The sequence below is a fragment of the Euprymna scolopes genome, chromosome 32, assembly GCF_053919585.1.
Source record: "Euprymna scolopes isolate OS-2025 chromosome 32, ASM5391958v1, whole genome shotgun sequence".
Classification (NCBI taxonomy): Eukaryota; Metazoa; Mollusca; class Cephalopoda; order Sepiida; family Sepiolidae; genus Euprymna; species Euprymna scolopes.
This window is the reverse complement of record NC_136513.1, coordinates 57,366,408-57,621,428: the sequence shown is the minus strand read 5'-3', so window position 1 is coordinate 57,621,428 and position 255,021 is coordinate 57,366,408. Positions and strand designations below refer to the sequence as shown.

General features: G+C 35.4%; 4 protein-coding genes and 1 pseudogene across 6 annotated transcripts in view; 2 read left to right on the top strand and 3 right to left on the bottom strand.

The window, feature by feature from the left end:
• Positions 1-12,253: 12,253 nt before the first annotated feature.
• LOC145256376 (transmembrane protein adipocyte-associated 1-like) lies at positions 12,254-68,656 on the bottom strand. 3 transcript variants are annotated; one of them, XM_080115202.1, is made up of 11 exons: positions 68,467-68,656; positions 43,644-44,031; positions 36,202-36,337; positions 27,401-27,490; positions 26,475-26,547; positions 24,502-24,581; positions 20,117-20,239; positions 19,354-19,414; positions 18,384-18,486; positions 15,272-15,352; positions 12,254-13,075 (listed from the first exon to the last, which is right to left on the bottom strand). In XM_080115202.1, exons 2-11 carry the CDS (start codon positions 43,928-43,930, stop codon positions 12,751-12,753), a joined length of 1,359 nt encoding a protein of 452 aa, XP_079971328.1. In that variant the 5' UTR covers positions 43,931-44,031; positions 68,467-68,656; the 3' UTR covers positions 12,254-12,750. The 3 variants fall into 3 exon arrangements, with proteins under 3 accessions (XP_079971328.1, XP_079971331.1, XP_079971330.1); XM_080115205.1 differs by having other exon boundaries at positions 36,202-36,334; positions 68,467-68,637; XM_080115204.1 differs by lacking the exon at positions 68,467-68,656 and adding an exon at positions 44,794-44,910.
• A 2,446-nt stretch (positions 68,657-71,102) lies between these two features.
• Positions 71,103-71,646, top strand: LOC145256146 (ADP-ribosylation factor 2 pseudogene; annotated as a pseudogene).
• A 13,334-nt stretch (positions 71,647-84,980) lies between these two features.
• On the top strand, positions 84,981-132,130 carry LOC145256374 (uncharacterized). Its single transcript, XM_080115200.1, has 11 exons — positions 84,981-85,220; positions 87,615-87,666; positions 93,926-94,013; positions 104,671-104,733; positions 113,010-113,065; positions 115,365-115,460; positions 116,760-116,976; positions 118,427-118,543; positions 123,159-123,416; positions 126,498-126,612; positions 130,134-132,130. Exons 1-11 carry the CDS (start codon positions 85,112-85,114, stop codon positions 131,978-131,980), a joined length of 3,018 nt encoding a protein of 1,005 aa, XP_079971326.1. The 5' UTR covers positions 84,981-85,111; the 3' UTR covers positions 131,981-132,130.
• Positions 132,131-142,269: 10,139 nt separating this feature from the next.
• On the bottom strand, positions 142,270-142,799 carry LOC145256373 (glutaredoxin-related protein 5, mitochondrial-like). The gene has a single exon (XM_080115199.1). It carries the CDS (start codon positions 142,763-142,765, stop codon positions 142,301-142,303), a length of 465 nt encoding a protein of 154 aa, XP_079971325.1. The 5' UTR covers positions 142,766-142,799; the 3' UTR covers positions 142,270-142,300.
• Positions 142,800-193,663: 50,864 nt separating this feature from the next.
• Positions 193,664-255,021, bottom strand: part of LOC145256375 (cholecystokinin receptor-like) — a 512,917-nt gene continuing 451,559 nt past the window's right edge. The window contains exons 3-4 of the mRNA XM_080115201.1: positions 222,642-222,978; positions 193,664-193,990 (exon numbers count right to left, since the gene is read on the bottom strand). Coding sequence (XP_079971327.1) covers positions 193,804-193,990; positions 222,642-222,978 — 524 coding nt within the window. The 3' untranslated portion in view covers positions 193,664-193,803. The remainder of the gene's footprint in view (positions 193,991-222,641; positions 222,979-255,021) is intronic.

Below are 255,021 nucleotides of genomic sequence, written 5' to 3'. Positions count from 1 at the left end.
GTCTATGGTAAATAAATATAAATTAGCACAGTCTATGTTTGATGCATGGAAAAATAGTATACTTGAATGCGTAAATGAAAAGGTTAAACATATAAAACAATTTAAACACCCTAGAAAAACCAATCCTCTTTTAAAAAATTCAGAAATATGGGAGGCACTTAAAATACTTCAAGAAAAGTTTGTAATAGTTCCGATTGATAAAGTGGCAAACAATATAGCTTTTATATGTAAAAAATATTATATACAACGTTTATTGATAGAAGTAGGACTTATAGGAAACGTTTTGGATACTTATAAAGTAAGTAATAGTAATTTAGATAGCATTATTTTGAATAATAGTATTATTAGTGAAAAAGTAGGATTAAAGTTAGAAGACAAACACAAAAATCTTCCATGTATGTATTGGATACCTAAAATGCATAAAAATCCAGTTGGTGCTAGATTTATTGTAAGTTCAAAGACGTGCATCACTAAAGCTTTAAGTAAAGCTATATCTAAAATATTTAAATTAATCATAAATCAAATAAATAATTTTCACCTGAAAAGTAAATTCTATAGTAATATAAATCTATATTGGGTAGTAAGGTACTTTCATGGATGTAGGAGATTTATAGATGACCTTATATGTATAAACGATAATGATGAATTCGAAAAAAATAAACATCTTATATATCCAAACGAATTAAAATTGAATTGTGAACATAGAGGACAACAGGCTACATTTTTGGATTTAGATATAAAAATTGAGGATGGGATTTTTCTTTATAAAATATTTGATAAAAGAAACGCTTTCCCTTTTAAAATAGTACGTATGCCCCATAAAGATAGCACCTGTCCTGTTTTTATGTTTTATGGAACCATTATGTCAGAGTTTTTGAGAATAGCTCGCGTTACTTTAAAACTAACAGATTTTATATCACCAGTTTCTAGTTTAGTAATAAGGATGATAAAACAAGGTGGGGATAAAAATAAAATATTTAAACAGTTAAATAAAGCATTTGTTCGTTATCCTGATGCTTTTGAATCGTTTAAGATAAACCAGACTATATTAATAAAGGAAATCCAAAACTATATTAGCAATGTATAAAATGTATTTATAATTACATATAATAAATTTATATTATAAAAAAGAAAAAAAAATGTATATATGTAAAAATATTTTTAACCTTTATATATCTAATTTTAAATAAGAATGTAAATATACTAAATACTAATTATAGTAGGGGTGATAAGTAGTTAAATGGATTAATCCTAATCTTATAAATACAAGACTGATAAATTAAAAAATGTATCCATTTCAAATGGATAGTACCAGTCAAGGATCCGTCACTTGACACTCAGCCCAACAGGTGAGGGGCCGGGAACCGGCCCAGCACCTGTTGGACTGAGGTACACCGCCTGGGTAATACCTAGGAGGTCCACCCTCCCAGGCCTTGCCACTGGGCTTTCCGGTGGGGCAAGTTTATTGCTTGCTGCCTGAGGCGCCCCGACCGGGGAATGCCGACGGGGTTACTCAGGCAATTTTTAAAATTGCAGGAGTGCCCCTCCTTTAGGGGAGCCTGCTGGGTTACCACTTTCCGGCCTTGTGCCACATTTTGCTGAGTGGACAGCAAATAAATATAATCCATTTCAAATCTGATTTCAGTTCGTTCGAGTTAAAAATCTGTTGGTTCGTATATTGTTATTCTGCGCGTTACATTGTTATTAATTTGTTATTACCCCGTTAAATTTGTTATTGCTGTTTCTTCTTCTTCCCCCGGCACCACTTTTTCAATTACCGGACTCTTTTTTTTATTTTTTATTTTGGACTGTTATCTTTCTCTCCTCTTGTTATACGCCGGCCATGGCATCTGCCAGCTGTGTGCCGACGGTTGAGGTGAAGGAAGATGAGGCATCAGTTGGATGGACAAAACCACCAAAAGTAAAGATTGACGTGGCAAAATTTGTCGAAGACGCAAAGAAATGCGTAGAATTTACGACGGAAACCGGAATTAAGCTGGAACAACCGCGGATACAGGAGTTTGCCAAAAGAACTATTTCTTTATTTATAATAGACCGCAAAACTAAGAAATTGATACGATCAACGAAAGACGTTGTCACAAAATTAATTGCATCAGCAGGTTTAAGAGCTGAACGAATAACAAAGTGTAAAGGATACAACACATGGGCAGCCCTTTTCAAGACAGAAGACGAATGCATAGCTATGACGAAAAAAGAAATAATCACCAATGAGTACGTTCTGAGGATGGAATATTTAGGAAGGCGTAGAACTACAGTGTCCATTTTCGAAGTTCCAGGTGCTGTCCCCGGGGAATACCTAGCCGCTTTCTTACTCAAGTTTGGGGACATAACCGGAATAGAGGAGGACCATTACAATGGAGTATGGACCTTCGACATTCTTCTTAACGCGGAAGCCTTTCTACGAATACCATACTACCTAGAGGCTGGTGTAGAGAAGCTGCCAATCGTGGTCGCAGGCAGAAGACCAGCATGTTGGATATGTGGGGAAGTCGGCCATCTCACCTACACATGCCCCAAAAGGAAGCCAGCTGCAAAGACTATCCCTACAAATGACCGGAAAATAGGTTATGCAGAACCTAAAGACAATCCCCAGACACCAGCAGAGGAAAAAAAACGAGATCACACCTGAAGAGTTTGAAAAGACATTTAACTCGGAGAAACAATCCCCCAAAAAGAAAGACAACTGGACACTAATCCCTTTTTCAAAAAAATCCCCACCCAAGACTTATGCTAAGTCCCTCTCTAAAGAAGAGAAAATAGAAATAAGAACAAGTAAGGACCCAGGGGGCAATAAATTTAAAACCCTACTTAAACTTAAAGAGACTCTTGATGAGAAAAGGAGAAAATCTGAGGAAAAAGAGTTCCCTGAATCCCTTTTCCCTGAAAAACCTACCTCGACCTCAAAAGAAAAGCAAACCCCTCGCAAAGCCCCCCCCCCTTACTAAAGCTTCTCTGCCCCATAGAGACACAAAAATGACATTTCTAGGTTCTCCCTCCAAAAAGACCCCCAAACCGTCACCATTTTGCTCGCCAAACAACACGCCCAAGAACACACCTCCCCTTCTCCAATGAAAACAGACATGCCCCCTCCTCCCCCCTCAGACAAGAAAAGACAAAGAAGCCCCTCAGTAGAGACCGAATCCAGAAAAAAAAAAAACAACCCTTCTTTAATGGGAAGGATGTATGCAAGATTACGGCGGAGGTAGAAAACATTATGAAATCTCATAGCAGGAAAGAATACAGAAACCTCCTCGCTTTCAAATCATTCCAAAAAAAAAAAAAAAAAAAAGACATTACTAACCCCGAAAATTTTAAAACAAACCGAATACTAACAGTTGTCAGGAAACGCGAGGAGGCCAAAGGACTATGGACTATGCTGGAGGAAGCAAACTCTGCTTTCAATCTTTATCCTCCAGCAGCCTATTTTTACGACAACGACTTAGCCGAGATTAGAAAACGATGTGTTGGACGGGTCCCCATCAAACTCCATCCTTCACTTTATAGGGCAGTTAAACTAACCTTCCCCCTAGACATCGGCGGTTTGTCCCCTGACGGGTCTATCACCACTGAGATGACCACTGGATCATTGGGGACGGCTGTCGGTGTCTTGACACCGTCTATGTTTGATCAGGTTTCCCAACCCTAAGTAACTCAAGATGGCTTCCTTAAGATTAGCTAGTTTAAATGTCCGAGGGTTGAGGGATGCCTCTCGTAAACTTCGAGTTGCACACGACCTTCAACGCCTTGGTGTGGATATTTGTTGTATACAGGAAACTCACTTCATTCCAAGTGATTATCAGGGTGTGCTCCTTAGAGACTTTCAGCTCTATTCAGCACATTATGATACCCATGCAAGGGGGGTTACCTGGCTAGTTAAGCGCACTCTTGATGCGTTGTGTGAACCTATTTATGCAGATCCAGAGGGAAGATTGCTCGTTCTGGATGTTACCGTAAAGGATGTGGCATTTCGTTTTATTGGGGTTTATGCGCCCAATAACCATACTGAGCTAGTTTCCTTTTTTCGGCGAATCGAGCCTTTCATGAATTCGTCTCGTCGGTTAGTTTTAGCGGGAGACTGGAACGCGGTCCTGGATCCCGAGTTAGATCGCGGGGTTAATACCACAAGGGATACTAACCAGAACCGGGATGCTAAAGCGTTTTGAGACTTTGTCGACAAGTTTGATCTTGTCGATAAATTTCGGAACGAAAAACCCGGGGATTTAGCATGGACTTGGACAGGTAGACGCGGCTCCGATCCGGTGCAACTTTCGAGTTACATCGATCGGTTCTTAGTTAGGAGAGTCGACTTAGGGCTTTTAGACTGTCCAAGTTTTCATAGTATAGTTTATTCGGACCACAGGCTTGTCCGGGTTCGAGTAAACTTAGATAGTGTTAAACCTAGGATGGCTAGTTACTGGAAGTTCAACACGTCGTTGTTTGATGTGAAGGACTTCCGGGAACAGCTTCTACTAACAATACAGAGGGAATTGACGGGGGCTATCATCGGGAATAAGTGGTGGGGCAACCTTAAAAAAGTCATTAGGTCCTTCGCTGCTGATTTTAGTCGCCGGCTCAACCGTAGTTCTAGAGCAGCGAAAGCGGCGCTAGAAGATAGATTAGAAAGGGCGGTGGAGGAGGGGGATAGTGCTAGCTATACTGTAGTTAAGGCTGAACTGGACTCCTTGGATAACAGGGAGGACCAGGGAGTATTAGTTAGGGCTAGATTAAAAAGAGCGCCAAACGAGGCAACAAACATGGCCGCGTCACTGCGTGCGGAGGAGTTTCGACGATCTGCAGATCGACACATCGCCAGTGTCACATTGCCGGACGGACGAACCGTAACTTTAAACGACGGAATCTTGGAGGGTTTTCGGACTCATTTTCAGGAACTTTTTACCAAGGAGCCCGGTCTGACTATTGAACAGTTTGACACCTATTTAGCTGACTTTTCTCGCCTGGAGGCGACCGAAGCAGCTAGGTGTGAAGGTAGCATAAAAGAGGAAGAAGTCATTGAGGCCTTGAAACAGGTCGGGCTAGACAGGACCCCTGGGATAGATGGTCTGCCCTACGAGGTGTATTTGAGGCTGTCGCCCATTTTTATCCCTTTGCTGACCGTACTTTTTAACTCCTGGTTTAGGAACGGGTGCATACCTCAGTACTTTACCAGGGGGATCATTAAATTGTTATGCAAAGATAAAAATGGAGGGGATGGGATAGGTAATTTCCGGCCCTTAACGATGTTAAACACAGAGTTAAAGATTTTGGCCAAGATCTTAGCAAATCGTCTGCAGATTGTCTTACACCATCTAATAAGTCCTGAACAGACTTGTTCTGTTAAGGGCCGGACGATTCAAGACAATTTGCACACGATACGCTTGATCGTAGAAAAAGTCGACACAGAAGCCGCGCTGATCAACTTAGATCAGTCCAAAGCATTCGACAGAGTAGACCATCGTTACCTAGAGGCTGTTCTTCGCTCGGCTGGGTTTGGTCCCCAGTTTCGCTCTTGGATTTGCCTCTTGTATGCCAACCCCGGTGCTATGGTAGAAGTGAATGGGGTGAGGTCGAAACCCTTCATGTTAACAAGATCGATCCGTCAAGGTTGTCCGTTATCCCCAATGTTATGTGTTGGCGCTTGAGCCATATTTGCGGTGAATCCGGTCCTTCGCGGGATTACTTTGCCAGGTGGCTCTACCCCGGTAAAGTATACCGCCTATGCTGACGACGTGACTGTGCTTGTAACGAGCAGTGCCGAGATTAGAGTCGTTGACATAGAAACAAGTCGGTATGCCAAGGTCACAGGGGCCATAATTAACTACGTTAAGTCTATTGGCTTACGTATCGGTGCCTGGAGGGGTATGCCCCTTCAGGGACCCTTTGGTTGGACTGATGGGCCATGCAAGCTACTCGGCGTCTGGTTTGGCCCCGGTCTCCAGCTGGAGAAAAATTGGTCGGAGGTATTGGAAGCGGTCAAGGTCGCATCTCATTTGTGGGCCTTGAGAAATCTGTCTGAAGGGTCGGGCGGAGGTATGCAATTCTCATATCTACCCCCTGATCCTTTACCGTCTATCAGTACTTCCACTCCCGGAGACCACACTAGTTGATCTGGTGCGCGCTCTTTTTGCGTTCTTATGGCGCGGAAAGCAAGCCATGGTTACTCGGGAGGTCTGTTACCTGCATCCGTCTGAAGGCGGTCTGGGTATGCCTAGTGTGGAAATACGTAGACACACTCTTAGGCTGATATACCTGGATCGAATGTGTACACCAAGTGAGGGAAACGGTGTCTTCTGGATAGAAGACACTAAGAAAGCCTTTCAGGCTTTGGAGAGTGTGCATTCGGCTGAGGGGGAGGCACACAAGTTGCCCCGAAACGAGTGCCCTTTCTATCGCGAGTGTCGGCAGGCCTTGAGATTTCTTCTACGGGTCAAAGAAAGCCTCTCTGACACCCAGCTGTTGTCTCGCAAGGCGCTATATCGGGCCTTAGTGAGGGGATCCGCTCGAGACGAAAAGATTGAGGAGTTCGGTTTTACGAAGGAGGAGCGCCGCTTAATATGGCCTTGGGCGCCTGGGTCGAGCTGCTTTGATAATTACGAGGCATCACTCACCTGGCTGGTAATACGAAATGCCCTCTGGGTCGGCAAAAGACTTTACGCAGCGGGTTTTACGGAGACACCCAATTGTGTCCGATGCGGAGAATGGGAGGAAGACCTTGATCATGCTTTCTTCCACTGCGCCATCGTTCGACCATTGTGTGAGTTAGTTGAAGGCTTCACGGTTCGCATGCTGAGCGAGCGTTTTTTTGTGCTGGAGTCGGTTTCCCCGTGCTGCAACTGGGCACCGACCATGAAGAAAGAAGAACGCTATGTTTTTCTGTGTTTACTAGCAGTTACGAGAGGCGTGATTTGGACGACGCGACAGAAGGAGGTTTACGGAGATGAGACCTTCACTGCTCCCCAGCTTGTCCTCATTTTCAAATATCGATTGAAAATGCGAATTAGGCTGGAGAAGGTGAAACTCGCTCCTGTGAATTTCAACGACAGGTGGGTGAAAGTTTCGCGACTGTGTAAAGTGAATGGAGCTAGTCTTGAATTTCTTTTTTGAGTGGCTTAGGTTTTTTAAGGATTTTGGGTAACCTGATCAAACATAGACATGCATCGGACCTCCTAGAGTAGGCTAGTTAGGCATTTTTGTTCGATTTTTAACTTAGCTAGAGTATGCATGCTGTCATCGCCCCAATCCCCTTTTTTGGTTTTCCCTGTCCCAGCGTACCTCGTTTTTTTTTGTTTTTTTTTTCTCCCACTTTTGGTTCGATAACCCCCAATCCCGGCCCCTTAGGTGACGGATAAACCGTTTTGCCAGAGATGTAGGCCAATTTTGTTGTGTTTGAATAAAGTTAGTTTTCGTGGGACCTACATCTTTTCGACTGACAAAACTTTTTATCCGCCACAATTAGTAGTGAGGGGGTTCTTTTTTACTAACCACTTTTTATCATTGTATATTTTTCATCCGATTTTGTAAATAAGATTTTTATCCCCAATCCCCACATCATGTATATATATTTGTAACTTTCGGGTTTTAAGCAGGATGTCCACAGAGTGATTCTGGTATTTTGGTAAAAGAGTCTAGTTAAGTTAACGTTATGTTAGTTAGGTCAACATTAACCCCCACCCCCCTTTTTCGGCCTTGTGCCACATTTTTATTTGTATAATTTTATTTTATCAAATAAAATAAATATTATCCATTTAAAATGTGGAAATTGATGAATCGCACAGGTAAGAAATTCATTTTTATAGTATGAAAAGGTTAGTATTGGATCAAATGTTTGTAACATGTCTTCTTCCTAAGATTAAGGGTGGTGGTGTTTGATCAATACTGCTGGGGAGCCATGATGTACTATACTGTTTTGTTTTTAAATTCCCGAAACAGTGTTTCATGGTAAACAACTGATGATCCCTTGAAAAATAAATTGGTATTATAGTAAATTCGAGAGCGAGTTGATGCAGTGATTGCAGGTGATTAAACGACTTACTGACTAGATGGTTTTCTAATGAATGATAAAAAATATTTTTTTGTATAGTTTTAAAGGTTAAAAACTTCAAAGACTATATATAATCCAGTGACGGTAAAATCCAAATATATAACTTCAAGAAAGTTAATTGAATTTCCATTTGCACAAGTAAAATATGTATTTTATATATATATATATATATATATATAACAAGCTACCACGTGTAGGGAACTAAACGACCCATGTAGATTATGCCTTCATGAAAAATTTGCTATCCTGTACTTTAAAGAACCCCAACATCTATTAAACTGTAGAAGAGAAATAGCAAACAACTGTGTTCACAAGATAAAATTTACTCTAGGATAGCGATACAAAATAGTTTTAAAACTAACAAAAACAATAGAAAATAAACAAATTAAACAAACATAAATATACATAAACTATCACACATATATGTATGTATGTATATATATATATATATATATATATATATATAAACTAACATTAATAAAAAAACAAAACAAAAAAAAACACTAACCTAGATTTAAAACAGATCTAGAAACTAAATATCCAGGCTAAATAGAGCACACACAAAGGAACAGGTCAACCAGGCCTTTGTCCGATAAATGCATGCTCATTGGCTGATAGGAAGGGCGTGGTGGATACTAGAAAACTGATTGGCTAACTAAAATCTCAATAGAAGATGCGCATATAAAAACGACAAACCACCACAGAATTCGCGCATAAGCCTGAAGAATCCTAGAGTGGATGAAACGCAGAATATTCAGTGTAGCTTAATCTCCATATACATTTTATAACTTACTAGCTCTACCTACGTATTGAGCACTTTTGAAGTAAATACTTCAAGTTTACGCATAAATATATACTTTCGTATATTAATTTTATGCGAGTAAATTAAGTAGTTATATATATATATATATATATATATACGCCCATTTTCCTGTATATAAGATCCTGTGTCTGGAAAAAATCAACAAATTCCATCCATGTGTATAATACTTTTTTTTTTTTTTATAATCGTGTACCATGTTATGCATCTTGTTATGATACATACTTCACTAAAATATTTTTTTTTTACATCTTAATAAAATTAAGAAACATCTTCACGTACGCGTGTTGTGTCACTGAAAACTTCATAATTAAATATGCCTGCCATTGCCTGGGTGTTTGGAGGTGTGTGTTGAGGAAAAAAAAATAAAAATAAAAAAATAGGAAGGCAGGCTTTAACCTGTACCGCAAAGGAGAAAAGAAAACAAAAGAAAAAGAAAAAAGCGAAAAGAAAAAAGCGAAAAGAAAAAAGCGAAAAGAAAAAAGCGAAAAGAAAAAAGCGAAAAGAAAAAAGCGAAAAGAAAAAAGCGAAAAGAAAAAAGCGAAAAGAAAAAAGCGAAAAGAAAAGAAAAAGAGAAAAGAAAAAAGAAAAAAAGAGAAAAGAAAAAAGAAAAACAGGAGAAAAAATTTAAAGATACAGTGGAAGAAGAGAAATAGGTGAGGGGAAGAAGGGAGACGGGTGAGGGGAAGAAGGAAGAACGGAGATGGGAAGGAGAAAAACGAGACAAAAAAAAAAAGATATTTCTGGAATTTCAAAATACTGAAAAAAAAAAAAAAAAAAAAAAGTAAAATGTTCACGGGTAATGTAGTTTTTAAGTAAAATAAATGAACAAGTGATTTCCTTAAATAATTTCAGTTTCAAAACTAATTTTCAAATCTTTGAAAATGTTCATTTATTATTTTTTTTCCAGTTTGATTTGACAATCACATTTCTGTATTTGAATGGTGAAAAAAAAAATGAAATAAATATTGTGTTTCATTAAAAAATAAGAAATTTTTAATAAAAACAGTTCTAGCAAAACTATTCTAATTCGAAACATTTTCAAAATCAAAATCTACTGTGCTAATTTGGTAATCATGTCATTTCAAAGAGTTTTAATTGAGTTTTTTAAAAAATACTTGTGTATAATACGCCACCTCTCTTTCGCCTTTATTTTTGGTTCCAAATTTTTAATTATATACAAGAAAATAAAGTGTTTACATATGTAAAAAGTATATTTGGGCAGCAAGCTTTTCTTTATGACAATGATAGCTTTATATATTTTTCAAATTAGCAAGGATTTTATTGGATGTACACAATGCAAGAACTGATCAATGGTTTCATCCATCCTAACATTTTTGCAGCTCTCATTGTAGACATTGATTTCTTTGAGCAGTAACAAGTCCTTAAAAATGAATAAAGTGAAAGCCAAAAGTGCTATAAAATAAACTATTGACCAGTTTTTACACATTTAATCCTTGTTTCTTCTTAAGTATAAAGCAACCATGACAACATTTGCATCGTCTTTGTCAATCATTTATAATCAAATGTGCATATTTGATAAAAAAAAAAAAAAAAAAAATTGTACTCTTGTTTCTGAATTTTTTAGATGAGGATTGAATATATGGATTCTTCCGATTACCTTTCTCATCTTGAGTCAGTTTTCACGTTTGGGTTCATGTAATCTTCGACCATTTTTATGTATATCTTGTCAAACACTAAAATCTTTTTTTCAAACTAGAGAATTCACAAGGACCCATGGCACAGTGGATAAAGTACTTGGTGAAATTCAGTTGGAAGTTACACTCGTCTGGAAATTGAAGGCTCAATCCTAAGTGTGAGCAACGCTCAGAATACAATAGTGATTTATTTAGAACTTCTACCCAGTCATGGTCGACACAACGAAAGCATGCTACCCCCATGGATTAAATAAAGGGTGCCATTTGAAATTCTATACAGATTCCAGAGTTTGGCAAGACACCGGAAAAGGTTAGAGATTACGTGAATCGAAAGATTGTGACCCCCCCCCCTCAATATGAGAACTGTAGTCCGAACAATCCAAATAATACAAATTGGTACTTAGCTTGACACTTTACTGCACTTTCATGATTGGTCCGACCATGTGTTACAAAAACATCCTTGAGCATTTGAATAAAAGTTCAAAATAAGCTAAAATGCAAATTATAACTTTTTCAAATAAGTTTAAAATGACATGTCACCATGTGCCCCATTTGAAAATAGTAATAATTTGTTTATTGAGATTGTTGGACTGACTTCCTCATCATGGTTGTTATAGTCACAACATTTCGGCTGAAACGTGACTATAACAACCAAGATGAGGAAGTCAGTCTGACAATGAAAACACCTCATCTCAAAAATACAGACAATTACTAGTAATAATTTGTGTTTTAAATTAGTTTGAAATTTTATTCAAATGTTTAAGGACATTTTTATAACCTTTTTAATGAATAACTCATCCATTAAATTGCAGTAAAGTGTTGAGCAAAGTACACTTGATTATTGATTTAGTTCTATCTGAAAGAATATTGAGCCCATTGTTTAAGATCTGCAGTTTTGATTCTGGTTATGCTGAATTTATTTTTTGTTATATGTGTAAATGTGATATTTTTGGGTGTTGTGTAGTCAAACTCAATGGTAATTTGCATTTCCAGAACAATCAAATCAAAAAGTCTAACAGTCAAATCTTGTATGAAGCAAAATCAGTTATGTCAAAATAAGTTTAAATTTATGATATATATCAGTGATGGGACGATTCCAATATAATTACCAATTCCATACTAAATTACCAATTCCGAATCTTTATAAATCTCTAAATATTTCATTATAAAGTTGTTATTTATCCTCCCAATTATTGTAAAAACTCATGTCAAATGTAAAAATACACTTATAAAAGGTTATCTATGGATTTAACTTTACTAGTAGTTTAAAATTAATAAATATTAATATTTTTAGCAGTGGAAGATTGTTTTAAATAAAAAAAAAATAAAAGAATAAAAAACAATTAAAAGGAACCTTTTATGGCATCAGAAAATAGGCACAAATTTTTCTGATTCCAATACTCCAAAAAGTTCCAATTTTTCTGATTCCGATTAATCGTCCCAACACTAATATATATATATATATAATTATGTACAGATTTTATTTTTATAACAATTTACCAGAATGCTCAATTACCAAATTGAAAGTTCAACATATTTACTTAAAAAGGTACAGTATAAGGGCCATTTCTGACCTTTCTACTGTAGTATTTAAAATATGTACAAATTATTACACTTTACTATTGATACAGCTTGAAGAGAATATGGAGGCCATTGTTAGTATATCATCTGCTATTTTAATAGGTTATTTTTTTGTAATATTTATGTGTATATATATTTTTGCTTAGATTTGTTTGTGTGTAGTAAACTCGATTGTTTAAGCTCAATGGATGTTGGGCAATCATAGGGTTCTAATATGTAATTCCAGTGCAATTATAAATTGAAACAGATTTTGAAAAAAAAAAAAAAAATCTTGTACCAACAAGAACCAATTAAAACTAATGTTTGTGTTTTGTTAATGATGTGATTATAATATATCTCATGTACTGTTTTTGTTTGTTTAAAAATTTTTTTTTTTTTTAAATTGACCAGAATGCTCAATGTCCAAGTAAAAGTTCAACATATTTATTTAAAAACATTCAGTTCAAGGGCAGTTTCTGACCTTTCTACTGTACTTTTTTTTTTTTTTTTTTTAAATAAATATGTGTGTGTGTGTAAAGCCATCTGTTTCTGTTTTATTAAAAAATTTAAATCCATTAAATTCTTTCTCCATCAATAAAATTTGTTGGATATTTTTTTTTTTCCAGTTTGCCATGTTAACATGATCTCTGAACTCATGAGTAGCTTTGATAGTAGTCACTGTTGATTGAGACATGCGGCACGATTTGTGTAATGTTGATGTTGTTGCTGGCCACCGGGAGAGAGGAAGGAGTTGCTCCCACGGTAGTGGCGGCTACATTGCTCGGCATACTGTTAATGGATGGATTAAAGCCAACCTGCTTATCAAAGTGGGTGCTATCGTAGCTGCCAGTACCGCTACCTGCATCATCTGCATACACTTTCACCTGTGGACCATGGCAAGGGATGTTCACAGAATCCTCCTCTCCAGCCTCATCCAACTGGGGACGGTAGGAGAATGGGATACTGGGACTGACAGTTCTAAAAAAAAAAAAAAAAAAAAAAAAAAAAAAAAAAAAAAAAATCATGTTACCACTTCTCATTTGTTGGGGTTTCTCACAGCTATAACGTATGTCATGATTTTTTTATTAATCAATTATTAAAAACTGAAATAGCATAAAATAATATTTAAATATCTTATTAAAAACATTATGAAATTAAATGCATCAAATTTTTTTTTTTTTTTAACCCTAACCCTACCCTCTCTATTTGATAAAATCAAAAGTAAAACCCTTAAACTGTTTGGCCATGTCAATAAACCACTGGTCTGTCAAGTGCTAAGAATTTATCAGAGGATATTCCATTAAAGTACCTGATTCTTCAAGACATTGATTTTACCATGTTAAATACAAGTACAACTGATAATCCGGGAGACCCTTTTTTTCCTACTAAGGAGGTTATCGCTTATCAAAATGTTGCTAGTCTCAGTCTTTTCTAGAAATACTATGACATGTATTCCTCAGAATTGTCCGATTTATTCTTTGCTTCCTTTGTTCCGGCTCATTTGACTCATTGGTCTAGAGGTCTCCATCAATTCGTTGTTTTAATACTTCATTGGAATACAGCTTCCTCTTCAGTAACTTCTTTCCAAAGATTGCAAGGTTATGTAACTCTTCTTGCTCATTGTTTTTTAATAGGCATCTCCTGTCTTGATAATAATCAGCTTTCTTACTTGTTAGCTCCTTACATCAAGTGGCTTCATGCTTTGTTTCTAGCGATTTCCATAAAAAAAAAAAAAAAAAAAAAAAAAAAAAAAAAACACCCAAAGGCCACTTAAGGATAAAAGTTAATGAATGTTAGGTGGTTGGTGAGATCACCGTGATAATTAGTAATAGTGAAACTTGCATAGTGTTTATTTAAGAAGATGGATAAATAGAAACTTAAAAATTTTTTTTCAATATTCAATTCAATTTTCACCCCAAACAAGGCACAGTGCCACTTTCAAGTAGGGGATTACTATCAGAGACATAAGTTGCAGGGGTATTATGAAGGGAGAGAAGTAGTAAGATGTTTGTTCACATCACACTTGAACTTCTGCATGTCAGTACAGTTGAGAAAGCAGAATCCCGGAAGGGAGTTCCAAAGTCCAGCAGTTCCGGGGAAGAAACTGTTGGAGTAGAAGGCTTTCTTACACCTAGGGATCTGTGAAGAGGTGGGATTTAGCTGCTTGTCAGGTTTGTCGGGGGTATTCACGTAGAGGGGGTACAAGTGCTTGTAGTTTGTCAGAGCATTCACCATTAAAGTACTTGTAGAACAGGCAGAAGGATGCAACATTTAGATGGGACAGAGGCTGAAGCTTAGATGACAGTTCAGAACCTATTAGGTTGGCGACAATCTTTTGAACCCTGTCAAAGAGTGAGAGACAAGTAACAGATGCACCAGCCCAAATGTGACAACAGTACTATATACATGGGCGAATGGTGGCCTTATAGAGGTACAGAATCCAATGGTAATGTGTTGCACAGGCAGGTAGTGCTAGGAAAGAAACTTTTCACATGGAATTTACATTTAGTTTTTGGCACAGAGATAAAGGAAATTGTTGGCAGTTGCACCTAGAAGAGTGTCTGCTGCTAATGTTCTACATAGAACTCAGTTGAGCATCTGCCATGAAAAGCATGCATAATTGTTGATAGATGCACTACAAAAATGTACAAGTTTATGCCGGTGTTTGTTCAATAATGCATTGTATGTAGGTCAAAATGAAATTTAATTTGAAAAATGTGTTTGGACAAAAAAAATATGAAAAGGAAATTTTAAAAACAAAGGGAATTTAAATGAAAAAAAAAAAAAAAAAAAAAAAAAAAAAAAAAAAAGGGAATATCTATTCAGAACAGTAATGGAAAAAAAAAAAAAAAAAAAAAAAAAAGACAGATTTAAAACTATGTGATTAAATGATGTAATGAATATGAAGACATCAGAGTTCTTCCTTGCAAGAATATGATTGGCTGGTTAAGCCATAAGGACTGGTAGATCAGCTTGAGAGAGAAATTGAAAGGTATACTAAAAGCCTCATGCTTAAATATATATCAGCTCCAAACACGAACACTGTTCAGTAATGCAACTTACTAGATTATTAATTGAATATTGTAACCAGGACCACTCAGCTACTTCGAACAAATATCTTTTCACTGGAAGCATCATTAAATAAGGAGAAAAAGAAACTATTGTAAAACTTACACAAAATGTTCTTCAAGGAACGTTCCATAGACCAGAGGATCAAAAAATGAGAAATACAGGTAAGTGGTCATATCAACAATACTGAAAAGAAAAATATTGGCAAGAAATTCTTTTTAATTAGCTTTCCACAAAAAATAAAATGAGTTGTATTATTTATTTTGAGAATTACTCTAATCATTATAAATTATCAAAACATCTGCAGTTCAATAATGAGTTGCATTAAATAAACAGATTTTGCTAAGTTGTTGGTCAGTTTTATTAAACGAATAGATTGCAGAATTTGTCTCATTTTGAAATATTAGAGTTTACTTTTAGAAATAGAAAATATTGCATAAATAATAAATTCCTAACAAATAAAACGGATGCTGAAACCGGAACCTTGAGATCTTCAGTCTTAGGTTCTACTAACCAAACTATTTGGACTTTCTTATATAGTGTAAAACATTACCTAGTTCTTATCTAGAATTACCCCTACATTAAAAAAAATAAGGTCCCCCATGAGTGAACAAGGCATAAAAAAGATGGCTAAGTTCAGGGGTAAATTTTACATTACACCAGCCAAGCTTACACCGATGTAATGCAAAATATTTCCCTGTAAAAATCCTTTTTTATCTATAAGAGAAGAAAGACTATTTTTAAGATGGATTTCTGATACTTATCGGATGAATTTATATATAAAACATACCTAAGAACACTGCCAGAAATATAAATTACCTTCGTGTGAAATTTGCAAACGATAGGCTCAGCTGTTTTGGAACTTATGAGGAAGGAATTCCCACACACAAAGTGTATTTTATATAATAGTAAATGTATATATTATCGGAAACAGTCTATAATAAAAGCCAATGTTTTTTTTTTATTTTTTTTATTTGTATATAAATAAATATACTTCCATCTTGTGATGTAAAAGTTAGTGAGTAAAACATGTCCTTTTCTATACTTGTATGAATCTATTTCAATATATATGAATTTTAAAATGGATGCAATCCGATGTTATGATGTGAAAAGGAAGCGGAAGACCAGAGGCTTGACGTTTCGCCCGAATTATGCAGGCTTTTTCAAGAGGTATGGTCACTGACGAGAGGGTCAATGTTTTTAGTTTTATATATACTGGGGGAGTGTATGCTAATAAAACTATTATAAAAAAAAAAAAAAAAAAAAAAAAAAAAAATATTTATTTATTAACCAGTGTCTAGATTATTTTCGTGCAATATTATTATGGAATTATTATTTTCAGTTTTGTAAGTGTAATTGATGGTAGGTTCTATTTTATTAAGTTTGTTAGTGATATTATCAATATTCGATGATTTGGGGAGAAAGAGTAGAATGTCACCTATGTACCTGTATTGATATGATGTATTTCACATTTAGTAGACTATTACAGGCAGAAGTTTGGATTGCCAATGGGTAGCCCACTAAGTGGGGTCCTGGCGTGCCTGTTTCTAGAGTTTACTGAAAGTAATCCCTTAAAATATAAATTACCTAGGGGTGCATCGTATTACAGGTACATGGACATTCTACTCTTTCTCCTCAAATCGTCGAATATTGATAATATCACTAAAACTTAAAATAGAACCTACCATCAATTACACTTACAAAACTGAAAATAATTCCATATCTTTCCTAGACATACAATTAATTATTAATAATAATCAACTAAAATTCAAAATTCATCGTAAAACAACTAATAAGAATGATTATGTACATTTTTACTTGCAACACAATGATAACATAAAAAAAGGTATTATAATTGGGTTTTATCTAAGAGCTATGAGAATATGTAGCAAAGAATATCTAAACGATGAATTTGAATATATAGAAACTACATTCAAGAACTTACAATATCCCAATACTTCCTACTTAACGCTTAAAGAAAAAAAAAAAAAAAAAAAAAAAAAAAAAAAAAAAAAAACACCCTTGAAAATCTATCAAAACCGAGATCAAAACCACCCCCAAGAAAACCTAACACAACAGAAGACTAATTGTTCTCACTAACGATAAAAATGATAACATTTATAAAAACCTTAACAAAATCAGCTTTCAAATAGTACAGGAAACCTCCCTAACGAGAAAAGATTTAACTCGGAAATCTAAAACTAACAATAATAAACCATTAACACAAGCCAGAATTTATACCGTACCGTGCCTTGATTGTGGCAAGATATACGTAGGAGAGACGCAGCGAAACCTTGCTAAAAGATTATATGAACACAAAAGAGACAAAGAATAACAATACACTTAATGCTCTTTTCGGTCACATAATGGAAAATGATCATTTCGATTTCGAAAATGCAACCCTCCTAAAGCATATACCTAATAGGTCAACACGCCATCTGCTGGAATCTGCTCTTATCTCTAACTATCAAACAGAGAAAAGGATGTTTTAACATTTCTTTCCACGAAAATAATCTAGACACTGGTTAATATATATATATATAAATTTTTTATAATAGTTTTATTTGCATACACTCCCCCAATATATATATATATATATATATATATATATATATATAAAACTAAAAACATCGACCCTCTCATCAGTGACCACACCTCTTGAAAAAGCCCGCATAATTCGGGCGAAACGTCGAGCCTCCGATCTTCCGCTTCCTTTTCACATCATTTATATCTCTATCTCAGTGAATTTGATCAGAATCAGCAATTACAATTTAAAAAGACACACAAAGTGACTGTAATCTGGACAGTATAGGGAGATGTGTAGAACAGAAGACGTCAATGGTATAACCATGTTTAAGGATTCTTGGGTTAGATATAGAAAAGCTGATGTAGCAGGATCAGTTTACTGGGAAAGACAAAAAACCTGGGAGGAAGTGATAAACGGTTGAGAGAATGAGGAATAAAAACATAGTCAGAGATAGAGTAATCTTGAAGTCAATTTCTAAAAGCTGTCTAACATACCAGCATGTAAAACTGACATTAAACTGGATATGAAAAACAAAACCTAAATCAGTGTATGAATTGCCCCCCCCCCACATATAAAAATTGTACACAACAAAAGTACAAAGTATTTCATTCAATTTCCAATCACCGACTAATATCACGAGTTCCAATCATAAAAATTCACAATGAATAAAATTAATAGAAAAAAACTTACCAAAGTCCGGAAGTATATTCATAATATAACAATGCACTTCCGAGTGCCTGGAGACAATTGAGGAATGCCAATAAACCACAATAATAATAAAAACTTCGCTTGGCTAGAAAAGACAAAAGTAAAAAGTCATTTCATAATATTAACAGATCGATCATTTCCGAAAGCTGGAGTATTTGTCTGTACATCACATTTCAGTCTGAAATAGCATTCATTGATTAGGTTCTGATTGCTTCTTCGTTTTTAAGTGATTTTTTACAGTATATTTTGTTTATTAAATTGTTAGGTGAAAGTAGAGGGAAAAAACCCCATGTTAAGGGTGTTTCTAAATGTAAAAACATTCAAGATGGGGAGGGGCAACTGGAAGTGAAGTGGAAACAGCAATTAAAGATAACCAAGAATTAAATGGCCGCATATTTTTTGGTTGCACACAAGTATCTTTATAAAAAAACTGAGAGAACGGCACACTTCAGCTTCAAAATATTCTTTATTGTCACTCCTGTACACATCAGTACAAAATGCCATTTCCATCAGTCCGTGACGTTTTAATATGAAATGCTATTTCCATCAATCAGTTACACTTTAATAAGCCATTCCCCAGTCAGTGATGTTTCAATATGAAATGCCATTCCCATCGGTCAATGATGCTCCAGTTTTGAAGAGTATATTCATGAAAGCATGCAGATTGAATGGCTACATCTTTAAAATACTTGTTACTGTTTCATTTATCTTATTTACAAATTTCAGACTGGTCTCCATTTTGAACCCACAGAACTGTCATCTTCAGAACGTAAGTTTTTTTTTTTTTTTTTTCATTTAATTAACTTTTATTAACCTCCCCACCTCAATACATTTACAAGAGGAGATCTAGCTAAAAAGCAGAATAAAATATTCAGCTTTTTTCACCTCTTTATTTAAAAATCCAATTCACAAGGTATACGCAAGTTAATAAAAAATATTAAACATATCTTACCTGGCAAAGGTAATCTGTGGCTGAATTTTGTATATGGTAACACTGTGATGACACTGTACACCTAAAACGTGAACAGAAAATAAATTGGTTTTTATTTGTTTTCATTTAGATTAAAAACCTTATTTATATAATAATTTTAGTTGTCTCTCCCTTTATTATTATTATTATACTAAATCCAAGGCAATGAGTAGAATTTTTAAAACAGACTGACTTGTTTAATGTTTAGATAGAGGAATCAGTTTCAAGTGGATTTCTAAAGCTATTTTACATCAACTTGTGGTCAACAATTATTCCCTAAACTAAAATATATTAGGTTCATTACGCATCCAAACATCAATATTATGATCATTATTTTGTGCTGATTTAATTTGGTAGACACACGTGATTGAAATCGTTAATGTATATAAAAAATACTAAATAAAATTAAAATAAAATTTTTAATAAAAAGACAATGAAAAGAAATAAGATTATTTTTTTTAAATTGAAAATAAAATAAAAATAAATTAGATTATAAAAATTAAATATTTTTTTTATTTAAAATAAAAAAAAAACATCAAATAAAAACTTCTTTATTCTCGAAATCCACTAAGATTCTAAAAGTTTTTAACTATTGAAGTATCTTCACCCAAAATTGGTGAATAAAATTTAAAAAAAAATGCCACTTTTTCACTGTGAAGTTATTGTCAACAAGTACCATGTGTTTCAATTACTGTATTTTCTGGAAGTGTTAAGTGCAATAAAAAGTTGAAGAATGAGAACTTACTAAGAAGAAAAACATGGAACTTGTAAACCAAAACTCCATGCCGCCATGACCAAAGAGATCATAATCTCTTTTGGAATGGTCATTGAAGATTGTATTGGAAGGTGGATGGAATTCCAAAACACCCTGAAATGAAATTTGAATAAGATACAAAGGAGACTTGTGGAGAAGTATTTGTAAAATTGATTTAGTTTTATGATAAAAAGATGGGTAAAGTACAGAATTGTTAAAAATTGAGAACTCATAAAAATAAAATAAAAGCATAATTCATAGCAAATGCAGTAGAATTAAATGATCTTTAAAATAAAATTCTGGAGAAGAAAAAAAAATCTTAATTTCACATGGTAAAAGTATATGGGCAAAATGAGAATTTAATTCTAATGCTAGCTATAAATTATGTTTTCATTTTTTAACAAGTTTCAACTGTTAACTGTTCTAGAATTTTATCTAAAAGACTTTTCAGAGTTAAAATTACTTTTATTGTTACAATAAAATAGACTTATTTTGATATATATACTTAATACTTATCTGGATTCATTTATTATTGCTCCCATTCAGAAAACAAGACTTAGTGGATACAAAAACTTTAAAAAATCCATATTATTTAGAAATCTCTCTCTCATATATAACTCAATATCCGTGTGTATGCTCCCTATAGAAAGAAAGGTTAGGGGAAGACAGTGGAAGTGTTCCTGAATCTCTAAGTGCATCTCTAAAAGGGTCATCAAGGCATCTTTAAAATTTCAAATATATCCTATTTTTATGAAATTTAAATCATGTACAAAAATTTCTGAATGATACAATGGAAATTGTCCTGAATATCTATCTGCCCTAACCTTTAAGTAACCTATTAGAACAAAAACAGTTGAAAACTTTAAATACATCTATTAAATTTTAATGAAATTTAAACCATATAAGATAGTAATTCAGAGAATTTCAAAGATTTCAGCTTCTGACTATTTAAAGAGGTTGATGAAACAGTAAAAGCAAGGAAAGTAATATGGTGTTATGAGCATAGTGAAAAAGTACATAGGAATTATTGTTTTTAATCCTGAGCAACGTGGAGTTTTCTTGCTAGTTAAGAAATAAAAAGATTACAATTGTAAATCCAAGTAGAGAAATATATACAAGAAACGCATCATACTTATCTCCCTCCCACTTGTTCAGATGATCCTTATCTACAGCTGTGAAACCTGGCTGATGAAAGTTGCGGTTCTCTAACGGCTAAAAATGTTAAACCAATACTGCCTCTGTTGAATTCTGCAAGTCCATTGGCACCATTTTGTCTCCAATACTCAAGTCAGGACGTAATGCAGGATTATCTCCCTTAACCAATCTTTTAAAGAGGTGATTTTACTGATTCAGCTATGCTGTATGCTGCAACATGGGAAAGATCATCCACTAAAGCAATACCTCCAAAATCACTCCAAGATTGGTGAAGACATCTGGAAAGCTAGCTGAAGATGTAGTTACACTCTGTCAAAGCTGATATTGAACCTAGCTCTGGTCAACAGGTCTATCATGTTTGCTGCTGATCCCAGGACTGGCTGTTCATCATCTGTGTCGCGGCAGACAATCATGCGTGGTCTATGTTCATCTAGGATGCTTTGTGTTCTACAAGAGGAGCCAGCTCAACTCATTCTGGGTGAATGTTGCCTTAAGTCTCTCATGCCAAAAAAGTTAGACACAATAATAAACAGAAAAGTCGGTGGAAAAGCACTGTCTGAATAAAAAAATTTTTATCCAGGCAACTTCGTTGACATCCCCCAGGCGATTAGACCGAAACTATTTTCTCAAAGGGTACTAACTAAAGAGAAGCGACTGATTTTTTTTTAATTAAGGAATTAGTTTATGCCAACTCATTCCTTGAGTTATGTGTGTGCGTGTTCTGGGCAAAGAAGAAAGTGAGGATAAGTGAAAAGAGGAGAAATCAAAGGGAGAAAGAGAAAGATAGAAATTTTTATTGAAAGATGTTATACTTTTGCTTTGAGCAATGTCGGGTAGCCATGCTAGTTGGTTCTGAGTTTTCTGGAGGTTGAAAGTTCAATCCTCACTACAGGCAATACTAACTACAAATAAAATTTTTATTTAAGACAAGTGGGAGGGCGCTTGGGTCTACAAATATACTTAATATTTTTATGCAGATTTCGTATTTATTATTACAGAGCCAATTCTCTATTGAATATTATATGTTTAAAAACTAAATGATTTGGGTGCCACCAGCAAGAATCGAAACCAACATATTTAACATTCCAGCTATGTTCCCTCATTTAGCGCTCTAGTTGCATTCCATACTGTTTAAGCTAACCCAACAAATAGATAAGAAAGGTTTAAAATTAAAATGATTTTTTTTTTTGTTTTTTTTTTTTTACAAAGTGGTCACCACTTATCAAGGCCCGGAAGCCACTCAGGGATAAGTAAGTACAGTATGTTAGTGTGGATATTTAAAGTGTCTACTTAAGGGGGCAGTTCATCAGAAATTTGTTTACATTGGACTTAAAGACATCCAAGTTGTAGTCAGGAGGGAAGCTTGAATTTGCACATGCGCAAAACTAATAGAATTATGCCGGCAAATTGAAATCAACAGTTTGCATTTCAACTTGCCGAGATATTTCTCTACACATTATTCATCCACCCAAATAAAGATTTCACTTGTTATATTCCATCCTTGGTGTACGATTAGTATTCCCTGTTAATTTTAATGTTATGTGATTAGTAGTTTCAGAGTTTATCGGTTAAATATTTATAAACACACATACATCTATTGTTTTATTTATATAGATTTCTGCCTATAACTGGCAGAATGAGAACAATCTACTTCATGGATTAAATAAAGGTTTAAGTCTGAAATTCTATATAGATTTCATAGTTTAAAAAGTACCTTAAAGAAAAATAAACTGTTCAGTGACATGCATTATGGTTTCTGTTCTGCGAGATCTACAGCTGATGTATTTATTATATCATACAGGATTAGTGAAGCTCTCGAGAGGGGCTTAATTTCTAGAGCAATAGCTGTAGACATATCAAAGGCTTTTGATAGAGTATGGCATAAAGGTCTACTTTACAAGATTGCCAGCTATGGAATAGCTGGAAATGTCCTCTCAATTATTAAATCATTTCTCTTTGATAAGCTTATAAGAGTAGTCCTTGATGGGCAGAAATCAGAAACTCATAGTATTAAAACTGGTATCCCTCAAGATTCTATCTTGGGCTCAACTCTCTTTCTGATCATCAACGATCTCCAAAATCACATTCTTGGATACTCGTAGACATTTATGCAGACAACGCTTCAAAGTCAAGCAATTTAAATTTAATTTAAATGGACGCATACCGTTATTTTTTCTTACTAAAATTTTTTTGTAAAAAAAAAAAAAAAAAAAAAAAAAATTTTTCCAGACTGACAGGCTGAGATTTGTGGGAATTAAATAATTTATTGATATATCATGGTGTTTTTATTTTGTTCTTATTAATATTTCCTCAATCTGAAAAATTGTTTATTTTTTTTTACAATTTTTAGCGAAAAAGGGGGGGGTAATTTGTTGTTGTATTTAAATATTACATAAATAGAGAATAACTATGAACAGTTGTTGTGCTTTGCTATTCATGCGCCATGTCCTCATTTGTCATTCGTAAATAGCAAAACTGATTGCTTAATATCCTTAATAGTTTACATTTAATTTTTATTCAGCTTTGTTAACAGAACTGATATATTGGGTCTTATTAATAGCTGTCCCTATTTGGTGTTGCCCAATAGTAGATTTGCTTGCAATTTGTTTTGCTTTTCTTTATAAACTGTTTTTTTCCAGAATATTTTTGGTTTCAGTTAAAGAGAAGTAGCTCTGAATGGATGAATACAGAGTTACATAACTTTGTTTTCTTTTTAACATGGAAGCCATTTGAAAATAATTCCAACTCAGACAAAGTATTTCATGGAAGAAATGAAATTACATTTTGTTCTTAACATGCTGCAACAATCCTGAAGAAAAACCGACAAACCAGAATGAAATATTGACTGCAGAGTATGGAAAGTAGAAAGTGGATTTGAGGTTTACTTTCAGTAGCCTTGTAAATTTTGCTTCCTTTTTGTCGTAGTCCTCACATTCCATGAATGAGGTTTCTGATAAAGGAGGAAGAATTGCTATTTTCTGTGTTGGAATCTATATCTATATAACATTTATCGGTTACTAATTTTTGTTTTAGTTTCTAACATCAAGTGTCTTCATGCCTTGTCAGGTCATTTCCATAAAAAAATGTTATCGATGACAAAGAAATGATAAAGGGACTAACTTAATTTTCTATAGTAGATAATGCTTACAAAAACCAACAGCATTCTGTAGAATTTAGAATAAAGCAAGGCTTTTTTTGTCTAGTATGTTAATATTAATTACCTGTGTTGTTGAGTAAATGAGTGCAATCGCAGAAGTGACGAGTAAGACTCTTTGGATGCTTGTGCGGCTATCCAAATGACCTGCGGAGAAAATAGAAAAATAATAATAAAAATTATGTGTAATCATGAAAATCATGAAACTATAATGGAGAATTCAGTGAAAATAGAAAATTTATTTGATATTTGTTTATAAAACAAGTTATACACAGTTTCATCTGCAGAGGGGGCTTGACAACTTGATTCTAGCTGGTGGCAAAAGCAAAATGGCAACAGTTAGAAGTTAACATCAGCATGAGACAAAGCGATAAATGAAAATAATATTATAATGAAAGTTTGTTTTTGTATGATGAGATTAGAACCGGAATCTTACATGGAGTATTGTCATATTTGGGCTGGTGTATCTGCTGCTAGTCTCACTCCTGGACAAGGTTTAAAAAGAGTCACCAACCTAATAGGTCCCGAACTGTTAGCTAGACTTCACCCTCTGTCCCATTGACAAAATGTTGAATCCGTCTGCCGGTTTTACAAGTATTTTAATGGTAGGTGCTCCAACGAATTACAAGCTCTTGTACCCTCTCTATGTAAATACTCCTGAAAACCCAACAAGCAGCAAAATCTCACCTCCACACAGTAGAAAGCCTTCTACTCTAATAGTTAATAGAAAGCCTATTACTTCTAACAGTTTCTTCCCTAGTACTGCTAAACTTTGGAATTCCCTTCCAGATTCCTGCTTCCCGGCATGTAAAAGTTCAAGTGTAATGTAAGCAGACATCTTGCTGCTCAACTCCCTACATAGCATCTCTACCAATTATGTCTCGGAGAGTAGCTTCCCACATCAAAGTGGCACTGTGCCTTGTTTAGGATGAAAATGCAATAAAATAAAAAAATATTTAAAAAAATAACCGTGCACAACTGAAATGCCAGAATGTTGGAAGAGTAATGCAATCTATATAAGTATATGCAAATTTAATTCAAGCATTTTAAAGATTAAAGACTGAGTATGACAAAAAAGTATTTTGGATTTGGGTGAATTTGAGCGCGTGTTAGAAAAATTTGCTGCTTGTTGCCATGTTTGTTGCTCGTGATGGAGTCAGTTGTATAAAAGAGTTCCAAGTGGCATGCATGTTGTCACCTTTTTTTTGTTTTGTTTTTTCACATTCATATTTCTTATATAAAAGAGTGTGTGTGAGAGTTCCTTCTTTATAGGGTCCAAAACGGCTTTTCAAATTTAACAAAGGTAATTTATATATCTGGCAGTGTTCTTCGATATGCTTTGTACAGAAATTCATCAGATAAGTATTGAAAATTAAAAACAATCCGATTTTTAAAATCGGATTTCTTTCTTATAGATAAATATTTTTGCAGGGGGCATATTTTATATTATACTGGCAAGGGAAATAATAAAATCTTAGCAAATTATTTCTTAAAAACAAAAAACAAAACAATTATTGAGATTTGGATATAGCTCAGTGGTAGATCATTTAACTACAAATCGAATGATCCCCTATTCAAGCCCAGGTGTACCCACCATTTTATTTTTTCTTAATGAGTTCAATTTATAATAAAAGAGGTACCATTTAAAATTGCCACAATCATTTCGTCTGCATATTTTAAAACTAAACATTAATTAGAAGTGAATTTTCCAGGGCATTCATCGTCAAGCCTAAACATCAGCTGACAAGATATTAAAAACAAACATAGACGGAATTTGATGAACGACATTTTATTTATTTCTTTTTTTTTGCAAATTAGTCCTCCGGGCAAATTATGTCTTGTAATATATAATATTCAATAGGGGATTGATTCTACAATAATACATACACAATCTGCATAAATTAAAATATGTTTAAGCGTATTATACAACCAGACAACACTGGGAATTCAACTAGTTATCAAGATAAGCAAAGGCACCTAATTCTGCAGTGCCTTGCCTAGGCAAAGCAAGCAATGGTAATGAACTCTACAATGACTTACCAAAGGCAAATCCAAAAATGACAAGTGATAGCTCAGTAGTAAGTAGGAAAAATCTAAGAATCAACCACAGGATCTGAGAAAGACAAAAAAAACAGAATTAAAACAAGATTGAGAGAAGGGATGCATTAGGTAGAAACACAAATCATTATTTAGATTTAAATTCATTGTTAACATTAAATTTTACTAGATGACTTGTGACGCCATACATTTTCGATTACTGTATACATTTCGTGTTCAATTGTGTCTTTGTAGTATGAAATTCGCTATAATGTTAGGCAAGTTGATTGGTTTGTTGCATATTCAATCCTTTTGGGCCATTTAATACAGACTCCATATATTTTGATAAAAATAAATTATGCTTGAGGTTCATAATATTTTCAAACATTTAACATATTCAATCTTGTATATAGGTCATTTGCAGATGAATTTATTTTATGTTTATATTTTAGGAGCAAACAGCTTGCAATTAATTCATTTTTTATAAATACATAGAGCAGCTTAACTTAGACTTATAAATATTAGATGGTTCTTGTCCAGCATTCACCCATATTAAAAATTAAAAAAAAGAAAAACTGCATGAAAAAAATGAAAATATATTCCAAAAATCATGTAAATTGGTCAAGGAGTTTTATTTTAAAATAAGAAAATTATGAGTAAGAGAAATGTGACTGTCTTGTCCGCTATTATGAAAACAATCTAAAAAACAAAACAAAAATAGCAACAAATAAAAACAAAAAAGATAACTTTATAATTCAAACTTGTGATATTTATTTTGGAATATGTTTTCACTTCATCACAGGTATGGACATTTTTGGATTTTTCTTTATTTTTTGTTATTTTTTTTAATACAGAGGTAAGAACTGGTATTTCTGCAAGATGTGATAAGAGAAATTAAAAAGATACAAGGTGAAAAGCTGAGGACTTACTTTATCGGCATCATCTCCAACTTCCATTGATGCGTTGACCGTCATGGAAACAATGCAACGAAGAATACTAATGCACACAACAACCACCACCTAAAATAAGCAACAATCTTTCTAGAATATTAGACAGTGCGCATATATACATTTATACTAATAATATTAAAAATCTGTCATCCCAAAGAAGCTACTAATCCAAGTATAAATATGCTTTTTAAATGTACAAATTACATTATATATCTAATATAAATCTTGTATAATTTTAAAAACTAATAGTTTCTGTTTAAATTATCTTCCTTGATAATTATCATAATCTTTTGCATTTTTCCAAACTAACTATCATTTAAATTACCTCTTAAAAATTAACATAATATTTTGTGCTTGTTAAGATAGTCAACAGATTGATTTTTTTTTTTTTTTTTTTTTTTTTTTAAAAGAATATTACGTACTTGATTGGTTTATTATTTTGGGCCTGCCAAAGAAATTACAAAAAAAAAAAAAAAAAAAAAGAAAGTCATTTCCAGTTAAAGTGATTTTTACGGAAAATTGGGTAAAATCACTTTCTTAGACGTTACAAAGTAGGCAGTAGGAATCTACATAAAGTGTAGATAACTCTGAAAGGAACATTTTAGATTACTTGTGTAATTTAAAAGAAAAAAAAGACAACAAATATTGCAGCCATGACACAAGTAATCTAAAATATTCCTTTCGGAGTTATCTACACTGTAGATAACTACTGCCTACTTTATAACGTCTAAGAAAAATGTGATTTTACCCAATTTTCCATAAAAATTACTTTTAACTAGAAATGACTTTTTTCACTTTTTTTTTTTTTTTTCACTAAAATACACAATAGCAGTTCTATTTGATGAATTTATGATTTTTGGATATATTACTATTTTCAACATGACAATTAAGTACGTAATATTTTTACTTAAAAAAAAAAAAAAAAAAAAAAAAAAAAAAAAAAAAAAAATCGATTTGTCGACTATCTTAAACACCTAATATTTTAAGAACAATTTTTAGTAATTTAACTTTTTTTTTTTTTAATTAAATCACTAATTAATGTTAATATCAACAAAAGATTATATAGAAAAAAATAAGACAAAATTTCAAATGAATAACACCAAACATTAATTCATGGAAGTACAGGATGGAGCAGGTGCTAGTGAGATTGCAAAACAATTAAGAGTAAATTTGGTTTGGTTTTACAGCATATCTTTTTTCTTTTTAGTTATTTAATACAGAGTTCCAATTTTTTTTTTTTTTTTTTTTTTTTTTGTGGAATAGATATTTTAATTTAATCAGTGAGTCAAATCAGACTTTTTGCATCATTAGGTGATGTGCTTCCTTTTTTGGGTGTGTGTGTGTGTGTGTGTAAAATTGGATTGAATTAAAGTTATATTCTTTTATATAGATTTACTTTTTTCAGAACTGTTAGTATTTTGTTGGAGTTTTTTTTTTTTTTAATAGTTCTTTCATATTGTTGACATTGTAATAATTTTGCCGGATATGCGCGAGATCACCACAATCCAAAAGAAAGTGTTTTACTGTAAAAGGTTCTTGGCATGCAAAACATTCTGGAGAGTCTTTTTTAGCAGGAAGGAGTGGGTTATGTGCGGGTGTCCTATGCGAATATGGGACAAAATCACTTCCTCTCTATGTGATCTTCTGGCAATCGTTCTTCTATTGTGGGTTTGATCTTGAAAAGTTTATTATTTGGACAGTTATTCCATCTTTCTTGCCATTTCTTCATAATGAGATTGTTGTTTGTAGTCAGAATGTGGAATTTTTATATTGCTTTTAAGGAGTTTTAAAGCGTTTTTGGCAGCTCTGTCAGCTTTTTCATTGCCCTGAATTCCAGAATGACTGGAGATCCAGCAGAATTTAATACTTTTGTTTTGCGAAAGAGCGTGTATTTTTTGTAGCAGTTTGATGAGTAGTGGGTTATTTAAATTTTTATTCTTTAAGGATTCAAATACCGATAGGGAGTCTGAAAAAATGATAAATTTGTTGTGGGTAAGGTCAGTGATGAGGTTTAGTGCCATATCTAAGGCTATGGCTTCGGCACTAAAAATTGAGGCATGGTCTGTTAGTCGCTTCTGTAAGGTAGTGGATATGACTCCGCATCCGGTTTTGTTGCTGTCTTTGGACCCATCTGTGTATATGTGCTGATGGTTTGGGTATTTTTCCTGAATGATAAGGAGTTTTTCTTGATAGTTTAGTGGATGGGTTTGATTTTTTGGGAGGTTATTTAATTCAAGATAATTTAAGGTTGTTTTAGTAGCCAGGGTGGAAGGCTTAGTTGGTTGACATTATGGATATTGGTGATTGTGATACTTGCATCTTCTACTAGTGGTTTTGTACGGAGCCCAAAAGGTTTTATAGCTTTTACTTTTTGGTCATATAGATTTTGGTAATTTGGATTGAAGGTACAGTTAGAGGCTGGATTTGTTGGTTGCGATTTTTCCCTATCATAGAGCGAGTAATCTAGTGAGGTTTGCAATGCAGTCGTAAGCAGAATTGTCTGGGCAAGAGAGAATTTTGGTCAGGTATTGCAAGGCTAGTTTGTCGTGTCGAATTGATAATGGGGGTTCATTGGCTTCTGCATAGAGACTATCAATGGGGTAAGTTCAGAAGGCTCCCAGTGCAAACCTGAGGCCCTGATGTTGAACGGTGTCCAATATCTTTATGTACGACTTTCTAGTGGCACCGTAAATGAAGCTGCCATAGTCTAGTTCCGATCACACTAGTGACCTATATAACTTTAATAGGGTTTGTCTGTCCGCTCCCCAATCTGTGTGGGCAATGATCCGCATTAGCTGGAGAGTTTTATTACATTTATTTTTAAGATGTTTTATATGAGGGATGAACGTAAGTTTTTTGTTTAGTATTAACCTTAAGAATGTATGTTCATTTACAACAGGAATCTGAATATCATCTAGTTTTAAAAGAGAATCTGGGTGCAGTTTTCTTAGTTGACAAAAGTGCATACATTTTGTTTTGTTAATGGAAAATTTGAAGCCATTCTTAGTTGTCCATTTTTTAATTTTGTCAATGCATTGTTGAAGTTGCCGCCAAATTATATGGATATGCCTCGAGCTGTATGCAATTAAAAAATCAACATATAGAGAGCAATCCACGCCTTGGTTTATGCATCCAACAATATTGTTAATTTTTAGGCTGAATAATGTTACCAACAAAATACTTCCCTGTGGAACTCCCATTTCCTGTTCCTTGATGTCCAATAGGCACGTTCCTACACGGACATTGAATAGTCTATTATTAATGAAGTTTTTGATGAAGATGGGTAGTCTTCCTTTCACTCCAGCTTCTTTGAGATCTTTCATGATGCCATACTTCCATGTGGTATCGTACGCCTTTTCAAGATCAAAGAAAATAGCAGTCGTATGCTTTTTTTTTTGTATAAATGAATTTCTGATGAAAGTTTCTAAACAAATTAAATGGTCTGCTGTGCGCCAATGTTTTCGGAAGCCATACTGAAAATTAGTTATTTTATTTGTTTCCAGAAACCAAATTAACCTGGTGTTGACCATTCTCTCCATGATCTTACACACGCAGCTTGTTAGAGCTATGGGGCGATAATTGGAGGGGTCAGACACATCCTTTCCTGGTTTTGGTATAGGAATGACTGGCTTGTTTCCATATGGTTGGAAGATTGCCATTGAGCCAGATGTCATTATAAATAGAAAGTAAATTCTTTAATGGTTCATCTGGTAGTTGTTTTAGAAATTCATGTTATCTTATCAGGTCCCTCAGCCGTGTTGTTGGCTTTTTTTTAATGAATCCTTTAGTTCATGGATGGTAAAAGGTTTGTTGTATTCTTCCTCATTATTACTTTTAAAGTTCAGTTTGCTTTTTTCCGATTTCTGTTTAATGATTTGGAATTTTTTATCGTAATTTTTAGAAGATGAATTATTTGCAATAGTAACTGCAAGCAGGTTTGTCATGTCCTCTTCTTTAGTTATTTTACTATTGTTTATACAGAGGTGGTTGACAGGGGAACGGGTGTTTTTTTCTGATATTTTCTGAATCATATTCCATACAGTTTTGTCTTTGGTGGTGTTATTGATTTTAGACACAAAATTCTTCCATGATTCCCTTTTGGCTTTGTTTATTGTTCAGCGTGCTTTAGCCCTGCATATTTTAAAGTTGTTTAAATTCTGAGTAGTTGGTTGATTGTTGAATTTTCTTAATGCAGCACATCGTAGCCTGATAGCCTTTTTACAGTCATTATAAAACCAGGGATGATTATACTTGGTTGATGATTTTGTTTTAGGAATACATTCTTCTGCTATTGAGATAATTGTATCTGTAAAGTGAGTGATTGGGTCTTTCTCGTGTTTTCCAGGTAGGAGTTCGTGTTTGCATAGTAATTTGAATTTATTCCAGTTAGCTTTTTTTTAAGGTTCCAGCAAGGAATTTTTTAGGTTATTTCAGAACCAAAGTGTTCTAATGTTATTGGGAAGTAATCACTTCCACAGGTATCCATATGCACTGTCCAATCGTAATCTATAAAGATACTAGGATCACTTATAGAGAGGTCAATTGCCGACGAGTTTGTAGCGGAGTGAATAAAGGTTGGCTTTTGTTGTTATATATGCATAGGTTGTTGTTAATATTTTCTATAGTGATTCCTTTTCTGTCTGTGTTTGAGCATCCCCAACTAACATTATGACTATTAAAGTCGCCTAATAAAGGGCGAGAGAGTTGGTTGATGAGTTTTTCTATTTCAGTTTCATCTATGGGGTCGTTTGGTGGCAGATAAATGAAGCAAATTGTGACCGTTCTATGTAGGGTTGCTGTGACAGCAATTGCCTGTAAGTTAGTTTGTAGATTTATTTGGCTTTGTGCTGTGTTTTTGTTAATGAGAATTGATGTTCCTCCAGAAGCTCTATTTGGGTTATTTGTTGTGTAGTTGTATTCAGTAAAACTTTGGATGGTTTTAAAAAGGTTTCTTGTAGGCATATTATTGTGGGACATAAATCGGATATTAGTAGAAGTAATTCATTCTGGTTAGCTTTTATACCTCTGCAATTCCATTGGATTATTTTGTTGGCCATAGTTTAGATTTTATGTATTTGATTTCCTTTTGTCTTGAGAATAGGGGGAGGGGGTTCTTTTTTTATGGGGTTTTAGAAGTTTTGTCTTCTATTTCCATCGTTTCCAAGGAGGTTTTAAATTTATTTTGGTCTGTAGTTCTTATATTTGAATCATTGGACTGTTTCATGTGCATTTGAGTATTTGTGAGCTTTTTATCATTGGTAGATTCGGTTTCTGTTTCCATGGCTTCTGGTTCTTTGTGTTCAATTGGTTTGTTAGCTTTTATGCTTGATTTATCTCTGGTTTTAGATGTTGAGAGAGATCGTAGTTTGTTTTTTGTGGGGGCTGGTTTTCTTCAAGGAATTTTTCCCCATTTATTGTTCTTGTCTGTTCGGATGTTTTGGGAGAATTTTTTTTTTTTTTTTTTTGCTTGTTGTTATCTGTTTTTATATTAGAACTCTTGTGGGGGATTTATTGTTGGTATTCTGCTCCTCGGAGTTCTCGATCTCCAATATATTAAAGTTATTGGAAAGGGGAATTTGTGGGTTTATTTGTAGTTTTGGTTTAGTTAAGTTTGGTTCTGGTTTGTTTGTTTTTTTATTTGTTTCTGGTCTACTGGGTGTGGCGTTTGGATTTTTGGTTCCAGTGAGGTTTTTTTTAATTTCTTCAATTATATTTATCAATATTTTGATTTGGTTGGTGAAGTATTGGATTTTAATATCAAGGTTTGTTGTGCAATAATTGTCATTGTGTTTATTGGTGTTGGGGTATTCTTTTTTGTTATTTCGAAATATTTAGCTGTTACTGCCTTTTTCCTTGCTTCTGGGTAGGTGATGTTTAATGAGTGTTTAATTTTAACAATTTCCTTTTCTTTTTTCCAGATTTCAGTCTTTGGAGTAGGCACTGTGATTTTCTGTACAGTTGGCACATTTATAAGCTTTTTGACAGTTGATACGATTGTCGTTTTCTCCACACCTTCCACACACTGGCTGGCGTGTACATCGGTCCTGATGGTGACCAAACTTTTGACATTTAAAGCAACGCAGTGGGTTGGGGATGTAGGTTTCGACTCTTAATTTCTCATAGGCTATTTTTATTTCTTGTGGAATTTTTTGTTGGTAATAGGTTAGAATATACGTGTGTGTGTTTATCATTTCTTCATTTTTTTTTTTATTTGAATTCTTCTGACATCCGTTACATTTTGTTCTTTTAGATTTGAACAGATTTCGTCGATGGAGCAAAGGGAAAGTTCAGGGCTTTTCACCACTCCTTTGCATATGTTTAGTGTTTTGTGAGGGTATGTTTTTATTTTTATATTGTCAAAATGTTTCCATTTTAAAAGTTCATCTGCCTGTGTTTGGTAAGAATTTCTATCAAAAGAGTACCATTTCTTAATTTTTTGACTAGTTTAGGTTTGACCCTTTCTGATAGTATTTTTTCTATCTTGAAGGGGGAGAGTTTGGTTAAAAGGCACTTCTCCAATTGACTCCATTACTATAAAATTCGGATAGTTATCTGGTTCCTCATTCGTGTCACTGTCTGAACTGTCTAAAAATCTTTTTTTACTTTGATTTTTATAACTCATATTGGGTTCGTTTTTTTTTTTTAAATTCATCATCCCTGCTCCCCACCCACCTCGGAGCCCTACTTGGGATGCGCACAGGGGGGTGGGGGGGAGCCCATTCGCCCTGGCTACAACAGGGTTACAGGTATGATATACTTGTACATAATGTAGGCTTCGAGCACTTGTGTATCTTAATTTCTCCCATCCAAGTAAAATATGGGAAAGATCAGAGAAAAACATCCATGTCTAGTCCTTGTTCACTATATACAATTGACCCTCAGCCACCGCTTTCACCACTTATTTGGGGATCAGTATTGATGGGGGAGTGTCGTGTAGTATTTATATTTGGTGCAGATTATATGTATATAAGTGGTGAGCTAGACGTGACCAGCCAATTGATCGGATCGGGCCTCTCCGACAGCCCGTCTGGCCCAGTACAAGGCCAAAGTGGCGTGTTGCAACTGATACCTTTATTTCCCTAGGTATCAGTTGCTCAGCCATCAGGATCCTTTTCATAGACATTACAGGATGTCACCTACGGCCAACAGGTGGCCCCATTAAGGGACTTTTACTCTCTGCAGAGGAGCAGTCAGTGTATTCTAATGCCCCACTGACATGGTTGGGAATTAGGGAAGGAAAAAGAAAAGAGAAGGGAAGGGGGCTGTTTTTGTAGAACATAATTAAGTTTTACAAAAGAGAATAAAAACAAAAACAGAAAATCGATTAAGAGTAGAAGTAAATTCAAAGAAGCTTTGCCATTACTAACAATTAGAGCATTACCATTGTTGACCAAGAAAAAAGTCCAGACATGTGTTGATATATTCAAGTGAAACCTGAATAGTGAGGGTTTAGGACGTGTGGCATGGAGAGAATCGATATGAGAAGGATACAATCGATGTGTAATGCGAGTCTTAAAAACAAGTTTAGTTCTGATGATTTCAAAGAAACACTAAATGTGGACATGATAGGGAGCTGCGTGGAGGATAGGAAATTTCAATGTGAAAGAATGCGTGACAAAGATCATGGAAACAAGCATCCAATGGTGGCGTGTGCGTATTGTAAAATGTCACAGACACTTGAACTCAAAAGCCAACGGAGAGGAAACGAAAATGTGACATATGCAAATTAAGATGCGGTAGAATTTAAGCATATAAAAGTTGACATTTCTTTCATTGGCGAAAACGTTATTGACCAAGACGTTTGAAAGTACGGTTAATTTACGTGTCAGTGGGAAAAGAAAAATAATTTTCTACGAATGTCGAAACGGGAAAAGACAAAGATTATCCTTTTTACAGGTGCCGTGAACATTGCGAGCTAAAGAAAATTGTTTTTTATGCATGAACATTAATTTTAGCAGAAACGAGCATGGAAATGGGCAGATAAGCGGCCACCTGAAGGACTATAATGGAGTACCAGAATATCATGTGGTTGTGAAACTCCCTACTCTGGCATATGATGTGCAAGACTGGATGCAGTAAAGCGGAATGATCCAGTTTGTGGGGACTGGTGTGTGGGCAGCCAGGAACTGAACGCATATGGGTCGATGCCAGCACACTAGCAACTGGAATGGCATTGGAAAAAGATGGAACTGTGATGGAAGGATGCTTTTTGACTGTGACTTGAAAATGTACAGCATATTAATCTGGTTGAATTGGAGGTCATGTTGAGAGGAATTAACTTGTCGCTTCAGTGGCAGACCACGCTGTTACACAAAGACTGACTCTGCATGTGTACACAACTGGGGTTCAGACATCCAGCGGAAAAGCACAAGTTGACACAAATGCTGCCAGTGAGATGCTCATTAGAAGATAACTAAATACCCTCAAAGAATTGGTGAAGGAATATGGGCTCTCAGTAGACGTGGCATTGGTTGTGTCAAGTTTTTTTATTTTTTTTTATTTAATTTTCTACTGCTGGCAAATGTGAAAACTGTAGATAGAAATCTAACAATGAGTTAATCATAATTTTTGGATACAATTCATATAAAAAGGAAAAACATTAAACAGTTTGTCAAATTAAAAAGAAATTATATCGAGATTTAAAAATAAGTCAACGAGCTTTAACTTTTGTCCTTTTTAATAGGTAAAAAAAAAAATCTAGTTTATATATATATATATATATATATATATATATATATATATTAGTATTGTGAAAATGTAAGAAAACTGTTGATACTTACCAAAGCATAAAACACCAAGTAAATTGGGCTGTTACTATTTCTCAGTTTCACAATGGCTGTTTTAAACCGCCATAGAAGAAAGAGCATGAATAAGACATTTGGTATAAGAATACTCAAATCCCATATCCCGACTCTGCTAAAAAGATAAAAATAAAATACAGTTAAAGATACTCTACATGTAATAATTGTTAAATTCATATAAAAAATAAACAATGATGAGATCCCCCCCCCCACACACACACTCATTCAATCTTTTCATCTTATAATGAAACTACTATTACAAACCAAGCATGCTAGAGTGGTAAATATCTATAATTAATTTTCAGAGCATAGTAGGCATATGCCACACTCCTTTTGGGAGAGTGGTTGAGCTCCTCACATTTCCTTGTCCTCAGGAGGAGAAAAATAAAATCAAAGTGATGCTGTTCTGTTGTCTTGAAACATCAGTGCACATCAGGTTCGGTTGTTTATGCAATTGAGGTTGATGGGTGAAAAGGTCAGATCAACATGGCTGACATGGTTTCGTTACAGGGGTTAACAATAATAACAGTCTGTTGAAACTTAATCATATATGTATTCACATCTTTCTCTCTCTATTGGGAAGATTTGGGATTCAGTTGGAATTTGGAGGTCGTTAGCGGTGGTCGCAAGAAGTTAGAATCTGATCTTAATCTGCAATGGATGGGTCATACCAGCTAAACTCTCAGGTTCTTAAAAATGCTCCTTAAATGTTAAAATAAAATATATTTTTATAGATATATGCGTCAAACTTATTTCATATAGCGGTTAATTCCAGCACCAAAGAGGCCAGCCCAGATAATTCTCATGAGAGAATAATGAAAATCCTGCCACTAATAACACCAAGTACTCTAAGAGAAGACCCATCAAGCAGACATAATAGATCTATCAACCCCTTGATATAAAGAATGCGCCTATCGTTTTATTGTTTACAAACCGGGGAGCTGGTGTGAGGTGTCAGGACGTAAATACCCTTTCAGTGATGTTCCCACAGCATAGATAAACCAAGTTACTCACCCCACTAACTGATCAAGTTACAGACATACCAGTGACACATTGAGTCACAACCAACATTCTATGCAGAGAGTGCTGTACCACACATGATTGGTTAAATCATTGAAAAGCATTTTAGCCTTGGTCACTATGTTGTGGAGCAAGCTGCTCAAAGCTGTGGTCAACTTTCAGACGTCCAAACAGTTTAATAAGAAACCGGATCTAATTACCTCTCACTTGTACTGAGCTGAGATCTTTGGTGCTAAATAAGTTTACAATACATATTTTTAGAAACATGTATTTTATTTTTACATTTAAAGAGCATTTTTAACAACTCGAGAGTTGAGGTAGTATAACCCATCTGTTGCAGAATAACAGAGGATTCAGGGGTACCAGATACTGATGTAAAGGTTGGTATGGTGAAGAAATGATTTCTTGTTAATCTAGTGTGCCGAGTCATGCATTCTTGATAAGGCCACCCAAAGCAGGCAGGACAGCATCCATCCATATTTTCACTATCCATTTTCAAGGCTTTTTAATTTTCCAGACAAAATTCCAAGTTTTTATTTAAACAAAATTTGGGATTTGTTTTTTTTACAATCCATAGGGATTCGAAAAGTGATTAAAAATGAAATACAACAAATAAATATTACCATAGCCAATAAAAGTTACTTTGCAACCTACCTACATCAATTTTTGGTGTTACATAGTTTTAAATGCTTTTATTTCATTTAAAATATTAACTCTTTATAACTTAATTTCCAACCAAGATTGCTGTTGTCTTGTTCATTCTTTTTTTTCAGCCCGGCTGGGCTCATTTTCAATAGTCATTGTTTGGAGAGGGGAGGGGTAGGGGAGATGATAGTCACCCTTGGAGAGTCCTGTTCGGGAAAAGTTTTTTTTTTTTTTTTTTTTTTTAAGGATGGAATCATTTTTATTCATACCAACTGCCCCCTCCCCCCAATTAAATTATAAACAGGAGCAAAAAAAAAAAAAAAAAAAAAAAAATCCTTGAAAATTTTATATCTATATCATTAATTGCTAGATGAAAGAATTTTTTTTTTTTTTTTAAATCGCAACAAAATGTACATTACATAAAATCCAAGGTAATTTTTTTTGATTCAATTTAAATTAAATCTTTATACCTTACTTAAAATTTATAAAAGTGCACTTTGAAGATAAATTTCAAATTGAATCTTGTACCTTCATTTTTAAAGCCTATAGTAAAAACATTTTGTTTAATCATTTTCATGCCTTGGATGAAATGCTTTTCTAACTTGTATCTTATCTTTTTAAGATTATATTTTAAAACTCCTATTTCAGTTTGTATTTCTCACACAACTCATTTTTGCAACCCCCTCTTTGTATTATTACAGGTCTGAATATTCTGTTTCAGTTTGTATTTCTCCTCACACCAAAACTCATTTTTTGCAACCCCCTCTTTGTAATATAGATCTGAATAAGGAGAAAATCTGAATTTTTTTAACAAAAAATTAAAAAAAACTTTTAGATTAAATTTTTTTAAACTTCCTTCAGAATAGAAAATCTTTAAAATTTAATAAGGAACATATTTCATATAGGTTCTATTAACAAATATTCAATACATAATGAGAAAAATAGAGATTAAAATTTCAAAAGGACTGTATAACTAGTTACAGTCAATAGTAATCCTCACTAGCGAAAGTTTTTTTTTATTTTTTTTTATTACATTTTCACCCCAAACAAGGCAAATTGCCACTTTGGTGTAGGGGGCTACTATCAGGGGCAACAACTACTGGGGTACTATGTAGGGATTTGGGCAGCAAGGTGTCGGTTCACGTTACACTTGAACTTCTGCACGTCAGTACTGTTGGGGAAGCAGGGACCTGGGATGGAATTCCAGAGTCTAGCGGTTCTGGGGAAGAAACTATTGGAGTAAAAAGATCTTTTACATCTAGGGATCTCTACAGTGTGGGGGTGGGATTTAGCAGCCTGTCGGGTTTGTCGAGGGTGCACACGTCGTGGGGGCACAAGTGATTGAAGTTCGTCAGAGCATTCACCACTAAAATACTTGTAGAAAAGGCAGAGGGATGCAACATTTCGTCGATGGGACAGAGGCTGAAGCTTAGATGCCAGTTCAGGGCCTATCAGGTTTGCGACTCTTTTGAACCTTGTCAAGGAGCGAGAGACTAGTAGCAGATGCACCAGACCAGATGTGGCAGCAATACTCCATAGATGGGCGAATGGTGGCCTTATAGAGGTACAGGATACTTTCGGGTGTTAGTAGTTTTCTAGCACGGTAGAGAGAGCCCACCTTTCTTGCAGCGGCCCTGGCAATGCCTTCAATGTAATTGTTCCAACTCGTGTTTCCTGTGAACGTTAGGCCAAGGAGTTTGAAAGATGGACTCTCAGATAAAGAGTCGTTGGCCATTGCTATGGGTGGTAGAGAGGGTTTCTTGTAATTATTGAATGAAACTAGTTTAGTCTTGGCAGCATTGAACGCGACCAACCACTTTTGTCCCCATTCCACTACAGATTGGAGGTCTTCCTCTAGTGTTTCTGCCATTTCTTTAGAAATGTGTTCATTCGTCTTCCTGTCGTGCCTGCCATAGAGTGTAGTGTCATCAGCATATATACCCATCTCAGAGGCAATGTTGTCGGGGAGGTCATTTATGAATATCAGGAACAATAGAGGTCCAAGGATAGAACCCTGGGGCACCCCCGCATTTATATCATATTGTTTAGATGTACGACCGTCGAGGACAACCTGGATTTTTCTCTTATCTAAGAAGGATTTAATTATGTTAAGTATTCTACTAGTGATACCGTATGATCTGATTTTACTGAGGAGACCCTCATGCCATACCCTGTTAAAAGCCTTAGATATATCTAGAGCTACCGCTCTGCCCTCTCCCGCGTTGTCCAGTGAATGGTATATACATTCAGAGATCACAGTTAGGATGTCTGCTGTGGAACGGGCTTGTCTAAATCCATATTGTTTGTCAGTCAGTAGTTTAGCATCTGTAAGATGATGGACTAGAGCATGGTTAATTATGGTCTCAAATATTTTGGCAAAAAGTGGGAGGAGGCTAATGGGGCGATAATTTGATGGGTCTGTCCTTTCGCCAGAATTCTTGAATACTGGTACAACAGAAGCAGTTTTCCAACAGACCGGAAAGCAAGCTTCATTAAGGCATTTGTTGTAGAGTTTGGAGAGAACTGAAGCTACTTTGGCTGAGCACTTTTTTAATAGCACAGCTGTGATAAGATCGGGTCCACATGCTTTTGAGGTATCAAGGTTTTTTATGATAGCATGCACCTGAGCAGGGGTGGTTTTCAGATCGTCTAGTGTGGCGTCTGTCCGCATAGGAAAGTCAGGTAGGGGGTGGTTGGAAGGGTCCAGTGTGGAGTTTGAGGCAAACCGACTGGCAAGCATGTTAGCCTTGTCGGTTGCTGAGGAGACAACCTCGTGATTGTCTTTGTTATTTTATTATTATTATTTAAAACATTTTGTGTCCTGCTCTTTTGCAGGAGAACTAATTTATTACACTTTAATGTCACTAGAAAATACCCTCCACTCCTCATTCTACAAAACATTAAATGCTATTTAATCTTTGTTCTATTTTCAGTATTAACAATGTCCTTTTTATCCCAAAAGTGGAGCATACTTTTTCAGCTTAAATAGTTATACGATGAAATAAGATGAAAAATGCATGTAGACTTTAAAACTTATTATATCAGGTTACTTATAATGTAAGTCGATATGTAGAATAACATTTATTAAAGAAAAAAAAAAAAAAATTAACGAACATTTAATTTCTATTATATGGAGTATTACCGGCCTCTTTTTTTTTTTTTTTATTATTATTATTTTATTTTATCATTATGGAAGTCACTCCAGACATTGCATGAAGCCACCTGATGTAAGGAGCTAAAACTACCACTTCAAGGTCAAAAACTAGCCCACTATAAATGTTATATGGATAGATTCTGACCCAGAAAATAGCAAAATTTCCCTTTTGTCAGAAACATCGCTCATGGAATATGTATGCTAAACAACAAAATAAAGAAAGTAAGAATTATGTTGCCGAAAATCCAATCGGTATAATGTAGTGATGGGATGATTCCAATATTTTTCTCCGATTCAATTACCAATTCTGTACTAAATTACAGATTCCTATTCTTTATAAGTCTCTAAATATTTAACGATAAAATGGTTATTTGTTCCCTATAACCATAGAAAAAACATGTTAGGAGTACATATATTTTCTCAAATGTAAAGCACACAATTGTGGAGATGATCTATAGATTTTAGTTTTACTGGTAGTTTAAAATCAATAAATATTGATTATTTTATTATTACTACCAGCAATGGAAGATTTTGTTTTAAACAAAATCAAATAAGATAATTAAAGGAATCGTTTTTGACATCGGGAAATAAGCATAAAATTTCCGATACCGATACTTCCAAAAGTTTGGATATTTCTGATTTTGATTAATCATCTAAACACTAGTATAATGATTCGCTAATGGATAAGGATAGCAAGGTACCTGCTGTCTCCTTGCTAAAAACTTAGCGTTATAAGTGAGGATCAAGGGTAAGTGAAGCAGACCATAGAAAAGAGTGACACTCTCCCTTAGCCAATGAAAAGGGAACCTTTGTGTCACCCTTAACTACAGTTACTCTATTTGTTAAAAAAAATAAAAAAAAATAAAAAATTATATATATAGACTTACTATTCCTATCTTAGTTATTTTCACAATGATCCAACCTTCATGCGTATTGTTTCAAACTTAAGAATCTATATGAATTTCAAAATGAACTATTTAATCCACAGGAAGAGTAGATTGTTCTAATTCAGTCAGTCTTGAACAGATAAAAGTGTAACATTTTCAATGTTACTCTTAGTTATTATAGCCTGTAGTAAAGATTGAACCTTGAACCACCAGAAAACTCACTTAGAGTGTAACTAACACTTTTAACCTTTACGTCATGGGAATATGTAAATTCTAGTATGAATTTTGGGAGCTCTAAATTTATGATTGTACTAATTTTGTATTAGATAGTTCTCTAGACGTGTGGTATTTTATACTAGAAATTGTCCACTTGAATCCATGGCATAATGTCTAAAGGCATTGGTTAACAATCAGTTCCAAGTGACAACATTTTAGACAGAAGGTTCAATCTCCACAACAAGTGATAATAGTATATAAAAAAATTATTTATATCTGTTCATAGCCAATGTAATGGAAATCTTTTTTTAATGAAAATCGTTCCAAACAAGACAGGAAGCCACTTGGTATAAGGAGCTAAAAAACAATGAAAGATTATTAAAAAGACTAAAATGCTAATTGATCTTAGTCTTGAAAAGACCAAGGTTATAGATAAGAGGAAAACAGCAGGAAAGAAGTTCAACAATCCAGCACAAGCTACTGGAATAGGATTATTGTATTACAATAAGGTATCAAAACAGTGACAGACCAAGAAATTCAAAAGGCTAAAACAAAAGCAGAGAATAGATCAGACAATTCTGAAGAATACATGCAATGATAGTATTTGAATACATATTTCCTTGAGGAAAAAAGCATAGAGGCATTATAAGCTACCTCGATGAATTAAATAACGAGTTCAGTTGAAGATTCTATACAGCTTCCAGTTTGAACAATGCACTTGAAGAAAATTGGATGTTACACCAGTGGAAATATTGCGAAAATAATAAGTATTTAAAAACTCTGAAACAATAGCATTTAATGCTTTTATAAAGAGAAGTGGAGGGTATTTTCAAGTGACAACAAAAATTCCAGTACAGTAAGAGGAGATCATAAAAATAATATAATGCTAACTATCACTTAAAATTAGATTTAGTGGCATTGAAGCAGTAACTTTCTAAACTAAAACAGTTTGCAAATTGATTTAAGTGCAAGATTTTATATATATATATATATATATATATATATTTTGTGTACAGAAAGTTGTTAGTTGAGTCAGATCATTGGTACCGTCGGTTTCAAGTTTTTAAGGATACCTTAAACGGGCCTTATTATCGGGCTTGAAACCGACGGTACTAATGATCTGTCTCAACTAACAACTTTCTGTACACAAAATATAAGTACGCTCTTAAAATTTGGATTTTCCTTTTAATTGAGCACTCTGCTGGAATTCTTTTTCCAAAAAAAACTAATCATATATATATATATATATTACACACACACACACACACACAGACATACATAAGCAGAACCTGTGTGCCAGCATTGCCCAGTGGAAATGCATGTCAATAATGCGATTAACATGGTTCTAGCTTGAACCAACTTGCTTGTATTCAAGTAAAGTGCAGAGAAATCGAAAGGTTATAACTGAGACTTCAAACTCATCGATTCCATTGAGGACACGTTGAACCTAGTTAGTTAAAGTGCACTAGTGCCAAGAGAAACTTTGAAATAAAGGTTACCTTCCACTGATATCTTTGTATAAGATCTGTAGACAAAAATGTTCTTCTATGTTGGCTGCTGGGGTTGTTGCATTCTGAGTAGAAGCAAACGTGGTTGTTGCGGTTGTTGTTGTCATGGTGGTCGAGATGGGGACGAAGGCCGAGGTTGTCCTGCTGGAGATGGTAGAGTTAATTGATTCATATTTCAATGCACTGTTTCTGTCAGTTACATATGGTTGAAAACTGGTGGTCTCAAGATGGCGGCCCATCTTCAACACAGGAGATCCACCAGATTTAGCTGGGTCCATTGTTTAATTCCACTTGTATGAAAAGGGAAGAGCGAAGACAGGAAAGAACTCTTTAACTAAATTAATTCTTTTTCTCTCACGATTTTTCAACTCATCTCTTCCTGAAAATAGACAAAAGTCAAGAAAGGGTTAGACAAAATAATTGACAATGGCAATATTATAAAATTAGCAGGACTCTGGAAATATTACAGTGCTTTCTACAGGAATCTCTAACCTATTCTTTTTAAAATAATAAATGACCCAGGGTCAATACCAAGAGAAAAAAACAACAAAAAAAAAAACACTCTCCCATAAAACTAATTATCAGCAAACTAAAACTGACTAGTTTGCTGCAAAGCAGGTAGACTCCCTTTACTGGACTAGAAAACTTTTCACACTTAATCTATATTTCTATAAAGCTATGAACATGAAATGCATATTTCAATTATTTCAACTGCTGGTCTCATCTTGGAGGTCATTCTCACAATGTTTCAATCAATGTAACCTACAACCTTTTAGGCGAGTCTTGCTGAGCTCTGGAATCTGTACCAAAGGATCTCTCGTAAAATGGATATAAGTGCTAAGTAATAATCAGTTCTAACTGACAGTTTTCTGGAGGTTGAAGGTTCAAACCTCAGTATGAATGATACCAAGAATACAATTTCGAATTACTCTAGACTTCTATCTGGTTATAGCTGACTGAATGAAAGTTACCATCGTTGAATAAAGGATTCCATTCAAAATTCTGTACAGATACTCAGAGTTCGACAAGACACATCTGAAGACAGTCGGAGGTTACACAAGAGTTAAAAAAAAAACCCAAAACAAATTTTGTTGGCAGAAAGCTACCAATGAAGACAAAGAGAGAAAGAGACCAACTTAACTTTATATATTAGATAGATTGATACAGTTATGTCAGATGGAATATCAAACTCTTTGTTTGTACAAGATCCGTTTTAATTTTGTTCTGTTCAGAGTTGGAAATGTTGGTTTAATTGACCTCATATGTAGCTAATAGAGAAATATGCTAAAACGTGTCCGTACATGTAAAAATTCCTAAAGTGATATTAAGCATGTGATTACAAGTAAATTAAGATTTGAACTTTCAGGTTAAATATTTAAATGCGTGTGACATAACTTGGAATAAAATTATGGCTTCTATAAAAAAGGAATTTAATAGAGTTTTCCTTACATTTCACAATTTTAATAAAAACACATTGTCTAGATTTTATGCATATATAGCTTATATATATATAAGGCTTCCTTTCTAGGGCAATTGCTCTTGACATATCAAAGGCCTTTGACAAAGTATGGCATAAGGGTCTACTTCACAAGATTTCCAGCTACGGTATAACTGGAAATGTTTTCTCAATCATTAAATCATTTCTCTCCGATAGGCTCATAAGAGTAGTGGTAGATGGACAAAAATCGGAGGCCTGCAATATAAATGCTGGAGTCCCTCAGGGGTCAATCCTCGGCCCAACTCTCTTCCTGATCTACATCAATGACCTCCCTAAACACATACTTAAATCATTCGTTGACATCTATGCTGATGACACGACCATCTACGGCAACACATCAAAGGCTGTAAATGACGAAGTTCTCTCGGATTCTCTCTCCTCTGATCTCGAGCGCATGGTTCAGTGGGGGAAGATGTGGCTAGTTAACTTAATGCAGCTAAAACCAAACTCCTATCCTTACATCATCAACGCTCTGATCCCCAGCTGGCATCAATTGTGATGGATGGCTCTCGTCTGGGTGAGGCCCCGTGTTTTGACAAGCTTCTGGGTTTGACCTTTACTCCTGATCTGAAATGGAACACGTACATCAAGTCTGTTGCCAAGGTCGCAGGAAAGATGGTGGGATCCTTCTACCGCTCCAGAAGATATCTCACTACTGATGCAATTCTCTATCTATATAAAAGCCAAGTACAGCCAAGGATGGAATACTGTTGCCATATCTGGGCAGGAGCTGCCAAAAACAGCCTATCCTGCCTTGACAGAGTACAAAATAGACTTCGTGGTTTAGTGGGGGATGCCCTTTTCTCTACCCTGCAACCCCTCTCCCACAGAAGAGACGTTGCGAGCCTATCCTTGTTTTATCGTTATTTTCATGGCAGGTGCTCGTCTGAACTCCAATCCCTGGTCCCCCCTCGCCAAACTTTCACGAAAAACACCCGTCTAGCTGAATCCACTGTGAAAAATTTCCCCCACTCTATATCTGTGCCTAAATCAAAACGCGGATTTCATGAGCAAAGCTTCTTTCTTAGAACTGCACGCCTGTGGAACTCTGTTCCGTCTGCCTGCTTCCCTCCGGACTACAACTTGGATGTCTTCAAGTCTAATGTTAACAAATTCCTAATGAACCGCCCCCCCTAATTAAACACTTCATAAAATCTTCTCACTAACGTGATGTACTTGCAATAACCCTTATCCCTGAGTGGCTTCCGGGCCTTGATAAGTGGTAATCACTGTGTAAAAAAAAAAAAAAAAAAAAAAAAAAGTTACCCAGGATGTGAAGTCATTTTGAAAGTTTTTTTCTTACTAATAAGTCACTGCAAATCAAGGCCAACAGCCCACTCAAGGATAAGAATTAATTAGTTTGCTAGATATAAAGTAAAACCCCTTGAGGATTGGAAATGGTAAAAGTTAGACAGAATTTAATTATTTAAAAGGGAGTCTCGGTTGCACATTTTAAAACTTTATAATAAAAAAACAAAAATCAAAACTAGTTCTAAGGAAGATAACCGTAGTTATATGCTGCAATTACAAATAAGAGTTATTCCTCTTAAGATTTAGCTTTTTTCTAATGAATTAAAAATTTTGTGTAACAGATTATCTGGGCTGAACTAAGTAATTGTTGAATTGCAGTGAAATGTATTATATTGTCTACAACATGGTACATTAAAATTGAATATTAACCAGTTAGGAATAAAGATTGATTTGTCAGCTTAAATGCTATTTGGGTCTGACTAAAAAACCAACAAGATAATTTTATTGATATAGATTAGATGTAAAATCCTGGCAATAAACAGGATTCTTGTTACTTTAATTTTATTCCCCACATTTTTATACTTATTTTTTTAGAATGAATTTTAATGAATTTAAAAAAGTTACTTTTTTAATATCCTATTTATTTTTTTAAAGTAAATATTGAAGAAATTATGATGAACTAATTTGGTGGCAAATCATAAGCTCATTAAATATTGTTACAAGTATTTCATTATAATTTTAAATGTTTACAATTAAATCAATCAATTAGCACAAAATTCACTAGAAATCGATCTAAATATTATTCATGGGCTAGACACCAAGTTGTAAATGGGGAAAGTGAGGTGACCTTGGTATTTGTTGATGAAATGGTGTACATTTCATAAATTTAGAGATATGCTTCAACTATAAAAAAAACAAACAAAAAAAAACTATTAAATAGATTGTTTAAAAGAAAAAAAAAAATAGAAAGCGAATTAAAGCAAAGTTAGTGGCCATCTTACACAAGACATGCTCATAAATTTGATTATATCCAGATAACACTGGGCAACAATTTTTTACTTTTTGAATGTTGTCTAGATTTATAAAACTGATTAAGGGTACTTTTGCACTGTTTGTTGACCAGTGTAATGCTTTATTCTTGAATGTCTGGAGCTACTTCCCAGCCGACTATAACATGGTTATTTTCAATTTCAACATAAACAAGTTCTTGCTGAGCCATCTTAAATAATTTCTTCACAAATTTTCCACCATCACCGATCATCACGTGGTGTGGTTTCACATGACACTCATTAATCCTTTTGGTAAGCATTGACTGTAGTTTAAAAAAAGCAATAACTAATGACTACCAAGATAAGGACAGTCCTCAACATTAATAAAAAAAAATAAAAAATAAAAAAATAAAGCTCATTCTGAATCGTTATGACGTGGTTTAAAAAAAAAAAAAAAAAGTTCATTTGCTGTCTTTATACTGGTCTAGAAAGCAACCAATGAGAGGCATTACTAGGAAACCATGATAGATTTGTTTCATTCTTTTTATAAAAACAAGTGAGATCAAAGATCAAACAATTTATAGAATATGAGGTTAGGTCTTTGTAATAAAAATTAAAGAAAGTAAAACCTAGCAAGTTCCTTTGATCATTTTTCATGCTTAAAGACTATAGCATGGAACAAACTGCATCAGTTGTAGGCTGCGAGACACATTTAAGACTCATGCTTTCTGAGATTAGCCAAAACTACACCTGATGTCCCCCTCCATACACCCCTGACTCACACTTTTGATAAGTTGCAGTGCACCTGAGCACCAGTGTTTAACTCCAAGAAAAAAAAAAACAATTATGCTAATTTTAAAACATTGGAAAAAAAAAAAACTGCTATTAAGCATTCGTCTCTTCAGACAAACCAGTTTTCCTCAAAACATCCCGAGTTTTCTTGGATTCATAGTCAATGGGAATGTAAATTTACCTTTTCATTAATTGAAATTAGAAATATCAAAACTTTTTGGGATATCAGAACCAGAATTTTTTTTTTTTTTTTTAGAGAGTAACCACTTATCAAGGCTCGAAGGCCACTCGTGGATAAGGGTTAATGAATATAAGGTAATAGTGTAGTAATCATTAATAGTGTGGATTATTTAAGGGAACGACTCAAGAACTTGTTTATATTAGGCTTGAAGGCTATCATATTGTAATCGGCTGGGAAGCATATGAGTGGAACAGTATTCCACAGGCAGGCAGTTCTAGGAAAGAAACTTTGTTCATGGAATAGGCAGAGATAGAGAGTGGGGGAAATTGTCGATAGTGGTTGTAGCTAGTTGAGTTTTTGTGAAAGTTTGGCAAGGTGGAGCCATAGATTGTAGCTCAAATGAGCACATGCCATGAAAATAACGATAGAGGAGAAACAGACTCACAACATCTCTTGTGAGAAAGAGGTTGAAGAAAAGAGAAAAGGGAATCATCTATTAATTTCACCACAACACCTTTCTTCTATCATCAACCCCAGAAGATGTGCCATCATTGCTTTTGTCTCAACAAAAGAATAGTAGCATCTTCTGTCAGTGTTTTGCTCCCTGGAATAGCCTGCTAGAGAGTTGTGATAATATCTACTATATCAAAGTCATCTTGGACAAACATACAGATGATATATAGATGTAATATCTTTTTACATGGCTTGCTGCACTGATATTTTATTGCCAATAAAACTGATTGATTGATTTATAACTTCATGGAAAATTCCATAAAATTTTAATAGACCAATTTTGAAAGAATCAGAAAACAAAAAGGTCATTTCTGGTTAATAGCAGTGACAAAAAAAAAAAAAAAAAAAAAAAAAAATGTTGCTATTGTAATTCAACACAGAAACTACTTTCAAATTGACATTTTAAAAGGTTTCAAAATAACTTTTGAAAGCAATTTTAATCTATTATATAAATCTCAGTTGCATGTGTGTATGTCCACTAAAAACTTGTCATCCACATACAGGCATAAACACAGTGTCGTTAGAAAAAGCAATCTCTTGGACACAATATCTAAAAATTTGAAAAAAATTATCAATTATTTCATGCAGAAATATTGTTTTGTTTGAAGGGGGGGGGTCAGATAAAAAATCTCGCTTTTGAAGCATTTTGCAAAACGTGCATGTGCAAACCTTCGCTACATTCTTTCATTTTATAAAAAGCTTAATCTGTAATGTGATAACATCTGTGTCCTAGTCCCATGTATAAAACGTTTGCCCCTTTTTTTTTCTTTTTTTACCCAGTCGTAAAATATGCTTAAATATATTTTAATTCATGCATATTTTGTATTTATTATTAAAGAGCCAATTCTCCATTGAATATTATATTGTACCCAATATATAGTAATGATTTAAAAAAACTTGGATGCTATCAGCGAGAATCAAAGTCAAAACATTTAGTGCTCCAGTCTCAGTCGCTACTGTTTATGCTATTAGATAAATAAGAAAGCTTAAAGTCACTTAATTTTTAACCTATGAATGTATATTTTTGTACATGCAGAAGTAATAGGTTTTATTGACTTAATCCTGCCTTACCAGCTAAAAACCAAAAAGCTAAATTGTTCCACAGATCCAAATTTCTTATATATTAAGTTTCAAGTTTGTAGAGCAAAAATTCAGAGAGGAGTTTGATAGACATTCTGTGCACACAAGGTCATTTATATATGGTGATGTTAAGGTTGTGGCATTCACCCTGCGTTAGTTCGGCCGGTTCTTTTCAATAAGTTCACCACATCCTGAACACTGGCTGATCAGGCACGGCAATTCAAGTGCAAGACATTTGCAATTTCAACAACGGACACCATAAAGGAGGGGGCCCAGAATCAGTTCAGCATCCTGCTTCATTGTCCTGAGCCAGGTTTTGAGTTGACTACAGTGACTTTTCTTCCAACCTGCTGGTGGAGTTGGATGGATGACTTCATAGATGAAGTCACCTAGGTGTTGATAAAAGGCATAGACGAACCAGCAAAGGCGTCTGGCAAGAAAAGATTTGAGATTTCTTTTAATAAAGACCGAATTATACATGTTAGAACTTTATCATTCTAAATGCTACCCAATTATGCACATAGAAAATATGCATGACTAGAATTAAGTGTAATAGTTAAATAAAACCAATCATCCAATAAAAAAAACCATAAAAATAATCAATGACAGTTTGTTTTTCAAAGAATATGCAAATATCCCGGATATCTTAGCACTAAGTAAGACTAACCTACACTGCTCCATCCCCTCTAACTACTTTAACATGCCTGGATATCTCCCACTCTGCCGTAAGGACTGACAGACACAGGCACGGACTTGGAGTTTACATTCGTAATACCCTTCCCTTGACTAGAGAAACAAACCTAGAATCAGATGATCAAGCCTTTATGTGCTTTAGACTAATCATGCAACACAACATTAGTTCCTTTTACTTTCTCTACCTCGACTGCACCATAATAAACAAAGTCTCTGACAGCATAGACACAGCACTCTCCCTCGACACTAGCGCACAAGTACATGTATTTGGTGACTTTAATGTCCACCACAAAAACTGGCTTGGATTCTCTACTTACAGATGCAGCGGGCAGCACAACTCATAGCTTCTCTATATCTCACTCCCTATCACAAATTGTTACATTTCCAACCCGTTTCCTGACCAGGGAGAACACGCATCACTTTTAGATCTGTTTTTGACCACAGTTCCTGATGACCGTATAACGAATGCCGACAGCCCACTTGGGAACGCTGATCATGCAGTGATAATGGTTGAAATCGCCCTAAACTCTAGAGCCAAAACTGAAGAGCCAGTGCTGAAAACGAGATATTATAAAAAGGCTGACTGGGAAGCCATCAGAGATCTTATCAGAGATGTCCCATGGGGAAATATTTTTTTTTCTTTTCCTGCGGAACAGTGCGCAAACGAGACCACTGAATGGTTCAAAACTGCAATTGAAGTGCATGTTCCCATGCGGAAATTTCATAGCAAGCCCCACTCTCCCCAATGGTTTAATTAGACTTGCACAAGTATCCTGTACCTCTATAAGGCAACCATTCGCCCATGTATGGAGTATTGCTGTCATATTTGGGCGGGTGCATCGGCTACTAGTCTCTCGCTCCTTGACAAGGTTCAAAAGAGAGTCGCAAATCTGATAGGCCCTGAACTGGCATCTAAGTTTCAGCCTCTGTCCCATCGAGGAAATGTTGCATCCCTCTGCCTGTTCTGCAAGTATTTTAATGGTGAATGCTCTAACAAACTGCAAGCACTTGTGCCCCCACGACGCGAACACCCTCGACAGACCCGACAGGCTGCAAAATCCCACCCCCACACTGTAGAGATCCCTAGATGTAAAAGATCTATCTACTCCAGTAGTTTCTTCCCCAGAACTGCTAGTCTTTGGAATTCCATTCCAGGTCCCTGCTTCCAACTCTACTGACGTGCAGAAGTTCAAGTGCAACGTGAACCGACATCTTGCTGCCCAAATCCCTATATAGTACCCCAGTAGTTGTTGCCCCTAATAGTAGCCCCCTACACCAAAGTGGCAATGTGCTTGTTTGGGGTGAAAATGTAATAAAAAAAAAAATAAATAAATAAAAAAAATTAGTTAACCATTACTTAGTCGCTTGCATATCCATGACCGCGTATAGTAAGTTTTAATAATTTTTAAATGAAAAATGTAGGCTTTTAATATTAAAGTGTGACAAAAAACTCAACTTTGTGTAGATATAGATTTCTTTATTGTATCTATCTTAATTGTACCTGTTCTCAAATCTTTTCTCATCATATATGTCCTTATAGAGTAACCGGTGTTGCCTGGGTGCATAGATCATAAAATAGAAGAGTTTAAAAGGGGTGTTTATCATCTTTCTTTTAAACCTTTTCCTTCTGATTGCCAATTTCTCAAATTCATACACAAACTAAAAAGGAAAAGAAAGTTTCAGTGTTCTCTTTTTAACAGGATTGCTAGCCAAATTTGAAATTAAAATTCCAGAATTTCCAGTATTTTTTTCCATATATTCCAGGACTTACATCATAAATTCCAGGATTTTCCAACATTTTAAGGAACAAAGATGCAATATGAATAACTATGGCACATAATATAAGTATACAAACAAACAAAATAAACAAATGCCAAGTTCATCTACAAAACATTAGATGCCCTTGCCAAACTGCAAAGGTCTATATGTGCTGCCTCATTGGAAGGGTAGCACAAAACGTACTAAACTTTATTATAAGAAGACCTATAAGATCATTGGATGTTCATTGAGAAATTATAAATTCAGCTGAAATGGGGAAAATCGGAATACACACAATCAGTAACTGAATTGTAAAAGATTTAGTTTTTTTTTTTTTTTTTTTTTTTTTTTTTTTTGACAATTAAATCATTTAAATTCCAGGATAGTTTAATGTTTTTACTCCCAATTCCAGGGTTTACCAAGGCAAAGCTATTGAGGTTGTCCAGAAGTTTTTTCTTAGTGATAACATTGGAGCACAAGGTGGAGAAGGTGCTAGTGGAAAGAGCAAATTCAGAAACTTACTTCATTACTCCAGCATTGTACTATCTGTTCTATCCTCAGCCAATGAAACAGACCTTTTTAAACTATGACACTTATTTTTGCCCCAAGCCAGTTTGCCTCCTTTTATTTTTGGGAAACTAAATTCTCCACATTAAAAACCGGCCTTTTCGGTAACTGCCCTGGTGGAGGAGGTAAGTAACAGAGACTCCAAGAATTCCAAGGTCTTCTAATATTCATGGCATAGTGGATAAAGTATTTGTGGTAAATTTCAGTTGTAAGTTACAACTTACTCTTCTGGAGACTGAAGATTCAATCCTTAGTATGAACAACACAAAATGCAATTGTAAATTACTTAGAACTTCTATGTGATCATGGCTGACAGAAGTAGAACATGTTATCCCCATGGATTAAATAAAGGGTTCGTGCAGATTCAGAGTTTGACAAAAAGATTCACTTAAAGAAGGTTGGAGGTTACATCAACCAACACATTATGAAAATAACACTCAAGATGAGAACAATAGCCTTAATAATCCAAATAATGAATTATCAATCCTCATCTCAAAAATTGAGAAACATAATATGCTTGTTGATTCTTCGGAGATTAAAAATCTGACTGACTTTCAGTATTCTTATAAGTCTTAGGGTTCATTTGTGCTTCTAAACTAAAGGAAGCTATGACTTTAAAAGATTTGGGGGTGGGGCCATTACCCCAAATGATTATAATCAATGAAGTGGTGGGGACAGGGTTGGATAATGGATGGATGAGTCTTAATCTTCTGGAGTCATGGGAGATGCTGCATTATTTCATACAATGAGTCTTGGGCAGCCTAGTGGCACCCATCCCTCTCCATGTTTGAGTACATACAGTACCTGGTATTACCAAATGGTCACTCATTTTAGTACTGACCAAACTTAATGTTGCTTAATTTCAGTGAAATAATGGGAACAAGTGTGTCAACATGATCATGTTGGGCTACATGTTTTTTTTCTGATACTACACAAAACAGACATCTGTTGTAAATGATGCTCTTGAAGAAGAAATAGGTTCACATCCGACATCACTTATCCATGGCTCCAGTGTTTTGTTACAGACCATTAAAGCAACAACACTTTCACATTGAAGACAAGTTATCATTTATTTGCCTCACCACAAGGAGGACAAAGTTAGATACAAAGTTGGTTCTTAATATAAGCAAAATCCAGTTCTCCAATATATAGGTACTTTGACTAACATTTAAAAAGTTAGTAACTAAAATTATGGGTGCTATGGGACCAAATTCTTGTATAAATTGTTTTTAAGACTAAATGTATTTGAAAGCAAAATAAATTGTTTTGGAATATTAAAACAATTTCCAACACTATTGATAAATGTTTATCCATTCATTTATTTACTTTATATTTTTTGATTATGTTTGAATTCATGTTTTGAAACACAATGTAAATCAAATCTATGACAATACACTAAAGCTATAATTATTTTGTTAAGCTCTATTTATGAGAAAGCATAAATAACTCTGTAGAACATAAGACTGAAGATCTCAAGGTTTTAGTTTCTAGTCATTAGGGACTGCCAAAACAATGTGAAAACAAGAAAGCATGATTCCGTGATGTCAGGCTTATGTTAACTATACGAACTATGGAAAAGCAAAAGCGACTTAATGATTTTTTTAAAACCTTTGTTTATCTTCTTCAAACTGAAATTAATAATTAACCTGTTATAATTTTGTTAGGTTTTAAGATTTACATAATTTAATGATTAATAATATTATAAACATTTGTATATTAAATATCAAGTACAGTTTTACCAGTGTTTATTTGGGTAACCATCGGCTTCCAGACTTTTATTCGGTAAAAAAGACAAACAAAATATGAGGGGGGTATATAAAATGTCTAATATTTGTGCAATAATATTTTTAAATCGGTTTTCATTTGGCGATAAAATATCTGGCAAGAGTCAGGTTTATATGCAAACTTTATATTTAAAAAGAAATTTAAACACAATTAAAAATCTATGTGGTAATGGAACATTTTGAAATAATGGAACTTTAACCGTTTTAAGCTTAAAAAAAAAAAAAAAAAAAAAAAAAATTAATTTTTAGGAAGTTTTTGCAATTCAACTGATTATAGTATATATCAATTAGAAAAAAACGCTATTTAAATAACCATAATTATATTAAGTTTATAGCATTTTTTTTAATTGAAACTTCAAGGCAAGTGCTTGATCAATACGTGTATTTAAATTTATAAAAAATATTTTTTTTACTTAATTTGAACTCTTATGTTTCATAATAAATAGAAATTTCGATAGATTTTAATATATTTTGTTCAGATTTCGAAAAAATGGGGGGGGGGGGGCACGCACTTAAAAAATATATTTCCCCTCATATATTTTACGGAAAATGCATTTTATATGTAATTTCATTCTAAAATGGATAAGTATCGAAAATTTCACAAAAATCTGACCATTAGTTGATTTTTGATAGATTTCTTAAACACTGGTATGTTTTCACGTTCGAAATGCTTACTACATGGGAACGTTATTTTAAAGCGCCAATTATGTAAACATGATTTTTTGTCTCGCAATTTCATTATTTTTGTATGATGAAAAAACTTTAAAAAATCATTAGCTTATTTCGTCCTCTTTTAAATGGTACAAAAGTTATATTGATAATATTAATTTATAATAAAGTTACATAGTTTTACATATAGGAGTTGTTAATTCTGTGGTGAATTTTGGAGGTGCCTACTAGTCATGACATCTGGTTGTTGGAAATTTATTATAAAACATTTGAATAATACTGGGCGCAGTGCTATTATTAATTGTTGAGGAATTTTTTTTTTATAGTTTTACATAACATTAATTAATATTAATCTATAAATATAAAAGCGAAAATGTATGTATGTTTGTATGTGTGCTCGCTTTTTCTGCATGTCTACAGAAGGCTTTTTTCAGAGAAGCGGTCGGTCGGTTCACAACTTTTTATATCACATAAATCGTAATATCTCGCAGTTAACGAAGCTCGCCTGTCTATTTAATTTGCTCGATTTCTTGAAGATAAATATTCAACATTTGTCGCTCGCTGCATATGGGTTAGTCTTTTTCCTATAACATCTTGGGAAAATAAAAATAAAAAAAAGCGATCCGCAGTAAATGAAATACTATCCCGCAGTCAAACTTGACCTCATTAAAATGGGCACCTGCCAAATTCAAGTAATTAAATAAATTCAAACATGTTTCCGTTAGCATCTCGTGGTGGGGCAATCGTTAACGTCGCACTTTTTTTTTTTTACACTTTAATTTACAACTTTGCCTCAAGGGTTCGGGTTCGATCCTCATCCTTTTTTGAGCATGCTCTGTAATATAGAGAAAGTTTCATCCGTGGACCCTCCAGTAAAGATCTGGCACTGCAATAACTGTTCACCAATGACAGACTTATGAGCTTGTAAACGTCTGGATGTTGGCCATTTTTTGTGTCTACGTATCGAAAGATGGAACATATTGGGAAATTCTAACCTCCAAATGCTGAATAGTATGCCCCGCGTAATCAGCCTCACACTGCCTGTTAAAATAATAAACCACCATATTGTATTGAATGGTAGGGATACCATTCTTTTGAAAGTAAGGTAAAGCGTTTCTCATCCCAAACACTGTTCAAACCTTATTTGCAAAATAGCAACATGAAACAGCTGTAGAAATTTTATGTGAAAATGCCTGGCTTTACTTTATTTACTATTAATGCAATATTTTTAATTTCTAAAAGTAGTTAAGGTGTCTGATTTTGTAATATCAGACAAATTCCACGATGTATTAATAATTTAATAAAAATTGTGTCTAATGTAAAAATTGACCGATGTACCCCATGGAAAAAAATTTCTATTCATACAAGATGGTAAATTACATTTATTTGTTTCTATTGTTTATAAAAATATGCATCAGTCGATTATGAATCTAATAATAGAAGCATTTGTCAGATGACTTTGAAAATAAATGACTAAAACATTAACAACATTCATCAGATTGTTTATTTAAAACACACCTACTTATGGAATGAATGGCTTATGTAAACTTTGTTTATTATGCTGTTCTCTTTTACTCTTTTTTATACCCAAACAAGACATGTCCCTGTAGGGAGTTGAGCAGCGAGATGTCTGTTCATAGTACATTTAAACTTCTGCCGGTTAATAGTCAGAGCAGCAGGAAACAGGGAGGGAATTCCAAAGTTTAGCAGTCTAAGGGAAGAAACTATTAGAGTAGAAGACTTAATTATCTGGCGACCTCAACAGTGAATGAGTGGGATTTTTTTTTTTTTTTACTTGGGGAGTCACCACTTATCAAGGTTTGAAGGCCACTTGAGTATAAGGGTTAATGAATATAAAGTGGCAGTGTAGTATTGTTAATGGTGTAAATTGGATATAATTTGATTGATGAGGATGGCTCAACAAGAATTTGTTTATATTGGACTTGAAGGCTACCATGTTGTATTCAATCGGGAAGCAGGACAGTAGAACAGTGTTCTACAGGTGGGCAGTTCTGGGAAAGAAGCTTTGTTCATAGAATCTGCATTATATTTAGGCACAGATAGAGAGTGGAGAAAATCATATACAGTGGTTGTAGCTAGTCAAGTGTCTTGTGAAAGTTTGACAAGGAGAAACTATAGATCAACATTCAGACAAGAACTTGGCATTAAAATAATGATAGAGCAGAGACAGGCTTGCAATGTCCCTTCTACGGGAAAGAAGTTGCAGAGAAGAGAAAAGGGCATCACCTACTAAATTTTGAAGCTGGACTTGAACTCCAAGGCTGGATAGGGCGTGCCGAGCAGCCCTTGCCCAGAGGTGTCAACAGCACTCCACTCCAGGGTGTACCTGGCTTTTATACAGATAGAGGACCGCATCGGCAGCGAAATACTCGCTGGAGCGGCAGAGTGATTCTCCTCCCCCAACAGCGATCTTGGCAACAGATTTGATGCATGTTCCATCTCAGATCAGGAGTGAAGGTCAGTCTCAGAAGCTTGTCAAGACAAGGAGCTTCCCCAAGATGAGAGCCACTCATTACAATTAGGGTGATTATGATGAAAGGAGAGAAGCTTGGTTTTCGATATATTAAAATTAACCAGCCACCATCTTATTGCTTATCAGGTAAGTCAGGCACATGTATGTTAAGGAGGGCACAAGTGCTAGGAGTTCATCAGAGCACATTCCATTAAAGTAATTGTAAAACAAGCACAGGGATGCAACATTGTGACTATGGGACAAAGAGTGGGGCTTAGATAATAGTGCAGGATTTTTAGATTTAGATTTGAGACTCTTTAGGATTCTATCTAAGAATAACTAGTAGTAATACACATGGACGAAAAAAACGCTTTGGATAATCAGATTTCAAGGTAGTTCTACTAAAATAGCCATATTTTTCAAACCAAAGCACTTCAAGTCTTCAAATTACTACTGTTTTGTTCGGAAATAAATATACTTTCAAATGAATTAATAAATATGAATGTACATTATATATTTTAAGAGTTTTAAGCAAATAAAGTGATAAAAATGTGAAGGTTATAAAATGGCGTTTTCGGTAAGGTTTTGTAATGACCCTCCCTGTTTTTTAAAGGCCCGTACCATGATTGTATGAAGAATTTTGTCATAAAATTTGGGAACCAATCAGAAGAGGTGTTAATCTTTATACTGTCCAAAATATCTTTGACCATTTCTTTCTTTATTGTGTTAAAAATAAGACTTTAATATGACGAGTATCGAACATTTTGAAAAAAAAAAATTTCATCGGGCACCCATTAGTAAGTAAATCAATCTTTATCAATTAAAAGTATTATTCTGTGTTGAGTAGGACCGCAGTAATTGATAATTTAAAAGAACCTACCTGAAAAAAAAAAAAAAAGTTTCTATTTTTCGAGTTTGATCAAATTAAGTTAGTATTAGTCATAGCACAGTATAAACAACACGCATTCTTTAATTTTTATTCACAAACAAATTAATGAAAATATGAATATAAATGTTCTGATATGCTTAATTAGAGCTATTTTGTTATCAGAATAACATTAGTTTAGAACTATTCGGTTTTCAGAATATATAATAACAATCCCAACCAATTCGGCATTATGAATCCATTATAATTTCTCACATTTTTTAAAAACATGGTTAAAAAAAAAAACTTTTGTAGATATATAGCTTGCATGCACTTTTATTCATTGCATTAGTTTTGAACAGCGAATTAAAACAATGTTTTACTGCGGACAGCCACAAATGTTTTCAAAATCAAAAGATGTATGAAAATCTCGTTTGTATTACTATACACATAGATTTGAAAAAAGTTGTCAAAAAACAAATACACCAAATAAATGTTATCAAAGGCAAGATAAGTTACTTTTCTACCTAACTGGATGTTTTTAGTGTTTATATTTAATGTAACATGTTTATTCAGCTCGAAAATGTGTTTACCGATGTATTTGAAAATTTAAAATGGCGGCCAACTCTCTCTTTGAGGCGGTAAGTTTAGGAAAAGGAGTTATAAATAAAAACCAGACAAAATACTGTTAGAAACTCGCTCAATATAGGTTACCATGACATGAGCAGATATATGTTCGGTAGGTTTTTAAAAGTATTTTGTTTAGTTTTTATTTTTAACTCATTTTCCCAAACTTACTGGGTGAAAGAGATAGTCGGCCGCCATTTTTAACTTTCCAATACATCGGTAAGCACTGTATGTTTTTCGAGCTGAATAAACATGTTACATTAAATATAAACACTAAAAACATATCCAGTTAGGTAGAAAAGTAACTTATCTTGCCTTTGATAACATTTATTTGTTATGTATTTGGTTTTTGATAACACTTTCTAAATCTATGTGTACAGTAATACCCCGTTGTTATTTTTTTTCTACTTATTAAGCGAAAGGTATTTTTACCACCTGTTCCAGCATAGTATAAACGGCCTATGGAATAAACACCTTCAACCTCGAAAATAGAAATCAACAAATTTATGGAATTTTGTTCGAAATTTCGTAACACAGTTTCTTATATTAAAAAAAAATTCCAAAACCTACGAGTAGAAAAATAATTACAAGTAAAAATAAAATTAATCAAATACATTTTTTTTTTTTTTTACTCATGTTCACCCCTAACAAGGCATATTGCCACTTGAACGTAAGGGGCTATTATTTGGGACTATGCCTAAGAAAGATTTACAAAATGGTTTACATTACATTTAAACTTCTGCATATTAGTACAGTCAGGGAAGCAGAAAGAATTCCAAAGTCTAGCTGTTCGAAGAAAGAACCTATTAGAGTAGAAAGCTTTCTGGCATTTAGAGACCTCAACAGTGAAGGGGTGTAATCTTTTTGCTAAGAAGGTTTGTTGGGGGATATGTACATCGAGGGGGTACAAGTGCAAGGAGTTCAGAGCACATTCCATTAAAATATTTGTAAAAAAAGGCACAGACGCAACATTGTGACGATGGGATAGGGATTGGAGCTTAGTTGACAAAGTGAGACCTATTAGATAGGAGACTCTTTTTTGGCCCCTCTTTGGCCCAAGAGGGAAAGACAAGTGGTAGATGCACCAGCCCAGATGTGGCAACAATACTCCATGCATGGATGAATGGTGGCCTTGTAGAAGTACAGGATACTCTCAGGTGTGAGTAGTCTTCTAGCATGAGAGAGGGAAACCACCTTAATTGTTAATGAAGTGTTCTTAAAATCCAGATGAGGTAACTGCAGTCTATGATTTTGACAAAATATTAACATCTCCCATTTCTGGAATAGAAAATGGCAGACCGCTAATTTTTTTTTTTGTAAAAATTAGTTTTAACGGATTTACTCTATCATTTCCCTAGTGTTTGTTGTTTTTACTAATTTTTACAGGACATGTAAGTACATAAATATTTTTACTTATAATGCACAAGCATAAATTTCTTTTAAAACGCCTATCCCTCGCTAAAAAAATGTAGACAAATTACTACATAACATTAAAAAAAAAAAACTTTAAATACCCACCCCCCTCTTTCTGATTGAATGAATATTAAAAAAGCGCCTATATTTTTCCAAAGCAATGCCAACAAGGAGTATTAGTTTTATGAGTATCGTGTGTAGTTTGACTTTTAGTTGGAAACAAACACCAAATACAGGTTCTGCGACACTAAAGTAGAGTGTGAGCCACCTGACATCCAGCTGTAAGGTTTTGGCTTGGAGACAGCTACTAATCAATGCAACACAATGGAGTGTGTAAATATCTCCACTGGAAGATCTGTAAAAAGTAGAATTTTGAATACAGCGACAAGTCTTAGGAATATATACAAGAAAGAACAGTCAGAAATAAGTCATACATCATCTACTATGCAATCCCTACAGTTACGTACCTAGAAAACAGAACTATTAAAGCCGACAGGGATATGGGACAAGGAAAAAGAAACAGCCTTAGTAAAAGTTAGTGTCCCCAATGATGCTAGCTTAAACAGAACTGAGAGGTAAAAGATAACGAAATACCAAGATCTTATGTAAGACATGAAGAAAAAAAACAAAAACCCTGGAATCTTAAAGACTCCATCATGCCAGTAATTATAGGAGCAATCAGACTCCTGAAAAACAATTTAAAAAAAACTACCTGGCAAATATATCTAGTGGACCAAATGCAAGAGAGATTCAAACAATTGCACTTAGAATCTTAAAAAGATCTCTTGCTTAGAATATATGAAATAGTGAGTGAATGTCTGGAATCCAGTAGGATGCCACATCCCCAGCTTAAAAATAAGAAAATAAAACTCATGTATTCTTTCTTCTAATATATATGGAAAATTAAAAATCAAACTTGACAAATCTTATTACAAAATAACTAAAAAAAAAAAAAAAAAAAAAAAACGAACAAAAACATTGATTTCCAGACCACCTATGACCTGTCAAGCCAGTATTTTGTTATCTTATGGATTTAATTTCATTAGAAGCTCTTTATGCCAGACCTTGTCAAACTTTGGATATCAAGAATTACTATTTTAGCTTCCTCTACCTTATCCCATACATGGTATATGTGATAGATGACAGTTAAAATATCCACAATAGAATAGGCTTGCCTAAATCCATCAGTCAGAGAGAAGAGAGAGAAGATTAGCTTTCATGGACTAGTGGTTGATTGATTAATAACTCAAAGCTTTTAGTGGAGAGAGGGAGGAAATTAATTGGACAATTAAGCAGGTCAGTTTTCACTAGAAAGGTACACACTGGTACCATAGAGGCAATTTTCCAGCTATCAGGGAAGCAAGATTCAGCAAGGCATTTGTTGTAGAGTTTAGAGAGTACAGAGGTGAGCTCAGCAAAATATTTAATTAGTATAGCATAGACAAAATTAGGCTTAGACATCTTGGAGGTGTTTAAGTATTTTATGATATAGCAGATATGAGAAGCGATTTCCAGATTAAGTGCGGTTTCTGTCTGCATGGGGAAATTTGTGAAAAAGTGGCTTGTGAGGTTGAAGGTGGAGGATCATTGGTCAAGCAGTTCAGCCTTAGTTGCCATGCAAGTGACCTAATTATCACAGTGGGAGAATTACTGATTGCTCTCAATTTACTAAACTTAATATTATAAATTTTCCAGAAATTGTGAGTTCCTACCTTCTGCAACTGTGCATTTTCCAATTATTTCGGTATGCCTTCTCTTGGCTGTGGCTATTTATTTCATTATACTGATAATTGCAAAATTACGATACTATCCCATTGATTACTGCACATGCAATAACCCTTATCCCCAAGTGGCTTCCGGGCCTTGATAAATGGTGACCTCCATGTAAAAATGAAGATTTTAGAAGAAATCAGAGTAGGACTCTTTAGATTAATTGGAGTCTATACAGCGTTTTAATCTCTGAAAACTCAAACAGGACATTTTGAAATTCCAGGAATCGGAAGTGGACCTTACACCTGACTCTGCAACCTTGCTTGTACTGGTTATCACTTTGGTTGGGTTAAGTTGGATCCAATCTAGCAAGTACAGTATCTCTAAAAATTTCAGAAAACATTTCTCCCTGATCCCGAGCTAGGTCACATGATATAGCTAACCAATTCAGATTCCATAGTCAAAGATCTGGATTGTGCATCAGATTATGTTGCTATGTCATCTTGGATTGTTGCTGACCAAGTCTTCAAATGAACTCCGATACTTGTGTGTGTGTGTGTGTGTGTGTGTGTGTATATATATATATATATATATATATATTTTTTTTTTTATTACATTTTCACCCCAAACAAGGCAAATTGCCACTTTGGTGTAGGGGGCTACTATCAGGGGCAACAACTACTGGGGTACTATGTAGGGATTTGGGCAGCAAGGTGTCGGTTCACGTTACACTTGAACTTCTGCACGTCAGTACTGTTGGGGAAGCAGGGACCTGGAATGGAATTCCAGAGTCTTGCGGTTCTGGGGAAGAAACTATTGGAGTAAAAAGATCTTTTACATCTAGGGACCTCTACAGTGTGGGGGTGGGATCTAGTAGCCTGTCGGGTTTGTCGAGGGTGCTCGCGTCGTGGGGGCACAAGTGATTGCAGTTCATCAGAGCATTCACCACTAAAATACTTGTAGAAAAGGCAGAGGGATGCAACATTTCGTCGATGGGACAGAGGCTGAAGCTTAGATGCCAGTTCAGGGCCTATCAGGTTTGCGACTCTTTTGAACCTTGTCAAGGAGCGAGAGACTAGTAGCAGATGCACCAGCCCAGATGTGGCAGCAATACTCCATACATGGGCGAATGGTGGCCTTATAGAGGTACAGGATACTTTCGGGTGTTAGTAGTTTTCTAGCACGGTAGAGAGAGCCCACCTTTCTTGCAGCGGCCCTGGCAATGCCTTCAATGTAATTGTTCCAACTCATGTTTCCTGTGAACGTTAGGCCAAGGAGTTTGAAAGATGGACTCTCAGATAAAGAGTCGTTGGCCATTGCTATGGGTGGTAGAGAGGGTTTCTTGTAATTATTGAATGAAACTAGTTTAGTCTTGGCAGCATTGAACGCGACCAACCACTTTTGTCCCCATTCCACTACGGATTGGAGGTCTTCCTCTAGTGTTTCTGCCATTTCTTTAGAAATGTGTTCATTCGTCTTCCTGTCGTGTCTGCCATAGAGTGTAGTGTCATCAGCATATATACCCATCTCAGAGGCAATGTTGTCGGGGAGGTCATTTATGAATATCAGGAACAATAGAGGTCCAAGGATAGAACCCTGGGGCACTCCCGCATTTATATCATATTGTTTAGATGTGCGACCGTCGAGGACTACCTGGATTTTTCTCTTATCTAAGAAGGATTTAATTATGTTAAGTATTCTACCAGTGATACCGTATGATCTGATTTTACTGAGGAGACCCTCATGCCATACCCTGTCAAAAGCCTTAGATATATCTAGAGCTACCGCTCTGCCTTCCCCCGCTTTGTCCAGTGATTGGTATATACGTTCAGAGATCACGGTGAGGATGTCTGCTGTGGAACGGGCTTGTCTAAATCCATATTGTTTGTCAGTCAGTAGTTTAGCATCTGTAAGATGATGGACTAGAGCATGGTTAATTATGGTCTCAAATATTTTGGCAAAAAGTGGGAGGAGGCTAATGGGGCAATAATTTGATGGGTCTGTCCTTTCGCCAGAATTCTTGAATACTGGTACAACAGAAGCAGTTTTCCAACAGCCCGGAAAGCAAGCTTCATTAAGACATTTGTTGTAGAGTTTGGAGAGAACTGGAGCTACTTCGGCTGAGCACTTTTTTAATAGCACAGCTGGGATAAGATCGGGTCCACATGCTTTTGAGGTGTCAAGGTTTTTTATGATAGCATGCACCTGAGCAGGGGTGGTTTTCAGATCGTCTAGTGTGGCGTCTGTCCGCATAGGAAAGTCAGGTAGGGGGTGGTTGGAAGGGTCCAGTGTGGAGTTTGAGGCAAACCGACTGGCAAGCATGTTAGCCTTGTCGGTTGCTGAGGAGACAACCTCGTGATTGTTGGTTAGTGGGGGAATTGTTGATTGCCCATTATTTACTACACTGTTGTAGATTTTCCAGAAGTCTCGAGTTCCTAGTTTTTGTGCTTCGATGCGCTTTTTAGTGGTTTCCGTAAATTCTCTCTTAGCTGTAGCTGTATATATATATATTCGCTTTCGAATTGCTTAATCATATTTTTACAAAAAAAAAAAAAAAAAAAAAAAAAAAGTTAATTTTGCGAATTTGTGTATTTATTCTTTTTGCGAACTGTTGTTCTGGACTCCATAGTTGTTTTCACCAGGTTTCGGAAACTTATCCTGACCTTCTTCAGGTGATTAACCATGACCAAATAGAAATTTTAATTGTATCTCTAGTAATTACTGCCTTCCATAGCTGTCTCACATTTTGGCCAACTAATCCTCTGGCCTGCTCGGGTAGGATTGAAACCACTATCTTCAGACAATGCTCTCCTGGAATCGAAGAGACTCAACACTATCTACTCCACCACGGGTTCCAGTCGTGGTTAGTCACATGAAGAAGGTCAGAGGACGAGTTGGCTGAAACATGCTGACAACAACAACAACAACTCTGAAGATAAGGACAACAGTCTGCAAAAAGAATGAATATACAAATTACGAAGCCTCATCTCAAAAGAAAAGAAAATTTTTAAAAATATTTTGAAGCAAATGATTTTCAATTAAATATATCTTCATAATTTGTCTCCCTCTTTTGTTCTTTTAATCATTTGTCATTCATATTCTCCCACTACTTTTATCATTTGTCGATTATGTTATGCATCTTTTGTAATGTCATTGTGTGTATACAGTGGAAAGCAAAACTGGCCCCTTATGGCTCATCAAATATATATGAACAAATAAATGACAAGTCTATCTTCCAAATTTTAAGATGTTGACCATCTTACAATTTATTCCTTCAAGTATGCGGACATACAATTCTTGTTTGGTGACACAATTACATTGAGCTTCATAAATTAAAGGATCGGTATAAATAAAAGGTGAAATATAATTGAAAAAACATTTCCACAGAAATATATATAAATAATTGAACATTTTAGCATGCTGAAATAAAAATAAATAAATAAATAAATAAAATAAACAGCAAGATGAACATCTTGGAATTTGGAATATAGACTTTTGTTATTTATTTGTATATGCTCTGTATTTACACTAAAGGATTGGTATAAATAAAAGGGGAAATATAATTGAAGCATATTTTTCCCATAAACATTACTATATATACCGAAAAGTTTTCGGTAGCTTCAAGTGCTTCTCCGGTTGTTAACCTAAATTTTCCGGATGTCAGAACGAGGTTCGTCTGCGGGACCTACTTATCTAAGCTGCACCCAAATACAAAATAATTTAATTAAAAAAAAAAATAAAATTTTTTTTTTTTTTTTTTTTTTTACGTAAGTCCAACTCACCGTTCACATTGGAAATGTCGACTTGTATAGGTTTTCGGGTATGCTTAAACACCGCAAGCTCTCCATGTTAAGAACAGCTTCCACAATCAACCTTGTCAGCATACCCGAAAACCTATAAAAGTTGACATGTCGAATGTGAACGACGAGTTGAATGCAATGTAAAAATGTGCAGAATTTAAAATAGAACGGAAATTTAAATTTCGTTCCATTTTTACAACTGTAAAACATAGCATTCTCAGCAAGTTTTACAAATATATATAAAACTTGACCAATTAACGTGATTTTTGGAATATGACATTTTCGTTTCGTGACGGGTACCCCGGTTTAACCATCTAATATTTTTTCTGTATTTTCGATTAAAAAAATTTTTTTTAATTAGGTTGAATTCTAGACTTGCAGTTGCACTCTTTTCAATTAATGAGAGTACGAAGAGATAAGCATAATGCAAAAAAAAAAAAAAAAAAAAAATGCATAGGTGATAATTATTTTTAATACAGAACGGGACCACTACGACTGCAAATTTATATAGGTCCGTGCTGAAATACTAACGTTATTTAAAAAGCCATTCTTAACATGGGGAGGCGAGGGTGCTTTGTACTTATTCTGTATATTAACCTTACAATTGAATAATAAAAATCAATACTTTAATTAAACTTGGAAATACGATTTAAAAAAATAGCGCGGATCAGTAAGTGCATTAGCACTTTATTTAATGCAATACAAGCAATTTGAAGAAATAAAGTTGGAATTGTGTAAATTTGCTACAAGGAGCGTGATTTTCACAAAATGGTGTCTTACGTGATGCCAACTTAGTTTTCTTTTTTTTATCGCTAAGGACGAAAAAGGGTTAAAACGTCTCCCACTCTCTTATTACTACGTAATAATACTAAATTGATTTCAAGTCTAAAACCTTGATGTCATCATTTCCATGTATAAATAATATTTGGGTTTGTATTACTGTACACATAGATTCGAAAAAGTTGTCAAAAAACAAATATATAACAAATAAATGTTATCAAAGGCAAGATAAGTTACTTTTCTACCTAACTGGATATATTTTTTGTGTTTTTATTCAGTGTAACATGTTTATTCAGCTCGAAAAACATGCAATGTTTACCGATGTATTGGAAAATTCAAAATGGCACCCGACTGTCTCTCGGAGAGGGTACGTTTGGGAAAAGGTATTATAAATAATAAACTAGATAAAATACTGTTAGAAAACAACCGAATACATGTCAACTTATGTCACGGTAACATATATTGAGCGAATTTCTAACAGTATTTTGTCTAGTTTATTATTTATAATACCTTTTCCCAAACGTACCCTCTCCGAGAGACAGTCGGGTGCCATTTTGAATTTTCCAATACATCGGTAAACATTGCATGTTTTTCGAGCTGAATAAACATGTTACATTGAATAAAAACACAAAAAATATATCCAGTTAGGTAGAAAAGTAACTTATCTTGCCTTTGATAACATTTATTTGTTCTATATTTGTTTTTTGACAACTTTTTCGAATCTGTGTACAGTAATACAAACCCTAATATTTATATATTGAAATGATGACAATATATTCTTTCGAACTCACGATTTGCGAATTTTTTTTTATATAATAGAAAACAATATACCTAAAACAACGGAAACGATGTGAAACTAATTAAAACAATAATTAGTATCACAGAATTCAGAACGTCTACAGAATTTGAACCGAACTGTTAACCCTGAACAGAAACTAATCCTAACTTTAGTTCGATAAAAGTCGGTGTGGTTCAAATTTCGTAGAAACACCATTCGGACTACTGCTCTCATCTCAAATATATTCCCAACGTTTTGGCCGATGTAACTCTCCGAGATCTTTCAGGTGCATAGAGTCGAACTCAGTAATCTAAAAAGTGCACATGAAGTCAGGGGGAGGGTTATATCGGTCGAAACGTTGCGTCGTGAATCAATACACGAGAATGATTCAATTAAGTTATATATATGTGTGTGTGTGCGCGCGCACGCGCATTAAAATTCAATTATTACGAATTTAAGATGTTTCGGCAATAACAAAACAGAAATCAATGTTTATTATTATTTTAGGGGTGTGACAGTTAATTCGAAACAAATAACAAAATACGTATCGTTAAAACTAAAAGTTAAGATTTTGTATAAAAAAAGTATCTTACCTGGATACAAGAAGAAAATACCAAAGATTCACGTAATAATATAAAACAGGATCAGAGTTGGAAATTCTTTTAGTATTAAATAGAAAAAACTCAAAACAAGACTAGTAAGACAAGATGCGATATTGAAACAACCAGAAACGAAAAGTTTTTATTTTAACTGAATCAATGAAGGAGGAAGGGATAAATAAATTTATCTCAACTTCCGCTTCCGGATAAAGACTTGGTTATAATGAAAACGTGAACTTGAACAAATTTCGTTTCGGTTGATTTGATTTTCTTCATCTTTTATTTGTGTTTTACCGTAGGATATGAAAATGCAAATCAAAAGCTCTAAACCAGAAAAAAAAAAAAAATTAAATTTTCACAGCTTTCAGTATCTCTCTTTATATAAACTTAGGTATATGTATATTTTTTATATCTTTATGCGTATTCACCTACTTAATTAACGATCATTATGAATTTTGAAAATTCAAATATTTCAGATTTGCATTAAATTTATTACGTAGCCATTAAACACCTATTAAGCCAGATTCCCTGAATCACAACTTCTTCTGATGTTTGAAAATTTTATTTCCTTCCCCCACCCCCAGTGTTGAAAGGGGTAAGAAGGTCAACATTTTTAGAAATTTAATTTTTAATCATAGTAGCCATCAAGCGGTAACAGGGACAAAGTGGGTTCGGCCCTTTTTTTTGCCTTTGTTAAGTAGAATGCCTACACTTCTGGATCTGCCATCATCGTCACGTATCCCAACAGTCACCCCCCCCCCTTGCCCTGTCAGGAGTGGGGGTGAGTATCTTATTACCGATGCAATCCTTTATCTGTATAAGAGCCAGGTGCACTCTACAATGCCATCTGGTCAGGAGCTGCTCAGCACACCCTATTCTGCCTTGATAGAAGAAGATGTTGCGAGTTTGTCTCTGCTCTATCGCTATTTTCATGGTAAACGCTCATTTGAACTCCAATTCCCCTTTACCAAACTTTCACAAAAATCATTCAACTAGCTAAAACCACTTTATATGATTTTCTCCACTCTTTATCTGTGCCTAAATATGTGCAGATTCCATGAACAGAGCTGCTTTCTCAGAACTGCTCGCTTGTGGAACACTGTTTTGCTGGCATGCTTCCCGGCTAAATACAACATGGTAACCTTCAAATCTAATGTAAACAAGTTCCTGTTAAAAACATCCTGTTAAGTCGTCTGCATAAATAATCCAATTTCACCCAATTTACACCATTAACAATTACTTCACTACCATCTTACATTCATTAACCCTTATCCTCGAATGGCCTTCGGGCTTTGATAAGTGGTGATTCCCAAGTAAAAAAACAAACAAACAAACAAACAAACAAACAAGTGGATATCCACAAGGTTTTTGTAGAGGAGAAACAAGGATGGGTATTTATCTCTTTCCTACTGTAAGAAATGTTACAGAAGGGTCAAAAAGTGGGATAGAAGAGTCAGCAGCCCCAAAGAGGAGCACTCTGACCTGCAAAAAAACCTTGACAGCCCCGTCAGAATCTCTCAGTAGCAGTGCCTCAGGCGATTAGAAATATACTAACCCTTCTCAAAGAAAGAATACAAAGCTGGGGAGGGTTGACCTTCTAAAATTGCATAGGACTAGCAACATGCCATAATCACCAGGGAAAAAGCTATTTCAGAATTGGCCTAGACTCTGTTGATTTTGGTCCCGAGGGAACAAGTCCCAGGGCGAGGTCAATGATGTTTGTAAATCTGTGTTAAAAGCAGTTAAATGAAATGTCCTTCCAAGGTGAAGACAAAAGTGGAGACAACATTATTACCATGTAATAAAATTACCTTCTTATTTTGACTGCACTGAAAGGAGATTAAAATCAGACAACAGTAAGCGTCACCAAATTTATAGCATCATACTGCATAGCAGATTCCTCTGATAAGCTCAGTAGAATCATTCACATTGTTCTAGCTTGTTTGACTCATTGATTCACCGTCTTGCTCTGTTATACAGCAAGAAAAGGTTGTCATCGTCATCATCGTCGTCGTCATCGTCGTCATCGTTGTCGTCATCGTCATTATCATCATCGTCATCATCATCATCATCATGCAGTCCTTCATAGCTGAAGATGACTAGTCAGGGTTTCGGTGCTTTCTCCTACAGTATTGTAGCATTCCATGCTCAGTGTGAAAAGTTTTCCTACAAGTGCATAGGTAGTTACCAGAGTTGTGCCTTTAATAATGTTTTTGATCAGACCTGGCCTTTACTTTTGCCTCTATTTCTGCCTTTCTTTTGTGAAGGCTTCTGTGTGAGCAACTTCAGTCTGCTTCTAGCTCTTCCCAATTTTTTTGTGTTCATATTCATTGCTTTTAGGTGGCACTTTATCACATCCTGTACCCATTTTCTAATTCTCCATACAATAGGATTTTTGGGATGTGATTGTTTTCCATTCTGGTCATATGTCCAATCCATCGCAGTTGTGTGGGGGTGAGTATGATTTCTATGTTGACCATGTTGGCTCTGTTGAGTATTTCAACATTTGACATAAGATCGTTTCAAGTAAACAAAGGTAGATCTACATTAAACATTCATACATCTACATTCGAGCTGCATGCAAACATTTGATTATACCACAATAATTAAGACACATTTAAAACTCAGTTATGAGGAACATATTCAACAAATTTTTCAAAAACTTATTTGGTAAAAATAAAATGAGGATATTGATGGTTGGACTCAATGCGCAGCTGAAAAGAAAAGAATATTGTACAAACTCAAACTAGATGAAGTTGTGACCACTATACCAACTATTGATTTCAATGTAGAAACGATAGAATAGAAAAATGTCAGTTTCACAGTATGAGATGTTGGAGGACCAGACAAAATCCCACCATTGTGGTACATTTATTTCCAGAATATCGAGGGCTTAATTTTTCTCATGGATAGTAATGACAGAGAATGAATTTGTGAGGTAAGGGCCGAACTGTCACAGATGCTCAATAAAGATGAATAAAGAAATGCAGTGTTACTAGTGCTTGCTAATAAACAGGATTTACCAAATGCAATGAATGCAGCTTAAGTCACTGACAATTTTGCATTGCATAATATATGTAAAGAACTTGATACATCCAAATCACATGTGATATCAGCGGAGTTGAATTGTATGAAGTACTTGACTGGATGTCAACTGCAAAACTAAAAAAATAAATTGGAACAAATACAACTTTGTAAGAATTCCAAAAAGTCTCTACAGCCTCTTTAACTCTTTTCTGGTGCCTGCCAGATTGCTATAACATTTGCCCATTCCTTCAGTTTTACATTTTCTGTACAGTCCATGTCCATTTGTTATTCAGATCTATGTGCTTTCTACCGCTTGGATGGCCCCTTCACTGTATGAGATATAAATTAATAGCTCTTTGTGTTTAAAACACAACAAAAATATATAATTCAGTTCATTATATTGATATCTCATTGTAATATTCATATTATTTGGATTCATCGAACTACTGTTCCCATCACACTCAAGATGAGAACAATAGTCCGATGAACCCAAATAATACGAATTCTCAAAAATCCTCATTTCAACAAAAATTCAGAAACGTCTTGTAATACATCTTATACCAGTAGCTTCTTTCCAAGAACTGCAAGATTATAGAACTCTGTTTCTGCTCACTGTTTTCTTCCTACATACAGCCTTGGTCTTTTAAAGATTAAGGTCAATAGGCATCTCCTGTCTTTGTGATAATCTTCTTTTGTTCCTGTTAGCTCCTTACACCAAATGACTTCACACCTTGTCTGGAGCGATTTCCATAAAAAAAAAGAGTCAGGCAAAGGATTTTAATTCAAGTGGCCGAGAACCCTCAACTATTTTAATAGCTGTGAAAATCTATGTGGGTACATTTTGAAAAACTGTATTTATATGCCAAACCATTCTATTGATTGATGGTCAATTACTCAGCACTTAACTTTGTATGTTTACATAAATACATAAATACAAAATAATGAATCAAAACAAGCAATTGCAACAGAAATATTAAGAAAAAACAGAAATAACATACAAAACTGACATCAACAATAAAACCAAATGACATTCTTACAGATTATATTATGAGGACTGAAAATGATGTGACCATTGTAGCATCACTTAAAACAATTGGTGAGAATATAGAAGTCTCATTCTAAAACAACTTTATTGATCACCTTCATTAAGCAAAAGAGGAATAGAAAAGAAAAGAGTGTTAGCAATAGAGTGAGTTCATGAATATGGACGAAGACAAAAAGGTAAGAAAATCCTGCATAACTCCAGATGTATAAAATCTAAAATTAAAAAAAAAGATTAATCATTTGAGAGTCAAATGGCCAGTTCTATCATTTAAAATGTGTAAATTAAAGCACTCAAGTGTTACCTGTCCTACTCTTGGTTCTAATGTCAATGAATTCAACTTCACCACTCATTACTCTGCTGTCAAAAAGTCAGCACCAATTTTCGACACTCTGCTGTCTAAACTCTAACTTTCAAATGCATCTCACTGGCCACAAGACTTGCTTCTTCAACGTCCAAATCTAAACTTCCTGGTCTCTCAAAACTCAGGCTTTTTTTTTTTTTATTCCTAACCAGAAAATCTCATTTGCATATCATGTGGCACACTTTACATACTGGTAGTCATATAAAGAGAACAGTCGCTATTATTTTTTCTTTATTCTTTCCGGCTGCCCCAGAACTAATTTTCAACATCTTGTCTTTGGTAACATTTCAGATCACATATTCTAATACCAAATAAGATACTCTCAGCATGGTTAATACACTGGCTCATAAGATGAATGGTGTACCTAAATCATTTAATCACACGCCCCCCCACGCCTCCGATCCTTTGGATCACTCACAGTACGTAGTCATCCGACTGTCTTGGTGGATGTTGCTCCGTTAGGGATCTTTGCTATGTTTCTTGTTCGGCTTCCTGTTGCTCTCATTCTCTGAATCTCCCCCAATCACCTAATGTCAAGAAAGTGTCTTGGTAAACCATCCACTTTGATATTGTTTTGGGACTGTGTACCAGTAACCATACTTTTTGTCCATTTTGTTGTGCACCAGGCCCCAGGCGGTTTAGCCCACATCTCCTTTCCAATTCATATAGACTTTGGTTCGTCAGATTGTTCTGTAAATGCATTAATTCTAGGGTATCACCATTGATACTTAAATATCGCCAATACAGTACTGTTTCCTTAAGCTGTCCAGATTTAGGGCTCATGTTGAATCAAAACACTGTTTCTGCATGTGATATTCCCCTCATTTCGGCAATGGCCTTTATACATATACTGTCTATGGTTTTGTTCTATGATACTATTTCTGCTCGGCTATGGTTTTGTTCTATGATACTATTTCTGCTCGGCTGACAAGCTGCTCTATAATAGTGCCTGATATTCCATATACGCAAAATTTTCTGAAATATCTCCAAATAAATTACTGCTCCATTGTCTATCAACACCTTTTCAACTGGTCCATGCTCAAAAAAAATATTTTCTAATTCTCTTGCGATGATGTCTGCTTTTTCTGCTTGAATCTCTCTCCAAATGGTAAATCTCCCTGGACCACAATCTACTATAGATAGGTATGCTCCACCTTTATAGTAAGTGACATCAATAGACAACTGCATTCAATCTGGGGACACTTAAACCTACCCTGGTTCATGGTGGCGGGTCGATTGTCAGACATTGATCACAGTTTCTGGCTCCCTTTTTTCACACTATCTCTTGTCACTTATGGGTAGACCTTCCACACTAGATAAAGCGTTCTTTCTACTCCTACATGGTGTAGCTCTTTCTACTCCTACATGGTGTAGCTCATGCAATTTCTTCACTATATCTTGAGTGACACAGCATGCTGCTGTAGTTGTCACTTCTGGTTTAAGCCAGCTTTTTTTCACCCTAGTCAGTACGTTGCCCTTATTTTTACTAGAGAGCACAAATATTACACTTAACTTTAAGTCAAATTCATCAATCATTTCTCTCAGAATCCCTAAACATCACAGTATAATTAATTCTGCTGGTCCTTTTGTTCGAATCCTTTTCTCATCAGTTATCATAGAATTAACCCAGCTATGAACCTCAATTTCTTTCAGACCCATTTCAATGCCAAGTTCATACCCTCTATCATTGATTCCAACTTAGTAACATTGATGTGATTATAATCACATTTCTTTCTTAGCCCTGCTGCATCCTCAACTATCACACCATCATTTTCAACACATACATCAATGGCCATGCTACTTGCATCACACCATACAATGCCTTTTTCTAATTTGGGAACATGCCACCTCCCTCGAACCGGGTCTCTTTTTAGAAACTCTTCCATGACTTCTCATAACACACCAACTGTCATGCTATCCACCATATTTTCCCAACCAGTTCCATCTGCTCTCCTTTTCAAATAGCTGCAAGTGGTTCTAAGCCACCAGTTTTCCACAGGCAGAAAACAGTTAATGCCTGTTCATTTTATCATGTATCTCTGGAAGATCATTTCCCCTCATAAATATCAAGCTGTCTGTATTGAGCTAAAGACCTAACGCTGTTCCTCCCTTCAATGACTCTTGTGGTTTTGCTGCTAGTCCAAATTTGTCAAGTTGACGACACACAAGTTTCGCTGCTGGCACTACTGCTTCATTAACCAAAATGTTGTCTGTATACAAATTTTTGTTTTTCCTGATGAGGTCCTGATTTTTGCCATGGTTTTTGGGGTAATATTTAACCCAAACTCCAATCTAGTCAAGTCAATAGATCTTTTTTTTCATACCAGACCAATTGGAACTTCCATAAATGTCTTGCAACATAAATTTGTAAATATATGGATTTTAAATCCACGATCTTTGTTGTGTTTGTCATCTGCTTCCACTTCCTTATAGTTTGTCCACAGACATCAACCAGAATGACATGCAATATACTTATTTAGTTTTCGATAATCGAGAACTGGTTTGACTTTGTTCTTTGTGAATTGTATCACTGTCATTATAGAAAGGACCCCTGTCTTTACATCTTGATCCCAAGGTACTAGGATTCCTTCCACAGGCCAATGTTTAACTTCATTATTGAAGTCACCTTTCTCTTCTTCAGTAAGCTTCATATAATAATGGTTAACATTGTTCTTTAATGTTGGAAGTTCTGAAGTCCACTTCCATTCAACAGTCTACCTCATTTCACCAAATTTTGCACTGAAGTCTTTGTCCACCACCTCACAGTTTAGGTGTACGCTTGTTGCACAATCTCCTCCTCTAATCTCCACGTTACCATTTTCATCGACAATAACTCCTCCAAGTTAGTAGATAATATCCAACCCCACTATAATATTGACAACCTTGATAATTTTTTCCAGCACAATTTCCTTGGTCTTCAGCAGTCGTCCACGCATTTCCGATATTACAGTACTAATTCCTCTGCATGCAACCTTCTGTCCATATACTGCTTTTATACTACTTGTGCCCCTACATTTACTTGAAAGACCTGATCAAATTAGTGTGGCAGTACAGCCAGTATCGATAAGGGCTCTCATTCGCATATCATTTACTAATACTCCTAATGTTGGTAGTGATCTATTTTGTACCATTGCTAATGTAAGGGGGTAACTGCCTACTCATCGGTTACCTCATTTTCGTTTCTCTGCACGAAGAATCTTGTGTAGTGCCTTGGTTCACCATATTCATAACTAGTTATCATACATGATGCATTACAATCCCTTGCCATGTGAGGGCCCTTACAATTATAGCATTCGCCACTAAACGGTTTTCTTATTCTGGGTCTTTCATCAACCTATCTAGGTTCTATTTTCAGTTCTTGTTTCGGAACTGCTGGCACTTTCAGAGTCCATGTGGCTGTGAGCATCCTGGCAGTTAAAATCAGTTCACTAATGGGCAACTCTTTCACATTTAGTAACTGCTGTAGTACTGCAGAAATATTTTCCAGGAATCTATTTACAAAAGTAAGCCTCATGACCTGCTCTTGTTCTGCTCCCTCAAATCTGGCTAAATCTGCCAACCTTTGTATATTAGTCACATATACATCTACCCGTCCAATCCATTCTCACCACATTTGCATAGACGGGAAAAATTAATTCAGTGAATGCAGCCTTCAGTTGAGCCTCTATTTTCTCTGCATCTCGATCTTCCTTTGTTAACAGGAGATATAGCACTAAGATATCACTTCCCTTTTTGGAAAGTGATATCTTGGTGCTATATCAATGACATAAAGCTTGCAATGTCATGAATCTTTTGCAGCTTGCCACCAGCTTCACTTTTGCCAACAAGGCCATTAGATCTCTTTCTCCACTGCTTACTTTCAACACCTTTTTCATTACTGTGGTCCGCAAACCAGTAGTTAGCTGAAATAGCTTTTAAATTAAAGCACTCAAGTGTTACTTGTCCTACTCTTGATTCTGATGTCAATAAATTCAACTCCACCACTTGTTACTCTGATGTCAAAAATTCAACACCAATGTTCGATACTCTACTGACTAAACTTTAACTTCCAAATACATCTCATTGCTCACAAGACTTGCTTCTTCAACGTCCAAATCTAAACTTCCTGATCCCTCAACCAGAACATCTCATTTGCATATCACATGACAAACCAGAACATCAACCAGAACATATCATTTGTATATCGCATGACAAATTTTACAAACTCGTAGTCATATAAAGAAAACAGTTGCTATTATTTTTAATTTTTTTCTTCATTCTTTCTGGCTGCCCCAGAACAGGTTTATACTAATTTTTAACATCTTGTCTTTGGTAACATTTCAGACCACATATTTCAAGACCAAATAAGATACTCTCAGCATGGTCAATGCACTGGCTCATAAGATGAATGGTATACCTAAATCATTTAATCACAAAATGTACGCACACATCTTTTAATGTTATTTTTTATTTTTTTTTATTCCATTTTTACCCCAAACAAAGCACAGTGCCACTTTGATGTAAGGGGCTACTATCGGGGACATAAGTTGTAGGGATACTACGTAGGGCAAGATGTCTGTTCACATTACACTTGAACTTCTGCATGTCAGTACAGTTGGGAAAGCAGAATCCTGGAAGGGAGTTCCAAAGTCTAACAGTTCTGGGGAAGAAACTATTGGAGTAGAAGGCTTTCTTACACCTTTGTAGGGGTGGTATTTTGTTGCTTGTCAGGTTTGTTTGGGGTATTTACGTCGAGGAGGTAGAAGTGCTTTTAGTTTGTCAGAGAATTCACCATTAAAATACTTGAGGGATGTAACATTTCGTCGATGTTATCATGAAAATGGAAATAACTATGATTTTCTCAGTTATTTCCAACTTAAGTTATGTATATGTGAATTTCCAGAGAAGAATATGTATGGGCTGGGCAAAGAAGAAAGTTGGGATGGACAGGGGCATGGGTAAAACTGGTGAGGAAGAAAGAGAAAGCAATAGAAGTTATGTTTTACACCCGTCAATATTATTTCATGTATCTACATTAAATTTTATGTATTTATTTTCACTATTAACTTTGACATTGTTCAATATATGAGTAGAGCTAAATAACAAGTTTTGAAAATATATATGACAATTAACCGACACCGAATTTTCTACACTTTTCTCTCATGAGAATAAATTTCATCATAAAACACTTTCCCATAACAAATCCCTTATACGAAATCTTAAATAAAACTGTCCTATAATTGCTGTGAAAACTTAGAGATGATAATTAATACACATAATAATAAAATATTAAGCTGAGCAGTAAAGACATTTTTTTTAATTAGTAAGAAAAGTAGCCAACATAACAACAACAACAACACAAAGGACAAAGATATAATTATTAGAAATCGTAATGACCCAGACTCTAATAAATATAAAAGTGCCAACAATAAACAGAAAAATTGTAACTGCAGAACTCGCACACTCTTGTTTTTTTTTGTTTTATTCAATTTTCACCCCAAACAAGGCACAGTGCCACTTTGAAGCAGGGGGCTACTATCAGGGACTTAATTAGCGGGGTCATTATGAAGGGAGATGAGTAGAAAGATATTTGTTAACATTACACTTGAACTTCTGCATATCAGTGCAGTTGGGAAAGCAGAATCCCGGAAGGGAGTTCCAAAGACCTGCAGTTCTGGGGAAGAAACTATTGGAGTAATAGGCTTTCTTGCCCCTAGGGATCTCTACTGTAAAGGGATGAGACTTAGTAGCTTGGCATTTATTGTAAAGTTTGGAGAGAACTGGAGCAACCTTCGCAGAGAATTTTTGCCTCAAACTCCACACTAAACTCGGTACACCACTCGCTCCCTGATTTTCCTCTGCGAACAGATGCCACACTAGACGATTTGAAAATCACCCCTTCTCAGGTACATGCTATTATAAAAAACCTAGACACCTCAAAAGCATGTGGACCAGATCTCATCCCAGCTGTGCTATTAAAAAAATGCTCTGCCGAGGTTGCTCCAGTTCTGTCCAAACTTTACAATAAATGCCTTAACGAATCTTGTTTTCCCGACTGCTGGAAAACCGCCTCTGTGGTACCAGTCTTCAAGAATTCTGGTGAAAGAACTGACCCACTAAATTATCGCCCCATTAGCCTCCTCCTGCTTTTCGCCAAAATATTTGAGTCCTTAGTTAATCAAGCCCTAGTCCAGCACCTAACAGCTGCTAAACTCCTGACTGACAAACAATATGGATTCAGGCAAGCCCGTTCAACAGCATATATCTTAACTGTAGTTTCTTTCTACTCATCTCCCTTCATAATGACCCCGCTAATTAAGTCCCTGATAGTAGCCCCCTGCTTCAAAGTGGCACTGTGACTTGTTTGGGGTGAAAATTGAATAAAAAAAAACAAAAAAAACATCTGGCATCAATTAAAATGAATGGCTCTTGTCTTCGGGAGGCCTCAAGTTTTGACACGCTTCTGGGCTTGACCATTACTCCTGATCTTAAATGGAACACGTACATCAAATCTGTTGCTAAGGCCGCTGGAAAAATGGTGGGATCTTTCTATCGATCCGATAGATATCTCAATGCTGATGCAATTCTCTATCTATATAAGAGCCAGATATGTCCAAGGATGGAATACTGTTGCCACATCTGGGCAGGAGCTGCTAGAAAGAACTTGTCCTTCCTTGATAGAGTTGAAAATAGACTTCGTAGCCTTGTAGGAGATGTCCTTTTCTCTTTCCTGCAACCTCTATTTCACAGAAGAGATGTTGCGAGTTTGTCTCTGATGTATCGTTATTTTCATGGAAAGTGTTCGACTGAGCTTCAGTCTATGGTCACCCTTGCCAAACTTTCACAAGAAACACTCGTCTAGCTGAAAACACTATCAATAATTCCCCCCACTCTTTATCTGTGCCTAAACCTAAACGTATATTCCATGAACAAAGCTTCTTTCTTAGAACTGCACGCCTGTGGAATTGTCTTCCATTTTCCTGCTTTCCGGCTGACTACAATATGGTTGTGTTCAAGTCTAACGTAAATAAGTTCTTGATGAGCCGTTCCATATAAGTTATCAAATTTACCGAATTTTCATTACTAATGATTACTATATTGTCCAATTTCTACTGTACACTCTTTAACCCTTATCCTTGAGTGGCTTCTTGGCCTTGATAATGATGTGATGCCTGTGTAAAAAAAAAACAAACAAAAAAAACCGGAAACAGCAAAACTAGATAAAAAAATACAAGAAAAGAAAAGGATTGTGTAACAAATGATCATTGGCCACTTGGGAATGCTGATCATGTAATAGTGATAAATATCACCTTAAACTCTTGATCCAAGTTTAAGAGCCATTGCTTAAAACGAGAAGGTACTACAAGAAAGCTGACTGGGAAGCTATCAGGGATCGCATCAGAGATGGTCCATGAGGAAATATCTTTTTTCTAGAACAGTGCACAAATGAGATTACTAAATTTTTCAAAGCAGCAACTGAAACACATGTTCCCACATAGAAAATCTATAGTAAACGCCACTCTCCTAAATGGTTCACTTCTACTTGCACAGCTGACACTGCTCAAAGGCAGCATACATACTGCAGATTTATCAAACATAAGTCCAGTACAAATAGATGAAAGTATATAGAAGCTAGATATAATTGTAAAAATGAAATTGCTGCAGTTAAGAGAAGACATACTATAACAACCAGAAAATGTATTCAGTTGCAGAAATTAGGAACTTGCGATTTCTGGAAAATTTATAACAGTGTACTAAATAATGGACTATCCAACAATCTTGAGGTTGTGTGCACGGCAACTCAGAAGGCAAAACTGCTTGCCAAATATTTTACTTCCAAATCCACTTTGGACCTAGCTAACAAACCCCTCCCAGATTTTCCTTTGCAGACAGAAACCACACTTGATGATCTGAAAATCACCCCTTCCCAAGTCTATGATATCATGAAAAACCTAGACATGTCAAAGGCTTGATCTTAACCCGGCTATCCTTTTTAAAAAAATGCTCCACTGAGACTGTCCCAGTTCTCTCTAAACTCTTCAATAAATGCCTTATCAGATCTTGCTTTCCTGACTGCTGGAAAATTGCTTCTGTAGTATCAGCCTACAAGAATTCTGGTGAAAGAACTGGCCCACTAAACTATTTCTCCATTAGCCTCCTACCTCTCTTTGCCGAAATCTTTTAGTCCTTAATTAGTTTACCACCAACAGTATGGATTTAGGTAAGCCTGTTCTACTGCAGATATCCTAATCATAATCTCTGAACATATATACCATGCACTGGATAAGGCAGGGGAGGCTAGGGCAGTAGCCCTAGATATATCTAATGCCTTTGACAGGATATTACATGATGGTCTTCTTATGAAAATTAAATCATATGGTATTACTAGACGAATTCTGAAGATAATCAAACTCTTCTTAAATAAGAGAAAAATTCAGGTTATCCTTGATGGTCGCATATCAAAACAAAAGTCATGATATAAATGTGGGTGTGCCTCAGGGATTGATCCTTGGACCTTTATTATTCCTGATATTTATAAATGACATTCCTTTTGTCTCTGAGATGGGTATATTTGTTGATGACACTATGTTCTATAACAGATATGAGGGAAAAACGAATGAATACATATCTAAGGAAATGTCTGAAACTTTAGAGGAAGACCGCCAGTTTATAGTGGAATGTTTATACCAGTTTTAGGGTTTTACATTAGGGTGTTTTGTAATGGGAGAAGTATTTTTGGGATGAGCTGGATTCAGAGAAATATTTTCAGTGAAAAAAATTTGCAGGTTTTATAATCAAATGTGAGAAAAACGAGACATTGTCATTAGTGATGGGACGATTCCAAAATTTTTCCCAATTCCAATCCAATTACTGATTCTGTTCTAAATTTCCGATTCTGATTCGATTACCAATTCCGATTCTTTTAATATTTATAAATATTTAATTAGAGATTTTTTTTTTTTTTTTTGTAAATTTTCAAATTATTACATAACCCCCCAGGTAATTTCTGGGTATATTTTTTCTCAAATGTTTTCCTTGTAATTGATTAAAAGTTACGAGACACAAAGATTTATATTTCTTTTAAAACAAGCTGGTTTACAATGTTTGTTCTCAATGTTATTTGAATTTTTTCATAATTGAAATAATCGACGATTTGTGTGCATGATTACAGGACAGTGTAAAAAGAGAATAGTTTACAATATCCTTCTTCCCCTATTAAAATAATTTTCTAAAAAAACATTCTTAACATGGGTATTTCGTGGGGGGGGGTGCTAAAATAAGTGTGAGCATTTCAAAGGGTTTCCTAAGACAATAAAAGTAAGTGAACTCTTTATTATTTACTTTGTATGTCATAATTTAACAATAAAATAATTAAATTGGACCTATAAATCCTGGTTCAGTGTCCCTTACTTTCATGTTAAAAATAAATATTGTTCTTATAAATAAATACATCTGTGTTTGTTTCATTATAATTTCCAGGAAAAAAAAAAAATAAAAGAATCGTTTTGGAATCGAAAATGAGGCTCAAATTTTCCTGATTCCGATACCGATTCCAATACCACCAAAAGTTCCGATTGTTCTGATTCCCGATTTCGATTCTGATTAATCGTCACAACACTAATTGTCATACAGTAAACAAAACAAAATAATGAGTTAAGAAGGCATATATTCGCAAAAGAGATATTTTATATATGTTTAAAATGGAGAGGTTACAGCAATAGGAAAACATAGAATGTTCGTGAATAATCTTAGAGTAGTACTTGTAAAAGCAAGAGAGTTCATTAACTGAGACATTAAAAAAAGTCTGAATCTATTAACTAAGAGCCGAAAGTTTCAGGGGCCAGGAAAATTGTATTCAAAACTTCTCTGCTCATTAATTATAATTCATTGAAAGTTATTTTTAAGAGTCAATATTCTTTTGTTTTTGTATCAGTAAAATATTTCGGTGTGATGGATTGGAAATATTTCAATAAATAAGGTTTATGTAGATTGACAGACGATAATGTGATGAGTTGTGTATGTCTGTGTGCTCGTTAATGTTTGTGTGCATGAGTGGAGATAAATGTTGCAGACATGAGCATCCACAGTGAGGTGCGCAGCAACACTGATCCACATGTTACGAAGTTGAGTGCAAGATCTCATTTTGATTTATGAAGCTTTCTCACAAAGAAAACAACAAATTAACAGGAGCAGCAAACACATTATGGAATTAGAAGGGACAGCTCCAACCATGACAAATAATAGCAACAGCAGCAACTAAAAACAACAATATTTACAAATCTTTACAAAACACCAAAATACTCAACTCTGATTGGTTAATTACCAACAATTTGATTGGCTGTCAAAATCCAACTTTGACCAAGCAGAAAAGACTTGCCATGGGAGCCGGGCACCTGCTATGTTTACATTTAAATAGAGAGGAGCCTAGATGATCGGAGGGAGACTGGCTTGATACGTGAATCCCTGTCAATTGAGAACCCAACTTCAAACCCAAGGAGAGCAACCAACTTTAACCCTGGCCAGTTTGGCCACGGGTCTTGACTAAAACCAAGAGATGAGAAGTACTACAACTTCACCGGCGGTCTACCACCTGCTAATACTGACTTCCACACCAGACCGTGGATCAAATCCCCAGCCTAAGGATCAACAAATCCATTGAAGGCGCTACTACTAGATGCTACTACTACGACGTACACAAGGAGACTTGACAGCTTGCCTGATAGATGAGACAGACAAAGACAATATCGCTAACTGGCAGATGACAAATCTGTACCATGTTAGGATCTACAAAGCTGTAAAGCACAGCTGGATAAACGTCCCATCTAAACGTAAGAGGAAAAACATTTCAAAAACAAGTAGACAACAAATCTGCTAAGTTGCTTCCCATTAACGTTTACCATTGAAAAACAAATTCTTATTTTCCAAGATTGTTATCAAAACCACCCAACGCAAAGAATAATACATATTGACATATTTCATCAACAGTAGATGACAAATCTGCTGTGCTGCTCACCTTAGACTTTTCTTATTAAAAAAACAAAAACAAAAACCCTGTATCCTTCGATATTGTTATCAAAACAACACCACAAAGAATAACAATTATTGGCATATTATATCAACAAAGAAGGACGCGAATCGCCAATAAAGACTATGCTAAAATGAATAACCTAAAACAGCAGGGTTAAACTGTTGAACTGAAGAACATTTTATTTTATTTTGCTTTTCTTAAATTTGTTTTTAACATAAACGATTGAGTAATCAATCGCTTAAAATTAAATTTATATTGTTTGTCTGGTTCTTCCCCGTCACCATATGCTTATTCATAATATAACACACAGATTCGGATCAACTGAGTTCCACTGGTTTCTTGAAGAAAAATCTGTCTTTAAAAAGGATTTAGGTAGCTCCCAGAAAGACCATCTATAATATAAAATTCAAATAAATTCAGAAAGTCTTCTAATTGGTCTCAAATATAATTATTTGTTTTTATTCAGGATAGTGTATGTGCAGACGACATGTATACAAACGTGTTTATACATTTTGATTTACAATCTACAAATACTCCTCTCCCGACTAACATGACAAAGAAAAAAAAAAGTAAAAAGTAAAAGTAAATAGTTAGAAATCATGGTACTTCACAGGTTTATATTTTATATCAAACACAACCATAGGCAGCCGGTTAGATACTTTTTGTGACTAAACAAGATGAAGTTACCGTTAATATTGGTTGTGAATCAATTAATAGGGCACCCTATTACTTGATTCACAACCAATATTAACGGTAACTTCACATGCTTATATATGTTATAAAACATTATTTTTTTGCGCAAATAGGTCACAAATGAGTAAGTAAACGAAATTAAATTGTTTTTACAAATTTCCTAACGGTTAATTGGTTATCTTTAATGTTACCAAAAAAAATATTTAAAAAGAAGCAATCGGAAGTGAAGTGGAAACAGTAATCCTAGAGATAACTAAATAATCTATGTCGCCAATAGTAACATTTACTGCAAATCAAACCAAGGGGATTCCATTTGGGAAAACTCAAATAACTGCATTTCGTTTAATTCCCCAGCGCCATTTTTTAAAATAACCGTTTATGTAAGGGCGACAACTTTGTAAGTTTATCTTTTTTTCTCATCAACAAAACATGAAATTGAGAGAAACATAACTTTTATATCAATAATAATCGCAAATTTTTAAACGGAAATTCGATTGAATTCAAAATGAGTACATTTGGTGGTCGTATGAAAGAGTATCGACTTGTGTCACTCGACCGATTCGATGGAGAAAACCTGACTTCAACTGCTTATTTTCTGTCGCATATGCATTCAGGTAGGAAAAGAGAGAGTAAGAGAGGCTGTTTTTAATGTTTTATTTTCATTGTACCCCCCCCCCCCCCAGAAAAACAACATATTATTTGATACTTCTTGGCTTCGCGCCCCAAGCTAAAAGTTCTTCAAATTTCTTAAATGTGATTATAATTCTATCTTATGTTATTGTGTAGAAAGCAATATATAAACTTGTAAAAATAAACGTAAATTTTACCCTTTGCCCCCCACCCCCACCATACATTTATATATATATATATATATATATATATATATATATATATATATATATATATATATATATATATATAAACAAATTTATATGGTTACGACTCTGTGCATGCTAATATTTCGGACAGATGGTCGGTTAAGACCACAAATCCTTGTTAGGAGACTCAAATGGTTGCTTTCCACAGAAGAAACTAGTCCTATATATATATATATATATATATATATATATATATATATATATATATATATATATATATATGAATGGAAATGTATAAAAAAGAATACGAAAAGTATAAAAGCTTATAACTTTTCTTTATTCGTTTTTCCAATATATATATATATATATATATATATATATATATATATATATATATATATATATATATATATATGACATTTGTCATTTATTCATTATATGCTCTGTAATTACGTTGAGCTTCTTCAATAAGGATTGATGTATATAAAAAGGAAATATAAGCGAATAAAGAATATTTCCACAAAAAGGAAATATTCTTTATTCGCTTATATTTCCTTATTGAAGAAGCTCAATGAAATTACAGAGAATATAATGAATAAATGACAAGTCTATATTCCAAATTTCATGATGTTGACTATCTTCCAATTTATTCCTTTAATTCAGTTGACACACACACACGTATATATATATATATATATATATATATATATATATATATATAGTAAAACTGGTAATTAGTAAAAACCTGAAGAGAGTGCTCAATACTATTGCAGAGTTCTAAAACCCTTCTTCCAAATAATAACAATCATTTCTGTAAGGTCTGACGAGGCTGCTGGATCATAAACATGGTCCAACATCCGAAACATATGTAACTAAACAGATAAAACGGTAATAAAAAAATAAAAAACATTATATATATATATATATATATATATATATATATATATATATATATTAAGTTCAAGTATATTAGTAACATGAAGTAAAAATCAATATTTTTTAAAAGTGCTCAATATGTGCGTAGAGCTTATGAATAATAAAATTATATAAAAAAAAATCTAAGGAATCTGCATGGATTGATCAACATTTCAACGTCTCGTCAGGACTCCAAATCCTGACAAAACATTGAAATGTTTATATAATTTCATAATATATATATATATATATGTATATATATATATATATATATCAATCACATAGCCCTTTGCAGTTGATTCTCATCTTCGAGGGGTAGAGTGAAATCTGCTATTCCCAGTATGGATGATGCCCCTCAACCTGCACGTTAATAAAAAGAACCGGTGATGATGATCGTGAGACGGAGGAGGTGAAGCTGGGAAAGAAAGAGGTTGGATGAACATGTTGTCCAAGGATGTCCGAGGCAGGTTAGTGTCATACTTGGAACAAATTCTGTTTAACCATACATTTAAGAAAATTCTTTATACTGATGAATTACCATTTACCAAGGCCAAAAAAGCGACTCGAAGGTAAGTATTAACAAAATTATCAGTTGGATTATGAACAATATTATGAGAAGTTTAGAAACAAGTGGTGAAAAAGGCAGAATTAGATTACTTAAGAGGACAGTTCAATAAGTGTTTGTTGATATTGAATTTGAACACATTTTCTTCGTTTGAACTGCTAGACTTAGTAATTCCCTCCCTGTTTGCTGCTTTCCTAACTGTGCTAATATGCAAAAATTGAAATGTAATGTGAACAGACACCTTACTATTCAACTTTCTGCTTAGAGCATTCCTATAGGCATTGTCCCTAATTCATAGTAGCCTTGTTCATCTCAGTGGTAATGTGCTGTGTTTAGGGTGAATATGAGTAAAAAAAGACTACCATGTTGTAATCAGCAGGGAAGCAATCTTGTGAAATTGTGTTCCACAGATGGGAAGTTCTTAGAAAGAAACTCTGTTCGTATAAGTTATGTTTAGTTTTAGGTACAAGGGTAAGAAAGGAATATTCTTTGTAGTGGTGGTAGCTAGACAAGAACTGTAAAACTGTATTTGTATAATTATTCATTGAACTACTGTCCTCATCTAAAAAATTCAGAAACATGAAAACTGTATTTATAAAATATTACTGGATTTATAAAGATAATTTACAGGAGGTGATTTAATTTCATTTGCTTGTCAAGCAAGTAAGCAAACCATTGTTGTCTTACAAAATTTCCTGTTTTTATTTCAGACCATACGATTGGCTTGAATGCATCAAGATTTTTTAATCGACTCAAACAAAGGTAATTTTCTGAAATTTTAACATTATTTTCTCATATTAATGTTATTTAAACCTTCTTTTATAGTGCTAGTAGTTTGTGGTATGAGAATTATTGCTTTCTTTATTATTCTTTCATATCAACAAAATAAAACGTAAACAAAACAGATAAATAAGAGAGAATTAAAATTGTATTTGTATAATTATTCATTGAACTACTGTCCTCATCTAAAAAATTCAGAAACATGAAAACTGTATTTATAAAATATTACTGGATTTATAAAGATAATTTACAGGAGATGATTCCAGTGCAAAGACGCAACAGATATAAGTAGATTGAAAGCAAAATAAGACATAAGAAATGAATTTTTCAGTTTCCTCCCTTTTATTATCTATATATATAAAAGGCAAAATGTGTGTGACCATTTCATGTATGTATCGGAAAGGCTTTTTTTGCTCACGGTCCGGGGGGGGGGGTTACGATCGCTTAGAACTGTTTATATACCCCCTAGATAATAATATCTAGGATTTGGGAACACGTGTAGCGTCTAGATTTACTTACAACGACTTTTACAAAATTATTGCTATTTTGGCTTCTCACGTGTTGATTCGGCTTTGTCGTATAAAAAGTGAAACTAATTCAAAAGCTTTTCACTGTTCTTGGCATCGCGCCTGAAACGTCCACAAGAAATCAGCTTTGATCAATGTGGGGCTAAACTCCTTATATCAGACAATTGTTATTCAATCTGGACAATCCCCTTTAAATGGGCAGCCGGTTTCCCACCCCCCATCATCTTGGGGAAGCGAAAACTGCCCCGCATTGAACAAAGTAAACAAATCCCAAAAAGCTGTCCCGCATTAAATAAAATACTGCTACGTCATCTCGTAATGCTCCCGCGATGACCTCATTTAGCGGCTATCTGTCAATCAAATCTCTTTCACTCGATTTATAAGCCTTAACTTAACACTCTAATCAATTCCTCTTACTCCTGGCCTAGACGGTTAAGTGGTTGGTGTTTGTTTCACCTCCGCGTCAAGGCTTCCGGGTTCAATCCCGCCTCCTGACCAAAACTATTTTTTTTTTCTTTTACATCTTTAACCACCTGGGCAACATTTTTTTTTTTTTACTTCGTTTATTCTTTAGTTCCCCCCCCCCTCTACACACAGCATTTTTTTTTTCGTTGTTTTTTTTTTTGATTTTGGTTTTTCCGATTTTTTTAACATCGCTTCAGGGTTATTACTTACCCCCCCCCCCATACACACGCACCTCCAAACACCCGGGCAACGCCGGGTATCCCCCGCTAGTTATTATATAATTTATAAAACTCACTATACCTGTCTGTTTGTCTCCATATGTTAAAATTCTATTTCTTCTAAAAGTCACAGAATGGCGCTAGGGGCCTCGATTAGATTTTTTATGAATTGTTCTTTTATGGGTCTTTAGCTAGTTAAAATAATTTTTAAGGGGTCAAAATTGAAAAATTCGTTATACATTTTGTACATTCATCTTAGTTTATTTTTAATCAATTAATATGCGTGTTACATTCATACAGTGATAATGTCACCGGCTTTGATACAGTTTTGCTTTCGGTTTCAATTCTAGCTGATGGCACCCAAATACTTTTATTTTACTTTTGAAATCATGACTCTATAATAATATATACAAAATCTGGACAAATTAAAATATCATGTTTAAGTGTATTTTACCACAAGGCAAAGCCCCCCCCCCACCTATATATATATATATATATATATATATATATATATATATAAAAGTGAAAATGTGAGTGTGTATGTATGTATGTATGTATGTTCGCTTTTTGTGTATGTCTGCAAAAAGCTTTTTTCTGAGGCTTTCTCGCTTGGCTTGCTCCTTCTTAAAACTTTTTATATCGCGTCTAAATTGTAATAATTAACGACTTAAGAATGGGGGTCGCGTATGTATTTAATTTGCCCGACTTTTACCAGCTCGCCACGTCTTCGAAAAGTGGGGGAAACAGTAACTGGCTTGCAGCGCAAAACTAGGTCAAACATCACGCCACTTCCTCACACCTGTATGTTTTACTTTATAAACCTTAATTTAACACGCTAATCAATTCCTCTTCCCTTGTGGCTGAGATGGTTAGGTGCCTGGCTTTTTTTCCCTTTCATTTCCACCTTCGCATCAAGGCTTCAGGGTTCAATCTTACCTTCCTACTAAAACTTTTTTTCTTCTTTTACACCTCCAAACACCTGCCCAACGTTTTTTTTTTTAACACACACACCTCCAAACACCTGGGCAATGCCAGGTACCCCCCCCCCCCACTAGTCTTCTATAAAACGCAAAACTGGCGCGCGCGTTTTTGTATGTCCAAGAAAGGCTTTTTTTCGGGAGGGGGGGTTCTTGAAAGGATTACTAGTTTTTGAACTTTTTATATACTCCCTAGATCATAATATCTACGATTTGCAAGCGGATGTTGTCTCTACATTTATTTTTATTGACTTTTATAAAATTCCCTCTATTCCGTCCTTTCGCGTGTTTGTTTGTCTTTTTCGTATAAATAAAGTGAAACTAATTGGAGCAAATTGACTTGCCTGGCTTTTGTAGCCAAGATGTCTTGAAGGCAATCAGCTTTGATCAATGTGGGTAAAACACTTCATATAAATCAATTGCTATTCATTTGGAGAACTCCTCCTTTTTGGGGGGAGCTGGTTTTCTCCAACATTGTGACGAAGCAAAATACGGCAGAAACTGGTCTGCAGCCAACCTTCGTTTCTGCGCCTGTGTGAACTCATTTCTGCAAGTCAACTTTTTAATCGTTAAATTTGAATTCCTCTGGCCTTGTAGCATAGCGGTAAGATCTCAGCTTTTCTTTCATTTTCTTTCAGGCACCCCCGCTTGTCTGTTATATAAATATCACCTGTCTGTTAGTGTGTGTTTGTATGTCTACCTAAAACTTTCGACAAAGGTGACGGATTTTCATGAGATTGGTATCATTTTGAAGCTTGACCCTTCGGACAACAAATATCGAAAAATTGGCCAAAACATTAATTCCTTCACCCTCAACCGGGCACTTTTCTACAGGGAGGGGTCGCTTTTTTCAACGATATTTTCAAAAGTCATCCCCCTCTTTTCGATTGTCTAGCCTTAATTTAAACCTACGTCATTTCTGGTTTGGTGATGGGTGCAACAGCTAACATGTCACATTTTTTTTTCACTTCCTTTTCCTCCTTCACGGTATGAGTTTGAGCCTGCCTGCCTACTACAACTTTTTTTTTTTTTTTTGCTCAACACACACCCACAAACACCTGGGCAATGCCGGGCATCCAAGCTAGTCTATTATATAAAGGGCAAATGTCTGTTTGTTTGTGTGTGTGTGCATATGTTCACTAAAAACTTTTGACACATGCATCAGACCATGTTGAGACTGGTATTATCTGAAAGAGCAATGTCTCCGTCGAATAATATGAGAAAATTAGAAAAAACGGTCAATTATTTCCTATAGAAATAGATGTTTGAAACAAGGAAGGATTGGAAAAAATCGTCTTTTTTTAACCAACTTTGACAAGTATGCATGTGCATCAGGCATTCTTTCTTGAATTGGTTTAAATAAAAATAAAAGCAACATTATTTTGCTAACAATGTTGTGAGGCAGTGGTTAACGAGGTCGGGTCGTAAGCTTTTAGTTTTCATGTCTGAGCCCACATTTTTATTTGTCATAACATTTTTCTTATTTCGAGGCTTATGCAATGTGATTTTTTTTCTTTTAACTAATCATTTTTATAAAGGTTATTTCTCTAAGTTTTTATAACTGATTTATTTTCATTTTATTTTTGTAACTACACGTAACGGTGGTCTTTTTTTTTTTTTTTTTTTTAAACAGGGTTGTTTTATAATTTTAAAAACAATAAAAGAAAGTTTAAACATTTGGGTTACGAAATGTGATTTTTTAAAAAATTTATTTTTAATTTTTTTTAATCACTGTTATTTTGCTTAAAACAAATGTGCTTCTTTTTCTCCGCGATTACATTTTACTGTTTTTATCCGTTCTTTCATTTTCAAGTTAGCAGCTGTGTCCATGAGCACATGCTGCTATTTTCATTTTTTTTAGGGGGGGGTTTGGTTATTTTTTTGTTTGTTTATTTTGAGCTTGCATGAGTATTCGCTCGATTGAAACATTTTTTTTTAGGACTGGGTTGCTCAATAGCCTTACTATAGCACCTCTCCACACTCGGGCAATGCTGGGTACCCCTGCTAGTCTATTATATAAAGGAGAGATCTTTGTTAGTGTGAATGTATGTATGTTTATATATCTTGCTAAAACTTTGGAAATCCAAATTGGATAACAATGATTCTGGTACTGTCTTAAAGGACAGGGACTCGGATGTATAATATGTGAAATTTAGAGTAAAATATTCATTTTTTTCTACCTTAACGACTGCAGAATCTGATGGGAGAAGGGAGGCACTTAAAATCTTCTCTTTCTAAACGATTTCAGCATCTGTGCATGTGTGAACTGCTTCACTCCTCGAATATGTTAACTATGTAATGGTATGACTGTTGCTGTGACCCAATGGATTAGGATATAGATGGAAAAATATTTGTTTTTGCGTTCGCACCCACTTTATGGTGGACATTTCATTTTTTATTTTTAACATTTTCATAAACATTTATTTCGGTAAGCTTTTGCATTTTGTTTTGTAAATTGTATTATTTACTTCTTTTTTTTTTTTTTTTACAAAGGAACCACTACTTATCAAGGCACAGAGGCCACTTGAGGATAAGGGTTAAAGCATGTACAGTAGTCAAAGGGACAATACCATAGTAATCGTCAGAAGTGTAAATTTGGTAAATTGGATTACTTAAGGGGAACGGCTCATCAAGAACTTGTTTACGTTGGACTTGAAGACAAAGAGAGTTCCACAAGTGTGCACTTCTAAGAAAGAAGCTTTCTTCATGGAATCTACGTTTAGGTTTAGGTCCAGATAAAGAGGGGGAAAAATTATTGATAGTGTTTTCAGCTAGACGAATATTTCTCATGAATGTTTGGTGAGAGGGGAACCATAGATTAGAGCTTAGACGAGCACTTGCCATGAAAATAACGATAAAGCAAAGACAGGTTCGCAACGTCTTTTCTGTGAGAAAGAGGTTGCAGGGAACAAAAAAGGCATCCCCTACTAGGCTACAAAGTCTCTTTTGAACTCTGTCAAGGCAGGATAAGGTCTTTCTAGCAACTCCTGCCCAGATGTGGCAACAATACTCCATCCTTGAACATACCTGGCTCTTATATAGGTAGAGAATTGCATCAGCAGGTAGATATCTACTGGATCGATAGAAGGATCCTACTATTTTTCCAGGTACTTTGTCAACGGATTTGGTGTATATGTTCCATTTTAGATCAGGAATAAAGGTCAATCCCAGATGCTTGTCAAAACATGGAGCCTCCCCAAGATGAGAGCCATTCATTTCAATTGATGCCAGATGGGGATGAGAGCGTTGATGATGTAAAGATAGAAGCTTGGTTTTAGATGCATTAAAAGTAAACAGCCATTTTTTTCCCCATTGTACCACATGCTCAAGATCAGAGGAAAGAGAATCAGAGAGAACTTGGTTGTTTATGATCTTTGATGTGCTGCCATAGATGGTAGTGTCATCAGCAAAAATATTTACAAATGATCTAAGGATGTGATTTCGAAGATCATTGATGTAGATCAGGTAGAGAGTTGGACCCAGGATAGACCCCTGAGGGACTCCATATGAGCTTCTGATTTCTACCCATCAACCACTACTCTTATGAACCTATAAAGAATTAGAGGGAAATTTTTTTATTGGCGATTGAATTAGCTGAGCGTTGCCTTTGTTTTTACTTTTCTTTTTACCAAAACAGTCATTAAAAATGTTTTTTTTTAAAGTTTAACCTATTTCAAACTGATATAATTGGCGATTGATTTGTTTTAAAGATCAGATTACTATTAAATGCATGAATATTATTTATATAAATCACAAATATTTTTTTTTTAATTGTAACCGCTTAAAACTTTTTTTGTTGCTCATATGACCCTATTCTGATTTCAGAGCAGTGGGTCGACATCAGTGGATTCATTCTCTGAGGGATAACTGGGCCAAACTCATTGGAGGGTTCAGTTTTTAGTGTTATGATGTAGAATTCTCTCTATATTAAAAAACGAAAATAAAGAGAAATCTGTATAAGTTATGTACTTGTGATAGAATGAAAATATATAACTAAGATTGAATAAACACATAATATTCTTGCTTGATGTTTTTTCTTTTTTACTTTTTGCAGGGGTAACTCATTTCTTTATTGTTCTACAATTACAAAAATTTTACTCTTGGGAAATAAAGAGAAATATGGACATTTGGCCCCCTATGTTGTAAGTTTACCTTCTTTTTATATTAGTTGTATATTTTTTACATCAGTAGTCACCAACATTTTTTAACTTTGAGATCACTAAAATGTATAATTTTAATTTTTGCAGATCATTAATATGAATTTGGAAAAACAAAAAACAAAAACGTAATTTCTTATTCAAAGCAGTTATTCAATTTAATCAAAATATAATAAAAATTAATTTCTGATTCTTGGCTTGCTTTTGAGTCCATCAACCCAATATTTTTGCAGCACACTATCTAGAAATTGATAGTCATGGTAATATTTCAAAGGTTGTTGTAATCAATATCTCACTGCTGAAATTTCATTCTACCTGTTTCTCTCTTGTTACGCAGTGTTTTTGAAAATTATATTGGCAAACCATCTGGTAATGGTAAGAAATCATTCTGTAACAAATATTGAAAATGATTTTGCAACAAATTTTTATAAACATCTTAAAAACTTTTGTATAGACCATAATTGTTTCATAAACCACCGTTTGGAAACTGCTGCAATATTTTTGTTATCCATATCCATAGGCCCTTAACGTCGAGGACGACGATTGGCAAGGCGCTTCAGTCTTCTACAGTTCAGGAAGTCTGTGTATTGCTGGCAGGATCTTTTGGCACCAGATCTTATAGCAGCTTGCCACTTTGCTCGGTTGCCGGCAGAGGTTTCCCAAGTGTTGTGAGGGATGCCGAAGACCTGGAGGTCACGTTTCAGGACATCCTTGTAGCGGAGGCGTGGCCTGCCAGCACAGCGAGGGGCATCAGCTATCTCTCCAAAGAGAAGTGCTTTTGGTAGCCGGCTGTCGTCCATGCGGCAGGTGTGGCCAGCCCAACGTAAGCGACGGATGCGCAGCACTGTGTACATGTCAGTACTCTTGGTCGTGGAGAGGATAGCTGTGTTTGGTACATGATCCTTCCATGTGAATCCAAGAATTGTGCGCAGGCATCGGAAGTGGAAGGCGTTCAGACGGTGTTCGTGTCGGCGGTAGGTGCACCAAGTCTCACTGCCATACAGGAGAGTGCTGAGGATGCAGGCCTCGTAAACCTTGATCTTTAGGTGTAGCGAGAGGGACTTGTTCTTCCAGACTCTCTCACTAAGCCTGCCGAAAGTTGTTGATGCCTTTCCAATGCGGGAGTCCAGTTCACAATCAAGACTGTTGGTGTTATCAACTGTAGAACCCAAGTAAGTGAACTTGGTGACGTTTGACAGTACATGATTGTTTACGGTTATTATGGGTGAAAGCCCAGCAGGCTGGGCAAAGACCACCGTCTTGCCTAGGCTGATTTTGAGACCAAACTCCTCGCAGGCAGAAGCAAAGGAGGAGCACATTGCCTGAAGCTCAACCTCCGAGTTGGCGATGAAGGCAGCATCATCAGCGTACAGGAGTTCACGGATCTGTACGCGGTTAACCATAGTTTTTGAGCGTAGCCTGGCCAGGTTGAATAGGCCTCCAGTACTGCGAGTGTGAAGGAGCACTCCAGTTGGGTTTGGGAAGGCTCGGCGCAGAACAGCTGAGAAATATATTCCGAACAGAGTAGGAGCTAACACGCAGCCTTGCTTGACACCACAAGAGATGGGGAACTCTTTAGAACGAGAGCCCTCAAACTGTACTGTAGCCTTCATCTGATCGTGAAATTCTTGTATGGTTTTCAGGAGTTTGGGAGGGCAGCCCAGTAGACGGAGGACTAGAAATAGCCCTGATCTGCTAACATAATCAAAGGCCTTTGTCAAGTCAACGAAAACTGCATAGAGAGGACGGCCTTGCTCAATGCATTTCTCCTGGATCTGACGAACAGAAAAGATCATGTCAGTGGTAGAGCGGCCAGGTCGAAAGCCACATTGACTCTCAGGAAGAATTCTGTTGGCAATAATCTGGAGACGTGGCAGGACTAAGCGGGCATAGATCTTTCCAGGCTGGGAAAGTAGAGATATGCCACGGTAGTTGTTGCAGTCGCAGCGAAACCCTTTGTTCTTATACAGGGTAACTATGTTGGCGTTACGAAGTTCATCGGGAATAGTACCTTCATTCCAGCAGATTGAGAAGAGATGATGGAGTTCCTCAGTTAGTGAGTCACCACCGCATCTGAAGATTTCTGAAGGTAGCCCATCCACGCCGGGGGCTTTGTTGTTCCTCAGTATCTTGATGGTCTTGTGTACTTCATCGATGGTGATGTCGTAATCTAGCTCATGGAGGACTGGTAGTTGGGGAACAGCAGCTATTATAGCAGCCTCACTAGCTGCTACAGGTTGAGCATACAGTGAGCTGTAGTGCTCCACCCAACGGTCAAGCTGATCATCAGGATTGGTGAGTAGTTCTCCGGTCAGAGATCGCAAAGGAGATGATTTCTTCACAGGAGGACCTAGAGCCTCTTTCAGAGCTTGGTACATGCCACCGGTGTTGCCGGTGGCAGAGCAGTCTTCAGCACGCTTGGAGATGTCACTCCAATAGTTGTGTTTAGCCTCTCGAGTTAGGCGCTGCACTTTTGAGCGGCTCTGCTTCCAGAGGCTAGTAGCTTGAGGAGAGGGGTCCTGCATCACAGCCAGTCTTGCCGCTCGCTTTTCTGCTAGTGCTTGATGGAGTGTGTCCGCGTGGTGTCTGAACCAGTCCGGCTGCTTTACTGTACGTCTACCAAAACTGGAGAGTGCGCAAACTCCAACAGTGTCACGAATCCGCAGCCAGGCAGAGGCAGCATCCTGAGGGGGTGCAGACTGGCCAAAGGTGGATTGTATTGAAGCTTGAAAATGTTGGCATTTCTCCTTGGACTTAGTAGCAAGAACATTGAGCGTTGAAAGTGGTTTTGAGCAAGACAGGTGGATTTTCTTTGGCTTTAGTTTAAGCTTACAGCGCACAAGTGAGTGGTCTGTATCACAGTCCGCAGAGTGCATTGTCCTGCAGTGGATGATATCCTGGAGGTGCTTCTTTTGAGTGATCACATGGTCCAGCTGGTGCCAGCGCTTAGAGCGTGGGTGTTGCCATGTCATCTTCGACCACGGTGAGCCCTTAAAGAAGGTTGATGGGATGCACAGCCTGTGTGTAGCACAGAGTTCCAGAAGACGCTGTCCATTTTCATTCATAGAGCCCACTCCGTGAGGACCCAGGACATCAGGCCAGGCATTGGTGTTACTGCCTACTCGAGCGTTGAGATCACCCAGGATGATTATGCGGTGACCGCGGTCGATTTTGGAGAGGGTCTCACTCAGCTGGAGATAGAAAGCATCTTTCTGGTCATCCGGCGAGGTGAGGGTTGGGGCGTAGGCAGACAATAGGGACACTGGACCAGAGGTGGTGTGTAGCTGTAGTGACATTAATCTGGGAGAGATGGCGACGGGAGTTTCGACAAAGCTGAGCAGCTTGTTGCAGATGGCAAAACCCACTCCATGTTTTGGTCTCTCCAAGTCAGGGTAGCCAGTCCAGTAAAATGTGAAGTTAGCTTCACGTATGGAGCCATTTCCAGTGAGCCATGTCTCGCCTAGTGCTGAGACATCCACCCCCAACCGGAGTAATTCCAGGTCGATAACAGCAGACTTCCGAGGATGAAAACTGTCAAGAGAGGAAGTCACCCCAAGGGAGCGGACATTCCAGCAGGCCAGGTGTAGTGGGGAGGCAGTAGCAGGATGTCGACCGGGGCGCGCCTGCCTAGAACGCGGGCCCTGCCGAGCAACGACAGCACCCCCGACTGCAGGGGGCTCCCGAATTGCCAGTCGCTGAGAATTTATTCTTGACATATCCATAGTAGTTGCCTGAAACGTCAAGCGCCGGGGCAGGGAAGTAGTGGATGAGTGCATGCCCAGAACAGAACATCCACCTCTGGACCCAACATTGCGGACCCCAGCGGAGCACAGGAGTGCGACAGCTGGAGCAGTGGTAGGTTGCCCCGCAGTACCCGCTAACTGGGTGTTGATCCCTGACCGTTGATCGTTCTTGATTCATCCGCTCAGTGATCCGCCATGGGAGACCGGTGGTTGAAAAATATATCAGCTGCGCTCATACCATGACTGCCAACTCCTGCTGCCGAGATGACATTTTGCTATTTGACCACATAGCTGGGGTCTGGATTGGTGTAAGCCAGGGCGTGTCCTCACGCCGGAGGGCCATGCACTCAACACCTCTGGGGCTCCAGACTACTCCGAGATCCCACATACACTTAGCCTGGGGCCGCAAGGTACCCAGTTAAACCGTGATGTACCACGAGGAGGTGGCATGCGAGTCTTGACCAGTGAGACGCTCTAACCACCAGTGGGCAGGGCTTACTAAACTGCCTCCCCTTCACTCTTGCGAGTATAGGTGGCGGTTACAGCTGGAAGCAAGAGGAGCAAAGCACCTGAAAGCCAAGCAGCTAAGCACTCTACACATTCACTAAGCTACAACACTACACGCTCAAAGGCCCTGTGTGCAACACACCACATCACCCCCTAATCACCAAGTACTACCACCGTCACCCACTTACACCGCATATTTATACTCACAGGGGATTAAAATTTAGACTCCTTCCTCTGTAATTGATCTATTCCCTATTACATATGGCATTTCACTTCCCTTTCCTACACTAAAAATACTAACTTCTCAACAGACTTGATCCTAGCGTTGTGATTGGCTGACACTACCGACTCCGATATTCATGGATTATTGGAATGATTACATTCCCTTTACTTAATGAATACTATGGCACCTTAATGTCAGCCATTACCCATACATATATAGATTTACATTATAGCCAACTATCACAGTCCAAAAGTTTGCTTTGTTCTTTCCTTGTTTTTCTAGGAATATTCAGATTTACATACTTTCCATTTAATTATACATTTTTCCCCCTTCTTTTAAAAAAATTTTTTTTTTCTAAACATGGGCTCAGTTTATTTGCATTTCCGATCCCTATCATATTGGCAAAGAGAGAGAGAGAGAGAAATAGAGACAGAGATTACAACAATGTAGCGAATATGGAGTGACCTCATTTCATTAATGTGTCATTGCTCAGTTAATATAGCATCAAAGCCACACGATATTTCCATTCAGTTTTCGTGATGCAGTGGTAAGATGCCCTGCCTTAAAACCTACTGTTTGAATGTTCGCTCCCCACCAAAGGTATACTTCTTTTTTTAATTATTATTACTATCATACAGTTACATTTTTTTCTTTTTTATTTGTTTTTTTTTTAGCTATTGCAATGAAACGAAAACCCTCCATTTGTTTTTTGTTTTCTGTTTAGATGTTTAGGTTTTATTATTTTTTTTTACGGTGATATGTGAATTGAAACAAAGTATTGCAGTTAATACAAAAAAAAAAATTAATAAATGATAACTACACAAAAGAAGTTTTGTTACATTTAATTAGGATAGGATTCAATGTTTTCATTCGTAAATAAACATGTGCGTGTGTGGTTGCCTTATGAATGTGCAGCATCGGAACAGATACTACACTTACAGCCTTGCCTCTAAAACCAACATATTATGTTTACTGTTTCTTAACATGGAGAGGTTGGAGGTGTCTATTCAAAAAAACGTCCTTAAAAAGGGGAGGTTGGGGTGTTTATTTGTTTTATACATACCCGAAAACATTTAAAAGTTGATATTTCATATGTGGTCTGCGAGTTCGACTTATGCACAAAAATTACCACAAAAGTATACCAAATTGACTGTTTCGTTTAGAAATGAAATTATTTCGTTTTTGTTTATAGAATTTCATTTTTATAACAAAAATAAATCTTTCGTTTTTATATATATATATATATATATATATATATATATATATATATATATATATATATATAAAGAACGACTGTTGAATGTTACACTTTCGATTACTTTCATTTATGGAGAGTACAATAAAATGGGACAAAATTTAAATTTCTATTCCATTTTTTTAGGACACATGTAAAACACAGCATCCTCTGCAAGTTATACGGGATGTTTTTAATAATCACAAATTTAAATCATTGTGCATTTATTCAAACAGTCCTTCATCTTGCTAGGTCAGTCATCCCTGTCCCCCACCAAGAATATATATAATAAACTCCCTATATATAAATTCAAGGTTTCTTTTTTTGTTTAATAAATTGTTACATGAAACTACAGAATAGTTAAAAAATACTCACTAACCATATTCAGCTAAATCCATAACAAGCGACAATTACATGAATAGTTTATTTTATTGTTGCTAGACCGTAATCACGTGATTAAAATTTTAGTAGACTAAAAATTATGAGACACAAGGGTCGGGAGAACACAAAATAGTAATTCGAGCAGATATGCATGGAAAAAAAATACTAGAAATAACAATTTCATTTTAGTAAGAAGGATAATGTTGCAATATTTTTGATTCATAATGGGGTATGATCCCACACAGTTGGGCGATTCTATTTATAAACGATGCTGCTAGGAACTGACAAATCGAATTAATTCATGTTCTGCTACTGACCAATCAGAAACCAGAATTGCTCCATAAATATTAAACCTTTTCTATAGCAATTTTGCATGTTTTTTTCGTCTCGACATGGTAAGAATCTTTTGTTTTGTGGAACTATCTACTGCAAACCAGTCACCACTCAGGACTTGTGTGGAACAACGCACCATCGGAAACTGTTTTGTCTACTGCAAGCCAGTCACCTCTCAGGACCTGTGTAGAATAACAAACCATCGGAAACTGTTCTGAAACTAAACATGGCTTACACTTCTAGAGGTTATGCACCCAGCGTGCATCTTTATTTCGATGGATCCGAATCAAAATTCGAATTGTGGCAAGTTAAATTTCTAGGATATCTACGAATCCAAAAGCTACACAAAGTACTTCAAACACAACCTGAAAACAGAAACGACCCCGACTTCATTGAAAAGAATGCAATTGTCTTTGTGGAATAAATACAATGTTTAGATGACTGAAGTCTATCACTAGTAATGAGAGAAGCCCTGGACGATGGCTGCAAAGCATTGAACATATTGAGAGAGCATTATTTATCGAAAGGAAAACCCAAAATTATTTCTTTATATACTGAATTGACCTCTCTAAAACGAATGGAAGCCGAAACTATTACTGATTATATTATAAGAGCTGAAACGACTGCAAATTCTTTAAAAATGTCTGGTGAAGTTATAAGTGACAGTCTGCTAATTTCCCTGGTCCTTAAGTGATTACCGAGTGATTTCAAGCCATTTACCACCGTGATAACTCAGAAAGAAAAACCCATGATTTTAGCCAATTCAAGGTAGCACTCAGAAGTTATGAGGAAACTGGAAAAATGATCACAGAAAAAAACGAATCTACAAATATCATGAAATTTAAAAATACATAAAAACAAGGTGAAAAAGGAATCTATTATTTTGAATTACATATCATCAGAACAAAATATTGCTGATATATTCACGAAACCCACAACAGGAATAAAGTTAAAGCATTTTTCTTCAAAGCTTGTTGGGGGATTCGACTGAATAATTTTTTCACGGACTTGTATGTATGTATGTATGTATATAAATTTCTATATATCAAAAAAAAAAAAAAATAGTCCTGGACAAGACATTAAACTGTATCCGTTTTGTTTGTATTAACACTTTAACCTACTAATGCGTAACTAATACTTTTGCTGAAATAAAAAAAAAAGAAAAAAAAGTAACTTTTTTAAAACCATTTCTTTGTAAATTTCCTTTCAACAAATAGTTTTTTGCATCACTTTTTTTTTTGCAAACATTTTCTGTGCAATTTTTCTTTTCGACAAATATGTTTTGAATGCTTATTTTAAGGCGCGCATAAATTACAATTGATTTTTATTTTTATTTTTTTTTGCACATTAGCTTTGTTTCTTATTTTTGAAAAATCTCCTATTTTTGCATTTTTTTAATTAACAAAAAAAAACACCAAAAAAACAAACAAACAAACAAACAAACAAAACACCCTCTCATTAAACGGGTGCATATTGCATGTATGTTTATTTTTATGTATATTTATTTATATGTATGCGTTTTTGAACAAAACTGCATAATCAAATTTAAAAATGGTTTCTTTTTCACATACCCACAGCTTTTTAATATAAAAATACGTTCCATTTCTTTTATTTCTCTCCTCTGTACACATATGTTTGACATTTAAACACAATTAAAAATGGCATCTTTTTACATGCTAAAATTTTAAGATCGAAATACTTTCTAATTTTTGTTATGTATAATTGAATATAAAAACATATATTTATTTTTAAGCAGAATAAACACAAGGTACTTCCCCATTATAAAAAAAAAAAAAATAGGGGGGGATGTTGCAATATTTTTGATTCATAATAGGGTATGATCCCACACAGTCAGGTGATTCTATTTATAAATGATGCTGCTAGGAACTGACAAATCGAATTAATTCACATTCTGTTGCCGACCAATCAGAAACCAGAATTGCTCCAAAAATATTAAACCTTTTCTGTAGCAATTTCGCATGTTTTTTTCATCTCGACACGGTAAGAATCTTTTGCTCTGTGGAACTGTCTACTGCAAACCAGTCACCACTCAGGACTTGTGTGGAACAACACACCATTGAAAACTGTTCTGTCTACTGCAAGCCAGTCACCTCTCAGGACCTGTGTAGAACAACGAACCATCGGAAACTGTTCTGAAACTAAACATGGCTTACACTTCTAGATTCTACAATAGTAATTCGTTCTTTCCTGGTAAATGCATGCCTAAATAAACAACAGTGCAGCAAAAAAATAAATAAATAAATAATAATAGTTAAACAAACAAACAAACAAACAAATAAATAATTGACGTTTCATTTCATTTCAAGTTTTGGTTTGTAAGCTTTGATGGGTGCAAAGTATTTTTTTGCAGTGATTAGACCAGGGTATTCCTGTTGTCACATTTACCAAAAAAAAAACCCATCAAAGTCAATGATAAAAATCATAAAAATAATATTTTAAAAAACTTGATTTTTTAAAAACTCCTGAGTGTTATGTTTGTAATCAATGACATTAACGTGATATAAGAAAAACCAGGTGTCCTGTGAGGATTTCAGAGGTGAGTGGGCATTTCCGTAACCCTCAGCATTTTTTTTGTTTTCATTTCCATTAAGCCACAGCAACATGTGGCCGGGTACAGCTAGTTTTTAATAAAAGTCATTCACCTTGGAAGACATTTATAATGTTTATTCAGTTTAAAAAAAAATTTGTCTAAATGAAATCATGAAAAAACAGTAAAAAATAAAAGCATTAAATATATATTTTTTTAACTTGGGAGTCATCACTTATGAAGGCCTGAAGACCACTTGAACATAAGAGTCAACGAATGTAAGGTGGTAGTGTAGTAATCATTAATTGTGTAAACAGGGTGGAATTTGATTATTTATGAGGAGGACTCAATAAAAACTTGTTTACATTGGATTTTAAGGCTACCATGTTGTGTTTAATATTCAATGAAAGATGTTTATTAACTTATTTTTTTCCCAAAGAAAATAATTGAACTCCGCTTATAAAAAAAACAGTTTATCTTGTTTCAGGAGTATGATTTTCCACGCATTCTAATTTCCTAGCTATGTGTGTGTGTAACCTATTTGCGTTATTGAAAATATATTAAAAAATCGGTTATAGTTAGCTAAATCTGAAAGATATTGTATTTTTATTCACATAGGAAGAAATCCACATTGACAAAGGCAATGTTTCATTTGTTTGGATAGCGTAATCAAATAGCTATTAATCAAAAAGTTTTATTTTTTTCTTTGATAAATAATTCAAGCAAACATTTATATTTAGTTGTAATAGTAAATTTTAAAATTAATTGTAATCTTATTCTTTTTTTTAATAATGTAGAATCCAAGTGGTTGGTTATCTCAACTATTATATAAATGTCACTTTGTGTGTGTGTGTGAGTTCCTTCCTCATAGGTTCCGAAACGGCTGAGCCTATCTTTTGCAAATTTCACACAAAGGAATTTATATGTCTGGCAGTGTTCTTAGATATGTTGTGTACAGGAATTCAGCTGATAAGTATTGAAAATTGAAAAAATCCGATCCTAAAAATAGTCTTTCTTTCTTCTAGATGAAAAAGAAGAATTTTTACAGGGGAATATTTTATGTTACATTGGCCAAAGGAGATAATAAAATCTCAGCAAATCATTTCTTCTTAAAAAATAAACCTTAGAATTATTGTCATCTGGAAATATAGCTTAGTGGTAGATCATTTGACTACAGATCCCCTGTGTATCTCACCATTTTATTTTAATTTTTTCTTAATATGTCCAATTTACGATAAAAGAAGAAATACCATTTAAAACCACTGCAAATCATTTCTTCATTTGCATATTTTAAAACCAAGCATTAATCAGAAGTGACTTTTCATTGTCAAGCCCAAATATTAACTGATGTGATATTGTAAACAAACACAGACGGAATTTGATGAACAACATTATCATTATTATTTATTTATTTTTTTGTGAATTAGTTCACTGGGCAAATTATTGCTCGTAATATATAATATTCAATACAGGATTGATTCTATAATAATACATATGTAATCTGCATAAATTAAAATATCATGTTTAAGTGTATTGTACATCAGGGAAACACCGGGCATCCAGCTAGTTATCCTATAATATCTAATGTTTCTGGAGAAAACTTATCTCTATTTGTATAAAAATGATTTTAAAATTGTTTGTAAACTGAAAAAATTATTGCATTTTATTTTCAGAAAACATTGGAGACTCTCTGTCCAACCACCATAGACATCCCGGCTGCTTGCGATGAAGATAAGGTTTGTATATCCACTATTATCAGAGCAGTACAGAGCAGTAGAAGCACTCCCTTTGTTGTGAAAGTGTAATGGGCTCTTATGTTATGCTTAGACACATTTTATCTTGAAATAAGATGCATGAACGCTCTGTTATTGCATTTAGAAAGTGTTCCAAAATTCATAATGATTGATTAATTAGTTTAGGAGTGAATCCTCTACATAGAAAAATATAAATATAAACATGCCTTACTAGCAAGTCATGAAAATAAATTTATAGTCAAAGCTAGCGTATACTCTATCCCCTGTCTGGATTGTTATAATATCTGCATTGACGAAACCCAGTGAAACCTGGGCAGGCGACTTTATGAACACACAAGAGGCACGAAGACCAATAATACACCTAACACCATCTTTTCTCATATTGAATATGATTATCATTCTGACTTTGAAAATGTAACTCTAATTAAATCAATAAAAAACAGATCTACATGTGGTTTAATTGGATTTGCTTTTATAGCTCATTTCACTAATACAATGAAACAAAAGAAGGGCTGCTATCATGCCTCTGTCCACATCAAAACCTATCATTAGTGAAAATAACTTTAATACTGATTAATTCTAAATTATTTTTTATTTTGTATATATATATATATATATATATATATATATGTATATATATATATATATATATATATATATATATAAAAATATAACACGGAAATTACATAATTGTCGATGCAATAATTTATTTCAACCTTATGGTATTTTCAAGCATCTAAACCAGACAATTACATTTTTGATACTGAAAGGTAGGTTAGTAAACGCGTGTCAAGGCATTTACGTGTAAGAACGTACATATTTAGGGGCGTGTGTGTGTGTGTGCATGTGGGTGTGGGTGTGTGTATGTGTGTTGCGTGTATCTATGGTTACATCGAGCTGCCGTTTATAAGTGTCATAATATTTTGTTTTTTCTTTTTTTTTTTGTTGTTGTTGTTTTCTTTTAAAAAATCCCTCCCACCCTCTCTATAAAATGTATTAAGTGGATTGCTACTACCACCCCCTCAGGTTTTTTTGAGGGTCGAGGCCCGATTTTTTCTTTCCTTCTTTCAGTATCAAAAATGTAATTGTCTGGTTTAGATGCTTGAAAATACCATAAGGTTGAAATAAATTATTGCATCGACAATTATGTAATTTCCGTGTTATATTTTTATGTTATTGCTCTGTTTACCACATTGAGCTCTCATACCCGGATTTCCTTGGAATTATTTCATTATAACACTATATATATATATATATATATATATATATATATATATATATATATATATATATATATATATATATAGTTTCTTTGCCCTGGGATGCTGTCTACAGGGAGTTTTCGGACATATATAAAGCTTATTATTAATAAGTGATAGTCAGTTCAACAATCATCTGCTCTTAGCATGGAGCGTGTGATTAGGATGTCTTTGCGGTCTCTCAAGTAGATGATGGAGTAGTCCAATATGTGTGAGAGCTGGTAGCGAATTCAAAGATGGTATTTGTAATTAGCAGCTCATACTCTGCACACAAGTTGAGAAGGTGGAGCCCATTGTGATTACATTTTCCATGACACCTATTTCCAATAAAAGAGCACCATGTTGTTGACTCCATCCCCATTCAGGCATTAAAACCTCTGAGTATAATTAATCTGATATATATAATAGATATAGCATTCTTCACGTCACATATACATCGACTGAGTTTTTTTTTATTTAAAAATTTTTTTTTTATTACATTTTCACCCCAAACAAGGCACATTGCCACTTTGGTGTAGGAGGCTACAATCAGGGGCAACAACTACTGAGGTACTATGTTGGGATTTGGGCAGCAAGATGTCAGTTCACGTTACACTTGAACTTCTGCATGTCAGTACAGTTGGGGAAGCAGGGACTTGGAATGGAATTCCAGAGTCTAGCAGTTCTGGGGAAGAAACTATTGGAGTAGATAGATCTTTTACATCTAGGGATCTCTTCTGTGTGGGGGTGGGATTTAGCTGCCTGTCGGGTTTGTCGAGGGTGTCTACATCGTGGGGGCACAAGTGTCTGCAGTTCGCCAGAGCATTCACCATTAAAATACTTGTAGAACAGGCAGAGGGATGCAACATTTCGTCGATGGGACAGAGGCTGAAGCTTAGATGTCAGTTCAGGGCCTATCAGATTGGCGACTCTCTTTTGAACCGTGTCTAGGAGCGAGAGACTAGTAGTAGATGCACCAGCCCAAATGTGACAGCAATACTCCATACATGGGCAAATGGTGGCCTTATAGAGGTACAGGATACTTTCGGGTGTTAGTAGTTTTTTAGCACGGTAGAGAGAGCTTACCTTCTTTGCAGCGGCCCTGGCAATGCTTTCAATGTAATTGTTCCAACTCATGTTTCCTGTGAACTCTCAGATAAAGAGTCACTAGCCATTGCTATTAGTTGCAGAGAAGGTTTCTTGTAATTATTGAATGAAACCAGTTTAGTCTTGGCAGCATTGAATGTGACCATCCATTTTTGTTCCCATTCCACTACAGATTGGAGGTCATCCTCTAGTGTTTTTGCCATTTCTTGAGATATGTGCTCATTTGTTTTCCTGACATGCCTGTTATAGAATGTGGTGTGATCAGCATATATACCCATCTCAGAGGCAATTTTGTCGGGGAGGTCATTTATGAATATTAGGAACAATAGAGGTCCAACTCCCGCATTTATATCATATTGTTTAGCTGTACGACCGTCGAGGACAACCTAGATTTTTCTCTTATCTAAGAAGGATTTAATTATGTTAAGTATTCTACCAGTAATACCGTATGATCTAATTTTCCTGAGGAGACCCTCATGCCATACCCTGTCAAAAGCCCGCTTTGTCCAGTGAATGGTATATACGTTCAGAGAGCGTCGCCGATGAAGGCATAACAAGAAAAGAAAACCTACCTTAAATTTAAAATTTTATTAATTGTAAAGAAAAATTTATAATAATATTTTTTGTTTTGTTTTGTTTTTGCTATATATATATATTTTTAGATAAATAATGTTCAAGATTTTTTGGTCAATATCAAGTTTCTTTCCAACTCCTCAAAAAACTTTAAAATGACGACTTTTATAGGTTTCCAGTGGTGCTGAAAACGAATATTACATTTAAATTTGGGGCATGATATGAAGAAATTACTTTTTCAAAAAGTGGGGGATCACTGTTCTATATAAATTTAACGTAAAATGAACACCCACTTTCTGGCCACCTAATAATTTCTTCATATCATAAAGCAAATTTAACTGCGATTTTCGTTTTTATCACTCCCGAAAACCGGCGCTGTTGTTTTTTTTTTTTTTAACTAAGAGATTCGTTCATTTTTTTATAAGTTAGGATGCTAATAATGCCGTCAGTAAGCTTACACGCGCATTTTTTTTTTTAGGTGAGTATTCAATTATAGAACTTGTATAGTTTTTAACAGGTGCTTCTGTAGTTTAATTAACCATTTTTCCGTAAGTAACGTGCCGACATTAGCCATTAAACCATTAAAGCAGAATCATTTAATATTTCACATAAATTCTGTTTACATTAAGGGGTAAACAGAATTTTTGTGAAATATTTAACTGCTGAAGCACCTGTTAACAACTATACAAGTTGTATAATGAAAAAAAAAAGTATGTTTTTGTAAACTTACTGACAGCATAATTAGCATCCTAAATTATGAGATGAAAAAATGAACGAATCTTAGTAAAAAAAAACAAAAAAAAACAGCGCTGGTTTTCGGAGATGCTGAAAACGAATATCAGTTAAATTTGTTTTGATATGAAGAAATTACTAGGTGGCCAGAAGGTGGGTGCTCATTTTACATTAAATTTATATAGGAATGTCATCTCCCACTTTTTGTAAAAATTTCTTCATATCATGAAAACTACTAATCTGCCCCAAATTTAAATGTGATATCCATTTTCAGCACCACCAAAAACCTATAAAAAGGTTTTTTGAGAAGTTGGAAAGAAACTTGACATTGACCGATTTTTTTGTTCGAGAAAAGGTTTAAAGGTAAGTCAAATAAACACTTTTTTTTGTAAAGTTTTTTTTTTTTCAAGAAAAATTGAAAAAAAATTTATCATTGCTTTTTGGAGTGTTATTTTTATTTGTTTTTTTTTTTTCTCAAGGAGAAACCTGAAAACTAGAAAAATTGAAACAAAACTGGGTGGGATAGATTTTTTTTCTTTTTCTTTTCATATTAAAACAGATATTGTTGTTGTTTCCTCAGACGGTTGTTTTATTAATAGTGTGTGTGCTTAAGTCGTATTCCGCATTCGCGCTGGAGGTCTTTCTGTGTTGCTCGCTCAAATGCCCACAACGGCAATTGTAGGCTTAGACTCGGCAAAAAAAAAAGTACCAGTCCAGATGATGTAAAGGTTCAGCATGTGGTAGCCTGACACCTCCAGGCATAGCCATCGCTTACCTTTCCCTGTCCACATGATGCACAAGTTTTCGTCCATGCCAGTAATTTTATTTCTTGACAAAATTCGAGGACTCCAGTTGGTGTTTCTGTTACATAGGGTTATCATTGAGGGGCACCATTTACGTTTGGTGTATAACATAAAAGGCATCTGTGTGCGTATGATTGTCTCTAATATAAATGGTTGTGTGTTTGATTATCATAAAGGGAATCGTGTGTGTGACATGTATTTTCAGAACCTACCTCTGCTTCTTCGATGTTGGACCATCTGGAAATTTCTCATCTTGGAAGGAGACTTGATATCTGTTTTTGGATGAAGATTCAATCACTCCAAGACAAGGAATTAGTTTTATAGTTTTTTTATTTCACTTTCCCAAGAGGTCCTGCAGGAGGTGGAAGTGAAATCGGCCTGTGTGGGTTCTTCTTCTACACACGTCAGCGTTCGTCCCCCCCCCCCTCCCGGTGGAGAGGAGGAGACAACGGGAAGCCATCCGTTGTCTTCTGTGTCCAAATCAAATCTCACAGATCTAGCCAACCTGACCAGGTCACTCATACGTAATCTGGTCAGCTGACCCTCGGTTCTGGTAAACGTGTCTACACTCCACGTTTACTCACCTCTCTCTCTCTCTCTCTCTCTCTCAATCCATTTTGTAACATTTCCAGCTGCTTACTTAAGGCTGTCAAATTCATGTTTTGTTTTTGTTTTTTCTTTCTGACGTTAAAGTACGAAATGGTGTGCTTTTTTATTTTTTTTACTAATTTATTTTCTTTTCTTTCTCTTCCAAATTGTCGTCTGCTGCTTTGAATTTTCAACTCACGCGAACGCGCATTGCGTTGAAAACCATCGCGCTACATTGTCATTGGTTCAGCTGTATGTTTCGTCAGACAGCTTAATTTTTTCTGCAATGCTCGGCTTACTCCGGCTGTTGACGTTATGTTCCAGAGAAAGCTGGGCATGCACTGAGTTACGCCTGGATCACTCTCTGCATGAGTACCAACCTTTTTTATTTGTTATTGTTGAGTTATCCAGGTTTTTTTTCACTGTATTTAGTAGCCATTGAACTATAGCCATTGAACTATAAGTGGTTTGTTTGCCATACTTATAGGTAAATGTGCACTGAACAGATAGCATAATGCTTAAAGTTAAATTCAAATTTTGATGTATCTTTTAATTTAAACGTGAAAAAAAAAACCAATTTGGACACTGAAAACATACACAGTAAAACAATACATTGTAAAATGCTCTTATGGTTGTCAACGGGTTAATGTAGATTTATTTGTAAGAAAATTGCGTTAAAATAACTTAAATATAATACAGAAATGAACAATGTAAAAAAAAAGGCAGAAAGTATTAACAATTTTTTATTTGGATAATTTAAATGCGAAAAAAAAAAAATTGGGACGCTGAAAATGTACACAGTAAAACAATATGTTGTCAATGGGTTAAAGTTGATTTATTTGTAAGAAAATTGTGACAGTATAGTTGTTATACAGAATAGTTGCAAAACATCCCCAACCTTCCCAGGTTAAATAATAATTTCTAAATAATAGCATTAATATTTTAGTGCGCAGGTCAAATTCTGGAAAAGTAGCGATTTATGTTTATTTGTTTACTCTGTTATGGGTTTATGTTTATGTACGCAAACACAACCGGAAATCGTAAACCGGATGTTGGGTTACAATACCTGTTACAAGATCATTTGAGTTTTATAATTATATAGATTTAATATGAAATATAATTTTTTTACCATATATGATATCACATACATCGCTATGGTATAATTATTACCATAAATCGGTATTTTTTTAGTTTACCGACCCCTCGGCATTCACCTTTGAATTGTTGGCTTTTCGAGGTTTTGGGGGACGCTGAGAACGAATATTGCATTTATTTCTTGCGCAAACACATATTTGAAGACATTCAGTATCCAACGTAATCACTACAGTTTTGCAAGCAAGATGGCCGCCAGTCCATTTACTAAAAAACACTAAAAAGAGCCAAAAGAATTGCCCCAGGCCTCCTTTCACGTTCTCATGATTGGACAAATAATTCTTTTTATGATAAAAAAAAGACATTTATTTTCGTTTTTTGACACAAACCGATTTTTTTCTTCTGACACCAAATCTGATAATCAAACCCGTCACAAATTTATCGTTTGCATGGTATGAACTCCTGAACACTGGGACCTTTTGAAGAAATGTTAGTTTCAATAAAGTGGGGGATCATTTTTCTATGATAATCTAACCTAACATGAGCACCCACACATTACCCCCCCCCCAACATTTTGTTTAAATAAACAAGGGGGGGGGAATGTCGATGGTGGCCGGGGGGGGATGTTGGGGGCGTTGTTGTAATTGTACTATTTAGAAATGTTTCCTGTGAAGGTGTGTTTTGCAATGAGCATAAATAAAAGTCAAGGTCAGACATTTAAAACCATTGGCGTAGACCTGACATCAGACTGCTTCAATCACGGTATGTTCTACGTCTCCATCAGGACAGGAAGTTCAAAAAAACTCTACATTCTGGCTCCAAATCAAAGAAGCAGAAATGTAATTTACCACGAGGCTCCTCAATGAAAAGTTCTACAAAAGGATATGATGAAAAACTGATCTGATCTGATTGTGGTATGTTTTCAGTATTCAATGTGTTAGATAAGATTTAAGCATCGAGTTGAAATTTACTTCCCTCTTACAACATCCACTTACAGGAAAGATGCCCACAAATCGCGTACCTAAGTATGCAGAAAAGTCCCATGCAATGCACGGGTATCTTTGCTATATATATATATATATATATATATATATATATATATATATATATATATATATATATATATATATATATGAGAGAGAGAGAGAGAGAAATAATCATGTTTCTTGGCTAAAAATAACAAGTTTCTTTGCATTTGGAAAATAAAAAGAGCCTTATGGAAAATATAAAAGTATGTAAAATTATGCTATTATAATTAAAAATTTTAATGTATATAGAGCACTCCAGCTTTTTATCAAAAAAGATATTCTTTGATAAAAAAAATGAATGAAAATGAAAATATTGTAAAAAGAAAAACCAAAAACTCGACATTTTCAACTTTGCATAGCATTCATTCCATTAATGTCTCTCAACTGAATGTCATTTTAAAAATGAATGTGTCATGAATTACAGCAAAAAGCAAATGATTCCCTTAGCCAAAATAAAATTGGATTTTTTTGCATGTTTAGTTTTAAGCTTCATTTTGTTTCTTTTTGTTTGCATGCATATGTGGTATGTATGCAAACAAAAGTATATATGATATATGATTGAAATTTGAAAATTCATTAAGAAACCAGATAGCACGATGTAGAATTTTTCTTTTTCAAATAAATGAATCACTTATTTATTTTTTATAACAGTGTTTTCAATATTTGTACACCCGTACCAGCATATCTCACTATAAGTATCGGATACTAAAAACAGTTTAATCAACAAGATCAGAAGAAATTGGAAAGCTTTGGCTATGCTGTAAGATCTCATAAAAAATTGTCTGATTTACTCTGAGGAGAGCTTGTAGAGGTGAAAATTTGAATAAAAAAATTATTTATTTGAAAATAAAAATCCTGCATCGTGTTATCTGATTTCTTAATGGATTTTCAAATTTCTCATTATACCAATGTTTCTACTGTAGTGAAATTGATCTCAATAAATGTCCAAATGTTTAGATATTCAGGAGTAGAGTGTATTTTGATTATCTGATGAATTGTACATACAGTTTGTTCATTTTATAAATAGGGAAGCTTGGTAAGTTTGCTATTATTTTATAAAAAATTTTAACTGAATTTATGGTTTGTTTGTTTTCCAGAATTCAACTGTCCTTGTAACTTTGCTTCCAGCTGGTCATTGTCTTGGTTCAGTCATGTGAGTAAACTTAAATGCATTTTTTTTTAGATTGACAAAAAAATAATTTTGGTTTATGACCCCTCACTTCAAACGCTTATAAAATCAGCTCCGATTCAACTTTATTCATATTATTTTTTTTTTTGTATTCCTAAAATTATTTTAGTAAATTTTGATTATATTGACACCTTACTGATCAACATAGTCTCCACACAGTGGATGCAACGTGCCAGCAACTTTCCAATTTCTCTGATTTGTCCCCTTAGCACCTATTCTTCCAGCTCAAAACCAATAATTTTGGCGAGTGTTTGTGGGTGGAGGGGCATGATTTCTTGAACCATATGCAAAAGAAGTCATAGGATCAACATCGACTATCTATTTGTTGGAAGAATTTATGTGGTTGTTGCTGTATAGTTCTACAATTAGTCAACTGTGTCGAAAAATTCCTTATCTTGTTAGGGGCCTATGTTTTGTTAAACCGGCATATAAGAAACCTCTGAATCACATTTTCACTAAATATGTGTGTAGACTGTTTTGCAATTTCTTAAGGATCAGTTGCTTGTTCAATGGACATTCAAAAACAGAAACATAATTTACTTTTGTACTGCTAAAAAACATGTAAATTTTCAAGTCTTATTAAATTCTTTGCAGTAAATGAAAAAAAAATTAAGAAATTTACGTGCGGAACTTGAACCTACAGATCACGTCATGAAAAAAAAAAAAAAAAAGCAATGACATAGAAAAAAGGGGTTTACTGATGATAGATAAATTTAAATAATAGTTTTGATCATCAGTAATTATCGGGGGTATTCTGAAACAAAACTTAACTAAGATCACTTCCAAACTTATACATTAAAGTTCTATAAATTTTAAAGAAAATCTATTCAGCCATTTCAGAGTCTATAAGGAACAAACTCACACACACACAGACAAAGTTGCATTTATATAATTGTATTTTTATTTATATATCTATACTTATTTTTTGTTTGTTTTATATAGAAACTAGCAGGGTTACTCAGCATTGCTTGGGACAAAAGTATAACATATTTTTATTAAAACTTCTATTATTTCTTTATCTTTTTCTGCCCTTCCCCCAACGATTTTACTGTAACCTTTCTTAACCCTCTCTTTCTCTCTGTCCAGCCCATTCCTCTTTGGATGCACACACACACACACCTCGTTTTTATAGATTCTTTGAGGAATGAGTCGGCATAATGAAATTAATTTCTTGGTTAAAAATTTAGACTTACGTCACTATTTTTAGTACCTCATCAGACTGACCCCCCCCCTATTTCCTCCCTTCCCCCGACAAAATCTGTGTCAGTTTAAGATCAAAGAATGAATATTTTTTCTAAATTTTAAATTATTCATCCAGGGCAACACGATCAAAGAAATATTAACCTTGTGGATATTTGTTTTATCAATTTTTACTTTTACCGAATATACAAACATATACACAGCCAACTGCCATTTATATTATAACTAGCGAGGGGTACCCGGCGTTGCCCGGGTGTTTTTCGGGGTATGTGAAAAAAACCCGAAAATGTGAAAAAAAAACAGGTGCCTGTGAAAAAAAAAAACGAAGCCTTCACGATGCGCAGTTGGAAAATAGTAAAGTGCTAAAAAAAAAACAGGTGCGCGTTTTTGATTGACGTGACGACGATAGGTATTCAGCAGTAAGCATATTGTGCGGGACAGTTTTGAATGAGGTGAATAAATCGGTTTGTTTGTTTTTAAAAACCCGCTCCCTGTTTATTAGGAGGAGCGAAATGAAAGCTACAGTCTGATATGACGAAGTCGACATTGAACAAACGTTACTTAGCTCTCTTGAGACAACTGGCTTTCGGCCTGTGATTAGAGTCGAGTTTCGCTTTTTTTTATACCGAAAACCGAATGTAACGCGTGCCGATGCGGGAAATGTGGAATAATTAACGTTTGAAAGTCAATAAAATTAAATAGACAGGCAAGCTCCGTGGGTAACTCTGAGATATTATAATTTATAGATGATATAAAAAGTTTTAAGAAGTTGTGAACCGAGCAAGCGCTTCTCTGAAAGAAGCCTTTTGTGGACATTGAGGAAAAGCGTACATACATACATACATACATACATTTTCGCTTTTATATATATATAGATTATAAAAAAGAAACCTTTACAAATATTTGAAGTTAATTTTTTATGCATATCCCTGCTTGAATATATAAAGTTTATATAATTTTATGGATGTTTACACCTGAAAAGCCAAGAAAAAACAAATGCAACAAAATAAAAATGTTCTTGAATGTATCGATAATTTTTATTGCTTTTTTTTTGTGGTTTTAGGTTTCTCTTTGAAGGAGACGAAGGCAATGTTTTGTACACGGGTGATTTCCGCTGGGGAATGAGTGAAGCAACGCGGATGCCGTACTTAGATCCAAGGTAAATTGATTCTGGTATTTTTCAACTGACATCTTGCTGCCCAACTCCCTACATAGTACCCCTGAAGCTTATGTCCCTGATAGTAGTCCCCTACATCAAAGTGGCGATATGCCTTGTTTGGGGTGAAAATGTTATAAAAAAAAAAATGGGAAAAAACGTATACATTTAAAAACCCAAGGGGGAGACAAGTATTCCTTGCTACAAATGTTGTCTGAAAAAATATGTAAAGTTGTTTTTAATAATAGCAACCTATTAAACGTTACTTCATTTGTTTTTGTTTTTTTACTTGGGAGTCACCACTTATCAAGGCCTGAAAGCCACTCAAGGTTAAGCAATAATAAATGTAAGTTTGTTGTGTAGTAATCGTTAATGGTGTAGATTGGTTAGAATTTGATTATTTATGAAGACGGCTCAACAAGAACTTGTTTACATTGGATTTGAAGACTACCATGTATTCAACTGGATAGCAGGACAGTGGAATACTGTTCTACAGGCGAGCAGTTCTAGGAAAGAAGCTTTGTTCATGGAATCTGCGTTTAGATTTAGGCACAGATAGAGTGGAGAAAATCTTATATAGTGGTTGTAGCTAGTCGAGTGTTTTTTTTTGTGAAAGTTTGGCAAGGGGGAACCATAGATTAGAGTTCAGTCAAGCATTTGCCATGAAAATAACAATAGAGCAGAGACAGGCTCGTAACATTTCTTCTGTGGGAAAGAGGTTGCATGGAAGAGAAAAGGGCATCACTTTCTAGGTTTCAAAGCCAGTTTTAAACTCTGTCAAGGCTGGAAAAAGTGCGTTGAGCAGCTACTGCCCAGATGTGGCAACAGTACTTTATTTTAGAGTGTACCTGGCTCTAATATAAATAAAGGATTGCATCAGCAGTGAGATACCTGCTGGAGTGGTAGAGTGATCCAACCATTTTTTCAGCGATCTTGGCAACAAATTTGATGTATGTGTTCATTTCATATCAGGAGTGAAGGTCAATCTCAGAAGCTTGAGTGTTTGGTTCAAACTTGGCTTTTTGAAAATTCCTATTCTGCAAAAGAGAGCTGACTGATGATACTTTTTATTCTGATGACACCATGCTTATTGTGGCTGTCTTTGATAAGTTGAAGCTCTCTTCTTCTAAGCTCAAAGCTTGAAATGAAATTGAGGCTGCACAGTTTAGGAATTTACTGCATCTTTTTTGGATTGTTATGCATCATGGATACAGGATGCATATTTGTATTTTTTGTTAAATGCTGATTATGATATTGTTTTTTTTTTCTTGCCATTGTTTCTTTTTCAAAATTTTTTTTCAGAGCAAAACCGCTGAGAAGTATTTATGTGGATACTACATTCTGTTGTCCAAAAGCCTTTCACATCCCAAGCCGTGAGCAGTGTGAATCTGGAGTGATCTCCCTTGTTGACTCGTATTTTCAAGAACACGGCACAAACGGTCATATATGGATGGAATCGCGAACCAGTTTTGGCCACGAAATGCTTCTCAAAGAAATCTCTTTGCACACAAAAATGAAGGTGAGATTGAATTTGATTTTTAAATATTGATTTAAAAACTGAAGAAGGTGTGTGATTGGATTAATGGGTACCATCTTTTGCAAGTTTCACTATGCTGTCTGTGATTATCATCATCATCATCATCATATTTGGTTTAACATCCGTTTTACATGCTAGCATGCATTGTATTGTAGTGATTTATGCCATTTATTTGGCCACTCGCTCTAATCATTGATACATGCTAGTCAAGATTCCGACCTCATCAATCAGTCCTGTAGAAACTAATTCATTTTGTTGACCTTTATTTGGCAGGCTGAGGCATTCATTCTGCATAGTCCTAGTGAAATACTAATACTAATGCTTTTAAAACCTTATGTGTTGTTTCGTACTCACTGCAGCTGGTTGTTCAAGATGCGTCTGTCCAATCTATATAATTGTTGACATCTACTTTTGTTGTTAGTACAAGATATATACACACTGACAGTGAGTAAAACCACAACACGGTTGATATATAAAAAATATATTGCTTTTATTTCACACCGATAAAGCAGCTTTTGATTATAAATTGTTACTGATGTTTTGATGTTTCTGAAATGTGCGTGAGGGGATACGTGATTATGCCAGATGTTGGATAGTGAACTGACTGGCTTTCTCTTTATGACGATTTTATTTATATAAACATTCTTTACTATTGGAATGTTTTATATTTCCTTTGCCAATTATTTCAATTGCTTGATTGGTATCCTCTCACATATTTCTGGGCCAAATTATGCATTCCGTTAGACAATGGCGGAATATCCAGCATTCTTCACGTCTTATCCATTTGCGTGTGTGTGATCCATCGAATGTTTTTCTTCTTGGGGTTGCCTGCCAATATCTAACACAAGTATAAATGAAGACAAAAATTTCACCTGGTGTTGAATGACTATCCTATTAGTAGGAAAGAGAAAAGAAGAATGCGTACTGTACATGGGTATTCAAGTCAGGCCATGTAGGTATGTGTCTGTGTGTGTTATCATGTCCATGTGTGTGGCTCTAGTAGTCATGGTGAGTCAATGATGCTTCTTGTCATACCCTAAGGTTGGACAGACCAGGGGCTTTTGCTTGTACCCCAAGAGAGAAGAATGGGGTTAGAAGAAGTGTTGTGAAAGTGGTCAGCTTGCTTTATTATCCTGGCTAGAAAAAGGTAAGTAGACTGTTTATTAACCCTTTTTATCAATTCCTATCATGCATTAAGCTCGCCTGAGAGATGACCTCTAGTTGGGCAAGTTGAATGCTTCCACCAATCAGTGCCGAGAGCTTAGAAGCCAAAGACAGATTAAAAATCATCAATTGTGAGCTGTTGCTACTGCTGTGGTTGTCTGTAATCGCTACTGTTGCTACAGTACTCCTTCTTAGGACATATTTGACTCTTATATCATTAGAGGATTGCATCAAATATAATCTAACCTGATTTTTTATTTCATTTCAGATTCATGTTGTTCATTGGAAAAAACTTTTGTATGACCAAATTCCTGGCCTCACGGACATTTTTACAGAGGATCCAGAAGAGACGAGAATCCATGCTCACCCAAAGGATATGTATAAAGTAATGTAAAAACGATTCTTTATCTGATGGTTTATTTCTCTACTAACAGTTGAGACAAAAAATCTAATAGAACTTATCGATAGACTTTTTTCTCAAAATACTGTCATAGTAAAAAACATTTTCCTTTAGGAAATTATCATGTACAATTATAATGAGTTGTCTCTCTTTAGTCTTTCAGGAATAAATATATATATTAAATAAAAGAATACTTGTCTCACGGCAGGTAAAATTAATTCCCTGGATAAAACAAATTTGCACCACTTTTATATCCCTTAAGGAAGATTAAAATCAATATATAATGCTACCAAACCTCATGCCTAGATTCCTGATTTCAAATTTGATAAAAAAAATCTGTTACATGATTTTGATTTTAGAAAATTTCTAAAATTTAAGGCATTAGCTAAAGAAGAAATTGAAATTTCAGGAATTTTGCTTAATTGATGACCAACGACTGTGGATCAAATTTAATGCCAGTCTGATATATTTGAATTTTTAAATAAGAGGTTGTTTCCATAACATTCCCCATAAAATCTTTTAAAATACAAGGGACATTCAATAAGTTATGCCCCTGACCCATTTCTAGTTGTCTGATCTAGCTGAAATTTTGCATGTTCAATACATCTATATATCTATGGTTTATGTGGCAAATTATAGCTCTGGACTAATTGTCATTTGTGATTTACAGGTGTTTGAACTGAAGTGTTAAATGGAGTCTACACATCATGCAGTAATCCAGTGTTTATATTTGAAAGGATGAATACTAGTTGAGACATTTGATGAAATAAAAGAAACATGGCGATGATGCCTCATCATATGACCTTGTAAAATGCTAGCATTATGAATTTAAACAAGGTCGAAAATCTGTGAATACAGCTCTTAAATCTGGCCACCCCTCTGTTTACCATTGATGAGACATTTGCCATTTTGGAAGATTAACCTGTAACTATTTTCTAAATAGCTCAAGAGGTCAAGATTAGTACAGGGTTTTTAAAAACTATCATTCATGACCATTTGGATATGCATAAGGTGTCTCCAGATGGATTCCCTGGTTGCTGGCATCTTTTCAGAAATGAGAACGCATTGAGTGATCAAGGATAAATTTGGAAATGTGGCAAGAAGATGAGTCAAATTTTTCAAAACTGATTGCACAGGATGAAACCTGGATCTATTACTATGATCCAGAGACCAAAGCCCAGTCAATTCAGTGGAAGCATTTTGATTCGCCACCTGAAAAGAAGGCAAGGGTGCTGCCCTCAGCTCGAAAAATCATGCTTACAGTCATCTGGGATCAGGATGAAGTAGTGATGACAGATTTCCTCGCAAAGGGTACCACAATTACAGGAACCTATAATGCTTCGCTGTCAAGGAAATTAAGAGAAACTATGAAAATTAAGAGGCAGGACATGATCAGCAAAAAGTATCCTTCTCCTGCACGACAGTGCTCCAGTCCAAAAAGAGCATGTCACCAGATCAGAAACATGGGTGTGTGACTATGAAATTCCCCATTCCCCTCCTCCTACTCTCCTGATTTTTCATGGTTGGAAGATCAACCTGGGGTATTCTATAAAAACAGTGTCCAGAGCTGCATTAAACAATGAGAGAAATGTGTAACTCCGGGTGGTTTCTGATAACTGTGCCAACTTTCATTGCTCTACTCACATCTATGAGATGTGGTTCAGGGATATTACTTATTGAATGCCCTTTCTACTCTAAAGAAACTCAAATTTGGTGTATATTTATTAATTAATAATTAAGAACAGCTGTGAAAATAACAATCAAAAAGAGAATAATTGTGCAAATAATCCAAAATATTGATTTTATTCATATTATTTGGATTATTCAGACTACTGTTCTCGTCTAGAGAGTTATTTTCACAATGTTTCGGGTGATGTAGCCTCTACTCTTCTTCAGATGTATCTTATTGAACTTAGGAATCTTTTTGTTGAACTTGAGAAACTGTACAGAATTTTGAAGGGAACCCTTTATTTAATCCATGGAAGTAGCATGCTCTCATTCTGTCAGCCATAAGGGGGTTTAAGTCGTAAGTAATTCGCAATTGTATTTTGGGTGTTGCCCACATTGAAGATTGAACCATCAACCTCTGGAAGAGTTTAACTTACAGCTGAAATTTACCATTATTATTGAAAGCGGACCATTTTAGTGTGAATTCTAAGAGACTTGTACTAATTTTTATTTTTAGATGTATAATCTTGTTAGTATTATATATCACTATTTATTACTGCAGGTTACTATATATATATATATATATATATATATATATATATATATATATTAGTTGTTACGTTTCATCTATTATTTATAATTAACTAGCCTGTGTGCCTGGGTGTGTTTGGGTGTGTCAAGCAAAAAAAAAAAAGAAAGTGGTAGTAGTCAGACAGGCTTGAATCTGTACCGCAAAGGAAGAAAAGAATGTGAAAAAAAAAAAAGTGACATCTTTGCTGTTGCATCCATTGCCAAACTGGAAGTGACAAAAGTTTAAATTAAAGTTAGTCAATTGAAAAGAGGGGATAATTTTCGAAAATATTGATGAAAAAAGCAACCCCTCCCTGTAGAAAAATGCCCAGTTGAGGATGAAGGAATTAATGTTTTTAGCCAATTTTTCAATATTTATTGTCTGAAGGGTCGAGCTTCAAAATGATACTGATCTTGTGAAAATCCGTCTCCTCTGTTGAAAGTTTTAGGCAGACATACAAACATACATACATTTAAACAGACAGGTGAGATTAATATTCTAGACTAGCGGGGGTGCCCGGCGTTGCCTGGATGTTTGGAGGTGTGTGTGTGTGTGTAGGGGGAGGTAAGTAATAACCCTGTTTAAATATTATAAAAAAAAAACGATGTTAAAAAAATCGGAACAACCAAAACAAAAAAAACAGCGAACGAATGTAAAAAAAGGAAAATAAAACCCCAGAAAAAATGGCATAAATAACCCTGTCGGATCGAACATGCAATCTTAAGATAACAACGCTGATGACTGCATGTTTGGAAGTGTGGGTGTAGGGGGAGTAAACTAAAGAATAAGCAAAGTAATAATCCTGTTTAAATAAAAAAAAAACGTTGCCAGGGTGTTTGGAGGTGAAAAGAAAAAAAAAGGTTTTGGTAGGGAGATAGGCTCGGACCTGAAGTCTTGAGGCTAAGGCGTAAAAAAAAATCTGACACGTTACCCCGATGTCAAAGAGACAGCGAACTGAAAACTGACAAAATTAAATGTTTAAAAAAACAGCAGGTGGTTTAAACTAACGTCAATGTTTTCTAAGTCAAACATTATGTCATCGTCGTAGTAGCAGTAGAAAAGGAAAATGAAGGAACGATTTTTTTTGCTACCTTCCCTGTACAAAACTGCCCAGTTGAGGGTGAAGGAATGAATGTTTTTAGCCAATTTTTTGATATTTGTCGTCAGAAGGTCCGAGCTTCAAAATGATACCGATCTGGCGAAAATCCGTGGCCTGTGTCAAAAGTTTTTGTGAGATATACAAACACACACACACCTTTTGGCTTTTATATATATAGACTAGCGGGGGATACCCGGCGTTGCCCGGGTGTTTGTAGGTGTGTGTGTTTTTGGGTAAATAAAAACAAAAATCGTTGGTTGTTTAAAAAAAAAAACGCAGAAAAAAAGACGCGCAGTTAGAAAATAATAAAGTGTGAAAAAAAAATGTGCGACTTGGCAGGTGCCCGTTTTTGATGAGTGCAAGACAGTGTTTTATTTACTGCGAGTCTGTTGGCTTCTTTTTTTTATACAAAAAAGCTTAATGCACATGCGGCGATTAAAAATTGTTGAATATTTATGTTTTGAAAGTCGGGCAAATTAAATAGACAGGCTACCCCGGTTGTTAAATCGTAGATATTATCATTTGGGCGCGATATAAAAAGTTTTAAGAAGTTGTGAGGCGACCAATCGGTTCTCGGAAAAAAGCCTTTCTTGGACATACACGAAAACGCACACACACACACAAACATTTTCGCTTTTATATTTATAGATGGTTCCCATACTGTGTCAAATTCTATACTAGGTCTGCTTAGAAGGTGACCATTACCCAGCATATGACAATCCAAAAGTAATATGAATTATCGAAAATATTGTTTTTGCTTTATAATATTATTTGATTATCTCCCTTAAGCCACCATCTTTGATCTTTATATGACAACTAGTGATGGGACGATTACAACATTTTTCCTGAATCCGATACAATTCCCGATTCTGTACTAAATTGCTGATTCTGAATCGTTATAAATCTCCAGATATGTAATGAGTGGTTATTTTATCCAGATTAGTGTAAAAACACATTTTAAATGTACATATATTTTCTCTAATGTAAAAACACTTGTGAGGGGATTATCTATGGATTTTAGTCTTACTGGAAGTTTAAATCAATAAATTTTTATTATTTTATTATTACTACCAACAGTGGAAGATTTTTTTTAAAACCAAAAAACAAAAAAACAAAAGGATAATTGAAGGAATCGTTTTTAGCATCGGAAAATAGGCACAAATTTTCCAATTCTGATACCCCAAAAAGTTCTGATTTTTCCAATTCCTGCTCCTGATTAATCATCCCAACGCTAACTTTTTTTATATTTATTTTATTTTCAGCATTTGGAAAAAAATACTTTACCCTGTGGTTATGTGCCAGCAGATAAAAAGATGCATTTGATTCAAATCAAACCGTCCACCATGTGGTTCACAACACTTCCAGAAATTGTCAACATCGTCCAACAACAAGGAGAACAAAGGTATCGAGCATGTTACTCTTTTCACTCATCTTATGCAGAAATACGAGATTTGATTCAGTACCTGAAACCGGCACGAGTTTTTCCAAGCGTGATTCCTACTTCAAAAACATTTGATCAGGTAAGATTATGCATCTTTCAAGAGTTCTTTTTTTTTTTTTAAGATTTAGATAAAGAATGGAGAATTAATGAAAGGGGACATGCAAACATCAGAATTAAAATCGGATATCTATTCTCGTCATTTATATTATTCCCACAACTGCTCTGGGTGATGTAACCTCTGACTTTTTTCAGATGCAACTTGGAATGTTTTATGTCAAACTTGGAAATTAATACAGAATTTTGAACAAAACGCTTTATTTAATCCAGAAGGTAGATTATTTTCATTGTGTCAGTCATGAACGAGTAGAAATGTTAAGTAATCAATTGAATTTGATGAACTCCTTGCACTTGTGCCCCCTTGACCTACATACCCTTGACAAACCCGCTTAGCAATAAAATCACACCCCTACACTGTTGAGGTCCCTAAATGCCAGAAAGCTTTCTATTCTAATAGCTTCTTCCCTCGAGCAGCTAGACTTTGACCTTGCTGCTACCTGCTTCTCTGACTACTAATAAACAGAAGTTCAAATGTAACATAAACCAACATTTTGTTAATCTTTCTTAGGCATAGTCCCAAATAGTAGTCCCTTACGTCCAATGGTGATATAGGGCGAAGGTAAGCAAAAAAAAAAAAAAAAAAAGATTCCCAAGTTTGAAAGATGCGCCTTCTTCAAGTGTGTTGTATTTCTGCTGTGCATAAAAGGATGACGACAAACACTGATGTATAAAATATAATAATGATATATCTTTATTGTCGGTGGCAAACGAGTGAAAACAACTGAGTAAATGAAGATACACATGAATTGACAGAGTATAATTATAGCATAGTTTTAAAAATATTGTATATTAATTTTTTATGGAAATTACTTCAAAGAAGGCATGAAACCACTAATACCATCGCAGAGAAACAACCCTTTGAACACGAATGTCCACATCTACATCTTCTGTCTAAGTGGTATTTATCAGTTTATGTCAGCTTATCTTGTTCTGCTCTGAGCCATGGCAAGCCTTCTACTGTGTCAAATTTGCAACTCTCCTCAAATGTCACAAACCTAAGACTGTCAACTGTCCGAGTGTTGTAAACTGTTGCAAAACTCATTACCACTCCTAAAACTGACTGTAAACTAATGCTAAATATATTAACCTCTATTGTTTGACCCTTTTGTCTCCATTACTGTTACACCTTGATTAACAATACTATTTTAGCTGACTTGTGTACGTTGGTGAACATCTTCTTATACCTTTGTTTTGCTGATAAATTTATTTCTTTTTTTTTTAATTATATTTTGTTTCCTCTCTTTTTTTTACTTCCTAACTCTTGGGGAGGGGACATAATAGTATCACACAAAATGTTTGAAAATTGTCATTTTGTATGTATTCCAATGAGTGTTTTGATTTAATCCTCAATAACTCCTTTCACAGACAATCTATCTTAACTAAATCTCCATTTTAGTTTTTCAGTCAAACAATAAGCAAAAGAGATCACTTTACGAATTGAACAATAAAAATAGAACTCGTTTTATCTACAGACAAAGGGAGACAACATTATATTATCTTAGTAGTTGTATACGCCATCATATTCGTTATTGTACATTTGCTCTCTGTGTTGTGTGCTTTCAACCTTGGAACTGAACTGTGCTCAATGAGCTTGTTATTTTCATACAATACGATTGGCTATAATTATGTGAGAAGCAATATTGATCATAATCTACTTATGTGACTTTCTGATGTGACAGAGGACATGAAATATCAGAATAAAAATTGTACATCTTTTTTTTTTAAGTTGTTACAAATTTATAGCATTTTGTGAGTTAGGGCATATTGCTGTTTAGGTATTCATTGATATTTGAGTGTCCTTTGTGTTATAATCCATCCTTTCTCTGTTTGGGTGGTACAAGCATATCAGTGGGAATCTGAAAATATAGACAACCACAATTAAGGAGGAGTTGAAACACCAGAATAAAAATTATATATATCTTTTTATTTTATTAAGTTGTTAGAGATTTATAGTATCTTGTATGTTAGGATTCATTGATGCTTAAGTAATCATTGATGCCTGAGTGTTCATTGTGACATAATTCATCCTTTTCTCTCTGCCTGTGAGGTACAAGTGTATTAGTGGGAATCTGAAAATGTAGACAACAACAATCCAGGAAGACTTTAATGAGTTTTATGGTCTACAAGTGGTCGATCTTCAATGATGGAATCATTGGTTAACCATCTCTTACAACCTTACTTAAGATCACCATTGTTCAGGAATGTGGTTCAGGCTAGAGTAAAAGCCAGCTCAATCTGACCAGAATTAGCACCATTACATATACAGATAGAAGAATGGGTTCTTTCAAGCTCAGTTTTGAACAATATATATTTTTTAGTCATTTTTAACTTTTATTCACTCCAAACAAAGCATATTGGCAGTAAGATGTGAAGTGCTATTGTGATTAAAGGCCAAATCCAGAGGGGACATCCTAAGTGGGGAGTTGTGCAGTAAGAGGTTAGTTCACATTACATTTAAATTTCTACATGTTGGTATAGTTGAGGAAACAAGGAGTAAAGAGATAATTTCAAAGGCAAATTTTATCGCTAGAATCCTTATTCCAATTTTGATCAAAATCATGATTTTGATTCTTAAAAAAAATGTCCAAAATTTTCTCAAAAGTTTTCTCAGCACTTTTTTGTATTTTATTTCAGTCTTCTACAAGGATTTTGAGTCATGAATGAAACTATTTTATGTACTAATGTGTTGCTGTTTATAAAATGCCATAGGCCACTAGAGGATAAATTTGTTAGATTGACGGTGAGACAACACTCTGAGGATTGTTAATGATGGTTGAAATGAGTAGAATTTGATAATTTAAGAATACGACTGAACAAGAATTTGTTTATATTGAACTTAAATATGAACATGTTGTAGTTAACGGGGAAGCATCCCCATAGTATTGTTTCACAGACAAGTAGTTCTTGAAAAGAAACTTTGCTCATGGGAGTTCCATTTAGTTTCTGTTACACAGAGAAGGAAAGGAAAAAAATATTTATAGTGGTTGTAGATAGATGAGTTTTTGTTTTGTATGTTTTACATTTCACTTTCTTTGCATTTCAGGTCCAAAATACTCTAAATTCCTTCCTTACAACTAAGCACTATAAGCATTTTAGTTCAGAGGGATCCGAAGAACAGACACTTGGAATCATGAAAATCTCTAAGAAATCTTCTTCAGGTAAATTTTCTCTTCTGTTTTTACCTGTGAATTATTTATCACTTTTGATAAATCAATTAAATTTTTGTTTCAGAAGTTTTTGAAATGAGGATTGATAATATGTATTATTCTGACTATTTTTTCATCTGGGACGTTATTCTCACAATATTTTGGCTAATGTAATCTTCAATCTTCTTCAAGTACTCTTATTGAACTTGGCAATGTGTACAAAAGTTTGAACAAGACCTTCTATTCAATCTATGGAGGTAGCTTATTCTCTTTCTATAAGTCATGATCGGTTAGAAATCTTAAGTAATTCTTAGTATTACTCATTATAAAGATTGAAATTTCAACCTCACTTAGAACTGATTATCACTTAACACTTTTGTCTGTTGTCCACACGGACTCATGGCACAACGGCTAAAAGTGCTAAGTATAATCAGCTCTAAGTGACAATCTTCTGAAGATTGAAAGTTCAATCGATAATACTAAGAATACAATTAAGAACTATTAGGTTGACTAGAAAATTCTTGCGGAATTTTTAATTTTAATTTCAAATGATGTATTTTCAAATTAGTTTTTGTTATAATAGCTTTACTTTATATATGATTTTAAAGAGCATGTTCGCTCTATCTAATAGTTTAAATTACAATCGTTTTAAAACAATCATGTCTTCTTTTCAGAACGTTGAATACAAAATGGAAAAAAAGCAAATCGCACAATGTTCTTATTTCAATTCAAACTAGACCGAAAAGCTGCTGAAACAGTTCATGATATCAAGTGTTTGGCCCAGGAACCACTACTGAATGCACAACACAATGGTAGTTTAAGAAATTTTGTGGTGACAACGAGAGTCTTAAAGATGATGAGCATAGTAGTCGGCTATAGGATGTTGACGACGATCAGTTAAGGGCCTTAGTTGAACCCAATCCATGTACAACTGTTTGAGAATTTTTTTCTGAATTAGACGTGATGTATATGATTTCCAACCACTTGAGAGAGATTGGAAAGACAAAAAAAACTTGATAAATGGGTGCCCCACGAATTGAACGACAACCAAAAGAAATGCTGTTATGAAGTGTCATCTTCCTTTTTTTTACGCAACAAGAACAACCCATTTCTCGACCGGGTTATGACTTGCGATGAAAGTGGGTTCTTTATGATAATCAGCGACGTTCAGCTCAGTGGTTAGATGCCGCTGAAGCTCAAAGGCACTTCTTGAAGCCATGTTTTCACAAAAAGAAAGTCATGCTGACTGTTTTGTGGGCTGTGACTAGTCTCATTCATTAGTTTTTTTGAATGCAGGCGAAACCATTCCATACTCGTCAGACCTCTCACCTACCAACTACCACTTTTTCAAACATCTCAACAACTTTCTGTGTGAGAAATGCTTAAAAAACCTAAGCGATATCATCGCCACCAGTATGCATGATTTTAACGTTACTCGCATAAATACACGTTTTTTGCGTTGGAAAAAGTGTGTTGATTCTGATGATGCTTATTTCAATCAATAATATTTTGTTTGAGCTGAGATATGTTCATCTGAATTGAAAAGTTAAAACTGCAAGAACTTTCTTGTACACCTAATACTTAAGATTTCTACCATCGCAGATGGAATCAGAAAAATCTATTTCTGTGGATTATCTAAAAGGTTTTGTTGAAAATTCTGTACAGAGTCCCAAGTTCAACAACATATACATGAAAAATGTTGGCGGTTACATTAGTCAAAGCATTGTGAGGATAACATCCAAGATGAAAATGGTGGTTTGAATAATCTAAATAACACTGTTACCAGAGTGAGCAAGAATATTGTTAAACAGACAGGATAGAGAAAGGGAGCGAAAGTAAAGCAATTGGTCAGTCATCTCATAAGATGTATAGCAATAACATACTGAATTTTCAAGAGTCTATGACGATTTGAAATGCCTGTACAAAAAAGTCTGTAAACTTATTGAAGGCCCTTTGTACTTCAGATTTCTACATGACCATCATCTGAATAATCTAAATGATACTGCTACCAGAGTGAGCAAGAGTAATGTTAAACAAACAGGGTAGACGGAGGGGACGAAAGTAAAACAATTATAATATTTCATTCTAAGAATTTGCTTTCTGCTTAGTATGTGAAGAGATTATGGTAATGTAAGATAAGGTGCAAAGTTTCAGGGGAGCAAATTAAAAAAAAATGACAGAAACTTATACAATAAATCCTGTCTTGCCAGAGATAAGGTTTTTACATGTCTGAAATATATATAAATGTGTTGAATTATTTATTTAAAGAAAATATAAAACCGATCGATATCGAACATATTAACCTGAACATTTCTCTTCTACTACAAGAATTATGATGAACTAAACTTTTTAGCCAATTGATTTAGAATGCAAACTTTATGCCAAATTGATGGTTGAATATGGTTAAACTTGTGCTCATTTTTGCATTAAATACTAATCCCTATTAATCCCTAACTGTGCATCATCACCATTCTCAATTCACTTTTGCCAGCATCTTTTGATGCCTCTGCTGTAAATGTTTGGAGTGCACTTAGTCGCTCACATCTCGGTCGCCACTCTGAAATCGATGAACCTATCACATAATTGTGCTGAGATTAACTGCACCAGTTGCGTAAACATTCAACAGATGCTAGTGAATTGGTTCAATTTTTTTCTAAATGGAGGAATTTAATGATACATCTCTGCTTCTGATGCATATACATGACAGGGGTTCTCACACTCACACCAATCTGCAATAGAAAGATGAAACTTTCAAGTTATGAATGCATAAGTTCAATTTGCAATCCTCTCTTATCCATTTGAGCGGAATAAAAAAAATAGGAGGCATTACTTTTGGAACGTCCCTCGTAACTTAAGTAAGCCTTTTAAATTCATGTTCTTACAGATTTGACATATCTCCTTTCTCTTCTTGAAATTCTTTTTTCCTTTTTCATTCCATATGTTGAACTTTGTAATATTTTTGGAGGAATATCTATTCACCTCTGAGAAGTTGCTTAGTGATCTGAGAAAAATATCCTCCACTATCCAACGAAACATGTATAAGATGCAATATAATGAAAATCTATGTGTTTGCCTAAATTAAAATTATTTTTAAAAAATTAGAACAAAATAAAAATCCAACAAAATTTATGAATATGAATTGATTCTGGTCTTTTGACATTTAATTAAAAACTAAATGATTCAGTTAATTCACTGATAAGGTTTTATTTATTATTATCATTATTTTTTATGTAGTATGTCTTACACGTGCTTCATTAAATAATGGAAGACTACTAAACAACTCCTTAGAAACAAATGTATGTTCCTCAAAAAACTGTTGAAAAGTTTTTTTATATGGAATGAAAAAGGGATTTAGAGAAGAAAAAAGATAAAAAGAAATGAAGACATAGCAAAATCATGAATGTAAAAAATGATTACTTATTGAAGTGTTTATAGTCCCCTGTTCCTCGCTAATAATTAAATTCAAAATACAGTTCATCAATGCATATTTCTTTTTTTACCTTCTAAAAATCTCTTTCTTGATATTTTTGTAGAATCTGCTTCTCTTGGAGATTGTGTCTTCGATGACAGTCAAAACCAGTCGGCAAATTCGCAAGAGGAAAATACCAACATCAATTCCCAATCATCATATGCTGGAAGCCAGAAATCTGGCAGTGAACTGAATTTGTACAGTGACGAAGAATCAGTAAATCTCTCGCAGAATTCTCTGTCAAAAGATGAACCGGCTGAGGCTTCTCTACCATCGAGCGGTTCCCTGCAGATGGATGCTTCCCTACCTGTGCACGTTGAAGATAATAGTGACGACAGTGAGTACGAAGAGGATGAAAGTGCCCATTTGAAGTTGCATATTGATTTTGATTCGTCAGAATCCAAAAATGAAAATGAAAAATCAATTGAAAGATCGCAGGACCTTCTGGAAAAGAGTTTGTTGGCAGAGAAGACTGATGGTTTAGAAATGAAGGAATCATCGAGTCCGGCTCATACGTTAAAGTTAGGAGCTGGGGATGACTTCGATGAAGAAGATAAGACAGAGAAAAAATTGGTTGCAGCAGATGATGAATCTGATACCGATTTGAATAGACAAGGGGATAAAGTAGAAGAAACATGTTCAGAAAAAGTTGACGATAAAGAAGCAAACATCTGCAAGCAAAAAAGTATGGATGAACATGACATAAAGGAACAAACGAGCGAATCTGAGACAGACTTAAAAGAACAAAAAAATTCAGAGGAACAGAACATATGTGAACAAGAAAGTGTGTGTGCATTGGACATACTCGCACAAACGTGTGTAGATGAACTGAATGTACGAGAACAAACAAGTCAGGGCACGTCAGGCATACAAGGCCGAACGTGTATGGATGAGTCAGATAATGATGAAAACAATGAAGATTCTGTTGGTGATGATGTAAACAGTAACTTGTCATTAAATGGAAATTCTTTAGATTCATATCACTCAGGAGAGGAAAAGTCTGTGGACAATGAACCAAATGCAAAAACAGAAACGCTTGATCGCTTTGATTTGAAGCTCCCAGAGTTTAAAGAAATGCTTTTCTCTCCTCCAAAAAATAAAAAACACAAATTGAATAAAGATGAAGAGGACACATGTAGGCAAAACAAATATTGCAAAATTGATTCACAGAATGTTAAGAGAAGCTTGCATGGAAGAATATGTTTGAAAGACAATGATGTTGTAGAAACATCCAATGAGGAGATAAAATTGCAGGTTAGTAAAACTGAAAAATATCAAAATAACAATCTTCTTACTTCCTCGAGTGCTTCTCAGATCATAAATTTGCATTCATGCAGGGATGTAGACACTGATGAAAAACTTCAGGAAAATAACTGTTCAAACAAATCTGACACTGCCCGATCATCTTTTGATGACGGAAATAAAAAGTATTGCCAATCTTTAAAGTTAGATGATATGACTGTTCATGAAAAAAAAATTCAATTGTCTTTTGATAACAGAGTTCCAACAATTGTTTCCAATTTAGAAAATTATTTAACGACGTACACACACCCCAGTTTGAAAAAGTCTAACAATGCCGAAGAGCTAAATTCTTCAAAAGAAAGTGAAAATTCTGTGAAAATTATTCAAGAATCTTCCAAAAATCAAACAACATTGGTTGTTGAGATCAGTGACTCAGAAGACGAGTGTATAGTCATTGATTCCGATAGTGATGTAACTGTTCCTCCAAGCCCTGGCTTCTTGGAGAGTTCCCAAGAACTCTTTAGTTCAAGTGATGCAATTAGAGATCCATCTAATATTTCTGATATGACCGACAACGGTGAAGTGATTTTTATAAAAACGAGTACACCGCTTCAAAATGTCTCTGAGAAAATAAAGAAAAGGGAAAGCAGCATCATAAAGTTGGACTAAAATTGATATTCAAGTTTTTATATCCATTCCTGGAATTTGTCACCGTTTCCACCGTTATACTCTCTGGTCTTCCTTAGATGACTTTTGTTGTTTTTGCTGTTCTTTGCAAGCTGGGAAGTTCAAACCAAACCTATTATTTAATTCACTGGGATAGATTTAATCCATTCTTCATAACATGTTTTTTTTTTAAATATTCAATATGAATTAATTTTATTTTATATATAATTATTTTAGATTATTCTAGATGTCAATATTTTTAGAATTTTAGTATAAATTAATTTTTTAGATTTTTAATATAAATTTATTTTCGAGATTATGCAAGACATCAATATTTTTATGTTTCTAGTACAAATTGTACGGCTTAATCATATTGACATACCAGTTCTCATTAGATCACTTAAGTTAAGCAACATTGATCCTAGTGAGTACCAGATGGGTGACCAATTTGGGAATACAAGGCGCTGTATATAGGAGGATGTTGACACCTGCCTGCAAGAATTGCAAAATCTTAACGTCCTCATCTCTCCTAATGAGAATACACATGTGACTGGGGACAGCTTGTGAATTTCATACTCCCATGGAACTTCCTCCTTTAGAGGAAGCTGGTTAAATCTGGATAGGGTTAGTGCTGTTTCCATAGTATGGATTAATGTTTTTAGGTTTCTAGTATAAATTAACTTGTTAGATTATACATCAGTATTTTATATTTCTAGTATGAATATTTTTAGATTTCTAGTATAAATTACTTATTAAATATCAATTATTTTTTTAGATATCCATATGAATGAATTTTTTTTAAGACATCTAATATAAACTAATTATTTTTGATATTTTGTATAAATATTTTTAGATATCAAATACAAATTGATATTTTTAGATTTGTTGTATAAATTATTTTTAGATATCAAAAAAATTATTTTTAGATGCTAAGAGGAAATTTTTTCTTTAGATATCTAACATAATATTTTCAGATATTTAGCAAAAATTAAGTTTTTTTAGATAACGATATTTTGTATAAATTACTTTTTAGATAACCAGTATAAACTAATTTTTATTGAGTATAAATCATTTTTCTAGATATCTAGTATAAATTATTTTTCTTTCTAGCTATATAGTACAATTTTTCTTTTAAATATCTACTATATTTTTTTCGTCTAGATATCTAGTATATTTTTTAAACATCTAATATAAATTATTTTTTTTTATTGAGTATGAATTATTTTTCTAGATTTCTAGTATAAATCATTTTTAGAAATCTAGTAAAATTATTTTTCTTTCTAGCTATATAGTATAATTTTTCTTTTAAATATCTAGTATAATTTTTTTTAGATATCTATTATAAATAATTCCTTTTAGATCACTAGGATAAATAATTTTTTTATGTCCCTTTCTCTGCGATTGAGGAGTTGGTTGTAAAGTGGATACTACTGTAGATTGATGGCTCCATGCTATGCTGGTTCCATATATAAAACTTCTTTTACTATGAACAAGGCAACCTTTGCAGGATCTGATACAAAACAGAATTGAGGAAACCAAAACAAACTAACAAATGACCTGTGGAAGAATTAAAGAAAAAATGGAATGATATTTGACATCTAAAAAGCATGCAGAATGATAGCAATCTATCCTGGATAGCTTAAATAAAGTATTCAGTTTAACATGCTACAACTGAAGGCACTCAAATATGACCTGAAAGTATGACTAAAACATTGGGAATATAACACTATATATATTGCATAAAAAGAGACAAGTCGTTTTTAAGTTACTTTTGTCATCTGAAGATTGTGTGCATGAAATCATGATTATTATAAATTAAAAGCAACTTATTTTTTAAAGTATTGTAAAGCTCTGATAAAGGCGTATACAAGTGGAAATTAAAACTTTTAACCGTGTGTACAGAAATGGCATATAAAAATAAAAAAATATGGTGAAGAATACACAAATGCAATTATGTTTTGATCATAGATCTCATCACCCGATTAACTTTAGTACTATCAATATTTTTATACCGTTAAATTGTAAGTAGTGTAAATATTAATGGCATCAAATCTTGAAAGGCTGCAAGGTGCTGAAATGTTGTAAAAAAAAAAAAACACACACACACACACACACACAGAGAAAAAGTGTGAAACTTGTAAATAATTCATCTTTGAAATAATATCAAACATAATTATTAATACACTAGTATTGTACATCGACCTGCATGTGTCATGCTCTGTATCTATGATATAAGTTAAGCTACCAATAAAACGTTTCATTTAATACATTAAGATTTTTAGGGGTAATTTCATACCATCATCCAAGGAAGGATGAGAAGGCATATATTTTCCAACTAAATTTGAAGAATGCTATGTAGGATACATGATTTGAACATAAAATTAATTTAAGTAACGAATATTACAACAAGTAGAAAGTGGTGATACCTGTTAAAATATTACGTCTAAACTGAACTATCTGACATAATGGTGTACGAGATGTGAAAATGTGGAACTGGGCTGGACACATCTGGCTAGCTTCAAGTCCAATGTTGAAAAGAGAATAAGCTTCATTTTCAATATCCCACATACATGGAATGAGACATTTTTGTACTTCTGAACAAAAGACTGTATCTCTTGTTACCTAGTGTAATTCAAGGAAGATGACTGAAAAGAAAACTGAAATTTTCAAATAATATTGAAGAGTTTTGTTCCAAGAAAACCTGGAAACCTTTTCTTTTTGTTTTACTAACAAGTCACCATTTATCAAGGCCTAGGTGGACCACTCAGGGATAAAAATTAGAGATTGCCAGTTGAACGATGATCACCATCATGAGAGGATTGGAAACAGTAAGTTGAATGGGAAAAATATTACTTAAGAGAAATTGATTATCCAAGAAAATGGCTCCACAAGTATTTATTTACATTAAAATTAAAGACAACCATGTTGTAATCGGTTGGGAAGAAGACTTGTGGCATTTTGTTCAACAGGTGGAATGTTCTAAGAAAGAAACTTTGTTCATGGAAGTTTAGTTTGGTTTTTAGTTCAAACTTCAACATGAAAATGAATTCCTTTTGTTTGTACAAGGGCAGCATACTTTTATTAATGCAGACATCCTAAAAACACTAAGGTGGAAAGTGGATTGGGCACTCTTGATATTAAAACAATCATTGTTAATGACATATACATGCTTATGAGTTGCCCAGTACGTGTGTTCAGTTTATTCTATTGTCACTAACAAACGTCTATTGAATAAGAATTCCTAACGTATTTTCCAATGAAAATCACATTTCAACATTACATCACACTTTTTGCAATTATTTTTAAATATGAACATTTTAAACCAAAAGAAAAATTCCAACAGGTTTTAAAATTCTGTTTAGGACTGCAGCCCTTATGTAGACTTATTTTTGATACTTATGCACTTTTGTTACCATGCTGAAATAATGTTATTTAGAAAGCCATTCTTAACATGAGGAGGGGAGGGTATTTTCCAACTATTCTCTACTTTCACTTAATAATTTAATATAAAAGATATCGTAAAACTTGAAAATAAAAAATAGCACGGTAACAAAAGTGCAAAAGCAATTTATTCTCTATTTAATAAAAATGAACTTGTGCATGCGTCCGGCTTGCTTTAATAATCATTAAAACAAAATTTTTTTTTTTTGGAGAGAGGGGGGGGGATAAGAAACTTAATCTTAATAAAAACTGATAATAAACAAAGGAAGGAATAATCATGTATAGAAATTTATTTTTATGAGCAAAGAAGAGGAGGCTTAATTTTAATAATAGCTGATAATAATAAAATTGGGACTAAAATAATTAATCTATGGGCACATAGATGCTTTATTTACAAATTGAGGAGAAAGATAGCAGAGTTTATTTTTTTATAAATAAAATTCATTTTTTTTTTTTCACAAAATCAGAAAACTATTTTTTTTTAAATTTATTTATTTTTTTCACAACGGAGCCATCACTTATCAAGGCCCAAAGGCCACTCAAGGATAAGGTTTAATGAGCGTATGGTAATCAATGGGAAAATATCAAAGTAATCATTAGTTGCGGAAATTTGGTAAATTGGATTACTTAAGAACTTGTTTACATTGGACTTGAAGACGACCATATTGTAGTCAGCTGGAAAGCAGGGAAATGGAAGAGAGTTCTACAGGCATGCAGTTCTAATAAAAAGCTTTGTTCATGGAATCTACGTTTAGGTTTAGGCACAGAAAAGAGTAGGGGAAATTATTGATAGTGGTTTCAACTAGATGAGTATTTTTTGTGTATGTTTGAATGTCTACGAATGATCTTAAGATGTGATTTGAGAGATCATTGATGTAGATCAGGAAGAGAGTTGAGCCTAGGATATGTACTTGGATATTTGTTCTTTAATCAAAATTTAATTTGCATGTTGTTTTTTGTAAGTTTTATCTCGATTGATCGTTTCAATTTTTACTTCGGTGTGTGACAACTGTATGAAATCAGTGGTTACTAATAAAAATAAATTATTTACTATTGCAGGTGGCCTTGTTTTTTAATAATAAATTTACATAAGGGCTGCAAAGAAAAAAAAAGGTGCTAACAAGTATGTGTAATCGTATATTTGAATAAAAACAGCGAAACACGGTCATGTGTACAAATACTGTTTATTCTTTCAACTTTGTTGATCGATACCAGTTAATTCTATCAACTTTGTTGATTGATACCAATTAGAGACATTTCTGATGATCGATAATACTGTGAAACTGCAGTAAAGTAAAATTTTATTATCATTTATTTTGTACATATATTTTATATATATATATATATATATATATATATATCTTATAATACATGTAAAATAGTTTCATTGTAAGATGATGTTATTGTATGAAGTAAATAATGAAAAATAAATTACAAATCACTGTAGCTCACTGTTTTTTATTTTCTATAATCTATGCAATGTTTTTATTGGACTTTTTAAAAATATGAATAATATATTGTTAAAGCTACATCTTTTTTCTCTTTCTTTTCACATTGGGGAGCTTAAGAATTTTCTGCAATTCTTGTCACCGTTGTCAGCCAAATATGAAATGATAAAAATCAGTGAAGATTTGCCTGCTATTTAGAAGTGTCTGCAAGATGTTGCATCCATTTAAAAATTTGGTCGCAATAGTTTTTTTTTGTTCTCTTCTTGCAGGGAATTTTTCATCCGTGTCATAACTTTACATGGATGAAAAAATATGTATACATTTTTTGTTTTATTATTTACTTCAACAGTGCTCAATACATGAAGAGAGCTTAGTAGTAGTATGAAAATATTCATATGGCAAATAATCTACACAGAAACATAAACAAAAAACGTTTCTGTGTAACTTACTTGCTATAAGCATACTACACACACATATTATATACATACACAATCCTGGTAAGTTTACATTCACAGGTAAAATCTATTGAATCCTTATTGTGTTTATATAAAAGTGCTCAATAATAAATAGATCTGTTTATTGAGTATAAATATGATGAGCCTCTCTTTCTCGTCTTTATTTATTTACCTCTCCATGAGAGCAGAGTTACACAGAATCTCGGTTTTTAATGTGGGTAAAATCCAGCTCCCCGAAAAGGGAATTTCTGGATAGAGACAAAAATAAAAATCACCTCAGTCTAGAAGATTTCGTCCTCACTGACCAAGATCATGATAGATACTACACTTTGAATAATTTGCAAAAATATTAAAAAAAATATATTTTAAGAAATTAAGCACAAGGCCATCAAAAATGTGGGGACTGTAATTGAGCATCTTTACCAAATCTTGCTTTCCTGACTCATTCAATACTACCAAGACTAAGCATCTTTCCTAGTAATTACAAGAAACCTTCTAGACTACAGAGAGCCACGATTAATAATACTCTAGGTGCGAATTCATCATTCAAACTCCTTGACTTAACATTCACAGGCAACATGAATTGGAACAAATACACTGACATTGTCAAAGCAGGTGGGCTCTATCATGCTAGAAAATTACTTGCACCTGAGAGTATCCTGTACCTCTACAAGTCACCAATCACGGAGTATTGCTGCCACATCTGGGCTGGTACATCTGCCACTAGTCTCTTGCTTTCAGACAGGGTTCAAGAGTTGCCAATTTAATAGGTCCTGCACTAGCAACCAAACTCCAACCTCTGTCCCATCGCCGAAATGTTGCATCCCTGTGCCTGTTTTACAAGTATTTTAATGGGATGTGCTCCGATGAACTCCAAGCACTTGTACTCTTTTCAATATAAATTTTTTTTTTTTTTTTTTTTTACAGTGGTCACCACTTATCAAGGCTCGGAAGCCACTCAGGGATAAGGGTTATTGCAAGTACAGTATGTTAGTGTGGAGATTTGATGAAGTGTTTACTTAAGGGGGCGGTTCATTAGGAATTTGTTAACGTTGGACTTGAAGACATCCAAGTTGTAGTCAGGTGGGAAGTAGGCAGACAAAACTGAGTTCCACAGGCGTGCAGTTCTAAGAAAGAAGCTTTGTTCATGGAATCCACGTTTTGATTTAGGCACAGATAAAGAGTGGGGGAAATTTTTGACAGTGGATTCAGCTAGACGGGTGTTTTTCGTGAAAGATTGGCGAGGGGGGGGGACCAGAGATTGGAGTTCAGACGAGCACCTGCCATGGAACGATAAAACAAGGATATGCCTGCAACATCTCTTCTGTGGGAGAGAGGTTGCAGGGTAGAGAAAAGGCATCCCCCACTAAGTCACGAAGTCTATTTTGTACTCTGTCAAGGCAGGATAGGCTGTTTTTAGAAGCTCCTGCCCAAATATGGCAGCAGTATTCCATCATTGGACGTATTTGGCTTTTATATAGATAGAGAATTGCATCAGTAGTGAGATATCTTCTGGAGCGGTAGAAGGATCCTGCCATCTTTCCAGCAACCTTGGCAACAGACTTGATGTACGTGTTCCATTTCAGATCAGGAGTAAATACTCTCAACAAGCAGCAAAATCTAACCTCAACACTGTAGAGATCCCTAAATACTGGAAAGCCTTCTACTCAATTTTTTCTAGTAAATTGCTAGGCTTTGGAATTCCCTCCAAGATCCCTGCTTCCCATACTGTACTGACATGCAGAAGTTCAAGTGTAATGTGAACAGACATTTCGCTGCTCAACTACCTACATAGTATCCCTGTAAATTTGGTCCCAAATATTAGCCCCTCATGACAAAGTGGCATGTGCATTGTTTGGGGAGAGAAAAAAAAATCTAAGAACAGTTACTCAAGTTTTTAATATATAAATATCTAAATAATTTATGTGACTGAAATGTAATTATACTGTAAATCAGTTTCTCAACTGGCTACCCAGAAGCCTACGATCAGTAAAAATGAAAAACTAATGCTCTTTTCACAGTCTATTTAATTTTATATAACTGCCCGTAGAGGGGGGCACAAATGATTTCCTTCTAATTTCAGTTTTCCGAGAGTTTGATGCTTCCTTTATGGATTGCATCAGATATTGTCTTTATTATATGACAATTTGGCGAACCTGTACGAGAGTCACCCCCTCCCCCTCACTATAAATTTGTATCTGTTCGGATTCTTGCAATTTTGTCAGTGGATTGTTATTGGAATGGACACTAATATACCAGATTAAAAAAAAAGTTAATATTTCGACATTTGAAAGGGGTGCTCACTTTTTAGTTACAACGTTATAGTAAATCGATCCCAATTTTTTTTTTTTTTTTTTTTTGTAAAAACGGAAATGATTATTGCAGTTTTTTTTTTTTTTTTTTTTTTACACTTCCTTTTTTGATTGGTGTTTTTTGAAACATTTGGTACATTTTTGGAAAACGCCAAACTGTCAATTTCAAGTGTTACAGATAATGTTTAACTTTAGAGAAATTCCTGTCACATGTTCGCCAAATGGCAATGGTATTACACTAAAAACTGCTAGGGGTACGAATATTGCCGAGATGCATATGCCAGTAAAATGTTGACAGAAAATTGATTGGCAACCCTAAAAGCCAAAATAAAAACAAACTAAGTCAGACACGCAAAAATTCTTTCCTTCGAAAAAAAAAAAAAAACAAAAAAAAAACACTTCAATATTCTTCTGTATTTGAGAAGAAAAAAAATTAAATTACAATTGCGGTACGTTCATTTTTATTTTCTATTCTTTCTTGTTAATTTTAACCACGTGTTTTCGTGATAAAAAAAAATGGGGGCTCGATTTACCATAACGTAATTAAAAAGTGAGCACCACTTTCAAATGTCGAAATATCAGTTTTTTTTTTTTTTTTTTTAAATTTTTAAATCTGAAATATTAGTGTCCATTCAATAATAATCCACTGAAAAAAAAAAAAAAAATTGCAAGAAACCGAACAGAAACAAATTTATAGTGGGGTGACGCTTGTACAGGTCCGGGTCCGTCCGCCGACAATTGAACCATCATTCTTTTCTGCTCTGACTGCACTAGGTGTGTCAGAAATTGTGAAAATAGTGAATAATTCCACCCCATCTTTCCAAGCTTATAACTCCTCGAAAAAAATGTAATTCAAGCCCTAATTTTTTTTTTTTTTTTCAATTAAAGGAGCAAGGACCAAGGTTTCATATATATATAAAAAGTGTTTTTTTTTAAAAAAGGTTTTACACTTCGGACTTTACAGGTAAATTTCTAAAAAACAGGGTTTTTTTTTGTTTTAAATTTGAATATATTATTTATTGACCTTTTCTCTTCAATTTGTGATATATAAGACTTTGGTACATAAATTAATTATTTACTTTTTAATAGACATTTCAAAATGTGAAGCGTGAATTATTCGACCCCCTGTCTTTCCAAGCTTATAACTCCTCGAAAAATGTAATTCAAGTCCTAATTTGTTTTTCAATTAAAAGAGCAAGGACCAAGGTTCCATTAAAAAAAAAAAAAAAAAAAAAAAAAAAAAAAAAAAAAAGAAAAAGAAAACAAATAACGTGGTTTAAAAAAAAAAAAAAAAAAAAAAGGTTTTAAACTTCAAACTTTACAGGTAAAATTCTAAAAAACACTACGTTTTTTTTTGTTTTAAATTTGAATATATTATTTGACCTTTTCTCTTCAATTTGTGAGTAAATTAATTATTTACTTTTTAATAGAAACTTGAAAATGGGGGGGGGGCGTGAAAAAAAAAAAAAAAAAAAAACGTTTGTCTAAAATATTATATTCGGTTTATTGGAAAGAACATAAAATTTCACATTGACCCTGAAAATATCGTAAAAATAGAATCAATAGAAAAATTGATAGATTTTTAAAGTTTAAAAACTGAAAAATATTGAGTTCGGAAAATTCATTAGTTTAAAAAAAAAAAAAAAAAAATTTCTATTACTTTTAAAACAATTTTAATAGTTTATTTTGGAAGTATAATCCATAAAGAAAATAAATAACCCACTTTTAACAGAATTACGAGATTTTTATATTTTATTCGCAGTTTCGTGTTAGGGGTGTCAAAAATTCCTACAAAAATTCTGATACACCTAGCTGCACTTTGATGAAGAAGGAAGTGTGAATGTCAAATCATTCACTTTGTAAATATTTAATAAATCGTTTTGCTCATTTCTATTTAGATCCCTTGAGAATTCTAGTATATGATATTCGTAAAGCGAGAAAGCCAAATTTAATAGAAAGCAAGATTTTTCTTAGAATTAAATGACCATCATGGGTGAAGTAAGCGACGATGCATTTTTAACATATCTAATCTAGTAGAAGAGTTATATAACTTCAGAGCCGCAAACATTAACTCAATGAAAAAAAGTGAAGTACATTTTTTTTTTTTTGTTTGGTACTGGAGGAAGTGAATATGGCTGCCAGTATTAATTTATAAATGGTTATCTTTACGATTACTGTTTCCACTTCATTTCCGTTTGCTCTTTTGTTTTTAATTGTGGCATTCCGGTATATTTCGAGTCATTTCCTTGTTGCGTTACTTCCACCTTAATTTTTTTTTTTTTTTTTTTTTTTTTTTTTTTAATTGGTAGATGAAAGTATAAAATAGGCAATGAAAATCCCTATACCCATTTCCTCATGTTAAGGGTTTTTGTAAATAAAGTTATTTAGAAAAAAAAAAAAAAAAAAAAAAAAAATCTTTACATGGGAAGGGACAACCGGAAGTGAAGTGTGAACAGTAATCGTAAAGATTACTTTATAAATTTACTAACCTTGGTTAATCTACAATAATACCTTTATTTTAAGTGTTACGTAAGGGCAAGAAAGGTTAAAACACGATGTTCTAAATAAATGAAATTAAACAAATGTCAACATAACGGAAATGTGCACAATAATAAATAAAATAAAATAATAAATAATAAACCGGCAAAGAAAATAAGTTATTTATTCTTATTTTTTGCTTTCTTCGTCGTCTTCCATATCCAAAACAACGGAACGAATTCCAATTTTTGACAATTCTTCAATAAGTTCACCGCTTTTATGTTTTTCTAACATAATATCACAACCGCCGACGAATTCGCCGTCCATATAAACTTGGGGAATGGTCGGCCAGTTGGAATAGTCCTTAATTCCTTGCCGGAGGGTTTCGTCCTCGAGGACATTGTGGGCTTTGAAGTCTTCCACACCGTGAAACCGGAGAATCTGAAGGACAAGGTTACTGAAGCCGCAACGGGGCGCATCCGGCGTGCCCTTCATGAAAAGGACGAGTCTTTTCTCCGAAACGAGTTTGTCGATGTGTTCCTTGCTGCCAGATTTGGGGTTACTACAATATCCACGGTAGGCTAGAAGACGGGATAGGCCGGTAAATCCCAATCGGAGAGAACAGATCGGAGGTCGCAACATGAGGGCAGCCATGTTCTCGGTTTAAAAATATACAAATAAATTCATAGGGGGATAACTCTATTCAACTTCCGGCTTTGCAAGAACTATAAAGTTATCTCCCTTGAACTTACAGCAAAAGTGTTTTATTATAAGGGGGATGAAAAGGTTGACGCTTAAACTAACATACAAAAAAAAAAAAAAAAAAAAATCACAACAAAACAAACAATAATAAAATAAAAGAACAAAGAAACACACATAACTGTGTTTTTGTGCTCCGGAAATTAATTTTCGTCGTGTTTGGAGTTAGATTCAAAACACCGAGAAAAAAAATCAAGGCAAATGTGTATTTCAGCGGCGTAAATTATTGGACAGACAAAAATTTATAAAAATTATTTATTTTTATATAAAACACATTATTAGACCCTAAAGCTGAAATAAAACTCGAAAAAATTTAATTTTTATTATTTTTTTCAACATTTTTATTAGACTAAATGTACAACAATCGAGGCCGCCAACGTTTTGAAAATTTGGCCTTTGTTAGGATTGCCAGATTGGCCTTTTTGAGGCCAAATTTGACCTTTTTTACGCTCCTGCATGGACCATGATTCCATGCAAGAGTGTAAAAAAGGGCAAATTCATCAGCGACTTTGAAAAGGCGACACAATGCAAAGTAAACAAACAGGGAAAAAACCCCTTTACCGGGCATTTTAACCCAGAGTTCGTGAATTTAAAAAGATCTTAGTAACCGACGCTAATAGATTCTAATTATGGAAGGAAGAAAACGATGGAAGGATGGGTAATGTAAGGCGCCTCTGTGTGTGTGTGTGTGTGTGTGTGTGTGTGTGTGTGCATGCGCGCACACGCATGTGTATATTGCATGTTTAACGGGGGATTGTTTGGAAAACCTCTCTGAAAAAATGAAGGCTCTGTTTAAACGAACACATAACCCCGTATAAATAAAGGTACAGCAAATAATAATAAATAAATTAATATACAATACAAATTAAATTTAATTTAGATTAAAATTAAAATAAAAAGGTAAAGATAAAATTTAAATAAATATTTTAAAGGAATTATTTTCAAAATTTGTAAAACTTTATTTTAAAAATTAACAATAAAATGTGAAGGGAGGAATTGAAAATAATTAAAGTAATTTTTAAATAATTATCCAATAGTAAATGAATTGTTATAAAGGAGTACCAGCACATATATAGAAAATATATATTAAAATGTAATGTATAGATATCTATGATGAGAGAGTCCTACTGCTTTCATAAAAATTACTAATACTGCCACCATTACAATTAATATTAGTAATAATAACAATAATGATAACAATGACAATATTAATGATAAAATAATAAAGTATTAAAATAATGATAAATACAAAATTTAAATTAAAACAATAATAATAATAACAACCTTTTATGTAAGGGCAAAATTAACTCCACAATTTATACTAACATGCTGGACCAGGTTTACCAAACCTCTTTGACTGAAATATTTAATAATAACATTCTAAATGATGTAATCTTCCAAGACACGTAAAAAGTTTCAATGGGTTGGTATGAGAAAAAAGGGATTACAGTGATGAAATGGCCTCCTCAATCCCCAGACTTAAATCCCATTGAAACTTTGTGCTCCCATCTAGGGAAAAGAGTGAGAATGCATAAATGTTCATAAAAAAAGAAAATTAGAGGCCAAACTTCATGAAAAGTAGCAGAAAATAGATAATACCACCTGCAACAATTTAGCCAATAATATACAAAAACGAATAAAAGCTATTATAAAGGCAAAAGTAGGACATGCCAAATATTGATTGTTGTTAAAATAGATTTATTAATGCTTATTCCATTATTTTTAACGTTGAAATCATATTTTCGATTTTTCATTAGTGTTCCATAATTTTAACCATGATTGTATAAAACGAATTCCACAATTCAAAACACAAAAGGTGAAAAATTAAACGCTTTCAAAATTCAGGTTTTTATTCTCAGAATTTTTTGTGTTGGTTTTTTGTTTTTCTACATTGTTCTTCATCCCTCCCAATGCAGGAAGTATGTGTTCAGATTAGGCTTTTTATTTTAAGAGTAAGAGCGACCAGAAATGAAGAACGGGGGGTTTGTATGCAAAAGGTGTATATATATATTCAGAAAGTGTAAGAGAATATATATAATTATTTTCCACAACCCAACCAATGTCGCAGCCCACAAGAGCCAAGAAAGCCAACAAACCGGAAGTCCAAGACTCATGTTTTGCCCTCATTTTGGCTCACCAATTATACATATCCGCGCTCAGGATTTGAAACCCGAACTTCTTGCATGCAAGGCGAGCACTCTACCAACTGAGCAAACACGCCACACACGCAAGCATGCCTATTAACTTACACAGATCAAGCAACCCACGGCACAGATCCGACAGTGGAAAGAACCTACCTCATATCGAACAAGGGACGAGGTATCAAACCAGCTTTAACCCAAGCCGACGTCTCACCAGTAGGAATTTTATATACTCGAAAGGACGATGTCACCCCAACAAGCTAACCTTACGAGTAACCAATAGAATGTTCAGAAAGTGTGAGAGAATATATATAATGATTTTCCACAGCCGAACCAACGTCGCAGCCCATCGGCATCAGTTAGACATATCTACGCTCATATATATATATATATATATATATATATATATATATATATATATATATATATATATATATATATATATATATATATATATATATATATATATATATATATATATAATCAAATATGAAAAACAATTACATCTCTATAAAATTCATTCCTCACTTAATAATCAATGAAAATTTGGTATTGATTAGATAATTATCTGATTTTTGGTAGATTTTTAAAGAGAGACTCCATCAAACCAAACCTTACAACACATCACCATTTTGTCCGTCGCTAGAGTATTATTATCCATTCCTCTACGAGGGGCGTGCAATAAGTAATGTCCCTGACCCACTTCCAGTTGTTTGATCTAGCTGAAATTTTGCATGTGCAATGATTTATATTTCTACGGGGTATGTGGCAAATTACAGCTCTGAACTAATTGTGGTTTCTGTTTTACAGGTGTTTGAACTGAGTCAGGTGTGAAATGGAGCCTGTTGAATGTCGAGCAGTGATCCGGTTTTTGTATTTGAAAAGACGCACACCACAGGAGACTTTTGATGAAATGAAAGAAACTTATGGTGATAATGCTCCATCATATGACCTTGTAAAACGCTGGCATTGTGAATTCAAACATGTCCGGAAGTCTGTGGAAACAGCTCCCAGACCCGAAGATTTACCTTTAAGAAGTTGACTTTTTTATATTCAACTGTTTACAGGTGTATTCGGGTTTGTTGTGAACAAATATCACAGTTTATTTTGTCGCTGACATGAATTATTTACACAAGTAACACATTCACTAACCCGTGGTTACTAGTATAGTTAGTTATGTCTGGCTGCCATTTTTTCAAAAACTTTCATGTACGACGGTGAAGTGGGTACGCATGCGCAGAAATTTGTAGTTATTTGCAGACAGAATAGACACCCCCAACCTCCCCATGTTAAGAATGGCTGTGGGAAGAGACACACCCAACCTCCCCATGTTAAGAACGGGTGTCGGAATGGACATGTTAAGAACGACAAATTTTACCCCCCCCCCCAAAAAAAGAAAGAATTGTTTCTTTTTCGCTTGTTTAGAAAAAAAACATAATACCATACACTTTTTCTTTGTTAAAAAAAAAGATGGCGGCCATTGCACAAAAGCTATTATAGAAAGCATTGGATTTTTACAGTGTTACTATTGTACGTTATTCTTGTTAGCAAGAATTTAAACTGTGAAATTTGTTTGCAGCAGACCCTAATACACCTGTAAACAGTTGAATATATATACAAGTTAGAAAAGCATTTCATCCAAGGCATGAAAATTGTTAAACAAAATGTTTTTACTATAGGCTTTAAAAATAAAGGTACAAGATTCAATTTGAAATTTATTTATCTTCAAAGTGCACTTTTATAAATTTTACAAAAAAGGTATAAAAATTTAATTTAAATTGAATCAAAAAATAACCTTGGATTTATTTTATGTAATGTATATTCTGTTGCACTTAAAAAAAATAATTGAAAATTTTATATCTATATCATTAATTGCTAGATGAAAGATAATGTTTTTAAATTGCAACAGAATGTACACACCACAACTCATTTTTGCAATCCCCTCTTTGTATTATTGCAGGTCTGAATATTCTCTCTATTTCAGTTTGTATTTCTCCTCACACCACAACTGATTTTTTTTGCAACTTCCTCTTTGTAATACAGGTCTGAATAATGAGAAAATCTGAATTTTTTTTAACAAAACCTTTAAAATAACTTTTTTAGATTAAATTTTTTAAAACTTCTTTCAGAATAGAAAATCTTTAAAATTTAATAAGGAACATATTTCATAGAGATTTCATTAACAAATAATCAGTACATAACGAGAAAAATAGAGATGAAAATTTCAAAAGGAATGTATAACTGGTTACGGTCAGCGAAAGTCTTTGTTGTTGTTGTTGTTATTATTATTATTATTATTATTATTATTATTATTATTATTATTATTTATTTATTTATTTATTTTATTTTTTTTTGTCCTGCTCTTTCGCACGAGGACTAATATAAAGAGTTTCATTCTTTGTATTCTTTACGGTTAAAGATTAATTAAAAAAAAACAAACAAACAACAACCGTACCATAACATTTACTTTCTAATTTAAAAAAAAGTAGCGGTAAAAATGTAAAAAAAAGTTGCGGCTGCTTCTTTTTTAAAATATATATTTTCATATAATGAAAATATCGTTGGTTCGTTGGGTTTAGCGTCGTAAATTATGATATGAAAACAAAAACGATTCTCTTAATAGCCGCGTCCAGACCACATTTTGTATTATTAATGTTATCAACTTTGTTACATTTAAAAGAATTCGTCGTAGTTTTTTTTTTTTTTTAAATGACGAGATTAAATAAAAATATCGTCAGATCAAACGTCCTAAATTATAAGATGAAAAAAAATGAACGAATCTCTTAGTAAACGAAAATTATCTCCCTCTGCACAATGACAAATTGTAAAACAGCCCTCTACAACGAACGCGGCAAATTTTGAAAATATACAGAATGCCTCCCTTTTAAGGGAACTGAATTCTCCACATAAAACAAGCCACGCTTATTTATCCAAGGGAGATAACTTAAAAAAAAAATACACGGGAGATAACTTAGGAAAGATTGATTTTAAAATTTGGTACTAATGACGTACTGATCCTCGCTATTTTTTAATCGTATTTCCAAGTTTAATTAAAGTTTTATGATATTTTTTTTTATTCAGTTGTAAGGTTAAAGTACAGAATAGGTAGAAAACACACTCCCCTCCCCATGTTAAGAATGGCTTTTTAAATAATAACGTTATTATTTCAGTACGGATCAATAGGTGCACTGCAGTTTGCACTAGTACCTAAAATTTAAGGTGTTATTTTACTTTAACGCCCAGCTCACGTCCGTATATAACAAAATATTTTTTGTAGATTTCTGTATGCTAAAAATGAATCTGAAAACCGTTTCCGTCGCAAGAAAAAAAATAAATAGTTTTCATGATATGAAGAAATTACTTTTTCGAAAAGTGGGTGATAACTTTTCCATGTAAATTTAACTTAAAATGAGTACCCACATTTGTATAATTTACAAATAACATTATCCTCCCCTTTCTTTCGAATTTTAAATCTTGGCGTTCTTTAATCAAAAGTATGCTAACGGATATAAAATATTCCACAAGCGTTCCTTTCGAAAATTTATCATTTCATAAGCTGAAAAGCTATAACAAGCATCTATATGAGTACTTTGACCATAGTTCCTGATTTCAAAAGGCGAAAAATTAAAAGGTAACTATTTGTATGTATATTTTTATGTATATATATATGTATATGTATGTATATGTATATATGTGTGTATTTATATATATATATGTATATGTGTGTATTTATATATATATATGTATTTATGTATATGTGTATATGTGTATATGTATATATATATGTGTATGTGTGTATATATATATGCATATATATGCGTGTCTATGAGTTTTATCGAAAAATACTATTATAATATTGTACTTAAACCAAATTTAGATTTATAATTTTACTCTATTTTATTTCTATCTGTAACCCATATTAATTTTCTTATCAAGTTAAATCCATACCTTTATTTTAATTTTTTCCAGATACATCTGCCTTACTTTTAATGCTAGGTTTATTTATGGTATCTTTTACTTATAATAAAAACCCTTCCCAATATTTGCTGATGAGGAAACTTTGTTTGATAAAAACACTATATGTAAAAATTATTGTCCGTAACTTGATGTCTACCACAATAAAAACACTGTTTTCCGAAACGATCGTACAAATTATTGATTTTGTTGTTGTTCCTTCTTATGAAACGGATTTTTAATTTAATTCTAATTTGATTTTTAAATTATCAATCACATTACTAAATATATATATATATATATATATATATATATATATATATATATATATATATATGTGGAGAAATGCGTGACTTACCTGGATAGACCACGTGCGGGTCGGTCACCGAAAATAAATAAAAAGAAAGAAAAGAAACGGTCAAGACTCTTATTTATAGAGTAGTGATCACGTGAGTTAGAAGAATATGCAAATAGAGGTGAACGATTTTGCGATATAAAAAGCCTGTGTTGTTAAGAGGAGGGGCAGACTGTTGGCAGAAGTCAGTGCTGTCAGACGTGCTTTAGAGTTTTGTTATTATATGTTGTGTTCGATTGTTGGGAGAGAGAAAAGAGAAGAGGAGGAACCAAGAAGACATTCTGCAGATACTTGACTTTGTGTTGGTTTTAAGCTATTTCGGTGCTTGGTGTGCGGTGACTAACAATGGACAGATTCGACATTCGCTTAATACCCGAGTTCGACGAATCTACCACTGGACCGGCTGTCGTCGAATGGATTGAAAAGGCAGAGAAAATCTGTAAACTGTGCAAAATTAAAGAACCAGCCACAGTTATCCCTTTGAGGCTAACCGGAGGGGCCTATGCAGTCTACCAGCAACTCCGGGATGAACCAGACTGGGATGAAATCAAGCAGAGCCTGTATACAGCGTTTGGTACAGATCCATTTGTTGCGTGGCAACAGTTCACGAGCCAGACACTTCAACCCAAGGAAACAGTCGACGTGTACCTAGCCGACCTGCGAAAATTATCTGTACCGTTTGGTGGGGTCAACGATAAAATATTAAGCTGTGCTTTTTTGGTAGGCCTACCCGAGGAGGTCAGTAAACTGTTGCGAGCATCATCAAGAATCGATGAATTGTCAACTGATGAGTTATTGGCCCGAGCTCGAAACATCTGTAAGGAACAGGAACCAATTGCAGCAGCAGCTCGTTTTCGACATGGAGGCAATGTGGACTCTCTTCCAGATAGTAATAAGCATGCCACCCCAGTGTGCTATAAATGTGGGGAGGCCAATCATTTTGCTAAAGAGTGCCGGAGTGATAGGAGAGGTGTATATCCACAATCAAAGAGACCAGTGCAATGCTATCGCTGCAATAAGTTTGGGCACATATCTCGCAACTGTTCGGGAAACGAAGTTGGGGGCAAGGTACTATCGCTACCCTTGCCCCCTGCCAACCAATAAACACAGGATTGCCTGTCATTAGCGTTAAACTTGATGATGTGCAGTGTTCAGCACTTATAGACACGGGGTGTTCCCGGTCTATAGTTAGTGCCCATTGCTGTCCGGTGTGGCGGAGGAACCCAGTCGGCGTTATGACCATCAATGGCTTATCACGGGTATGTTGTGGTGAAGGGACAGTCACAATCTGTACTGAGAAGGGTGACACAGCTAAAGTTGACGTTCTGGTGATGCAGGAGAAACCCCTTGGCTATGACATGTTGCTTGGAATTGATGCAATACAAGCACTAGGAGGCGTTACAATCACAGCAGCTAGAGGTATCAGGCTTGGAGAAGGGAAAGACGTCTGTGCAGCCATGTCGATTGAAGAAAAGGACTTCTGTGCTACATTTGATGACAACGAAAGGGTGTGGACTGCAAAGTGGAAATGGGCCATGGGCCAGGAACCAGATCGGCTGTGCAACACGATTCCAGAGTATGCAGTTTCTACCAAGAATAGGGCCGCATATGAAGAAGAACTTCAGATGTGGATTGACAACGGTTGGTTAATACCATACCCACAGGAACGTCTGGGACCACCCAAGGGATTAATTCCGCTCATGGCTGTTGAACAACCTACCAAAGAAAAAATTCGTCCCGTAATGGATTACCGAGAGTTGAATCGGCATGTTGATGCGTTTACCGGAAACGCAGATGTGTGCGCTGCTAAACTGAGAGAGTGGCGTCAAAAAGGGAGCAATGTAGCACTTCTAGATCTAAAGAGGGCCTACCTGCAGATACGTGTCCATGAGTCATTATGGCCGTTTCAGACAGTACTACTCAAGGGAAAACTATATTGTTTGACACGTTTGGGTTTTGGCCTAAACGTAGCACCCTTGATTATGACAACCATTATTAAAACTGTTTTGATGCAGGATGAGACCACAGCAAAAGCTGCTTCAGCCTACATAGATGACATCTATGTTAATGAGGACATAATGTCTGCGGATGCAGTTCGAATAAAACTGAAAGCGTTTGGGTTAATAAGCAAAGACCCTAAGCGCCTAAAGGATGGAGTGCCCGTGCTAGGCCTCGAGGTCTGGGAGGAGGGCAATACGTTGCGATGGAAACGAGGGAGCCCACTTCCAAAGTTACCCAATGTATTAACAAGACGTACTGTGTTTTCTATCTGTGGTAAATTGGTAGGACATCTACCTGTCTGTGGATGGCTCCGATCGGCAACAGGAGTGGTGAAAAGACTAGTGACTACAGTAACAAAAGGATGGGACGATGTTGCGGATGATGATTCTCTCCAACAAATGATGGCTGAAATGTTGTCCAGAGTGCATAGGAATGACCCTTCCTGGGGTGAGTGGCAAGTGTCTGGAAACGAACTAAATGCATGGGTTGACGCAAGTTCGTTGGCTACAGGTGTCGTGTTGGAGCAACTAGGTGTTGTTGTGGAAGATGCATGCTGGCTTCGTCCAAAAAATGATGCCCAACATATAAATTTGGCAGAACTTGATGCCACGTTAAAAGGTCTTAATCTCGCATTGCAATGGCAGACTAATGTTGTGCATCTCCACACTGACTCATTGTGTGTTTACCATTGGTTAACCGACACCTTGACTGGAAAGGCTCGAGTTAAGACTAGAGCTGCAAGTGAAATGCTAGTACGAAGGAGACTAGCAATAATTAAGCGTCTAGTTGACGAATACAGCTTGCAGGTAGACATTACGTGAGTCTCGTCGATGCAGAATTTGGCTGATAGCTTGACTCGAGTACCAAAGAGGTGGATCGATGCAATGAGGCAGGGATCCAATCTTCAACAACAAACATGCGCGACTGTAATGGATCAATTAACACCTGACCAGATCCGTATGATACACCAGCAGATTGGACATCCTGGAATTCAGAGGACTGCATATTTTGTCCGAAGAGTATGCCCTGCAACTACAAAAGCATCAGTGAAAGCAGCCATACATTCGTGTGAAGAGTGTCAGAGAATTGATCCGGCACCATCCCAATGGCAAAAAGGAAAGCTCGAGGTGGAGGGCAACTGGCAGCGAGTAGGGATGGACATAACACATTATGGGGACAAACATTTTTTGACCATGACGGATTGTGGCCCGACGTGTTTCACAATATGGCGCCTATTGACACGACAGGATGCAGCCAGCATTATACAACAGTTGAGAGCCGTCTTTTTTGAACGTGGTGCCCCGATTGAAATTCTGACTGATAATGCTGCCACATTTCGATGTCAAGAATTTCAGAAATTCGTGCACGAATGGGGGATTAAAATGCATTATCGGTGTGCATATTATCCCGAGGGTAATGGTATAGCAGAACGGTGTCACTGCACCATCAAAAGAATTGCAGCCAGGACGCAGTGCTCTATTCCAGAAGCTGTGTACTGGTATAATATAACACCCAAGGACAATGCAACGCCAGCAACTGCACCAGCCAATGGGATTTACCAATATGAACAGCGTGTGAAAGGAGTTGATGCCATACCATCAGTGGTGAGTGTTGTCAATACACCATATCAGGTGGGAGACCTTGTTTGGATAAAACCCCCGAATGCTGGGTGCACTACGAAATTTTTCCGGGGAAAAATAGACGAAATCATAAGTCCTCAGACCATGTTGATTGGTGGCATACCACGTCACGTAAAAGATATCCGCCCTTGTTATACCTCTTCTGATTCTGAGAACGATGAGGAGGATCACACACCGTTCAGAGATGATCCTGATCACTTACTGCCCCTTCAGGTGAGCATAGAAACACCACCAACAGAACCAGACGAGGGAATGATGGGACATACTGATGACAATAGTGAGGAGAGCGATGGACACAAGGAAGTAATGCCTCATCGAAATACTCGACAGAGACGAATACTGCCCACCCCCCGTGATTGCGAAACCCCGCGAGAAGGGATGATGGAGCATACCGAGGAGATGACGCCTCCGATTCTTCGGAGAAGTACCCGACAAAGACGGATACTGCCCCCCTGCCCTGATTGTGAGACACCGCCTATGGAACCACGAGACGGGATAATGGAACAGACTGGTAGTAATGATGGTGGTAATGAAGAAAACAGCAATGAGGAAGTGCTGCCCCCAATTCTTCGAAGGAGTACCCGCCAACGACGATTGCCCGCATGTCCTGTTTGTGATCATGAGATCAGGGGGGAGTGTGGAGAAATGCGTGACTTACCTGGATAGACCACGTGCGGGTCGGTCACCGAAAATAAATAAAAAGAAAGAAAAGAAACGGTCAAGACTCTTATTTATAGAGTAGTGATCACGTGAGTTAGAAGAATATGCAAATAGAGGTGAACGATTTTGCGATATAAAAAGCCTGTGTTGTTAAGAGGAGGGGCAGACTGTTGGCAGAAGTCAGTGCTGTCAGACGTGCTTTAGAGTTTTGTTATTATATGCTGTGTTCGATTGTTGGGAGAGAGAAAAGAGAAGAGGAGGAACCAAGAAGACATTCTGCAGATACTTGACTTTGTGTTGGTTTTAATATATACACATATATATACATATATATATATATATATATATATATATATATATATATATATATATATATATACACTTTTCTTTTTTGGAAAACTTGCGGAGAATGCACTGTTTTATGGTTGTTATAAAAATGGAATGGGATTTAAATTTTATTCCGTTTTTAAAACAACCGTAAAACAGAACGTTCTCCAATAAGTTTTACCGATTTTTATTAAAAACAAAAAAATAGTATATAAAAAAAAAACTAAGCAAAAACGAAATTATTTAATTTTTAAACGAAAAAAGCCAATTTGGTATACCTTTTTGGTATTTTTTTTTTTTTTACATAAGTCTAACTCACGATTTACATTAGAAATATCGACTTTTATAGGTTTTTGGGTATACCGAACAGACGCCACAACCTCCCCATTTGGAATTTCGGAATTTGGCACTTTGGACATATGACCGTTTTGGGCAGTACTCCATGTTCAGTGAGAAACCTCCTACTTAAATTTTCTTGTTCCTAAAATTTTACTATTGCATAAAAATTATTATATTTGCAACTTGTGCACATATCGATGGTCGTGCTATCCAGTTTTTATTAACTCAATTTTTATTATTTTATCAATTACTTTCGCTTTTTTGGGGGGGATGGCATGCGCAATTAAAAAAAAAGAAGATTAAAATGGAACGAAATTTAAATTTCCATTCCATTTTTAAAGCAAGCGTAAAACAGTGTTCTCCGCAAGTTTTACTTTTTTTTTTTAAATTAGCAATAGAACAAGTAATATACTAATAGAAAAGAAAATGCCATAAACTTTGTCTATTCATTTTTATTGACAATATCACAAATAAAGAAGAACATCATTTCGTGATGCAAAAAATGCAAGAAACTAATGCAAATATGCAAAATAAAAACTCCAGGGACATCTTCAAACAAGAAACTGTCGATTTTACTGTTCTCTAGTGTAGAGATGGCAGTTATGCTCCTTGGAGTGGTCAGAGACAGATAGGAGTTACTTCCCCTAAGGACATTTAAATATATGTGGACAGGCACTGGTCGGACTCCAGTGTTAAACGCTCCCCCCACCCTAAATGGCGCTATGGACAGGATACGTTCAAGACCGATAAAATTTAGCAACAAGGCAAAAAGGAAAAATTAACTTTTGACACTGAATTACATGAGATTCCATCATGGAACAGGAATACATTAAACTCATGAAACGTCTGGTAGAACTCCAACAAGAAAACATAGTGTTGTATGATGGCGTACTAAAAAAGGGGTCTGTTGTGTAATGTGTACCATAACACTATATGTCGATATGTGTACTTGGGGCGAAGGTTTTATTCTGATGTGTATACGTGTCACTAAATATCTATTGTTGATTCTTCACTATCTGAACCCTAAGTTATGTTGTTGCAGTCTGTTTATGTTCCAATGCTATGATCGTCTAAATGTTCATATGCCGGTGTGTGTGTGTGTGTGTGTGTGTGTGTGTGTGTGTGTGTGTGTGATACATATATTTTCTGACATACCTTAGTTTCATGCGTCGTTGATCTTGTCCATCTGGAATTTATCTTATTCTTGGAGGGGAGGTTGGAACCTGTTTGGACGCATATTAATTCACTTCCAAGAACGCTGGTTGGTTTTATATAGTTTTTTATCCACTTTCCAGGTGTCGATCACAGAAGAATGAAAAGTGAATATCTTTGCTTGTGTGGTTAATTCTAGGTCTCCATTCTAAGACATGTCAGCCCCCTCCCCTTCCCGGTGAAGGTGGGACGACCTATTAAACTGTTCGCTCTACTCAACGTCCAAATTCCAACTCCAATGATCTTCAGCTAAACTGATCCATGTAACTCACATGTAGATCCTGTCAACTGATCAGACTCTCTGGTAAACTTATCTATGGTCTAGTTTTGTCATATTTTGACAGTTTTTTTATCAACATTTTTTATATTCATCTCTTGTTTATTTTTCCAGTTAGATAGATAGATAGATCGAGATGGATAGATACAGAAATATGTAGATAACTAGATCGAAACATATATCGCTAATACACATAGATAAATAGATAGATAGACAGACAGAATAACTAACAAATACTTTCTTGTATTCGACCTGTTACATAACAATAGAACTCAAAAAAGGAATGTTTTGAGGCCACCCTAAATGGCTACGAGTTAAAAAAATCAGAACAACTGTTAATAGAGATAGACGCCACTGAAGAAGAGCTGGACAGAAATGTTGCTGTAGGAATAATGGAGCCGGTACCAGTCGGCACCCCTACCACCTGGTTTTCAAGGATGGTTGTGGCACTGAAAAAAGACGGTTCCCCAAAGCGAATGATAGACTTACAGAAACTGAACAATGCCAGCACGAATGAGACACACCATACATTGATCCCGTTTGACCAAGTGTCCATGATACCTGCAAACATATGAAAGATGGTCCTGAATGCATGGAATGAATACCACAGCATACCATTGTCCCCAGCTGCTACCACATTTATCACCGAGTGGGGCTGGTACAGATACTGCCAGATTCCTCAAGGGTTTCATGGGTTCAGTGATGGATATACTCGTCGATTTGATGACATCACAGTAGATATGACCCAAAAAACCCATTGCATAGATGACAGGCTCCTTTGGCATGACTCTCTATATATTCTAGCATACGATTGAGTACAGCAATCACTGTGCAAACAAGGGCATCGTGTTCAACCCAGACAAATTTAAATTTGCCGAGACAGAACTGGAGTTTGCGGGATTCCTAGTCACCAATAGTTGTAATAAGCCCACAAAGAGGATGACAGAACCTATTCTCTATTTCGCTGCACCTACAAGTATTACCAGCATCAGGTCCTGGTTTGGACTTGTGAATCAAGTATCATATGCGTTCTCCCAAGCAAAATAGTGGAAGAAATTGGAAAGGGCGTTCAAACGTTTGAAGTGAGCAGATCGACTGGATTGGCAACTGACTGTAGTAAAACAGGGATTTCCTATTTCCGTTTTCTATTTCCAAAACATTACAGATGTCTTCTTCTCATAAAGGACAGGTACTGAACATGGGTGCGAGAGGGTCATTGAAAGGTTATTCTGATTGGTTCCTGTTTCACCAGTGAGGTAGGTCCTGGATATGACCTTATAGTGAGGCCCCAGCTTGCGTGATTTGGGGAGTTTAGAACCACCTTTTAATTGCCATTGCTCCCAGGTCCACTCTGATCCGGAGTGGTAGAACCTGTTAGGGTCCCAACTATGGGTTAAATAGAAACCGACTTGAAAACAACAAATATATTCTATTAAAAAATTTTTCTTCAAAATCTTTGGATTCGCCATTAAATAACCTGAAAAGGGTTGATATGCCGTAAAACAAAAACAATCAACCAACCAACCAACCAACCAACCAACCAACCAACCAACCAACCAACCAACCAGTGAAGCAGAATCTCGATATGCACTAGTGGAAGGTGAAACCTTAGTCCTTGTCTACGGACTAGAGTCATGCTGTATGTTTATACTTGGGTGCCCGGAATTATTGGTGACAGCGGATCATTTACCACTGGTAAAAATATTTTCAGACCAGGTCTTAGAAAATATTAAAAACCCTGCCTGTTTAATTTTAAAGAGAGGACGTTAATGTACAGATTCAAGATAAAATACTGGAAAATTAAATTTAGCATCTGACTGTGCATCCCAATATCCTGCAGATATCCCACGTAAGGACTCCACTCAGACCATCGATATCACTGTGAAAACTGCATTCTTGTTTATGTATGGAAGCGACCTCAAGCCAAATGGAGAGGATTGTCGCCACTGTGGTCACTGATGAAAAAAGCCTGACCTTAGTAGGCATAATCCGAAACATCTTCCACAAATCAAGGAACTACCTCCCACTCATAGCTCGAGTGTTCTGGCCAATGCGTGAGGAATTATACGGTATAGAAGGGTAACAATCAAAGCAAATAAAATTTTAATATCTCGACAACTCTGGGTGGAGGTATTGAAATCACTCCATGCCACATATAAGGGGGCAAACGACATGCTGGCAAGTGCAAGGCAGCGATTGTTTTGGCCAGGTCTGAACGCCAGCATCAGTCAAACTAGGTTCCAATGCCACATTTGCAGCGTAATAACACCCTCCTAGCCAAGAGAACCCTTAATATTACTGATGGAACCGGAATTTCTATTCCAACAAGTAGTGATTGATTTTGCAGACATATAGGGCAAAAGCTACTTAGTGTATGCCAACTGGTATAAGGGATGGGTAGAAGTGACCTTGATATCATCAGGGAATGCTAAAAGTGTTTGTGATACACTAAGAACCTGGCTCTGCACATACAGTGCACCTGATGAGATATCCTCAGATGGAGGACCCCCATTCAAATCACAAGAATGCAACACATTTTTCAGAAACTAGGATATACGAAAACACACATTGTCAGCTTACTACCCACAAAGTAATGGGCATGTGGAGTTAGCCTTAAAGACAGCAAGATGGATACTGTTCGATAACACAGTCGATGGTAGACGCTTATGCCGTTATAGGGTTGCTAGAGCACTCCGGACCCATCATAACACTCTTGTCCATAATGCTCTATGGTAAAGTCATTAAGATCATCTTCTTCTCATAAAGGACAGGTACTGAACGTGGAGGAAATGGAAGGAGATAGGTTAACTAAGAGAAGTGGATTACATTACAGACCCCTTGGAAAGTGACACCGGAGAATACTCGCAAGCAGTTGACCACCCACTGGAAAGACAAGCATCTGGTCATACAAGATGAACGCCAAGAGGCCTGTCCTCATCAATGCGCATATGGTAAGCCCATAATCGATGAGGATTAAGTAGTGAGCACTGTCAAAGTTGGAGTTATCAAATTTAGTGACCTTCTTTTATATATTTAATTATGAACTTATCTAGAGTGGATATTCAATATGACATCCGGCCAACAGTAATATGTGTTTATCCTACATTATGGGATGTACTAAGTTAACTAACATTGGTAGCAGAGCGTATTATTTTGTGCGACAGATATTATATCTGTTCAACTTATGTGTAAATGCAATTGAAAGAAAGATGGCGTCATATATGAAGCAGTCACCTTTCTTGAAGAGGGAAGAAATGTATACAGAGTTGAAACAAGACATAAATATATCGTCTATCTTCACGGATTTACCTAAGGAAAAGCAGCACCCAGCAGCATTTTTGTCATTGCCACAAAACATACGAGAATGTGTTTGACACTTAGATATCACAGATATCAGCCGAACTGATATATTAACAATAATAATGCACAAGTTGGACGAGATCTATTTAAGAGACGAAAACATGATGGCATACATGTCATTCAAGGAATTTAACAAAAGAGCTGCTGGAATAAACATAAATGACTTTTTGGTGCATTATGAATTCTCATACCAGAAATTACGTAAATATGGAATTTCTCTGCCAGAAGGAGTCCAAGCAATTTTTTTTTTTAAATGCAGTGACTGTATCAAGAGAAAATGAAAAATTAGCGAGGACAACATGTGGAAGATGGAAATGTTGGGGTAAAGAAAGAAATCTAAATTGAATGGATCAGGGGACAAAATGTTTGAAAAAGATGGGAGCCTCTACTGGAATTCTAAGAGACTTGTGTTAATAAGCCATTTTGTTTGTTTGTTTGTTTTTTCTTTTTGTTGAAACTTTGACTTACACCTGACGCCAGAAGACACCAGCAATGTTAAAGTTGAAGTCATGGAACTTTTTGGCCTTCTTCTATATATTTAGTTACGTCCCTTGTCTCGAGTGGATATTTAATATAGCGAGTAACATTCATACCTAACCTTTGCCATATGCCTGATGATTCATGTTATCCTATCAGTATAGGATTAATAGATAGATATTTGTGACAGTATACAACTGTAAACTTTGTCATACCAGGTCGATCCTCTTAACAAAGAAGGTTGTTTATTTCAGTCGAGGATGATTGCTGTTTAACTGCAATTGTATTTCGTTCAGCCAAATGGTTTTATTGGTGGTAGGGCATATTTGCAACAGGGTCTATTTTTGTTCTTATTACCTCTAGCTACATCATGCTGGATTCTTATGATCGGCTGTATTTGGATTAAATCTGACAAGCACAACGTCTACCATTAGCACATACTCTTTGACCAATTCTCAAAAGTATTTCACTAATAGCCTTAGATATTTTCAGATATTTTAGTCAATCTGATATTTTAGTCAATCTGTAACATAGTGCATATGAGCATGTGGGAAAAGCAGCCGAAAAATGTGCATATTCAAATTAGGAAGTGTGCACAAGAAGAAAAAGAATAAACAAGAGAAAAAGGACAGATTGTGTTAAAAAAGAAAATGCCGACCACAGATTTTTATTTATTTGTTTATTTTCGTTTGTTCGAGCATAACGGCCACATTACAAACCTGTTAGTAAGCCATTGATGAACACATGAGATTTAAGGAATTGGCCTCCTTTCCATAGCAAGATTTACTGGTTTTAAAACAGCATTTAATTCTGCCAGGTTGATGTGTCACATGTCCAATTCTGGTCGTATCCAACACACATTTTCAATCGTGGTATCATGTGTTTTAAGCAGGACGTCTGTGGCCAAGGAACTTGCATCAATCCACATGTCAAGTGTGATACTATCAATACCCTTCTCCCCTATAAAAGTATTAGGAAGTGAAAAAAAGGAAACAAGCTGTTTAGCAGAAGTGAAGCAGCTGAAACAGGTTTGTTCATAAAAGTGTAGCAGTTGACATACATCGTAATGGAACATCCTCAGTTTGATCGTCTGATTGACTTCTGTCACTGCACCTGCCCTTTGCTTGATGACACTATTTGCTACTCACAGCCAGCTGCATACTGCACAAAAGGAGAACTTGAATGTTTACTGGAAAAAAACTTGAATGCCTACTTAAAGAGAACTTGAATGCCTACTAGACACTATCCGTGAGTGTCTAACATATCTGTAAATGGGTTTGTCAGGATAACTTGGCATAAGGATACTTCCCCTACAAGACAACCCTGATTAAATATTCAAAATGACATAGTATTTACAGCCTAAATAAAATCCTCTTGTAATGGCTACCCCATAATGGCGTATATGAGGCTTATATCCAAGTGATATTATCTAGAATAACAACACCTTGTTGGATACTTCACCAGACTAGATGAATTCTTGTCCTGGAATTTGGTAAGAGCAAGTGATCACAAGAAAGATATACTTTAACTTGTCGATTACTCAGAAGAAAATTAATGTTCTCAACTTCTTTATTAACTCAACGTTTAAGAGGTAAAGGGGAATTAATGGAATGCTCAAATATCTATGCATCTCATATAGAGATCAAGTATTAGCCCCAATGTTTATATATCTGGTTGGGCTCCTTGCCCAGATCAAAGTGACTCATTCTCTCCATATTTTTCTGTCTCCATCACCTGCCTCAGATCTTCAGGATCACAGTTGGCGTCATGTGCAATTTGATGGATGTATGTGGATCTAGGTCGTCATATGCTTGTGCACCCATGCCGTGGAGTCCACAGCAAAATATTTTGACCGGCAAATCGTAGACATCATTTCCTGATGGTAGTAGATATGGCAGGTAGGTTGGCAGGCAGCCCCAAAATGAGAAGCCTTAATTTCTGAAAACTTCAATTGAAGTAAAATAAATAAAAAAAGATGCACAACAAGTTTTCTGCAGAGAGAGAGAGAGAGAGAGAGAGAGAGAGAGAGAGAGAGAGAGAGAGAGAGAGAGATAGAGAGAGAGAGAGAGAGAGAGAGTCCTTTCCTCTGGTAATAGTGTCTGAGACGACCGACAGCTCATTTCAACATTTCCAAAAACAGGAAAGCGTCTACTCTCCCAACAGTCAATCCAAGAATCTCATCTGTTACATTTTCATAAATGGAAAGGTCGCACATGTTATGTTTTCCCTTACCCAATTAACTAAATCAAATAAAGTTTTTGTATAGTTATGTGTGCGGGGTGTTTACATGTTGGTCTTTTATTCTCTGCATCATGTTTCTTTGATTGCCGCCATGTTTCATGAGTAGCTGTGATTGCCTAGGGGTTTCGATTGTTTTATCTTTTTAACTTAGGTAAAATAAACTTTCCATTCATGAATGACACAGGGAAACTTTACTGAGTTCTTTTTTAAGGTTTTATTGGAGAGAATTTAATTAGAGAGAGAGAGAGAGAGAGAGAGAGAGAGAGAGAGAGAGAGAGAGATCAGTATTATATTTTCACATGGTACATTCTCACGAAGGAGAAATTGCTCATATATGTTCTTGCTCGTGAGCGATTAAGAACCAAATCAATCAAATTCTTTTTATACATACCTGCTCGTATTTACGCTGATCTTTTTGTCTCTGCATCATCGCATTTTTAGTCATCGTTTCATGTGTGGCCATGATCGCCTTTCTAATTTAGATGAAATAAACTTTCCATACATGAATGACACAGGGAGAATTTACTGAGTTCTTCAAAGTCTTATTTGAGAGAATAAACTTAGTAAAGAGACTATGACTAATTAATTGTTTACTTAGTTTTCTAACTTGTGAAATGAGTTTATGCACAGACGGACAGAACATCGGTAACATTCAGCTTAGATAATCTCTACGTTATTTTGACATGTCTCGTCTATATCGCATCTTGAGAGAGATTAATTTAAAAAACCTTTGTTTCTCCCACTCAAAACATGACGTCATGTCACATCCTCCATTATTTGACTATATGTTGTTTTTAGCACATTTGACCTTTAACCTCTACCTCAAATCACGCCAACCGTCTGTGAGTACAATTCCATTTGCAACTTTATAATCCATACATGTACTAATTTTTTTTATTACATTTTCACCCCAAACAAGGCATATTGCCACTTTGATGTAGGGGGCTACTATCAGGGACCTAAGCTCCAGAGGTACTATGTAGGGAGTTTAGCAGCAAGATGTCTGTTCACATTACACTTGAACTTCTGCATGTCAGTACAGTTGGGGAAGCAGGAAACAGGAAGAGAATTCCAAAGTCCTGCAGTTCTGGGGAAGAAGTTATTAGAGTAGAAGGCTTTCTTACATCTAGGGATCTCAACTGTGTAGGGATGGGACTTTGTTGCTAGTCAGGTTTGTCGGGAGTATTTTCATCGAGGGGATACAAAGGCTTGTAATTCGTCAGAGGATTCACCATTAAAATACTTGTAAAATAGGAAGAGGGATGCAACATTTCCTCGGTGGGACAGGGGCTGAAGTTTAGATGACAGTTCAGGACCTATTAGGTTGGCGACTCTCTTTTGGCCCCTGTGCAGGAGTGAGAGACTAGTAGCAGATGCACCAACCCAAATGTGACAGCAGTACTCCATACATGGGCGAATGGTGGCTTTGTAGAGGTACAGGATACTTTCAGGCATAAGTAACTTTCTAGCACGATAGAGAGAGCTCACCTTCTTTGCAGCAGCCTTGGCAATAATCTCGATGTATCTATTCCAACTCATGTTTCCTGTGAACGTTAAACCAAGGAGCTTGAACGAAGTGTTCTCAGGTAAAATATCTCTAGCCATAGCTATTGGTGTTTGGTAAAGTTTCATGTAATTATTAAAGCAAACTAGCTTGGTCTTGGCAGCATTGAACGTTACCATCCATTTATGTCCCCATTTCACTACAGACTGATCTTCCTCTAGGATTTCGGCCATTACCTTAGATATGTGCTCATTAGTTTTCCCCATGTGCCTGCTATAGAGCATGGTGTCATCGGCAAATATACCCATCTCAAGAGATAATTTTATCAGGTAAGTCATTTATGAATATCAGAAATAGTAAAGGTCCAAGGATCGATCCTTGGGGTACACCCGTATTCATATCAAATGTTTTGGACGTACGCCCATCGAGGACAACCTGGATACTTCTCTCATTTAAGAAGGATTTAATTATGCTAAGCATTCGTCCAGTACTACCATAGAATTTTATTTTCATGAGAAGTCCATCGTGCCATACCTTGTCAAAAGCCTTAGATATATCTAGGGCTACTGCCCTCCCCTCCCCTGCCTTATCCAGTGCTTGGTATAAACGTTCAAAGATTACAGGTGACTCTTATCAAAATTCACACCAGCTAACTTAATTGTTACTTATTTAGGGTTTCTCATATGTAACACCTTCTCTGGTCCTGGAGTTTTATAGACTAGTTTAAAGCATAACAAATGTTCAGCAACACTGAATTATTTGTGGAGCTACATTCAGAATAAATCTCAGTCTTGTTAAACAGTATCTTTTGCCATAGAAAACAAATATCTTGTATGGCCAAAGTGACTCACCAATGTGGAGCAATAGTAACGATTACAGACAACTATTGCAGCAGCAGCAGCAGCAGCAGCAGCGACAGCTTTTGTGCTTACAATTTTTTTTCTGTGTTTGGTTTATAAGTCCAGTGTTAATTGAGGCAATCATTTAACTTATGTTCTGGCTTATCCAATCAGAGGCGATCTCTCAGAAAAGCTAAGCACGTAATAGAAGTTGATAAAAAGGTCAACCCACTGCTTACTTCCTCTTTTCTCGACCAGGACACGTACTGACAATAACAATACATAGCTTGAACCAACCTCCAATCTCCTTACTTGGTATGCAACAGATTCCCCATCTGATCCTTTGGCATTGGGTTCGACTTCCACAAGACACATAATCCATTATGTCTACCGCTGGACCCCAACTTCAACAACTGTGTACGGTACAAATATGTAAACTTTTTTCTCTTCAAACACAATTTTATAACATTTTGTCTTTGTCCATAATTATGGACTTATTCTTTGACTAACACTTTTCACTTTTCCATTCCTTTACACATTAACGAAAATGATTCAATAAAGTTGTTTTTAAAGTTAGAATGAGACTTTGTTTTCCTATTCTACAAATGTATACTTGAAGGTAAGCAGATCGGAGATCCAGTAACGCTACATTAGATCCTCATTTTGCGTCTTCAGTATATGCATTTACATAGATGATGTTATTTCCCATTGCTGATTTTGATTTTTTGGTCATGATGTAAAAATGTTTCCATATCGATTATTCAGGCGAAGTGAAATATCTAAAAAAGAAACTATAGCAAAGCATGTTATTATTAGGTTGACAAGAAGGTTCTTGTCGAATTTTTAATTTTGATTTCAAATGATGTATTCTTAAATAAGTTTTCGTTATAATATCTTCATTTTATATATCATTTTAAAAAGGGCATGTTGCTAAATCGACCCTGGAGAAGCTGAACAAATTGGGCTGTGAAACTTTGCCTCATCCATCATATTCTTCAGACCTATCACCTACCGAGTACCACTTTTTCAAGAATCTTGACAACTTTTTGTCTAAGAAATGCTTCAAAAACTTAAGCCATATCAAAAACGCCTTCAGCGACTTCATCACCACCAGAACGCAAGATTTTTATGTTACTAGCATAAATACACTTGTTTTGCGTTGGCAAAAATGTGCTGATTTTGATAGTGGTTATTTCAATCAATAAATATTTGTTTGTAACCGAGGTATGTTCATATGAATTTAAAAGATGATAACGGCAACAATTTTCTTGTCAAATTGATATATTGCCAACAAGATGGTACAATAGCAATTGGAAAGTTTGATATACCATTTTAAATACTATTTGGGTCTAATCCTTAGAACCGTAAACCATAACTTCATATGTTAAAAACGAAATTTTTTTGGCAATAATGAAATCTGTACATAATATATTATCTTGAGAACTATCCAAGGCTTGATAAAGATGGCAGTTATATCTGATCAATTAAACCTTAATGTTTAGTAAATAATGTGTTATCAAGTGATTTGCTAAAAGTTTGTTTTTATACTTTTATAAAATCACTCACACCCTGCCCCCTCTCCCAATCGTGTGCTTTTTTTTTTTATCGTGGTCAGAATTACAGTTAGAAATCGTTCTCATGGCACTTGAAAAACTCATCAAACCATCAAAACACCAATATAATCATAAAAAATAACGCCATTAAGCTACAAGGTCCCATTAAAATACTCAAAAAGCATTAAACAACAGAAAATCAATCACAAAATCCATCAAATCACTAAAACTTATTAAACCACAAAAATCCATTATATTACAAAAAATCATTAAACCACAAAATCTCATTATATTACAAAAAAAACATTAAACCACACAAAAAAAGAACAATAAACCACATAAAAACAAATAAACAAACAAACAAAAAACCCCCCAAAACTATTAAACCACCAAAAACCTGATTAAGCCATCAAAATAGACTCGAGTGATTCCATAAGATTAATATCTTTTTTTTTAACCTATCATGAGTTAAAAAGGAACATTTTAAAATCATTATTTTAAAAACTAAACTGCCACGTATTTAAAAACAAAACTTGGCAAATGTTATCTAAATCAACATACCGACTCTACATGCTTTCTTATTACTTAAGTTTTTCATGTCCGTGCCTGTTTGTCAGTGAAATTATATATACATACGATTGATATAAAATGTAAACTCTTACTAAAACGAACCAAATCCGATTGTAGACGGAAGTGATTTTATAAAATTACCAATATTATTAAATTAGGAATCGTTTCGAGTTAAAATCCAGTTAATAGTACGCATATAAACTTGAAAAAAAATGCTTCAAATGCGTCAACATTATGATGAATTAACGAATTCACATGACATCAGGTCAGATTTGCTTGCCATTCTTTTTTGATTATGCTTATTTACATAATGCTTACACATTTCAAGCGTGTTTTTCTTAATTTTACACCCATAATATTAAATGGATTTTAACTAGAAATTATTCCCAATTTAATAATATTTAACCAAAATAACAGCATAAAGTTATTTTTAATACTTATACAGAATTTCTCCTGCAATTTTGCTCTCAACACGATCTTCAACGATAACCTATTTTTAAAAATTCAAACACTTTAGATATTTATTCTAAATTATATAAGTATAATAAAATATTTTAACATAATTAGAAAACAAAAACAACAATAATTAAATAAAAAATTTGTTTATATAAATCATTTCAGATTTTGGGTGGAAGAAATTATTGATAGTGGTTTCAGATAGACGAGTGTTTTTCATGAAAGTTTAGCAAGGGGGATCATAGATTGGATCTCATACGAGCACTTGCCATGAAAATAACAATAGAGCAGAGACAGGCTCGCAATGTCTCTTCTGTGGGAAAGAGGTTGCAGCAAAAAGAAAAGGGCATCTCCCACTAGGCTATGAAGTTTATTTGGAGCTGTGTCAATGCAGGATAGGGTGCTTGTAGCAGCTCCTGCCTAGATGTAACAACAGTACCCCATCCTAGGATGTACTTGGCTCTTATACAGGTAGAGAAATACATCGGCAGTGAGATATCTATATAAAAGCCAAGTACGTTCAAGGATGGAGTACTGTTGCCACATCTGGGCAGGAGCTGCTAGAAGCAGCCTATCCTACCTTGATAGAGTTCAAAATAGACTTCGTAGCTAAGTGGAGGATGCCCTTTTCTTTTCCCTGCAACCTCTTCCCCACAGAAGAGATGTTGCGAGCTTGTCTCTGCTTTATCGTTATTTCCAGGGCAAATGCTAGTCTGAGCTCCAATCTATGGTCGTACCCTCACCAAACTTTCATGAAAAACATTCGTCTAGCTGACAATACTGTCAATAATTTCCCCCACTCTTTATCTATGCCAAAACCTAGAGTCCATGAACAATGCTTCTTTCTTAGAAGTGCACGCCTGTGGAACTCTCTACCATTTGTCTGTTTTCCATCTGACTACAATTTGGTTGTCTTCAAGTCAAACGTAAACAAATTCTTGATAAACAGTCCCCTTAAGTAATTCAATTTACCAAATCTCCACTACTAACGATTACTATATCATCCCATTGACTACTGTACACTCAGTAACCCTTATCCTTGAGTGGCCTTCGGGCCTTGATAAGTGGTGATGCTTTTGTAAAAAAAAATTTCTTGATTTCAAATTAAAACATGGCGGATCGATAATAACAATGTTTTTTTCGTTTTCCAACAAAGGAGGGATTGGACTTAGTAATTCACTCCTGTTCGTCCGTTCATCTGTTTGTTTGTTCGTACTTGGATTATTTTGAAATTTTGCACAAACATTAGTTATGGGAAAAGTAAATTTTTGCCGGAATGGAATTTCTGGGATAACTCTGGTTGCTTCCCTAGGAGCATTATAGGGGTAAAAGTGCTCTCAAATCGTTTATCCGTTCATTTGTTCCCATTTTTCTCAATAACCACACCTTGGATTTTTTTGAAATTTTGCACAAACATTAGTCATGGTGAAAGTAAACTTTTAGCTCATGAAGGATGACCCTACATGTTCGGCATGTTTTGTAAAAAAACAATTCTAGTAGATCTACTCGATCAATTTTTTGTAGTTTTTTGAATTTTTATTCATTTTGACACATAATTACGTAACAGTGTTTTTACTTCAAATGTATTTTATCTGATTTTTTAGATATCCAATTATAATGTATAAGTACCAAATGTTTTTATTGTAAAATATCACAAATAATTGTTTATACAAGTTTAGTTCTAAAACGTAACCCTAATGAAAATATTGTGTCCACTGGCGTCTACTGAATAGTTTGGCCTTTCAACTAAAAAAATTTGTATAAACTGTAAAACAAATCATTTTCACATGAATTTTCTTTTCAATCTTTTCTCTTAATAGCACATAAAATACACAAAGTTTGTGAGTTCTCTAAAATTTTAGTTGATGGATATTAAAAATACATAAACATTTGGTTTCTTTTCCAGGATTCCGCCCAAATAAAACAACACAACAATCGGTATAATGAAACAAAAATATCATATTTCAAAAGTTATGTAAATTGATCAAGTAGTTTTAATTTTACAAAGAAAATTATTTTTAATCGATTAATGGGAATTCATAGACTTTGAATCATTGTTGAGTTATCTCCCTTGTTTATTGAGATTATTTTCAAGATGGCAGTTGCTCCTTTATTACATAAAATTTGATTTTCTTAGTTAAAAATAAAACTACGTGATCAATTTATATGATGTTTGGAATATGATACGTTACAAAAACGTACATTATACAGATTAAAAAAATTATTGTTTTTGAATAGAGGGGAAATTCTGGAAAGAACCAATATTTGTTACCTGACCTCCCTATACCGTGAAAGTCTCAAAACCCATTCCAACAAGTTAGCAAATCAGAAACCCAAGTAATGTGAAAGAAAAAAAGGTGCGACTGAAATAACATCAACTTTGATTTCAAACAAAATGCTACATAATATCATTTCTGGGATCCCAATTGGATCCCACATTATTAAAAATGTTACGAGTGAATTTCACAAATAAATAGTTTACTTAACAGTCTTAAAAGGCAATTATCGTTTAATTAGAAAAAATGAAAATTTTTTGGGCTGTTGACCTTGTTGCCTTTTTTTTCTATTTTTTTCCGGATATAATATAAAAACTATTCAAATATAAAAACTATTAAAAAAAAAAAATTCTCTATGAAGACATTAGAGTTACCTCTCTTTGACCCCCCCCCATTTGTAACACTGTCCGTGGGGTATCAAAATGAAGCAATTGCGTAAAAGAGGTTCTGTCAACAACGCACCAACATAATCTTATGTCAAACTAAATATGACAGACTAACGGACATCATATTCGAAATTTCAGTGTGAGAGACCGACATAGTCTTATTTTAATCTTAAGTCTAACAGGTTGATAAACGCCATATTTGTAACTTAAGTATGATAGACCAACATAATTTTATTTCAGACTAAAATGTGTGACAGATTGACTGACATTATATTTAAAATTTCAGCTCGACAGGCGATCATAATTTTATTTCAGTTAATGTGTGACAGACGATCATAATTTTATTTCAAATTAAAATCTGACGGATCGGCGGACACCATATTCTAAACTTAAACGTGATTAACGATCATAATTTTATTTTAGATTAAAGTGTGGCAGGCTGACGAAAAATGTGGTTAAGCTTGACAGACTATCATAAATGCGCTTTCAAAATTAAACGTGACAGACAAACCAACAGCTATGTGTGGGCGTATCTAAAATAACATGCATCCATTCTATTTGCCCGTCCAGTTATGAAAAATCTAATTTTTTTCACTTTTACAGACCTCACTAATTCATATGTTTAGACTTTCTTCTTTGCATAAAATATTAAATTAAGTAGCTTGGTTACATCGATTAAAATGGCCACATCTTCTATTTAAAATCCAATTCGAATGGTCATATTTATTTAACATTCTATTAAACATGGCCAAATCTTAAAAATTCGCATCCAACATTTTTTCTTGGGAGTAACTACTTATCAAGGTTCGAAAGCTACTCGAGGATAAAAGTTAATGAATGTAAGGTGGTACAGTAGTAATCGTTAATGGTGTAAATTGAGTTGAATTTAATTATTTATGGAGACGGCTCAACAAGAACCTGTTTACATTGGATTTGAAGCTACCATGTTGTATTCAACTAGGAATCAGGTCAGTGGAACAGTGTTCCACAGGCGGTCAGTTCTAGGAAAAAAAACTGTGTTCATGGAATCTGTGTTTAGATTTAGGTAGAGTTAGAGTGGGGAAAATCGTATATAATGGTTGTAATTAGATATAGGTTATAACTATATACAAAGATAACTATATGTACACATAGTTACGTGTGCATATGTCTCTCTCTATATATTGTAATTCAAATTGATAAATTAATAAAAAAAAAAAACAGAAACTGTAAATTCTATACCATTTCATAAATCACACTTTTAAACGATTGTACATTTATTATAGCCACGTTCTTAACACGTTAAAACGTTATTTATTTATTTATTTATTTTTACACACGAGACGCTTCACTACTTCTAGCAATTAAAAAAAAAACAACAGATGGACGAAAACGACTGCGGACCTTTCCTACACAAATTCGACCGAGACATAAGAATGACCATTCGAAAAATTGAAAAATTACAAAAAAGATCATGTAGCAAGAACACCCCGTGCTATTTATTTATTTTTTTTTCACACAGTGATCACCACTTATCAAGGCCCGGAAGCCACTCAGGGATAAGGGTTATTGCAAGTACATTACGTTAGTGTGGAGATTTGATGAAGTGTTTACTTAAGGGGGCGGTTCATTAGGAATTTGTTAACATTGGACTTGAACACATCCAAGTTGTAGTCCGGAGGGAAGCAGGCAGACGGAACAGAGTTCCACAGGCGTGCAGTTCTAAGAAAGAAGCTCTGTTCATGGAATCCGCGTTTTGATTTAGGCACAGATATAGAGTGGGGGAAATTTTTCACAGTGGATTCAGCTAGACAGGTGTTTTTCGTGAAAGATTGGCGAGGGGAGACCAGAGATTGGAGTTCAGACGAGCACCTGCCATGAAAATAACGATAAAACAAGGATAGGCTCGCAACGTCTCTTCTGTGGGAGAGAGGTTGCAGGGTAGAGAAAAGGGCATCCCCCACTAAGCCACGAAGTCTATTTTGTACTCTGTCAATATTTAACAATATATGTCTGAATATATATATATATATATATATATATATATATATATATATATATATATATATATATATATATATATATAACGGTCGTTGAATACTGTCTGACTGTTTACTATGCATGCTCATCGACTTGGCATTTATTGGTACTTAATTTCCGTGGATTCTTTTGTAAATAGCGGGTAGCTGAATTTGCATGCTACGAAATCAAACAGTGATTATCACTTCATATACTGATTATTGCGTAAGCTTGAAACACTAATGTCTCTAGGTAAAAAAATAATTGTCAATATTTATTTATAAATACTATATATATAGTCTTTTAGAATATCGAAGCATGTCAATGTGACTCGATCATGGAAAGAGAGGGGCTCGCAGGCGATGTGCTTTTAGCCACTTAGTCTTATCTTGTAAATTAAAAACTTCTAATAAATAAATAAATAAATCTGCGTTTGTTTCGTTTATTTTTTATTCAGAAAAAAAATGCAAATAATTGTTTTTGGTATCAGAAATAAGACTTAAATCTCTTCTGTTACCGATTTCATAAAAGTTTCGATTCCCGATTCCTATTAATGGTCCCAGCACTAATATATATATATATATATATATATATATATATATATATATATATATATATATATATATATATATATATTTATTTATTTTGTGTACAGAAAGTTGTTAGTTGAGACAGGTCATTGGTACCGTCGGTTTCAAGCCCGATAATAAGGCCCGTTTAAGGTATCCTTATCGAGCTCTCTTCAGCCAATATTGGCTGAAGAGAGCTCGATAAGGATACCTTAAACGGGCCTTATTATCGGGCTTGAAACCGACGGTACCAATGACCTGTCTCAACTAACAACTTTCTGTACACAAAATATAAGTACGCTCTTAAAATTTGGATTTTCCTTTTAATTGAGCACTCTGCTGAAATTCTTTTTCCAAAAAAACTAATCATATATATATATATATATATATATATATATATATATATATATATATATATATATATTGTCGTCACGCACATACACACACGCATACACACATACATATGTAGTCTTTTTGGATATCGAAAAATGTCAATGTGCCTCGATCATTGAAGCAGAAGGGAGTAGCAGGGGATTTGTTTTAGGTTCACTTATATCTGACAAGGATTTTCATTTGGTTTTCGGTTGAGCGAAGAACCTTTCAGAAATCTGTCATTTGATGACAGTCGAATGCCAAGAAAAGCAGGCATTACTACTGGAAATATTATATATTCAGTAACCCCTAGGGATATTCAGCACTGCACGATCTGATCAATAAATATGAACAAATAAAGGTGCACACGCGCGCGCGCACACACACACACACACACACACACACACACACACACACACACACACACACACACACACACACACACACAGAGAGGCCACATTGAAGTGTCATAGGAATTGGATGAACAACTCCGTGAATGTCACTTTGTTTATATACTGCTCAAAATAAGTCGAACAAGACGAGGATTTTTTTTATTTATTATTTATTATTTATTTTTTAAAAATAATTTTATTGCATAGTTTAGAAGAAAACTATGCAATAAAATTCGGTTTTAAACTTGGAAAAATGCTACAGAAACATATGAAATGCTTCAGATTGCTTTTGGACCATCTTGTATGAATCAAGCAACATTTTTTGAGTGGCATACTAGATTCAAGGAAGGCAGAGAGTCTGTTAGGGATAATGAAAAGTGTGGAAAGAGTAAGGAAATCAGAACACCAGAGTTGATTGGCCAAATAAAGAATTTCATGGATAAAGACCGTCGTGTATCTATAAAGACAATAAGTGCACAGTTTGATGTCAATGTGGGAACTGTACACACAATTACTCATGAGGAACTGAAGATACGGAAGATTTGTGCAAATGCATCAGTCCACAAATCTATTCTTATCACAGACTATTTGACTAAGATGAGCATCAAGACAATTCCTCACCCTCCCTATAGTCCAGACCTTGCTTCCTGTGACTTTCGGTTATGCCATAAGCTCAAGGAAAACCTTAGAGACTGCCGTTATAAAACAATTAAGGAGATGAAAGAGGTTGTGATGAGGATCATTAACACGCTCACACAAAAGGACTTCCATGTGGCTTTCCAGACGTTGTTGGAACGGTATAACAAGTGCATTGCAGCCGGAGAGGATGACTTTAAAGGGGAGTAGAGTTTCATGCGTGTACTATGAATAAAAGTGTCCATACGAAAAAGTCTGAAAATTTATTGAAGGCACCCCGTATCCCAATATTTTTAAACACTGTGTAGACTAACGATGTTTTCCAAAGTATTGAGAAGCATTTCTCGTTTAGGCAACATTTGCACAGATCTGCAAGAATGGGTGATAGTTCCAGTTGTAGCTTTTTAAGTATTATGATTGGAATGTTTACCGAAACAGTTGCTTTGCTGGAATTAAGCTTTTCAATAAGTTTGGCAACATCAACGACAGAAATGTGGATATCGCTCAGATTATTTTCGTCTTCGGAGGAAATTCAAGAGGAAGGTTTCCCTGATCACACAGGGTGGAATATTAAATAAGTTGTAAATTACAATCTACTGAAGGTTGAATGTTAAATCCTCAGTAGGGCGATACTGAGGATACAATTGCGAATTACTTAAGGCTTCTAACAGGTCAGGGCTGACGGAACAAGAAAAAAATACGCAAGTGAAGTAAATAAAGGGTTCTGTTCAATACTGCCACATACTACAAATTTGTTTATCCATATGATACAATGATTGATTTGATTTTATCTATATGATACAATGATCGATTTTCCCTTCTAAATTAAGCAATTATCAGGAAATAACCGAACACATTTTTTACTCTAGTCTACTCGACACATGTCTATCATGTGGAGTGACGGAATCAAGAAAGAAACGAAAAAAGAACAAACTTTTGTATAGAGATGGCTTGTTAATATGCATATAGCATTAATTTGCATACAAGAACAATGATTGCTGTGAAAAAGAATGAAGGGGAAAAGCACAGGGTAGTCTTTTTGTTTGGACAGTTGAGAGGGAGAGAGAGAGAGAGAGAGAGAGAGAGAGAGAGAGAGAGAGAGAGAGAGAGAGAGAGAGAGAGAGAAAACGAACGGTCGGTGAAGATTACAAGTGAATTCGGGAGTTGGCAGGAAGGAGTTTGGACAAATATCTATTATTATTATTATTATTATTATTATTATTATTATTATTATTATTATTATTATTGGGACCTGTGGAAATTCCACAGGGGACTCATTCATATGTAATATATTGATGTTGGTATTCTGTAGATGTTCAGTGTTAATGGAGATGCTCTGATATTATTGTAACTTTTTTTTGTTAAAACTGCAAAAGTATTTATCTAAGCTAGCACGAACGCCCGGCAAAGCCCGGTCGTAAAATACGCTTAAACATGATATTTTAATTCTTGCAGATTTCGTATATATTATTATAGAGTTAATGTTCTATCGATTTTTATATATTATAAAGTTGCGATTTAAAAAAAATATATATACAAATGACTTGGGTGCATTAGCTTGAATCGAAACCGAAATAAAAACTTATGATATTTAACTTGAGTTCTTTCAACCATAATTGAAGCCGAAACCAAAACTTATGAAGAATTCTTGATAAAATTATTTATATAAAAAATAAAAAAAATAGATGACTTAAGTGCCATCAGCTATAATCGAAACCAAAACCAAAACTTATGAAAAATTCTTGGTAAAATTATTTATGACAAGAAATGGAAGTACATAACAATTAAACGACCCTGATGTAAGCGTGACACAGAAAATAATACACACGCTATCGTATTAATATATAGATTATTATTATTATTATTATTATTATTATTATTATTATTATTATTATTATTATTATTATTATTATTAAATCTTAGTTTCTTTCAAACTATTTTGGCCTTTTATTTTTATTTATTTATTTATTTATTTATTGATTCTTTCACTTTGTTTGTTGACTTGTTGGACATGACAAAAGTAAATCTCATCAATGATATAATAAAGCCCTTCTACGGCGAAAGAGACAGAGTGGCTTGGCTCAAAAAAGTATGATTTGTTGATGTGGCAAGCATTCTACCATTATATTTGGAAAGAGATGCGCTCCAACTCTATCTGGAGATGGATAAAGGTCATCAGACGATCATCGGCTTTATTGAAGCCCAATTAGTCAGGTGAGCATGAGAACGCGTGGATGCATACACCAACACAATACGACAACTTTCAGGAATAGCTGGATTCACAGGGAAAGGGCTCGAGACTGCAATGAAGCTAGCATTTGTGACGGGGTTCCCGAACGACATTTACACAGGCACCAGAATTGATTCCTTGACTATGAGTGATTTTCTGCCACGAGTTAGGGAACTCACACGAGATGCAGGTGAGGATATTGTTTCAGCCATCCGGCCACTTTGAAGTGAGATGTTATAAATGTGTGAATGTTATACAGTGGGCAGCCTTCACTCTTTGCAGTGACCAGGGCTATATACCCCACGACTGCGCAACGTGAAGGCTCGATGGCACAAGTGTACAAAGATCGCGACATAAATTACGATGTTTTAACTGTACAAAATCGATCACTTTGCTGCAGAATGCAAGGGAGACAACGGGAGGTGGAAAGACGCCAGTGCCAGTCTATTCCCTATGCAAGTGAAAAACGAGGCACATCCAAATACTCGCTGTTGGACAACAATGCACGCCCCTAGTTGACATCGGCTATTCCAAAACTTTGATGATCAAGACGGTATGTCGTCAGTGGAGATGCCAAGCTGTTAAGGTGATGATGACCGCAAATGGAAAGGTTATGAAATGCTGGGGGACCGGCCAAGTAGAGCTTACAGTGGGCAGCTTTCACTTTTTGCAACTGAAGATCTTAGTTGTCGAAGGAAAACTATTGGACTTTGACCTTTGACTGGGATTTAATACTCTCAAGAAGTCAGGGGAGAGCAATTGACTGAATATGACGAGGTTCACTTCCTCATGGAAAACATATCTAGGTGTGCTGCGATTGACATTGATGAACCAGACTTCAGTGCCGTATTTGTCCGTACATTGACCGTACATTGACTATGTTTTCATCAATTTATTTCTCACATCTGCGGATCCAGTGAATAGACATTTGGAAAACTCGGACTGGCCTGTAAGTCTCCTGAAAAATTTCTAGAAGGAGCAAGGATGCTCGAATTGCGTGTTCGCAGTAATGGCGGCAGAGTACGATGGATAGAAGGAGGAGATGCTCCAGAATCTCCATCAGTCATAACGAAGCGAACAATTTTTTCAGTATGTGGGAAATTGATCGGTCATTTTCCTGTTTGCTCATGGCTCTGCGTAGCCACAGCAAACATAAAACATCACGCCAACAAAGTTACCACTGGCTAGGATGATGAAACACATAACCCCCTCTCGGGAATATATTTATAAAAACGCTGAGCAGGATACATTAGGACAATCCTGTGCAAGGTGATTGGTGTGTGAATGGAAGTGAGATTACGGTTTGGATGGACGCAAGCTCACTTGCCACTGGGGTCGTGCTAGAGGCTAATGGATCAGTCATCGAGGATACGAGCTAGTTGCGCCCAGCAAATAATGTGCGACACATTAACTTGGCACAACTAGACGCAATGTTAAAAGAGTTAATATGGCGCTTCAATGGCAGGTGGAAATTATACATAACAAGACAGATTCACCCTGCGTTTACTGATGGACAAGACGGGAGTTACGACTCACCAACAAGGCAAAATGCTTCTAAGAAGACAGCCCAGAACGCTCAAGTACTTGGTTAAGAATATGTATTAACAGTAGATATCGCACTATTAAAGTCAGACGACAATAAAGCTGATCAATTGACAAGAGCACCACAGTGGTGGCTCAGTAAAGTAAAAACTAAAGTCGAGCTCATTCAACGTACTTGCGCTGTTACAGCATATCAGTCAAACATTAAACAAATCGCACACATCCATCATCAGAGTTGACACCCTGGCATAAAACGCACATTTTACTTTGTCAAACGAAATAACTTAACTGCGAATGGTGGTTAAAACATGTAAGGCGTGTCAATCTATTGATCCTGCGCATGTACACTGGTGTAAAGGGAGGCTTGATTTGAGGGACAATTGTAACATATTGGACGTGGACATTACTCATTACAGCAATGACCATTATCTTATATTCATTGATTGTGGTCCTTCGCGATTTGTGAGATGGAGGTCTCTACGTCAGCAAGATTTCACCAATCATTATACACAAGTTGGAGTCCATATTTTATGAACGAGGCGCACCAATCGAAATACTAACGGAAAATGGCACCGCATTTACCAGCCAGCATTTTCGGCAGTTTCTGGCAAACTGTGTGTCTCTGATTACGGTATGACTACGAACCAGGAGGAAATGGTGTGGTCAAAAGAAGTCAAGGAAATGTGAAAATCATCGCGGTTAGGAAACAATGTTCCATACCAGAAGCGGTATACTGATATAATGTCACACCAAAAAAAACAAAAACAAAAAAAAAAACAAAACAAAAAAAAACAAAAAAAAAACAGTGCTTCAACATCTACAGCGCCGCCCAATGCCATATACACTTACGACATATGCATACAAGGTGTGAACTCTATGGTCAGCCCTGATCCGCAAGATATCCAGGGGCAGTATCAAGTGGAAGACGTTTGGGGTAGAAGCCCTCGCAGACAAGTTTACAAGCAAGTCCAGGATAGGCAAGTTGACTGAAATCAACAGTCCACATTCGATCATAATTGATGGAATCCCTTACCATGTAATTAATTTGCGCCCTTGTCCAAGAGCTCGCATACCACTCGATATCACGAGTGGCTAGTCAGAAGAAAGCAAACAACTGAACAAACGAAGGTCGGTATCGATAGGCGATGCTTCCGATACATGTAACTCGGAAACCCCTGATGATGACGATGATACACTGCCTGGCAACGATGTGGATGATGATAGGCAGCCCCAAAATAATCTTGAGCGTAATTCTCCCGCGGAGGAAATTTCTGCTGCACTATTTGTGATGATAACATCAGAAGGGAATGTGGCGGAAGTAATGAAAAACGTGACTTACACAAGCGATAGCGCCTCTTTCTATCCTGTCATGTGACGGAATCGAGGAAAGAGAGGAAAGAAAAACTTTTGTCTAGAGACTGTTTATTAATATACATAAGGCATTAATTTGCACATGAGGACAATAACTGCTGTGAAAAAGAATGAAGGGGAAAAGTACAGGACAGTATTTTTTCTGGACAACTGAGAGAGAGAGAGAGAGAGACAGATATATATATATATATATATATATATATATATATATATAGAGAGAGAGAGAGAGAGAGAGAGAGACAGAGAGAGAGAGAGAGATGAGCGGTCGATGAAGATTACAGTTGAAGTCGGGAGTTGGCAAGAAGGAATTTGGACGAATATTTATTATTATTATTATTATTATTATTATTATTATTATTATTATTATTATTATTATTATTATTATTATTATTATTATTATTATTAAATCTTACTTTCTTTTATACATATAATGTGAAATAACAATTAGATAAAAAGAGATAGACATCGAACTGGAGAGAGAGAGAGATAGTGTGAGCGAAAGCGTGTAAGAATTATTAGAGGGCGCGGGATTGATAGAGAGAGAAAGAACAAGAGAGAACAAAAGAGGGAGAGAGGACGAACAGAGAGAGAGAGAGAGAGAGAGAGAGAGAGAGAGAGAGAGAGAGAGAGAGAGAGAGAGAGAGAGAGAGAGACAAAAAATAAAAAATAACGATCTGAAATCAACGTGTTACAGACGACCAAATGGAAATCGTTTGTTATGGCGCGACGTTTTTATGAAACTCTTAATTCACTTCAATGTCATTTAAATGTTGTCTCCTCATAAAATAAACGATGTATTTCTAATGAACGTTTCCCCTGGCAAAAATCACACGATTCCCAGGTGTCTCCATTTGTTTAAAACTTTTGTTTGTAATCATTAAACAGATTTATTTTACGTTTTAATGAATTAAAGACAAAAGTGATTTAAATCAAAAGTTAATTAAAACAAAACAGAGTGAGGTTTTTATTGTTGAACTCTTTAACATTTTTTGTACAAGGGAATAATCGTTTATTAAGGCCCGAAGGCCATCGAAGATAAGAGTTAATGAAGGTAAGGTAGTCACTGAGACGACAGCGTAGTAGATGTTGGATAGAATATTATTTAAGAGGGCGAAACGTCAACAACTTGTTGACATTGACCTTGAAGGCGACTATGCTGTAGTCAGCTGGAAAGCATATGAGCAGATCCGAGTGGCACAGGTGGGCAGTTCTAGGAAAGAAGCTTTGTTCATTGTTCATCTGCGTTCAGATTTAATTACAAATAGAGAGCAGAGGAAACTGAAGTGGTCGTAGATAGACGAGTGCTTTTTTGAAAGTTCGGCAAAGAGAACCATAGATTGAAGCTCAGACAAGCACTTGCTATGAAAATAATGATAGAGAAGAGAGAGGATCGCAATGTTTTTTTTTGTGGAAAAGAGGTCGCAGGAAGGAGACAAAAACATCATCCAAAAGGCTTATCAAACCGGTTTTTAACTCCGTCAAAGCAGGACAGACTGCTCTGAGCAGACGTGGTTACAGTACTTTATTTTCGGACGTATTTGGTAGAGGATTGCGTTGGAAGTGAAATATATCTGGAGCGATAGAATAATGCAACCATTTTTCCAGCGACCTTGGTAATATATTTGATGTAAGTCTTCCATTTCAGGTCTGGGATGAAGGTAAATCTCAGAAACTTGTTGAAGCCGGGTGCTATTTTGAGATGGGAGCCATTCAAATCAACTGTGGCTAAGTGGGGATCAGAACGTTGGTGGTGAAAAGATACGAGCTTGGTTTTGGATGCGTTAAAATTAACCAGCTATTTTTTGCCACATTGCATCATGTTCTCAAGTTCAGAGGTAAGAAACCCAGAGAGATCTTGGCAATTGGTGGTCTTTGAGTTGTTACCATAGATGATAGTATCGTCTGCGTATAGGTCGACGAATGAACAGAATGTGAATTGGAAGATCATTGATGAAGCTAAGGAAGATAGTTGGACCTAGGATGGATCCTTGGGACACAGCAGCGTTGATATTTGAGCTTGGGACTTTTGTCCATCCACGACTACTCGTATAAGCCTATCAGAGACTAAGGATTTTATGGTTAAGAAGACATTTCCAGATATTCCATAGCTGAAAATCTTGTGAAGTAGACCTTTATACTAAACTCTACCAAATGCCTTTGGTATGTCGAGAACTATTGTTCTAGAGTAGAAACCCCTGTCGAGATAGATTCACTGATCCTATGTGATTACATAATTTAATTACAGTCAGTACATCAACTGTAGATCTTGTAGAATGGAAACCATATTGGTTGTCACTGAGTAAGTTATTTTGCTGAGGTGGTTGACAATTTCTCTATTCAGCAAGAATTCAAGTCAGTTAATTATGACACGCAGAAAATTAATTGGTTTGTACTAAACTGCAGAAAACCGATTTCCAGTGTTTTTAAATACTGGGCAGACTAAGGAGATTTTTCAAGGTGTTGGGAAGAAATTATCTTTTAGGAATCATTTGAACAGCTTTGCAAGAATAGGTATGATTTCCGGTTGCAGTTTTACGTGTACTATAACTGGAGTATTTTCAGAACCAGTTGCTTTTCTAGCATCAAGGTTCTTGATGAGTGTGGCATTATGACGAACAGATATGTGAATGTCACTCGAATTATTTTCGGTCTATTGAGGAAATTAGGGAGGTAGGTGTCCCGGGTCGCATAAGGATGAGCTTGATGCAAAGTTCTTGAGACAAAGAGTTGGCTTTGTCAGGTGCTGACGAAATCATTGATACTGGTCGAGATAGAGGAGATGCATTTATTCAGAATCTTGTTTTTCATTCGCAACACCCATGGGTGCCTCTGTTTTTCTATTTTGGATTTGATGAACTGGGCATAAAACTCTTGCGTTTTCTATAACCCTTTTGCAATGATTGCTGGCAGTCCTATCTATTACGTTTAAAGCAATTGAAGTAATGATTTCTATGAGCAATGGCGGCAGCACATTCAAGGGTGTACCATGGCTGGCTATTCTGTTTTTGTTTGAGTTTCTTGGACGATATGTAGCTGTCTATGCTGACGGTTGACCAATCAGTTATATCAGATGCTATATCAGATGCTATATCAGATGCATTCTTTTTTAAATACAGAGCGTAGGAGGGGTAGTTCCGATATGAATGTTCAAAAACCGTCCCAGTAAGCCATCGAGTATCAATACAGTCTTCGATGGAGAGGAATGTTTGAGGTTTTGTTATACTGTATTTTTATTTTTATTGTGACAAATGAATTATCAGAAGATCCTAGCGGAGACAGAACTGAGGATGAGCACACTTCAAGGCATACAGTTAGAAAAAGATCTAGAAGATTGAGTACCCGAGTGGGTTCGTTATAATATTGACAGTCTGGATATCTATAAAACCACGTGTTAAAAATATCCTTTCTCCTCTGCATCAAATTCTATTTCTGAATTGGCCTTTTCTCTGTTGACTGTGCTATGTTACTGGTTCTGTTTAGTTCCAGGAGGTCTACCTTCCCAAGCGTTGCTTTCTCTCTTTGAGAAATGGTTAGTTTATAGCTAATCTCTTGAATTACCTCTACTGGGAAATACCTATCGGGCTGCTCAGGCATTTTTTGCAAGCCAGAATGCTCTTGCTTTAGGATGCTACAATCCTATTTTCCGACCTTTATGTCACACCTTTTCGCCGTGAGAGAAAGAGATAAATTAATCATGTGTTTGTTTAGTCCATATTTACTTGCTCCTTCCCCACGAGGATGGAGTTCAATCTACGGCCAGTTTTTAATGTGGGGAAATTCCAGCTCCTCCGAAAGGAGCACTCTAGAATGGGAAAAATAAAACATTGCTTTAGTCTAGAATAATTTCTCCTTCATTGACCGTGTACAAAAATATAATATCAAAACAGATACTACACTTTGTTCCTAACCAAAGAAGTATATATTTATTTGCCTCTCCACGATGTCGGGGTTAGACACACCATCTATTTTTAATGTGAGAAAAAACCAAGCTCCTCTAAAAATGAGGCAATCTGACTTGAGACAAAAGCAAAACATTACCCTGGGATGATTTTTCTTTATCGAAGATAAAAAAAGATAAATTATATTATTAGAACAGATACTACACTTTACTCCTAGCTAAAAAGCTTTTATTTATATGTTTTACGGTATATCAACCTTTTACTGGTATTCAATTCGGAAACGCAGTGACTAATATGAAGGATTTATTGGGTACCATTAATTGAACACAAGTTGCTATTGTTTTCCTATGCATTTAGTGATTGTGTTTGTCTCTACCTTTTCCGTTGGTTTGTTTATTCATCTAAATGTTTGTCTGTCTAATATATGAAATTATATTGACTGGATTTTAAAAGTTTGACAGGATAGCATTTTAGCCGACAAATCTAACCTTGACTCTAACTATACAATTTTCATTTGTTCTCGTTACGCTACGGCATGAAACTAATAAAAATTGGCAATAAACTAACGTACTTAGCTACAGTACAAAATCACTTCACCAACTACTAACGCTATGGAAGATAATTGTTGTAAGAATCGATCAGAAACAGATAGGGACTAACAATGTCTTACTTCGCTATTGTTGATCAAAGCAAATTCCAGTTGCTTCACAGAATTCATTCATAAATTACTTAGGTTATTCCCAAGTTCTGTGTGGTTTTTACACACAGTTTTTTGTTGACTATTCTGTTTTACTATAAATGCCCTGGAAAAGTCCTTATGATTAATGATTATGATTTCAAAACATTCTGTTATTCTGAAAAACAGCCAAGTACGTTTGCTTATGCTAAAACTGGTAAATATTAATCAGAAGGGACTTTTCCAGGGCATTCATCGTAAAGCAGAATGGTCAACAGAAACAGGAAGTCCAAAAACATGCGGAAATTGTGATAACCATCACTTGAAACATTGTATGTGGTATGCAATCATAATTCGCAAACATTATTTTCTTTGATGGCACTCATGCATTTGTAAACTTTCTCCTGTTCATACCAACCTAAAAACGATAATAACCCTAACCTAAAAAGTGCAGTTAACAAATCCCTCCATATACTTCGATAGGGGTGGAAGTAGAAGTGTCGCACAATTTACAAGAAAATTCTATCGACTTTACCCGCTGTGGAGGTAGAATTTCAATTACAAAAGTTTTAAATTATAGGCAATCTTTAAACGTTAATTAAAAAAAATAATTTTATTTTATCTGTCACGTTTAATATTGAAATAGCATTTTCTTTTATCACGCTTAAGTGTGTAGTAGAATTTCAGTTGATCTGTCATGCAAAAGTTTGAAATAGAATTATAGTCAATATTTAAACATTAATTACAAAATTAATTTTATTTTGTCTGTCACCTTTAATATTGAAATAGCATTTTAGTCCGTACGCTTAGGGTTAAAGTGGAATTTTAGCCTGTCAATGACGCTTAAGTTTGAAATAGAACGTTAGTCGATTGTTAAGTTTGAAATGTATATTATCATATGTGGCCATGCATGTTTATAAACGGCTCTGTCCGCTCGTCGTAGTGTCTGACTGTCTGACGTCCTAGTTTGAAATATCATTTCCGTCGCAAAATGTAATACACCAGCGCTTCATTAAATGACGTTTAAATTAAAGTTGAATCTTTCGGAATTTATTGTCGATGCTTATTTGTGTGTAAAAGAAAAACCTTCAATTATAGTGTAGTAGTAGTGATACTACAAACAACCTCACTTCAAAAAAGAAACGGTATGCTGTCTCTCTTTCTCTCTCTCTCTCTCTCTCTCTCTCTCTCTCTCTCTCTCTCTCTCTGCTGCCAGTGAGGAAAAACCAGAAGACGCAAGAGGTGTGGCGTGTTTTATGGAGAGAGCGAAATAAGTCACATAAAGTGGCGAAGGTTGTGGAACATAAATGTCCAAATTCTAAGGGAAATGAATCAGTATTTCGCTCATGTTGATGAGTAAACTTCCGTCAGCAAAAGCCGCGCATGCGTATGGAACAAAGCTCCACTGGACATATATTGCTCTGATAGGTAGATTATCATCCTTGTATCTGTTGATAGGTAAGACCGTCTATCTGGGCTGCAAAGCAAAAAGGAAATAGAAGAGAAATGCGAGAGTGCGAGATATTTCGAGATAGATAGATAGATAGAGATAAATAGATAGATAGATAGATAGATAGATAGAAAACCGCTTCTTTATAGTTTTTATCAAATATAATACAAAATGACAAAAAAAAAAAAAAAAAGAAAATAGACATAATTATGTTGTTAAACGTACTTTTATTTCTCATTTATTTTTCTATTTGACGTCATTTAATAATATACTTAATTGCACGTCAATATATCTCCGTTTCATGGACGCACCGTTTGTTCACTTCAAACAATCGTACAACAAATAACCAAACATTTAGAGGCACAACATTCAAAATTGTCAATTTGATTATATACTAAACGCGTCTCAACGAATGATCGAGAAGCACGTTCCATTACACGTACCTAAAGTCTCTCACTTTTAATTCTTAACCGAAAATTTCATATTCAACGGTTAGTCAGCATCTATGCGATGGCACTCTTTGCATTGGTTCATGTGTAGGTGACGTTTTAAACAATCTTTATTAATCAAAACCTCTGAAGGCTATTTACAATTACGTTAGAACTTAAACATAACAATAAAAGTATACATTCATAACAGAATCAGACTAAATACATTCTTTCATAACAATCGTGAATTATAAATCACCATTAAAAATAATAGACGAGCAACTACACTGAATTTATAACTAATATGATGAGAGCTTTAAAAAATCCCCGATGCAACATGAGCATTAAAATGCGTTACTTATTCTCACATATGGACCATTTTTCTGAGAATCTTGACGCGATGAGTGACGAGCAAAATGAGAGATTCGACCAGCACATCAGAGTAATAGAAATCAAGTATCAGAGGTACAGGGGTGCGATTATGACGGTTGAGTAATGTTGAACTCTGAAGTGAAAACTCCTTGCTGCTCAGCATTGTAGAAGTGCGAAGGAACAGAAAGTTGTGTACTGAAGTTTAAACATTGAAGAATAAAAGTGATTTGTTATTTTATCATTCAATGTTGTTTTCTGATATGTTCTCATTTTTAATTCGCCACCGAAAATTTCATATTCAACGGTCAGTCAACATCTACTCGATGGCTCCGTTTACATTGTGTGTAGGTGATGTTTTAGACAATCTAAATATTAATTTACTTGTCCGTAAGTCCAGTGTCACAAAAACCCATCACCATCACAAACATTAATTAATGAGAAACGAATTACCTCCCTTTATAGTCGCTCTTAATCAGTTAAAAATTATTAAAACAATTTCCTTTCCAAAAATTAAAAAAAAAAAATGGCTGTCTATTTACGGTTTCAAATTCGTTATTTTATTTTATAATAAAAAAGTCTTGTTGAGAGGAGACTAAGTTTTTTTTAATTATAGTTCCTTTTTAAAATTTAAAAAATGTGCAAGTGAATTGACATCTATTCCTTCACAATTTATATAAAAAATATTAAGAAAAAACAAAACAATGTGCTGTGTGTTGAATTTTCATGAAAAAAACATAAATTTTAAAAATCAATTCTTTTTAGCTTTAAAAGGTTAAAAAGAATTTGCTAAAATTGTTTAAAATTCGTTGTTATTTGTTTTATTTTACTTTTTATTCATTTTATTTATAATGCGTTTTAAAAATGTTCAACTACCGTGGAATTTCCACTGGTTCTGCTAGTCTTTATTAATGGAAACTTCTGAAAGTTATTTACAATTACGTTCGAATTAAAAAAAAGCTACTTGTTATTTTGCCATTCAATGTCTACTCCACATATTTATACCACATAATGGAGACTATGATTTCTGTACGGAATTTTTTCTTTTAATAATGTATAACAAATGAAACAAATAATGTATAACAAATGAAACACAGAAATAAAATTAAAGCATCATGTCACAGGAATGTAATGGACTGTATCTGCGTTTTTCATAATTAACTTTTCATAAAAGCCTGACTTGATACAGCAAAACACTCCTTACATTTAGATTCAGCGCGTCAGAAAACATGTGTAACGTGGCCGTTACGCTCGAACTGTGTTCCTAACAGTTCAAACTTCTCTCGGACCATCAGGCCATCCACCACCGCCGGAAAAGAACAAACAAAAATAAATCCAACTCAGCTTTTCCTTTTTAACATTATTACCGTTTTTCATTCTCGCCGTCTCGGCGCCAGCTTAAAAATCTCTCTGCTGCTGATATTTTCATACGCGCTCATATGCGCTCTGTTACAGCCTGAATAAACTGCAAACCGTTAGAATATTTTCAGAAAGTTTATATTTGTTGCTCTGTTTTATTTATTACGAGGGGGTGCAATAAGTAATGCCCCTGACCCACTTCCAGTTGTCTGAACTAGCTGAAATTTTGCATGTGCAATGATTTATATCTCTACGAGTTATATGGCAAATTACAGCTCTGAACAAATTGTGGTTTCTGTTTTACAGGTGTTTGAACTGAGTCAGGTGTGAAATGGAGCCTGTTGAATGTCGAGCAGTGACTCGGTTTTTGTATTTGAAAGGACACACACCACAGGAGACTTTTGATGAAATGAAAGAAACTTATGGTGAATGCCCATCATATGACCTTGTAAAACGCTGGCATCATGAATTCAAACATGGCCGGAAGTCTGTGGAAACAGTTCCCAGACCTGGTCGCCCCCCTTCTGCCATTGGTGAGGCATCTGTCCGTCAAGTTGAGGCTGCCATTTTGGAAGATCGGCACATTACTATTCGCCAAATAGCCCAAGATGTCAAGATTAGAATAGGGTATGTGGAAACTATCATTCATGACCATTTGCATATGCATAAGGTGTCTGCCAGATGGATTCCCATGTTGCTCATACTATTCCAGAAGCGAGAACGCGTTGAGTGCTCAAAGATAAATTTGGAGATGTGCCAAGAAGATGAGTCAAAGTTTTTCAAAAGACTGATTACACAGAATAAAACCTGGGTCCATCACTATGATCCAGAGACCAAAGCCCAGTCAATGCAGTGGCAGCACTTGGACTTATCACCCCCAAAGAAGGCAAGGGTGCAGCCCTCCGCTGGCAAGGTCATGCTCACAGTCTTCTGGGACCAGGACGGAGTAGTGATGACAGATTTCTTGGCAAAGGGTACCACAATTACAGGAGCCTATTATGCTTCACTTTTGAGGAAATTAAAGGAAGCTATCAAATTCAAGAGGCGGGACAAGATTAGCAAAGGTACCCTTCTCCTGCAGGACAACGCTCCGGTCCACAACTTGCATATCGCCAGATCTGAAGCACGGGCATGTGGTTATCAAATCCTCCCTACTCTCCTGATCTTGCCCCCTCTGACTTTCACCTCTTCCCAGCCATGAAGTTGTTTTTGAAAGGAAAGCGTTTCCCAGATGATGAAGCCTTGATTTCTGAAGTCACGTCGTGGTTGGAGGATCAACCTGGGGTGTTCTACAAAAACGGTCTCCAGAGCTGCATCAAACGATGGGAGAAATGCATAACTCTGGGTGGTTCCTATGTAGAGAAAGACTAATATCTGTGCCAAGTTTCGTTGCTCTACTGCTATGGGAAGTGGGTCAGTGGCATTACTTATTGCACGCCCCTCGTATAACTGAAAATACTATTAACCCCTCTTCTGTAAAATAAATGTCAGGTAGAAATTATTAAAAATTTCATTTGATAAAATTTAGAGGATTATTAAGAAGATGATGTTGTATTTTGTAAAACATTAATAAATATAAATTTATTTATTCATATTTATAACCACTATGTCATCTAAGAAAACTTACTGATACTTGCATATTGGTTTACTTTTTGCCTACCCATTTTTTCTCAGTTTCATTAGTTAATTATTATTTATTGCTGTTGTTACATTCCGGAAATAATAATATGGTGGACATTTTCCCATTTTGATAAGTAATTTTTTTTTTTTTAATTTTTTAGTGTATATAATTTTAACCGATACCCAAAGTTGAATTTATGGATAAAGTTTATGTTTATTTATTTATCTGCGAACTGCTATCCTCATCTTCATAGTTGTTGTTTCACCTTGTTTCGACCAACTAATACTCTGGCCTTTTTCAGGTGGTTAACCGCGATGGGATAGGAATGCCGAGTCTCTTAACTATCTTCAGTAATTACTGCCTTCCATAGTTGTTGTTGTTGTCTCACCACGTTTTAGCCAATTAATCTCCTGACCTGATTTGGGTAGGATTGAAACCACTATCTTCAGACAGTGCTCATCTGAAACTGTAGAGATTTAACGCCTCTATCCACTGCGCCAGAGGCCTCGCAGTTATGAAGATGAGATTAACAGTCCGCAAATAAATAAATGAATATACGAATTACTCATCTAAAAATATAATGATATATAAAGTTCATGTTATTTAAAAGAAAATATTTATAAATTCTGAATAATATCAGATCGGCTTTTTTTTTTGTGAAAATACTAAAATTTTATGTCTTCTATTTTTATCTTCTTTTTTTTTTTGTATCTACGCTATATCCCCGCACAAATGACTTTCTAAACAGTCTTTAGTTACAGGAAACATTGAAAGCTATTCTTATAACGTTCAAATTTAGACATAACAAATTATACTTCTATAGCAAACAGATTAAGAGAATAAACAAATATCTCTTTACTGAACTACGAGTTGAGCTAAGTACACTAATTGATTAATAAAAGAAGAAAAACGCTTCTTATTCAATTCAAATTGACTATGTAAATAGTCAGAATTTATGCTAATTTTGTAATTGATATTTTGATATATTTTTGTTAATGATGATTTATTTATTTGTCAAACAAACAACCTCCCTACTTATTTGTCAAACAAACAACCTCCCTACTCTCCTGACCTTGCCCCCTCTGACTAGGGCTATGACAATATGACATATTCGTTTCCTTGTTTTGATTCTTAGGTATATATCCATTGATATCATATAGGTTTTATGTCGAGTGATGTGGTTCTCGATTGATTAATTGTGTCTAACTGTGTCGGATATATGCTAGAGAGTCAAAATAATGAAAAGAATATGCTGTTGTCATAGCCCTAATTATAATGAAAAATTGTTAATCTCTCTTAAAAAAATACACCGGTTAGGAATTAAAAGAAAAGTATTGAATAAAATGTAAAACATTAAATGTGAAGACGATAAACATTGTTTTTTAACTTAGCAAAGATTGTGTATAATCTAAGTTCTAGGCTTTCAATGAAAATTCCAGTATTTTGCCAATGTGGACTAGCGTTATTTAATTTCCTTTATCACTCTCCCCTATTCTACTCCTCATTTTACTAGCTTATCTTTAGTTATATACCCACTCTTTGTACTTGTGCACTCTTATTCATGGAGCACGATAAAATGACTGAAAATAAATTATTGGCGAAAGAATTAAAATCATAAAAATAAATTGTCGTTCTGTGTTAGGGCCTTTTATTCTATGAAGTCAGTAATCTTATTTAGAAAATGGTAAACAAATGAGAGTTTAAAAATAGGTGAGCTAGTTTATTAGAAATTTGTTAAAGAAGATGGTATTTGCAAAAATATCCGCGTCGTTTACTTACCACTTAATAGACAAGCACACGCACTGTTGCTGGCTGTCTCTCAAATAAACCATGAATGAACTGTCATCGTAATCTTGTGTCATTTGCGTAAATAAAAAAAAAGTTGAAGATCATTTTATTTACAACCAGAAGCAAGTTGTACGTGTTATTTATTTGTGGTGTTTTGTGTGTACTAACAACAACTTACCAGGAATTATCAATAATCAGCAAAGCAATTAATAAAGGCAACAAAAAGAGTGTTCCTAACAAAAAAAACAAACAAAAAAAAAACGACAAGCTCGTGAACATGTCAGCGTCTACATTTTCTTCTTTTTATATCAAGTTATAACAAGGCATACGCATTACTACATAACTAATACAGTCTATGACAATAGAGATTTAGAACTCGAAAATACCGATGTCTCAAAATTGAGTTTAATTGTCAGTCCTCCAAAAAATCTTTTTAAAGTTTTATTTATTTTTTTCTTTTATGTCTGACACCACACTTTCAGATTACTGCGAAACACCAAAACAATGTATCATTTACTTTCTGTCCGTCGACGGATGATCATTTCGTCATTCAAGCTTATAGAAAAACAGCCTCTTTATGAAACCGGTCCAAACCTTTATAAGTTAGGAGTTTAAAAATTCATTTAATTTATGCACCGTTTTTAATCATGAGAGTGCAAGGATATAGCACTTTAAAATGTGATCTGGATTGTAAATATTTAAATAGAAACTCAAATAGGATGACATTAAACATGCAACGATAAAAGAAAAAAACATTATTATTTACAAAATTGTAGTTTTCGTCAGGAATGAACAACTGCAGTTTTCTTCTTAATCCCCTTTGCCTTCTTCGTGTTGACATAACTATCACGTCTCAACGCGGTACATATTAACGACTTGCCTTCTTCAAACAAACTCTTTAAACGACTTGCTTCTATGCAGCCCAATTCATAATCAAATTTTCATACGAACGACGAGAATTCACGTTAATTCGCATGGCCGTTGAGGATAAAATCAGCTGCGCGTCGCCATTCTTTGCTTTTCTGTTATTAAGTAACAGATCTTTACAAAAATGCGTAGACATGTGGGCGTTTGTTTGTTTTTAACATAATTAAATTTTCACTTTTTGCGCCGTTTCAAACATAGAGCAATCAAGTCTACGATATTTTAATATTTACACTATTGTAGGGACGCAATATGACTTATAAAGAAATAAATATACACAAAACGTTAGCATACAAAACACTAATCACCGGCACAGAAAACTGATTTTGTTAGAACAGTGTAACGAAAATAGTAAATTGATGTGTTGTGATCTGTTTCAATGAAACAGACTGCACTCAACTAATTGAAGGTTGACTATCAGATGAATGCAATGATATTTCTTCAAATGAAAATATGTTTCACGGAAACTAAAAACATTTAAAACAGTTTTGGGGGATCGGCTTCGATTTTAGTGATCATCGCATAAAAAACCTATTTTATAAAATCTATCTTAAGTCTCAATGGTAATATCATTACACTCGTTCACTTTTTTCTAATTAAAACTTTTGTATACTCTTTATATACCTTGTCAGTAATTTTCGCTATGTAAATCGGAAAAATTTCGTATTATTTAGATTATTCAAACATGACGTAGTGGATAAAAAGCAGTTGTAAGTTACACTCATCTGAAGGTTAAATATTCAATCCTCAATAACAATTTTAAGTCAGTATAAGGTGACTTAATTTGTAAGCTTCAAAATTACCACTTTTTGTAATATATTGTTTTAACAAAATCAAGACAACAAAAATTGGATTGATAGTAACATGTAGTGTATTTTCATTGTTCGTTACAATTGTTTCGCGACCATTCGGACAAATTCAAACCTCATATTGTTTGAGAATGTTCACAAGAATGGCCTCTCTTCAGACGTTGAGAAAAACACATTTTAATGAACGACATAGAATCTATTATCCTTTTAAGGAAAACTATGTGATAAAAAATTTACCTACATTTCTCCCTTCAGAGGTTATTTTGTTTTCCGTTTGTTATGGATGTTTTTTTATATCTGATTTATATCTTATATATGAGATATAAAAATCTACAACAAACGGAAAACGGAAAAAAAATTTCTGAAGGAAGAAATGTAGGCAAATTTTTTATCACATTGTTTTCCTTAAAAGGAAAATGGATTCCATATTGTTCATTAAAAGGTGTTTTCTCAACCTCTGAAGAGAGGCCGTTCTTGTAAATATTTTCAGACGATATAAGGTTTGAAAATGTCTGAATAGTCGCGAAACATTTGTAACGAACAATGAAAATACACTACTTGTTGCTATCAATCCAATCTTTGTTGTCTTGATTTTGTTTAAACAATATATATATATATATATATATATATATATATATATGTATATATATATGTGTGCGTGTGTTTGTGTATGTGTGTGTGTGTGTGTGTGTTTGTGTGTGTGTAAATATGCTTCTTCAATTATATTTCACTATTTATTCATACCAATCGTTTAATTTATGAAGCTCAGTATAATTATAGAGCATATAACAAATAAATGACAAAAGTCTATATTCCAGATTTCAAGATGTTGACCATCTTGCCATATATTCCTTTTAGTATGTTTACATACACAATTCTTGACAGCACCTGTTCCGTTGCGGGAAATCGTTCATTTTATTATTATATCACTTCATAATTTTATAAGAAAATAAATTCGTATGTGCATGATTAAAAAATCCAAAAATTTGGACAGAAGTTGGAATCACCTTTATTCATTTTATTACGCCATCTTTGAATTTATATATATATATAAATATATATATATATATATATATATATATATATATATATATATATTTATAATTGAATGGCGTGCTGAATATAAGATGAAAAATTATATTGAAGACAAATTGACTATATTGAACCCGCTTGTATAAGCTAATACTAAACAACTAATAAATAACACTAACATGACGATATCTCTCGTATCTCCGTGTCTTATTTTAATCATTCTACCTGTTTATATATGTGTGTGTGAATTTGAATCTCTACCGGTCACCATCTTCTAGTATTGTTGGTGTCTCTGTACAGGGGGTTGTCAGAACAATCCAAGGATACTTCGTTCTACAAGTAAACCGTGGCTTAATATTCGAAATAACATCGTATTTGAAGCCCAAATAAGATCCCCTCGGAATGATTATATACTTGCTCATAAAAGGAATAGTGCACATTCTACTAATGCTACTTCAAATGACAGACTTGAGTTGGATGTTCCAGCTAATAAGATGAGTTCTTTTTCTTGAATCCGGCAGAATCAAGAAAAGACCACAACATAGACAATCACTTCAGAAGAAAGAAAGTAATATTCTACACTGCTTTACTAACTCAGACTTTAAGAGGTAGGGAGCATCTTAAATGAACACCCGGATATCTATGTATCGCATAAGGGAATCAAGTATTAGTATTGATTTCTGAGAATTTGCTGAGGTAAAATGAATCCTCACAAAAAAGCAAAAGAAAAAGAAAAACAAGAAAACAAAAACAAAAACAAAATAAACCGAAGCAACCCCCCCAAAAAAAACAAAACAAAAACAAAAACAAAACATAAAAGAATTGTACATAAACACATCTATTGCTATGACTCGCAGTGCCGTGTTAAAAAGAGTGTTATTCGTGAACCATGTGACAAGACTAAGCGATAACAGTGCTGTTGGTTTTTCCTTTGAACGCCTGAACATGGGTATGGCGACACCGGAAGGCCGATATGAAACCTTGCCGGAAGCGGCTATTCATGAAACAGTAAGTGATTGGGTTGCAACAGGTTGATGTGTAGGCCAACAATTGGATGTAAGACTTCGTGAGGCTCGTCAAATTTCGCCTGTAAAAAGAAAAGAAAAGAAAAAGGTATTTATTTGCGAATGTTTTCAATTCAAATTTATTTATTTTGCGTTTAAAACGATACGAAGCAATGATAAAGTGTTCATTATGATAATTAACGGTACTGATCCAGAGGTTGTGTCGGTATCTTTCTACAGTTTGCCAGAAAAAGAGCCGGAAAAAGTTGACGCAATAACCAATCAGCAATAATGCAATAAGCAATCGGTTTGTAGACAAACAATGTTTTCGTTAATAGAACACACATACACTTCTCTGATACTTTTTTTTGAAAATTTTTTTTTAAAAGTTGCTTTCATGAAAAATATTGTTTTCAATCATAGTGGTTTCGATGAAAAAATTGTTTCGTCGTAATAGAAAGAAAACTTTTATTTTATTGAAACATTTCTTGCACAAAAATATTCTTATATACTTTCCATGAAAAGAAAAACATTTCATTTTTGTTCATAGTTGTTTCTATGTTTCCACCTTAAAAATTAACTAATTTTGAAAAAAAAAATTGGTTGAATTTAAACAAGTATACTTAGTAGCTTATTAACTATAAGTGGCACCAGGCTTTGACAGATAAAAAAAAACAACATAATCCAATATATATATATATATATATATATATATATATATATATATATATATATATATATAATTAGAAGTGGACAATTATGTTTTATAAATGAGTTGCTGCTTATCAAGGCTTATACCTACTTGAGGAAAGGGTTTAATGAGATTTAAAAATTAAAAAAAATTTTTTTTTTTACATTTTCACCCCCAAACAAGGCACATTGCTACTGTGGTGGAGGGGGCTACTATCAGGGGCAACAACTACTGGGGTACTATGTAGGGATTTGGGCAGCAAGATGTCGGTTCACGTTGCACTTGAACTTCTGCACGTCAGTAGAGTTGAAGAAGCAGGACCTGGAATGGAATTCCAAGTCTAGCGGTTCTTGGGAATAAACTACTGGAGTAGAAAGATCTTTTACATCTAGGGATCTCTACAGTGTGGGGTGGGATTTTGCAGCCTGTCGGGTCTGTCGAGGGTGTTCACGACGTGGGGGCATAAGTGCTTGCAGTTCGTTAGGCATTCACAATTAAAATACTTGTAGAAAAGGCAGAGGGATGCAACGTTTCGTCGATGGGACAGAGGCTGAAGCTTAGATGCCAGTTCAGGGCCTATCAGATTGGCGACTCTCTTTTGAACCTTGTCAAGGAGCGAGAGACTAGTAGCCGATGCACCAGCCCAAATGTGACAACAATACTCCATACATGGGCGAATGGTTGCCTTATAGAGGTACAGGATACTTTCAGGTGTTAGTAGTTTTCTAGCACGGTAGAGAGAGCCTACCTTCCTCGCAGCGACCCTGGAAATGCCTTCAATGTAATTGTTCCAACTCATGTTTCCTGTGAACGTTAGGCCAAGCAGTTTGAAAGATGTACTCTCAGATAAAGAGTCGTTGGCCATTGCTATATGTGGTAGAGAAGGTTTATTGTAATTATTGAATGAAACTAGTTTAGTCTTGGCGGCATTGAACGTGACCATCCATTTTTGTCCCCATTCCACTACAATTTGGAGGTACTCCTCTAGTGTTTTTTCCATTTCTTTAGATATGTGTTCATTTGTTTTCCTGTCGTGCCTGATATAGAGTGTGTTGTCATCAGCATATAGACCCATCTCAGAAGCAATTTTGTCGGGGAGGTCATTTATGAATATCAGGAACAATAGAGCTCCAAGGATAGACCCCTGAGACACTCTCGCATTTATATCATATTTAGCTGTACGACCGTCGAGGACAACCTGGATTTTTCTCTTATCTAAGAAGGATTTAATTATGTTACGTATTCTACCAGTAATACTGTATGATTTTATTTTCCTGAGGAGACCCTCATGCCATACTCTGTCAAAAGCCTTAGATATATCTAGAGCTACCGCTCTGCCCTCCCCGCTTTGTCCAGTGAATGGTATATACGTTCAGAGATTACAGTGAGGATGTCTGCTGTGGAACGGGCTTGTCTAAATCCATATTGCTTGTCAGTCTGAGGTTTAGCATCTGTAAGGTGATGAACTAGAGCATGGTTAATTATGGTCTCAAATATTTTGGCAAAAAGTGGGAGGAGGCTAATGGGGCGATAATTTGATGGGTCAGTTCTTTCGCCAGAATTCTTGAATACTGGTACCACAGAAGCAGTTTTCCAACAGCCTGGAAAGCAAGATTCATTAAGGCATTTGTTGTAGAGTTTGGAGAGAACTGGAGCTACTTCGGCTGAGCATTTTTTAATAGCACAGCTGAGATGAGATCAGGTCCACATGCTTTTGAAGTGTCAAGGTTTTTTATGATAGCATGTACCTGAGCAGGGGTGATTTGTAGATCGTCTAGCGTGGCGTCTGTCTGCAAAGGAAAGTCAGGCAGGGGGTGATTGGAAGGGTCCAGTGTGGAGTTTGAGGCAAACCGACTGGCAAGCATGTTAGCCTTTTCGGTTGCTGAGCAAACAACCTCGCGATTGTTGGTTAGTAGGGGGAATTGGTGATTGCCAATTATTTACTACACTATTGTAGATTTTCCAGAAGTCACGAGTTCCTAATTTTTGTGCTTCGATGCGTTTTTTAGTGGTTTCAGTAAATTCTTTCTTAGCTGTCGCTATTTCTTTCTTAACGTTACTTCTAGCTTCTATGTACTTCTGTCTGTTTGAACTGGACTTATGTCGGTTAAATCTGCGGTATGCATGCTGCCTTTGAGCAATAGTAGGAGTAAACCATTGGGGAGAGTGGGGCTTGCTATAAAATTTCCGCATGAGAACATGCGCTTCGATAGCAGTTTTGAACCATTTAGTGGTCTCGTTTGCACACTGTTCCGCAGGAAGAGAAAAATATTTCTGCATGGGGCATCTCTGATAAGATCTCTGATGGCTTCCAAGTCAGCCTTTTTATAATATCTCGTTGTTTTGAGCACTGGCTCTTCAGTTTTGGGTCTAGAGTTTAGGGCGATTTCAACCATTATCACTGCATGATCAGCGTTCCCGAGTGGGGTGTCGGCATTCGTTATACAATCATCAGGAACTGTGGTCAAAAACAGATCTAGAAGTGATGCGTGTTGTTCTTCCTGGTCAGGGAAACAGGTTGGAAATGTAACAATTTGCGATAGGGAGTGAGATATAGAGAAGCTATGAGTTGTGCTGCCCGCTACATCTGTGTAAGTAGAGAATCCAAGCCAGTTTTTGTGGTGGACATTAAAGTCACCAAATACATGTACTTGTGCACTAGTGTCGAGGAAGAGTGCTGCGTCTATGCTGTCAGAGACTTTGTTTATTATGGTGCAGCCCTGAGTCGAGAGAGAGCGGTAGAGAAAGTAAAATTAGTTGTGTTGCATGTTTAGTCTAAAGCACATAAAGGCTTGATCATCCGATTCTAGGTTTGTTTCTCTAGTCAAGGGAAGTGTATTCCGAATGTAAACTCCAAGTCCGTGCATGTGTCTGTCAGAGTCCTTACGGCACACTGGGAGATATCCAGGCATGTTAAAGTAGTTAGAGGGAATGGAGGAGTGTAGGTTAGTTTCACTTAGTGCTAAGATATCCGGGGATTTGTTAGGAGAAATGCTTCAACATCAGCTAAATTAATTCTAAGCCCACGGATATTTGTGAATGCAAGCCTCTAGGGAGGAGGCAAGTTGAATTTGTTTGACCCTAAGCCTGGTGTAAGCTTATTTTTAGATTGTACTGTCGTCATATTTTTTAAAAGAGTTTCAGTTTAGGTAAGGGGGAGCTGAACAAGAGGTTATGCAGAGCATCAGACATGCATCACAAGTAGACTATCAGCTGACCTTTCTTCAATTAGGACTGTGGCATCAGGAAAGCCCACCGGGGATGAGTGCCGGGGGTTGCTTCGCGCCTGAGTTCTAAGCCAGGTATTTCTGCGACCCCGCCTGGTTAATTAATGTTCCTATTTACAATGCCTCCCCACGGGACAGAGTTAGACACCAGGTCATTTAATGTTACTGGGTTAGTTTGTAGAGGTTATATGTCTGCTGAATAGTTACACCCCTCAAAGTGATTTAGGGACATTGGTATTTCATTGTTACTGGATAAACGGGGTGAGTAGAGCTCATGCAGTGTCAGCAACTATGATTGTAAGAAGGCTTATTAGAAAGGAGATAATGTGGTTTTGAGGCTTTCCCTTTATATAGTTTTTTTATTTTATTCATGTTAGCTTAGGTCTAGGATAATATTAAAGTATGAGTAGGTGTTAAGAATTGAACGAGTTGTGCCCAAACTATATTTTAGATGTCAGGAGGGTTTGAGATGCGAGTGCAATATAGTACGGATAAAACAGTAAGTTTTGAGTCACGTGTAATTAGGTTAATAGATATATGGGCAGGTTTTTAGTAGATGCGAATAAAGTTGAAGTTGTAGGTATAAAGTGTGTTTCTATTATTGTGGGAACATAATTTCAGCGTTCAAGTAAGAGTCATGGACATTTAGCATAACAAGGAGCATCGGTTCAGTTTTGTATTAATCGTTGGAAAAAGAAGGAGACATAGTTATGTAATGCAGTGCGCTTTGCTCCCGAGTACATTTTTGGCTGTTAAATACCTAACTGAATAGGTATGAACTCTAATGCAGGTCTAAGAGGTAGAAATGTATAGATGTTTAGTGATGACTAAGCAGTTAGCATGTGAGGGTTAGGATCTGGAAGTTAAAGATTCCACTACAAATGCTGTGCAATGTAGGAGTTAAGTGGCGGCTTGATGGGAAAGAGCAGATTGTTAGCGTTCAAGAGACAGGGGTTATTTACTTACAAATAATAGCTCTCCATTAGGATTTAGAGTTTGAGGTAAGGTTTAGTTTGAAGAAAAAAAAATTTTGTTTGTTTTTTGCGCATGCAGGTTAGACAGTGGTAGTCGTCTTGGAGGTAAAATGCATATTGGGATTTCGTAGCTAACCGTTAGGTGTTTTTTCCATTTACAAGAAGAACTAGTTCATGGCGATTCGGAATTCGTATTCTGTATTTATAGGCAGACATTAAGGTCAGGCACAGAGCATAGCATCCACTCAGGAAAAATAGCCCTAGTATCACAGCTAAGATACTGCATATTTCAGTTACGAATATAGTGAAAGTTAAACTAGAGGGCACTTATTTTTTAATTTTCTAATTTTTTATTTATATTTTTTTGCGTCTTACCATGGCTGTTAATATTAAGTATCGTACTTACATAAAGTTCTGTCATCTAAATAAGCTAATAGGGATTTCCCCTCCCCACTACTACCTCGATGTGACATGGTAAAAAAAAAAGAAAAAAATTAGTCAGGAAATTGTTTTAAAATAAGTAAATTAAGAATCATAAAGATGTGTCTGAGAGTTAAAAATAAAACTACATAGAATGATATGAGCACACACGAAAAAAAGAGGTTTGTTTGGCTTTTTAAAAAAGTGAGCATGGAAATGTACTTAGCTTAAAATTACATCTTCGGCCACCGTGCAAATGACGCTAAGGAATTCTACCCTTTTTATCCCACTGGCCACCGTGCAAATGACGCTAAGGAATTCTACCCTTTTTATCCCACTGGCCACCGTGCAAATGACGCTAAGGAATTCTACCCTTTTTATCCCACTGGCCACCGTGCAAATGACGCTAAGGAATTCTACCCTTTTTATCCCACTGGCCACCGTGCAAATGACGCTAAGGAATTCTACCCTTTTTATCCCACTGGCCACCGTGCAAATGACGCTAAGGAATTCTACCCTTTTTATCCCACTGGCCACCGTGCAAATGACGCTAAGGAATTCTACCCTTTTTATCCCACTGGCCACCGTGCAAATGACGCTAAGGAATTCTACCCTTTTTATCCCACTGGCCACCGTGCAAATGACGCTAAGGAATTCTACCCTTTTTATCCCACTGGCCACCGTGCAAATGACGCTAAGGAATTCTACCCTTTTTATCCCACTGGCCACCGTGCAAATGACGCTAAGGAATTCTACCCTTTTTATCCCACTGGCCACCGTGCAAATGACGCTAAGGAATTCTACCCTTTTTATCCCACTGGCCACCGTGCAAATGACGCTAAGGAATTCTACCCTTTTTATCCCACTGGCCACCGTGCAAATGACGCTAAGGAATTCTACCCTTTTTATCCCACTGGCCACCGTGCAAATGACGCTAAGGAATTCTATCCTTTTTATCCCACTGGCCACCGTGCAAATAACGCTAAGGAATTCTACCCTTTTTATCCCACTGGCCACCGTGCAAATGACGCTAAGGAATTCTACCCTTTTTATCCCACTGGCCACCGTGCAAATGACGCTAAGGAATTCTACCCTTTTTATCCCACTGGCCACCGTGCAAATAACGCTAAGGAATTCTACCCTTTTTATCCCACTGGCCACCGTGCAAATGACGCTAAGGAATTCTACCCTTTTTATCCCACTGGCCACCGTGCAAATGACGCTAAGGAATTCTACCCTTTTTATCCCACTGGCCACCGTGCAAATAACGCTAAGGAATTCTACCCTTTCTATCCCAGGTCATTGGAGTGGGGAGGGGAGCTCACTTTACATTTGAGGTCGTTCAGTAAAAGGTTTCCTCTTCTTTTTTAAGGAGAAGGAGACGGAAAGAAACCAATATTCTGCTTATATATTTTAAATAGATTTTGAACGTCGTCACATTTAGATTTTACAACATTTACAACATTTACAAGATGATAAGAACACAAAGATTTTGCGATTATATTTATAAACAGGGGTGATAAGATGAACTAATCTGATGGCAGAGTCGCTTTATAAAATATACTAGACCTTTTTGAATTCTTTATAGATTCTCGTCTTGAAACGAGTTGGGAACTGCGCTCTACTGACTCTGATTGGTTTAATACTTTACTTAGAAAAACTTCTTTGACTGGATTTATGCTGCTATTTTTTTTTGCTTGCGGCAACAAAATTTATCTTTTACAAGAAGGGGTTTATACTCAAGACAAATGATGTAATAAAAACCTGGAAACATAATGACATCAGCCAATAAATATAAGCAAAAACAGTTTTGAAAGTTTCAATCCTATAAATGCAATGTGTGTGTATTACCTGCGTTTTGTTTTCACACGTGCCGATCAGAGACAGAAGGCAAAACAGATGTAACCAATGCCCCGGTCAGTATTAAGTGAAAAGGTCAAAGTCACAAAAACAATAACTAAACAACGTTTTTGTTGTGTGAAGTTTTAATTGTTTGAAATTGGATAGGACAGACAAAATCAGATTGCAAGCTCTTTTTCGATTGCAACTTTGATCACTACCGACATCCTCCCCCCATCATTGTATGAACCTTATAAGATATGTAACCCGATCTTATGGAAATATATATCCAAATGTAAAATAATTTTTTATCTTTCGGAAACGAAAAAATAGTCACATTTGGACTAGTTTTATAAATTCCTCATCAATTTCTTTGAGAACGGAAACATAAAATGACAATCCTTCGTGATAGTAGTCTATCGACTAATCGTTGCTGTCGTACTTATTCTATGACGTCAGCAGTATACATTGCTAGATTATGCCGAGATGACATCTGGTTACCTTGATGATAATCGATTTAGGAAAATCGACTATTATTATTAAAAGTTAAAAATGTTAGATAAAAGAACATTATTGTTTGTCGATATAAACAAAGACAAATATGTTATAAGTTCGGAATTTGGAATGGGTTAGTAGAACAATAGAACGAAAGAACCAGGAATGCGGCCTTGGGGGTTGAGTGCTAAAGCATTCGAACAAATAGGTTTTAAAAATAACAGACCGAAAACGTAATTCAAAGTCACATGTCAAAAGATGTGAGTTGAATTAGGTCATATCAAAGGAATAGTAGAAATATATACAAGCAGAGTTAGGATTTGGACAGAGACAGAATTAGAGAGAGGGGAGGACAAACAGAGGGAGTTGGAGCGTTAGAGATAGGGCTGGATGGCCCTGTACGGGAGAGGAAAGCAGAATCTAAAGACGCGTGCAATCTTTCAAGGATAAAATATTTGGAATGAAAGCTGCCCGAAAATATAACCGAAGACTTCTGGTCGTTTCTTTGGAAGGAGTGTTCATTTTAGCTTTAGCCGGTCCGTCAACTAAAACCCCAGATGAATGAAGGTAATGTTTTCCTGTTTGGCATGATGTAATTCCCCAGAAAGATATCTCGTCCCGTCTGTCGTTAAGGAAATGTTTGTTGATAACATGTTACATGTTCTATTGAAAGTGTATCAATATGTGAAATGTATATACGTAAGCAGTTATACACACATCTACAAGGAACATAATGAAACACGTAGACGACGCGAAGAAACTCATAAAATACTCAAAATACATTATATACGCGCTTTACATATATATAGACCTTACACACTCGCAATGTTACAGCGTCTTGTTAGACAGTTTGTGGGTTTAATATAATTTGGAACCGAACTTATCTGCTATGAGTGGCTCTGTCAGGAACTAGAGTTCAAGACGACACAGCCCTGACACTATCATATTCCCACTGCCCTTATTATGCTAAGAAAGTTTTTTCTCTTTTATGCTTGTGCAATTCAAATAATGCATATTGCCGCTTGAATGTCAGAGATACTATTTGGGAATATGCTTACAGGAGACTATGTAAGGAGACGAGCGAGATGTCAATTTTACATTACATTTAAACTTCTGCATGTCAGAGAAACAGAAAGGAAATTCCAAAGTCTAGCAGTCTGAGGGAAGGAGTTATTAAAGTAGAAGGCTTTCTGGCATCTAGAGACCTCTATATTGAAGAGGTGGAATTTTTTTGCTAAACGAATTTGTCGATGCTACGTAAATACAATTTCATCAGAGCACACTCAATCAAAATACTTGTAAAACAGGCATAGGGATGCAACGTGGCGGCGATGGGACAGAGGTTGGAGCTTGGTTGATAGTGCGAGATCTATCAGATTTACGACTCTTTTCTGGACTCTGTATAAACGTGAGAGACTAGTGATCGATGCACCAGCCCATATGTGGCAACAATATTCCATGCGTGAGCGAATATTGGCTTTATAGATAGAGAATTGCGATTTAAGAGGTGTTGATGTAAAAAAAAATGTGACCTACAAATCATTTTATAAATGGATCTAATTCAGTCATTGATTTGCCGCGGGAAAACAGATGAACTACTTTTTATAGAAGGTTTACATCGGAAATAATCACTCTAGGTACACGTCTGATATGTTCCACTAAAGAGATATATTTTTTGAAATAGCTGAGTGATTTTAGCCACAGTGTTCGCGTGATAATCTGGTAAGTCATCTTAGTATATTGTATTTATGGTATATCTTTAAACGTGAGGCTTACGATATATCTTTCGCTATCTTTCCAAAGCTGGCGTGCCAGTCAGTATTTATGGCTTAATCAGCTAATCATATTCATGTGAGGAAAAACCCGGATGTACACATATTAATTACATAAACACCTACATTAAAGGGTATACAAATGTGCAGGTGACTCAGGGACCACCTGAAATGATGGATGTGAAAAGTAAGACTATGTTCTCTGGCCACCTCGTTGTAGAAGCACTATGGTCGTGACCATATGGCCTTGGTTCCTGAAGTTAGAAACTGCATTTAAGTCTATCGTCGGTCAATAATACTTAATTTTGAAATGATATTTAAACTTCCGTCGTTCTGTAATACTTGAGTTTGAAATGGCGTTTTAAACATACGTTAGACGTGAAGATTTAATAAACGCCTATTAATAATATTCTCTGTGGTTTTGTATGAAGATTTACTCATCGTTTCAATTCACTTACCGTTATCTTTGTGCGCATTTTTTTAAGGAAACCTCAAGCGATTTTATTGATCTCGCAAATCTCGTAATTGGTGTTATTAACACGAGAGTTTGAACTCAAATCTCGCAGGATACATTTTTCTTTTTCGGTTGTCTCGCTTGTTCGCCTCTTTGATTTTACGACATTCCAAATCAGCGCCGGAACTTCATCGCAACAAACACGACGACTTCCCCCTCCCTCTCTTTCACGCTATCTCACAAACGCTTTCTATCTATCTATCTATCTATCTATCTATCTATCTATCTATCTATCTATCTATCTATCTATGTGTCACTTTCTATGACGTTGTCCTTCTATAAAGGTCTCTGTTTGCCTGTTTGTTGATCTCACTCTTTCATATAAACTTTCTTGCACTACGTCTCCCTGTCTTCTGTTTAATATCAAATTAAAATATATGGGACCTTTATGTCACGCTCTGTGTATTGCTATGGATTAAACAGCAGAAATCTTAAACTAAATAGCCTAGCAGGCTTGTGGAACTCTGTTCCTGATGACCTTTTCCTTCCTACTTATAACTCTGATCTTTTCAAGACTAAGGTCAATAAGCATTGTAATTGTCTGTATTTTTGAGATGAGGTGTTTTCATTTATTGAGATTTCGGACTGACTTCCTCATCTTAGTTGTTATAGTCACAACGTTTCGGCCGTTTTGCCTTCCGGCCTTCATCAGATGTTTTGTATCGAACTGGGGAACCGTTTGTTAGGAGTCTCGAACCCAACCCTTCATTATAATTACGGGGGTACCGTGTTCGGACTCCAGCTAGGCTCTGGGGCATAGTTGCTGATTCTCTGTTTTGAATGTTACTTTACATTTACGAAAGCAGTAAAAAGTAACATTCAAAACAGAAAATCAGCAACTATGTACCAGATCCTATCTGGAGTCCGAACACGGTACCCCCGTAATAATAATAAAGGGTTGGGTTAGAAACTCCTAACAAACGGTTCCCCAGTTCGATACAAAAATCTGATGAAGGCTGGAGGGCCAAACGGCCGAAACGTTGTGACTATAACAACCAAGATGAGGAAGTCAGTCCGACAATCTCAATAAAAGTCAATAAGCATCTCCGGTCATTTCTATGACTGTCTTTCATTCTTGTTAGCTCTTTACATGAAGCGACCTACACGCCTTGCCTAGATCGATTTCCATTAAAAAAGGAGAAGTTCGATAAACACCAGTATTATTAGTTCTAGTTGAAACATTGTCATGGAAACCATGGTTGAGGATATAATTTCTTGGAAAGTTACCGTGTAGAGGTCAGTAAAACGAATATATATATAATTATTTTTTTTTTATACCTACAGACATTAATGTTTCATGCTTAAGTGACCCGAAATTATAATTACTTTTATACATACAGACACCAGTGTTTCATGCTTTAGCAATCCATGTGCAGGAAGTAAGGATTGTTTCGAATCCAAACCCTGCTAAAAAGCCACCTTCGACTCCATTAGCGATGAACGATAGCCGATTTCATTGTCTGTAACAATATTAAACAGGTTAATCTTGTAATGAACTGTCAACGCCTTTTATGAGTTAACTAACAGGCGGTGTGAGAAAAGTGTCAAATAAATGGCGTAACGAATAAAGTAATACTTCTATCCGGAAGAGAGCATACCACCTTCGTGAATCAAATAAAAGGTTCCGTTCAAAATTCAGTGTAAATTTCCAACTTCTATAGAAAAATTTCCGAGTTTGACAGAAATATGCCTGAGTTTGATAAAATATATTTGAGGAAGGTCGAAGATTACATCGGCTGAAACGTTGTGAAAATAACAGAAAAAAATAATGGAGAAAAGTACAGAATGTCAAAATACAGCCGAAAACAGAGATGAAGTAAGTAGCCTGAAACAGAAATTAAATTTTTAAATTAAAAAATATATAAAAAATAGTACTTTTAATAAACTCTAGCAATGTACGTTTAAAATCAATACGTCTGAAAAAAAAAAAGAACACTTTAAAAAGCTAAACGTAATATAATTCATCCCGTGGCACTAATTATGGCACAATGGAATTTAAATTGCTAACGTCTCTCTTAAAACTGTGCTGGGTCGTACTTTTGGCATCTATCCAATTTTATATGCGTGTTCTCAGCTGCCCGTTGAAAGTCTTTTTTCAAGCTTTTTTGTTTATTTGTTCTCGTCATCAGAAGATTATACGACAAAGAATCAATAATCTTAGTACGTTACTGATACATATGGAACACACACTATTAAAATAAATTAACACAGAAAAATTAGAGATATCGAAAAATAAAAAAGTATACAAAAGCAATCTAATGTTATTTTTAACAATGTTTAAATATATGAAAGACTGCTACCTGAATGCACACACAAAACCCTATATATATATATATATATATATATATATATATATATATATATATGTATATATGTATATATATATGTATATATGTATATATGCATATATATATATATATATATATATATATATATATATATATAGAGAGAGAGAGAGAGAGAGAGAGAGATGTTTTTTGTTTTTGTTAGCGATACTTTATTAATCTCTCTCTTTGTTTCATTTTTCTTATCATTTTGTTTAAGCCAGGGATGGGACATCCTACTAGATGCCAAACATACACCTGCTATTTTAGACACTCCAACCGAGAGATCTTTTAAAGATTCTAACCGTCCCTTTAAGTGCAATTGTTTGAATCTCCTTTGCACTTGGTTTACCTGGTATATTTGTAAGATAGTTTGTAAAATTCTTTTTCATAAGTCCGGTTGCTCCTATAATTACTGGAATGATAGAGATCTTAAGGTTCCAGTTTCTTTTCATGTCATACATAAGACCCTGGTATTTGGTAACCTTTTCCCTCTCAGCTCTGTTTAACCCAGCATCATTCGGGACACTAACTTCCTTGAATGAATTCAAGTATTTATACTAAAGTGCATTTTTACCTAAATACGTGTTGGGAATAATTCTACCCTTGACCAACCTAGATTCAGCTACTCTGATGAGTCGTGGACGACGAAACACGTATCAGTGGATAATTATATTTAAAAATAATATATATATATATATATATATATATATATATATATATATATATATATATATATATAAAGGTTATGAGGGTTTTTTGAAGCATGAAAAACGATGTTACTTTTTGTATTTAATATTTGTATTGTTATTTTTTATATTTCAAGCGGACCTTTGCTCTTGATCACAAAAAGTATCGAAATGAAATAGAAAATGAAAAAGAAAGCCGTTGAAAAAACTGGAAATTTGTAGTGTTGACAGCGTTCATTCCTAGCAATCATACTTCAAAAAAACCTCATAACCTTTAAATCACTATCCTAGAAGCATGCGTAGACTTTTAACATTATATATATATATATATATATATATATATATATATATATATATATATATATATATATATATATGTGTGTGTGTGTGTATGTGTGTGTGTGTGTGTGTATTCCAGGTTTGTAATCGTTGATTAATAATCCTAGTTTTATTCAATTAAATTCAAGATGACACTTAGTGTAACAGAGCGCGTATTAACGTGTGTGAAAATATCAATAGTAGCCGAAGGATAGCTGGCTCTCGAAAATATTAGTAGCAGCAGCAGAGTAGCCGGTAAAGCACTATGCAAATTAACAAGCTTGCTTAACAAGAAAAGGAGAGAAAAATACTTCACGTAGTGCCAACCGGGCAAGATAGCCGTAAACATGATGACGAGAAAGCAGTGGCAGGCGTCAGTGTCAGGTGGTGGGGAGGCAAACTTTTAAAAAGCACATGTGGGAAGCGAAAGGACTTTAATGATGTGCGGTGTTTTTGAGGAACCACGAAGAAATGCATTTCATTTACACTTTAAAAATGCCGATTCAGATTTTCGTTACTTTCCTAAATATGGTTTATTTTGTTCCTTTGCAGCGGTGCCAGATAGTGTGTGATTCCGGGATGTTTCAAGTGTAACGATCCAGATAAAAAGTAACGGCTGCGTATTTCCTCGGATATTATTTCTTAGTGTTATCAAATTTCTAGAATTTATAATATCCTTCCCTGAAAGAAGTTTTTCATCTTTATTCAACTCAAATATTTATCTGTCTCTGTTGATTTGTGCGATGATTGTATCGACCATATGCACAATGAAAAAAGTAAAAATAAAAAATAAAATGTGGATTGATTCTTTGTGGTAACTAGAACGTAATTTTTTAGTATCTGATATATATATATATATATATATATATATAATTATATATATATATATATATATATACGTATATATATATATATATAAGTACATAGGTTAATAAAACGTGTTAAGAAATAATTTAGCAAGAGTTAAACACATATATATTATTCGGAAAGGAAACACAAATAGAGGTAAAAGTCCTTAATGCGCGGAGCTTTGAAGAAATACTTTCCTCCTCGTCAGAGGGGAGGAGTTAGTAAAATGCGTAAAGAAATTTTGCTTCTAAAGTATTTAAAGAAACTAAGTATGAAAAGTATCATAGCGTGAAAATGAAATATAGAACAAAAGAAACAGATGGAGTGGGGTAAAAAGGAAAAATGGTTTCTACGGTTGTTGAGTCCAAAATCCAGTAAATCCAAGAAGGTTGTTGGAAAACTGCTTCTGTAGTACCAGTATTCAAGAATTCTGGCGAAAGAACTGACCCAGTAAATTATCGCTCCATTAGCCTCCTCCCACTTTTTGCCAAAATATTTGAGACCTTAATTAACAATGCTCTAGTCCATCACCGTACAGATGCTAAACTTCTGACTGACAAACAATATGGATTAAGACAAGCCCGTTCCACAGCAGACATCCTCACTGTAATCTCTGAACGTATATACCATTCACTGGACAAAGCGGGGAGGGCAGAGCGGTAGCTCTAGATATATCTAAGGCTTTTGACAGAGTATGGCATGAGGGTCTCCTCAGAAAAATTAGATCATACGGTATCACTGGTAGAATACTTAACATAATTAAATCCTTCTTAGATAAGAGAAAAATCCAGGTTGTCTTCGACGGTCGTACATCTCAACAATATGATATAAATGCGAGAATGTCCCAGTGGTCTATCCTTAAATCTCTACTGTTCCTGGTATTCATAAATGACTTCCCCGACAAAATTGCCTCTGAGATGGGTATATATGCTGATGACACCACACTCTATAACAGGCATGACAGGAAAACAAATGAACACATATCTAAAGAAATGGAAAAAACACTAGAGGAGTACCTCCAATCTGTGGTGGAATGGGGACAAAAATGGATGGTCACGTTCAATGCCGTCAAGACAAAACTAGTTTCCTTCAATAATTACAAGAAACCTTCTCTACCACCTATAGCAATGGCCAACGACTCTTTATCCGAGAGTACGTCTTTCAAGCTCCTTGTCCTAACGTTCACAGGAAACGTGAGTTGGAACAATTACATCAATGGCATTGCCAGGGTCGCTGCGAGGAAGGTGGGCTCTCTCTAACGTGCTAGAAAACTACTAACACCTGAAAGTATCCTGTACCTCTATAAGACAACCATTCGCCCATATATGGAGTATTGCTGTCACATTTGGGCTGGTGCATCGGCTACTAGTCTCTCGCTCCTTGACAAGGTTCAAAGATAGTCGCCAATCTGATAGGCCCTGAACTGGCATCTAAGCTTCAGCCTCTGTCCCATCGACGAAACGTTGCATCCATCTGCCTGCTCTACAAGTATTTTAATGGTGAATGCTCTAACGAACTGCAAGCACTTATGCCCCTAAGACGTGAACACCCTCGACAGACCCGACAGGCTGCAAAATCCCACTCACAGACTGTAGAGATCCTTAGATGTAAAAGATCTTTCTACTCCAGTAGTTTCTTCCCAAGAACCGCTAGACTTGGAATTCCATTCCAGGTCCCTGCTTCCCCAACTCTCCTGACGTGCAGAAGTTCAAGTGCAACGTGAACAAACATCTTGCTGCCCAAATCCCTACATAGTGCCCCAGTAGTTGTTGCCCCAGATAGTAGCCCCCTACACCAAAGTGGCAATGTGCCTTGTTTGGGGGTGAAAATGTAAAGAAAAAAAAACGTGGTGAAAGTAAAATATCCATGCTTATTGCAGTTCGAGTGCATGTTGTTGGAGTTTATGAATGGCCCCCAAAATAAATTTCTGTGTGAATAGGCACAGATCAAAAAGTCCAGTGAGTTTAACCAAAGAGAAAGCGATTTGAAGAATTGGTAGAGAAAGATAGCACGCAGTAGTCTGAGTAAATTCAATAGTGAGGAAGAGTATTTACCCAATTTTAAAAAAATACTTTTGCATCAACCTCGTTAACTCTGCCCATAATTCCACCAAATCATGTCCACTGACCTATTCCACTTCACCCCCAACTTCCCTAATCAATATTTTTACAACGATAGGTCATGACAACCAGATTATCCGCCTCCCTTACCCCACAGGGTTGAACTGCCTTAATTTTGAGTTAATACACTCTCGAATCCTTGAATTAACTCAGAAAAAAGATAGGGAAACCCGTAAATGTGCGTATTTCTATATGTAATTGAAATACACAACGTTATTCTTTGTGTTATACATACCCGAACATTCAGTTACAATAACGCAGACCCCACACTCCCAATGATTTTACATTAAACCCACAACCCAACTAGCAGCAAAAAATTCTTAATAAGTGGCTTCTTTTCTCGAACCGCTTGCTTTTGGAATTGAGTCCCTTCTCCTTGTATTCCCTGCCGTATCAATATGCAGATATTTAGCTGTACTATGAACGAAACCTTCTTACTGAACAGCTCTCACTTCAGAATGCCCACTATAAATATGACTTCTAAGTACAGTAGCCTCTGTTGTTGTGGCGTGAAAAACGGACTGACTGACGGATGGAGATCTTGAAAATATTCTTAGATTTATTTAGAAAAAAGCCTACAAAAATTAATTTTCTATTTCTAAGAAAGTCATTTTCGCATTGCTTTGAAAAAAATAATGGAAGGTTTGAATGAAGTAGTGATTGAAAAAGCTTGTAAATGGGAAATCAATTCGGACAAGATCGAATTGTGTTCAACGCAATCGCGTCTAATGGGATCCGATACAATGACAAAAAGTAACAAAACAAACAAGCAAATAAACAAACATAAAGCAATATGCCTAACAAAAATAAATAAATAAATAATGTGTACACGAGAACATAAACACGATCACACACATACAGACACACACATTGACGTGACAGAACTTACACTCTAACCCACGCCTTCAGGCACACACAAACTCACATATACATACAAACTTACATGCTAAACTCAGATAATCGCGCACGAGGACACACGCAAAACGCACAGATAATCACACACACACTTCAACGTATACATACACTCTCATACTATTCGCATTCACATTGATGCACACATACACGCACACACATAAAATCAGACACACCCAAAACACACACACAAACATGCGCTAATTCCTACACTGATTAAAACAAATCTTTCCACTAACATCAGGATTATCTGAATTAGAAGATGTATTTATTTGGCATAAGTATATGTATATATATGTCATTACTTTGAAATAAATGTTATTGTAGGTTTTCGCAACCATAGTTCAACTGCAGCCCAAAACGGCAGCGCTGTAGAACCGGATAGTGTTAAAGCTATGTGGTCAGGAAATTCCGTTCTGGAGGGCAATCCAGGCTGATTGGTTCTGACATCGGGATTCGGTGACCCCTGATCCATTTTTGCCAAAGCATATGGATACAGTCTACGACAAGCAAGAACATTCAGTCATTTATTGCAATGCAATATGCATACGTCTTGAGCAATTAGCAATAAACTCAAAGAGAGAAGGCAAAGCCTAGTAGAGTGCACCTTCTCGAAACAGCAATACACCGCAATCAAAAAGAAAAGTTAATTTCAAGAAAGGCCTAGACTATGTTTTTTTAAAATTCAATTTTCACCCCAAACAAGGCAAGTGCCCCTTTGAAGTAGGGGGCTACTATCTGTGACATAATTTGCGGGGGCATTATGAAGGGAGATGAGTAGAAAGATGTTTGTTCACATTATACTTGAATTTTGCATATCAGTACAGTTGGGAAAGCAGAATCCCGGAAGGGAGTTCCAAAGACTTGCAGTTCTGGGGAAGAAACTATTGGAGTAAAAGGCTTTCTTACACCTAGGGATCTCTACTGTGAAGGGGTGGAACTTAGTTGCTTGTCGGGTTTGTCGGGGGTAGTCACGTCGAGGAGGTATAAGCGCGTGTAGTTCGTCAGAACCGTCACCATTATAGTATTTGTAGAACAGGCAGAGGGATGCAGCATTTCCTTGATGGGACAGAGGCTGAAGCCTAGATGACAGTTCAGGACCTATCAGGTTGGCGACTCTCTTTTGAACCCTGACCAAAAGTGAGAGAAAAGAAGCAGATGCACCAGCCCACATGTGATAGCAGTACTCCATACATGGGCGAATGGTGGCCTTATAGAGGTACAGGATACTTTCAGGAGTAAGTAATTTTCTGGCACGGTAGAGAGAGCCCACCTTCTTTGCAGCAGCCTTGGCAATGCTCTCAATGTATATATTCCAGTTCATGTTCCCTGACTTTATGACAGACTGCATCAGCACCACGATTGAGAACTTCGGTTCTTGACAGGTTCACACAAGACGAAATTCATCTAACATCCAGTGGTATTAGAACCACTGACCAACAAATGACTGTTGTGGAATCCAAAGACATCTACAAGATCCGACGCCATTTAGTGGTTTTTGTTAAGATATATGTGGACAATCTACCGCTTGCAAGGGTGATTAATCATCTATCACAATGTAAACTGAGAATATTATTGGCGCATGTAGAACTGTTACTACATGCCTACAGATGATAATATTCCTCAACGACTTGAAGCAGTCGCTGGTCCCTGTCGACCTCGATGTCGAGAGTAAACTGAGATCGTTCTAGAATATGAAGTTCTAATCAATAAGAAGACACTCGATCAAAAGCAAACAGTATTTATTGTGTATTTTCTTATCTAACTGTGCGTTTCTAACTGCTTATTCAACGGACTATTGCCCCCAGATCCCTTAATATATATTTTAATAGCCCGTGATTTGTCTAGTGGTCGTGATTGCGCGTGTGTGTTTAAAACGTATAATATACGTACATGACGACATACCTGTCTGCTGCTGGTCGCTTCTGAAGGATTTGCCAACCGTCCTTGGGGAAGCCGGAACCTGTTTAAAGGAAACGCTTCAAGACGATGTGTGTTTATATATCTATATTTATTCGCTGTTAGGCATCCCGTCAGCAGAAATGGAGTGAGCGACGATTTTTGGCTGAGGGTTCTACTATGTCTCCATTCTAAGATCGTCCCCTCCCTTATGGGAAAACTCGTTTTAGCCCATTTGTCTTTCTCGGCGTCTCAGATCCAACTCACTAAATTTAACTCAGCTTATTCAAACTGGAGCGTCTGGTCCTCATTCGGATACTTTCGGTGCAAACTGACCGGTCAGCCAAGTTTGATACATGTCAAAACATGACCCTTTGACCCTTTCTGCAGCTGCATGCTCAGCTTATGGTTTACCATGGTTCAATCTGTTATTTACTCCACTAGACAGATAGTTAATTAGATAGACCAATAGCTAGATAGATAGATAACTGAATAAATGCTTTCTACTCGGCATGTCCGGCCTTTACTTAACATACTGACATCATGTTTGACGCTACTTTCTGGTCCAACAGCAAAAACAACAAATAACGATGGCTAACGACATGGGCTTACTACCAGCGTATCACAAATTCGAATCGAGTTAATTCCACAAAAGCATTTTCACTTAGGAATGTTTACTACTTTCACGTAGCCCTCCTGTAAGTACCTGATGTTCTAGAAATAATTCTAACTAGAAAGATATCGGGGAAATAAATGCAAACAATAATCATCTGATTCATTTGAATTAATGAATGATACTCAACATCAACCAATTGATGGGTTTTACCAGAGCGTAAATGATAATAATGCACAAACAATTTCTTCTTCAATTTTCCAATGTTTTTTTTTTCCCGTGGATGGAAAATCCTCTTGGATGCCTAACATTCATCCACTATTTCAGACAACAATCGAGTAATCTTTTTAGGATTTTAACCGTTTCTTTTAAGTGTAATTGTTTTTATCCCTCTGGAACTTGGTTCACCAGATATATATTTGTCAGGTAGGATTGGAAATTATTTTTCAAGAGCCAATTTGCTCTTATAATTACTCGGAATAATAGAAATCTTCCTAAGATTTCAATGTCTTTTCATGTTGTACATAAAACATGCTATTTCGTTATCTACTCTTTTATAGGTCTGCTTAACGGGCATTATAAAGGAAGTTAACTAGAATAAGTTAGAATATCTGAGAAAAGTGACCACATCCTGTCTGCTCATTCTTCGGCTAACATTCACATTTGCGGTGACTTCAATGTCCATAATGTGGAATGGCTGACCCACTCCAATAAAACCGATGACGAGGGGGGTTGTCACGATTTTGCCATTGCCTAAGACCTCACTCAGATTGTTCACGAACCCACCCGTGTACCCGATACACCCGATCAGTATGCAAGCCTTCTAACACCTTTTCCTCACAACTTCCCATGAGCTGTGTTCATGTTCCGTTCTATCTCCTCTGGGATCCTCTGACCACTATGTTGTAGCAGTTAAGATAAAAATGAAATGTAATAAGTCTTCAGACGTACCTCTCCACCGTACTGTATATCGATACTCTATGGCTGACTGGGATAGCGTCCGTACATTCATATCTGACCTATCTCTGCATTCTCTGTTTAAAAAGGATGTGTGCTCTATAGTATCAGACCTGACCGAATGGTTAATTATAGGCATAGACCGATTCATACCATCCAAAAAATTCCAAAAAAAAAAACCTAACAGCCAGCCATGGTTCTCCCCTGAATGTGCCGCTGCTATCGCGCACGGAAATCACTTTTTCCATAGCTACCAACATAATAGATGTACTGAGACTAAAGCTGTTTTCAGGTCTGCCAGCAACCACTGTAAAAGAGTAATAAAACATGCAAGAGAGCTATATGCCCAGTCTGTTAAATCCAAAGTAGCTGAGCAGCGGCTTGGTTCCCACCAGTTCTGGCAAATAGAAAATAGGATCTTGAACAGAAGTGTGCGTTCTATGCCAACTATCATCAATGGATCTGAGGTCATCTCGTCAGCATCATACAAGGCCAGACTATTTGCCAAGAACTTTTCAGCTAATTTTACCCTATGCGACAATGACCATCAACTCCCTGTGTTTCCTCCTATAAGAGACAACACGCTATGCAACATACAAATATATGTGCGTGAGATCGCCAAGCTAATCAAGAACCTTGATTCCAGTAAAGCAACTGGCCCTGATGGCATTCCAGTTATAGTGCTGAAAAAGCTCCAACCTGAACTTGCCCCCATACTTACAAAACTGTTTAAGCGTTGCCTTCAGGAGAAGTGCTTTCCAACACCCTGGAAAAACTCATCAGTATGCCCTGTATTTAAGAATTCAGGTGATAAGTCATCTCCCTCTCAGTACAGACCAATAAGTCTCCTATGTGTCGTGAGTAAGTTGTTGGAATCCATATTAAATAAAGAAGTAGTCAACCACCTCAACAGAAACAACCTTCTTAGTGACATGCAATATGGTTTCCGTTCTGCAAGATCTACAGCAGATGTGCTAACGGTTATATCACACAGGATTAGTGAATCTCTTGACAAAGGTTTCCTTTCCAGGGCAATTGCTCTTGACATATCGAAGGCGTTCGATAAGGTATGGCATAAGGGTCTACTTCACAAGATTTCCAGCTACGGTATAACTGGAAATGTTTTCTCAATCATTAAATCATTTCTCTCCGATAGGTTCATAAGAGTAGTGGTTGATGGGCAGAAATCAGAGGCCCACAGTATTAATGCTGGAGTCCATCCTGGGCTCAACTCTCTTCCTGATCTACATCAATGATTTCCAAAAACACATACTTAAATCATTCGTTGACATCTATGCTGATGACACGACCATCTACGGCAACATATCAAAGGCCGTAAATGACAAAGTTCTCTCTAATTCTCTCTCCTCTGATCTTGAGCACGTGGTACAATAGGAGAAGAGGTGGCTGGTCACTTTTAATGCATCAAAAACCAAGCTTCTATCTTTGCAACATCAACGCTCTGATACCATCTGGCAACAATTGAAATGGATGGCTCTCGTCTTGGAGAGGCTCCATGTTTTGACAAGCTTCTGGGTTTGACCTTTAATCCTGATCTGAAATGGAACACGTACATCAAATGTGTTGCCAGGGACGCTGGGAAAATGGTGGGATCCTTCTACCGCTCCAGAAGATATCTCACTACTGATGCAATTCTCTATCTATATAAAAGCCAAGTACGTCCAAGGATGGAGTACTGCTGCCACATCTAGACAGGAGCTGCTAAAAACAGCCTATCCTGCCTTGACAGAGTACAAAATAGACTTAGTGGTTTAGTAGAGGATCCCCTTTTCTCTTCCCTGTAACCTCTCTCCCACAGAAGAGACGTTGCAGGTCTGTCTTTGTTTTATTGCTATTTTCATGGCAGGTGCTCGTCTGAGCTCCAATCCCTCTCCCTCCTCGCCAATCTTTCACGAGAAACATCCGTCTGGCTGAAACTACTGTCAATAATTGTCCCCACTCTTTATCTGTGTCTTAATCCAAACGTAGATTCCATGAGCAAAGCTTCTTTCTTAGAACTGCACGCCAGTGGAACTCTCTGCCGCTTGCCTGTTTCCCACCTGACTACAACGTGGACGTCTCCAAGTCCAACATAAACAAACTCCTGACAAACCGCCCCCTTAAGTAAGAAACTCTATCAAAACCCCCAATACTAATGATTACTACAATACTATCTCATTGATTACTGTATACGCAATAACCCTTATCCCTGAGTGGCCTTCGAGCCTTGATAAGTGATGACCCCCATGTAAAAAAAAGTACCTTATTACTTTACTCCCACATCACTGTCAGATTTAACAATTCCGTTATCTAATTAAGTAGCTGTAGAGACTGCATAGTCATAGTGAATGATGTATGGTTTATTTCCAACAATTTGTTCTGGCATATATTCACAGCACTTGTATGGAATATTGCTATCACATTTGGGCTGGTGCATCTGCTACTAGTCTCTCGCTCCTAGACATGGTTCAAAAGAGAGTCGCCAATATGATAGGCCCTGAACTGGCATCTAAGCTTCAGCCTCTGTCCCATCGAGGAAATGTTGCACCCCTCTCCCTGTTCTACAAGTATTTTAATAGTGAATGCTCTAATGAACTGCAAGCACTTGTGCCCCCACGACGTAAACATCATCGATAAACCCGACAGGCAGCTAAATCCCACCCCCACACAGTAGAGATCCTTAGATGTGAAAGATCTTTCTACTCCAGTAGTTTCTTCCCTAGAACCGATAGACTTTGGAATTCCATTCCAGGTCCCTGCTTCCCCAACTATATTGACGTGCAGAAGTTCAAATGTAACGTGAACCGATATCTTGCTGCCCAAATCCCTACATAGTACCCCAGTAGTTGTTGCCCCTGATAGTAACTCCCTACACCAAAGTGGCAATGTGTCTTGCTTGGGGTGAAAATGTAATAATAATAAAAAAGGACTTAATGCATATGTGGTTTTGTCTTTATCTGCGTCGAAGTGATTAAAGTGTTTTGTAGCCCAGTTTACTTTTTTGCTCTTAAACTCTTGTTGAATCATGGACACTAAAAGCAAATCCACAAAGAAAAATCAAAGCAGTTGAAATAGAGAAGTATTCGACGTTTTATACATGGATCACAAATGAATCCGTGCGTAGGACTGTCATCATTTTGAAGAACTGTTAACTATCGCAAAAAAAAAAAAAGAAAAAAAAAGAGTAGTCTAACGAAGACAGTTCTCCAGGGAATAGTGTATGATAAAAGGAGAATGGGCAAGCAGAGAAAAAGATGGACAAACAACACTGTGGAATGGACGGGGGAGAGTTTTGCCACAATACAAACCCTTGACTACGGCTGACAGACGCAACATTCAGTAATGCAGCGACTCCACGACCTGGACAGTTAAAGAACTCGCGAATAGTAAGGTTTAAGAATCTCGTATACCTTTCTCAGCCACTATATATATAAGCGTGAATCTTGCATATCTTTCTTTCCCCTAGCCTAGTTATCTATATAGGGCAGGGAACATCGTTAACTCTTTCTTCTCTTAGAGTAGTTAGTGTTCGGTATAAAACTAAACTGTCTCAGAACTGCCTTTATGGAAATCGCCCCAGACAAGGCATGAAGCCATTTAATGTAAGGAGATAACAAGAACGAAAGGTGATTATCGAAAAGACAGGAGATGCCTTTTGATCTTACTTTTGAATAGACCAAGGTTATAGGCAGGAGGAAAAAATCAGCAGGAAGAGAGTTTTACAAGCCTACGGTTCTTGAAATAGGAAACTGTATTACAATGAGGTATTAAAACAGTGAATTGACAGAGACCACTAGATCAACGAGCTAAACGAGCTGGTAAAAGCGAAGCCGGGAACAGATCAGACAATTCTGAAGCACATATGCCATAATAGTTTTGATAGAAAAGATTGATATCATACATCACATGTGTGAGAGAGAAGAAGAAATACTAGGACCAATAAAATTGCAGATACGTTTCTCCATCTTATAAAAAAACCCCACATATTGGACAGAGGTTCATCAGCCCCAATATGACAATACTTCATACATGATTCTGATAGTAGGAATAGAGAATAACAGCAGGTGCAAGACAGTATTTAAATCGATAAAGAGAACCTACTTTACGAGAAGCATAAAGAGCAGTGGATCTAATATATGAACTACAATAAAGATTTGATGAGAAAGAAATACAAAGAAGTTTCAGGGTCGAAAGTTACGGACAGTCGTCATACTAGCAAGCCGAGGTTCTGTCTAGGCAACCTTCTATAAACCTATAAACGCATCTTAACCACTGTATCTTTCTTTGTCGGAATGAGATATAGGTCAGATCGGTCATAGAAGGTACCTAACAGGTATTACGTCCTTAAAAAATTTGGGCTGGTGGATCTCCTGCTAGTCTCTTCCTCTTAGACAGAGTTCAAAAGAGAGTCGCCAATCTAATAGGTCATGCACTACAGCTAGGCTTCAACCGTTGTCTCATCGACGAAATGTTGCATTCCTCTGCCTATTTTACAAGTATTTTAATGTTGGATGCTCCGACACACTATACACCCTTGTGCCCCCCTTCGACGGAAATACAGCTGACAATCCCGAGAAGCAGCAAAACACCACCTCTTCACAGTAGAAATCCCTAGATATAAGAAAGCCTTCTACTTTAATATTTTCTTTCCTACTACTGCTAGACTTTGGAATTCCCTTCCGAGTTCCTGCTTCCCTGACTGTACTGACACGCAGAAGTTCAAGTGTAATGTAAACAGATATCTTACTGCTCAACTCCCTAATAGTACCCATACAAATTATGTCCCAGATAGCCCCCTACATCAAAGTAGCACTGTGCCTTGTTTGGGGTGAAAATGCAATTAAAAATGTTGGAGCTGATTTAGTGCCATCGCCTAAAATTATGGCATAATGATAAAGAGGGATCCCCAACTCCCTACACTTGAGGGATTTATTCCCAATTCGCCATGTACTTGAATGGAGATAAATATCTTTTAACATATGCTATTACAGATAGGACGATTTCAGAGCGTGTCATAAATCAAATTATTATCTGACCTGGCGATTGACAGATTATGAAATTGGTTTCTCGGCTGAAAAGTTGAAGACTGTGAACTTATTGAACTTATCAGAGACATGTTAAACTGAAAACACTGGCAAATATTGTATTCTTTGCTTTTGTCCTTTTCCGGCTGATGGGTATTATTGCATATCTATCTATCTATCTATCTATCTATCTCTTTTGCTCACTCTCAGTTAGGATCCGATTTTGTTCAGCGACGCACAGGTCGGTCCATTGTCCGATTTCTCGAATTAAAGAAAACGCACTTTCTTCAAATTGAAATAAATGAATTTCTATTTTTATACGCGTAATGTCAAATAATGTCTAGTTTTATAATGTCAAAATGTGTTAGTCGCTTATTTTATACAAGCGTTCAGTTCCAGCACATACATCTTGCAGTAATGATGCCGAAATCATCTGGCATCAATTGAAATGTATAGCTCTCGTCTTGGGAGGTTCAAGCTTCTAGACTTAACATTTACTCTTGATCTGAAATGGAGCACATACATAAAATCCGTTGCCAAGGCCGCTGGAAAAATAGTAGGACCTTTCTACCGATCCAGTATATATTTCACCCCTGATGCAATTCTCTACCGATATAAAAGCCAGTTACGGCCAATTATGGAGTACTGTTGCCACATCTGGGCAGGAGCTGCTAGAAGCAGCTTATCATGCCTTGATAGAGTTCAAAATAGACTTCGTAGCTTAGTGGAGGTGCTCTTTTCTCTTCAACGCAACCCCTTTCTTACAGAAGAGATGTCGTGAGTCTGTCTCTGCTTTATCCTTATTTTCATGGCAAGTACTCATCTGAGCTTCAATCTATGCCCCCCCCTCGCCAAACTTTCACGAAAAAAACTCGTCTAGCCAAAACCACTATCAATAATTTCCCACCCTCTTTATCTGTACCTAAACCTGAACGTAAATTTCATGAACAAAGCTTCTTTCTTAGAAGTGCACGCCTGTGGAACTCTCTTCTGTTTGCCTGCTTTCCAGCTGACTACAATTTGATTGTCTTCAAGTCCAACGTAAACAAGTTCTTGATGAACTATCCCCCTAAGTAATCCAATTTACAAAATTTCCACTATTTATGTGTACCCATTAACCCTTATCCTCGAGTGGCCTACGGGCCTTGATAAGTGGTGACTCCTTTGTAAAAAACAAAAAAAAAACATGAAGCAGACGTAGACACAAACATATCTGTCACTTGATGTAAGGGATGGTTTATCGTCTATGTTTTATCGTTCCCCTCCCTCAGGGATCGGGTCACTGTACACAGGATGTAACAGACATAACAGAAACTTCCTCAGGGCACGGACACACTGTTATACTCGCCCGTAAATGCTCGCGGGGAATGCACACGGCATCGTGTGTGGCTACGTCTTACCAGACCATCGTTCGGCATTTCTCGGAAGAATTAGTTCTCACTTGGTCTTGAGACGTAAGTAAATAAGAACTGCCTCGAAACACCCAGGACAGGTTAGAGTTAAATAAATGTTATTGATGGAACGATTTCCATAAAAGACCAATTTACTGGTCTTATATGAATAATAATTGTGATAAAACAATTTTGTTGCTCAACGTGTGATACATATTTGAGAACGCAATAATCATTATTTCCTTATATAATACCGAATCAAGTGATTGAAAAAAAATGTTTAATGCTTCAAGTTTTATTTATATTTTTAAATATTTATTCATTTGATCGTTTTAAGCCATATAAATCTCTTTCGGGATATTTAATGCCAAAGCTGGCTATTTTCGTAAAAAGTTTTTATGCTTCAAAGTTTTTCATATCTTCAAATATGTATTTATTGTGTTTCCTTTCGTTTGTAAAGGAAAATTATTTTTTTGTTTTGGGTTTTGCAGAACATAATTGAGTTTTACAAAGAGAAAGGGGGGACAATAATATCAATGTTGAATGCATTTTAGGTCAAGAAGTATCTTTTGACTCTGGGGTTGTAGTATGTGTCAGAGTCTATCTATGTTTTAAATAGAATCTCTTGTAAGTATGGCATCACTTTGCAGTCTGTTGTATACCAATACATCTATGTCCTGAATCAATAATTGAAGAAGACACATTTTAAAATATCAAGAACTTGAAACATTATTTTTTACTCTTCTTAACCTCAAACAAGTCATATATATGTAAAACAATATTTTACCTACATCTCTTCCTTCCAAAAAAAAAAAACCTTGGAAGGAAGAGATAGAGGTAAAATATTTTCTCATAATTTTCCTCAAGAGAGAAATTGATTCCATATTGTTCATTGTAAGTGTTTTTTTTTTCAAAACGTCTGATGATAGGCGGTTCTTGTGAAAATTTTCGAACGATATAGGATTTGAATTTGTCCAAATGGTCTTGAAACAACAATTGTAACGAACGATGAAATACACTATTTGTTGCTATCAATCCATTCTTTGATGTCTTGATTTTGTTAAAACAATATATATATATATATATATATATATATATATATGATTAGTTTTTTTTTGAAAAAGAAATCTAGCAGAGTGCTCAATTAAAAGGAAAATCCGAAAAATAAGAGCGTATTTATATTTTAAAACGGTCCTAATTATTGGGCTTGAAACCGACGTTACCAATGACTTATCCCATCTAACAACTTTCTGTACACAAAATACAATATATATATATATGTATATATATATATATATATATATATATATATATATATATATATATATATATATATGAACTAGACTTCTAACAATGTATATATAGAGAGAGAAGGAGAGAGAGAGGGGGGGAATAGAGAGTGAGGAAAGAGAGAGAGAGAGAGGGGAGGGAAGCAACGTTTTATCTATGAGAAAGAGGATGTAAGGAACAGAAGAAATAATCCCTAACTACATTTCCGTGTTGATTTTAAACTTAAGGAAACGAGGAGTGTTCTGACCAGCGCCACTTCAGATGTGACAGCATTAATTTATCTTTAGAAACATAAGTAGATTTCAAGAATATAAAAAATGATATCATATCCATGATGTTAACTCGAACGTCAGCTAGTTAAAAAACAAACAAACAAACAAACAAACAAAAAACAACAAACATATTTCACAATATACCTGGAACTTGGAATATCAAGGATTTCCCAGGTGATGACGGTAAACAGGGGAGTCCAGCAGATAAAGAACTCCAGGACGACGACAAAAAGCATTTTGACGACACGTTTCTTGTTTTGCAGCGAGCGTTCCTGTTGAACTTGTTGGAACGGCATAGTTTCCATGGTCGACGATTTGATGGTACGTCGGAAAAACGGCACAGACCGATTCTCGCTGTTGTAGTTGTTCTTTTTCAGCTTCTGCCCCTTCTCGCCGCCGAAGCCGGTGGTCGTATCCGAAGCATCTTTACTCAGTTTTAAGCTCATCTCGTTCGAGCCGCGTTTGCATCGACCTTTCGAACCTAAAAGAGTAACATCAAAGATTATTCAAATAAAACAAAAAACTTAGATAATCAACATAAAAGTAGATTAAAAAAAATAGAAATCGCTTCAGACAAGGCATGAAGCCATTTGATATAAGAACCTACAAATACTACTTCAAGGTCTAAAACGAGACAAAGAGAAGTATGAAATGAATAGATTCCCTCTCGGAAAACAGCAATTCTTCCCCCTTTGTTATCAAGGCCAAAATCCACTCGAAGATTTGGCTTAGTAAAATAGATAGATTAACAGTTGCATGAGGAATAAGATTATGAATGCAATGAAAAAAAAATGAATAAAGTTTAATTACGTATGAAAACGGCTGATGACAATATTTGTTGTATCATTGCATTCGAAGACGACCATATTTTAGCGTCCAGGGAAGAAATCTTGTGGTAATGTGGTACACAGGTGGCAATTTTTTGGAAATTACACCTGCCGCTAAGCACACGAAGGAAAAATAGTCCATTTCGATTGTGTATCAAGTAATTGTTTTACAACGAGGAACCAGAAATTAGAGCTCAGTCGAATCTTCCAATTAAATAACGATGGAGTAAAGAAAGCCTCGCTGCGTCTTTGCTATTTGAAAGCGGCTGTAAAAACAGAAACGATCTTCGTATTATTTGGATTATATATTGTTCTCATCTTGAGTGTAATTTTTACAACGTTTCGATCGATGTAACCCCCAAGACCTTCTTCAGTTATATCTTGTCAAATAATTAACTACTACTACTACTACTACTACTACTACTACTACTACTAATAATAATAATAATAATAATGGCTATTTAATTATTATTATGGGACGAAGTAAAAGTTATAGACAGGGAAGAACGGTGGAGAGTAAGACGACTCAAAGACGCAGCATATATGCTAAAAGATAACCAACAAGAGCTAGTATAGAATTTAATATAATATGGGGACCGTTAATTTTAAATAACAGCTAATATATACAAGTAATAAATAAAAGCAATAACACACACACACACACACATATATATATATAAAGAGAGAGAGAGAGAGAGAGAGAGAGAGAGAGAGAGAGAGAAGACAAAAAGAAACTCTGCAGCAACAAATGGAGCTTAAAACCTGTTTAAAGTATCCACCTTTTAGCTTCGCTAATCGTAAAATATCCACCTTTTAGCATTTCTAATCATAATTGTTGTTGTTCCTAGGTTATATCACGTAACATTTAGTCCATATACGTAGATAGAGTCTCTTTTAGTGATCGTCAGGAGCATATTAATCTCCACCTTTCTGGTTTATCCATTCGAGAAATCGGCCACAGAATGAAATGCGATGAGAAAACGGCACGAATGACTGTGCAAAAGCACCGAAACACCGGTAGTGTTTGTTATGCCCTTAAATCTGGTCATCTTAAAGTTACTTCTTACAGGGAAGACAATGTTATCAAGATCCTCAGCCTCAGAATCAGATTTGAAACGGCCTCCCAAATCCAACAACAGCGTAATCTTGTTAAAAAGTACTCTCTTTCTACAGTTAAGAACAGATTGAAGGAATTTAATTTTCGAGGTTGTGTTCCAAGAAGCAAACCAATTATTTCTTTAAAGAACAGAAAGCGCCGTCTAGACCTTGTCAGATGCGATGAAAATGATGACTCTTCATATTGGTCGAAAGTGATTTTTAGTAACGGAAGCAAGTTCAATAGGCTAGGTAGTGATGGTAGGCAGTACGTTCGTGGAAGGAAGGGCGAAGAATTTAAGCCTAGATGCACAATGTCAACGTTGCAAGGTGGTGAAACTTCAGTTTTGGTGTGGAGCGTTATTGACGCCAATGGTCCAGGGGCTATAGGTCGCTTGCAAGGTAGAATTAATTAGATCAAATACATTAATATGTTGACTGAGCATTTTTTCCCTACTTTAGCCAGAATGTGGATGATAATCCCATCTTTATGTAGGATAATGCTCTCATTCACAGAGGTCGCTTGAAGAGCATGATATTCCGTATTTGGATTGGGCCGCAAAATCTCAAGGCCTGAATCCTATCAAAAGCATATAGCATTTTATCAAGCAACAGCTACGCAATGATAAAATTTCAAATCTAAGAGAACTTTGGACAAAAATGAAAGAGAATTACAGAGAAGGTATTATCGCAGACTAATTCAAGAGAATGCCCCAAAATTTGCAGGTTGTCAAATTGCAGAAGGACTATGCTACTTAATTTTAACTAGTAAATTGTGTTTCTGTTATATTTGTGTTGCATTAATCTTCTAAAGTTACATTTAAATAACAATTTTCCATTGTGCAGTGTTTCTTTTTGCCTTCTTGATTTAAAGTTAATTTTTGAATTTAATTTATATGAACACATATTTCAATTAAAAGTAAAATATAAACAAGTAAAATTATAGAGAAATAAAAGGCGAATCAAGTGAGGTATAGGTTGTTTAAACGGTTACAATTAATTTAGCTTAAATTTACGGTTTTTGAAAAACATGACAAGTGCGGGCTTTCTTTTTGGCGACACTGTACATATATATACATTATATATATGACTTAATTTAAAAGAAAATTTAAATTTTAACGGTTGTCTAAATTAATTTCTTGAATTATTTTGGATAGGTATGTGAAAGAAACATTTTCCTTGTTTAATTAAATTGAAGGGATAGAAGATTAAAGTGGATTCAATTAAACGATGTACTGATTTGTTTTGTATCGTTTTAAAGATAGTTGCAGTCTCAAAGTTTAACTAGTGATCATGTTCCATAATGTGTGTTAAGGATGTTACCAGTTTTTATATCTCTCTTATGTTCGTAGATTCTCTTATCTAGGTTACATTGTGTTTCATCTATATATATATATATATATATATATATATATATATATATATATTTCCACAGCCACGACAGGGTGTGGAATATACACCTGCTTTGATATTTGAATTAGTGTTAGATTTAGGCATATGGTTCAGTAATAAATTCTTCAAGAATCAAAAACTTAATCCATAAATCTAAATCTTTTTTTCGTAACTTTTGAAATCATTAGTATATATAAGATAATTTTCAATAGATACATGGTTCTATAATTGTAAGGTTACACACGTTTACACACGACCCAACGCATTGCAGACTCTGTCGCACAAGAAACCACGAAAAGTTATAACTTAACTCATTTTTTCCGTAGAAAATTGGCTCAATAATAATATATTACAAAATCTGCATAGATTAAAATATAATATTTAAGCGTATTTTACGATTGATTTTTGTGTCGCGTTTTTTTTAAACAGATCATTTTTAATGAATAAATAAATTATTAATTAATGAACTTTTATTGTAAATTTTTCTAATTTGTATCATCCATCCCGCACACAATATCTGATTAGCACTCTCACTCGACACTAGCGCACAAGAACATGTATTTGGTGACTTTAATGTTCACCACAAAAACTGGCTTGGATTCTCTACTCACACAGATGCAGCGGGCAGCACTTCGCTATATCTCACTCCCTATCACAAATGGTTACGTTTCCAACCCGTTTCCCTGACCAGCAAGAACAACGCGCATCACTTCTAGATCTGTTTCTGACCACAGTTCCCGAGGAATGTATAACAAATGCTGACAGCCCACTCGGAAATGCTGATAATGCAGTGATAATGGTCGAAATCGCCCTAAACTCCAGACCCAAAACTGAAGAGCCAGTGCTCAAAACAACGAGATATTATAAAAAGGCTCACTGGGAAGCCATCAGAGATCTTATCAGAGATGCCCCATGGGGAAATATTTTTTCTCTTCCTGCTGAGCAGTGCGCAAATGAGACCACTGAATGGTTCAAGACAGCAATTGAAGCACATGTTCCCATGCGGAAATTTTATAGCAAGCCCCACTCTCCCCAATGGTTTACTTCTACTTGCGCAACTGCCATTGCTCAAAGGCAGCATGCATACCGCAGATTTAACCGACATAAGTCCAGTTCAAACAGAACTAAGTATATAGGAGCTAGAAGTAACGTTAAGAAAGAAATAGCGACAGCCATGGGAGAATTTACTGAAACCACTAAAAAGCGCATCGAAGCACAAAAATTAGAAACTCGTGACTTCTGGAAAATCTACAACAGTGTAGTAAATAATGGGCAATCAACAATTCCTCCACTAACCAACAATCGCGAGGTTGTTTGCTCAGCAACCAACAAGGCTAATATGTTTGCCAGCCGGTTTGCCTCGAACTCCACACAGGACCCTTCCAACCACCCTCTACCTGACTTTTCTTTGCGGACAGACGCCACGCTAGACGATCTACAAATCATCCCTGCTCAGGTACATGCTATCATAAAAACCTTGACACTTCAACGGCATGTGGACCTGATCTGTGCTATTAAAAAAGTGCTAAGCCGAAGTAGCTCCAGTTCTCTCCAAACTCTACAACAAATGCCTTAATGAATCATGCTTTCCGGGCTGTTGGAAAACTGCTCCTGTGGTACCAGTATTCAAGAATTCTGGCGAAAAAACTGACCCATCAAATTATCGCCCCATTAGCCTCCTCCCACTTTTCACCAAAATATTTGAGACCATAATTAACCATGCTCTAGTCCGTCACCTTACAGATGCTAAACTTCTGACTGACAAACAATATGGATTTAGACAAGCCCGTTCCACAGCAGACATCCTCACTGTAATCTATGAACGTATATACCGTTCACTGGACAAAGCAGGGGAGGGCAGAGCGGTAGCTCTAGATATATCTAAGGCTTTTGACAGGATATGGCATGAGGGTCTCCCCAGGAAAATTAAATCATACGGTATCACTGGTAGAATACTTAACATAATTAAATCCTTCTTAGATAAGAGAAAAATTCAGGTTGTCCTCGACGGTCGTACATCTAAACAGTGTGATATAAATGCGGGAGTGCCTTAGGGGTCTATCCTTGGACCTCTATTGTTCCTAATATTTATTAATGACCTCCCCGACAAAACTGCCTCTGAGATGGGTATATATGCTGATGACACCACACTCTATAAGAGGCGTAACAGGAAAACAAATGAACACATAACTAAAGAAATGGCAAAAACACTAGAGGATGACCTCCAATCTGTAGTGGAATAGTGACAAAAATGGATGATCACGTTCACTGCTGCCAAGACTAAACTTGTTTCCTTCAATAATTACAGGAAACCTTCTCTGCCACCAATAGCAATGGCCAGTGACTACCTGTCTGAGAGTACGTCTTTCAAACTGCTTGGTCTAATGTTCACAGGAAAAATTATTTGGAACAATTATATTGAAAACATTTCCAGGGCCGCTGCGAAGAAAGTAGGCTCTCTCTACCGTGCTAGAAAACTACTGACACCTGAAAGTATCCTGTACCTCTATAAGGCAACCATTCGCCCATGTATGGAGTATTGTTGTCATATTTGTGCTGGTGCATCTGCTGCTAGCCTCTCGATCCTAGACAAGGTTCAAAAGAGAGTCGCCAATCTGATAGACCCTGAACTGCCATCTAAGCTTCATCCTCTGTCCCATCGACGAAACGTTGCATCCCTCTGCCTGTTCTACAAGTATTTTAATGGTGAACGTTCTGACGAACTGCAGACACTTGTGCCCCCCGACATAGACACCCTCAACAAACCCGACAGGCAGCTAAATCCCACCCTAACACAGTAGAGATACCTAGATGTAGAAGATCTTTCTACTCCAGTAGTTTCTTCCCCAGAACCGCTAGACTCTGGAATTTCATTTCAGGTCCCTGTTTCCCCAACTGTACTGACATGCAGAATTTCAAGTATAACGTGAACCGACATCTTGCTGCCCAAATCCCAACATAGTGCCCCAGTAGCTGCTGCCCCTGATAGTAACCCCTTACACCACAGTGACAATGTGCCTTGTCTTGGGTGAAAATGTAATAAAAAAAGATAATAAAAATCCTTTGAAAACATGAACACACTTTGTGGTTGCAATTTCTCCCAGATGAATTAAAAAAAATTGTAAAATTTAAACAAGTTTTAATTTAGAATTCTGTTTACATTTAAAAGGAAAGGTTGATGAACAATGAAAAAAAATCCCCCAAGAAATTAAATCTTTTTCTTTTTTGGCAATTCCAATATTGTTTTGCTTTTCCACTTCCATCTGATTTTTTCCTTCCACTAATTCCAAACGAATTAAAAATCATTTGCTGAACATCGTTCATTTAAAGAACAACAAAAACTATACATAAAAGACAAAAACTAAATGATTTAAGATGCGTCCAAAAAGCTCCATAACACTCTATCATATAATCAGAGATTTTGTCCGTCGCAATTTTCTCGTCCATCGCAATCTTTTAAACGTATTAAATACATTGCGAAATTTGTCTCACTTCGAATTATTAACGATCTTAACGACTTTTAAAAGTAGACTAGCTGGCAGCCCGGCGTTGCCCGGTTGTACAATACCTTTAAACATGATATTTTAATTTATGCAGATTGCATATGTTTTATTTTATAATCAATCCTCTACTGATGATTATATATTACGAGGAATAATTTGCCCGGTGGACTAATTTGCAAAAATAAATAAATAAATAAATAAATAAATAAATAATAATAATAATAATAATAATAATAATGATAATAATAATAATAATAATAACAATAATAATAATGTCGTTCATCAAATTCCTTCTGTTTTTGTTTACAACATCACATTAGTTGATATTTGTATTTGACGATGAATGCCCTGCAAAAGTCAATTCTGATTAATGTTTAGTTTTAAAATATGCAAACGAAGAAATGATTTGCGGCGATTTTAAATGGTACTTCTTCTTTTATAGTAAATTGAACACATTAATAAGAAAAAATAAAATAAAATGGTGAGGCACACTCGAGTTAGAACAGGGGATCATTCGATCTGTAGTCGAATGCTCTACCACTAAGCTGTCTCTTCGGATGCCAGTAAACCTGTTTTTTCTTTAGAATAAATTATTTGCTGAGATTTTATTATCTCCCTTGGACGGTTTAACATAAATGTAATGTAAAATTTATTTTTTATCTACAAGAGAGAAAATAAATTTTTGTAAGATCGGATTTTTTCGATTTTCGATACTTATTGAATGAATTTCTGTTCCAAATTTATCTAAGAACACTACCAGACATATTAATTATCTTTGTGTGAAATTTGCAAAAGACTGACTCATCCGTTCTGGAACCTATTAGGAAGGAACTCTCATACACACACAAAGCGACTTTTATATAATAGTAGAGATAATTAATTACATAACTAATAAATAATTCCCAACAAAAAAAGCGGGTGCCATGACAAATCAAAACCGAAACTTTAATATCTTCAGTCTGACGTTCTGCCAACTGAGTTATTTTGACTTTTTTTCATAAATATATATTTCCTAATAAAATAATTATAACTTTGGCGTGACGTAATTTGTTTTTAACAATTTGCTTAATTATTGACAAATAATAATTTGCTTAATTAATTTAACAATTTGCTTAATTATTGATAAATGAATAAATGATAAGACTAAACTGTTTTATTTAAATTCTGAATTAAAACAAAATAATTTTAGAAAAAGTTTAATAAATAATTAAACATTTTTAATTGGAATTATAGAATGGTTTAATTTTATTATTAATCAAATATAATTATATTAAAAAGTAAAAAATAATAAATTTAAACAACTTTTTATAAATGACAAAATGAAAATTAAGCCAAGCTAAGCGGCCTTAAATAATTGGAGATGTTTTTGGTAATACCGGTTCGAAATTTCCAGTTTCAGATACGGTCGCCATAATATAGTAGATACTTTCTATTTTACTGGCGAATCACTTTTTAGAGGCGTCCAAGTATTTACAATAAGAGACTTTGTTGGTCGCTCATATGTGACGCGTTTTTACTATACGGTTAGCATTGATCAAGGTCATGAGATGAGATGGAAAATTGCCAGCCGATAGATGAGAAACAATCAATGCAATAAACTAAGTTTGACTAATTATATGAAAACAACCTTTTCTCGCTAAATAGATATTAGAAGGCTGTGAATGAAGGTCAATCACACTACGAATAAAGAATCTCATCAATGTCAAAGAATAAGCTTTTCAAAGAAGTTGCTTTTTCCTGGAAGTAATATTTTTTTTTTCGGAGTGATGTTTTCTAAGAGTAATGCCTTCCTCTCTCAGTAGAATTCACTTTTTTGAGTAATGTTCTTGCTTTCACTGTGAAATTCCTTTCTTAGAGCAATCAATTCTGGGATCAATGTATTCTAAAAGCAATGTATTCTGGCTATCTATGGTACATTTTAAAAGCAGTTGATCTATGTTAAAAAATATAGAAAATCTAAAGATATATGAATCAAAATTTGATCCGGCATTAAATTATATGGAAAAAGTTGATACATTGTAAAACAAACAAACAAACAAACAACAGACTAACGAAGACCTTTTTTCAAACTTAAATCTTACAAACTGTAAACGATGAGACTACACACTTGAATGTGACAAACCAACGAAATTTTATTTCAAACATGAGCATTACAGGCCGAAGAAAATTCTATGCGTGACACACTAAAGAAAATCGCATTAAAATAACTAAATACTCCAATCAACCCTACTCAAATTGTTAGCTTCTATTTAAGTCTATCGTCACGTGTTACATAGTCGGTCTATATAACAATAGACAGTCTGCCGTGTTAAACGTATGCATTATTTTCAGTTGCACTTTTTTCCAATTGCTTGCGGATATATGTTTTTAATAACAACCGACTCACTCCAATTTATAAAAAACAACTCTTTATTTATTTCAACTGTCATTGCTGACAAGTAGCTTACGGCAAAACCAGACGGAGTGGAGACAGGTGTAAGGGTGTTGTGTGACGGTGGCAGCGAAGAGAATGTGTCAGCGCGTCTCGCGTGTCCTTTTTAAGTCTCTCTTCTCTTATTGGCGTTGTGTGTGTTGTAGCGCAGGTTCGAATCGCGTCAAGGAAGCGTTCAACGAGAACCAATAGCAGTGTCAGAAACCAAAAATTAAAATGCGTGAAAAGAAATTGAATAATTCGACCTCCTATCTTTCCGAGCTTATAAATACTTGAAAAATGTAATTCAAACCCTAATTTGTTTTTCAATTAAAGGAGCAAAGACCAAATTTTAAAAGAATAACAGATTTAATAGCAAATTATGCGATATTTGTTTCTTAATCGTGTTTCTTTAAAAAGATTTAAAGAAAATCGACGAATTTTAACTTGCTTCGATAAATATATGCATATGTAAATAAAAAACACACTTACCTTTAAAAGATACTATTCATTGTTAAGAATTTATCCATATTTATATTTTAAATTCCATGTATTTTTTAAATAAAATAATTTTTTAAGCAACTATTTGAAAATACTGCCATTACGTAAGCATTGCTACGTTTTAGCGAAACGCCGGAAGTGGTGTTTATTCTTGTTTAGAAATACGGATGGACAGAAGGAAATACAAAGCCACACGTTTGCGTTAGCCGTCTAGCATTGTGCGTGAAGAAATATGTGTCTCTATAGATGAAAAATACTCACGTTTTACTTATAAGTTTTTGCCTTAAAAAAACAGTTGATGAATTTTTTTTCTTTTCTCAAAGAAATACATGAGTTTTTGATTTAATATATTTTATGTCTACTTTATGGAGTGTATTTTTTTAATATCTAAAAAAACATTGAATGAAATAGAAATAAGTTCGTAATCAAACAAAACTTTCTGTGCAGTATAAGGGCATTATAAGGTTTCACTTAAAAAAATCAACGTGGTTAAAAAAAGGTTTTAAACTTTGTACTTTACATGTATTTTTTTGTTTTAAATTAGCTTATTTATTGATCTTTTATTTTCAATTTGTGATATATAAATTTGAGATGAGAAAATTAATTATTTTCATTTTAATAGACGTTTCAAAATGGGGGGGGGTGAATTAAAAAAAAACCTTGGCTAGAATATTATATTCAATTTATTGGAAAGAGCATAAAATTTCACATTGAACCTGAAAATATCGTACAAATTGAAGCAATAGAAAAATTTTGATAGATTTTTAAAATGAAAAAATTGAAAAAAAATTAACTCGTAAAATTCAATTGATTTCATTACGTAAACAAAATGGCTGCATAAAGGTTCGCAGGCACTTTGTAAACACTGTTTTTTTTTTTAAATAAAACATAATATTTTGTTAAGCGACTTTAATAGTTTACTTTGGAAGTATATTCCATGAAGAAAATAAACAACCCACTTTAAAAAGAGAAATTACGAGTTTTCTTTTATATTTTATTCGCAGTTTTTTGTTAGGGGTGAAAAAAATTCCCCCAAAGTTCTGACATCCCTAGAGAATCAATGTTATATACTGCGGGTACATAAGATTGTATAAGTGATGTGTCCGTGTTTTCTATCTAATTATTTATGTATATAATGTATATATATTTATAAAAGTATCTCTATGATCGTCTAGGATGTTGAATATATATATATATATATATATATATATATATATATATATATATATTCATCCACATACAGTACTGTTTCGTTGTATCACAACTCACCAGTTCGGCTAGACATACACCTTTTCCCAGCCGTGGTTCGAACCTACAACCATCGCGTTGAAAATCGGCGGCTCTAACCATCGGACCAAAAATCAGTGCCCGTAAATAGTTCTCCTCAAATGCCTCTTAAATTAGCGTTTGCCCGTCGCAAAGTGCTCGAAGTGTCAGTGTCAAGTAGAAATAATATAAATAAACCAAAAACAAAAAGATATTGTAAAATTGGCAAATATTTAAATCATATTTTGTTTAATTTTTAGAATAATCAGAGCAGACAAAAATATATTCGATTGTGAATGGAGATGGGCATGAAAAGTGCTGCCCAATTTAATGCAATGCAACACTCTTATTTCTAAAGCTTTTTAACGGTTTAGGACTCAAGACTGTTAAACATTCTTTTTTTTTGCTATGGGAGATAAATATGGGGCGCGGGTATCTTTGCTAAGATATATATATATATATATATAGTCCTAACAATAGTCAAGCTCCGCTGAAGAGGGATAGGGCCCCGAAACACGCGTGTACATAGATTACTGTTTTAAAAAAGTAATAAATGAATAAATTTGTCCAAATAAAAAGAGGCCGACTTTCTAAGAAAACACCGGATCTCCAAGGTGAAGATGATAACCTTAATATCGTTTTTTTTTTACACGGTGGTCACCACTTATCAAGGCCCAGAAGCCACTCAGGGATAATAGTTCTTGCAAGTACATTACGTTAGTGTGGAGATTTGATGAAGTGTTTACTTAAGAGGGCGGTTCATTAGGAACTTGTTTACGTTGGACTTGAACACATTCAAGTTGTAGTCAGGTGGGAAGCAGGCAGACGGAACAGAGTTCCACAGGTGTGCAGTTCTAAGAAAGAAGCTTTGTTCATGGAATCCACGTTTTGATTTAGGCACAGATAAAGAGTGGGGGAAATTTTTCACAATGGATTCAGCTAGACGGGTGTTTTTCGTGAAAGATTGGCGAGGGGGGATCAGAGATTGGAGTTCAGACGAGCACCTGCCATGAAAATTGTATAAAAAAATATATGACGACCACTAACTCTAAATTTGTGAGTGGCAGAATAGGTCATCTGTTTACAGCCTTTGGGGAATTAAGCCTCACTACCTATTGACCGATATATGGTCATTTATTTATTTTTGTATTCAGTGTGTTTGTATAACATATTTTTAAATTAGAAAAAAGACTTAGCATATTAAAGTATATGAGTTGGTAGATGATTAAATTCTACTGCGTTTGGTATAAGTCTTTATTTTTTTTTACAATTTTCGAATGTTAACTTTTCTACACTTTAACCAAGTTGAAGCGACCGCTACATACGGTCAGAAGAAATCTTCGATAGGAACATTTTCGTAGCAATCACTGCTTTCAACGCCCACAAGTATCAGAACGCGTAAGCACGCAACATTGCGATTTGACCACGTGAACACATGGAACAAAGGGATTATGTTATGTTTCCGCGTGTAGTGTATACCAAACAAGCTGGAACGTTCGGGAACATCGTTATATAAGGATTAGCCACGAAAATCAAATCAGTTTATTCCAGTTTTGCTCTTACCTTCCCCAAGACTGTTTTCTCTCCAAAAATAATCGCATTGATGTCAAGCCACGTGTGACACCCTATTCATAGAAATCAGTAATTTTAGACTCCATGCTATTATTACGAAATCCTTATTGCATAATGAACACTCATTAAAAGAAAACACTTGCATTGGAATGACTTGAATTAATATTCCTAACACGTAAATAAATGTTATTATTTCGTATTGATATAGTGATTTTGAGTTCTTTATCAAGTATCGTTATTTTCCGGAGATATTTCTATATTTTATTTTATGTATGTGAGGATGTGATCTGGTGACACCTTCCTATTAATCGACGATCTCGTTAAATTTATCTTTAACGGCTCTGCGGATACTCCACTACTTTCAACTTCAAGAGGTTTCTTGCATTTATCTTTTCCTTTCAGCTTGTTTGATAGGATGCTCAAATTCATTTTACTGGTATCGATAATTTACAGAAATTCCTTAATTGATATAGAAATTCTCGTCTGCTACTCGATCGACGTCGAGTTGAAACTAAGCTATGTTTCGTCAGCAAAAAAAAAAAAAAAAATATCGTAAAATTACATGCAATAACAACTTCTTTGAAAAAAATTATTTTTCTTTTTCTTAATTTTTTCTTAACATTTTCCTTGTGGGTGGGGGGATTAATTCGATGATTGTTAAAAATTTTTATTATTTAGTAGAAGTACAAGAACACTTTGAACGTTATAACAAACAAACAAAAAAACAAGCATAGATTACTTTAACTCTGACATGAATTGTAGCCCTCACCCCCCAAAAAACAGATGGGTCATCCCATACTGCCCATTTCTTATCAACACCTTTGACGCCCACATAAATGTCGAATTTTGTGCTTCTGTCCAATGTATCAAATATGTTTGTAATTACATCAATAAGGGTTCTGATGCCGCCTCCTTTGGTCTCCATAACGGCAATACAAGAAATAAAGCCCTACAATATCAGGTAGGGCGTTACATTCGCAGTAGTGAGGCAGTTTGGCGAATATTTGGATTCCCTATCCATGATAGGCGTCCAACAATTCAACGTTTGGACATTCACCTTGAAAATGAACAGCGAGTGTACTACAGCGCGACAGCCACACAAAATATAGTACAAACACCTAGACAGACAACTTTGACTGATTTCTTTAGACTTTGTGAAAGTGATGACTTCGCCCAAACTTTAATCTATTCTGAAATCCTTCATACTACACATGGAATAAGAAGCTATGTATTCGCAGAACTATCGGTAGACGAGTTGAAGTTGCTGAAGATATTAAATGGAATGATTGCCTGGGACGTGTCTATACTGTACCTCCAAATCAACACGAATGTTTCTACCTCCGAATTCTGCTTCATGAAGTTCAAGGGCCAACAAGCTTTGAAGATCTTCGTAAATTCGGTAATCGAGTTTGACCTACTTTGGAAGCCTCTATGGTTCGAGGTTTACTTGAGGATGACACTCGCTGGGAAGCCACATTAGCTGAAATTGCAGCCTCATATTCAGCTCGGAGACTATTTGTTAAGCTATTACATTTCTGCAGTGTTGGGAACGCATTTAACTTTTGGTTGAAATTCAGAAATAGCCTTTCCGAAGATATTTTGCATCGAGCTCAAGTACGTCTTCCAGAGATTCAACTTGATTATTGTAATGAGTTTTACAATAGGGCGTTAATAGATATAGAGAACAGACTTATTCTTATAGGCGGAAAAAATTTGCAATCATATAGTCTGCCACAAAATAAACGCACCGATAATGAACAAATTCCAACTGTAACACTTCAGGAAACATCCTATGATGTCGACTCTTTAACAAGGTACATAATGAAATGGTGCCTAAGCTACTTTCAACACAGTTACTAACAACGTTTTAAAACGTGCTGGTGGAATTTTCTTTCTAGATGCACCTGGAGGCACCGGAAAAAACATTTGTTACCAAATTAATATTGACGAAAGGCAAACTAAACTATTGCTATTGCCGTCGTGTCATCTGGCATCGCTGCTACTCTTCTTCCTGGTGGCAGAACAGCACACAAACGGCAGTTTGCGATATCACCAAAGATAGTCCCAAAGCACAGCTCATTCAGCAAACACAAATTATTGTGTGGGACGAGTTCACCATGGCTCATAAACGGACTTTTGAGGCGTTAGATAGAACGGGATATAAGAGATGACCAACGATCCATGGGTGGTTTTACCTTCTACTTTCAGGGGAATTTTGCCAAACACTATCTGTGGCCCCAAAGAGAACCAGAGCTGATCAGGTACGTGCGTGCCTAAAACCTTCCTATTTATGAAGACAAGTAAAAACCGTTCAGTTAACAACTAACATGCGTGTTAAACGTAATGGAGATGAAGCAATAGAAAATTTTTTCCCAGAACCTTCTGACACTTGGCCACGGAAAAGTTCCAGCAGATTCCACTGGCCACATCAAAATTAACAATATATGTAGCCTTGTCAATACTCTCGACGATCTTATAACATCAGTTTTCCCAAATATGATTAACAATTTTCGCAATCACGATTGGTTCTGAGAAAGAGTTAAATTTGAACCCATAAATTCAATTGTCAGAGCAATTAATCGACGTATGCTAGGCAGTCTTCCTGGGACGATTAAAATGTTTAAGTCAATCAACGCAAATATGGATCTACTTGACAATGTTAAATTCCCTATTGAATTTCTTCATAGTCTTTATATTTCTGGTCTTTCCGATCTTGTTTTGGCCCTCAAGGTGGGATATCCTGTAATTCTCCTAAGAAATATAATGCCACCGAAATTGTGCAATGGTACTAGACTTGTTATCAATAGAATGTCCGAAAACACCATCGACGCTACAATAATTACTGGATGCGGAAAAGGAGAGGATGTCTTGATACCTAAGGTGACATTGACTACATCAGGAAGAGAAGCACCCTACGTGTTCAGAAGAATACAGTTTCCTCTTCGGGTTGCGTTTGCAAGTCAATAAATAAACCCAAGGTCAGACATTGTCCGTGGCTGGAATGCACTTGAAAGAATCTTGCTTCTCTCATGGACAACTTTATGTTTTATGTTCTCGAGTGGGTAGCCAAAATAGTCTGTATGAATTCATGCCAAAAAACAAAACAAAGAACGTTGTATCCACTGAAGTTCTGTAAATTCTCAACACCAGGCCCGTGTATGATTATATATCTTTTTTTATTTGTGAGTTTTCTGTTCAGAACTTGAATATTAATTGCTGCTTGCATGTAGCATTCACTGCGTGGTTGATACGTTTTTCATTTGGGTGTAAATTTACACTACAGTTTTCTATAATAATTTATAGCCTCAAAAATTAATGCAGTTTTCTTTGAAACAAAATATTAGAATTACGAAAAATACGGATCAAAATGAGCATTTAAAGAGCATCAAAGCAAGCACAAAACTAAAACCGGAAAAAAGTTTGAACTTTTAAAAAAGAAAACAGTCAAATATGTATAATTTATTTAAAATAAAGCAGAATTATTTTTGATTAATCGTAATATTAAAGGCAAAATCGTAAATTAAAATTTAGCAAGTTAGATAATTAGTTAGATAATTAGTTAGATAATTTCCTCGTTGAATTAATAATAAAATTCAAATAAACAGTTTTTAAAACCAAGTTTGTTTTTTAATTATACATTTTAAGGTAATATTTCAAACAATAACAACTTAAATGTTTTTTCTTAAAGCTAAATAAACATTAAAATAAAAAAAATGCCGCTAACAAAAATCGAACTGGAAAAAAAACTTGAACAGCTTAAATGAAAAAATTAACATTTCAAAATATACCAAACTGTATTCAGACATTGGGCTACATATCTAAATAGATTTTGGGCGTAAATTTGGCAGCCAAGAGATCAAAGTTTAACGATTTGACCTTTTAGAACTCTACCACACTCCTCCACAAATTTTGACTCTAACAACTTGACATTTCATGTGTAGGTTACTTGGACCTGAATCGAACTTTGTAATTTCCATTGAGCTAAAAACAAAGCAACAACAAAAAACTAATGCTAAGGTGTTACAATTAGGGTCAAATTTTAAAAATATTTGACCTTTGTTTTGTCTACCAAACTACAGGGTCCAATTACTTGTAATTTGAAAATTTTAGGTCTAAATACTTGAAGTTTTAGATATAAATTACTTGGATCTGGGGCAAACTTTTTCATTTGTTTTGAACCCCAAAACTATAACGGCTAAAGGGTCAAAATTGTGGTCAATTCTCCAAAGATTTGATACTTTTGCTATCTCTACTAAACAAATATTGTGTCCAAACATTGAAATCTCAAATAAGATTAATTGGACCAGGATCAAACTTTATATTTTCGTTTGAGCTCGAAAAAATAAATGTTGAGGGGTCAAAATTAGGGTCAAAGTTCAAAAATATTTTACCTTTATGGTCTTTACCAAACAACTCGGTATAAACACTTGAACTTTGACATAAAGCATAGTCAATCTTTTTAATTCGTTTTGGACCGAACATTTAGCTGCCAAGGGGTCAAAGTGTGCAGATTTGACCTTTATGGTCTCTACTAAACTATTATGCCAATTTTGGACCTAAAATATTATCTTAACTTGCAGTGTATTCAGACATTGGGCTCGCTATCTAATTAGATTTTGTGTGGAAATTTCGCAGCCAAGGGATCAAAGTGCAAAGATTTGACCTTTTAGAACTATACCACACCCCTTCACCAATTTTGGGTCTAAACAGTTGAAATTTTAGACATGAGTTTCTTGAACCTGGGTCAAACTTTTTCATTTGCTTCCAGCGCAAAAAAAAATAAGTGCTAAGAGAAAAAAATGGCGCCAAGTTCAAAATATTTCATTTTTATGTTTTCTACCAGATTATTATGCGAATTTAAAGTGTAAAGCCTCGAAATTTGAGATACAGGGTAATCGGATGTGAGGATTTTTTTATTGGCTTTGACCCCAAAAAATAACTGCTAAAAGGTCCAGACCATCACCCGGGCAACGCCGGGTCGATATGCTAGTATATATATGTGATGAGAGTAGTATTCCGACGAGATAGAGGCATAAAAAAAGGAACAAACCAAGTAACACGTCCATCAACGCTTCTTTATTGTATCCATAAGAAGTCTTACAATAAAGGCGAAACGTTGATGGACATATGACTTGGTTTGTTCCTTTTTTATCCATCTGTCGGTCTCTTTCTCGCTATCTCTCTGGCTATATATATATATATATATATATATATATATATATATATATATATATAAGAGAGTCTTTAGTGTTCGTGATCGTCTAGTGTTTAAGAAGTTGCCCATTTGGTGCTTGTATAACATGTGAATAGCAAAACACTAGCAGATAAGGCAGTTCTTTTTCCATCATGAATAACATTATCGATGGAGATAAGAATAAAAGACACATACCCTTTTCCTTTCCTAACCAATTGCGACAGCTCCTCATGCTGCTCGCTGTCGAAATTCCTTCTTCGAAAGAAAACATCAAGACGCGAATTATAGTTTTTTTTTAAACATAAGTTTTTGATTCTGTCTGCAATTCCTTTCAGAGTTGGGATCGCTTTTCACTACATTTCACTAAACTTTACGCGGATCGCTTCTACGGGCGTCTAAGGACCGTCCAACTTATATGTCTGCTCGACTTACTTTTCAACTCTCTCCCCTCAACTATGACTAAACTCTACGTGCATATAAAAACACTGTCTTTCTTTTTAATCATGTCATCAATACACGTAGCACTAAAGGATCATTACCTGATCTTGTCACATATTTTTGTTTATCTAAGACTTCCAAAGTTATTATTGTCAGCTAAAATTCCTAATTGGTATTGATTCTAAAATTCTATTTCCAAGTGAAAACATAATTGTTAGTTGAAATTCCCAACCGTTTGTAATGATAAAATTCCAAAGTTAACATTCTTGTTACGTTATTTAGCTGACAAAACATCTCGACTTCGAACAATCATAATACTAATCATCTAGTTTACTTTCTGGCATTTTCAAAGACCAACAATGCACCACACGTTCGACACTGATTTTAATAACACCATTGTTCCACAAAATGGCTATCCATAACTGTTGTGATTCTGGTTAGGGGTCACAATATTAAGGTGAAAAAGTCCTGGTGTTCACAACGAGCGGTTAAACTGCGTGTGTGCTCTCTGCTCGACGGCAGAAATGTATGACTTACATAGGGTCAAAATAACACATTTTATCATGAATATAGGGGTGTTAACTACCCTAGAACAATAACGAAATATTGATTTTGTAGGACGAAAGCTATCGATAACAAAACTCGAGAATCCGGCGTAAAAAGCAAAAAGTGTAAGATATTTCTATTAAAACTTCTATCTCTCTGCCTCTCTTTATTGATCTCTCTATCTTGCTCTATTCCCCTCCATCTCCTCAACTGACTCTTTCTTTTGTGCTTAGTCAATTCTTCTGTAGCTGGACACATGTACAGACAATTCTTTTTTTTTACATAATTGATTAATCGAGGAATGAATATAAATTATCTTTCCAAATTAGTAAATAAAATGGCTGAAAAACTGACTCCCCGACAATATCTAGCCCATTTTTTGGACCATGGAAAATGAACATTTTTTCTAAATTTTAGATATTAGGTAGCGCCGATAAAAGATATACCATCTTTTTGTTTATAGATTTTTTTACTTTTAGCTGGAAATACAAACATACATACTTACACAAAACTGCCCTTTATATAATAGATTAGGTTTTAAATTTAGTTCTTCCATGTTAAATGAGTGAACTTTTCCGTCGGTCGATTGATATGTCACGCTTGTAGTAACACTTTCGTTTAGACATTGTAAACTTAATAGGCCTGCGATGAATAGGCCGGTCAAAGTATATTATCGTTTTCAATCTGAAGTCAGGTACAGAGTGTCCCTCATTTTCTTCCTATTGCAATCAAATCTCCATCGACTGTCTTCTAGTTAATTTCTGGTTTTCCTTTTAATCCTTTTCTATCAGAGATCCCTTGGAGCACGTGGTTGGCAACTCTCTCCGACGCCAGAGTATGCCCAAGTAAGCTTAAAAATCGTTTGCAAATTATTGGTGATACTACCTTTGCTTAGTGCAATCTCTGATTTCTTGGTTGATAATTCGATTGCTCGATTTGATCCCTAGAATCTTTTTAAGACACTTGGAATCAAAGACACTTAATTTCTTCTGTTGGCTAATTTTGAGATATTAAGTTTCACAATCATATAGCAGCGTGGAGAAGACGTTGCTGTTTTAAAATCTTAATTTAGATCTAAGGATGATTTTGTTTCCCCAGATCTTGAAGCGAGGAAAATATCATTATATCAATGTTTAATAGCAAGGGAAAATATTATTATATCAATGTTTAATGGCAAGGGAAAATATCATTATATCAATGTTTAATAGCAAGGAAAAATATTATTATATAAATGTTTAATGGCGAGGAAAAATATTATTATATCAAAGTTTTCTATTTGCAATATAGAAGCATTGTTGGCAAACATTTATGCGTAACAAATTGAAAGATATCCTAATGAAAAGCAATTATCTTTTTCATTAACATGATACTCATTTATACGCATTTTGATCGGATTCAATAATTTATCTTAACTGCAAATTAATTTTATGTGGCAATATGCTCAATGGCATGTTGCCAAATACTTGCCGTTAATGAGCTAAACTAGAATGGCATATTTGGGAAAATATGCTGTTTTATCTCGGATATTGAACACTATAATTCATAAATAATTGATTGATATGTACAAGATTGTTTTTGAGTTTTAACATTATATATTCTAGCAAACATGTGCAATCCAAAAGAATTTAATCCCACAAGATACTAAATTGCACCTAGAAAAGAGAAAAAAGGAGGTACCATATGGCAGAATGATATCATATCGAAGTAACATTATATATATATATATATATATATATATATATATATATATATATATATATATATATATATATATATTATACTCCCAGAAGAGAAGATAATGTCTGGAATCATGGTACTCTGGCAAAAGAACAGTTACTATATTATCTCCCTAAAAAGGGAGAGATAACGCGTGAAAGGATAATAATATACAGTAGAACTACACTATCCTTTGAATTCATCAGGAAAGTTCTTGCGGTTTTTAACTTTTAAATTCAGATGAACATATTTCGGCTCAAACAAAAATTTATTGATCGAAATAACCATCATCAACACACTTTTGCCAACGCAAAACAAGTATATTTATTCATGTAACGTAAAAATCTTGCGTTCTGATGGTGATGAAGTCCCTGAAAGCGTTTTTGATATCGCTTATTTTTTTTAAGTATTCATCACGCAGAAAATTGTCAAGATGCTTGAAAATGTGATAGTCGGTAGGTGATAAGTTTGGAGAATAGGGAGGATGAGACAGAGTTTTGTAGCTCAGTTCGTTCAACTTCTGCAGTGACCGTTTACCAACGTGCAGTCTGGTATTGTTGTGGAGGAGAATTGAGTCTTTTCTGTTGACTAATGCGGAGTGTTGTCGAAGTTTCTGATGCATTTCATACATTTGTTGACAATACTTCTCCGCCGTAATGGTTTCGTAATTCATTAAAAAACTCTAATGGATGAGACCGGTTGCAGACCACCAACAGTCAGTATGACCTTCTTTTGGATCAACTCTAGCTTCGGAAAGTCTCGTGGAGCTTTGTCGGCGTCAAATCACTGAGCTGAGCGTCGCCGGTTGTCGTAAACAACCTACTTTTCATCGGAAATCACAACCTGGTCGTGAAACAGATTGTTCTCGTTGAGTAAAAAAAGTGAAGATGACACTTCATTACGGCTTTTCTTTTGATTGCCATTCAATTCGTGAGGCCTCCATTTATCACGTTTTTTTTGTGTTTCTAATCTTAAGTGGTTGGAAATCATCGTATATGTTACGCTTAATTCAGAAGCAAGGTCTCAAATAGTTGTGCGTGGATAGGTTTCGACTAAGGCTCTAAATTGATAGTTGTCAACATCCGATGACTGATCACTACGCTAATCATCTTCAAGACTCTCGTTGCTGCCACGAAATTTCTTAAACCACCATTGTGCTGTGCGTTCAATAATAGTTCTTGGGTCAAACGCTTCGTTGTTTTAGCAACTTTTCAGTCTAATTTGAATTAAAATAAGAAATTGTGCGTATTTTTTTTCATTTTGTATTTAACGTTCTAAAAAGAAGACATAATTGTTTTAAAACGATTATAATTTAAACGATTAGATGGAACGAAAGACACTCTTTAAAATGATATATAATGTAAAAGTATTATAACGAAAACTTATGTAAAAATACATCATTTAAAACCAAAAATAAAAATTCCACAAGAACCTTCTTCCCAACCTAATAGGATTAAAAGAGAGTACAATCTTACAATTAATAAAAGTAATAGGATAATTTTGACGTCAGACACGTATCACATCTTCATTAGCAATTGTTATGATGATGCACCGTTTTCTGTCACTGTATAGACACGTAATATGAATAGAGTCATTATGACTAATCAGTAAAAGTGAGAAGAGAAGCAAAGTAAAGATAAGCCTCTGCCAACCTATTACTCGTGCACTATCGGTTAATACTATTTCCTTTTAATTGATTTTGTAACAGAGCATGTATGGGAACGTGTGAGAAAAGCAGCAGCAGCAGCAACAGGAAGATAGCTGGCTAGCGAAAATATTTGTAACAATAGCCTTTAAAACGCGTAGGCAAATTAGCTAGTGTGTGCGAGCTTGCGTCACAAGAAAAAGGAGAAAAATACATCACATGGTCGAGTAGAGAAGGAAGTTGCGACCGGGGAAGATGGACGTATAAATACGAGAGCAAGGAAGCGATGGCCAACGTCAGGTGGTGGGGACAGAAACTTTTAAAAAGCACATGTGTATGCGAAAAGGCAGTTGAGGCAGTGTAATTCTCCGGGCAAGGTGGGTCCATTTAGACATCTCAGTAGATGACCGCGTTAATCGGTTTTATGTGTTTTGCTCTGGTTAGGCAAAGATCTGATGCTGCCAATCTGTAATTCAACTAAGTCGCCCGGTATTACTTTTAATCTTCCAAACATCTATTATTTGTTTATAAGCTGGTTTTGCTTAGTATTAGGACTCTTCGTTGCAGAACTGACAGAGTGTAAGAAACTAACTACATTGGACCAGCACAACGGACGAGACAATCACGGCCAGTGCAGTAAACGCACATAAGGAACGTTCACAATTCTATTGCAAAGGACATTCCTTTATTATGTGAATAAATTGACTTTCTGGGATGTTCAAAATACGCACGGACGATTTGATTAGTTAATAGTACTTTTACTGAGTGAATAGAAATACTTTACTCGTCCAACAAAGTCAATGAGTGCGTCGAAAAGAAGCGAACGTTTTGTATGTGGAGATGTGAAATGTTGTTCTTCTTAGGATTTAGCCGTCATTTTGCTTCATTTGGAAAAAGAAGTTTTCCTCAGCTTTGTATTAGACAGGAATAGTAATAGCGCCGCCATAGACCCTACAGCCTAATGGGCCTGCAGAGTGGCCAACAAAGGAGATATTTTGATTGTTTGTGGAGGTTTTCCGATGCATACCTGAGATAATTCAGACTCATCTTTTGCGGCTATGGCCCATATCCCATCTGTTATCCTAATAGCTTTTGGAGGACTTCTATTTGTCAATATCGCCCCATTTCCTTCCTATTATGCCTTAATCATTCTATCTTTTATTTTATTTTTTACACATCTCCCTGCATACTTACACATTCACATTTCTGTCCTATAATGACTATTTTAGATTTTATCCATCACCCATGCTTAATTCCCTGGATCACAACTTGGTGAAAGCTGGTCATAGTCATAATATAGGATTGGCCAGATCCCATGTTATCCCTTTTTATTTTGATAGCTTCTTAATCTGTATTTTAAAGGTGCATTTTCTTTTTCTTGATATATTTTTCGTAATTCCGACAAGGAAATTTCGTCCTCACTCTCCCAACTACTCGATTCATTTTGTACAGAGGTGTTTTCTACTGCCTCAATTTCGATTTGCGGTCTAGTAATCGGGATTGGTTCACTCCTTATTTCTGACTCGGAATTAGTCTCCAAGGGGGATTGTTCCCATCTCGTTAGTCTCATACGATATTTTTTCTTTTAGGAATTTCCCATTCTTCTAGCCCCGCTAATTTTAAATCATTTGCATGAGCCTTTTTTATGTTTTACCTTTCCATTTATTTGGTCCCATACAACAAAAGTTACTGGGACTGCTTGATCTATTACTCTATAATAAGGAGACCATTTTTTTTATCAAGCTTTCCTTGTCATAGATACTTGTTATGATACACAGAGTCTCCTATTTTGAGGGTTACCTCTTTTCTCCTCATGGTTTTACTTTTATTTCGTTTCTTCTGGACACGTTTTATTCTGTGCATAGCTTGCATAAATATCTATGCTTATTCTGGAGGATTATCTGGTGAAATTCTTCTCCCATATATTTTCTACAGGATTTTAATAGATTATCAATAGGCAAGATTACATCTCGTCCAAATAGTAAGAAATAAAGGGAAAACACGGGCACTTTATTAATGTAAAATCTTATGACTCCTAATGCCTGGGCCAGGAATAAATACTAATTTTCTTTCTCACTTTCAGTGAGCTTTTAAAACGGCGAAACCACTCAATTTCAGCATTAGCTTGTGGCTAATAATGGGATGTAACAATGTGCTTTCCATTTTCTTATTATCTCATTAACGTTTTCTGGGCCATTATCAGACACCAAAGAGGGCACCAAAGCGCGCGATTATTTCAGTTAGTAATAGTTCTGCTACAGCCTAAGCTTTCTTATCTGGTACTGCATAGGTTTCTGGCCAACTAGTTAACCAATCTACAAAGTAAACTACGTATTTATTTCCCCTGTGAAGATTAGTCATTGGGTTCAGAGATATCTACACTAATTTTTTCAAAGGGATAAAATGGCAATCTTTTTTTTCAAGGGATGCAATTTCACATTTGCCACTCCTCGACTGACAAAACCAGGCATGAGTTTACTAGTTTGATGACCTCCTTGTATAACACTGGCCAGTAGTATTTACTGCCTATGAGTTCGAACGTCTGATCAATACCAATATGTTTCGTTTCATCATGAAGCTGTTTTAATAGATTCTCCCGAATCTGTTCGGGTATATACAGCCTAGGCTAGATGTCTCCGTCTGGGTTAGAGAGATATTATAGCAACCCATTTTTGTACCATATATTCTTCTAGAAATGCTTTAGATTCTTTACTTGACTCTGTATTTTTTTAGTGCTTTAATTTCTTCATCTTCTTCGGCTAAGAATGTCGGGGGAAAACGAGGCGCTGGACGTCATATCTGTCAACATCATACTGATTTCTGTAGAATTTTATAATCTTCAAGTCGGCCTCCGAAAACATATCATCATATTTTAGTAGTAATGCGTTTGATTTGTGTCAAAGTACAAATATTTAATATTAGTTATTTTCGTCGGATATTCTGCATCGATTCTTATGCGCAAAACCGTTTCGCACTTTATATTTGGATGTCATAGTTTAAACATCCGGTTATCTGTATGTCATCATATTTACCAACAAAATATATTCTACAATATAAAAAAAAACTGTTAAATTTTTAGAGATATGTCCTATCAATGTATGTACACATTTTCTTCTACAAATTATGGTTAATAATTTTCTTATTTACAAATATGCCCATAAACTTTGTCTATGAAGATTCCAGTTAATAGCTTCCACGTTAGTCGTAGACATTTAATTGCTCTGTAATTGCTGGTAGCTGTTCCTTTTGCAGGCTCCTTACTAATCAATGTCGTCCCCATTAGCAAGCCAATCAGGGATATCCTCCGACTCAACGACTCCTTGCAGGACAGCAGTTATTGGTGAATGAAGACATTGGAACTGCTTGAACCAGTCAAGGATTATCACAACGTTCTTCATCTGCTGCATTCATGAGTACCTTGCTCTGACCCCTCCCAACCAGCTAACCTTCTCATTGTGTCGCCTTTCAACAGACCAGTCCAGAACTTCCTAGCATAATCTGCATTTGGAGTGCTGTTACTTCCCGCCTGCTTGCTACTACGTAATTCTTTATGCGGCTGAGACTGATTGTTCCGGAAAAGGTTTTCTGCCGAAAAGCAACACTTTTCCCAACAACGTTTCTAATTTTTACACCACCAGCGCGGACCTTCTCTCTCAACATTGCTAGAACTATCATAGCCCCCTTTTCCAACAAACTATACCCCCTTTCAAGCCTGTTCTTAGCTTTCTGTCCTAGTTTAACTCCCTTTCTTATCTTTTCAATTCTACCAATGTCTTTTCGCCACCGTTTAATTCTTTCCTAAAGCCGACTCTGCTAGTATGACCTTCTGTCGTTCATTCCCCTCATTTTATTCTGTATGAAGCCGACGATCCACAACAACGTATGACGCCGCACACATAAGCCTGTTAAATTCCGTAATAGATATGTTCTTTCTCATGATGTTGTGAATTGCACTTTGAACTATTTTCATCTTGCCTTTCACCTACCGCCTATCAATACTCTTCATGTTTTGGATAGATTGGATATCTATGACCTCGTCTCCAAGAAAAAAACATCCCTTAACTAAGTACTTCTTTCTCTACGAAACTCAAACCCCAAACTTCATTACCACCTCTCCATACATCTGATCCTTCTATTGGCCTGTCACAGAGTCATTGATCTCATCTGCTTCAATTCTGTCAAACGTCTAGTCGTCACTTCCCTTAACCATAGCATTCCATTCCTCTTTAGTCGCTCGCCTCAAATCATCACCTACTTTTCCCTTCTGCACTTCACTCAGTTCACTCATCAAATCTAATTTCATAAATTTTACTTTCCCTATTCACTTCATCTCTTACCATCACTGTGAGTAAGTTCTTATTTTCGATTTGTTTTAACTGAGATAACAAACTCGCCACACTCCTAGCACTTCCTCCTTTAGATTCCCACTCTTCCTTCACTTTCCGGATATATCCACCATATAATAATAATAATAATAATAATAATAATAATAATAATAATAATAATAATAATAATAATAAACGCAAATACGTTTCCTATAAATATAAAATGTGTTCATTTTTCTGACATACAAATGTCATTGAAATAAATTAATGCAAAACGTTGTTTTGCAATTTTTATATAGTGACTACCGAAAGTACACATTTACGTCGCGTTTCTGAAAATCTTTCTCTTTTGTACGTCTACTAAACTTTAAATTTAAATAAGAACGTAAAATGTTTTTTACGTAATATTTAGAATATACTAACCATTGTTTTCCTCCTGTGATATTAGTATCTCAACATTTTGACCGATATAATTTCCGATCTTCTTCAGAGGTATCTTATAAAACTCTGTAATATTGATATCGATCTCGAGAATCTGTACAGAATTTATAACGAAACTCTTTATTTAATCCACGAGAATAGCTTTCGTTCCATTAGCCGCGCCGGGGTCGGAACTTCGATAATTCTTAATTATAGCATTACTATCGTTCGTAATGGTGGTTTAACTTTCAATCCTAGAAGATTATTATTAAGAACTGATTATTATTTAGCACTTTACCTGTGGACTTTTGTAGGTGAAAGGTTAAAGAATTACTTATAAATACTTATAATAATATGGTTTGTAGAACAAGAGGCCTCGATTCCAGTGTATTAAATAAAACGCTCGGTTCAAAATTCCTTAGTGATTCCTAATGTGGCACTATTTCTCTATTGGTCTAGTGGTGATTTGGTCATGTGCGTATGTTGCATATTTGGGTTTCATTAAAAGAGAGAGTTTTAGAGAGAGAGAGAGAGAGAGAGAGAGAGAGAGAGAGAGAGAGAGAGAGAGAGAGAGAGAGAGAGAGAGTAAGAGTCTTATTACAGTGTTTGTTGTTGAGAGAGTTTTATTACATATGATGTTGTAAGACTCAGGGAGAGAGAGAGAGTGAGAGGAAGAGAGATATGTTGTAAGAGAGATTGTTCGTTTATAACGATTCCTATATATTAAATGTTCATTCCTTAATTGTGTTTATGGAAGAAGAAGAAGTAGGGGAAACTCTTTGAGTGAAGGGGATAGTGTTCAGACAGTCTTAGTGTAGATATGCTGATATTGATTCACATTGTGGATATGAGATGTCGAGACGTGTATGTAATGACATTTTATAACACAGAGATATAGACATATAATACAATTTTCACTTTACCTTTTTGTAAGAATCACAAACACAAGACGACGTTTTTATCAAAATACATAATGGGTTTATTTCTTCACGACCGGCCGTGGTTTCCTCATCAAGAATTCAAAGCTTTACATTTTAGTTTCAAAGTGACGTCTCATAGTTATAAACGAACAATCTCTCTTACAACATATCTCTCTTCCTCTCTCTCTCTCTCTCTCCCTGAGTCTTACAACATCATATGTAATAAAACTCTCTCAACAACAAACACTGTAATAAGACTCTTACTCTCTCTCTCTCTCTCTCTCTCTATGTATATTGCAGTTAAAAATATAGTGCCAGTCTCGCTTCCTAGACGTTCGAATTCCAAATTCCAGACTCTCTGAGTTTCTCCCAGTTTCTGTCTTCTTTTACTCTAAAGTTTTATCTCTATCCCTAGAACTTTCTATTTTCCGTGACGTCATACAGATGTTAAAACATGTGCCTTCTTTCACGTGTTCTGGACATGAGTGTCCAAAACTTTTCCTTTTTTCTACAAAAGGAATTTTAACCTATACTTAGTAACCTATTTTTCAAATATGTTAAAAACATTATCTTATAGCTGCATTCTTTCAATTAAAATTTCATAACAAACTTGACAGTGCACATTCTTTTCTTGAAATATTTTATCTCTATTCTAAACAAGCGTTTGTTTTACATTCCTTCTTTTTAATTCTCACACTTAATCTATTTCTAAACCTAAATTACGAGGTTTGAATTTCGTCTATTGCTATTTCATTTTCATTTTAACTAAACTCTCTATTTTTATACTTACATGAAAGGGGACAGCCCTTATCATGTAACACGTACAGATACAAAGAAACGCCTTCCCATAATTTCCTTTCCTAGAGCTCCCCCTCTTTCTGTTCAGGCCGTCATGAGGTGAGCACCATAATTTTTGTCTCTCCGTAAACGAGGGGACACCCCTCCCTCAAGACTATTTAGGTTAGTTAGCTTTGAAAAGCCTATTGTCCAGTTTAAAATTGTAAAGTTTTTGTAATATATATATTGTATCTATAATGTAAAATAAAATAGTTAGTTATGTTTCATATATATTACAATTGTGTCGCGTCTCATCTTTCTTGTGTCTGCAATAAATGCCCTCATAAATAGTTTCATTGAAACAACGAAGCGGTCCAGAGGATGAAGAAAGAAAATTCCAGTCAGAACGCAACCGGGGGGAAGAGAACACACAGCACATCCAACATCTCAGGTATGCTTTTCTTCTTATAGACCTCAAAATGGCCATCTTCATATCTTCCCGAGGCCACTTTAAGACATTTAGTGTAACACGTGAAGCCAGTCACACCTCAGTGACCGGCTGATCGGGTTATAAATGGTGCCGTGACCAGGATATATTGTTTCCCAGCATGAAAATAATTTCGACCCTACAGCTTTTAAATAGATTATGGTACCACCTGTTATAAATATTGCTTTCAAACGAAAGATTGACTCTGAAGAAAAAAAAACCACGACACAAGCAAAAATAATAACCACTAGACGAATTAGAAAAAAAATGGTCCACGGTATTTAAAAACTGAACAAACTGAATATTTCAGGCAAAATTTTAAAATAAATGGCAGACTCAATGGAACACAAATCACGCGCGCACAAAACCAAACAAAAAACGCACTCAAAGAAAAAATTCAGAACTAGAAAAAAAATTGTTTTCCACCTACAAAAAAAAAATTGCATACAAAAGATCGATTAAAAAAAGAGTATTGAAAAATAACCCTTCGAACCTTGAATAATTATCTGAACTCGAATGTAAATTAATATTAAGCCGACTTTAGAAATTGATAATAGTTAATTTTTGGGTTTTTATAAATTATAAGATGAAACTCTAATAATTTAAACTCGATAGATAACGACAAACTTCCACCCATTAATATGGGAGGGGAGATTATCATCAAAAGTGTACTGAATTGTTAACTTAGCACCGGACTTATAACTTAGATATAAATAAGTCACTTGTCCCCATCCCCCCTTTTTTTTAATGGAGAGTAGATAATACAGTGGATGTGTTATCGGCAGCTCCAGTAACTCTCGCTTCTCCTATTTTGTCATTCAGTCCTCATTCAATGAGTGATTTTTCTGATAAAGGGCGAAGAAAAAGCTGCTCAAAGGTCGGTAGTACTTAGTGACCAGTAGTCTGAGATGTCGGAAATTTTTCTGTCTCTGTCTGTCTTTGTGGCCATGTCACTAGTAAGGGTGCTGGAGGTAAACGTTTGTCTGGGCTGACGTTATCCGCCTGATAGTCAGGGACCCGAACCTTGGATTAACCACTAAGGAGGCTGTCCTATCAGCAGGCGCAAAGTACTGGGACTGCTGTATTGCCATTTGGTGAGTGGATCTGGACCATGCAGTAGTCTCTGGTGGGGCCTCTCGATGCCATACTAGTGGGTAATTGTTACGGCTTTACCTTTTCGTGTGCCACACAAAAAAAAATTTCCTGTCTTTTTCTCTCTAACTTTCCTTCTCTGTCCTGCTCTAACCAAGTATGCCGACCTATTCCACAAATCCCAAAACCTCAACATGAAATATCTCCAGAATAAAAAGTCGATTAAACCTAGAACCCCATCTTCCAACGTAGACCCCTACTGTGGAGAAATGCGTGACTTACCTGGATAGACCACGTGCGGGTCGGTCACCAAAAATAAATAAAAAGAAAGAAAAGAAATGGTCAAGACTCTTATTTATAGAGTAGTGATCACGTGAGTTAGAAGAATATGCAAATAGAGGTGAACGATTTTGCGATATAAAAAGCCTGTGTTGTTAAGAGGAGGGGCAGACTGTTGGCAGAAGTCAGTGCTGTCAGACGTGCTTTAGAGTTTTGTTATTATATGCTGTGTTCGATTGTTGGGAGAGAGAGAAAAGAGAAGAGGAGGAACCAAGAAGACATTCTGCAGATACTTGACTTTGTGTTGGTTTTAAGCTATTTCGGCGCTTGGTGTGCGGTTACTAACAATGGACAGATTCGACGTTCGCTTAATACCCGAGTTCGACGGATCTACCACTGGACCGGCTGTCGTTGAATGGATTGAAAAGGCAGAGAAAATCTGTAAACTGTGCAAAATTAAAGAACCAGCCACAGTTATCCCTTTGAGGCTAACCGGAGGGGCCTATGCAGTCTACCAACAACTCGGGGATGAACCAGACTGGGATGAAATCAAGCAGAGCCTGTATACAGCGTTTGGTACAGATCCATTTGTTGCGTGGCAACAGTTCACGAGCCGGACACTTCAACCCAAGGAAACAGTCGACGTGTACCTAGCCGACCTGCGAAAATTATCTGTACCGTTTGGTGGGGTCAACGATAAAATATTAAGCTGTGCTTTTTTGGTAGGCCTACCCGAGGAGGTCAGTAAACTGTTGCGGGCATCATCAAGAATCGATGAATTGTCAACTGATGAGTTATTGGCCCGAGCTCGAAACATCTGTAAGGAACAGGAACCAATTGCAGCAGCAGCTCGTTTTCGACATGGAGGCAATGTGGACTCTCTTCCAGATAGTAATAAGCATGCCACCCCAGTGTGCTATAAATGTGGGGAGGCCAATCATTTTGCTAAAGAGTGCCGGAGTGATAGGAGAGGTGTATATCCACAATCAAAGAGACCAGTGCAATGCTATCGCTGCAATAAGTTTGGGCACATATCTCGCAACTGTTCGGGAAACGAAGTTGGGGGCAAGGTACTATCGCTACCCTTGCCCCCTGCCAACCAATAAACACAGGATTGCCTGTCATTAGCGTTAAACTTGATGATGTGCAGTGTTCAGCACTTATAGACACGGGGTGTTCCCGGTCTATAGTTAGTGCCCATTGCTGTCCGGTGTGGCGGAGGAACCCAGTTGGCGTTATGACCATCAATGGCTTATCACGGGTATGTTGTGGTGAAGGGACAGTCACAATCTGCACTGAGAAGGGTGACACAGCTAAAGTTGACGTTCTGGTGATGCAGGAGAAACCCCTTGGCTACGACATGTTGCTTGGAATTGATGCAATACAAGCACTAGGAGGCGTTACAATCACAGCAGCTAGAGGTATCAGGCTTGGAGAAGGGAAAGACGTCTGTGCAGCCATGTCGATTGAAGAAAAGGACTTCTGTGCTACATTTGATGACAACGAAAGGGTGTGGACTGCAAAGTGGAAATGGGCCATGGGCCAGGAACCAGATCGGCTGTGCAACACGATTCCAGAGTATGCAGTTTCTACCAAGAATAGGGCCGCATATGAAGAAGAACTTCAGATGTGGATTGACAACGGTTGGTTAATACCATACCCACAGGAACGTCTGGGACCACCCAAGGGATTAATTCCGCTCATGGCTGTTGAACAACCTACCAAAGAAAAAATTCGTCCCGTAATGGATTACCGAGAGTTGAATCGGCATGTTGATGCGTTTACCGGAAACGCAGATGTGTGCGCTGCTAAACTGAGAGAGTGGCGTCAAAAAGGGAGCAATGTAGCACTTCTGGATCTAAAGAGGGCCTACCTGCAGATACGTGTCCATGAGTCATTATGGCCGTTTCAGACAGTACTACTCAAGGGAAAACTATATTGTTTGACACGTTTGGGTTTTGGCCTAAACGTAGCACCCTTGATTATGACAACCATTATTAAAACTGTTTTGATGCAGGATGAGACCACAGCAAAAGCTGCTTCAGCCTACATAGATGACATCTATGTTAATGAGGACATAATGTCTGCGGATGCAGTTCGAATAAAACTGAAAGCGTTT

Coding starts and splice junctions, on each gene's coding strand:
- LOC145256376 (XM_080115202.1), bottom strand. CDS start 43,930: ATGGACCCAGCTAAATCTGGTGGATCTCCTGTGTTGAAGATGGGCCGC. Junction 36,338..43,643: donor TACAAAGATATCAGTGGAAG/GTAACCTTTATT, acceptor TTATCTTTTTAG/CAGAGTCGGGATATGGGATT. Junction 27,491..36,201: donor ACTTGGTGTTTTATGCTTTG/GTAAGTATCAAC, acceptor TGCTTATTTTAG/GTGGTGGTTGTTGTGTGCAT.
- LOC145256374 (XM_080115200.1), top strand. CDS start 85,112: ATGAGTACATTTGGTGGTCGTATGAAAGAGTATCGACTTGTGTCACTC. Junction 85,221..87,614: donor TCTGTCGCATATGCATTCAG/GTAGGAAAAGAG, acceptor TTTTTATTTCAG/ACCATACGATTGGCTTGAAT. Junction 94,014..104,670: donor GACATTTGGCCCCCTATGTT/GTAAGTTTACCT, acceptor TTTTATTTTCAG/AAAACATTGGAGACTCTCTG.
- LOC145256373 (XM_080115199.1), bottom strand. CDS start 142,765: ATGGCTGCCCTCATGTTGCGACCTCCGATCTGTTCTCTCCGATTGGGA.